This window comes from Chrysemys picta, chromosome 18, assembly GCF_011386835.1.
Source record: "Chrysemys picta bellii isolate R12L10 chromosome 18, ASM1138683v2, whole genome shotgun sequence".
NCBI classification, from domain to species: domain Eukaryota; kingdom Metazoa; phylum Chordata; order Testudines; family Emydidae; genus Chrysemys; species Chrysemys picta.
The window spans coordinates 13,268,548-13,512,551 of NC_088808.1; the positions used below are offsets into that span (position 1 = coordinate 13,268,548).

The 244,004-nt window shown below is 47.2% G+C and overlaps 8 protein-coding genes and 1 non-coding gene across 47 annotated transcripts; 4 read left to right on the forward strand and 5 right to left on the reverse strand.

Moving 5' to 3' along the window:
• Positions 1–16,070: 16,070 nt before the first annotated feature.
• SLC27A4 (solute carrier family 27 member 4) lies at positions 16,071–34,085 on the reverse strand. 2 transcript variants are annotated; one of them, XM_065571909.1, is made up of 13 exons: positions 33,805–34,085; positions 26,386–26,632; positions 25,209–25,603; positions 23,073–23,231; positions 22,427–22,496; positions 22,211–22,302; positions 21,413–21,522; positions 20,563–20,772; positions 19,928–20,054; positions 19,132–19,269; positions 18,321–18,485; positions 17,329–17,475; positions 16,071–16,349 (listed from the first exon to the last, which is right to left on the reverse strand). In XM_065571909.1, exons 2-13 carry the CDS (start codon positions 26,544–26,546, stop codon positions 16,192–16,194), a joined length of 1,932 nt encoding a protein of 643 aa, XP_065427981.1. In that variant the 5' UTR covers positions 26,547–26,632; positions 33,805–34,085; the 3' UTR covers positions 16,071–16,191. The 2 variants fall into 2 exon arrangements, with proteins under 2 accessions (XP_065427981.1, XP_065427982.1); XM_065571910.1 differs by having other exon boundaries at positions 26,386–26,552; positions 33,805–33,942.
• Positions 34,086–34,600: 515 nt separating this feature from the next.
• TRNAR-UCU (transfer RNA arginine (anticodon UCU)) lies at positions 34,601–34,693 on the forward strand. The gene is made up of 2 exons: positions 34,601–34,637; positions 34,658–34,693. It is a non-coding gene; the product is annotated as a tRNA-Arg (tRNA).
• Positions 34,694–39,225: 4,532 nt separating this feature from the next.
• COQ4 (coenzyme Q4) lies at positions 39,226–50,647 on the reverse strand. 4 transcript variants are annotated; one of them, XM_065571913.1, is made up of 7 exons: positions 50,527–50,647; positions 48,909–49,079; positions 48,042–48,138; positions 46,191–46,293; positions 45,596–45,725; positions 41,851–41,944; positions 39,226–40,846 (listed from the first exon to the last, which is right to left on the reverse strand). In XM_065571913.1, exons 2-7 carry the CDS (start codon positions 48,934–48,936, stop codon positions 40,684–40,686), a joined length of 615 nt encoding a protein of 204 aa, XP_065427985.1. In that variant the 5' UTR covers positions 48,937–49,079; positions 50,527–50,647; the 3' UTR covers positions 39,226–40,683. The 4 variants fall into 4 exon arrangements, with proteins under 4 accessions (XP_065427985.1, XP_065427984.1, XP_008167476.2 ...); XM_065571912.1 differs by lacking the exon at positions 50,527–50,647 and adding an exon at positions 50,091–50,298 and having other exon boundaries at positions 41,851–41,989; positions 48,909–49,075; XM_008169254.4 differs by lacking the exon at positions 50,527–50,647 and adding an exon at positions 50,095–50,268.
• Positions 50,615–61,089, forward strand: TRUB2 (TruB pseudouridine synthase family member 2). 2 transcript variants are annotated; one of them, XM_024106128.3, is made up of 8 exons: positions 50,615–50,852; positions 52,822–52,953; positions 53,548–53,622; positions 54,300–54,433; positions 55,833–55,914; positions 56,637–56,709; positions 57,833–57,969; positions 59,539–61,089. In XM_024106128.3, exons 1-8 carry the CDS (start codon positions 50,738–50,740, stop codon positions 59,883–59,885), a joined length of 1,095 nt encoding a protein of 364 aa, XP_023961896.2. In that variant the 5' UTR covers positions 50,615–50,737; the 3' UTR covers positions 59,886–61,089. The 2 variants fall into 2 exon arrangements, with proteins under 2 accessions (XP_023961896.2, XP_005293495.2); XM_005293438.5 differs by having other exon boundaries at positions 50,632–50,852; positions 54,300–54,361.
• A 2,738-nt stretch (positions 61,090–63,827) lies between these two features.
• On the reverse strand, positions 63,828–68,358 carry SWI5 (SWI5 homologous recombination repair protein). Its single transcript, XM_008169253.4, has 5 exons — positions 68,144–68,358; positions 67,504–67,552; positions 65,901–66,022; positions 65,156–65,250; positions 63,828–64,568 (listed from the first exon to the last, which is right to left on the reverse strand). The coding sequence occupies exons 1-5, from the start codon at positions 68,299–68,301 to the stop codon at positions 64,504–64,506; spliced, it is 489 nt and encodes a 162-aa protein (XP_008167475.2). The 5' UTR covers positions 68,302–68,358; the 3' UTR covers positions 63,828–64,503.
• Positions 68,359–71,845: 3,487 nt separating this feature from the next.
• GOLGA2 (golgin A2) lies at positions 71,846–95,694 on the forward strand. Of its 11 annotated transcripts, none has more exons than XM_008169248.4 (28): positions 71,847–72,091; positions 73,331–73,453; positions 73,826–73,906; positions 78,309–78,443; positions 79,089–79,132; positions 79,293–79,356; positions 79,879–79,938; positions 80,377–80,457; positions 82,305–82,343; positions 83,416–83,478; positions 83,748–83,841; positions 84,508–84,614; positions 85,159–85,217; positions 85,430–85,571; positions 86,271–86,360; positions 86,520–86,627; positions 86,734–86,821; positions 87,399–87,742; positions 88,720–88,833; positions 89,287–89,511; positions 89,754–89,853; positions 89,944–90,032; positions 90,881–91,034; positions 91,175–91,242; positions 91,857–91,959; positions 92,297–92,403; positions 92,990–93,161; positions 93,275–95,694. In XM_008169248.4, exons 1-28 carry the CDS (start codon positions 72,044–72,046, stop codon positions 93,517–93,519), a joined length of 3,147 nt encoding a protein of 1,048 aa, XP_008167470.2. In that variant the 5' UTR covers positions 71,847–72,043; the 3' UTR covers positions 93,520–95,694. The 11 variants fall into 11 exon arrangements, with proteins under 11 accessions (XP_042710134.2, XP_065427987.1, XP_008167470.2 ...); XM_008169247.4 differs by having other exon boundaries at positions 71,848–72,091; positions 87,396–87,742; XM_042854200.2 differs by lacking the exon at positions 88,720–88,833 and having other exon boundaries at positions 71,846–72,091; positions 87,396–87,742.
• DNM1 (dynamin 1) lies at positions 95,053–205,029 on the reverse strand. Of its 19 annotated transcripts, none has more exons than XR_010593553.1 (23): positions 204,606–205,029; positions 171,404–171,477; positions 168,916–169,065; positions 166,448–166,651; positions 165,455–165,553; positions 163,492–163,652; positions 159,041–159,183; positions 158,826–158,961; positions 156,517–156,584; positions 155,255–155,393; positions 142,979–143,065; positions 142,655–142,725; positions 141,139–141,190; positions 139,161–139,172; positions 137,552–137,665; positions 118,729–118,838; positions 117,858–117,969; positions 116,097–116,108; positions 112,906–113,076; positions 112,418–112,633; positions 111,806–112,024; positions 107,625–107,661; positions 95,053–102,715 (listed from the first exon to the last, which is right to left on the reverse strand). XR_010593553.1 is itself a non-coding variant. In XM_024106125.3 (23 exons), the coding sequence occupies exons 1-22, from the start codon at positions 204,764–204,766 to the stop codon at positions 107,640–107,642; spliced, it is 2,559 nt and encodes an 852-aa protein (XP_023961893.1). In that variant the 5' UTR covers positions 204,767–205,029; the 3' UTR covers positions 95,053–102,715; positions 107,625–107,639. The 19 variants fall into 19 exon arrangements, 13 of the variants coding, with proteins under 13 accessions (XP_023961893.1, XP_005293492.1, XP_023961888.1 ...); XM_024106125.3 differs by having other exon boundaries at positions 112,392–112,633; XM_005293435.4 differs by having other exon boundaries at positions 95,053–102,718; positions 112,392–112,633.
• A 7,662-nt stretch (positions 205,030–212,691) lies between these two features.
• Positions 212,692–236,767, forward strand: CIZ1 (CDKN1A interacting zinc finger protein 1). 3 transcript variants are annotated; one of them, XM_065572227.1, is made up of 16 exons: positions 212,692–213,152; positions 213,430–213,542; positions 216,183–216,298; positions 219,001–219,167; positions 220,364–220,499; positions 221,753–221,813; positions 224,455–224,534; positions 225,246–225,325; positions 227,246–227,428; positions 227,777–227,907; positions 228,794–228,878; positions 229,552–229,665; positions 230,043–230,219; positions 231,015–231,084; positions 232,230–232,351; positions 236,047–236,767. In XM_065572227.1, exons 2-16 carry the CDS (start codon positions 213,457–213,459, stop codon positions 236,626–236,628), a joined length of 2,190 nt encoding a protein of 729 aa, XP_065428299.1. In that variant the 5' UTR covers positions 212,692–213,152; positions 213,430–213,456; the 3' UTR covers positions 236,629–236,767. The 3 variants fall into 3 exon arrangements, with proteins under 3 accessions (XP_065428299.1, XP_005293488.4, XP_065428300.1); XM_005293431.5 differs by having other exon boundaries at positions 212,724–213,095; XM_065572228.1 differs by lacking the exon at positions 232,230–232,351 and having other exon boundaries at positions 212,724–213,095.
• BBLN (bublin coiled coil protein) lies at positions 236,664–243,559 on the reverse strand. Of its 4 annotated transcripts, XM_042854210.2 has the most exons (4): positions 243,318–243,486; positions 241,155–241,227; positions 239,328–239,381; positions 238,557–238,811 (listed from the first exon to the last, which is right to left on the reverse strand). In XM_042854210.2, exons 1-4 carry the CDS (start codon positions 243,336–243,338, stop codon positions 238,693–238,695), a joined length of 267 nt encoding a protein of 88 aa, XP_042710144.2. In that variant the 5' UTR covers positions 243,339–243,486; the 3' UTR covers positions 238,557–238,692. The 4 variants fall into 4 exon arrangements, 3 of the variants coding, with proteins under 3 accessions (XP_023961895.2, XP_005293487.2, XP_042710144.2); XM_024106127.3 differs by lacking the exons at positions 238,557–238,811; positions 241,155–241,227 and adding an exon at positions 236,664–238,460 and having other exon boundaries at positions 243,318–243,559; XR_006175381.2 differs by lacking the exons at positions 238,557–238,811; positions 239,328–239,381 and adding an exon at positions 238,321–238,460 and having other exon boundaries at positions 243,318–243,456.
• Between the last annotated feature and the right edge of the window lie 445 nt (positions 243,560–244,004).

Sequence of the window (244,004 nt, forward strand, 5' to 3'; positions counted from 1 at the left end):
ATAATAATAACCTGGCTCTGACCTGTTCTGACAGTCTCTCTGGAGGTTTTTTTCCTCCTGTTTAAAATATTTTATTGCAAAAATGGCATTGTCCCCATTCACTAGCTCAATGTCCCACCTGCCTTCCAAACTGAAGAAGCCTCTCACTGAGCACTTTTTATGTCCTCATTGCTTTAAAAGTTGTATAAACCAAAACATTCACCTGATGTCAAGCAGGCAAATACAAGGAATGTGATCACCATTATTCAATCTGTGAAAATGCAACATCTATATGGTCTGAGGGGTCCACCCAAGAAGCGGCCCCCCATATTGTGAATTAGACCATGAAAGGCCACTCCTGGAGTCTTGTGCTGCGGGAGTCAAGTTATGACTAAGTATCCTAAAGATTTGTCGTGTTGAGGGCTGAACTGAAAATCTAGGGTTAAACTACGTGCAGTTGGCTCAAATACACCCTGGTTGTTATAACTACGTAGATGCAGGAACCAGATTAAAGCTTTGTCATGTGAGGGGAGATTCCAAAAGGAAAAGAGGTGTAGATTGGCGCTAGGACTTGGCTTGAGATGGAAAAGGCTCAGGGCACGGCGCTGGGATTGTGAAGAGTAGGGCATGGTTCCTGACCGGTGGGGTAATCAGGAAGGAGACAGCAGTGGGGAACCTATTTACACTTCCATTAACATTCACCTACCTAGTGTAGATGCAGCCATGAAAGGAGAAACACCATAGCAATATTTTGGCTGGCACAAGCACTGCTCCTTGGATGGAAGTGACAGAGAACGTGTTGGCATGGAGAACAGTAAACAAAGAGCATCCAGGATCAGAGAATAAGCACAGTTCACAACCAAACCCCAAGATACTTAAGTGGGAAAAGGCATTTGATTAGCAGATGAAAGTTTAAAGCTTCCAAGATGCCATGATCCAAAATGCCTCTGCTAAAATCCTCCCTCCTGCTGCTGCAACCAGGTCATCCCGCCCCTTTCCCCAGATCTTTTCACTGGCTTCCTGTCTCCTTCTACAGTAAGTGGGCCTTGTTCGCCTTTCAGGGCTTATGCTCTTGGCTATATCCTCTGCTCTCATTTCATTTTAGAAGTCAGCCAACAAATGCCACTACTGTCAGCCTTGAGCACACATAATCCTTCTTCAGCAAAGCTCCTAGCTAAACCAATGTTCAGTACAAAACCTGGATAGTTTGCAGAGTGCTTAGGAATTTTTCTGAATGGAGATGGGCCAGGACAAAACCTGAGATCCAAACAACCCCTTGTAATATCTCTTCAAAAACTCTCTGCTTCTTAGTAACACAATGGAAAAGAACCGTGTCAGATATTTTCCAGTGGTGAACTCAGATTGACCATCACCTACCATCCATCTATCTAGTTATATGCTAATTTTTAACAGGAAAATAGGAAAGACCAGAGTGGATCAGACTAGTCCAGTCTCCTGTCACCAACAGTGGCCAGACGCTCCAAAAGAAGGTATGATTTTTGCCTAGGTCTTCGCGAATCAGCCTTCTATTCTGTATAGGTTTTTAATAGCTCACTCATCACCATAATATCTGAGCGCCTTCTAGTGATGCCTTAAGGAACTTGACTAACATCTGTTGTGTTTGTTCTCTCTCACCCACACACAGCTCTGTGTTTATGTTACAGAAGGCAAGGTCAAAGAAATGTGCCTTGCACTTGGAGCAGAAGGTGGTGAGGTTTATGATGATGGTCCTTAGTTCCTGGGAGAGTCCATTCCACAGTCTGGACCAGCCCCCTGCCCCAAAAGTTCTGTCTCCTGCACAGACAAGCTTCACCCTATGGTAAAGAGTTCCATTGTGCCAGAGGAGTGTAATTGTCGACCAGGGTATTTATCCCAGAGTGTTAGTTGAACTTTTAGATACCCTGGGCCCAGGCTTTGAGTGCCTTGAAGATAAGGATCGAGATGTTAAACTTGAGTCAATATGCTATGCAAAGCCAGCGAAGGGAGCAGAAGACAGGTCAGGTGTGTTTGCAGTAGCCAGTGTTGCTGAGCAGATGTGCTGTACCGCACTGTACTATAGAAAGTATCAGGGATATGTGCAGGGTCTGGAGTTTCTATGACAAGTATTTGTTTATTTGTAGTTGTGTTTATCTTTCATTGGCTATTCTTTTTTGTTTCCAGAAGTCATATACGAGGCCAAACTAATAGGAGATCTGGTTTTCTAATGGCATTTCAGTTCCTGGATTGTAGGAATCTCACAAGAAGGACAGAATCATGTGTTAATATCCCTTCACAGCCAAAAATAAATAAAGCAGTAAAAACATAACTACAGCATTATTTAGACTTGTTCAAGTATCCAGCTGCACAGTCCTAGAAACTGCCCTGGTACAACAGTCACTGAATACTTCAGACACTATAGATTCATTTTCATGGTCATTGTGTGTTTTGGGACATAGCAAATCCTCATCTTAGACCACACTGCTGAAACCAAACTGTCTGTGTCTCAAAATTCTCTTAGGAGAAAATTACCTCTCTTAATAAAATTGATATTGATCTGATTATTTATAGAGTGCTGTAGACATACATGATCCTCATGAACACGTGAATAGGATGAGGTTCCCTGGCTTGAGAAATTGACATACAAACTCAGAAGAACACAATCCACTGGGTTATGATTCAAGCTGAGGAATGCGTATTTGCCATACCATGAATTGTTTAATCAAAGCTCACGTTTGCTCAAAAATCTACCGGCAAAATCTTCTGTTCTATTACAAAGGTGCATCTTCCATTGATTTAACTGGGATTGCACAGGGGTAACCGACAGCCGCATCTGGCCCACAAGAGTCCCATTAGCATTCATAGCCATGTAAGTGGTATTGTAGGAGTGGATACCCCAAACTGATGTGCTTCTGCTTGTAACAGGAAACAGTCCAGACTTGCCTTGCTACAATCTCACTGATGCTCATCTCAGTTCCCCACAGATTCAACAGCACCAAACAAAAGATAAGGTCACAAATTTGTTCTCCGTTGGAAAATTTAACCACATAATAAAAAGGGTTTCGATTCTTTCCTCTGACCTCTTTTCTTGTTTGTTTCTCTCTCTCCTCTGGAGCATGGAAGGGAAAGGCCCCCTCCCCCTGAAGACAGTGTATTCAAGAAGAAATGGTTTGGGTTTGTTGTGGCATTTTACAGGGAAATGAAGTTTATAAATAAGGGATTTACAATGAGGCCCAGTGCTACGAGGAAGCATTTTAACAGGGAGCCTTGTAGTGAGGATTCAATTATTTTTCCACAAAGCATCAGGGGAATCCAGAAACAGCTGTTTGCATCCCTCCACACAGCAAGTCAAACTTCAAGGCGAACAATAGATGGGAAAACTGGAGCCATCTCTGCAGCAGTGACAATGGGTTTCCTTACTCTGGCCTTTGTTTGATTTCCCAGTCTCAGTTTTGAACTCCCTCTGCATCAGAGAAAGGAGAGGGGGCTTGGGGCGGGGGGGGGGAACAGTGAGAGGGGAGGGAGGGTCAGTGGGAGTTAAAGCCTTTTGCAGCCTTTCTCTCCCATTCATGTGGTAATTGGGTGTCAAGCAGAGATCAGTAAGATGGAGCCCGGCCTCTGTCCCCGGGTTAAACTGCAGCAAAAAGAAAGCGGGAGCTGAACCGATGGAGCACTGAATGTCATTACAGCTCACAGGAAGCTGCCTGCCTCCCCCAGGAGGCACTTCTGTTCCGGCTGGGGTGTTGTGCTGTGGGGAGTGCAAGGCTTTTTAATTCACGGGATCGCTGAAAGCAGCTAAACAAAGCCGGAGGGCATTAAACAATACCGCACCCCCGTCTCTACCTTCAATAGGGGGCTCTAAACAGGCATTTAACCTTCAGAATAGCTGAAAGTGATACTCAAAGCTGAAAACACAGCTAACCCTCTGCTGCTTAGCCCCTTATTATTGGTGAGCCGGAGGCCACTTGGATGGCTAGGGGCTCCTGCGCAGGGGAAGGCCGCTCCTCGAGCCTTGACTTCCTGGTCCCTTTTGGTTATTCCTAACAATCATTTCTCTAGCAGGATGACAAGCGTGCACGGCCCTTTACTATAACCTGCATGTGCCATGCAAAGGACAGGATCTCTAGCCTGCACACACTAAAGGCATGTGAGGGGCAAGGGTGTACTTCCCTGGGCTTGGTCTTCTCAGGGCTTCAGCACATCCCGGAACCCAGGCCAGGGAAAGAGTGAATCATGCTGCAAGGAGAAGGCCATGGCAGTAGCACAGGTTCCGCTTCACAGGCCTTCAGAACCAGGGATGAGCTGGAAGGGGGTCCAGGGAGATGCTGAAATCCCATCTGCAGGCCACAGCGAGGGTTGGGGTAATCTCTCTGCTCTGACAGTCACCCCCCTCTCTGGATGCTGCCAAACCAGGCCTGACCGAGTTGAATTATCCCTGTACTCTTTGCGGGCTTGATCCCACACCGTTAGTCAATAGGATCAGGATCAAGCCCCAAATTATTCTGGAAAGACAAATCATCTGCCTCTGGAATGGGCCAGATTGTGCCAAGTGTACAGTATTTAAAAAAATAGATCTCCCCCTAGGCTTCCTGAGTAGAGCCATTCATGTGTGTGCTCACCAGTGGGGCTGGCTCTCTCTTTGGTTATGAGCAATCATTTTGATTTAAATCAGAACACACCCCTCCGTCCCTGCACCTCTCTGCAGCACTACAGAGTAAGGAGTGTTTGGCATTTTTGTGGGACTCCTCTCCACCTTCTTAAAATAACACAGCACTGATCAGAAACACGCGGCGGAGAATCTCTCTGCCCTAAGTTTTACTCTTAATTATACTGGAACTACTCAGTGGAATCATGTATTTACATTTCTAAGGAATTAATCAAAATACAGTTCATCCTTGTAGCCCTGCACACTTCCTTCTGTACTTTCAAAAACCTAGAGGCAATGATAGTCTGCACAGTGCATTATAAAAGTACATGCATTTCATTGTGTGTAAAGAGTTAACATGGAAAGAGACGTCAGGAATAGGACCAATTATAAGGGTTTTAAAAAAGTTTTACAGCCTTTCAAAGTAGTAAAAATGTTTCATAATTTTCCTTTAACATTTCAATACTTGATCCTGCAATTGCTGAGCATCTTGCAGGACTGGGTCCTTCATCTATATTGTAATATTCCCCTGCACTCTTTGCAAACCAAACATGGCTGCACCAGACTAGTGCATGACAGCCAGACAGCAAAATTAACAAGAAACAGAAGTTAAAAGTATTATTACTACTACTTTAATAGTATTTTCACTGTCCAAGTTCAGAGGGCGCAAAAAGCGATCAGCATAAATGGTGAAATGTAAATTAGCTTGGTAAAACTCTTCCACTTTTCACAAACTAAGGGGTTAATATGCAGTGTTATTGTAGCCATGTTAAGAACATAAGAACGGCCATACTGGGTCAGACCAAAGGTCCATCTAGCCCAGTCTCCTGTCTTCTGACAATGGCCAATGGCAGGTGCTCCAGGGGGAATGAACAGAATAGGTAATCAAGTGATCCATTCCCTCTCGCCCATTCCCAGCCTCTGGCAAACAGACCTTCACTTGGTCCCAGAAGATTAGAAAGACAAGGTGGGTGAGGTAATATCTTTTATTGGACCAACTTCGGTGGATGAGAAAAGCTTGAAAGCTTGTCTCTCACCCACAGAAGTTGGTCCAATAAAAGATATTACCTCACCCACCTTGTCTCTCTAACGGGTTAATAGTAATCAAGAAAGGGATTAATTTTTAAAGTTAAGATTTTTAACCTTATGCAATCACCTTTACTTATGTTTCATTCAAAAACAGAATCATATTTCACACTCATAGAGCACATTAACTAATTGATCAGAAAAGAGAAGCAAGTCCCACGCAGTGTCCTTCAGAATAGAGATGGGATGAAATTAGTTTATTTCCTTTTTTAAAAAAAAGCACATGCATCAGGTTTCATTACGACTAGCCACTGGTTGCTTCTTGCCAACCATTGCCTTCATTGGAACTGTTTCATCTATGCACTTAAGCCCTGATTCCGCAAAGCACGTAGGCACCTACTCAAGGACCAATGACTTCAATGTGCTTAAGTGCTTTGCAGAATCAGGACCTTACAAAAGATACCATGGGCCTGATCCAAAACCCATTGAAGTCAATGGATTTTGCATCAAGCCCCAATACATCATCTGTAGCAATGTATCAACCTTTATTAAGTGCAAAACGAGTCCAAGTTGCATGTGATCTGGCTTGTGCCACCAGATTTACCATAGGGGGGAAAAGTGCTACAATCGTCTATAGTAATGGCTCCAAACAGCTCAGTAACACTAGCGTAAACTATAGCGGTGTGACCATTACAGGAGCGTACTACAGTGACAGCTGTCGACATAGACAGGTGAGGCCAGATTTTCAAATGCTCAGCATCACCAGTGGGAGCCCAGGATTGAAAAGAGCTCAGTTCCCAGGTTGGCACCTAAATAACGTCAACCCAACACTCTAAGCTCTTTTGAAAATCTCACCCCTAGATGGGAGCTGAGGTGCTTTGAGACTCAGACCCTGGTTAATGGGGGGGCGGGGCGGGGGGGGGGCGGTGGAGCTCCTTGGAAAATTCCAGCCATACCGATGGCATACATAGCTAGATTAGACTGACATCTTTCTGAACCAAGGTCTGCTGATAGCTTTTCTCTTGGCATGCAATTGGCCCTGGTGCTTCCCATTTCTTAAACACGCTTAGTCTCCCCACTACAAGAGCTCGCTGCTTGAGGTCCCAAAGTTCCCATCCAAACAGCCACACACTCCCAGCTGCTACAATCATTCTCAACGTCAGAGCTTCCATCAGACATATGTAGCCACAGGTAAAGCCCAGCCAAGCTCTCCACAGGAGCCGAGCTCCTCATGCTCTGGATGGATCTCATGTCTCCAGCCACGCACTGGCACCAACAGCACAAGCTTGTTTTCATTTTGATTAGATTAATAAAAAAAAAAACCCTGATCACTAGCAGTATCTATGAGGCAACAGTCCCCAAGGCATCTGGGCTCTGTTACATACAAGAAAAGCACATCACTTCCCCCAAGGAAAAGGTAAAATGCTCTCATCCCCTCCTGCACAGATTAAAAATGTGCATCTCCAGGTGCTATATTCCATAGTGCCCACAGCAGGGATAATTTTGCCCCTCAGCTCTTAGTTTTTGCCATTGACTTCAAGCAAGCCATGATTTCACCTGTTATTTTTAGAGCTGGCCTCGGGAGACCCTCTTTGGAATGAATCCAGTTCGATCTGGGGTTCTGAATCAAACCAGGACTATGGCTGAATGGCGCTGAAATCTTGCAGGCCAATAGCACCAGATTTCAGCCCCCTGTGGTGGAAATGTTATGAGACAGATCACAGGGGATTTCTGCCATTTCGAATCTGGCAAGAGCATCAGAACTTGCAAGATGTCTACCCTCTTGGGTGGCATCTGAGGTTGTCCTTTGGCTGCCCAGGTTGTACCTGTTCTGTAGTTCAACAGAAGGCATCGGGCTTTAGGGCTGTTAACCTGGCACCTTTCACCAGCTCTAAAAATATCTTAAAACGGTGTGTCCCCATCAATCAATCTCCCTTCACATCTGGCTCTAGAGGAGCCGGAGTCTCTCAGAGATTGTTAATTGTACCGTACAGCGCCCAGCTATTTCTGTGACGGGTGCTCTAGAGAAGCTGCCCCACCACCTCGGGCCCTGAAGTAACAGAGGCGAGGATGGAGCCCCACCGCACCTCCCGCAGGCTGACGCATCAGGAGAGCTGTGTGTGAAGCAGGAGCACGGGCAGCGTACGTACGTTCACTCAGCGTGGCACACGCTTGCCTCACTCCCGTGCTTTTAGGAATGCCACTTGCTGGCCCAAAAGTCCTTCTCACCATCTAACTGCAGGGCAGCCTTTTACAGACAGCCCAGAGGTTGGCATTCCAATACCACCGCGGCCACAGGCCTCTGTTCACCTGCATCAGGACGCCAGCTGCTGTGGCAACGTCCTTACAAGAGGCGCGGGCCTCCTCCTTGTGCTGGGGGCCCTATCTGTCTTGGGAACGGGGAGTCGGTGGGAAGAGCTGCTGTCGACAACCTGATCTGCGAGGGCCATGCATGGTAAAGGAGGAAGGGGGGCATGGGACAGGGCCGTTGTCTTGGAGATCTCGTTTCTCCTGACGCTATCAGAGTCTGACCCCTGGGCAGTTTATTGCAGCCGCTTTACACGCCGGTTAGATCTCCCTCGCCTCCGTTTATGCACCTTCCTTTGGTACACGTCAGCTTGAAGCTCTGAGCCATGCCCCACGCCCGCGCCCCTCTGTTCTGCTCCCACGGGCTGAGTGTGAAATCCCAGCAGAGCACACACAAACCAGTACCGCAGGCCCTTGTAGGGGCTGGTGCGGTGTTAGCCGTGCCCAGCACCCCCTCCACTGGCAGCTGCAGGAGCTGCACTTTGCTCATGCTTCTCAATGGCAACAGCCCAAGGAGACGCAGAGGTTGAAAGGACCCCCCAGGTGGCCTAGTCTCCGCACGCATCCTGCGGGCCAATGGCCTCCCTGGTACGCACAGCAGCAGCTACAAGGGAAGTGGAAGCTTAAGGGGAAACAACAGGCCCCCAGTTTGCTCCCTCCCCTTTGGTGTGTAAAAACCAGGTAATTCTTCCAGCCTCACCTCCTGCTGCCACCATAGAATGGAGGAGCCGGGCTGGGCCTTGGGGAGTTCATTGACAAACATGGGATGGGGCAGAATTACCAGCCTGGCCGGTTTTTCACCAGCTTGGCCGGTACTGCCTTTCATTTGCCAAAAGAAATTGTGCCACGCACTGGGGGGGTTCACTTGGGAGCAACATGCCCTGTGTAAGCAGCACACGACATTCGTGTAACTACCACACACATACACAACACATGGCTGGGAGGTGGGAAAGTGGCCAGCGCCCGCCCTGGGTCCTACTCAATGTACTGGGACTTCAATCAGCCTGTCAAAACCGGGCAGTGCCAGGGACCAGCCATTGGGACAAACCCACAGCGTGCAAGCAGGGAGGGGTAAGGAGCAAGGTGGGAGAGGAAGGGCCTCCTGGGAGGAGACGGTAGGGGAGCTTCCATCTCTCGAGGGCTGTTTCCCCTCAATTTTTTTAGGGGGGGGGGGAGGCCCACTGTCTAGTTGTTTTTTTGCATTGTGGAGGTGGCAACTCTAGAATGAGGCTGTTCTCCACTGAGCCCCTCTTGGTGGTCTCTGGGCTAAAGCAGCTGTCACAGCACCTGCACTACTCTCGCCCCAGAGAGGAAGAGTTGGTGGAGCTGGGCAGTGGCAGATCCAGCTCCTTCATTCCTTCCCCTCCCTAAAACCCCATCCATTCACCCCACGCAGGCTTCCCAAATCCAGTCCCACATGCTGTTCCACAGGGCTCTGATCACCTGTGGGGCAGGATTTGCCCCTGTAAATGGGATTTGGAACAGGAAGGAGTCAACAGTAACACACAACCCTACAGTAACAAAGCAAGTGCTGGAAGGAAAACGTCTCGACAGGAGACCAGATTTCAGTTTTGTGTGGCCTGATGAAAACCCTAAATAGTAAAACAGCACATGGGAGATTGGAAAGTGATGGGGAAAAAACAAATGGGGCTTGAGGGGGGGGGTTGATTCTTGACAGAAACCAGATTTTCTCTAGGGCCATCATCATAGGTGGGGTTCGTAGAACTGCCCCGTGCTGAGTAACTGCCCAACACTTCCCTTGGCAAATCCGTTTTCAGTTGTTTAACCAGTGGGTCTGAAATTTTCCATTCCAGACATTTACTTCAGGCTCAATTATTAATTATGATTATTATTTTGGAAAATTTCAGCCATAACAGTTCAGACATTTCCAAGAACAAGGCTAGGGGGAAAAGATGTGGTTTTGTCCATGTTAAAAGATGCTGGTGACTTTTTCTTTGAGAAGCTGTAGTGCCACCACGCTTGGCAGGGACTAGAAATTCAGGGGCGGGGAGAGGTATCAGGGAGCTGCCATTTGCTGACCCTGTGAAAAGTCTACCCAAATATGGCCAAGTCCTACGCCTTTGAAATTTAGTAGTTTGCACATGCTTAGTAGAGATGTCTTCGATTTTAGCAGCTAAATTCCCCAAAGATTCATACTTCCATGAAGCATGGTACTGCTAAGCTCAGGGCTGGCTCCAGGCACCAGCTGAGCAAGCTGGTGCTTGGGGCGGCAGATTGTTGGAGGCGGCATTCAGCCCAATCCTAGGGCGGCACGGCCGCTTTTTTGTTGTTGTTGTTCTGCTCCAGCCGCCCTGTAGGGGGCGGCGGTGGCGCAGAGAACTAGAGCGCCCTGCAGGGCAGTCCTCTTCCTTCCCTCCCCGCCGACTGGAGCAGAGCCCTCCTGGCAGGAGGCAGCGCAGTGGGAGGGGCCGCGTGGCAGCACCCCTACTGTAGCCCTGGCCACCCCCTTCTCTCTCTCTCCCGGCCGCTCCCTCCTCCTCCCCCCCAGCTGGTCCCCCTGCACCCGCGCTCTGGCCGCGCTGGAGGTTTTTTTTTTTTTTTTTTTTTTGCTTGGGGCGGCCAAAAAGCCAGAGCCAGCCCTGGCTAAGCTCATTTTCCAGATGGAGAAACTGAGGCAGAGCAAAGGGCAGTGACTTGCCCAAGGTCTCTCACTGAATTATCAGCAGAGCTACGAAGAGAAGCTAGGACCCTTGACTACCAGGACCCTAGTCTAACCGTCAGACCCTTCCTTCTGTTGTCTGCAACAGCTCTAATATAATCAGAGGATAGTTGGGAGTTTCTTCCTCCTTTTCAGGTGGATAGAGTAAATCTTAGCAATTGTGAACATAGACTTGAGCTTCAATTTCAAGTTTCCAGGACTGCAGTCACAGCGTGAAACACGCCAGCCTAAAATCCAAGTGCAAGAGAATTTGAAATCCACTAGGGGCCATAATGATCCCACGATTTTTATTTCACATCAGGACTTACAAGCCCGGCTTAGGCTTGACATGTGGAAACAGATGAGGTCATGTGACAATGGTTTGAGGAGAACATGAAAGCGGTCCCATCCCACTCCTCCTCCTCCAGGCTGATGGTAGAGATAACCCTGTGGGCTGCCACCTCCCAGCCCCTTCCTGAGTGTCATTATTTCAACATCTAGTCAGTGCCGGGAAACAGACGTTTGGCTGCTGGACGGACTCGTTGGGACCTGCGAGAGGGAGGGACCGGACGCACTTACAGAGAAACATTCCAGTGCAGTGAGATGGGGAAGGGGTGGATTGCAGAGCGGAGGAGAAAGGGAGCCCAGTGCTGAGGACAGAAACACACCTGGGAGCGCATGCGAGGAACTGCTCCCCTGAAAGCAATGATGAGGGGCTCAGCAAGGCTTCTGCTCTGAAGGGCGGCCTACCACCAGGGCCGGCTCCAGGCACTAGCTTGCCAAGCTGGTGCATGGGGCGGCCACTCCAGAGAGGGGCGGTAGGTCGAGCTATTCAGCAGATGGTCCCTCACTCCTGCTCGGAGCGAAGGACCTTACACCGAATTGCCGCCGCAGATCACGCTTGTAATCGGGGCTTTTTTTTTTTTTTTTTTGGCTGCTTGGGGCGACCAAAACCCTGGAGCCGGCCCTGCCTACCACGCGTTCCATTCCTGGCAGGGCGTGTTCAACCCCACGGCTTACCCCTCTATAACAACGGGTCACATGTGGAACTGGTTTATTAGGCAACACTCTGCTCTGAAGGCTGGTCGTCTCCTCGCTGCAGCCCTGCCCTGAGCTATGCTGAAGTCAGAGTCCCATTGACGTGCATGGGCATCGCCTGCGGAGGGAGCATGGGCAGGCAGCTGCCAAGCCCCTTGCCACCAGCTGTTTCATTCATCTTCACAGTCAGCTCCTCCCCAGCCAGACGGGGCCTGGTGCCAGGGGATATGGCCCATTTTTAAAGCTCTGCCAAGCAACAGCTTCTATCCCTCCATTTACACGGCTCTCCTCAGCGTAACATCCAAGGGAGCCCAGCCCCTCATGATATTTTGAGCCAGCGGGGCTCCCTTTGGTTACACTGCGGTGTTAGGGATGGGGCTTGGGGAGAAAAATATCTACTGGCCTTTGCTCTTCTCCACCAGGTCAGAGGGATAAACACGGGGATAGCCCAGGCAATAAGGAGGGGGTGCAGATTGTGTGCCTGTCTCCCGCCCCTCCTTTTCCCTACTGATCTCAGGCACCATTTAGTCTCATGGTGATGGGCTGAATTACGAATAATTTTAAAGGAACAAGCTCTCTCACTAGGAGAGGACACGGAGAAGGGGCTTTGGATTGGAGTCAAACAGAATGAAGTTACCAGACTGCGATCGCTCACCCACCCACACTCTGCCACTGAGCCCGTTTGTAGATCAGAGTCATTTGTTCTGGAGAGCCCTCACGCTGCATTGGCTGGGACTACTGTTACACCAGCCTGGAGAGCGCTATGCAGGGACAGACCTGGTGAGTGAACCACTGTTTTCCTTAAAATAATGCACTGCAAATGCTGAGGGCTGACTCAGAGGCCCTGGCTGCACGAGGAAGAAAGGTTACCCTCCCCCATACATTAGCTAGCCTTAGGTGCCCCCAGGTGTTTTCCTGGACTTACTAATGGGAAAGTTATAAACTACTGTGACCATTAATTTAGGCTCTAGCACAAGCCCCCTTACCACACGCACAAAGATCTCTAACCTGTTTTTGCAGGTGCTTTAAGCCCAGGCTAGCTGACTGGGTGGGGGAAGAGCGGGGAGGTGAGAACCAAGGCTCTGCTTTAACTCAAGCTAGAACCCACCTACTTTGCAGTAAGGACAGGGCCGGCTCCAGGCACCAGCCCACCAAGCTTGTGCTTGGGGTGGCACCTGGAGGGGGGCGGTGCGGTGCTCCGGCTCCGGCTGCCGGGGAGAGCGGAGCCGCAGTGGGCTCGCCGCCGGGGACAGCAGGGCCGCGGCCGGGCTCGCCGCCCTCCCCCCGGCACTCTGGCCGCTGGGGAGAGCGGAGCCCTGGCCGGGATCGGCGCCCTCCCCTGCCGCACTGGGGGGGAGGGGGGGGAGGGAGGCTTTTTTGCCTGGGGCGGCAAAAAAGCCAGAGCCGGCCCTGAGTAAGGAGAGACACAAAAATCACTCCAGTGCTGGTAGCGTTCCACTACCTTCCCACAGTGCCCCCTGCAGGCCAGACATTCTCCCACAATTGACTGAGGGGAAAAAAAACAAAAACCAACCCTAGAGCATCTCAGCACAAAAACCATGGGCTAGGCCCCCAGACACACACAGGGGAACACAGAAACATACACACTAATGGGGCCGGGGCTTTGTTGTGGGGATGTCACACCTAAGCTATGCTAACCTGAGTGCCCAGACCTAGGTGCCAATCACCCAGGTTAGCTGTACAATGAAGACAGACCCTATGATTTTACCACAGAATGTTGCCAAACACCTGTCTTCTTCTGCAGCGTGGTCACCTCCCCCTCCACTAGGTCTCCTTGTGGTACCTGCACTGTCTGCAAACCCATCTCTCCTCACGCTACAGCGGGGTATTGCCACCGCCCCCCCCCTCATCTGCTGGCTGGAGGCCATAACTTTACACCCTAATAATTCAACTACCACTGATGGAGAAGCTCCTTTAGCTCACATCAGAGACCTGTGGTTTTGGAGCAGTGGATCCCAAATTCTAGCTTGGCCAGGGGACGCACTGGATGACTGAGGAGCCAGCCACAGGAGTATGTGAGCGAGACTCAGGTTCCTTCATTCAAGCCTGGGTGTCATGAGTGCAAACATGCCCATTTGGCAGCTGGTCTCTTCACATCCAGCCCCAGGTAAGAATCATCTCCCCCTTCCCAAGGACATTTCTGACAAGGGGAGGGATGTGAAAATTCTCCTCTGGTCACATGAAATAGCTTCCTTGTGCCAGTTTCCAACCCAGACCCCCCACTACAGAACGGACAACCAAACAAGAGGGAGCAGCACCTGGGAAAATCCAAATCACTCATGCTCAGATTTAGCTGTGAGGGCAGAACAGGTTCGGGGGTAGGGGAGCAGGGTGTTGGACCTCCACAAGCATATAAGGTGGACAGAGAGCTGGCTAGATTGTTGGGCTCAATGGGTAGTGATCAGTGGCTCCATGTCTAGTTGGCAGCCGGTATCAAGCTAGACAGAAGTTCTGCAGAGAAGGACCTAGGGGTTACGGTGGACGAGAAGCTGGATATGAGTCAACAGTGTGCCCTTGTTGTCAAGAAGGCTAACGGCATTTGGGGCTGTATAAGTAGGGGCATTGCCAGCAGATCGAGGGACGTGATCTTTCTCCTCTAGTCGACATTGGTGAGGCTTCATCTGGAGTACTGTGTCCTGTTTTGGGCCCCACACTAGAAGAAGGATGTGGAAAAATTGGAAAGAGTCCAGCAGAGGGCAACAAAAATGATTAGGGGGCTGGAGCACATGACTTATGAGGAGAGGCTGAGGGAATTGGGATTGTTTAGTCTGCAGAAGAGAAGAATGAGGGGGGATTTGATAGCTGCTTTCAACCACCTGAAAGGAGGTTCCAAAGAGGATGGACCTAGACTGTTCTCAGTGGCAGCAGATGACAGAACAAGGAGCAATGGTCTCAAGTTGCAGTGGGGGAGGTTTAGGTTGGATATTAGGAAAAACTTTTTCATTAGGAGGGTGGTGAAGCACTGGAATGGGTTACCTAGGGAGGTGGTGGAATCTCCTTCCTTAGAGGTTTTTAAGGTCAGGCTTGACAAAGCACTGGCTGGGATGATTTAGTTGGGGATTGGTCCTGCTTTGAGCAGGGGGTTGGACTAGATGACCTCCTGAGGTCCCTTCCAACCCTGATATTCTATGATTCTAAGCATACCAAAGAAAGCAGATGCCTACCGTGCTGATAGACAGATGGACATACAGAGACACTGTTCTCAGGACTCATCTTGCTACAGTGTAAACACATGTGGTTTCCCTTAAATAGATCTTTCCTGCTCTCTCATCCAGCCCCCCTATGGGATCACACAGAATCAAATGCAGCTAAGGATGATGCACTTCGAACGTGAACAGATGGAATTTCTGAGATGCCGAGCACTGGCCCACCAACAAGGTTTGCAGGTACTCAAAATCTGAGCAAGAAAATAAAAGCCATGTGATTAACGGCCTGGTCTTTACAACGGTGAGGCGCATGACACACAGCCAGATCGGCAGGTGCCATGACACCAGATCAGCAGCATTGCACCCCTCACCTGGGGCATAAACTCCAGCTGAGAGCAGCCCCAAGGAGGCTCAATTCCACAAAGTCACAGCTCCAGTCCCCTCCTGCTCCTGGACAGGTAGGCCTGGGAACTGCCTGCCTGTGGCCTTTGTGCCCTAACCTCTGGAAGAGAAGAATCAGGCCCAGATGAAGGGGGATGTCCTCGTGTGAGAAACAAAGAAAAAGAGAAGGATAGTTTAGCACCAGGATGCCCCCGTCACTCTGCCCTAGGTTTGTGCGCTGGTTAAAAAAAAAATACAATAAATTAAGGCCAAAAAAAAAAGTATGATAATTAAAATAGAAAAATTATCCCCTGAAAAGAATGAGGCATGGCAGAGACGCTTGCCTTCCCTCCTCTGAGCCCCATAATATCCCCCCCCCGCACCTGGTATGCTCTCCCACACCTCCCCAAAGTTGCAATGCTTCAACGGTGAACCGCAAAGAAGGCAATGTTTTTGGCCTTGCATGATGGCCCCCAGCCAGCTGGTTGGTTCAGTGTGGAGTGCAAAGCTCACCTCAGCTTAGCTGCTTTGAGGAAGGGCCAGGCCCCCATTGTCCTTCGGGGCCTGAGAGAGGCACCACTGCTACCAGCCCTTTTTGGACTCTGCAGTGTGAGTAGGACAGCAAAGGAGAGAAATAAACAATGGCAGGGAAATGGAGGCTCGTGGAAGGTGGCGCCCCGCATCTCTGCCATTTTGGCCTGGCGAAGGTCCCATGCCCCTGATCTTTGCCATCTTGGCCTGGCAAAAGTCCCACATCCCTGGCCATAGATGAATAGAAGACCCCACGCTCACAGCCCAGGGGGCCACTCTGGTATGAAGTAGAAAATAACGCCGTAATGATTCTATACTTTGGTACGTAACCTCCTGCCCCACCCCATCAAACACACCCATCTGCGTGTGTAAAACTTGTTAAATAAAGCCCGTGCCTGCCCTTCGTGTCATCCTTTAACCCTTTCCTTTCCCGTTCTGACACATCAGAGGGATCCGAGAGGCGACTTGCAGAGCCTCGCCCATTACAGCTTCTGTTGTCCTGACTGGATCCTCCTGAAGGCCTCCATGTCCAGCGGGAGGTAGCAGCCTTGCCTGGAGTCCAGGAAGTACAGCTTGTCCTTCACCACGGCGGGGTCAAATCCGTCCCTGCGCAGCTCCATCTTCTGGAACTTGTAGGTGCCTGGGGTGGAAGCAGCAAGGAGTTAGGGGCAGCGGTGGGGAAGGAAGGTGGCCTGTGGATATCATGGTAGATCCCTATTCCTCCATTCCACCTTCTCAATATGTGCCTCCCTCTTTGGAAATCAAGCCTGCCACCCTCCACTGCCTCTAGGACCACCCACAAAGAGAGAATCAGCCCATCCACCCCTTGTCAGATCCTGCCCACAGCATGGCTGAGATGGGACTAGCAGACATAACCCTTGCTAACCGGATTCTAGGGCTATGCCGCACCTTTGGTGAGCCGTTTGCATCAGGGACTGAATTTAGGGCCTCTCCATCTCAAAGTGAGAGTCTCTATTGACTGAGAACCCTCTGCTATGAGGCCCAGCCACCCCTAGAGGAGGACAGAGCACCACATTGAGCGAGCGTGCGTTCCACCAGCACTGTTCTCTCACCGTGCGCTGCAGACCATGGCCCCATGGAAAGCTCACAGTGCAGGCCTCAGCATCACCTCCCCACCCCCCATCTTCCCTGCTCATGCTAGAGTGTCACTACCGACCGCTGGGTTTAAAGACACAATCAGTCAACCAGAGGGGCCAAGACATCCAAGAGCCAGGGCCTGGCGCCCCACAGCTTTACAAGGCGTGTGGTCACCAGCGTACACGGGTGTCAAACGCCCAGACGCCATCCCAGTGGAGGGAGCGAAAAAGAAAAACGGACTTGCTAACAAGTGAGACTTTCCAGTCCCTTTGCACGCCGAGAATTAAGCCGCCCCAACCCACATGCCATAGGTCAGGACACCCCCATTTTAGAGGGGGAAGCTGCGGCATGGACGGGGAAGTGACCCACCTAAGGTCACACACTGAATCAGTGACAGTCAGGAATAGACCCCTGACTTCAAGTCTCCCCTATTCCAGACAGGTCCTTTCCGGAAGCCAGGAGAACACTCCCGGCTTTTTGTCAATTCAAAAGGAAAGTGCCCCCAGCTGGGGCGGACTCACTTGTCTTGTGGACTTCTGCCAGCACTCGCAAGAAGACGGGCCGTGCGTACAAGGGCAGGGCCTTCTTCAGCTCATTGGCAAAGCTCTCCAGGTTGCAGGAATTCTTGGGGTCAGCAATGGCTGCCATCCCTGCCTTCCCCTCGGTGCCTGGAACACAGGACAGAAGGTGATGCACACAGTAGGAGGGGGCTGGTGCAATCACTCACATACACACACACCCTAGCCCGGGAGCAGCTTCAGCAAGCTCGGTGCGCCAGCTGGCCCTGGACACAGCTTGCCAGGCCTGCAGCAATATGCCTAAAACAAGACACAACATAGCCGCAGAAACCCACAACAAGACAGATAATCCAGAGGGCTCTGGATTGCCAGGCCGTTAGCAATGTGTTTAAGAGGCAGAGGCACTACGCACACAGCCCCAAGGCTCACCTTAAATAATGCATCAGCGACACACACTCTCCATCCTTCAGCACCACATACATACACCTCAGCCCCCAACAGCGACCCCCTTGCCAGCGTCTCCGGCATCAGCCCCTGGTTGAACACACATCCAGGAAAGCCCCAATCTCTCAGCACTTCTGCGCTGGCTTTGGCTGGACACCGTTGCCCTACAAGCCAAGATACCAGCAATACCCAGTGGCCACCTCATCCCATTAGAGCTGCCTTTGGCTGAGTTAACGCCAGAGGTTAGCGAGAATGGGGTTGGCTCTGCCCTGCACCTTGTGTTGTCATTCACACCCAGGCAAACCAGATCGACTGGAAACTCTCACCTAAAGTGTTTCATTCACCCACAGGCCTAAAGATGGGAGGTTCTGCATCCCAATCCTGACCTTTCCTCCTCCCTCTCCCATGCAGCAGGATAAACAATGAGACTCTCAGGATGGAGACCAGGGCCCAGGCACCAAGTGCCAAAGGGACGAAGGGCCATCACCCCTGAACTTAGGACAAAGGAAGGCTGGCAAGAGCAGAGGGCCGCTCCCCTCAGCCCTGGTTACCTGGCACCTCCACCCCGTAGACGACGACGTCTGTCATGTGGAGGATGCGGCTCAGAGTCCCCTCCACCTCTGTCGTGGAGACATTCTCGCCCTTCCAACGGAAGGTGTCCCCAGTGCGGTCCCGGAAGTACATGTAGCCGTATTCATCCATCATCAGCACGTCTCCTGCGGGAGCCGGAGGAAGTCAGAGGAGCCTACAGGCTCCCAGGGTCGGAGTCGCCGTAACACTCTGCTCTTCTAGAGTGCCCTCCAGCCAGGCCTCACTATCCCCCAGCCTGAGGCAGGTCAGATTGTTAGCGCCATTCAACAGCTGGGGACTGGGGCCACAGAGAGGGGAAGCGACCTGCCCCCCAGGAGTCGTGGGCAGAGCTGGGATTAGAACCCAGGAGTCCTGGCTCTTGGGCCGCGCAGAGCAGCGGAAGGAAGCATGGTCAAGTAGTTAAAGCAACAACCTGGGCGTAACAATATACCAAGACCCTGCCACTGGATTCGTTGGGTGACCTTGGACAAAATCACTTCCCCTCAGGGTCTCAAAAGGATAAAGTATCCCGCCCCAGTTCTTGGGTCAGGGAGTGCGGCTGGGATTCTTAATTCCTGTTTGCAAAGTGGTTAGAGAGGGCAGATGGGAGGCTCTGGAAGGGTAAGTGTGATTGAGCGAGACCGCCAGGTATGGATAGGGACAGCAAGCAGAGGATTGACCAAAGGCCTTGCTGGGACTCGCAAGGCGACCCTGGAGACCAAGTGAACCTGTCAGCGTCAACCTCCTCCTCTCAGGGTGCACCCTCTGCAGCTAGGGGACAAGGGCCCTCACCGGTAAGATACGTCAAGTCCCCCTTGGCGAACACGTCATGGGCGATCTTCTTGCTGGTGGCCGACTGGTTCAAGTACCCGTCGAAGTGCAGCAGAGGGTCACTCTGGATGATGCGTCCGACCAGCTGTCCCGGCTCCCCTGCGGGTAGAGAGAGTGAGGGATATGCTCAGTCCCTGCCATTCTGCTGTATCAGAGACGAGTACATAGCGATTGCCAGCCCCGCATGGTGTGCACACATCCTGACTCCGCGGGAAGAGGAGATGCTTTAGGGAGGACACGGGGGCTCTATTGTACAAACATCTCTTAGCGCACCAGTGTCCAGTTTACCTCAGCAAGCTTCCCTCACGCTGCCCTCCCAACGGAGCTCAACCCTGACCCAAAGAGACCTCCGACTGAGCTCCTCTCTCTGCCCTGTCTCCATGGCCCATTCAGTCCCTGGCTCTCCGCTGAAACTGCCCCCAGGATGGCCAGGGAGTGCCAGCTGTGATAGTGATAGCAGCAACATGGGATCTGGGCTGAGAACCATCACACTCACTTCACACCTGACACCCAACCTCCGAGGGTTGGTAACTATGTCCAGTCGCTACTGAACTGGAGCCCTGGAGGTGCAGAGAGCCACCAAAAGGGGGAACCGTTTCCAATGACAGCAGAGGATGCTTCTGGATGCTTGTCAGAACGGAGACTCTTGCACAGCTAATCACAAATCAGGTCTCAAGTTCAGGGCTCATGCAACACGGGACAGAGGGAAGTACCAATAGATAGAGGCTGCTCCCCGCATCGCCCCATCCCCCTTCACCTGGTTTACAGGGGATGCAGAGTCCATCTGGCCCACGGATCAGCTCCATGGTGTCTTCGTCCACCCTCACCAAGGTGACAGGGTAAATCCCAGGCAGGATCCTGCTGTTGAAGCCACAGGAACCAACCTGGAATCGAGAGAATGCAGAGACATAGCCCAATGGCAGCTGGAAGTCCTCTGCCCTCACCCTCGCTTCCCTCCTATCGCCCCAGCTGCCAGCCCAAGGGATTGCCCAGGGCATGCGGGAGCTACCCCACCCCCACCCCAGAGACCAGACACAATCTGCTGCCTTCCCAAGGTCACTCAGGGCTCCCTGCCAACGTCAGCGGAGGGGCCTCACACCTGCCCCGCGGAGGGATGCTTACCCAGCTCAGTCCTCTCCCGGGATCAGAAGGGGTGTCTCCCGACATCCCCTCCCAAGTCTGCTCCATCCCTAGCCCCTCACCATGGCCTGCTCTGCCAGCTCTCCGAGCACAGAGCGCATGAACCATCCCACCAGGAGCACTGAGGCCATGTGTCTGCATGAGACATCACGGTTGCCCTCGGCAGCCAGGGGGAGGGAGGACCAGGCTGCAGGGGGTGGGGAGACGCCGCAGCGGCTGGCGGAAGGACACAGCCAGCAGACGGGGCCATACGTTATTGTCGAAGTTGCCCAGGCTGCAGTTGCACTCGGTGGCACCGTAGAACTCGGCGATTTGGGGGATCCCGAAGCGGGAGATGAATTCCTTCCAGATAGACATCCGCAGCCCGTTCCCAAGCGCCATGCGCACGTGGTGCCGCCGCTCCACCTCCTGGGACGGCTGGTTCAGGAGGTAGCGGCAGATCTCCCCGATGTACTGGACGATCTGCGGAGGGGAAGGGAGACATGGCACACTGCGCCCTTCCACAGCACCCTCCACCCAGGGACCGCAGAGTACTTGAGCAGCGTCAACCCTGACGAGCCCCCAGGAGCCAGGCGGGTGTTAACAGCCCCGTTATACAGATGGGGAGGGACAGTTGGGGAGCAGAGCCAAGAATGGAACCCAGGAATCCTGCTTGCTAATTCTGTGCCTCCCACCTAGCGGGCTGCCGCCTCGTAAATTTGAATAACCGGTCTGGCATTCCCTGTTTTGCTTGCAGGAGGCAACACCCTGGCTGCCCTCCGGAGCATGACACAACAAAGAACAGGAGCAAGGAAAGGACATGGAACTACTTGGTTTGTAAGCTCATTACAACAGGGACCAGCTTTTGTTCTGTGTTTGTACAGCGCCTAGCACAGCAGGTGTCTGGAGCGAAAGCTATTGTCCCCCATCAGACCCAGCGGCAGTGACAGTGATCTCCACAGGAAACAGCCAGCCAAAGCCTCGGTTTCAAGACATCCAAGGGCCCCGCTGCCAACTCCCAGGATTCTCAGCAAGTTGCTGATTCTCGGGGTTCCTCGGCCAGCTCTTCCCCCTGCACCCCCCCCCGTCCCGCCACGAGGCCCCTGCACCCCCACTGCCTCACCGTACAGTTGTACTTCACACAGTCATCCCAGAAGTGAGAGGCTGAGAACTTCTTGCGGATCACCACAGTCATCCCCTGGAGGAGGCACTGGCCAATCCCAACAATGTTACCTGGGCGAGAGGGGAGCGAAGGGGAAACCATTAACCTCCCGCCTCTCGGGAGAGGGTGGCTGATCCCAAAAACGGGACAGGCTGCCTTGGGGACATGGAGCCTTTCACCTTGAGGCATCTGGTTTGAATCCAGCCCAGGATCCAGTAGGCACCAGAAGGTGTCTCCATCCCAGGGCTGTTCGATGGAGCTGGAGGGACTCAGGTAGGTTCTTAGTGGGAGGTGCCCATTTCCCAAAGTCACCATCAGTAGTGGTGCTAATGGGCCCCCTCAATACCCTCACTTAGGTCTCTAAGCACCTTACAGAGGAAGGTGTGCATCGTCACCCCATTTTATATATGGGGAAACTGAGGCAAAGTGACTTGCCCAAGGTCACCCAGGGAGCCGGTGACGAGCCAGAATCAGATCCCAGGGGTCTGTACTACCAGTTTCCTGATCTAACCACTAGCTGCCTTGTCCTGGGCTGCCAGTACTGCAAAGTGGCTACCATGGACCTTGTGAAGACCCCAGTCCTTCACACTGATCCAGTGGGGACAGACGGGCGAGCCCCTCCTCAGCACAGAGCAGCTGGCGGTTATGGAACGACAGTCACTGCAGCAGTCCCTGGACTGAGAGTCTGCCGACATCACGGGCAAGGAGACGGGCTACAGAGGCTTGGGCAGGGAGACGCGTGAGCAGGAGCTCGGATACCTGCCGCATGGTAGAGAGGGAGGCAGTCGTACATCACGTCATCTGGCCTCATGCGGAATCCGTAATACACCAGGGATGCCATGCGGTAGTACCTGGGGCAGGAGAAGTGGGTGCATCAGTAGCCCAGCAAAGCCCTCCACTGCTAGCAGGGTCCAGATCCCACCCCCATTCCCCTTGCACCCAGCAATGGCCTGCCCCTGCTCAGCCCCCCCTTACCTGCAATTGACCACGATGGCTGCCTTGGGCATCCCCGTCGTGCCGGAGGTGTAGATGTAGAAGAGTTTATCTGGACGGCAAGTGGGGGAGGCAGAGAGAGGATTCAGCATCACAGCAGCATCTCACAACCCGCTCTTTCCCGGGGAGCCAGAAGGGCCAGCGTGCTGGATCAAGCCAGGCAACTGAACACGCGCTCGCTCCCTGCCCGTTGGCTACGGCCACCCCACCTCGGGCTGCCACCGAGTCCGCTCGCCCAAGCCGGCCTCGTTATTTGTACAGCACCAAGAGCGTGCCAGGCTCTTCACTAAGCTAAGTGGGTTCAGGCTGGGCAATACTCCGACGGGAGACCTCCAAAGAGGTCAGTGCATGGGTGCTTAGCTCAGCCCGGCTTGCACAACAGCAGGCCAGGGTTGAGCAACAGCTTCCCAGAGCTTGGTGCCGAAGAGTCACACGTCAGCAGACTGGGGAGTTACACGCGCTCCAGCTCTCTGCCGCTTACATGGGCGTGGCTGGATGTGTTTCACCCCACTGTTTCCACCCCCAGAATTATCCATGGCCATTGCTGGATGACACATGGGAACAGCGCAAAGACTCAGAGGCACAATAACCCACCCTCCCTCTGCACACCTCGTAACATGGGACATACCTAGGAAACCCTTCTTTGGGGGGCTTGGCAGGTGCCGAGGAGCCATCTCCAGGAAGGGGTCCAGGTGTTCTGTGCTTGGGGGTGCAGATTCTGGATTCCTCTCTCCGGAGCAGAAGAGACGAACAGATTTCCCCAGGGAGGGCTGTACCTCCTGCATGGCTGGGAGGGAAGGAGACAACGAAACAGGAGCTCTGAGAAAGGACATCTACGAGACATTGAGATCCAGGAGCACCAAGAGAGGGGTGGGAAGGTTTACAAAGCTAACTCCCCCACACGCTTGTCCAAGCCGACGTTACGCCCATAGCCTGCCCCAGCCCAGGGCGGCCTTCGCCCCAGCCTAAGAGGGCAACTGGCTCAGGAACTTGCTTCACCCAGGTTGCTTCAGGCTACGGTCTAGAGCAGTGACACTTGGACTCTTCAGAGCACTTGCAGGCAGTCCGTGAAACTGCTGCCAGCACAATAGGAAGGCACCTGTCCGTCTCCAAGCCTGGACAGTCCTTGTTGGCCACAGCCCAGGACCATTGTAGGTTCTATTAAAAAAAGAAAATCAGAAACTCCCATTCCCTTCTCTGCCCCCAGCCAGGTGCCTCTCAGATGTGAATTCAGCACCGATGAGGTTTGCGGGCGTTAGTGGACAAAGGCCAGGAGTGCTGGACCTAGTGACGCTGGGGGTGTGGCAACACCCCCTGGCTTGGAGCAATAATAGAGGAACTTCCCTCATACAGTTCTGGGCAATGGCTTTCAGCACCCCCACCTTCAAATTGTTCCAGCGCCCTGACAAAGGCACAAGAAGATGGGGCCAAACTGCAGTGTGACCTGGAGAGATCTGGGCATGGGGGCTGCAGGCGACCAGGGGAGAATCACGCCTAACAAATGTAAAGTTCTGCCCCTGGGAGAAGAGACAGACCGCACCGACATGCGATGGGGGAGATCACCCAACAGCCACAACTAACCCCATAACGGGAGCTTGCTTTCATCTGGTGCCCTGATTTGACTCACTCGTGTGACCAAACGCCAGAGCTGTGATGGTGAAGCCATCACGTGACAGGGAAATGTTCACAAGTGGAAGTAGCGGACCTCTGTTTATCCACAGTATAGACAGGGCCTCATCCCTACGCCAGAGGGACCAACCGTCAGGACAAGAGAAGTCAGTCTCTATTGCCTATTTGGTACTGGGTCCCTCTGCTAAGGGGAAACCGATAAGGATCAGTGGGGTGATGGTTTAGGTGACACTTGTCCATTGGGGACATGGCTGAGACCCAGCAAACTCATTTCACAAGGCGGCCAAACAGCTCTCAGGGCCTGCTTTACACTGGCATAACTTCATTACAGAGGTGAATGAGGCCCTCAGTCACTATGAGCCAGGGCTGGATTTGAGCCAGCAGCCTGAAGTGACAGTGACTCATCTGAACCAACTACTATATTTTCTGAGATTTGTTTTACGTATCCCCAGGGCTGGAGCTTCCTTCTGGAGACTGCTCCACAACCTAACAGGGGTCCCCCAGCTACTGATATTCAGCCTAAGTTTTCCCAACTGCCTTAGTTATTATATTCTAGCCCCTTGGTTCATTCTAGACAAGGACTCTCCTTCCTGGGCATTTACGCGGCTCAGATCTCGGCAGGTGTTTCCCCGATCCCATGGAGTCATCACAAAGGCGTTAGCGTCCGGTGCAAAGCCCCAGCAGGTCGGGGGGCTGCCAGAACGGTGCCTGTTTTCATGGCGGCAAACCGCCCCCAATTGATACCCTGGCATTAGAGACCCTGGCTCAGCAGATTTCACAGCAGTGTCACATTACGATTCTTGACTCCCTACCTACCCCACTGGGTGGCCCCTGGTGACACCCACACTCCCCTAAGCCAAAATGCACCCCCACCTCAAAGCCAGCTCTGTCTCACCCTCCAGCAACAGAGCCAGGGGGTTTCATGCCAGCAGCCCTCCTGGAATCACCCCACACACATCCCTACAGCAGCTCAGACACCCACCCTAGGAGAGACAGCCGCGGCTACTCTTACCACCGAGCCAGACTAGCCAGCAAAGATGGGGGGAGAAGGGGAAGGAGCACAGCGTTGGGAGGCCCAACTACTTTGCCACCTCCAAGCACATGTCTGGGGACACGACCGACTGACTCCTCTCACCTTCCATCATCTCGGCCCCGAACACGACGGCCTTGGAGTTGGAGATGTTGATGCAGTGCAGCAGGGCCTCCATGCGCAGGTGGGAGTTCACGAGTGCCGCCTCCACCCCAATCTTGGCCATCCCCAGCCAGAGACCCACGTACTGGTTGCGGGACTCCATGAACAAGGCCACAACATCGCCAGAGCGGAAGCCCTGCTCGTACAGGTAGTTGGCCACCTGGTTGGAGTACTCATCCAGCTGGCGGAAGGTCCAGCTCTCACCCGTTCCCTGGAAGATCAGTGCCGTCTTCTCTGGGTGCTTGCGGACCGTCTCCTGGAAGATCTTGGGGATGGTGTTCTTCCCCCTCAAGTGCCGCCACACCTGCCACTTCACCCTCAGCAGGACTAGCCCCGTGCTGCCAACCAAACCGGACAGAAGATTCTCTGCACTGATCCACATGGAGGCCATGCAACCAGACCCAGCCTAGACTGTGGGTCTCCCTCCCATCGCTCAGGGGGAGCAGGGGATCTGCGTGTGGAGCTTTCCAGAGAGACCCTTTATAACCAGAAACGGATTACACCCAAGCAGCAGGGAAGGGGGTAGAACCCAGCCCCTTCCCCTCACAGTGGATTACAAATGCTCCTCCCCAACCCCCAGATGAGCTAAAGGAACAGCCCTGCCACCTCGGGGCAGCAGATATTGTGCAACAGGCCACAGGGCACCTGTTCCCTCCGAGCCACGCCCCCAGGACTCCTGGCTAGAAGCCAGCTCATCCTTGATCCCGGTACATTCTCCTTGGCCCTGGCTCAGAGAGCCAGGCCCAGAGTGCAGACACCCGACTGCCAAGTCAGTGTTTTTAGGGACCGAGGGAAGTCCAAGGTCAGAGACAGTCGCCAGCCTCGGGATCTCAGCTGCAATCATATCTCGGAGAGACTCGGCCAGAGATTTCAGAGAGATCTCAGGTCCCAAAAGCAACTCCCTCCCTCACCTGGCAGGGGCTGTATTCCTCACTGAGCTGCCTGAGTAACCTCAGCAGGGGGCTGAGGTGTAGGCAAGATGCTGGTATTCAGAGCTCTCCCCTCTCATCCCTGCATTGCCCCGGCCACAGCAGGATGCTTCCCCTACCCGGTTCCATACCGGGGGTCACCTTAATGCAAACGGGACAGAGAGAGGGCAGTTTCCAGAGAGGACACTTACGTGACGTCCCTCCTTATTGTCTTGAAGACGATGCGCAGGAATTTCCATCCCCCGGAACCCAAGTAGAATATGAAGAGGGCAGGGATCACCTGGACCCAGGAGAGCTTCAGGACCAGCCTGAAGAGCACAAAGAGCGCGGTGAGGGCAGCCAGCCGCAACATCTTGGCCTGTGGGGGAGAGACGGTGGAGATCAGTCGCTGGTTCTCACTCTGATGCTTCCCAGGGGATCCCCAAGGCAGACGCCAACCTGAAGTAGGAGTGACAAAGAAACTGCAATTTCCCTGCTTTGGGAGGTGTCAAGGTGGGAATGGGGAGGGCAACATGGGCTAAATTCTGCTCCCTTACGCAGGCCATGCATGGCAGTAAGGCAAGCAGGACTGAACCCCTGCATGGCACCCTGTTGGGCTTCCTTGTAAACTGACTGGTAGCAGCAGATGCTACCAATAGGCACCGTCTGAAATGACAACTGTCAGTGTGTCTCGTGGCCTCTGGCTGGGCCTGGACTTAGCCACGTACCCCTGAGCACAGCTCACTAGGGTGGTGTAGACGTGGCTCCATCTGCTGGTTTGAGAAGAGCCAATAGTGTCTAGCCCTGCACAAAGCAGGTGTCTCCCGGGACTGAGACCATAACCTCAGCAAACTACCACACGCATGAACTAAAATAGTCATGAAATTCCAGGGGACGCATGGGACACAGGGTGGAACTGGGAGAAGGTAAAATGGCAGGATAAGAACCAGGGAACAAGCCAGGCAGATTTCTGTTCCACAGCACCGTATGTGAAACCCAGTGGGCCAAACCCCCATTGGTGTAACTCGATTAGCGCCGTTCACGTCACAGAGACACCCTGCAGTCAAGCCAGTGGAGCTCTGCTGATTTACCCCTGCCAGAGATATGGCCCTTCACATTTGGGGAATTGCACCTGGGGACATAATCTGACAGATGCTGAGATAGCGGGGAGGCGTGTGCCAGTAGCTGGTGCACAAGACTGGGAAACAGAGGCCTAATCCCAGTTCTGACACAGACTCTCTCTGTGGCCTTGGACAAGTAATGCCACCTCCTTGCCTCAGTTTCCCCATGTGTAAATTGGGGATAATACACATGGGACCCTTGTGCAGTTGTCAGACAGTGTCTGGAAAGCAATGCATCAGTGACAAGTATGTTTCAACCCTACAAACCCAGGAAAACTCAGCATCAGCCTCCAATTTATACCGAGGCTCCTCCTTTCACTTTACTCCAATTCTGCCATGACCAAAGCGGATTCGACTCTCCGGCCGTGCCCTGGCAAGTTGGTGACTCAATGGGGCTAGCTCCTCCTGCACCCCACGCTCTGGCTCTAAGTGCTAGACCACATGGCCTACTAAGCATTTCAGCTTTGCATGCTCCTTTGACAGGACTTAAAAAAACCTCAACCCACACATGCACATAACAGGAACTAGGACAGAAAACAGGATTTAAGTCCTTTGTGCTCTGTAAGGGTTTGCAGGTTCTCATACGCTCATGCCACTTCCTAGCTGAGGTGCAGCCAGATCCCAGGTAAGGTGATCACCGATGGGCTCCTGGAACAGATCAGATGTGTGTCCCAGATGCGCACCACCAGGGGGCAGCAGAGCAATGACCAGGCTAGGGGGCTGCGTAGGCAAAGCCTTCATGCCTTCCTCCCAAGGGGCACAGGGCAATGCCAGTGATTAGCCTCAAGCACACGCTGCTAGACACTCTCTCCTACAGACTCACAGGTCAGCTGTGACTCTCCTCCTGCATTTCCACTTTCCCGCCCCCATGGGGGGGCCAGACCAGATGGGGAGGCCACCCCTGTGAACTGACACTTTTGCTGGCAGTGGTGCAGAAGGGCAGCAACCTATAGAGGGATCCTTCCACGTAGCAGCTGCGCATCAAGCGGGGAAGGCAACCACAGGCTAATCTCCCAGGCCGGGAGCTCAAGGCCCCACAGATAAGGCTGATCCTTCCTGACACAGGGTGTAAGGGAAGGAAATTGACACATCATTTCCTATTCATTCTTGCGGATTTAACGCCCCACAGCGATCAGGGCAGCAGGGGATCCCCTCACAATTACAAGCTCTGGCCAGGATTCTTTCAGTTCTCTGGTCCCCGGGTGAAGTCTGGGGGAGATGGGGGGTGCTCTGTGCAGTCATCCCCTGGGATTCACTCTCCCCAGACAAATGTGGGAGCGCAGCTGCTGTTGAGCTCACTGAAGGACCCATCTCTTTGGCATCACACACTTCTCCCTCTCCTCCGAGGTTAGCTACAGCAGTGCTGAGAGAATATCCTGCTTATTGCAGACAGGCTGTTAATGCAGGAATCTAACCCAGGGATGTGAGCCCTGATGCACATCTGAGAAGCCAATAAAATGAGGATGCACAGGGGGGCCCTGGTTGCTGACTGGATCCCCTAGGAACTCCTATAACACCCATACATGATCATGGGCTCAGATTTCCTGGGAATGTTGTGTGCAATCCCTCCCCCAGTTCAAGGATCTCAGACTCTCCCAAACTTCCAGCCCTGCCTGCTCCATATTAACATCCATAAGCTCTCCCCTTAACCCCCTCCTCCTGAAAGCTCCCAAGAACACACCCATTCCCTGAGACACCTGCCTTTCACCTGGGCAGGGACCTGCTCTTTGTTTGGCACACTGTGTTGTGATACACTGGTTCTGTCGGGGGAAGGGCTGGGGAAGCAGAGCGGGGCTCTGTTCCTGGTTCTTCCACTGAACCTCCGTGCTTTGGTTCCCTGATCTGTAAAATGGGTATAATGGGGAGCATCACAGATAGCTACGATAATAAGGTACGTGGGTATTTGTATTACAGAAGTTCTGAGAGGCTCCAGTCAGGGTCAGGGCCCTATCGCGCTTGGTGCTGTACAAACATATTTGTGCTTACATGGGGGGAAAAGCATTACTCATTGCAGCCCATCTAAGCCCCACTCCTGCAGGCTGCTCCATCTGTGGGCAAAGCCCTGTACTCACAAGGGGCCCTACTGACTACAGAGGAACTCCATGCAGGGGTCTGACCATGTAGATTTCACTGCAGGACTGGGGGAAACTTTCCCTGAGCCACAGTTAGCCTCTTTCCATGGGTATCAGACTCACAAAGCTCCTACAAACACCAGCATTTAATGCAGATCACAATGCTGATATGGGCACCCTGCTCAAAGCACCACATCTGTCTGTCCCTCTCCAGCCAGTTCCACATGTTTTCTGAGGCATTTGGCACTCCATCGCCAAGCTGGCTGTGTGCCAAGCACTCCCAATTTCCAAGGGGAGACAGAGCTGGACACACTTAACCAAGTCACTCCAGATGCCTGCAGAAGGGAGTCAGATCATTAGATACAGAAGTGCTGGGATTGCAGGCAGCACTCAGCCAGGAGCAAAAAAACCTGAGTCCCACCCCGTGGAACCTCCTCAGGGCATCCCAGCAATCTCACAGAGCATCAAGGTGCAGGAGCTGCTCCCAAGACAGGCCGTGATGTTGGGCCTGTGCCCATTTCTGCTCCTTCCTGGTATAAAGCGGGGGCCTGGGAGGCTTTGCTCAAACCAGGTCTTTACCTGCTTGATTTTTACATTAGGAATTCAGGGCTTGTCTGGCTGCACCGGCACAAGGAAAATTAGGGCCCGTAACTCACTCACTGCAGGAGGCAGTTCTGTGATGGCGATTTACTGCTCCTAGTTTTCCTAGTGCAGATGAGACCTGGAGACTGGCGAGCCAGTGAGATATCAGCCCAGGAGCCAAGTGAGGCAAGCACCCAGGAGAGGAGGGTAGTTAGCCAGGCAGATTCCAACTCTTTCCTGCTAGCTTGCTTTTGTGAATACTTACTTAGCTGCAGCTCCCCATGAGAGACCTACTCCCCGATCATTAGGGGGTGAGAGCTCCAAGTAATATCCCCAGAGCTCCCCCAGCAAAAGCAGGAGAGGCCGGGCTTGGTGGTCGTGATATTTCTACAGGGAAAAACAATGGGATTGTGAACAGGTGAGGGCCACCCAAAGATGGAGATGGTTACCACTATGCAAGGTGCCTGCAACCGCCTCCTTTTGGAAGGACAACCAGGCAGCCACCAATGCCCCAAAAGTGAGCAGTGCTGGCTAGGGAGGGGACATACATAGGGCGGCTGTGGGGGTACGTGGATTTAACATATGACCTCCCTGGAGGACCTGCCCTTCAGGGTAAGGAGGTGATGCAAACAGCTCCTCCCTTCCCCAGTGATGCACGTGTGGGTCAATGAAGCCTCACTATTCTGGAGTTACTCCAGCTTCCACACTTTTCATGGGCTGTCTTGCCTAGCACAGGAACAATGCTCCAACATCAAAGGAGATCTGAGCAGGATCTTGTATCCTGCAGGACTTCATTTCTGCACCCAGCCAGAAAGGGCACAATCCAATTGTGTGCGAGAGTGTGGCCAGGTTCCTAGAGAGCCCACAACCCAGCCTACCTCTTAGTTCTCATCCACGGTTGTGCCAATCTTTCCTTCCAACTTTTCTGTCACAGTAGTCCCCTGAAAGTATTTCCCAGCCTCAGTATCAGACCACCAGCTCCACTTCAGGTGTTCTGAACCACCAGCAGGCTTGATTATAGCCCATCAGCAAGCCACCTCCTGGAGTGTTATTTACATGCTATTTACGATAAGTAGCCAGCTTCCCCCTGCCTGCCTCTGAGGAAGAGTAGTGTTAGGACCAGCCCACCCACCTGCCTTCAGGTTCCCTACTCTCTTCCCTGGCACATCCTTCCTGTCTGTTTCTATAGTCCCAGCTGCTGGGATTACTTCCACCAGTGGTTTGAGCATTGGCCTGCTAAACCCAGGGTTGTGAGTTCAATCCTTGAGGGGGCCACTTAGGGAACTGGGGTAAAAATCTGTCTGGGGATTGGTCCTGCTTTGAGCAGGGGGTTGGACTAGATGACCTCCTGAGGTCCCTTCCAACCCTGATATTCTATGATTCAATTAGCCCCTCAGACAGTTAATTGGCCTGCCAACTGCCTGTCTTTCAATCCAGGTCCCAAGTAATGTATACCGGTGAGGATTTGAGTGACAGGGTGCTGAGTCAACGCCTGACTCCACACTTCCTGTTACACCTTCCTTCTCTGCCCTGGTCCCATCAGCATCGGCCCTGCCAGCACTCTTCCCATCACTCTAGCTTGCATCAGTGCTGGCTGGCTCTGGTTCCTCTTTTTCCTCCTCCCCTGGCACCTAAATCCTCACCAAATCCTGCAGCCTCTTTCTTTGCAATAGCTCCAAAAATCCATCCCTTCCTCTGTACCCAGAGGACAGCCCATCCTCTGGGAACTTCAGTTGCAAGCACTTCCTATGCCATGCCTTTCCCCCGCCACACCAGCTAAAGTACAGCTGCTAAGACTACTGCTCTAGCCATGTCTTCCCCATTCTTTAACCTCTCCACTGACTTCCATTCTTTTACTACTTCTCTTCTTTTCCATAGCTCTCCGTGGTTCCACCCAATGCCCATCTCTCTCATGCCATCTCCTCCAGCGTTCCCTCCTGCTTTCTCTCCTACACCAGGAATCATGGGTCCTATTAAACCCTCCCGACAGGGGCAGCAGTCCCACAATACATAATATACAGGTGCAGATACATAATATAACTTTCACTAGGAGGGTGGTGAAGCACTGGAATGAGTTACCTAGGGAGGTGGTGGAATTTCCTTCCTTAGAGGTTTTTAAGGTCACACTTGACAAAGCCCTGGCTGGGATGATTTAGTTGGGAATTGGTCCTGCTTTGAGCAGGGGGTTGGACTAGATGACCTCCTGAGGTCCCTTCCAACCCTGATATTCTATGATTCTTTCAACTGAGGATCTCAAAGTTCTTTCCAGGTCCAATAAACCCCCACAGTCCCACTATTCCCTCTGAAACAGACATTATCCTTCAAAGCAGGCTGAGCAAGGCCCAGGAAGACACAAACCCTCCGCCTGCAAACTACAGAGAACTGGAAAAAGTTTTGGCAAGACTCAGCGCTGATATCAACAGGGGCAACTCCAGAAACAGCAATGATTGCTGGTGTGGCCAGTGTATTTGGACGTCTCTCTACTGAACCTAACTTAAAGGGGCCAGTTTGCAGATATGTTACACCAGCTCTCAATTGAGCCTCCTGTTCTTACCTACATTCTTTCTGCTCCTTTGAGATAATGGTATCAATCAAATCTCTTACATTACCCAACCAAGTGCAAAGGTCACTAGCAGAGTCATAAAAAGAGATATTGAGCTTAACCGGGCCTGCCTGGCAGATGCACTATGTTAAAGAAAGATGCAGAGGGTCAGTGTTTCACTCTTCTCTGATATGAAGAATTTAAGGGGGAGGGAGTGGAAAACAGTGGCAGTGTACAAGGAAGACCTTCACGGTCTACCAGACAGGACAGGATGTGACCCATGAGCAGAGAGATACAACAACTAACAATGCACAAGAGATTTTTTTTTTTTTTTTTTTTTGGGCAACTAACAGTAGGTGCTTCCAGGCAAGGAGCTTGCCTTTCCAATTGGATCACAGAGAGCCCAGCACACTTTTGGGTGCGCTGTTGACAACAGCAATATACACCAGGCCCTGTTTCATGCTACCAAGAAAGCATCTCTTATAATTTAGACAACATAGAGGTTGAACTAAGAATACAATGCATGACCCAGGCTTTTGTCCCCCGTTTGGTCACTGCACTGTTTGGACACTCCGAACAGGGTTGGCCATCAAACCGTGCACCTCCCTCTGGTTTCTTTCAGAAAGGGGCTGTACTACATTCCTACCCAGCTGGGATACACACAGAGAGCTCCACAGTTTGCTAGGCAGTCACATTAGGAACCCTCACACCGCCACCTGACTCGGGTCCATTGCAGCAGGCGGATCTTCTATCCAAGGGCAAGTTTGCAGATCGAAAGGGAAAGAAAGCTGCAGTCTCTCTTTTCAACTATTGACACCGAGGACTAAAAGCAAGAGGGGGACCACAGTCATGTAGTCAAAGAGAGGTGACGGCGATTTCCCATTCCCTTCCAGCATCCCCACCCAGCACCACCCATAAACCAATCTTGTTCAGTCACGGCAGGGAGCCTAACCCCCCATTTCTGGGGGTGATGCCCCCCAGCAAACAATGGCTCACCCCACTCCCTTCCCCCTTTCACAGCAGCCTCTCCCCACAGAAAGACACACACAGAGAAGGGCAGCAGTGGGTTTCCCGACCTACATCAGCCCCCCTGAAGCCGGGCAGGGGAGCTCTGTACCAGGCTGCTCTGTGGGGAGACCCACCCAACAAGGGGAGGGAAAGTCACCGTAGCCTCCTTCCATCTCTCCCCACACCGGCAGCGAGGGCTTCCCCGCCCTGCCCCGCCCCATGCCCCAGGCCGGGGATGAGCAGCCCAGGGGGACAGACTGGGACGCTGCATGGGGGCGCCTGACCCCCCAGCTCCCCCCCACTTACCCCTTGGCCCGACAGGCCTCTCCGCTCCCCGCCTAGGGCAGGACCGTCCCCCAGCGGACCCCGCGCTGCGGCGGCTCCCGTCTCCCCCGCCAGCGGCTGTCAGCCCCGCATCCCCCCGCGCCCGGCTGTCAGAGGCGCGCGGCGGGCTGCGCCTCCCGCATGGCTGCTGAAGGGGCCGAGCTGGGCGGCCGGCTGCTTCCTGCCGCCGCGTCCACCTGCACCGCCCTCCGCCGAGCTGACCCTGCCCAGAGGAACCTGCCGCCGCTGCAGCAATGCGGGAGGGGAGCAGCTGGAGGGGGGAGGGCTGGGAGCCGCGCGGCATGCTGGGAGTTGTAGTTCTTTTGTCCACATCCTACACGTGGTCTCCTGCTGAAAGCAGAGGGCGCTTCACTCCCCTCTTTCTACTTTCCGGGCATTGTTCCCCCCCCCGCCCCGCAGCCGGTTCCCAGCCCCCCATCACATCCCCCCCCCCCGGTAGACCTGAGTTAATTGGACCCCCCCCATCTCGGTCTGGTGTCTCAGCGCTACCGCCCGGCCGTGCAGTGAATCAGGGGCCAGCTGGGGCGCGCGCGGGGCTGCCAAAGTGTCTGGAAGGAGTCAGGAGGCGGCGTGCGAGGGGGGAAGTTTTGCAAACTCTGCGCCATGGGGCGCCTGGGGCTGGGGAGCGGGTGCGGGTCGGCGCCGGAGCTGCAAATGAATCCCAGCGGCTGGAGGTGGAGAAGATGAGTCGCTTGAGTCGGGCTGTGCCTTGCAAAGGTCAAGAAGGGGATGTGGAGGATCCTTAGTTTATCCGACAGGCTCTGTGGCGCAATGGATAGCGCATTGGACTTCTAGCTCGATGACAGGTGGAGTCATTCAAAGGTTGTGGGTTCGAGTCCCACCAGAGTCGTATTTTGCGGCCTCCCAGGTAATCATTGGCAAGCCTGGCTGCTGGAGAGTAATAGTGCGGAAAAAGTTGGTTGGTGAATCGGTTCGTTTTTGAAGGATGTCAGTTTCAAACTCGTGCGCTTCGCTGTGGCATTTTTAAAACTCAGTTCGGTACTTGGAAGTTTGGTGTTATGAAACCGATGTATTTTTGAAGGATGTTACGGGGTCATTTATGAAGCGTTACCTCTAAATGTGTTTTAATTTTGGCCAATGTTATTTTCAAACTCCCCGGCTTTGTGGTGAAGTGTTTTTAGCTGGTTAGTTATGCAGTTCTTTTAAAATTGGTTCTTTTTTAGCTATTTAAAACACACACAACGTGATTAAATAGGGGAACATAAAAATTACTCTATTTTTCCTCCAAAGGCTGTTTGTTTTTGTTTGTTTGTTTGATGTTATTTCAAGGGCAAGATTTGTTAGAGGAAGAAAGGGTTAGGAGTCAAAAATATCGGTTTTTAACCCTTCTGAAACTATCCTTTGTTTAAATCAGTTTATTTGCAGGATGGTTTTTAAGGCCCAGGTCCTGCAAACACTTAAGCATGTGGGTAACTTTAGTCAAAAGAGTAGCCCCGCCCACACACCTAAATGACAAAGTTATTCACCTGCTAAAGGTCCAGCCCTACATCTATATCGACTGCTGAGCCGGCATAGAGCCTACTAACAATGAATTGCAGAACTGAGTGCAGGATCAGGGACTAAAATGTTATTTTAGTGGCAGATGTGGGGGTTGCATAGTCAGACTTTCATCTGTCCCTGACATTTCTCCATACTCAGAGAAGACTAAGGGTTTGATTTCAAACCCATTGAAGAAAATATGAGTCTTTCCACTGAGTTTACTGGACTTTGGATCCAGTCCCTAGATCCCTTTGAGTCTAATTTGAAGCTATTCCATGGCTGAACATTCATTTTAATCAAGGATATGTTTTTTGTTTTTGTTTTACCCTACAAGGGTTTCTGAAGCCAGAAACACTTTCTGCTCATCCACAACACCGCTAAATAAAATAAAACCCAATACCTCGGACTGAGATGTAGCAACTTTGAGACAAGACACAATATTTCTAACATATCGATGGCCAAGTTATGAATCCCTGAAAACACCAACTTACGGAGCAATAATAATGTAACAAACCTAGGACAGCTCTACCAAAAGTTCACCCAGTTCATCAGGGAGCCGCGCAAATACACAAGAGCAGCAGACTCATTAATGTCAGTATTGAGCTAACTCCCTGACTAGGAATCTGCCCTTATTGTCAGTTGTGAACCTTTTGAATGATGGGAGGAATACTTCAGGACATCTCTATTTTCCCTGACTTTATTGGCACACATTGGTCTTAAAGGGTCTGTGTCCATTTTCCTTCCAGCCAAGGAGTGATTTTTCTATCCTTCATTATAATGGGCAAGTCACTTCACGGACCTCTGCCTCAGTTTCCCCATCTGTAAAATGAGAATAATGATACTGACCTCCTTTGTAAAGTGTTTTGTGATCTACTGATGAAAAGTGCTATATAAAAGTTAGGTATTAATTATTATTATTATTATTATTATTATAGAGGCACTAACACACTTCCTGTTAAAGTTGTATTGAAAAATGCATGTAAAGTGTGGACTATGGGTCTGATCCAATTTCTATTAAACTCAAATGAAAGACTCTTATCAATCACAACAGAAGCTGGATCAGGCCTTTATTTTCATGGATATATATGAAAAACATTCAATATTTCCTTCCCAAACTCATCCCACTTACTGATGGGCCCCAGATTAAGTTCTTGTGAAAGTTGTGGTGCAGCTGTAAATGTGAAATTTAATATTATGATTTAACTTTTATATTGCAGTAGCACCTAAAGACCAAACAGCTCAGGGTCTTATGGTGCTCGGTGCTGTACAAACACGGTAAATATCAGCCCCTGTCCCAAAGAGTTTACAATCTATCAGACGCCTTCCTGAAAGTCAGCACAAGTTTTATAGCAATTCTTTGTGTTCTTCTAGATTAATACTGTAAACATTCAGACACCTCAAAAGGTAACCCATTGATAGAGACAGCCCTTGGGCCAAATTCTCTTTTCACTTACACCAGTTTTACACTGTAGCTTATCTGGGGTGTCTCCTGATTTACACCAATAGGAAAGGAGAAACCTGATTCTACATGTACTTTGATTACAAGTGAGTTTATTGAACTGTCATTTATGAAAGATGCAGTAGTTATGTCATAACATTTAAGAAAGAACCTTAAGCTCAGGATTTACTATAGTATCTTTTTTGTTTATCAATGAATGGAGTTCAGAAACATACCCCTAACTCCATGTTAACCCAGTTTTGTTTGTTTGTTTAGATGAGATAATAGATATACACACCCTGCATGTAGGGTCGTGAGATCCATGCAGAGTTATGTGATAAATGGACTTCCCACATGTCTCTTAACAGGTGCCAAGCGGATAAGAGGACTCTCACCTTAGAGCTTATGGTCTAGGGCAGTTTGTATTGGTGACCCCTTTCACACAGCAAACCAACGAGTCCGACCCCCACTTATAAATTAAAAACACTATTTTTTTGTAATTTAACACTATTATAAATGCTGGTGGCAAAGCTGGGTTTGGGGGGTGCAGGTTGACAGCGTGTGACCCCCCATGTAATAACCTTGTGACCCCCAGTTTGAGAACCCCTGGTCTGGGGCCACAAGCTTATATATCAGCTGAGACCCAGATCGGGGCCTGGCCATTAGAACTGGAGCATTGTGTGAGGGGACTTCACAGAAGCAGGGATGGGACTTGGCCTTTCCACTGATTTGGGAAGTGGCTCCAGTGTGACATTTGACACAGTTTTAGAAGTGGGTGAAACTGCAAAGGGAGGGGTCAGGGGAAGGAGGGTGAAGAGTGGAGGAAGAGGAGAGGCAGGGCTGGAGTTATGGAGACCTCTGTAGATGGAGATGACACTTCCCCCACAGGCCCTGTGGGAAGGTAAGCAGGCAGGATATCTCATCCATCAGCACCTGGCCAGACTCCCCTCCAGTCTAGCTCCCCCGGCCCCAATGACTGTTTAAAGTGCATTCCCTCCCCCTCACACAGCTCCCCAAGCAGGATGGGAGAGTCGCACTCCCTGCTTAGCCTGTCCTTGCACAGCTATTCTCGGCTCTGGGCCATCTTCTCATCCCCGTGTTCTAACTTCCTCTGTAGCATAGAATCACCAGCCCCCCTGCTGGGTCCTGGCATGAGGACAGAAGTGGGGAGGGTGAGAGGCTGGGCACAGTTGGAAGTTCCTAACCAGGTGGAGGCAGGGCTAGGCCAAGCTCTCTGCAGGTAAGTATTGTCTTCCTGTGCCCCTTCCGACCCCTCCAGCCTTGGTGAGAAACACCTGAGCACGAGTCTGCTCCTGGGGACAGCCCAGTTTCCAAACGGAAAACAGAGACACAGTCAGTGCCATGATTGAAGTAGCAGGCAGGCTCGGGCAGCGCTGTGGGAAAGGGGGATGCATTTTGCAGGGGCAGAGATGAGAGGAGGTTGCAATACACAAGAGGGAGCATGAAGAGACCAGATTGTGGCCTCAGAAGGGACAAGTGCCTGCTGCTGGTGTTTACTAGCCTCCCCAGGCTGCTGGAGAGAGTTCCACGTCTGCCTGGCTCTCACCACTGCAGCAAAGACCGTGAGACTGTGAGCAAGACCTCACAGCCGCCTGCAGTGGCTTCCAGACACCATTCACAGAACAGGAAGCCTTAGACCACAGCGCACTGGTCCTCGGTGCAGAAGATGCACCTACCCCAGTACTCTGAGAACATGGGGGGAGGCAGACGCTGTGCTGGGCCCATCGCTGGACGGACACGTCCAATGTTTTTGGAAGCTCTTTGCATCCCATTGTGGAAAGCCAAAATGCTGCCTGCAGGGTGTGGGCTCTGTGAGGAGGGAGTGTGGTCTAATGGGTAGGGCATGGGGCTAGAAAACTGGACTCCCAGGTTCAAGACCCAGCTCTGCCTCTAATTCACTGGGGGACCTTAGCAAAGTCACTTGTCCTCTTTGTCACCCAGTTACCCCACCCGTAAAGCCGGGGATGATAATATCTGTCTCTCAGGGGGTTGTGAAGATTAAACTGATGTTTGCAAAGGCACCCTGCACTCCATAGGCACTGTGTCCCGCCCCGCCTGTGGCTATGTACTACAAACACAGGGAGAACCAGCAACTGCCTGTGAACACTGGCTGCAAAGAGCTGATCCTGGACCAAACTCCAGGTTATCAGCAGCCTGCAGGGTGTATGTTGGCAACAAGGTCTGGCTCCCAATTGCACCAATGCAGCCCTATCAGAGAGCAGGTAATTCTGCCACCACAACCATTGTGGAAGATGCAAGTACACAGCCTGCTTTGTGTCTGCATTCCACTTGGGAGGCATGCTGCACATACACACTGGTGATCTGTTTCCGGCTGCAGCAAATGTACAAAGAACAGACTCCCCCGAAGGATGAGGTTACACGTCGGATTGTCTGATCTGTGTGTTGGGGGTAGACAAAGCTGCAAATGTCACCAGGGATTTTATTCATGAAAAAGGAACGTCAGCCTCAAAACGCCACATTAAAATACATCCTGCTTTGGTGCGTCCCAGCCCAGCACTGAGAACTATTCAACCTGGGCTTTGTTATTTGCCTTATAAGTGTGGAACCCAACTTAGTTACACGGCACAGAAATCAGTTTATAAACACTGACCCAGCACAAACAGCGTGTGCAATCTCAGCATTCCACTCCCTGTGGGATTCATCACCTCATTCTCCCTCCCTCCGTTCTGCAGCTATACAGCCTCGCGCGCTGGAGCCCACTGAGTGCTATTTTGCTATTGAAAACAAAGCCAAGATCATGTGGAATTAGTGGGGACTGAAATCTTCTCTCCTCGGAGCAGGTAGAGCCTGGACAGAGTCAGTTAAGAGCTTCCCCCTGGCAAGCCGGTCACTGCCTCTATTGTAAACAGGAAGGGACCCAGTTGGGGACGAGAGGGGAGCTCAGGCCCCGTGGCCCATTCAATCCTTGGCCTGGCTGCTGAGACAGTCAGCGAGGGGGATGCCGGTGGTGGATTTTGTTTATTTTAAATGATATGCAGCAATTGACACACGGACACACGTGCCCTCCCAACTCAGTGGGGTTTGGTTTTGCTGTGACTGACCGACAGCCTAACTGCTTCCCAGCTGCCAAAGCGGGTATGCGATCGATCGATCGAGCTGTACCAGAGACACAAAATACATTCCTACAGCCTCCATCAGTGCAAGTCAGTACAGCTGGGGGCAGAGCACTCGTGCTGATCAGCTGTCATTTTGTCATAGGCAATGAGTCTGTCCCGGTGCTGTTTTGTAAAACAACTGGCTTTAACTGGGGTAGAATGGTCCCCTAGAAAATTAATTGTCTCAGCTCCCAAGGGGGGTAGGTATTCACCTAGGGAATATTATAGCAACCAGAAGCCAAAAGTTACTAGATAGTTTCAGTGCTACTTTAACCCAGCTCACCTTCCCATCTTCCCCACTCCAGTATACAGGGATAACTGAATGCAGACCACGGGGCCCTACCATGGGGTCTTGTGAAGACACACAGCGCATGGAGACTCCATGTCCCAGCCTCTGCTAGGATCTAGCTGGTACACTGCATGGTGGGACTTATTTCCATGGGCCATATCTCTACGCTGAGGACTAAGACAGCCACCAGGTTCAAATTCACCTTAGGGGTGTGAAAGTGCAACTTCACTGACATCAACAGAGCTGCAGCCGCTTACAACAGCAATGAATCTGGCCCTGGGTGCAGCCCTTACGTTCCTGGCAAGTTGGCAACCCAGCATCTCATTTGGGCAGACTGGTGCCCTCAACCGCTGTAGGAGAATTCCCAGGAGACTCAAACCTGCAAAGGGTTTATTCATTGCTTCTCATGTACGGTGCCCAGTGAGGATCCATCCTGCGGGTGTGAAGCCCACTCTGCCCGCCCGCCCCCCAGACTTTTACACACAAATAGCAGGGGGATGTAAGATTCCAATCTCCTCCCTCAGGGACTCCACTGTCTGCTCCCAGCGGTTCTCGTAGTAGAAATTCAGGATGCAGCTGGCATTGCGGCCGCTCTGAACAGCCCAAGGAATAAGCTCTGTGGTCAGGATCTGCAACTTCCTGCAATGAAGGTGTGGAAATGGTTTTACTTTCTTCCCTGGGAACACAATCCACTAGCCAAACACAATACCACTGTACACAGCAGCACACAATACTACAACACACTCTACAGCCCCTTTCATCTGAGGGCCTTAAAGCACTTTAGCAGCACTAATTGATTTAGTCTCATAACCCCCCCATGAGCAGGTCAATCTCATTCTCCCTGTTTAATTTATGAAGCAGCAGAGAGGGGAAGTGCCTTACCCACGGTCACACAGTGAGCCAGGACAAGACCCTCATCTCCCGACTGTCTCACGCTTGAACCACAAAACGATGCTGCTTCCCAGAAGCCAATCTGTGGGGTGCCTAGAAACAGCCCTGGGAAGAATCTGAGGTCTCTGGGCTCAGCGGTACCGTCGCTGTGATCCATTCGCTGAGTATGTAATGACGCATTACACTTCCATAGCACAGAGACCGGCAAATCTTATTATCCCATTTCACAGCGGGGGAGATGGACAGCCAGAGAAGTGAAGTGCTGAAGGACACACTGCGAAGTCAGAGGTGGACACGGGAATGGATCCCACGAGGCCTCACTCTTAGTCCTTTGCTTTAACTACTAGATAAGATGGTGCTTTCTGTTGCCTGAAGACATTTCACTGGGTAGTGTTGGTAGGAACAGTGGTTCCAGACTGGAAGCCATATTAGGATTCATGGCATAAATCAGACCTAGACAAGCAGGGTAATTCCCTTTAGGGATGTTGACAGGTGCCATGAGAGCTTTAATATTCTTGGGTGGGATAATCTCCTTCCACACCAGGTCATCTTTGCCTATGAACACCTATGGAACGCGAGTCCCCCTTTCCACTGGGAAGACCCCCTCACTTGCAGACAGGTCCCCTCGGTCATGCCCATCTGCTGCCATTTTATTTGGGATCTTGAAGACACATAATGGGAGAGAAAACCTCTCAATCGGACTTTCAAACCAGGCACAGGCTCTACAAAAGCCTGCAAGCTGATCAACCTACCGGGCATTGAGACGAACCGGGCCAAACACCGCTCCCAGAATGCACATGGGCAGGCCAGTCTGAATAGCTTCGAACCACTTCACCACAACCTCCCCTGGAAGAAAGCCAGAGAAGACCCAGGAGAATGAGAGCTCCCTATCTAGACGCATGTCAAAACAGAGAAATGGAGTCATTTTATTTTTCACCCTCCTCGTCCTAGTGAATTATTGCCTCAAGTGCCTGTCTGGGCCGTCATTCAGAGTGTACTAAGATTGTACATGTTTCCTCTGGGCTCTAGAAATAATCAGCTCCTAGCTTCCCAGGTAGGGTGACCAGATGTCCTGATATTATTGGCTTTGTCTTATATAGGCAATTATAAACACTCCCCCCCCCCCCAGTGACCCGATTTTTCACACTTGCTATCTGGTCACCCTATTTCTAGCTAAGGAGGGGGCTCCTCCTGCTGGCATTTGGTGATAGCATGGAGAGCCACCATCAATAGCTCAGAGCGCCGCTCTGGAGATGATGCAGGAATGACTGGGTTTGGCTCTGTGATGCCTGTGGAGATGCTCTGTAATAATTTATGAATATCGTGTGTTGACCTGGTTATGGGGTTGTTTATCGTACAAATAGATTGGTTTAGTTAATGGGATGGAACGCTGGGAAGGAAAAAGAATGGCGCCAAAGTAAGCACTGGAGGGTTGTTAAGGGACAGTGGGTGAGGCTGTCTAGGGGCTACCAACCGGGGGGGAAGAGGGGGTAAGCCATTAGGTAAGACAGAGGTGTGTGCAGACTGTTGGTTTACAATCCTTTTTCTTTAAATGCTTTGTTCCTATTGTTAAAGAATAGATTTAGAAGGCCCTCTGATCACTCTATTCACCATTGGTCACAGACTCCCACAGGTGTCTGATCCCTGTCAGACCTGCTCGACAAGAATGGGTGATCCACAAGGTGCTGTAGCCCAGAGCCTGATTGGGAGAATTGCAGATTTCCACCCTGGGACAGGTAAAGGCATGAGGCTGACATCTGAGGGGTGCCCTTAGAGCAGTGGTTCTCAACCTATTTATAATTGTGGGCCAATACGCCCAGAGACCCCTCCACAGAGTGGGGCCAGGAGCAGACCCCGGCGACCCTGGATCCCCGATCCTGTGGGGCTGGGCGAGCAGCCCCAACCCCAGATCCTGCTGGGCCGGCTGGGCAGCAGCCCCGACCCTGGATCCCTCCGTGCGGGCTGGGCAATCTTTAGCACACAGCTGGGTGCTAACTGGGCCGCATGCAGCCTGCAGGTTGAGAACCACTGCCTTAGAGAGACCAGAAAGGGGACAGAGGTGCAGCTGGCCCTGTAACCGTAACATGCACAATGGACCAGATTCTCAACTGGAGTCAACGGATTTGTAACCCCATTGGTTTCACTGGAGCAAGCCTGATTTATATCAGCTGAGAATCTGGCCGTACTTCTCTCTGTTTTCACTCTCTGACAGTTTGTGTCTAGTCAGTGTCTTTTCCCTGTATAATGCCGTAGAAGCCCATTAGAATCAATAGAAAGGCTGCTACTGACTTCAGTGGATACTGGATCAAGTCCTTAGGTTAAACTGACTTGTTTGTGAGGATCTTGCACCCAGCATATGGGAAAAGGGAAGGGAAAACTTGACTTGTAAAAGGAAGAGTGTCCCTAGCCTCTGTTTGTCAGAGGGTGGAGATGGATGGCAGGAGAGAGATCACTTGATCATTACCCGTTAGCTTCACTCCCTCTGGGACACCTGGCATTGGCCACTGTTGGCAGACAGGATACTGGGCTGGATGGACCTTTGGTCTGACCCAGTACGGCCGTTCTTATGCCAAAAACTGGTCAGGGAACTTGGGGGCTTGAAGTTACTATTCCAAGAGGCCCCCTCATATTCACTGTAAGCCCAGCGTAGTACGTATCTGGCCTGCTCGATGTTTTTCTGCTCAATGTTTTTCCCTTTTTTTTTTAAAGCATGTTTCTACATGAAGAAAGCCTTCAAAATATGACCAGAGTGCAACCACTGCTCTGCTATAATACCCCAGTCCATGGGCCATAATTAAACTACGCGATCTGGCCCTCTCCACAGAATGAGCATGACACTGCTGATGCAAATATTCTTGCTCTTTTCAGACAATGCTGCAAATGGGAGTTTTGCTCTTGACTTCAATGGGAGCAGAATCAGGACCTTAAGCTCTCTAGCCAACTTAACTTATTCTGAAGGCCCCTTTCTGAGGCACTGCAGAAGGCTGAGAGCACTCCAGGCCATGCGTTGGTGTGAGACATAAGCACCCTTTGAAGGTAATCAAATAAATAAGCATCCATACTGTAGACCTAACATTTGGGTTCTATACAACATTTAAAAAGTTCAACCTAAAAATTAAGGCTGTGATTTTCAAAGGTGTCTAAGGGACTTAGCTGCTCAAATCACACTATCATAGGTATTACTGTATTGTTGTCAGGCTGTTTGGGAACACTGAGTTACTTGCACAGGTTTGTTATTGTAGGGTTGCTCGGGAGCCCTGAGCTGCTGGCATTCAAGCATATTAGAATATTAATAATACCTAGCTCTTTTATAGCACTTTTCATCGGTAGATCTCAAAGCACTTTACAAAGATGGTTACGATCCCCATTTAACAGATGGGGAAACTGAGACACAGAGCGGTGGTGACTTGCCCAAGGTCACTCAGAAAGTTGATGGCGGAGCCAGGAACAGACCCCAGGTCTCCTGAATCCCAGTCCAGTGCTCTATTTAACAGCAAGATTTGCAGCTTGGTAAACTCCACAATGTGATGCCAAAAGATGGGGGTGGAAGGGTGGAGTAGGCCAAATGTCAGGCCTCCCAGCCTGTACCAGGCCTTCTTAAAATAAACCTCCAAACACTGAGAAGCCCAGGCTCCTGCAGGGTCCTAAAGCCTTGTTCAGCTAACGGCAGATCAGCAATTTCAGCCTGCCACTTGCTATTAAAAGCAGCAAAGAGTCCTATGGCACCTTATAGACTAACAGATGTATAGGAGCATGAGCTTTCGTGGGTGAATACCCACTTCATCACATGCATCCGAAGAAGTGGGTATGCACCCACGAAAGCTCATGCTCCTATACGTCTGTTAGTCTATAAGGTGCCACAGGACTCTTTGCTGCTTTTACAGATCCAGACTAACACGGCTACCCCTTTTGATACTTGCTATTAAGTTTATTCAGAAGAACAGACAGAGCTGATTTGCGGATAAGAGCTCAAGTAAAAGAACGTTTCTCCTCCCATCCCCTTCTCGTGATTCCAGCCCACGCTTGCTCAAAGCTCGTATTGGCTTACGAAACAATCCACTCATGCAGTCGTTCTCCTTGCACTGCAGGTTTCTTCATCGGCCCTTTAGGGCAGTGCCCACCCAACCTCTTCCTATTCAGCAACGCCAGTGACTCAGTGAGCATCTCTCATGTAGGTGAAGGGTGACTGTTCCTGGAGGCTGAGGTTCTCTTTTTATCCACACCGCAGATGGAATGCTGACAGCAGCAAAGCAAACAGGCCCCACGCCCTGCCCCATCAGTAGCCTCCAGCCCCGACCTGGAGGAGTTTAACCACTATGGCTCGTTCAGTCCTTGGCCTCTCTGATAGGCAGCCAACAAGGTGGCCAAGCTGCGGGGATGGGTTTTGTGATGTGGACATCTGGCCACTGGCAGCCTGGCTGAGACCTCCCCCAATTCATTTCACACAGCAGCATGCTAGACGGTAACGACTCTCGGTCACACCCAGTCTGGACTCACCAAGCATGTTGGTGGGCATGCCGAGGAGAGTGTGCATCAGGTCATGGACCTCACGGTACCGCTGGATCACATAGGCCAGCTCCTCGTCATCAACAAACTTGACCGGCATCCTGGTGTCCGGAGAAACCCGCTGCAAAATCAGAACATCCCAGGTTCAGCCCCTGCTACCTGCCAGGAATTCATGTTTCATGATGATTCTTTAATAATAATAATCCCCAGCTCTTACATAGCACTGTTTATCAGGAGATCTTAAGGCATTCTGCAAAGGAGGTCAGAATCATTATCTCCACTGTATAGAAAAGGAAACTGAGGCACAAAGCAGTAACATGACTTGCCCCAGATCACCCAGCAGGCCACTGGCAGAGCCAGGAACAGAACCCAGGTGTCCTGAATCCAAGTTTAGTGCTCTATCCACTAAGCCGATTTAATTTCACTGGAGGCTCTCTTTAGGCTCCCGTCTGCTTTCTCCCTTGCTGGTCTCCCAGATGGCTCAGACCCCCCTTCCATGCTCTTCTCACCAGATAGATCAGCTACCGCCATCCACAGCCCCCAAACGCCCTGCTGCCTCCCAAGGACTGCCAGGTCCCATACTCACATTGCTGTCCAAAAACCGGACATATTCTCGGCCAAACGTTCCATCCGGCAGCCCCCGGAGCCCAGTCACGTCCAGGGTGGAGAGCCGGATCCGAGGCCGCTCTCTGCAAATGAAAAACAGAGTGGCTGAGCCAACCCACAAAACACAGCAACTCCCCAGGGAAGCTGAGAAAACCAGGGCCAGCTGTCCACACAGCTGTATTGCTGGAATTCACGTCCTTGGCACGAGGGTTTTGCTGATGCCTTTCCCCACTGGCTCTTAAAGTCCTGCACAAATACTTGCTTGCCTATTATTTCACACCGGTGGGAATCGGGGCACAGAGAACTTAAAGGAGCCAGAGCAGCAGTAAAGCTGTTATCTCGCATTTCTACAGCACCACTCATCGCTGAAGATGCCAAATTCTCTATGCACAGCACCTCTGAAGTGCAGCCACCTCTAAGGCAACAGAGATAGGTACGTAGCACCGTGCACAACAGTGGTGGCGGGGAGGGGTAAACTTTGGCCAGAGGCTTCACAGCAAAAGTGGCATGGCCTCACGAAGCAAGCAGCACGTCAGTGGAGAGAAAAGTCTGTCCCAAATGCGGACTGAATGCCCCCTCCTGCTGAGCTGTTGGTGCTTCAGCAGCTTCAGGACCTATCACAGAGCACAGCTGGGAACAAGACCCATAGACAGAAGGCACCTTTTTCCAGGATGTCTCTGATTTTCAGTGAAGAAATTTAACGGAGGGGCCAATTCAAAGCACTGAAAGGCCAATAACATACTAGTTTTGGTTCCGGGCTGAAACTCCCCATGTACACAGGCTAGACCTAGGCACTCTTAAGTCCTCCAGATAAGGATTAAGGGGGATTTAAGTTGTGTCTTGGACCAATTAACGAAAATTCCCAGAACTGAAATAAATAAATGTCCCCGTCTTACCCCGCCTGTGCATCTGATGGTTGTTTCACTGCTTGGTTGACGCTAAGCTGTACTTCCTGTCACATGCCCTATTATTATTATTTAGTATTTCAATACAGTAGCGCCCAGAGGCTCCAATCAGGGTCAGGGCTGCAATGTATCAGGCGCTCTACAAACACAGAGCAAAAGGCAGCCTCTGCCCCGAAGAATTTATAGTGTCATTAAGACAATACATGAGAAGTAGGTGTAACGAGCAAACAGAAGATACAGAAAAGGGAGGACAAAGGAAACAGTAATAAGAATGTGCACTTGCATCGACCCCGTACCAGCTGGCAGGTTCCTGTAGGCATCACAGCAGAAGTGGGTCTTAAGGAGGGATCAGAAGGGGTAGGATTAGTGTCTTTCCAAACCAGTGTGGGGAGGGGGTTTCAAGTGTAGAGAGTGGCATGGAAGAAAGTAAAGAGGTTGTTGTGGGAGAAGCAGACAAATTGGTGATGGAGGCTGCAGTCGTTGGCGGGCTGATGCAATAAAATCCAGCAGCAGGCATGCGGGGTGGGAGTTGCTATCACCCTCATGAACTGCTGTGGGGGGAAGCTCACATACATGCAGTTTCCCACATCTGGAACGAGCGCGTTCACCACTAGCAGCAGCAGCAAAGCTGAAACCGAAGAGGAAGTAGGCAGGCCTGCACACCAAGTATGTTTACTGCTGTTCTTGCACTTGCCAAAAAGACCATTCTAAACATCAGCAGGGGAGCAGAAAATCTCATGGGAATTAAACCATAATCATCCTGTCCCTGTAAGCACAATGATTCCAGAAGCCTCCTCTTGTAGACATGAGCCTGCACTACCTGCCCAGAAGCGTGCGGTATAGATACAATTGCTCCAGCCAGACAGCTGCCTCATAAGCTTGTCTCCTTCCCTGCCACAGGCCATGCAAGAGGGACAATAACGCACTGTAGGATCTGATAACCTTCAGGGTCAAGCCTCATTTTGTCCCGCAGGCGCCGTAGGGCTGAAGAGCCAGTTGTCTCACCAAGGACTGCCACCATATCTGAAAAAAGGGGGGGAAAGAGAGAGAATGGATGGGAAACTGATTGACAATAAAAGACGAACAGGCAAACAGCAGTTCTAGTTAACAATGAAAATCCTGAGGACACAAGACAGGGCTAATACATTTTAGGTACCTATGTGGCCCTCAGCACTGCAATATCTGAGCACCTCAAAGTCATTAATGCATTTACCCTCAAAGCACTCCTGCATGGTAGGATGTCCTATTATCCCCATTTCACACATGGAGAACTGAGGCCTAGAGAGACTATGTGACTTGCTGGAGGTCACTCAGGAAGTCTGTGGTGAAGCACCCTAACCACTAGACCATCCTCCAACCTCTGGGGTTTAAATTGCCACGCAACTAGTCACAAGTGCTGCACAGAGAGGGCTCTGAAGGTCAGGAGTGAGGTGCGGTGGCAGAGCTATGTATGGGGCCTGGGACTGGAACAGCAGAGAGTATTGCAGACTGGGAATGAGGTTAGCAAAATCGGGAGGTTTGAAATAATAAGGGATGAGGAATGAGATGCTTTAGCAGAGATATGCAGGGGGATCTTTCTCACTGTCTGCACTAACAGCTGTCTCTGCGTGCCAGTCTTGGTTTCTTAAACACAAATTCTTTCCTACAATGTAGAGATGGGGAAATAAAAGAATGAAAAATCCCCAGGGAAACTCTCAACAGAAACACAGATCTGGTTCCTGGGCTGTGAGGGAAATACAGTCTACGTGAATGTAGAGACCACAGCTGGATAAAAGCTGCAAGGTTCAGCTTACCATGCCGGTAGGGGTTGTAGAGAGCCATAAATGCCGAGCCAGCAGACAGCAGTACTTTCTGCAGAGGGCTGGTGGGGATGTGCCCTGGGTACAGCTGGTAATACCTCTCTTCGTCCACATGCTCCTCTGCAGTCACTGTCAGGTCAGTGTGGGGCAGCTGATCTCCCCTACCTGCAAAACATAGCCACACCAGGGCAGTGAGTTAACCGGAAAACACAGCTCTGTTCAAAGACTAAGACAGTGCATATCTGCCAATTTGGCTTCCTTTGTCCTTTTCCTGACACAGTCTGTATGCAAGGCCCCTTGGTGATCAGAGATAACGACAGATCACTGGTGTCTATAGTATCACCATGGCCCATGATTTGCAACAATACTCCATTATAAGCACATACGCTTGGGAGTTCTAGCTAGGTGGGAGCTGTGGCTAGGATCTCACTGGCTTGAACAATAAAGCTACTGCATGATCACTGTTACTGTTTGGGTAACCTGGAATATACTTAATACACCTCTACCCCGATATAACACGACCCGATATAACATGACTTCGGATATAATGCAGTAAAGCAGCGCTCCGGGGGGGGGGGCTGCGCACTCCAGCGGATCAAAGCAAGTTTGACATAACGCGGTTTCACCTATAACGCAGTAAGATTTTTTGGCTCCCGAGGACAGCGTTATATTGGCGTAGAGGTGTATAAGAGCAAAAAACAAGACACAGCAATAAAAACAGAAAGCCAGACTACCAGGGGTGCTTGAGGTGCAGTGGCAGAGTTTGGGGCAGGTGGGACAAAGTAGCACAGCAAAGGCTGTTACCAGGATTGCTGTGCATTTGTAAAACTGGGAGAAATAGGAAGTAGACATTGCGAATCAGGTCACAGGTGCACTGGCAGAGCTGTGGGGGAGTAGCCCTGGAACAGGGGATGCTGGAATTCAGGACTCGGGGACGTGGCAGAGTAGGTGGGGTGCAGACAGGCCTGTCATGGTAAGGGGTGCTGCAAAACCAGGTTTGAGGTGCACTGGCAGAGCCGGGAGGGGGCCCAGGACAGGGATAGCAGGGGGCTCATCAGCTCTCATTTCCCTAAAACGGAGCCTGATATGCTCCTCAGTCCCGCCCACACGGAGTCTCGCCTGTAGCCCCCCGCCTGCCGTCTCGGACCCACCAGGCCCCCGGCTCGGCGCAGCCACTTGCCTACGGAGGCGGCCGGCGAACCCAGGGCCAGGGGCCGCAGGCCGCGCAGCGAGCCCGGAGCCCGCCGCAGCCAGCCCGCCCTGCGCGCCCTCCCCAGCCAGCAGATCGGCAGCATCCGGTGAGCGGCGACTAGGCCGGAGCTCGGGGCCCACCCTCCGCGCTCCCCGGCCGCCAGGAAACCACGTGGGCCCCGACTCCGCCGCAGCCCCGGTGCATCATGGGCCGGGGGGGGGGGTGATCCAGCCCCGCGGGGTCCCTCTCCTGGCCCGGGCGGAGCTCGCGGGGAGCAAGTCACGCGGCGATCCCCGCCTGTGCTATCCCGCAGGAGGAGGGGGCTGGGGGAATACGGGGCTCCCCAAGGAGCAGGGCCCGTCGTCATTTGTGTAGCTGATGCCCCAAGCGGGGTCCTGTCCTGAGAACTCTTTCTCTCACCTGCTGATGCTTGGCACGGCTTGGCCACTATACCTAGCTAGGGATCTGAGCAGCCGAGATCTTCCCGGAACGGGTGCGTCTCCTAGCGCTTGCTCCCGGGGGGGAGCGCTTTCATCGACGCACCCAGTTGCCGGAAGCGCATGGCGGCGCCCACTGGGGGAGCGGTATAGTTGATGAACCCGTACGGTGGCGGTTTCCTTCCGCCATAGCCATGGCTGCCGGGAGAGCGGCTAGGACCAGGCTAAATGGGCTCTTCGCTGTGTACAAACCCCCCGGGGTGGCTTCGATCAGGGTGCGGGACACTCTGGAGACCCTGCTCCTGAAAGGTAAGGCTCGGTCCTTTTGTCCACGCCCTGGAGTCCTTACTCCCCACCCCCCCGGGGGTGGGGGGCGATGGGGAGGGATTTCCCCCCATGTGGAATGGGGGGGGGGAGGCAGGAGACTTCCAATCTGCCCCTCAGAAGATTTAGGGCAGGGGTTCTCTCCCAGGGGTACGCAGAGGTCTTCCGGAGGGCGTCAACTCATCTAGAGATTTGCCTGGTTTTACCACAAGCACTAGCGAAGTCAGCACAAACGACGTTTCATACAGACAGTGACGTGTTGATATAGTTCAGTATACTATACACTGAACTATAAGTGCAATATTTATATTCCAATTGATTTATAATCATATGATAAAAATGAAAAAGCAAAAAGCAACAGAGAGTCCTGTGGCACCTTTAAGACTAAGAGATGTATTGGAGCATAAGCTTTCATGGGTGAATGCCCACTTGGTCGCATGCATGTAGCATTCACCCACGAAAGCTTACGCTCCAATACATCTGTTAGTCTCAAAGGTGCCACAGGACTCTCTGTTGCTTTTTACAGATCCAGACTAACACAGCTACCCCTCTGATAATGAAAACGCAAGCCATTTTTCAATAACAGTGTGGCTGTGACACTTTCGTATTTTTATGTCTGATTTTGAAACTTGGGGTTATGTAAGACAAATCAGACTCCTGAAAGGGGTACAGTAGTCTGGAAAGGTTAAGAACCACTGATTTAGGGGATTCTGAGAAGGGCAAGTGCCCCCACTGTTTTCCTTCATCTCCAAACTCCCTTCCCACCAACGTGCTGAAACCGCAAGTCAGAGCCGTTGGCACTTGGAGAAGCATGTTGGGTCAACAAAGGAGCCAAATGGGAGAGTGCAGAGTTCCTACCGTTATCTGGTGCAGCGTCCCTAGTAGTATTACTAGTTACAGGATGGATGTGCACATGGAGAGGGACTACCTCTGTCAATTGACAATGCCCTCCTCGCTACACCTTTAGGCAACTTGACCTGGTGTTAATGGTTCAGGCCATGGTTAGCTTGTGCTAGTGCATATAATCCTGGCCTTTCTAAAAGCCTGAGAGAACCCTTCAGACCCACTTATGTTGGTTTGCTGCCATGAACACTTGTAATGACCAATGTTCAGAAGCCCTGGCCCAAGCCTTGCGTGAGTCCTCATCATAGAGAGGATAAAGCAAAGGGCACGTCTCACAATTTGGTAAAATGACTAAGACTAGTCACAGTATGACACTGAGACAAGCGTTGTTGGAGAAAAAAAAAATCAGGCTTGAGATAGCCATTGTACAGGCCATTCTCCATCTCAGACCTAGCAGCTGTTAGGGTGGCAATGACTTAAGACTTTTTTTTTAAAATGAGGAATCCCTCTTCCTTGCTGAAGATGATATACCCATGTCTACTCATCAAGGAGGTATCGGCATTGCCGTCACCAGGAGGACGTAGATTCCTTTCAAACACAAAAGAGATGGTCTCTTGTCCCACTCGCCTCCCTTCAGGGACTGTGAAGATGCTGTTCCCTAAAATGGAACTCATACATGGCTTTGAAGGACTCTAACCATGAGCCAAAGACATTTGAGCCTTGTCTGCACACACAAGTGGTGCCACTTTAATTATATGGTAATACTCGTTCCTCCTATGGGAAGGGCAATAAATTGTACTGGTATAAAGCACCTTTACACTGGTATAATTGCATCCACACAAGATGTTGTAATGGTAACTATTTCTGTAAAAAAAAAAAAAAAAAAAAACACCCCTAACCAAAATAGTTATACTGTTACTGAATCTGTGTGTGTAGACCAGGCTTTGAAGAGAAACTATGTATGTTTATCACTCCCTTCACTGTATTTTCTTTTCAGACTGTGTCCCATTGTTTTCCAGGAAGATCATCGGGGCGGGTCTTAACTGGGCTTATTTGCAAGATAATACACTTTAAAAATATCAGCAGAGGTTTTCTGTACCATTTCCTGTAGAATTGAACTCTCTGGAACAGCCAACTGTGCCGCAGCAAGTACGCTTCCTGCCAACCACTGTCGAAGGAAATGCTGGGAAAGAGCTGACCCTCACTGTTACCCAGTTGCCTGTCCTGGCTGCCCATCCACTAGGTAAGAGGCTGGAGAAGAATCTTGATTTCTGTGGAAAAGCTGGTGTATACCATTACTATCATTTCTAGATTTGACTTGCCCAGTGGGAAAACACAGCCAGAATAAAAGAGGAATAAGAAGTGTTAATTCCCTTAGATTTCAACTGCTAACGATTATCAGGTAGCTGGTAATCACTGCATTCAAAGGGGTAAACACAGTGCAACCTGCTTGTAGTGGAGAGAAGAGTGAGAATCCAGTGGAGAGATTGAGGACTTTCATTCCATTTTAGGCAGTGATTTATTAGAAATGGCTTCACTATGTGCACGGTAAATCATAAGATTTTTAACACCTTGGAATCAGCAAGATTAAATTGCATTGGGACCACGTATATTGCCTGTTACCATCATACTGTTGTTAAGAACATAAGAATGGCCATACTGGGTCATACCAAAGGTCCATCAAGCCCAGTATCCTGTCCTCTGACAGTGGCTAATGGCAGGTGCCCCAAAGGGAATGAAAAGAATGATCAGAAAAGCTTGGTATATTTCTTTCTTTATAGTGAAATTAAATTTTGTGTATGCCACAAACCATACACTATATTTCTTTCCCTTGTAGTTAAAGGACCAGAGTTCACTCACTTGAAAATCGGAGCAGGTCACCGTCTGGATACAAAGTCATCTGGAGTGTTTGGTATGTTTTGTTTTGAAAGAGAAGAATATAGCTTCATCGTGAAATTACCAGGTATAGGATAGAGGGGGTTTTAATAGACAATAGGCTCACAAAACACTGTGCTGGCTACTAGCAGCATCTGAGAATTTTGTAGGTCACAGGCAAAGGTAGAAATGGTAAATTACAGTAGAAACACACAAATCAGATATGATTGTTCTGAGAGGGTCCTGAATCATAAGCCAGAGAGACAAGAATAACTAATTATTCTCAGAGAGGCAATGTGGTCCAGTGGAAGGAACTGAATTGGGAGACTTATATTCTCTTCTTGGCTCTGCCGTGTGTGAACCTGACTGCTCAAGTGTCTCTGTTTCCCTATCTGTAAAATGGGGATAATGATACTGCCCTTCTTTTGTAGGGTGCTTTGGGATCTACAGATGAAAAGCACAAGCTAACACTAGCACGTAGCTCTTATTAGTTGTGGCTTTAGTGGCAGTCAGAGGTTTGGGTGGGTGGTGGCAACTCTCAGCAACAAAGAGAGAGGCAGAAACAGTTAGACTATAAATTCTGGGTACACAGATATTGCTTTTTGTGTGTCTGAACGGTGCCAGGGGAGAGTGTGGTGCTATATAAAAATGCTTATGCCCAAATAACTTTTTATGTGACTGATTAATGGCCTCCTGTTGTTTTTTGTATTTCAGTGCTTGGAGTGGGCCATGGGAACAAGCTGCTCACTGATATGTACAATGCCCATCTTACTAGGGTATGCTCTGGCACTGAACCTGTTTGGGGACTTCTGTGTGTAACACCCATTCTCACTAGAAATCAAGGCCAGGTTAGAAATTGCATCAAGAAAGAAGAGGCAAATGTGACCTACTCTTACTAAATCATATGAGAAGTAATAACACACACAACTGTGAATAGGCACAAATCACTGAGATTAAGCAATATTAAGTATTCTTTTGGGAATGGAGGGAAACAATATAAATGACCAGGGAATTGGTAATGGGATGTGGAGCTTTTTACCTGTAGGTCATCAGTCTGAATCTTGCCTGGTCAGGACCAGGTAAAAGTCATTGCTATCTGGAGGCTTCTGTAAAACAAACTGGGTCTCAGTCTATTTCTAGTGGGGAGGGAGTTATCCACACTACACAAATCACATTTGCCCTGTTTGTTGGCAGTCCTGGCAGAGAAGCCAAAGGTAAAATGGGCTCTGGAAAATAACCCTCCCCCCACTTCCTGCTAGAGGTAATTCCTCCAGCTCAGAACTGAGACACATTGACTCTTGGGATTTCCTCCCTACATTTTCCACAAAGAGGCACCAACTGGCTGCCACTGTATCCTAACCTTATTCAGGGCAGGTCCAGATGACATGAAAAGGCACTGGCATTTTTAACCATCTACACTACTGCTCCCACCATTGCTACTACTGCTGAAGCTGAACTGCTGATAGCAATGATGGCATGCTGGACAATAACCCTAGGGAGACAGATACAGTAATATGTTTAGATGTATGTGTACATACTGTGGTGAGTGAGAGATGCACGTGTGTACAAGTTGAAGCATGTTCTTTATATCCTGGTGTGTGTGGGGTGCACTCTTCCTCATTTCCAGGTGTGTGTTTATCCAGCTGTTGCACCATGTTATAGGCCTAGATTGAGAGATGTCTAGGGCAGGGAGTGATGTACTCATTTGTACGGTGTTTAGCACAATGGGGCTCTGATCCCTGATTGGAGCCTCTAGGCACCACAGCCGTATAAGTAATATTAATGATGATCTTTATCGACATTGCAATAAAATCATTATTCTAGTGGCTTGAGCCTGCAGATCATGAACAAATGGGAATTATAAAAGCGTGTTCATATGAGACCATGTGAGCTTTAAGAAAGCTGTAACCATTCCAAATCAGAAACTGGTTCAAGAGCCTCTGAAGGGTCTGGGGAGGTTGTGCTGCTGTCACAAGGCATAATGCCTGCTTCCATATTATTGAGGGAGCTGCCAGCAGGAGTGGCTGTCATGCTACATTTGAGTGTCAAACAAATCACCAGTGCTTCCCAAAGCCATTATCAGTTCATATAAGATAAGAGGCACCACTCACTGTGCAGAGACTGCAGCTTTCCTTTAGAGAAACCTTTCCTGTCCTGTGATGCCCTGTAGTTGCTGCATAGCAGGATATTGCTTCTCTGCTGTTTGCAAACTGTTTCCTCCATAAATTGCACTTTTCCCTTTTGAAGGCTTATACTGTTCGTGGACTGTTTGGCAAAGCCACAGATGACTTCTCAGACACAGGCAGGCTAATAGAGAAGACCACATTTGGTAAGTAATGGTCGATGTGTAAACGAAGATTTCTAATTAGAAAGTAAAGTGTTACGCCTGTCCAGATTGAGCAACATTTAGCGCACCTTTAAGAGCTCTCTAATCTTGGTTTATGAGGATTCTCCCATGCAGTCTCACCACAGTAAACATCAACAAAGAGTCCTGTGGCACCTTACAGATTAACAGATGTATTGGAGCATGAGCTTTCGTGGGTGAATGCCCACTTCGTCAGACACGTTACCCTGCCTGTAGTATGCTAAATACAGCCACAGTATATAGCTCGCTGATATAAAGTCCTGATCATACCTATTCCCAAAGTTAGGTGTACCCCATCTCCTTGTACCTCAGGAGACATATTATCCTCACCCACAAGAGAGTGATCAGAGACTTTCATAAAGGTCCTGATGTTAAACAAAGTCTTGAAATATCTCATGAGATGAATTGTGGCCTCCGTCATGAAACCAATGCAAGCTCTATTCCCTTTGCCCCAGGGACTGCTTCGCTCTATGTACTGGCATGGTATACATGTAGACTGGGTCAGTTTCCTGTGCTGCTGTATTCTGTTACACTAAAGCCATCTTTCATGGGCTTCCCACAAGCCCATTTAGATATGACAGCTTGGCCAGGAGATGGCAACATCTTGATTTCAGACTAAGACTCCGCAGGTGCTGGGTGTATCAAGGAAGATTTATGTTCCTCTTTTGCCTTCTCAACATTTACAGATCATATCACAGGGGACAAGCTGGAGCGGATTCTTGCTGTCATTCAGGGAACCAATCATAAAGCTCTGCTGATGTATGTATCCAATCAGAAATCCTGAATGACCTGACCTGACTTCCATGCTGCTATTTGCTGATCATTGGAACTAATGAGATTAGTCTGTTGCTTGCTGTAATGAATTATAAAGGTTTGAGCCTCAGAGAGGAAAATCAGCCACTTTGTCTGTGAGAGTCAAGCTCTAATGGGGCTACCTTTGGCTTCTGAACTCCCATGTTACTTTAGGGCCTATACATGACCCCTTGGTAAAATGAAAGTTCTTCTGCTGAGTATGATAGGGTGCCTTCCCTCCCAGTTGTTGTACCTTATTGACAGTACCCATGTTTATAGCATTTATAGGACATCAGACACAGTTATAGGATTAAAAACTGTGTCAGGGGAGGTTAACTTAGAAACTACAGAGACTGAACAAATCTTTAGTTTGAAATGTGAATGTTGCATCTGTTTTATAACAAAACAGAGGGTCTTTGAACATGTGCTCCCAGTGCGACATGGTGGCCAATGGGGCTAATGTGATCCCTGGATGCATAAACAGGGGACTCTAAAGTAGGAGTAGAGAGGTTATTTTACCGCTGTATTTGGCACTGGTGTGACTGCTACTGGAATACTGCGTCCAATTCTGGTGTTCACATTTCAAGAAGGATGTTGAAAAATTGGAGTGGGTTCAGAGAAGAGCCATGAGAATGATTAAAGGATTAGAAAAGTTGCATTATATTGATAAACTCAAGGAGCTCAATCTATTTAGCTTAACAAAGAGAATGTTAAGGGGTAATTTGATGACAGTGTATAAGTACATACGTGGGGAACAAATATTTTAATAAGGGGCTCTTCAATCTAGCAGAGAAAAGTATAACACTGGCTGGAAGTTGAAGCTAGACAAATTGAGACTGTAAATAAGGTACCTTTTTAATAGTGTAATTAACTATTGGAACAATTTACCAAGTGTCATGGTGGGTTCTCCATCACTGACTATTGTTAAATCAAGATTAGATCTTTTTCTAAAAGATATGCTTTAGGAGTTATTTTGGGGAAATTTTATGCAGGAGGTCAGACTAGATTGTCATGACAGTCCCTTCTGCCTCAGAATCTATGAATTCATTGGGATGGAAGTGCAAATTCACTGCTCTGTTCCTTTCTCCAGGTACTCTAACATTGACCTGAAAACTCAAGAGGCCTACGAGCTGGCTGTTGAAGGTTTAATTCGCCCAATGGAAAAAACCCCTCCATTAATCACAGCAATTCGATGCCTCCAGTTTGCACCTCCAGAATTCCAGCTAGGTATGGTCTAACTAGAGCTAGAGTTTGGGAGTACGTATGAAGATAGTGGCAAAAAGTTGCTGCTATCTAGCTGTTCTTCTGTGATCTGTGTGAAATGAGTTTGTGAGCTCAAACCAGTTCCTAGTGGACAGGTGTCTGTTACAAAACCACCGCAGCTGGTACAAACTGGTAACTGTGACAGTCTCAGCAAACACCCCAATGATTAAATTTGCCATAGAGATTGAAGGACCATCCCAGTGCTGGATGGACCCTCTAAATTAGGACTGAGCAGCGTGGGGAAGTTTGTGCAATTTCTGCCTGGTAGGAACATAACTGCTATACTGGATCAGACTGATAGTCCACCTAGTCTAGTATTCTGTCTCTGATAGTGCTTCAAAGGACAGTTAAATTCCCTAGCAGATAGCTATGGAATAATTTGCCCAAAGGGCACAATTCTTTCTGTGCAATGTCTCCCAAATTTTTGAAAGCTAAGAAAACAAACCAATCTCACCCCCTTTATTCTTGTCATGTGTTGTTCAAGGCCTACTCTTAATCCCATTTTAGGGGATACGGAAGATGTATACATTGACTAGTCATTTGATGCAGCCACCCTCCCCACTTAAGGAAGCAATAAATTAGTCGTCAGTTTATGCCCTGAAACTTGAGATTTTATATCCCCATTAAACTTTTTTTTGTCCTAGATAATGTAACTGAACATAAAATCCTTTTTCAAATCCTACTGAACTTCTGACCTCAGTGATCTCTTGCATGCAAGAGTTCCACAGGTGATCTGTGAATAAAGGAGTCCAGTTTCCATGGCTGTTAATTTGTCACCTCTGTGATTTAAATTCAGGATTGAAAGACAACTCCTCCTGCATTCTAATCCTGGCACTAATATGGACTTCTGTGGTATGGTGAAAGTTATATACCCTTGCTGCCTCATTTCCCCACAGCTAATGTGAGGATGATAATTTTCTTACCTGTCTCACAGGAATATTGCAAGGATTATTTCCGTACACCTTGATTCTGCAATTGACTTTATGCAGGCAGATCCTTGTGCCCACGTAGAGCCCCACTAAAGTTAATAGAGTTCAACACAAGCCCAGGGGTCCACGCACGTAGCCATTTACAGGATTGGGGCTTTAGTCTGAAGACAAAGCATCTATTAAACATTGTTAAAAGTATTTAATCTGTACAGATATTAAGAATTTGGGATCCTAAACAGTCTGTTTATAAAAGCTTTGTGGTTCACCTTTAATAGCCTTCCTGGTCCTCATGAATTATTCAGACAAACTCAAATATAGCTATACTGACCTTTGCCTAGCCCAAATATTTAACTCTTATTATATGACCTTGTATTTGAAATTTGTTTTTATAAAACTGACTTTTTTGAAGGCTTGGGACATTGTGCAAGACCTCTGTATAATCATGATTATACTGTCAAGTACTTAAAAAAACAGCATCTTTCCTGTTGAACTAACTCTTCTTTTTGTACTTTAATCCCAGTAACTGGTGTTTGAATTTACAGGCACGGTTTCTTGTTGCATATATGCGCTGGCCCTTCTAATGCAGTCTTTCTGCCTCCTCCAGAAATCCAGTGTGTGCATGAGACCCAGCAGTACCTCCGAAAGATAGTTCACGAGATTGGCTTGGAGCTGAAATCAACTGCTGTGTGCACCCAGGTGCGGCGGATACGGGATGGCTTTTTCACACTAGACAATGCTCTCCCGCGAACGCATTGGAACCTGCAGAATATCCGGAATTCAATTAAAGACTCTAAGATCAAAGTGAAAGTGGGGCTTCAGAGAAGCTTGAGCCACCAAGCTAGGAGTGGTAAAAGACATACCGATATGGATCAGGTTGCAGAGAGCGAACTGCACAGTACAGAGGGAACATCTGCAAGCGATCTGACTCAAAATGAGATAACCACATGCTGACTGAAAGGTGGAGGGTAATAGGAAGGGAAAATGGTGGTTGCAATCCACAACTAGCCGTTCCTTGGGGTGGTCCTTGATTTTGTAAGGGTTGCTTGTGTTTTCATTCATGCAAGGCATTTCTCCATTGACAGGCAGAATAATTTTTGTAAGTATTGCACAACGCTGCAGCAAAACTGTTGATATCTGAGATGAGTGTACATTTCCTTGCAAAGCCAAAACTGCTACTGACTTCAGTGGGAACATCAGGTTGGGGAGGGATGTAAGAGGGCCCTTAAATTAGTTTAGAGATGGGAATACGACCAATGGGTTGCAGGCTTTACTTCTTCTATTCTCTTTATGCGCCTTGTGACAGAGTATGACCTAAGTGGTTCTTTTCCCAATTTCATAATTTTTTTTTTATTATGACACTTTCTATAGATCAACCCCATTTTCAAATACATTAAAGGGGTAAAGATTAATTGTTCAAACCAAGAAAGGGTTCTGCCTAGGGAAAACTACAATGTAAGCAACTAAGACTAAAGTGGCGAAGTAATACTATTTCTCATGCAGGGTAACTAATATCTGGAGTAGATTAGTCAGAGAGCCAGTTGAAGCAGGAGGAGGGAGAGGCAGGCTTATTATAGAGGACTGGAGTAGGATGTAAAAACAAGAAGTTGGAATGGGGTGAATTAAAAGCCAAGGTGGGGGAGGGATAGCTCAGTGGTTTGAGCATTGGCCTGCTAAACCCAGGGTTGTGAGTTCAATCCTGGAGGGGGCCACTTAGGGACCTGGGGCAAAATCAGTACTTGGTCCTGCTAGTGAAGGCAGGGGGCTGGACTTGATGACCTTTCAAGGTCCCTTCCAGTTCTAGGAGATGGGATATCTCCATTAATTAAGGTAATATATTTTATGGGGAAAGATGCTGTTATTCGATACTCAATTTAAGTCAACAGGGCCAAAAGCCCCTGCATTTTGTTTGCATGCATCTATAGTCCTCCATCATGTATTTTTTCCTGCCCTTCAGCAAAATTGTATGTTACCTTTAAAGAGAAACAGCAAGGGAGTACAGCTTTAGAATTCACTGAGATTCCATTAGTGCTCATTTAAAGCTACAAATGATTTTTTTACATAAACCATGAGGTACATTAGCAATCAGCTAATGTATTTCTAAAATATGTAGGGCTCAAAGTGTGATGCTAAGATGTACTGAAGGATTGCAATCTAAGATTTTGATGGAGTGCCAATCATTAATATCTAGGTTATGCTTTGCAGTGAGAACTCTCATCACACGTGGGGGCTCAAAATTAGGGGTAACATCCCTCGTTTTAGAATCTAAAAATATTTTAAATATAAAACTGATGGTGCATTGGTTATTACTATAGTGATAGTTAGAAATATCTTGCAGACACGTGTATTTTATTGGCTGATCTTGCTAGGCCTTACACTCAACTGGCGGGCGTTTTTGTTTGGATTTACTGTGATACCTTTAGAACACTACATCTGACCAATTGCAAAATTTCCGGGAACGTTCTAGGCATCAGTTGGCAGAACCCTATTGATTTGGGGGAAAAATTAGAAAATCGGAAGGAAAAATGAGAGACAGACTGAGACACCTGCCATCCATCATGACACCCTGAATGGCTTATCTCCCAGATAGAAGAGATATAACGGAGCGGGAAAAGGAGTCACAATGGGGAACCCCGGCATCGGGGGGGGGGGAGGGCATGAAAGGGGTTGCAGAGAATCCCTGAAATAGTAGGGGATGGGAGGGCAGCACACACAGTGCTTGTGGGAGAGAATGGAGAGATGGAAGGAGCCTCTAATTCGTGTAATGAGCTCAGCCTGTAGATGCAACAGAGTATGCAAACCCCCCACCACTACAGAATTTCTACTATCAAGAGAGATTCTACCTCTTCCAGATTTGTACAAAGAGGCACATGGAGGCACAGTTTCTCCTTTGAAAATGTACCTGGACAGCTGTTAAAAGGTGAGCAGTAACTCTGCGATATCAGCAATTGCAATCATGGCAGAGGAGGAAGGATTTAAGGACTTGTTTACACAGGGCACTCAGGCCTGCTCTACACTAGAAAATTTAAGTAGGTTTAACTACAGCAGTCAGCATGTGAAAAATCCACACCCCTGAGTGGCATTGTTAAATTGACCTAAGTCCCCACATAGAAGAATTCTGTTGGCCTAGCTACCGCTTCTCAGGGAGGTGGATTACCTACACCGAGGGGAGAATCCTTCCTGTCAGTGTAGGTAATGTCTACAGTGAAGCACTACAGTGGTGCAGTTGTGCTGCTGTAGCATTTTAAGTGTAGACAAGCCCTCAGAACATTAATCCAAATTTACTAAAAGTGTGGATTTAATTCTGAATATTTTCCACACAATTTAATGCAGTTTAACTAATCCACTTTACATTCACACCTTTTAGTTAGTTTGAATTAATTTTCCTGGCTTTCCCTGTGTATACAATAGTGACTGTCTCATCTCTTATCCTTGAGGGTTTACAAAACCCCCACAAAAAAACCCTCTATCACTTGAACTTAATTCATGGATTTTTTTCAGCTGCCTCCAAGTTCCTCTGCACAATGGGCAGTGGTTCCCAAACTTGTTCCACCGCTTGTGCAGGGAAAGCCCCTGGCGGACTGGGCCAGTTTGTTTACCTGCCACGTCCGCAGGTTTGGCCGATCGCGGCTCCCAGTGGCTGCGGTTCGCTGCTCCAGGCCAATGGGAGCTGCTGGAAGCGGCGGCCAGAATGTCCCTCAGCCCGCCAGGGGCTTTCCCTGCACAAGCAGCGGAACAAGTTTGGGAACCACTGAAAGGTAAAGCAGTAATGGAGCACTCCTGCCACCTTGTGGCTAAAGATTGTACTCCCACCTACAGTGCATTGGAGTGTGTTAACTCTTTAAAGACAGATCTTGCGTCTTATGTGCACTAGTTTTCTTTTGGTATAGAACACTCATAGAAGTAGCTGTATTCAACTATACAAGCCTCTGTACCACCTCTTGTGCAGCAGTGGCACACCCCACACAGACAGTTGTCTACCCAGGGAGAAATTTATAGAAAGTACTACAGTTTCACTAATGTGGAGTTAAGGTTGTGGGTGCACAACAGTGCCCTATTATAATGAATACAAGTTTCAATCCCTAAAATGCTACTGGGGAAAGCCAGGAACTGCATGGGAACCATTACCTTAATTCTACAGCCAGAACCCTCCTCCCTTTAGGATGTCAGCACTTTATCTATAATTTGGGGAGTGAGGTATGTTTTGTCTTCTGTGACCTATGTTGAATACAGGAAAATTGTTTGAGGAAGCCCTTCATTATATTACTGATCTCTTTAATTGAGACTGCATCTGGAAACGAGGGAGAGGTAACGATGTGTCCAGTCTGATATGCAGCCATCAGCAATGGTGCCTCACTGACCCTACTGAGGGTCTTTGAGAAGTGCCTGAAGAGGTGTTCTGATCTGGAGTTACAGTGGCACACAGAAAATAGTAGTCTAAGGAGAGTACAGTTCTGTTTTTCTTAGCATCTCTATAGGCCGGGGTGGCCAAGCTGTGGCTCAGCCGCATGCGGCTCTTTTGCAGTTAAAGTGAGGCTTGCAGGGTACCCTCCCCCCCATTCTCCACCTACCACACTGGGGAGGGGAGAGCTCAGGGCTTCTGCCCTGTGGCAGGGTGGTGGGGCTGGTGGATTCTGCCCTGCACGGGGGGTTGGGGGGGGGTGGGGGTGTCTCAGGGCTCCAGCCCTGCAGGAGGTGTCCACTGGGGCTCAGAGCTTCAGCAGGTGCGGGGCTGAGGCCCCAAGCCCCAGCAGGTGTATTCCCCGGGCAGAAGCCCTGAGCCCTGGCAGGTATGCCTGGCTCTCGAACTTCTGAAGATTATCATATGCGGCTCGCAGGGTCATTAAGTTTGGCCACCCCCTGCTATGGGCTATCAGAGTGAATTGCTAGGGAACATAAGAGTTAATCATTTATTCAGACTGGACAATTCAGCAGCACAAGTTAATGCTTTTCCATTTATTTACTATTATACATATGCAACAACCAGCTTCCAGAACTCAATTCAGTGGGGCCCTAACATATTGAGCACCCACAGCTTTTTCAGCACAAGGCATATAAACACCTTGCTCTTAGCAGATTTCCTTTCCCACTTCTGAGGTTTTTAACAAACAAACAACACAGCTCTGCATATTCTCTCTCCACTGCTGCTTCCTCCATCCATTTACTGATACCTAACAATTGCTTCCCCATGTAAGACTTCCTTAAAGAAGCCCATAGACCATCAACATGTCAAAGAACTCCAATCACATGTGCAACAGTGAAGGGGTTAACTATTAATTCTGAATTATAACCTTTTTTTTTTAAATAATGAACAGTAAGAGGAGCCTAACACTTCAACTGAAACTCCTCTCATTGCCAAAGAGCAAAATGCCACTTTTCCTGAAACCGGGAACATGGGATGGATTCAATAGCTTTTCCATTCTATGTCTTTGAAATGAAGCGGTCAAGTAACACTTCCTTGAAAGTCTCTGCATCTTTACTGTCCTTCTGAGTTCTCAAGGTGTACGGTACCAACACGCAGTACCCCAGTAATGGTGATCTCTGCAGGAGATTGTAGTCTTCAGTTTCAATGCTAGTCAGTAAGTTCCAGATCAAATTTGGGGTACAGCTCCTTTGTGGTGACCCCTCTAATCGTTGCTAGAAAGGAATCAATACCACAGCTTCCATTACAGATAGAGAAGCAGATTAGTGAGCAAGAGTTTTGGCTAGCTGCATGGTTTCTATGACTTGAGTTTAGGCAGTAGAAAAGACTTGACTCTCCCCAGGCCTAGTTGTCCTAAAGCTTTCCATTAGCTAAAGCATGAGTCCAAAAGTCTCTTACCTTATACACCCTCCCCACTCCACTCCTAACTGCAGGATTGTTTTCTAAGTCTTGTGCAGTGCAGAATACATAACGCTCTCAGGATTATCTATCAATTACAGGCGGCTCATCTTTGATAATCCACAGAAAAACACTAGCAGTCATCAAGTGACAATTTCACATCCCATTCAGAGGATCAGGAAGAGACACCGAATAGCCCTCTGTGGTTCTGCCATGCTGTTGAGAAAATCCCAATGGGCTCATGACAGATGTATCTGTGCTTGAATACGGGATTTTAACTACAGAATCCTAAAACGGAAGAATTATTAAGATAAGCCCTAGGACCGTAGCTTTCCCGCTTCTGTAATGAAACACATGGAAACATTTACTGAGAAAAGTTGCATGTTAGCCCTGCCTTTCTTACCCAGCTTGCCCAGCAGCATCTGTCCAGTGTCTTTAATATCATTGTACTCATGGAGCAAAGAGATGTGTTTCTCCAGTTCCTCCAGGCTGTAACCTCTGTAACAGCAAACCCAGAAAGGCCACAATGACACAGAGAAAGTACTGCTACTTTACCACATTTGTTTAGCAGAGACAAGATACTTGTGAGAGATAGCAGAACCTGCCAAAACCACACAACTTGCCAACAGGACTCTGAAGGTAAGAGCTCAGTCTTTAAAAAACATCGGCAGGAAGGATGAATGGGGGAGCACAGTCTCCATTCCGAGGGGTGTTCCAGATCAATCCTTCTCCCCACAACAAAATAAAGCTAAAAGTAGTTCTCAGAGTTAGGTATTAACAAGAAGAAGTAATCTTGTGCCCTTTAGCAGTAGGTGGTACAGCACCGTCTACTGAATCACAATTACTACTCCCTGCAACCTCCAGGTTTTCCTTAAATCCAAGTAATGATTAAATCCAGCCTTGCTTTGCAAAAAAACAAAGAGACAAGGTACTTGGTTCAGTTTTGTAGCTGAAGTGCCCTGTAATTCAAACAATGCTGAAATTAACACTATTCCTAGCTAAACAGATTTTGGTCATAGTGCAATATCAGCACCACCAACAGGAGGTGGCAGTTTCCAACTCTGATACTTGGGGTTTGTTTCGTTTTAAAAAACAAACAGAAAAAACCCCAAGCCTCATGCTGAACATCAAGCTATCCAAGAACATACTCAGCCAACAACTGTGCAATTTCCTGATCCAGAGCAAGATCCTCCTGTTTCAGTTCTTCAACTTCACACTGTAGGGCTTCCTTATTGACTCCATCTGATTGACAGGACCTTGGAGACTGGATCTGTAGAGCAGAGAGTGCTTTTAACATTCCACTAACTCAGCCCTGTGTGTGATGCCACTGACCCAGAGGGAACAGATCAGAAGAGATAGTAAGTATTTGTTAGTTTATTCCTGAAGTATCACTTAGGTGAAAAGGGAAAATGAGACTTCACAGTGAAAATCCAAGTGAGTAAACTAGCATCATGCTATTTAATGCCAATCAGTGCCATGTAGTTTGTGAGTTCTTCAAAGCAGAAGATGTATCTTACGCTGTAAAGCTTTTAAAAATAAACTCTCAGGAAGCCAGTATCTAGCCCCAGAAGTGTATGTATATGTCAGAGCACTAAGATAACTAGCCATATTTTTCCCCAGGGAAAATATCTATTGCTGAACCACCAAAAATATCAGGATCAACTGCTGTTTCAGCCAAAAGAGAAAAGATTAAATAAGCCACGAAGACTAAGCTATCCTCATCACTTGAAGCCATCTCTCCAGGATAGATGTGAACTCATTTACTCTGGGATACATCTCCAGAAATCCTAGCACTAAATGTGCTGCTGCAGTGCCAATGTGGACTTGGCTACATGGGTGTGGGTCAGGTGCAGCTCTGCAGCCTGGATACTTGCAGGTGGACCTGGTATGCACAGGTTCGCAAGCATGGGAGCCTGGATAGGGGTATGCTCTACGTCAGTGGTTCTTAACATTTCAGGAGTCAGATTTATCTTGCGTATCCCCAAGTTTCACCTCACTTAAAAACTACTTGCTTACAAAATCAGACAAAAAATACAAGTGTCACAACACACTATTACTGAAAAACTGCTTACTTTCTCATTTTGTCTGTATGAAATTTTAGTTTGTACTGACTTTGCTAGTGCTTTTTATGTAGCCTGTTGTAAAACTAGGCCAATATCGAGATGAGATGATGTAGCTCCTGGAAGACCTCTGAGTACCCCCAGGGGTACGAGTACCCCCAGCTGAGATCCACTGCTCTACAGTATAGACATGCCCCTAACCATAATTGTTAGCAGGGATCTTGTTCTGCTGCTACCTTTGCTGTGCCTGCTCTGTGAATACACAACTTCAATACTGATGGCTGAACATGACAGAGTGACACTCACACTGAAGTCGTACGGCAGTAACAAATGATGTGAAGTTTAGTTTCTCTCTGTGTACCAGGAGGGATAGAAGCATTGAAGACGAAGGATATCACTGCCCTGTATCTACACATTAACTGGCAGAACATCTAAATTCTACTCTGTTCATCACCATGGTATCTAGCATGAAAGAAAGCTGATCCATGTAACCAACTGCCTTAGCTGCTGTTATTCTCTAGAAGAGCGAGACAGTGAAAGAGCAGGCAAGGGCACCCAACTGCGACATTGCCATGGATAAGAAGGGTAGCAATCCACAACATCCCCTTGCTGTAGTCTAGGGCAGCACTGACTTTGGAGGTAAAACCATTCTCTTCCTAAAGGGGGAGGAGAGATGTATGGAGACACTTACTGGAGATTTGAAACCTGCATTGCAATTTCTCAGGATTCCAGTTGGTGTCCTGGATTAAGACAAAAAGAAATTACCATTTTAAAAGGCACGAGCATAGCCTGACAGGATGAGACAGCCCTAGCCTGCATGCACCTTTCAGTGGGGAGGAGGAGTGGCAACACCAGAATATCCACAGCAGGGTAGCAGCGAAGATCCAATATCTCGGATGTCTTCACTTCAAGCTGTGATGTGCCCGGGGCTTGGCGATTGGGGGCATCCCATCCTCATCAAGAGGCTCCCTGAGGCTTAGGAAAGTCAGTCCCACAAAGTCCCTTGGGAAACGAGGAGAGTAGCATGTCATCCCTCTAAGGATCCTTGGCAGCTGCATTTCAGGACAGGAAGCGCTCAACCCCAGATGGCTGGGGAAAGTGTGGCTCCCCTCCCTCTGCAGGCTGGTGAGAGCACCTTCAGGGGCTGGAAAAGGAAAGTCCCATCCCTGTAAAGGGCTCCATATGAGATGGTCAGGAGGGAAGTCACAGACCCTTAAGAGCTGGTGGGAGGGAGGGTCCCATGCCATCTGAAGAACAGCACCCTAAGAGCTAAGAAGGGGGATACATCCCTTGAAGACAGGCCTAGGGAGTTATATTGAACTTGCTCCTACCTCCTCAGGAAAGGCCTAGGTGACGGCCCGCTCTTCCCTCGGAGCCCTGGGCTCTGCTCCCACTCCCCGCAGAGTGGGGGTCCCTGCTCGTGGTTATCCAGCGCTGCCTGCGGGCCAGAGGGCCTGGAATCAACATAGGCCTCGTTACCACTTTGCATGCTGGGAATTGTAGTCTCAATGCAGGGAGTTTCCTTCCCTCCTACACTGCATGTTGGGATTTGTAGTCTCTGAGGACTTCACAAGTGCTCTATCTGCTGGGATTTGTAGTCTATGGAGGTTTAAACACTACATTGCATGCTGGGATTTGTAGTTTCTGAAGGCCTTAGCCGGCCCTTGAAGACAGGCTATCCAAATATTTTCTTCTATTATTTGTAAAAAATTTGTCACTGCACCACAACTTCATTTATTCTTTTTTATCTTTGATTGTATTTGCTTGTTAAATAGTTGTTAGAGCTGAAGACTGGGACTAGTGGGGATGGGGAAGGTGGGTTCTATTCCCAGCTCTATCACTCACTTGCTGTATGACCTTGGACAAGTCACTTTCCCTGACTGAGCCTTAGTTTCTTAGACCTAACGTTAATTATGTGACTGTAGCAACTTGAGTAATAATTGTTTATTATTGTGGTCAGTGGCACACAATATAAAGAATAAGAGTTAAGGTTTCAACAGTGCAACGTTCAAGAACAATCTGCTACAACACTCAGAATCCTACCTGCTGCCATTACAAATCACTTTTGAAGTCTAAACATGAGGAAGAATATACTCAAGGTTATGTAGGAGGGACTTGTTATAGCGCTCAGTACACACTGCTCACTTCACAGTACATTTAGAGAGCACTTCTTCATCCTTTGACTTACTACTGGGAGAGAGAGCCCGGCAGCAACAATTTCCATTAATCCTCCAAATATGATCCATAAGGAGTAAACACTGTCAGCGTCCATTAAATTGCTGTCTTCCTTTTTGTGTTGATAGTGCTGGCATAGCCATGAAAATAGACAATGGGGAATCACATGGTCGTAGTACAGCTGCGTGTTTATCAAGCATTTTTCACAACACTTGAAGCCTTTGTGTCAAGCTTTTATCCTTGCTCTTAGGGTCTTTGAATATTTTATGTTACTAATACTTAACACTTACGTAGCACTCACCACCTTCTTCAAAATGCTTTATAAACAAACTAATCAGTCTTCACAACACACAAGTGAAACAGGATAAATAGAGGCCAATGCACCATTTGCCAGGTTTCTCAACTAATTTGGAAAAAAAATCTAGAAATCCATCTGTGCTGTCATTCCTATTCCATGATTAATTTTCTCAAGGCTTAGAAAATCTCCTCAGTGTCTGAGTTCTTAAGAAAATTAATTTTCTAATAACTCATTTTAACAATATATTCCTATATAATGACTTTTCCAGAAGGATATCAAAGTACTTTACAAATAATTGATATATGAACTACACACACTGAACATTTTACCCACCACTGAAATGCAGCCATTTATGGGGTGAAATGCAACAGCTGTTTAATAGCACAAAACAACACTCCCCAACAGTTAAGAATACAAAGAATATATCTTTCAATTTAAAATGGCAAGTGGAGTTTTAGGTGGGGGAAGACTATAATGAGAATTAACCAAATAATTATAAGAATATGGCCTGGACACCTATGTTAACACCCCAACTCTTACAAAAAGTGCCATAGGAGTTCTAAAGTTCACAAGTAGCCAGAACCTCGATTTTGAATTTAAGCCAAAAGACAGTATCTCTTTAAGCACAACATCCCTTAAGTCTTTTGCGGAACTGTCTCAGTACTGGCTCAGAGGAAAAAGAGTGCGATCATTACCACTTCCTACACCAGCCCTTCTCAACCAGGGGTCTGGGGCCACCTAGGGGGCCGTGAGCAGGTTTCAGAGGGTCCACCAAGCAGGGCCAGCATTAGATTCGCTGGGGCCCAGGGTGGAAAGCTGAAATCCCACTGCATGGGGCTGAAGCCGAAGCCTGAGCAATGTAGCTGCATGGGGGCCCCAGGCAATTGCCTTGCTTGCTACCCCCTAATACCAGCCCTGGCTTTTACATGCAGAAAACCAGTTATTGTGGCCCAGGTGGGCCATGGAGTTTTTATAGCCTGTTGTGGGAGGGCCTCAGAAAGAAAAAGATTGAGAACCCCTGTCCTACACCACACGCACCATGCCTGACTTGGTTCAAAGAACTGACTTAGAAGAAAAGGCAACACCTGCAAAAATAACAGCACCACTTCTTGAGTTAAAAATGGGTCACACTTCACAGCACTTGAAAACCTGAACCACATCCAACTGGTCAGCTGTTTCACCTACATTCCTCTCCTTACTGGTGCTTTACAGTCATGTGTCCCTATGGGAGGCTTAATGAAGCATGCCGAGGGTAAGGTAAAAAGACTCTTTGTATTTCCTCTTTTGGGAAAGAAGGCATGCAGGGTAGAAAGAGATTTCTGTCTATATCGCCCCTATCTGAACAGCTCCATTGAGTATATGGTGGTTGTGTTCATATCCTGTATCAGCTATAGGCAAACATTGGAGGCAATATACTACACTCAATGGTCTGACTCAGTGTACCAAATGCTGCCATATGCTCCCTTTAAAGAAAATGAGCCAAAGTGGGCTGGTGCATGAATTTTAATTTCATGTTGAGGACCAGAAAAAAGCAACACCCTTCATGTGTCATGAGCTCCAGAGGTAGGAGAGTGATGAGCACAGTATTAAAACCTAGACAGATTTGATAGGACTGGATAAACACGAGAGAACTGCAGAATAGTGCTGGGAGGATATTTGCACCGTTTGTATATTACACTAGCAGTCTCTGCCCATACTGGCATTATTAACACAGTGCCAATTGACACAGTAATTAGCTCTGCTGGATGCAAATTTAAGCCACACAGTGGCATGATCGCCTGCACCCCTTTGGGAATGCATTTATGTGTTGAGCGAGATGTTTTACAGGCTTTCTAGAGGGACCAGCGATAACCACTGCAAACTTCTCTAGTGTAAACGAGGTCCTGAAGAGAAAAAAATGAAATCTTGGGGGCTTACCGAAAACAGCCTGGGATGCTTGGCTAGGTTTCTAATCAAAGGTTCAAGGAAAGAGTGGGTGGCTGGTATCTGGAGAGCAGTCTGTGCATGGAGGAGATAACGCACCACCATCTTCTCGCCCATTTGTAATCCCAGAAAACTAGTTAGCAGGAGTTAAGGCTGAGAGACCACACTGGGAACGTGTGAGAAGAAACCCCTGCCCTTCGGCCCACACGGGCCCCAAAGCTCCAGTCACACGTGCATATCAGCGACCATGCTGGCAATTCCAGAGGGAATAATAGGGGTGACATGGGGGTGAGGGTGGGTGCCAGTGGTGCAGGGTAGCATCATGGGGGGGATAGTGGGGCGGGGGGAAGCACCTGGGAAGGGGGATGTAGCAATGCCGGAGGGGCAGTGAGGGGATAGTGGTGGAGCAGGAGTGTGTGTGGGGAGGCTGGGTGCTAGGGCAGGGGACAGCACCCATGGGAGAGGAAGGGGGGCTGTGTCAATGCTGGAGAGGTGGTGGGGCAGGTACTGGAGAGGATGCTGAGGCAGTGTAGCTGGGGGATGCGGGGGGGGGTGTCTAGGTCGGAGGAAACACTGGGGGGAGGTCGAGGCAGGGGCGGGGCAGCTCTTGGCTGGAAGGCCGAGGCGGGAGCGCGCCTCCTCGCCTCACAGTGCTCGGAGGCGGGAGCACGCGCCCGCCGTGGGCCGCGCCGCTGGGAGCGCGCCCGCCCTACCGGGGCACGCGCAGCAGGGCGCAGCCTCCCTCTCCCTCTTTCTCCTCCCCTCCGCCGAGTGTGGGGCCGGGCGGGCGGAGTCTCCCCCCAGCCCCGCCGGGCTGACGTGGCCCGGCTCGGACATGGCGGACGGCAGCAGGCAGATCAAACTGGCCGCGGCTAAGAAGAAGGTAACGAGCCCGGGGAGCCGGAGCCGGGCCGGGGCCTCCCCTGAACCCGGGGCCGAGTGGGGAAGGCGGCCCAGATCCCTTCCCCCGCCGGCCTGGTGGAGAGGCCTGGTCTCCCCCGCCCCCAGCGACCCTGCGCCCCCCGCTCGGTCGGGGGAGAGGCCTAGCCGCTGCCGGCCCCCCGAGGCCTGTAAGGGACAGCAGGCCCCAGCCCCGTCGGGATCCTCCTCGCGTTTCCCCCGCCGCTTCCGTAGGGAAGCGAGGCCCCAGAGGCCTGTACGGGAGGGGCCCCCCAGGGCTCCCCGGAGGAGGCGGCGGCCCCCCTTTAGCTTTGTAAGGGAGCTACATTCCCCACCCCGCCCTATAGGGACAGCCCAGGTCTGTGTCCCCCCCTCCCCGTGCAGGTGAGCCAGCGCGAGCTCCCAGCCCGTGCCCCCGGGCAGAGTCACTGCAGCAGCATTTGGAGTTTCCAGGTGCTCCCAAGTCTGTAGGTGGGTGGGCCAGACTAACCTGCCTGTAGAGATCTGGTTTCTGTGATGGTGTGAGAAGGGTGGGACCTTGTGTGATCTTGGCCATGGGGATTGTTCCCCCAGACCCTTCATTCGCAGCCTGCCCAGAGCAGTGGGGAGCTGACCCCTCCAGAGGATTCAGTGATTGCTATAGATGCTTTGGGGCCATATTTAAAATGTGAAGTGAGAAGTGCCAAGGACTTTCCCTTATGATAAGACTGCAAGATCAGCTGCTTTGGGATTATGTCAGGAATCTTGGGTGAGGTTGTTTAAGAGCCTCGTGTGTGCATAAAATTTCAGAGGTTTTCTTCTAACAGCAGTGAATCTTCACTGTAAGCCCTGTAGGGTGAATCTGGTTTTAGAGCATACACCTCTACCTCGATATAACGCTGTCCTCAGGAGTCAAAAAATCTTACCACGTTATAGCTGAAACCGCATTATATCGAACTTGCTTTGATCCGCCGGAGTGCGCAGCCCCTCCCCTCCCCCGGAGCGCTGCTGTACCGCGTTATATCCAAATTCGTGTTATATCGGGTCGCGTTATATCGGGGTAGCGGTGTATGTTCAGAAACACAGACACAAGAGGGCTTGTTAAGATATAATATGGCCCGAGTTCACCGTTGGTTTGTTCTCTTCTATTGATGCAGTAAGTGCAAACATAACTTATCACTGATCTGTCACAGTGAGAAGCATCTGTGTGTTAGGGCTTCAGATTCTTGCTCCTTTTTCTCAGCTGAAGGAATATCAGCAGAAGAACAGCCCTGGAGCAACAGCAGCGGCCAAGAAGAAACGAAAAAGTAAAGATGGAAGTAGACCTGAGACTCCAACAAATGATGACAGAAAGTCTCCGGAGAACGTTAGTAGCTTGTTCTTTCTTATTCCAAATTAACTGCCTTTTCCTGGCTGCCAACCAGTTTTGCTCCATCTGAAGAAGAATTTTGACAGTGTTGTATGTGAAGGAGAGGGTACATTTCGTATACTGATAGTACCAGAACAGAAAGTAGCTAAAATTACCGAATGTTGCATGATGGGGTCAGGTAATATGGTGTAGCAATATGCGGCCCTATGAGCATATACTGGAAATGGCCAGTGTTGATGTTTTGAGACTTGTTTTGGTAAAGAGATAGTTAACATGAATTCCTTTGGCTACAGCAATCCTTTGATCAGTATTCTCACTCTGTCCTTTTCTGAGCTATTTCTCTTTCCCCTTTTCTTTCACCTCCTTTAGATTCAGAACATTCTGAAGGTGCTGGTGTCAGACCTTAATCGATCCAATGGGGTAGCCATACCCTCATTGGACAAGAGGAAGGTGAGGCAGCGTTCAGAATCCACCTGACTAGCTTTCTGTCCATACTGCATGCTTCAGTCTATTTAAACTGGCTTTGATTTTTGATGGAACCTCATTCTGACATATTTGTTGTCAGTTGCTTGAGTTTTGTTGCTGTTATCGTTAACATTGAGCTATTTTTAATGTGCTTTTTTGTTCTATTATGTTTCCCTTGGATTTGTGTCATATTTAAAATGGGAAGTGAGACATGCCAAGGACTTTCCCTTATGATAAGACTGCAAGATCAGCTGCTTTGGGATTATGTCAGGAATCTTGGGTGAGGTTGTGTGCAATAGACTGGCTGTAGAGACATCCCACTGTTCCTTTTCCCACTCAGTGTGTTTCCAGGGAGATATAGCATGGGGGCATAAAACCATTGTTTAAACTGGAATACAAGCTGGGTTTGTTAGTTTCTTAGCCCATAATCTTCTTGTTTGCATGTCATTGTTTTATTTATAAGTACCACATCTCTGAAGGGCATGTTCTTGCTTATCTTTAATCCACCAGTTGCCCTGGGTAAGCTGTGTAGTTATTCCAACCAACTCATTTTGTGACAGGTGATGAAACTTGCACATGTGATGTAGTCTGGCAAGTAACATGGCTTTAAATATATCTAGGCAAGGAAGTCAGACATATTTTATATCAAGTGTTTACATGCTGTAGCACAGGGGAAGACCATGGGCTGTCAGACGCTTTTGAACGGACTGCAAAATCTTTTTATTTACTACTACTTATCATTCTTGTGGTGTGAAAAATGTTTCTCTGGAGTCTGGACCTTGACTATACCTTTAGCAAGAAATGTGGACGTTGACAAAAAATAATTTACTACCCCTGCTGTAGCGTCTTTGTATTCCCTCTGCTCCTGAGAGTGAAGGGAAAAGGAAGATTTCAACTTGCAATAAGAGACAGGTGTACAAGAACAAACTTATAACAGCCTTTCATTTTCAGTGTATTTTATTACCAAAAATTCCATTTAATTTAAGTTAAAGTTGTAATAAAACTCAACATAGAACCTCATTTGCCTTTTAACTTTATGCCATTGTGTCTGCAAAGGGCTCCACTCTAACTTTTGAATTCAGTTTCTCACCAAATTAACCATTATGATAGGTGTATCTTGTTTGTTTGTTTGTTTTGTTTTTTGTTCCAGCCATAGAAATAGTCATGTTAATTACTGGGGGACTTAAAATGGCTTCTGTGCAATAAAAGCTGTATGTTTTTCACTAGTTTTCTGTGCATGATAATGAAGCAACTGACCTCAAAGATATACAATGTACATAGAAAGCTCTTGTACCTCTGTTGTTTGTATGTTTATGGGAAAGTATGAGAATGACAGGAAAATTTATGCAAGGTCCATCTCTGTGGGATTGGATGTGCCATGATAGCATCAGATTGTGCACACTATGATTGGAGTTTTCCTTTTGTATGGGGTCTATTTTCCATGTACTAAACATGGGTATAATTTAAATTAAGGTTAATAGGTGGGCATATCCGAGAAAGCAACTAGTTGTCTGTTACATTGATGGTGTTCTGTCTTCAAATGAAGGCCAGACCTATGCTTGGGCTTTTAGTGCTGTTGTGAAAGCGGAGAAGTTACTCTTTCATTTGTGACAGGTTTCAGAGGGGTAGCCATGTTAGTCTGAATCAATAAAAACAATGAGGAGTCCTTGTGGCACCTTAGAGACTAATAAATTTATTTGGGCATAAGCTTTCATGGGCTATAACCCACTTCATCAGATGCATGGAGTGAAAAATACATTAAGCAGGTATAAATATACAGCACATGAAAAGATGGGAGTTGCCTTATCTAGTGGGGGGTCAGTGCTAATGAGGCCAGTTCAGTTAGGGTGGATGTGGCCCATTCCCAACAGTTGACAAGAAGGGGTGAATATCAACAGAGGGAAAATGCCCAAATAAATTTGTTAGTCTCTAAGATGCCACAAGGACTCCTCGTTTTTTCTTTCATTTGTCTTGATGTCCTGAGTGCTTCTCTTACCTTCCTTTGCATGGAGAGAGATGTTTTGGTCTGCATAGCTATTTAGATTTTCAGCTTGGAGGCTGTGGATTGTTATGCCCAGGGTCTTCAAGAGCAACTTGAAAATTAGCCTTTAACTGTAGCCTCTAATGAAAGAGAGAATTTCTGTTCCCAGTTGTCTTGCTGAGAGAACTCCTGAGTCAGGAAAATGCTGCTCTGAACACTCACTTGATGCTAATAGGCAGAAAAGCTGAATGCTGGCAGCTGAGCTAATGCTGTCATTGGTGTCTTAACACAGCCAGGCAAATCCCTCCCACCTCACCCACTGTAGCTTTCTGGTTGTGTGGCAGGGAGAGAAGCTGACAGAACAGGAGCCCTGGAGAAAAAGCAAATGGATCCTAGTGTGTATGAGGCTGGGTGGAGTTACTAGCTTTTTATTGAGAGTTATTAGAATTTCACAAGTTTAGTTTTTTGAATGAGCATGTTGGTATTTTTAACATGCCCCGCAGCAAATTAGCTCTTTATGCTGCTTTCTTCTCAAAGCTCCTTTTCTGAGAATGACTTTTGTCACTATTACTGTTACCTTATATGGATTACATCTTTGAGCATGGTGCCCTAGATATGTAAAAAGACAAGGTCCTACCCTGAAAAACTAAAAACTACAATTAAAATCAAATACTGCATTGGGGTGGAAAGGGATTCCTTCTGTCCACTTTGTAGTCTGTGTTGGTCATTTCCTAAACCAATATCAGGGCAAAATAACCTGAGATTGGAAGCACTGGGGAGGTGGGAGGGATACGTTAAGTGTTGTTAGGAATATTAAGTATATTGAACTCCAACAGCATGAATCAATCCTGCTGAAAAGACTTTAAAAAATTGGCATTGGCTTTCCCCATCCATCTAGCTCAGTGATCTTGTTAGTTTCATCAAGTCCGTGTCCTATACCTTGGTGTTTGTAGTATTTGGGAGAAGTTCTGATCAAGGAGGAAACAGGAGGCAGCAAAATCCCTCTCTGCACCTCCAAGCAGTCATGTCTGAGCAGTCAGGAAGGAGGTGCTGGAATAAGAGAGGAAACTATCCAATGGAGTTGCAGAGAGCCACAGAACGCTTGTGAGGCTTGTCTTGACGTTGGACTGACATTTGCTTTGTAGCCTCTGTACATGATGATTGATTGCAGTTTGGCAATGTAATGAGACACATTGCAACAGAATGCCGGAACGTTGCACTGAGACTTTGTGGCTCTCCAGGACTACTTGTTCTGCAGGGTTGAAGATAGATATATGAGGGATTCTTCAGTTGCTCTGTGGTTTAGTAGGGGTAGTTGGTGTTAGATTATGCTTCTCCCACAAATACCAAACTTATTTCTGTACAGAGATAAAAAGATGCATTTCTTGACCCTCTTCCCCACTTAAAGCAAACTCCGCTCTAGCATATGAAGGCGTCACTTCTCTGGATTCCCACAGGAGTTGCATTTGCTTACACCAGGGCTGAGTTTGGTCTTTTGATTTATAATGCCCTCTGTCTTAGGCCTGGTCTACACCTAAAACTTAGATCAACCTAACTGCATCGCTCAGGGGTGCGAAAAATCCTCACCCCTCAGAGATGTAGTTAAACTGACCTAAGCCCTGGTGTAGACACCACTAAGTCAATGGACACTTTCTTCCATCAACCTAGCTACCGCCTCTTGAGTGGGTGGATTTACTATAGCAATGGAAAACCCGCTTCTGTCACTGTAGTAAGTGTCTACACTGGTGTGCTATGGCAGCATAGCTGCAGCTGTGCCGTTATAGTCACCTTGTAGTGTCACTATACCCTTAGTGTCAAACTCTTCAGTTGATAGCATTCCACAAATTTCAGGAAAGGATGTGGGGGAGTAACACTGGAGTCAAACTAACCCAGTTCTTGAGTGGTCACTAACCCATGCTGTTCCATCTCCATTTGTACTCATTGACCAGTGTTCTCTCCAGAGACAGTCTGAATGTGGTGCTTTGCAAAGCAGAGACAATAGATCTGGCATTGCCCTTGTTCAATCTACTATAGTTTCCTTGCAGTAAACATAGCAGCTCTGACATTTCCACATGCAGGTTTACAGTCTGGCAAAATGACTGCCCCTTATTAAAGAAGTGAGCTGGATTGCCAGACACTAATTCTGGATAAGGTCCCCACATCCAAGCTGGAGACTGGGACTATAGGTGACAGTGTTTATTATTCAGTGAAGAAAAACAGGTTGATGGATTGACCTGGTTTGCTCTGGGGAGAACACTTTTTTTTGCCAAAACACGTCTGTAGTTGACCACAGTGTTCACTTGGCATGTTTTGTGCATGGAGATCCCATGGGTATTGTATTCACATGTTTGTGTGTCCCTTCCTCCTGCATGTAGATTGTAATCCTTGTGCTATATTTTGTGACAGGCATACTTTGACAGTGATGTTGCCGCTCATAATGCTGAACAGCTTGCTGCTGATGTCCCCGTGTTATCTAACAGCAACAGTCTACCTAGCTGTGGCTCTGTTATGCCTGGTCCTGGTAGCATACCGCTGTCACAGGTTTGTGAGCATTTGCATCCTGAATACCACCAGTGCACTAATGATGCCCGTCTTATGCTAAGCTGAAATGTTTGACTAGCACGTTTTCCAAACAAGTGTAAAATTCTCTCCTCTCCCCTCAGTCTTGGTCGAGCTGTGAGCAAAATGAGTTTCACACCATGTAAAGAGCTTTAGGATTTACATGTCCATCCATCCTATGTTGCTTATTTCCCTTCCTCTCCCCCAGGGACCATCCTCAGGAAAAGAAGGGTCTCCTCCAACAGGAGCAACCTTCCTTTCTTTACAAAATGTTTAAGAATTAAATTGAAACTTTCCAACAAGGCAAATAGTTTGTGATATTGAGGAACTGTTCAAGGCTTTGACTGAGCTACTGTAATATTCATCTGGTAAATACTACATAAGTCCTTTCAACTTGTGACATGAGGAGTCCCAAAATTAGCAAAAATTATCCACAATGTAGGCCTGACTTGGGTTGTGCTTTCAGTGTTAAGTTCCCCTTTGGACGGACTGTGGTAATGACAAATGCTATGTAATCAGAGTCCTAGGGTGTGTTTGAGTGTGCCTGAGTCGTGTGTGTCTGTGTGTGTGTGTCTCTCTCTCTTTTCCTCTGGTATAGTCATGTGATTCTTGTGTTTTACCTCACAGGTACAAGATGCCGATGATCCTAAAAATGCCTTGGATGAAAATAGGTGAGTGTCTTTGTTTAATAAAAAGTGCTTGTAACAGGGTCCTAAAGAGGCCAATAAGTTGACTTTGCTTGTAGAAATTACCCTCCGTGCTGTCCAGGCCTGGGCAGTTCCATGAATGGACCCACTCTTAAAGGGATGCATTGTCTTTCTCCATTCTCAGGTCTCTCTCATCGACAGAGAGTCTCCGCCAGTTGTCTGAGCAGCTCAATGGCTTGGTGTCACAGGTACCAGTTTCATTCCATTTGTCCTGTTCCTTTTTTTAAAAACTCAAGCTGGGGGAGGGGAAGGAGTTAAGTAGCCAGCACAGTAATATTCTCTTTAATCCCAGAGTTCTTTGCAGCCAGCCCACTAAACAATAAGACATTTGAACACTGAAAAGCAGAAACCATTGTTTTAGGAATGTGAAACTCGGTCAGCGGGAAGAAAACCAGAGTGGGAATTGGAGGACAGCATGTATTCATGGAAACATGCTCTCTCAATTCAGTGGCAGTAAATCTGTGATACATGGTCTGTATAGTTCACCTAAGACCAGTTCTGTAGATGCTGTGGACAGAGGGGACCAGACCAGTATGTATGGTCATATTACGTACCTACCTTTGTATAGTGCCTTGATAAACTTAAAGTGAAAAGCACTAGATAAGTATTGTGCTGTTGGGAGTATGTTTGTACACCCCCCTCCTATTTTATATTGAGCTTGTGCCCTTGGGATATTAAATTCAGTTACTCTTTCTGACTTTTTCTTGTAGTCCACATCCTATGTGAATGGTGAAAGTGCAGTCTCTTCCACAAATATGAAGGAGATGGAGGTAAGAACTCAGTTTCTGATTCCAACTTTCACTTGGATAATATCACTGCTGATCCTCCAATGGGACCGTGAGTGATTGTTGTATTGAATCTGCTCAGTAAAGCAGTGTGGTTTATAACCCTGACAGCGAAGCTATGCCCAACATTTGGAGCCAAGCATCGGTGGCAGCTCCACCTTTGGATGCTGGAGCTATTAAGGACTCGTCCTGAGTGCAGCCACTACTCCCAGTTAATGTCTTTAAATGGGAGTGAGGGCTTTATTGGAATGGATACAACATCTTGCCATCAAGCATGTACTTGTTAAAAGTGAAATGTTTTTTGGGGACTCAAACTAGATCAAAATTGTGATACTGATTTATTTTCTGTCCTAATTATTGCCTTTTTTCCCCTTCTCCTCTGCCCCCTTCCTTCTCCTCCTTCTGTCTGCATGCGCCCATCAGACACGTTACCAGGAGCTGGCAGTAGCCCTAGATTCCAGCAATCTAACTAACAAACAGCTCAGTACAAAACTAGAGGAATTGGTAAGAAACAATCCAGCCAACCAGTTTGACATTGTCCTTGCTGCTTCTCCATGCTCTCTGGGTGTCTGCGAGATTATGAGTTCTTTTACAGTGCCACAAGGGAAGCTGTTCTCACAGCATTGTACGGAGAACAAAGTGGATTTTATGGAAATTCCCATTCAGAGGGTAAAAAGTCAAATTAAAAGATGATTCCTGAATTTATTGGCTTGTCTGAGGCATATGAAATATAGTCATGGGGTTTTAGGTAACCGTACTTTGCCATGGGTGATTAGCATCATGATAAAGCAACTAATACTGGGACAGATCGGCATCCACTGAATCAGTGGGAGCAGGAGCAGGTTCAGTGGGAGCAACATTAAAATCTGTGTTTTCTGTAGTTGATCTTTCTGTTCCAACTTTGTCTGCAGACTGGGAGTAATGGGGCTAGGAGTGAGCATAGGGATTGATGTCTGCTCATCTCTGCATCTGTGGCACTATGAATGAACCACTTTGTCCTATAGCCTGCATGGATGTTGCTGCTGCTTTTCAGCCTGTTGCTTTAACACAGCAAGAAACACAACTGCAAAGGATTAGTTTCAGTCTGAAAAGAACCTTGCTTGGTTTGAAATGCTTTTCTCCTTGTTTCATTCCCCCCACTTTCCTCCCTGCAGTTTAGGACTCTCCCCAGTGCATCCCACGGCCCCTTTTGTTTTGCTGCATTGTTTTCCCCTTTTTCTCTTGTAGTATTGAGGCTGGGCGGCAGTTTCAGCTGCTGTCAGAGCAGTGCCCACCAGCGACTCTCGCTGTTTGCCTGCATCCACACAGGCATATGAAGTGGTCTCTTGCCTGGAATTACACAAGGCCTATGCTGTACTCCCGGATTTGCACTTGTCCACTGGTTCTGTTAGGATCAAAGTCTCCAATATATTATCCTTCCACACACAATCACCTTCCTAAAATGCGTCTTGAGTAGGATTAGATAAACAGCTTAGCCAAAGTTGATGTCTGTAACTCCTGTGCAAAAGACAGTAGCTAGCTATTGATAGCAAATAGGAACATTGCTCAACATATCACAGTGGCTGCTAGTATAGCGTGGTATAGAATCTCTGCTCACTTTGTCTCCATCCCATGCACACACACAACCCCCCTCCCCCCAGAACCTAGCACTGTTTTTCTCATAAACCTCCAACCACCTCTCCAGTGAGATTAGAACATGTTGGGACAGTATTGTGTATATGCTAGCGCTTTCTCCACGTTTTGTCCTTAGTCCTCCCATCTGATCCACGTGGATAGGTGATTCCTGCGCACTGACAGAGCCATGCTGACTTAAATGGGGCTCCACATGGTATAAAAGTCTCTTTCTGCAGGCTCAGGGCTTTAACATATCCTCAGTGTAGTGTCTAAAAACATATCTGAGGGAAGGGAGGAGAGAATGTGGTTCTCTTTATAGGATTCTGATGTATCATTAATGTGATATAACATCAAGTACTACAATAATAAACACCTTAAAATGTAGGATGTTAATTTAACAGGGATGGTGTTGAGATCAAATATAAGCATTTTGGGTTTTATTACCTCAGCAGTTCTATTGTGGAACGGGGATGTTCTGTTGAAGACTAAAGAACATACACAGAGCTGGTTAATACACTTCTCAAGAGCCACATGCCATGACCCTAGAATCTATTATTTTAATAGTTGAAACATCCTGTCTTTGTAGAAAATGCCGAAAAGATTTAACAGAACTCCTGTTTGCAATAGCTAGCTATGTGTGTCCCATGTCTGTGGTTAAGATTGAAGACAGATTTACTGATCTTGTCAGAAAGAAAGTGATTGTTAGTACTGATGCATCAATTTTGCTCCTTCTGCAGAAACAGCAAAACCAAGAGGCTATGAACCAGCTGGAGAAGGTAAAATGCCTCCCATAAGCCCTCCTCTTAGGATAGGTACATCAGTAGATGTTCTTCTCCCCAAGAGGAGCAGATATTTGTGGTGTACTGTGGCACAGACATATGTGACCCAGCCTTAGTTGGGTAAAATGTGTGAAGATAGCATTATATAATGTGTAGAGGGCGCTGGGAAATCCATCCTAGTTTGGTTTAAAAAACATCAAGTACTACATCATCAAATACTACAAAAAAACAAACTCCTAGTTAGAATGCTTCCATATAGCTTTCCTTAGACAAACATAATTAGCGGGCATAGCTGACATACTGGCAAAACCAAAGGAAATGTGTCTGTTCCAATCCACTGTCACAAGTGCTGAGTGTTGGATTAAAAAATCCTGAAATGAAAACATTTAATATATTGTAAAGTTTCTCCTTACTGTTATCATCATCATAAAATCATAGGGTTAGAAGGGACCACAAGGGTCTTCTAATCTAACCCCCTGCTAACATATTTTAAAGGAGATACAACCCTTACCTTGAATAAGTGTCTTTTTATATTAAAAGTTACCAACCTCCACTGGTAACTGATGCTCTGTCTGTAACTTGCACCTTATTTTTCCTTTTCCAAGATAACATTAATAAAAGATCACATTTCGTTCATAACTAATTAATGTTACTTAGAAACATTGTCAGGTAGTTTAGGCCCAAAATGGAGATTTTTGTACTTTGACCTTTCTTTTTTTTTTTTTTAAACAAAACCTTAAGTTAAAATGAATTTTTATTGAATTTCAAAGCAATTAAGTGGAAGTGGTTATGTTTAGATCTAAACATTCCCCTGTAATTTGCAGTCCAAACACTGCAGCATTGTGCTATTGTGTGAGAACCTCAAAGTAAAAGAGCCTAATCTATTTTTATTGCCCATGCTGAGCAAAGTGCAAAACATAAATACAAAGTTTAAATGGTGAACTGCAAATTAGGTCTTTAAAATTCTTTGTGTCAACTGGATATTATTATTACCACAAGAAATCTAGGTTACAATTGTATTTAAAAAAAAAAAAGTTTTGTGTTTAATGTGCATGGTTTCTTTACACAGGAAAAGAAGGGGTTTGAACAGAAGTTTGCCAAGGAGCAAGGATCATTGAGGGAACAGCTACAGGTAAGAGAGAACTTTTCCATTTCAGTCATATCATCTGGTCTTCACTTTGCTTTTTCTGGACTTCCCAACACTGGGATGTTCTTCCTTCTGAAATCCGTCTATTCATCCAGCTATTCAGGAAAGGCATTTGGTCAGCCAGACTGTAGACTCGTACTATGGATTTATGTTAATCTTTCTGCCTTTAGTGAATTATCTTTTTGTCACTGCTGTGGAGATGTAGTTCCAAGCACCAGTGTCCCACATTGAGCTGTTGTTTTCTTTTCCCAAAGGTTCATATCCAGACTATTGGAATCCTAGTCTCTGAGAAATCTGAATTGCAGACAGCACTAGCACATACACAACAAGCTGCCCGGCAGAAATCAGGTATATCGACTTTGAGCATTCAACTGAGGTTGCTGGAACAAACCAAGGATCTTGAGTTATGGGCACTGTATTCACTGGCAGGCTGCCCATAACACTCAGTGACTTCTTAATGATAAATACTTGGCACAAGTATTGTTTCTGTCATCCAAGCTATCCCCAAAATCAGACACCATTGATTCCAGAAGAATCAAGGTTCTTTTGCATGTTGCTAAAGCCCTGTTATGACTGTTAGATACTGGTGATTATCCAGGCTGTTACTTTCTTACCGTCCTGTTGGCTGCTTTTCAGCTGAACACCACAGCTGTCACGGTAAGATAAATTTTCATTCTCTGCTGAACTCCAGCAATTTTCTGTATTATAAAAGTGATAAATAAGCACCTGGTGCTTTTTCATCTGCAGACAAAGGGGGTATCCTCTCCATTTCACAGATGAGGAAGCTGAGGCACAGAGCCGTTAACTTGCCCAAGGTCACACGGGAGTCAGTGGCAGAGCCAGAATAGAACCCAGCTCTGTTGACTTCCAGACCTCTCTCCACTGCACCATGCTACCTTCCTTAAAGTGGGGGAGAGTTTAAGAATTTGTGGGCTGAGTAGAAAGTGTAGTTCAGCCAGTTCTGTAAAATTGTTTGCAGCCTAGCCCCACCTGAATCTGTTTTGACTTGTTCAGGAGAAGCTGAAGACCTTGCTGCACGGTTGCAGTCATCTCGCCAGAGGGTATCTGAGCTGGAACGCACTCTGTCCTCCATCTCTACGCAGCAGAAACAGTTGGAGAAAGTAGGAGTTACCCCCATTTACACTTTAACAGTTGTGCTTTTTCCTGTGTATCTTTCACTAAACTGCTGCATGCTTAATGGTCCCATCTTTGAGAAGAGGGAGACACAAGCCCTGTAAACAAAGTTCTGTACCCTTCACTTTTGCAGCCATTAATCTTTGGTCAAAGCTTCTGTCTTCAGATCTGGCATCTCGCTTCATCTGTCTTGCCAAATCCAAACAATGAAAGCCCAGCCATGGCCTCTGTCCAGGAGTTTCTCCATCAAAGATAGACATTTGCAACACAACCTCATGGCTAGTTACCAGTGTCAATTTGAAAAGACTGAGCAGATAGGCTTGGCTCCAATGCTGGCTGGCTGTAGCCTGATACAAGGTTCCAGGCAAATCCATTCTGAGGTTCCAGCCATAACAGTGCTGTGAATTCAAGTTCTTGACCTTCTTAGTTCCACATTAGCTGAGCTGTAGAAGGCTGAGAATAGTTAATTTTAAGCTTTCCTTGTTGGTCAGAGTCTGGGGTTGATTTATGTATGTTTTCCTCTTTCTCTAGCATAATAGAGAGGTAGTGAAGGAGCGAGACAGCCTGAAACTGGATCTGTACAAACAAAGGTCAGTTCTACTCTGTATGTTACTGCAGGTCCAGTAATGTTGAACCCTGTGAGAGCTGCCCTCTCATGCCTCGAATACAAGGGGCCTTTTCCAGTGCACAGTCTGTCCTTCTTCCAGCCACCGGAAAGGACCAGATTGTAAATTTACCTCATGAGTAACAAAGAACCAGTGGCAAAAGTAAGGATTATTGCTAATTTATTTCTGTCTCTCAGCAAAGGCAGCGAGGAACTCAAGCAGCAGAACTCGGAACTGTCGGAGAGACTTCACTCCCTGGTCTCTGAGAACTCAGCCATGAAACTGGATTTGGAGGATTTGCATAAGAAACTGGAAATGGCTGAGCTGATGATTCAACAGGTGATTGCATGTTATTGGGAGGTGGATATAAGGATAAGGCCTTGTTCTGAATGTGGGAAAGGGGATTGTAGGTCAAGAGAGAATTGACCACTGGGTGGCTTTTACTCACTGCCATTTACCAAACAGCATACAATGCTTCACAGAGACAACTTCTGAATGAAGAGTTCTTCATCAAGGTTTATGGAGAATGGGAGCCTGTTCTCTGAGGAGTTTGGAGTGGTGGACCATAGACACCATGACATCCCAAGGATTGGACTAGTGTCTCTGTTTTTTGTTTTGTTTTGTTTTTTAAGGCCAGCAGGGGCCATTCAATCATATAGTCTGACATCCAGTGTAACATAGGCCAGAGAACGTCATCCGGTTATTCTTGGATTGGATTGTTTGACTGATGTATATCTTTCAGAGATGTGGGACAGAGGAGCTGTCCCAGCAAGATACTAGCTGCTGCTATCTCCTTCATACACTAGATAGATCTGTTGCATAGGGCAGAACCCCCATGTCAGCCTGTTTCTAAACAGCCACTCAGCTCAACCCATACTTTTTTAATATAAACTTGTGTTGAACTAGAACAAAGAGGAATTTACAGAACCATAGAAATTACCACATGGATCATGTCACAGGTTGCAATCAAAGGGAAGAGGTATAGAAGAAAACACGGCATGCAGGCATTTGCCATAACTTCTTTGATTTTCCTGGCAGTTTTCAAGTCAGTCAGGGATTCTGGATGCAAACCAGCAGTTGCAGATGGCATTGGAAGAGCGGGCAAACCTGGAAACACAGATTACTCAGGTAAGAGAGCATATGGAATATGTTGAGGATCCATATTGCAACCTTTGTAGGGAAACTTGTCTGGCTGGGCAAAAGAGTGCGAGACTGCACTAATACTGGTCTCCTCCAGCTGTACTCTTTGAACAATAATGCTCCAGTTTCCTCTGTCGTCCTGAGCAGCTGTCAGAGTCGCTTCGCCAGCTCCAGGTTGAAAGAGATCAGTATGTAGAGAAGCTGAAGGAGGAGGGCAGTATCTGGCAGCAGCGGGTACAGCAGCTCTCTGAGCAGGTAAAAACGGCGGCATCTTCTCTGGTGTATGTGGAAGCGTTATTGTTACTGAGGCCGGGGAGGCTGACTCCACTGGTTTGACTTCTCCCTTTCTGGGACCATACAGGTCCATACGCTGATGGAGGAAAAGGAGAAGAATGTGACCCAGATTCAGGAGCTGGAAGCCAGTGTTACTGAGATGCTAAGCAGATCAGGTAGGCTCAATCAGAGCTTAGCATTGTGGAGCGCCAGCAGGCTAAAGCAAGGTTTCGCATGCCCATTATGTAGAACTTCAGTACAGAGAAGGGGCAGTAGGTGTGATATCCCCAAACCATAAGGACAGCTAGGAAGGATTAGTGAGAACTTACCGGCCTAGTGCCTGTCAAACAAGACCTTTCAAACCATCATCCAGCCATGTCTGCCTGTTCTTATCCACCTGACCAAACCTCCAGCTCCTATGGTCCAGTGAAGAAGAAAGAGAACTTTGGTTCATCTGTGCTGTCCTAACACCCAGCTGGGGGGAGAAAAGCTTCTTAGTGGGGAACTGAGGAGCTAATAGCACATAGCAGCAAGCTGTGGTCTTTCTCCTCTCGTTTTTCTCTTCCTAGGAACCATCTGGTCCCAGAGGGAGGGTTGGATAGTGCTGTCAGTGACACAACCTTAGATAGAGGGGTTGATTGTTGTGTTGGCTGAGGAAAGGCCTGTTCACATTAAAAGGGTTCTGTACCTCTAACCTATTGTGAATGGTGCAGCCCTCCAACCCAGCTGATTGTAACTCCATTTCCTCAGCAGCTAAGCCTAATGACAGTGAGCCTGCCCTGCCAGAAGGGCCCACGGAAGCTGAGCTGAGCCTGCAGGAAGAGGTCCAGCGGCTGCAACAAGAGAAGGAGGAACTTCATGGACAGTACCAGGCCCAGGTGCGGGATAATGAGCAGCTGAGCCACCTCAACCAGGAGCAGGAGGAGCGGCTGCAGGAGCTCGAGAAGACTGTGCAGCGCTATAGCGAGGAGTCTGTGGACAGACAGCAGATCCTGGAAAACATGCAGAGCGACAAAGCCACCATCAGCCGAGCTCTCAGCCAAAACCGGGAGCTGAAGGAGCAGCTGGCTGAGCTGCAGAACGGCTTTGTCAAACTGGTATGTCTCTCCCAGACATGCAGCCCTTTGAACTACAGGGTACAATTATAGTGCAGCACGAACAGCGACGCTAACCTCTGGGCAGAAGCATTGTCCTTACCTTGCCCGCTGGTGCTTTGGTTGTTACAGCTCTAGCTTTAGACCTTGGTGTGATGGAACTATGCAATCTCTCCAACTCCCTAGTGAACTTCTGTGGGATCACCCAACATCTCTGCTTGTCTCAACGGGGTTTTCTTCTTTCCTTCCCTTGTGCCCTCCACCCTCAACTTGACTGTTTTTCTCTACCTTGGGCATTTCTCCTGGCTCTTTGTCCTTGAAGGCTCTGTTGTCTGTCCCCATATTTGCATGCCTGTCACCCATGAGGAGGTTCTTCCCAACTTCTTTAGCCTCTTCCACTGCTGTCAGTATTACCCCTTCTGCCCCTGAATCCTGTTGCCAACTTCGTGCCTTTCATTGCAGCATAACGCTCCCGAGCGTCCTCTTCAGGGCTCTGTGCAGTCTTGCTCCCTATGTCTTTGCCCTCCTGTCCTTGCATTCTCCCTCTAGCTACCTGCTCTCTTCAGTCCTCTCTGAACTCCTCCTTTTGTCTCCTCACTCTCTTCACCCTGCCTCTTTTTTTTATGCCACCCCTGTGCTTGGCGAGTGAGAGGCTGTGCTGTGTGCCAAAACCCTTTTCTCTTATGGCACCTTCCCTGTTTTGATCCCCATGCTATTGTCCCCTCGCTGTCTTGCTCAAGCTCTTATCCCTGTTTCGTGTTCCTCTGTCTGAATTAGAATGACTGTTCAGGGCAGGGACTTTGGGCCAAATACAGCTACTTACACGCCAGGATTGCAATACCCATCCATTTCAAGAGGAATTGCACCATGTTATGCTAGCACTGAGTACGGCCTGTTGACTTGGTTTGTAAAGTGCTATGTACATTTATGGTACTTGATTTAGGGTAGTTTTCTGATCTGGTGGCTCTGCATCATTTCAGACAAATGAGAACATGGAGGTGACAAGCGCCCTGCAGTCGGAGCTGCATGTGAAGAAGGAATTGGCCAAGAAGATTGGGCAGCTACAGGAGAAGCTGGCTGAGCTCACAGAGACGGTAATGCACTGCGGTACAGCAGCAGGGTGATAACGTACCAGGTTCTGAAATAGGATAGGCTTTGATGTAAAGATGGAAATTGTTCATTTTCACACCAGTCTGGGAGCCAGTCTTCACCATGTACCTTGTCTGCACCCTGCTGTGGATGTCTGGCATTTTGTGCCAGTCAGAATTTAGGAGTGTGAAGCGCCTGCTTCTGGCTCATTCAAGGGGTGATGCTGACAATTGTCTCCTAGCTGGAGTAAGAAAAGATCTGGTGCCAACTGCCACAGTCTACAGGAGAATCAGAAGCTGCCTTGTTTCCCATGCTGAAAAGGAGGGTGGTGCTGTGTGATTTATGCCCTGTGAAGATGAGGATATGCAGGGGAACGTGTACCACCTTAGGGATAGTCTTCAACTGTGTGTGTAGAGCTGGAGCTTTCAGTGATGAGTTGATCTTACTCTGTTTGTCAGGTGGAACTGAAAACGCAGGAGGCTCAGGGCCTGCAGGAGCAGCGGGATCAATACTATGGCCACTTGCAACAGTATACTGTGGCATACCAGCATCTGGCCAACGAGAAGGAGGAGCTGCATAAACAGTACTTGCTTCAGACACAGCTCATGGACCGTCTGCAGCATGAGGAAGTGCAAGGCAAAGTGACAGCAGAGTTGCACCTGAAGGAGCTGCAGCAGACCAAGGTAATGGGGATAAGCAGGTGCTGAAGGATGGTAGGCAGGACTCTATCTATATGTTGTACTTTCTGCATTACCCTGTGTGGGTGCCGGGGCTTCCTGCATTACAGACAGGATAATGGCTTGTGGTTAAAACATACCGTTTTTCTGTTGCTGGTGAAAATATTGGGAATCTAGTTTTGCTGGTGCAGGTCTCAAGTGTGTGTGGGCCATCCAGCCCCTCCAGTGATTTCCTGCTTCTCTTACAGGAAAGCCTGGCAGCTGTAGCCAAAGAAAACAGAGAGCTGCAGGCCCAGATCAGTCAGTTAGCAGCAGAGGTGGACGATCGAGTGTTGCACCGAGTGGAAGGTAACAGCAGCCTTATCTTTAGGTGGAAGCTTGGGCTGGGCTAGACCATCTAGTGTTACAGCTCCCTTGTATATTTCCTTCATCTCATAGGAGATGGCGTGGAGACTGAAAAGATGATAGAAGAAACTGTAACATCTTCACTCGTGATCCCAGAGGATTTTGAAAGCCGTGAAGAAATGGTGAGTCCATAGTATGCAGCAAAGCTTCCTTCTTCCAATTATGCATAAGTACCTGTAAAGTGGGCAGGTCACACTCCCCTAGCAGGGAGACTGTGCATACGATTGTCGTCTGCCATGCAATGAGCACGCACGCAGGCCCATAGAGTAAGAGGCAGAGTCAAAGCCCCATGTGCACTGCAGCAGGCACCCAGGATTCTGCAGCACTGTGGTGTGGCAGACTGGAATCTATTGGCAGCTTCCATTAAATGAAAAATGGAGGGTAAAAAGTAATATATGAAAATAACCCAATCAGCTCAGTAGCTCCTGTCTTATTTTGATCCTATATTCCTTAGCTTGGGAGGCAGGTTGGGATTGGCATTGGTGCATCTGCTGGCTATTTTTGCTAGAATGATCATTAGTGAAAATAGGTACTTATTTATAAAGTGTACACATGTCCTCTTGGGGGTCAGATTTCCCCCACTGAGGGGAATTGGACAGTTCATACTTCTAGGGCTATTTGCTGCTTCAATTTACTCTCCTTACATTTTTCAGATTTTATCTTCACTGCTCTTTAAAATGAAAGCGGAGGTTTTGGAGCCCTGTTCTGCAGTAAGCAGTTGATTCCACAGTAAGCTCTGCAGCTGCAGAATTGTGGACTACACAGGGCCCTGGGCCAGGTCTAATGCAGAGGACTAGGAATAAGTTCCCTCAAATTCTGATCCCAGCTAGAATGCTGACTCACTGTAGGCAGGTTTTCCCCATCTGTAAAATAGGGATAATCCTTACGTACCTCACAGGGATACTGGGAGTTGATTGGGTAGTGGAGCTCCATAGATGAAAAGCACTTTTCATCTGAAATTGCCTTTTAGGTCACTTTCTTGACATCTGCCATGTCCCAAGTGGAGAAGGAGCGAGAGGAGATGAGACAGCAGCTGGCGGAGCAGAAACGACAATGTAGAGGTCTCCTGCAGCAAATTGCAGCTCTGAGGCAGGAGCAGCAACATAATGTCACATCAGGTGGAGGTAAAGCTCTGCGCTGTTTGTGTGGGAGGGGGAGTGCACCAGAAAGAGCCACATGGAGTGGCTCTCCCAGTATCAATCAGACTTTCAGTTTTATTGCTCTTCCGCAAACCGTACACACTGAATCTACGTGTCCTTTCCAGGTTACACTACTGACACTGTCCCAGTGGAGGTTCATGAGGCTTTAAAAACTGCCATGGAGAAACTACAGGTGAGTAACTGAACCCCCAGCTGGGCTCTGGAGCCCGGCATCAGGCCCCACTGTATAGCAGACCAAGACTATGTTGCGAGGGAATAAATTGCAAGTCTGGTTTCTATGACACAACTGCCTCCTTTCCTGGGTTTCCTGTGAACGGCTTATCACTTCTGCATCTAACCTTTGGGATGCTCAGCATGGCCTGCAATCGTTTAAACTCAAAGGGAATAGTGTAGGGGGCTGGCATTAGTCCTTGATCTTTTTCTGAAGCCATATTGAGCGTGCCCCACCACTATCAGTCTCCCCAGTGCAGGTGAGTGAGAAACTGCTGCTAGAGGCGTAGCAATCTTGAAGCCTTCACTGCCTGGGAAGCTGTGCTGTTATGGTGGGGAGAAGTTTAAAGGATTCCTTATCCCTGTGGTGTCACTCTCTCTAGCTGTGTTTCCTCCTCCTTTATCCAGCAAATCAGCCAGGCTCTCCCACAGGAGACAAGTTGGGAGGAAAGAACAGTATTGTTTCCTAAGCTCACGCTGACCTGAAAGGTGCTCAGTTGGGGGATTGTTGACTCTCTTATGTGTTCTCTGTACAAGTGTAGTTGTTCAGAAGGCTGATGCTGGTTATGTGTTCAGTCCCGCTTCACAGACCTGATGCACGAGAAGGCTGACCTGAAGGACCGAGTGGAGGAGCTGGAGCATCGCTGCATACAGCTGTCTGGTGAAACAGACACAATTGGTAAGATTAACCAGCATGAGAGCAAGCTAGACAACCTCTTCAGAGTGCCCAGGGTGTTATTTCTCAGTGAGCTGAAACTGCGGGTGCCTCTCTAACTGCTAATGGAGCCTGACCATTCAGCCACCAACCGGATTTCTACTGCCAGGCCTCCAGGTGCCCTAAAATTACCCTGCTGGGTAAGAGACTTCCAGTCTGGTGTCCAGATTGGCTGTCAACTGGATTCTGAAGCCCCATAGTTCATTTACCCACTGATGTAAAGTTCAAGCAGAGAGACCTTTATAATATTGTAACCCCTCGGTGCATTGTCTCTGCCTTATGCTTTTCTGCTGTGTTCCAGGGGAGTATATTGCATTGTACCAGAGTCAGAGGGCTATCCTAAAACAGCGGCATCGGGAGAAAGAGGAGTATATTAGCCGGCTGGCTCAGGATAAGGAAGAGATGAAGGTAAGGAATCCGTCCTATCGCAATAGTACTCGCAACCTGGATAAGAGGCCAGGAAGCACAAGGGGAATGTGCATGTGCGAAAGCTGATCTCAGCAGATGAGTGGCAGGCATCAAAAGGACATATACAATACAAACTTTTCCATAGAACTCTGCCAGTTTTCTGAATTCAGACCCGTAGCACTAGCTGCTGTTCAGCTGTTGGTCTCTCCCGAGAAGATTGTCTCCTTGTGCCAGATTCACTGCTGGTTTTGTGATGTACAGTACAGCAAACTCATTCCCAAAATGCCTGAAACCAGGACTCTGGGTGTCTGTCAGGAAGAGTGACCTGTCCACTCAGGTGCAAACCTACCAATTGTAAGAAGCAACTTGGAATTCTGATGGGGAAACTGTCCTCTGCAGACTTGGCACCTGCCACTCAGGGTGTGGTCTAGTGTGCCTGCGACTGCGTGCGGTTGACCTGGAAATACTGGCTGACTGTCTGGGCGAGGGGGGCCAGTGTGGTAGAGCAAGGCGTGCGTACTATCTGTGGCCACAGGGAGGACATGTATGTTTCATGGGTTTTGTTTTATTTGCTAACTTGCTACAGATGAAGTTATTGGAGCTCCAGGAGTTGGTGATGCGTCTGGTTGGGGAGAGGAATGAATGGTACAGCAAGTATTTGGCAGCTGCTCAGAACCCAGACCTGCTAGCAAGTCAAGAAAGTGGAAGTGCCATTGCAGTTGAGAGGCGCATTGAACTGAATGCTACCGATGGAGAAGGTGAGCAATACCCTGTGCAGCAAAGTGCTAGCAGCAACTCCTGCTGGCTAACAGAACCAGACTGCTCGGGGTGGGATGGGAATAGTAACCTGCCCTGTCTTTGTTCTTCACAGGACTGCGAGAGGTGAGTTTAGCAGATGAGCCAGAACAGGAGGCTGCAGTTCTTGAATCCCACGTATCTAGTCATAGCAAAGGCCCCCAGCCCAGTCCAGAGGATCCCACTGCTAAGCAAATCATGCAACTTCTGAGAGAAATCCAGAACCCTCAGGAGAGGGTGGGGTCCCTGTTGGAAAACCCCTGCATTCCTTTCTTCTATCGTGCCGATGAGAACGATGAGGTCAAGATCATGGTGATTTAAATGGCATGAGAAACCTGGTTTGCGGCAATTTTCTGTGAGCCTGTTAAGTACCCAAACTGCTTAAACTCACCCTGTATCTCTGTCCAGACAGTCTGGACAGATTTCCTCTTCGTGGGGAAAGAGGGATTGCATCAGACAGAACTCAAGCACCAGACCTCCTCATCTCTCCCTTTTCTCTCTCCTCCTGTTACTTGGTGCACTCTGAGAACAGACTCTGACTTGAAATAATCATGTGAGGCAGTCGGTAGTGCTGCCTCTGCTAGCCCACATGAAAGTGGTGGGACTTCTTCATGCCCTCTGACAGAGTAACTTGAACACTTCTTTCCTAGCTCTCTGGCAGGACTCTGCTGCTGGCAGCCAGCTTCTCAGCAGTGATTGGCTTGTGACTGTTGCACCAGCCAGGATTGCTATCTGCCCATCTCCTTCCAAAAGGCTCCTAAAGTAACTTATTCTGGCAACAAACTCTTTGGATTCTGAGTGATTATTTGTGTGTTTCCCACCATGTATCTTAAACCTCCCATTTTTCTCTACAGCCTGTCTCCTGCACTGTATCTGAAACCAGTCTTGTTAGTCCCAAACAGCCAAAAGACACAGGCTTCTTGCCTGACTAGGCAGCACTACAAAAACTTTTATTCACATTAGATAGGAGGGAAGTGGCCAGCGGTTGCCTTCTGAGTCCTCTTGGGACAGATGCTTGGTTACTTGGCATAAGCTTTATGTGGTTGGTTGAGGGTTGGGTGGAAATGTAACTGCACTTTGAAGGATGATGTTTCACCTTGTTTGTCTGAAAGTTTTATTTATTTAAAAAAAGGGAGAAATAAGTAAAAGCAAATCACTTAATAAACGTGCTTTGTTTTGAATTTCTGGACTCTGGGATTCCAGTTCCCCATCTCTTGGATTCTTTTTTCTCCCTACATCTCCACACGGACAAGGCTTCCACTAGCTGAGTGCATTAGGGACCTCCTGGGCTGACCTTAGTCTGCTCCTGGTAATTCCAGACACACATGCAAGAGATGGAGCTCTTCACCTGGAAACACTTCAAAGTTGCAGAACTGATTGAGGCGAAAACAAGGTGATAAACATTTGAGTTGAAAGTTTGTGCTGAAAGAATCAGTTCCCTGATCTAGAAGCAAAGAAAAGGGATTGTGATGAATGGAGCAACTCACTGAAAGACACTCTAAAGATGGTGTGTCCAGGGCTCAACCACCATGGGTTACCATCTTCATCTGCTAAGAATAACACCAGTGTCTAATAAGTACATATGGGTTTAAAATCTAGAACTTGTTGCCTGCTGTCTGTGGGCTCAGCAATGCCAGTGGCAGGTCTCGAAGGAGAACGCTCTGGAGAGTGTGTATGTGTATTTTAAGGAGACCTAATTTACATAAAGTTGTGCAATGCAAGACAAATTCCAGGTTGATGACTTAAAAGCACATGCACATGCTTGACTCCCATTAGTACCGTTCTGTTTGTGCTAGAGAGGCTCTGGCAAACAGAGGCTATGCTGGTTTATGACTTTTAGTTAAAATTCTGCAGGTCCTTTCTATTTTGTTCTTTTATTTTGATCAAGCCTTTTTTTTTTTTAGGGAACAGTTGTTCCACAGCGAAAAGCACATGATGTTTGGGATTTTTTAAAATGAATTTAAACGTTTATTTTAGTGGGGAAAGAGGTTCTGTGGAATAAAATCAATGCACTCCTCTGAAATTTGAACAGCTGAATGTTAGCCTATCGGGGGAGGATAGAAACTGTTTTTAAGGCCTTTCATTTGAACAGCCCTGATACTGACTGTCAGTGTTGCGGGCAGAGTGCACTGCTGGAGGCATCAGGCAGGGCACTAGCAAGGTGGGCCTGTGAGCTCCTGTTTGCACGAGTTTGTACATAGTGTATCTGTGTAACATTTTGTATATTCCTTGAAGAAAAAATACAGCCCCTTGCAGTATTTTTGCCTGCTGGGGTTGCTCATAACCTGTATTATAAAAAATGATCTAACTGCAGTGGGGAAGGGTTATGATTTAATACAGAGTGTTATTATTATAAAAGGGGTAAATATTTATTGGGTGTTCTATTCCAGGAATGTGAAGGAAAACACTGTTGGAGAAATTTTTGCATTCTGCTGCAGAGGTGATTTAATCCTGTTATAAATTCTTTCTTTCTGAATAAACTTATTCAGGCAAGCACTGACTGTGTGCACGTTTTCTGTTCAGATCACCTTGAAATTTGGCTAGGAAAACTGATAGCGGATTCTTCCTTTCAGAGAGAGATCTGGTATGATCATAGGAAGCCCCAGCTCTTACACTGACGCCCTTCTTATTTAACCTCTGTGCCTCCACCCCTTCAGCTATAGAAAATGGTGAAAATACGCCTCTCCATCACACGGGATTAATTAATGTTCTATAATGCATTACATTTTCATTGTGCTTACTGTTATTACTGCAATAGCTTGTGCCACCTGCAGCCTTCTAAAGTCTGAATTGCAGTTCACAGAGAAATTTCATGGCTGCCAATGGGCTCTGGCATATCCTGATCTCTGGACTCAAGGAGATGCAGTCTAGTTACTAGAATCCATTGTGGGCTCAGTCCTGGGAACTGTTAAGAACCTCTTGAGAAGTGTGGGGTGCTCTGAGCTTCAGTTGATGTCAATGGGGGCTGTGGGTATGCTAACCTTGCAAGATTGAGCCCTTTGGCTCTCAGCAGTCAAAAGAACTCTGTTTTTTAAAGTGCCTCCTATTTGGAACTGGTGAGTCTACTGTTGACATGTATGTAGGGTTGTAATTGTTGCAAGTCCTGTAAGCTCATAGTATAGGACCCTGTTCCACTATGGTTTGTATCAACCTTTACTTCAGATAGGAACAGAGACTTTGAAGTCTATTAGCTAGAAGGAAGGGGATGGGGTGGGATTTTGGTCAAAACCTGCTTTTCAGCGAGAAACCATTAGACTTCCAAAAACAACATCAGTCAAAAACAACGAGGAGCTCTTGTGGCACCTTAGAGACCAATACATTTATTTGGGCATAAGCTTTCGTGGGCTAGAACCCACTTCATCAGATGCAGGAAGTGAAAAATACAGGAGCAGGTATAAATACATGAAAGGATGGGGGTTGCTTTACCAAATGTGAGGTCAGTCTAACGAGATAAATCAATTAACAGCAGGATACCAAGGGAGGAAAAATAACATCTGAAGTGGTAAGAGAGTGGCCCATTACAGGCAGTTGACAAGAAGGTGTGAGTAACAGTAGGGAGCAATTAGTATTGGGGAAATTAAGTTTAGGTTTTGTAATGACCCAACCACTCCCAGTCTTTATTCAGGCCTAATCTGATGGTATCCAGTTTGCAAATTAATTCCAGTTCTGCAGCTTCACATTCGAGTCTGTTTTTGAAGGTATTTTTGTTGAAGAATTGCCACTTTTAGGTCTGTTATTGAGTGACCAGAGAGATTGAAGTGTTCTCCTACTGGTTTGTGAATGTTATGCTTCCTGATGTCAGATTTGTTTCTATTTATTCTTTTGCGTAGAGACTGTCCGGTTTGGCCAATGTATATGGCAGACGTGCATTGCTGGCACACTATGGCATATATCACATTGGTAGATGTGCAGGTGAACGAGCCACAGATGCTGTGGCTGACGTGGTTAGGCCCTATGATGGTGTCCCTTGAATAGATATGTGGACAGAGTTGGCACCGGGGTTTGTAGCAGGGTTTGGTTCCTGGGTTGGTGTTTTTGTTGTGTGGTGTGTAGTTGCTGTTGAGTATTTGCTTCAGGTTGGGAAGCATATCAGCAATCTCAAAGTCAGGGTGTCAACCTGAGAATTCAGGATCAAGTGGAGAATCCTACCCCAAGCTGAAGACAAAGATCCTGTAATCTGGAAAGTGGTGCTAAGATCAGATGTAGGTTGTTTGAACCAAACTGCCAAGACCTATGGGTGTTGCAACATTTTGACTGTCTCTCAACTGACCTGCAAACGGATCTGAATCAATGGATTCTGAGGGAACACAGAGGAATTCCTGATTTCAGCCTAAGAAAAAGGGAATTTGTTAGACATTGGGTGGTGTTTGACTCTGAAGTGACCTTGCTAGCACAGCTGGCAAAGGTGGGTGTTCTCCTTGGTGATTAAAGAGGCTTCGTCTGGTCATACATCATTTACACAATACATAATGCCAGACCAAGACCTAAGTAAGACATCTGTGCTTTTGGCAGATGAGTCTCTGATCTACTCAGAGGAGAAAGTCTTGAAGACTGGATAAATAACTTTCAACTCCAGAACCCTAATGTGGATCTTTCAGAGCACAATCCTTAAAAAGGCTGGATAACAAGGTGAATGTTCCAATCCATCATCTGGAATTATTACTGAAGATGGTCTGGAAGGTGAGAAGGGGGGTTATTTTCACCTTCTGTGTCTTGAATGATCTTGGATGTAAGTGGTTCAGGAGCAAGTAGCATCAATAAAGTGTGGATCCTTTGTGATCAGTCTTATGGAGACCACAGACATGGCCTAAGTAAAGGTATCATCCAGTTACCCTGTTAAGGAACCTGCCTGTGGACCAACGTCTGACTACAGGTACGTATGTTCTGATGTCTGATATAGATGAAGTCAGGATAGCAGGATTTTTTTTTATTTTTATTTTTTAACTGCTTTAAACAGCATCTCATGGATATTTGTGACTAGTTGGATTAATAGAAGCTTCTCCTATGAAAAACAGTGATGCCAATGTCACGTTTACAGGTAGTAATTTGCATGTGCTGTGACTGGGGAATAGCACTACACACTGGCAATTTAGAGGACTTGGTGTGCTTAATCTCAATTGGGAATCCCAGATTTAGAGATTTTCCCTTTGATCATTGTCACTATCTGAGTAACTATTCAGCTAAGTTTAAAACAAGGAGAACGCTTCTGAGGCATTGGGCATTGCAGGCGATCTGCTTCAGGGACAAAACTAATGATGTAAATTCAAGGTCCTGCTGGTACCACAATTGAATAGGTTCCAGAACAAACACGTCATGGGAGTGGCACCAGAGGGCCCTATCTGTTCAAAACTGAGATCTTCAGAGCTAAGGCAGTGTGATTCCAAGAGTGGCTAAATGCATTTACTGATTTATTTTTTTATTGTTCCCTGATAAACTCAGGGGATGTTGATGTGCAATTGATTTTACACAGAAAGAACAAGCCTGCACCTGGGTAATCCAGTATTGGCAGATGATAGTGGAGCAGACCCTAGGAAAGCTCTTTATAACATGACTTCAGAAGCGTAGCTCTAATGCCAGTGTTTGTACCCTACATGTCTTAAGACAATCGTAGCCTTTGGTGTTTTTTAAATTGGAGCATGAGCCTTGAATTAAAATGGCTCCGGGCGTGGTATACACAGCACTAGAGTTGAACTTAGTTGAAGTGGTTCCTTATCCAGCTCCTGTTGCAGTAAGCTCACTGGACCCATCTGAGCCAACATGGTTTGGTGACAAGAGCCAACATCATTAACTTGGATAAACCACTTAACAAAGTGGTTTGGCGCCAAATATTAACACTATGTGAATCCTCACATTTGCTCGGGACAACTGGGTCCAATGGTTCACAGTCTCTGAAGTACCATTTGTTTAAAGGAGCATTATACTCTCCATTGTTGTCACGAACGTTCTCTGATTTGTCACAGATTCAGGTGAATCACATATTGTGATGCTTTAACCTAATTTATGCTAGACATAATCTGTAAGGATTACATTGGTGCCAGGCTAGTGGTGCCGGGAGGTCAGTGCTGAATCAGATTAACCTACAGCAGTGGTTTTCAACCTATTTAGCATTGTGGGCCACATACACAGCTCTCTGTGTTATGTGGGCTGCATCCACACAATATATATACTACCTGTATGGCCCGGCGGATGTCACATGGGCCACAGCTGTGTGGTGATTGGGCTGCAAGTTGAGCACTGACCTACAGGGACTTGGGAACCTTGGCATCCACTTGATGGTATCAGAATGTCCGCACAAAATTCAGCCAACCTGGGGGCCTCAGCTGGGCATTGATGGGGCCAGGACTGAAGTGCTGAACAGGCTGACTCTGGGGACCCAGAAACCTTAGTGGGGAAGAGGTTGACATGGAGGGATTTGGGGATTTTGACATATCAAGCAGGCTCGGGCCTCGATGCTGAATCGGTTGACCCTGAAGGATCTGGGGACGTCGGTGCTACATCTGTGGTGCTGGGACTTCAGCACCAAATAGGTCAGCCTGGAGAGATCCTGGGACCGTGGCACTACATCATCAGTTCTGGGACCTCAGTGCTGACCTAAAGAGACCCAGGGACCTCAGCACCACATTGACAGTGCCAGAATCTTGGCACCAAATTAGATTGAAACAGAGGAGTGTGGGAACCTCAGCACTGCCTGGCATCAGGTGCCTGCTGGCACCAGAACCTCGGTGCTGGGCTTACCCAGACAAAGTCGGGGAGATAGAGGTCACTTAAGTGGGACACATTGCCACTTAAGGGCTAGTTGATGTCTGCAGTCCATGCTGGCCTTATGCAGTGCCAGACGTAGCTGACGGGGCCTAAGAAGCCTCCTGCATCAGTAGAAGTGTGTTAGGCTCCGGCAAGTCATCCAGGATATCTGTGCCTGATGGTACCATTTCTTCTTTGTTCTTCAAACTGAAGAAACAGTCCGATCTGCTAATCTAACCTTTTAAAAAAGCGCCCCAAAGGGCAGCATCACAAGGAAAAAAATGAGGAAAGCATCAAGGCCACTGCATCTTCAGTGACTAAAAAGGAACTGAAAGGCAGTTAGGTCTTTTACGCCCTCAGAATCGGACAACTCGCCCAACAGACAATGCTCGCTAGAAAAATTCTGCAGCTCAATGTCAGGCCACTCTATCTTACAAGTGGGAATAGGCAAATGTCACTTTAAGAACAGGCAGCTTAGGGTGTGGTGTTCTTAAAAATGTACACTCTCCATGTCTGGGCATTAAACAAATGCCTGCTGCTTTATTTTCTTGTGAAGAGGATTTGCTTCAGTGTTCTTGACCAACATTTCCTTTGTCTAACTCTTTGTGCAGCTTGGTGCCACTCCTTTTTCCCCTCCCCCCTCAGGTGGTAGAATCTGAGTGATGCTGTGTGTGTAGCTTGTAAAGCTCTTTGGGATGAAAGGTTAAATTATAATTAAACAAAAGCCTGTTCACGCCCAGAGAGAGAGTGAGTTTTATTCTACTTGTGGAGTCCATCATTATACAGAAATGATAGTTTATTTCAACCAATAAACAAGAGTGACAGGTAGATCACAAACTGCATCACAGCTACTACCAGCACTGAGATGGTTCACCCACGAGTCGGGGGCAATACAATAACGCAACTGTACACAGCAGAGAATTTAACAATCAGCTCAAAAACTCCATGTCAGGATTCAGTTAATTTGTTGGGTTTGTGTGTGTGGAATATATATATTCCTACATAAGTATTTGCTAAAGTCCACATAGAAGCACAAATGGCTTAAAACACCTGACATGTATATAATTTGATCTTATATATATATTTATAGATATTTATATAATAGGATATGTTTCTCATTACTACAATATACTTGTTTTAATTCCTTTAAGCAACTGGAAGGAAAAAAACAGTTTCACTAGAGTCACATCTGATATGTGTATGTCACAAACTACACCAGAACAAGCCATGTGTGAGATGAGTCAGACCATTCCAGGACAGAACAGCTAAGAGGCAGGCAAAGATTCTCAGAGGGAGCAAGGCTACATTTCAAATGGTGGTTTTGGACTCTCTGGGCGGGAGGGACTGGCCTTGCCTGGCCTGCTGGAATTTAAAGAAAGACACAAAAGAAAAAGAAGGAAAAGAAAGGGAAAGAGGGAGGGAAAAAAAAGCATTAAAACAATAATTAAAACACAAAGGAACTGGCATCAGAACCTCAGGCAAAGTGGATCCACAACAGAAATCAAAAATACAGTACTGGAATAAAAGAACTTAAATCTGAATCAGGGCTGGTTTAAAGCCTGGAGGGTGAATGCTCCTTTTTGCTTCAGCAGAGCCACAACATCTGAGGTGCACAGGATCAATCAACTTTTTAATACTCTCTTTTTTCTTTCCTTTTTACACATACAACATTAAAACAAAATACCCAAATTGTTAAGATGAGCCGTAGTCTGCAGTGGTTACAAGTATCCTGAAACACGTACCATCCGCATGCAAGAAGAAAAGGTTACCATAATCACCACGCTATCCAAAAATACACTGAACAAGAAATGTGCTTATTTGAAGCAGAGCTATTTGCAATAAAAATTACTTAGCGAACTCCCTGAAAACTTCTGCTTGTCCATTTGCAAAGGGGAGCATCATACCTATTCCCCTCAGTTTCTGGAAAGTCAGTTGCAGGCAGTGATGTGACATAGCTGCTGGCAGAGGCCAGCGGCTCTCCATCAGCAGTATTTCCTCAGCTACTAGGGAGAGCTGAGGGCAGGTAGATCCATCTGCTCCGTGCACTCTGAGGTGTGTATATGTGCTATCTCAGACTTCGTTCTAGAAGGATTACACCGTTCAATAAAGCTCCCCCCATCCTGATCTCCCTGCCTCGCTTTGAAGTGAGGTTGATTGCACTGTTCCCAACAACATATGAATGTTTGCACCTTAATTCAAACCCATACACTGGACATTTCACTTTGTTACCAATAATGTCACACATTTTGACAGTATCGCTTATTATTCTTCTGAGTTGCGCTTTGTCTTCTTAACTACAACATAAGAAAATAGCTACAGATTAGTTCGAGGTGCTGAGACACTACAGCTAGCCAATGCAGGCCGGACCCATTGTTCAGGCTAGATCAACCAGGTGGAGCATTTGGTTGGGCAGCTGCCATTTGGGCTTAAAGATGCCCCCGCAACTGATCACTCCAAGGAGCCTGTGTCTTTCAAGGTCCCACGCCATTGAATGGGGACTACTCTATGTTCACAAAGCAATACAGAACGCACAAGAGAAGACGAAGAAGAGCTCAATCACTAGCTTGCGTTTTACAACACACCAGGAGGGGGCAGTGGAAGGTGAAGGGGTGGGATGGATGAGGAGTGAATGTGCCTGTGGAAGGTGGTGTGGGGCAGGGAAGCCGCGGGTACGGCACTCGTCGCCAGCTGTCTACAGGCCTTGGGTTATAAATCTAAGAGGGACGGTTCAGCTGGTCGGATTATGGTGGGTCGAGTAGGTGAGGCAGGGCCCTTCCTGCTGTGAAAAAGCAGAAGAAAACAAAAACGAGAAGAGAACACACACCGTGGTTAGCATGGCAGTCACAGTCACAATCACACATGCTTCTCCACCTCATTGGAGCCAGTGGGAGGGCACCAAAGACAGGGGACCTCAGTTTGGGGAAATGGGTTACCCACAGCATCAGCAGGAGTCCATGGAGAAGTCTTGCAATTTTAAAATCAGCTAAACATTGGCTCCTCTGGTCCACTGTGGATCCCTGATAATAATGAGGAAGAATTAACTGCACAGCTATTATCGCCTTCCAGCTGGGAATCTCAAAGCATAAAGGCTAATTGCCAGCGACTGCACTGGCACCAGAATGAGAGTCGAGAAGCATGGACACGATAACAGTGAAGCTACTATACCAAGCAAGGGAACGTCAATTACACAGTGTGGACAGGGCCCTCTGGGAGGCGCTGTCACAGAGGCTGCTGGCTGGTTTGGAGAAGCACCCTTCCCCTGCACCAAGGCAGGTGACAGTCTGTAGAATTCAATTCTCAACAGCTAGGAGCATCTTTGATATTAGCTACCAAACTAAATTTGATCCTTTTGTTCGTATAGTCATGGGACCCAACAAACATGACTCCAATTGACTTTAATGAAGGGAATTTGGCCCTTACTATTTGTGACCTGATTTTCTTAATATTGTTCCAGCATTTCTATGCTGCAAGTGTTTCAATAAGTTGAACTGGCAGCAATTTGCTCTAAGTAGAAGGGCACCAACTTCAGCATTACGAGATTGGCTTCCTGTAGGGGCCACAGTCCCTTTCTCTCATCTGGCTAAATGAAGAGGACGTCAGCTTGAAAATATAGGCTTCAAGGAAAGAAGGAAGATTGTGCATAATCTAAACATGGTAAGAAATAGATAGACTTTTCTCTGTGAATGAAAACGGTTTGTATATTTTCATTTAAACACTGCCCCCTGCAATGTCTGCAACCCAAACGCAACAGCATCCTTTTAGTACATGAGCTCTGGAAAATTAAACTAATCAGCATATGGCAAGACTAGTTTCATTCTCCAAGATGCAGGGCCGTCCAGAGGATACAGGGGGCCTGGGGCAAAGCAATTTCGGGGGCTCCTTCCATTAAAAAAAAGTTTCAATACTATAGAATACTATATTCTCGTGGGGGCCACTGCGGGGCCCGGGGCAAATTGCCCCACTTGCCCCCCGCTCTGGGCAGCCCTGCCAAGATGAATGAAATGCAAAGAGCAAACGAATAGGATGTGGTTGAAAGTAAATGAGATTGATATCATTCTGTACGTTTTAACAGTCAGTGTTTGTATTGGTAATACACACAAGGAAATCTCGTTGAATTTGCACCCTGACAGTGTTACATTGATGTGAATCTGGATTCCTGGTGATCTATTTAAGAAACAGAACCTGGCTACTGAAACTAAGGCCCTCTCTGTACAGCGGTTTTTTGCATGCTCTAAATCGTTGCAAGCCCTGTTTTGCACAGGCGCAGACCGCAGTAAGTGTATATTCAGAGTTCAACTATTGCAGCTACGTTGATGTAGTTACATGGGTGTGAATTTCTACGGTTTAAACAAGCAGTAAGTAGAACCAGAAACTTCCCTTCCTAATGAACAGACATAAGGCCAAATTCAGCCCCGGTGTAAACAGACACGTCTCCGGTGAAGCCAAGGGCATTACAACCACCTACAGCAGGGCTAAATTTGACCCTTTGTTTCCTGCCTGGGGCAATGTTAAGCCATGACTATACTACAGCGGCTGCAGCAGCATTGCTATGGCACTGCAGCTGTGCTGCTATAAGGTAGATGCTTCCTACATCAATGGAAGGGGTTTTTCCATCAGTGTAAATAATCCACCTCACTGAGAGGTGGCAGCTAAGAAGAATTCTTCCGTCGACCTAGCTTTGTCTACAGTGGGGGTTAGGTTGACCTAATTACGTCTCTCAGGCATGACATTTTTCACAGCCCTGAGCAACGTAGGTTGATCTAATATTTAGGTGTAGACCAGGCTTACTGTACCACCTGAAGCTTTCTTAAATTGCTGAACGCTGTGGTTTTTCTTTGACTCCACAAATCCATCTATAATGCGAGAGAAGCCACCACTTCCCAGGCTGTCATGCACAAGTTGTTTTTCAAGTAGCGCAATATAAATGATGGGACTGAGTTAACCTGAGAATAATTCAATACCACTGCAAGGTAGTTAAATGGATACCTTTATACAGAGGAGGAAACTGAGTCAGAGAAGGGCTATCCCTTGGGGAGGTGATGGCATGGGGTACTGGCCTTCTTGATGCACTGAAGGCCTGTGTGTTATTTGCTATAGTTGCTCACCTAAGGCCTTACTCAAAGCCCACTAGAGTCAATGGAAAGACTCCCATTGACTTTAATGGGATCCAGAGCAAATCCTTAACTAGGTGCTATTACACTGTGCCACCGGACGCTAAAGGGCATCTTTTCTAAAGCTCAGAGGTCAATTTGCATCTCATATGCTTAGATTCTTTTGCTGTTCTTACCAGATATAGACAGGAAAGAGGGATTGAAATCATTGGAGAGCAAATGATACAAGACACTCTGGCACAGATGGGCCATACAACCCTACTAGAGTACACAGAATTGAAAGGGTAGCGGCAAAGCACATATAAAAAATATGCTTGTGTTCTTTGCTGATGGTGTACGATGTACAAAGATGGCCTCATGGAGGGTTTGGTTGTTGCTGTCTGCTTGTTTTGTTTTACTTTTTTGCAGATCTTGACTTCGCTCCTCTTTTCTAGAGGACTTTGGTAAGATGTTTAAAGGATCTGGATGCTGATATCATCAGAGGCTGAAAACTGCCTCCCAACAAGGGCCTCTGCCCATTGCCAATGTCTTCAGGAACAAGAGAGCAGTCAGGTGCTGGAGGCTGGGGGTTGGGAACAGCAGAGACCTTCATGAGCCTGTCATTATACACCACTAAATTCTGCTCCCTTGGCATCCACTGACAGAATTTCCACTGACTACAATGGGAGTGGAATTTAGCCCTAAAATGAGCAAGAGGAGGCATAAACCAAACAATTATTTTGTTTGCTTTGCACATTGCCTTTTAAACCCTATTCAAGCCTAGCCCCTTATCATTTTGAGGACATCACAAAAATCAGGCTGAGAGGGGAAACACTTGGATTTATTCTCCTGAGCTGCAAAAAGTTGCTGCTATCTATAGTCAGGATCAAGAGGGTTACCCCCATAACACCACCATCCTACATTAGCTCTGATTTCCTTGGTGCTCTTTATAAACCAGACCAAGGGCAGAGAAAGCCTCGTAACAGCGAGTCCCAGAACAAAACACAGATAACACTCAACCCTCCTATCTGAGACCCTCTCCAAGATGACCATTTTCTACTAGGGCTTCCAAAGATGGCTGCAGCAGGCAGTGACTGGGGGAAGCTGTTAGTTGCTCTGGCACATCCGTACTGAGTCATCAGTGAGGAGGGCTGAGGATAAGAGATGAAGCTCTTCAAGCAAAACATTTACCACTGAACAGTCCCTGTGTTGGTTCTCTGTGTTGCAGCACGTTTCAGCCCTCTGCCCAGCAACACAGTCACCATTCACTAGGAGACAGGAGCTGATTGTGAACTCCGAGGGCTTGACCCAGAGAGGCACTGAGCACCTGCAATTCCCTTTGACCTCAGTGGTAGCTGAAGGTGCTCTGTGCTTTGCATGATCAGGCCCAATGAATTCAATAGGAGCTGCAGTTACTCAACACCTCTCAGAAACAGGCCCATCATGTAGAAGGATAACGCACATAAGGACAAGAGTGGGCCTCACAAAACATATCTGTCCCACCCCATAGTGTCCCAAAGCTGCTCCACTCTACCCTCTCTCCCTTTCTCTCATCAGCAAGGGCCAGTGGAGCTCAGGAAGGACAGGCAGATTCCATTCAGGTTGACATCCTTCTTCAAGTTACATCCTCCCCTGTTAGTATTTACTCAGATGGAAAGTTCAGCTGCTGAGTGTAAGGCCAGCACAGTGCACTATATACCTGGTGCTGGGCCACCTTGCTAATCTGGTGTTCAGCAAATATGCTGCTGCAAAGTGCAGGGAGAGAGCAAAAGAGAGAAGGAAAGACAGACAGAGGCCCTGGAGCACAGTGGTGAAGGTGGGACATGGATTGTTGCATACACCCCCTTTTGCATGGGAAGAGAGTGGGGACATTTGGATGGCAAAACAGGAGAACGTCTAGGCTAGGGGATCAAGAGGAAAAAGGATGTTTATCTCTAACTGGGATCAGATGAAACGGGTGAATGGGGGAGCATTTAAGGGCAGGGTTACTCCATATTTGGGAGGACAGACGTCACTGATGGTAATGCCCCAGAACCTTGCCCTCCCTTCCATGGACACTAGATGGAGATGCAGGGACTACTCTGGGCAGACATGCTGAAATGTAAAACAAGAGTCTTAATCCACAGTTCCCCATCACGGTCTCAGGAGAGGCCATTAGAGCAGACAGAGAGATGGAAAAGACCTACAGTTCATTCAGTCCATCTCCCTGTCAGTGCAGAATTAAACAGGTTGAGAGAGACACGGCTCCCACCCTATCTCCCATGCTCCCTCCTCTCTCTCTCTCTCTCTCTCTTTCTCTCCCCTCACTCTGAACCCATACACTCAAGGGTGCGGTTTTCTTCTCTGATAATCTTCCTTTTTTTTAAACAGTTCCTGAGGCTTCTCCCAGCCTTCCCGTCTCCTGCAGCTCCAAGCAGCTGCTCCCTGTCTGATTGTCCAGTGTTCTGTTAAGACTCCTCCCTTCGTGGGTTGTTTGGACAAGGGGATCTGGTACAAGTAAAGAATCAGGTAGGAGAGGTGAGCAGCAGAGTGATGGGAATGGAGGAGGGGAGACACACTGACTCATGCATCGCAGGGAGAGAGTGCAGAACATACCGTGGCTGCCAGTCCTCAGGGGTCACTGATAGTGATTCTGAAAGACAACACGAAATCAACATGGCAGTTCAGACAGTTCAAAGCAGAGGCCACACAGACAGTCAGGAAGGTGAAACACACATACAGAGAATAAACAGACACTCTGTTTACAGGAGCACACCCTACACATTCACAGCCACCCCTACACAGGAAAGTGCACATCCCACACTTACAGACCCACCTGTCCATACAGATGCATACATGCCAACAGAATTAAACATACACACCTAAACAAGAGTACATGCATAGATATACACACATTTCTACACATGTACATAAAGATGTGCACACATCTATATAGGAGCATATGACCCTCACATGTGCACACAAAGAGGCATACAAACCCATAAGTACATTGTGATGTACGTGCACACACACACAGCTGCATTCACACACTCACTAGCATATTCACATGGGCACACAAATAGGCTCTTATACACATACAAAGCAGGATCCACACTCAGACTCAAGACACATTGGAACATGCTCACATACTGACACAAGTGTCTATGTGCATTAAAGTACACTCACATGTGCTTATACAAACATGCTAGCAGGCACAGGTCTCAGGATTGGGCTGGCTGGATGTCATGCCATATTTCACTGGCGATCCAGGCTTTCTAGTGATATTGCAACACTAACTTAATTTAACACATTTAATCAAAAGAAACAAAAGCCAATGAGAAGTGGAAATCAGGAAGGGCTAAAGTGCAGTTCTGGGTCTCGAGTACCAGTCAGGAGAGGAGGAAACAAGGACGTAGCTTAATAGATTTTAAGGCCAGAAGAGACCATTAGATCATCTAGTCTGACCTCCTATATAACTCAAGCCATAGAATTTAATCCAGTTACCTCTGTATTGATCCCAATAACTTCTGTTCAACTAATGCACATCTTCTAGAAAGGCAGCTCTATTTGACGATGATTCTCCTTGACAACAACTTTTTGAAATCTGTCCATTAGCCAGTTCTTAATCAATCTAGCATGTGCTTTATTGATATCATACAGTGCTAGTTTTATAATCAAAATCTCATGCTGCATAAGCCAAATGTCTTATAAATATCTTAGTATATTACATCTATGCAAGTTATCTTTATCAACCAAACTTATCTCAACAAAAAATGAAATCATGTTTGTTTGACAAGACCCATTTTCCACAAATGAGAATTTTTTGCACAGATCATAGATGCTCAGAGCACATGGCCTTCATTGGATGGGCAGAGGCTAATGAGTTGTTTCTAATGTACAGTATTTAGATAAAAAGCAACAGAGAGTCCTGTGGCACCTTTAAGACTAACAGATGTATTGGAGCATAAGCTTTCGTGGGTGAATGCCCACTTCATCGGATGCATGCATGCATCCGACGAAGTGGGCATTCACCCACGAAAGCTTATGCTCCAACACATCTGTTAGTCTTAAAGGTGCCACAGGACTCTCTGTTGCTTTTTACAGATCCAGACTAACACGGCTACCCCTCTGATACTTGAGTATTTAGATAAATAGTTCCCAAAGGTACATGTAGCTGGTGAGTATGGACCTATACAGGAGACTGAAGAACCAACTGCTGAAGCTCCCCGACCAGGGACATAATCAAAGGGAAAGGATCCTGCTTCTTTGAAGACTTCCTGTTCAAGAAAATGAACTGTGAAGTATTTGTGTGTGACAGCACATGCATGAGTGAGTGTCTGTATATGTCTGTGGGTATATGGGGCAGAGAACGCTCCAACATCACCAACCTTGAATCCAGATGTTCATACAAACCAGATGGAGATGAACAAGAACATACATACAGCAGGCATATGCACACACATCCATGCAAACATATATACATATGCACAAATACACCCAAGCATACATGTCAGATCCCATTTTCTCCCTGTACCAACTCCCACAACAAGGCCCACTCACGCTGTAAAGATAACAAGTTCCACTTCATACTCATATGGCATCCAGTGTAATCCATCCAGTGAGGGAAAGATGGGTATTAAAAGAAAAGCAACAATGGAGATGGTACCCGTTCACCCATGGCAGAAAGACCCAAGCCCAGGTGCCAGCGGGGAACTTTCTTATTCTATATACAGAAGAGGGAGAAAGGTTGCCACCTGACTTCCCTGGTGAATGGAGAAACCAGAATGGCAAACAGGGTATAAGGCCATGGGAGGAGTCTATGAACAGCTGGAAGGATGGAGGAGTGGGGGAGAGAGATTGAGAGCGAGAGCATGAGTGAGCGTTGCTTCACTACACTCTCTGGAACCATCCCATTCCCATCCAAACCATGGCAATGAGTCAGCACGGAACCATTTCCCCCACTAGGGCCAGGGAGAGTGACCTGTTTAGTTAGACATTTCAAGTTTCCTTCCTCTAGTCCAATGCTGTTTTGTTCAGAACCTCTCTGATCCACATAGAGGGAATCAGCCATAAAAGCCTGTTACAAATGGGGCAGGGGTAGCAATGTAGGCTGGTGCAGAGGGGCAAAGAATCTCCCTAGAGGCAGGAGCTCAGCTCATTTCAGGCTGTTTGGGGGATCCTACCAGGATGACCAGGGTATATAGAATATTTTTCATGAGTGAGGAAATGAAGCACAAGGTGTGAAAGGGAGATGGAGAAGAAGAGAGAAATGTGGGAAACACACCAAAAAATGAACAGAAAAGGAGTGTCATGTGGGGAGGCAGCAGCACAAGAAGCAAGAGCCAAAACTACACAACTGAAGCATGCAGATATCCACAGGCACTACCAATGGTACTGCAAACCCCCGGAAGGGGGCAGCAAGGCGCATGTGGCCGGGTCCCTGTGGGAGCAGCATTAAGGGGCAGAGGAAGGGCCAGGGCAGAGACATTGAGAAGGTAACATCATTTTCACACCAAAGAATCAATAAAAACCGAGCTGCAGCCTCTTCGGACTCATCCATTCCTGTTCCTGTCCTGGGCTGGATACAGAACCTGTCAAAGAACTCCCTCTCTCTGAACAAGCAGCACCCACAGAGTCAAGGCATTATAACAGGAGAAGGACCAGGCAGCCTCTAACATATACCATCACCACCCATCAGAGACAAGGTGTTATCACAGGAGAGGGGGCTGGGAAGCTTTGACATACACTATGAACACCTATCAGAAACAAGGTGTTGCAACAGAAAAGGGCCAGGCAGCCTTTGATATACACAATCAGCACCCATCGGAAATGGGGCGTTATCACAGGAGAGGGACTTCCTTACACCCACAGATGGGAAGTTCCTGGTTATCATTCATTTTACCATTCCGTTTCTTTCCATTCCTCTGGCTGAGATCAAGAATCCAACACTGAAATGACCTTGGTTCCAGCCCAGCTTCTTCCTAAAGTTTCCTTACCAATGCACTCGTGGCTCATTCCAGTGTCAGAAGGATGCACAGGGTGACTATACCTGGGGGAGGACTCAGTCCTATAGAGCTTCCTTTTGGGAATGTGAAGTTGTAACATGTGGGCTCTATAGCTTGGAAAGTGCCCTGGGCACTTGGAGTTAATTGTGGAGGTGATAAGCGTGCTCATAAGGGAAACCCACCTCCCAACTACTTGTTCTCATACTATAGTCCTACACAGCTGGCCACTGGTACCGGAAGCAGCAGCCAAGCTGGGTAGGAAAAGCATCCACATATCTTGGTTTAAGTCCCTCTCTTCCTCTCCTTGAAACCTCCTGTATCAGGAGAGGAGAAAGAGCTCATACACTGGGGCTCCCCTAACATGGTCCTCATTGCCATGAAACACATTCCCATGCCCACCCCCTATTCTGTCTCACTCCCAGCACTTCCGTTTCCCACTTGTGAGTACAGGCACCAGCATTGCTGCTTTGATTGGGATTATCATGTACAATGCTCTCTGACCCAAGGTCCCTCCCAAGGCCTAAATGCACTTTTTTGCGGGGAAGAGGATGTCCCTCTGTTTCAGACATCTGCCTCTGCACTGTCTCCCCGATAAAATGAAATGTCAGCACTAGTACGACAAATAAAGGAACAAATCTTCCCAGTTGCAGAATTGATTCAAACACACAGAGAAAGGCTTCACCCATCCCAAATGGTCCATGACTGCTCTGTAAGCTGAGAGGAAGGAGGCATTACCAAAGCGGCCACCTGAAACCCAGATCTCTCCCTCTGCACGAGTGTCTCCGGACTTACCTGGGGACACCAGGAGGAGCACGGTTTGGCCGAGATGGAACTTGAGGTGGGGGCCCAAAAGGATCAGGGGAGGCACCTGGCCTGGAGGGCACAGGGGGAGCACCACCCAGGGTGGGTCCACCAGCAGGAGGAGGTCCAGGAGCTGGACCTCGAGATACAGGCCTGGCTGGTGGAACAGCGGGAGCTCTCCTTTGTGGTGTAGGGCTGGACGTGGGAGACCTACCAAACAACCAAAGAGAAGTTCAACTGCAGCAACAGGCACGTACAGTAGCCCTCCAAACCCCACAGTGCGTTCAGCACCCTTCCAGCCCCCAAGTCACCTTCCATATCCCTTCAATCCTTCTGTTTGCCTTCAAGACTCCTCCAACCTCCATATAACCTTCAAGGGTCTGGCAGCCTAATTCACCTACACAAGGCCCTAGAAGCTCCTATTTTATTTTCAAGGCCTCAGCAACCCTCATGTTAACTTCCAATACCCCAGAATCTTCAGCACCCATTAGCCTTCATATTCTAGCAGGAGGCCCCATCTAGCCCCTAAAGAGGCATCAGGCAGGTCCGTGGGGCACTACCCCTGAGCCTCTGGTACCTGCGTCCAGATGGTATGTTCTGCACCTGCAGCCAGGAGTCGTCCACCGGTGGGGGCGTAGGGGTGCTGATGGTGGTGGTGTTAATATCCCCGATGATGTTGAGTGCCTCTTTCAGGGCATGGTACATGCGCAGCATCTCATCACGCCGCTGGGCCTGCTCCGCTGACTCTTCCATGAGGCTGTTTTGGTCTCCACAGGAGTAGAGGTTTGCCAGCAACTCCGAATGGATAAAATCCTTCGTCTGTAACCAGAGCAGAAGAAACAGAAAATCACAGCCATCAAAGCCTCCGTCTGAATCATCTTTCCTGCAAAGCCCCTCTCTTTCTTTCCCCATCTCATTTATTCTGTCTCACATTCTCTCCTCCCCTTCTCTCTCTTTCACCTCTATCCTGCCAGTCCACCCATATTTCTCTCTCTTTCCTCTTTTTTCCTTCTCTCCATGTCTTTCTCTTTCTTCTCTTATCTTTCTAGTTCTCCCACAGTTCCCAATGGGCTTAGCAGGGCAATATGTACGTTGTTTATCATGAGATGCATGATGGTCTTAGGCATGAGGTCTCGGATGGTTTTGTTGACAATTCCCATGTAGGAGTCCACCAGGTTCCTGATTGTTTCCACTTGTCTCTCCAGTTGCGGGTCCATGGAGTGCATGAAACTGTCAGATCCATTTTCCTCTGTCTCATTTGCCTACAGAGGGAGGGCAAAAGGGAGAAGCAGCAGTTGGAAAGAGACAGATCAATTCTTTAATATCCCATAGGGACCAAAAAAGCAAATGTGAGACGCTGAGGGAGACATGGGGGAACTTCATGCAGCAACATGGGATACAACTTGACTTTTCTTTGAGCCGTAATTCCCAATACAGTACTCAGCTTGTATAACCAGGTAACCCTTCCCCAGCTCAGTTTAGAGGAAGGGTCATGAATGTGAGTTCCATGTTAGTACCATTTTGTCCTACTTCAGTGCACTACAGTTGGTTATTGGAGGAATGCAGAGCCAATTTACTCACAAGTTGGTCTTTAGTAGCACGCTGCCCTCCTTAAATTGTTGTCACCAGCTACCATGCATGTGAACAAAAGTGTACCCAGTATGTGTGCACAAAGTGATCTCCAGTGCACTAATGTGTGTAGAAGGGAATAACATAAATGCATCAGTGTGTATGTAAGAGTAGGTGAATATAAAATGCACTGCAAACACAGTATAATTGCATACGTGTGTGTGTGCGCGCGCACATCTGTATGTATTCATGCTTACATCTTATGACTCAGAATGCCTAAGTGGACTGATTCACGGGGACTAGGATGGCAACCTTCGAGAGAGGCGTTAGTTAGATTCTAGTTCTATCAGCCAGCTCAGACTGACTCGCAAATTGCCCTCATATGCAGGATTGGGGTGTGAGGATGCAATTTATACAGCTCTTTAGCACCGCTTAGTGTCTATCTATCCATATAGGTACCTAATGTGCTCATCACTGGAGTTTCTGGGTGCTAATGGTGGTTATAGGAACAGTGATAGTTTCAAGAAAAGTGTACTCAGTCTTGCAGCTGCTGAGTGACGGCACCATTTGCAGCTGATATGAAGAAGGAGAAAAGGAAGAGGGTAGCTGGCTTGCGGGCAGGAAGAAATGACCCCTAATGAAAATGTGAGTGAACACCCTGCTCAGACTGGCTGCTATGCCAAGTCTCTGCCTTGAGGCGTTAGACCCTATTGGCCCAGTCCCTGAATTACAATAGGTGGAGTACTCAAATGCGGCAGCACAAGAAACAGTCAGGCCTCCCTTGACTGGGACAGGATCTCCAGGGTGGGAAACGTTTTAAAAATTGATGTATTTGGAATGGGATTTATTAATCAAGAGGGTAATGCAAGTTCTTCGTTCTGCTTGCCAAGTCATTTTCCTCAGGATTCCCTACAGTGAATAGTTCATGTATTATAAATATTGGTATTAATATTTTTAACATTAATACCTTACACATTTATAGTGGCTTTAATCTTAGAGGCTCCCAAAATGCTTTAGGAACTTTGAACCTGATCTTGCAACTCTTGGTCACGTCAGCAGTCCCTCATCACGTAAGTAGTTCCATTGACTTCAGTGAGAGTACTCACATGTGACAAAGGGGGTTCAGTTTTTGTTGCTCTGCACCTGGTGTAGATACTGTGAATGTCCTGTGAGACCACTCAGATTTGGTAGCATTTTGCACCCACTTCACATTCACTTTGCAATCATGTAAATGACTATAAAATGTGCAGGGCAATGGAGAATCAAGACCTGGGTCCACAAGATTGAACCCTATATTATTCAACAGTTAAAGTTCTGTTGGGATTATTCACTATAAGAGGGATTGGCAACCTTTGTCATGTGGCCCATCAGGGAAATCCGCTGGCAGACTGGGACGGTTTGTTTACCTGCAGCGTCCACAGGTTCGGCCGATCACCGGTCCCACTGGCCGCAGTTCGCTGTTCCAGGCCAATGGAGGCTGCGGGAAGCGGCGGCCAGCACATCCCTCAGCCCGCGCTGCTTCCCGCAGCCCCCATTGGCCTGGAATGGTGTACCACAGCCAGTGGCAGCTGCGATCGGCCAAACCTGCGGACGCTTCAGGTAAACAAACCGCCCCAGCCCGCCAGCGGATTTCCCTGACAGAGCACAAGCCAATGATTGCCGATCCCTGCACTATAACCTCCTGTTTTCACATGTTTATAATTTTCTGAAAAATTCTCCATTTGGGCTAAAATTCTCCATGCCTGAGCTCAATTCAGCTCTAAGGATCAACAAACATTAATTAATCCTCACAACCTCTCTGTGAAGTAAGAGAGCCTCATTCCCATTATACAAGTAGGGAAACTGAGGCCCATAGAGATGAAGTTCTTTGCTCAAGGTCATATAATGAGTCAGTGGAACAGCTCAGAAAAAAAAGCATGTCTTCTAACTCCAAGTCCTGTGCCTTAAACACAGGAACCTCTTTCTCCAAATTAAAGCACTTCGGAAAGAAAGAAAGAAATCCTTGCACCCATAACTGAAATACAGCATACAGCTATCTCTAGAATTAAATTTGTTAACCAATAGTGCACAACAACACAATAGCACACCTGCCAAGACTCATCCATTCGGAATTAATTCCAAAGCATGAAAGATTTTGCTGTGTGTGTTTCAATGTGCCATTTAAAATGTTACTCATCTTATTTTTAAATTTCCCTCACTCATACTGTCCCATTTTGATAGACTTTCAGCAGTTTAGGACATGAAGTGAAGCACAATATTGTCTCCAATTTGGGTGAAAACAATTAACCAAGAAAAGGGAAATTTTCTTTTGTTTTTTGTTTGAGCTTCAGCTGGACGGATCATATGTATCCCCAAAGGGATGGAAGGCTTCATGGTCTGAGAAACATGGGGTTAGGGAGCTGGAAATCAGATATGATAACTCAAAAAAAGAGGATAAAATGCCAAAAATAAAGTTCTGATGAGACTCAGAAATCAAATACCAAAGAGGGGGAATAAAAAGAGAAAAAGGAAAACCCAAGCCAAGAACAGAAACAAACAGCAGATGATCTGACAGGAGGTGCAAAGACAGAGGGAGAACAAGTGATTGCCTCCCAGGAGATGATGACAAAGTGGGGAAAAAAGGAGAAAGAAACTGAAAAAGAAAATCAAGCAAATCAGAACTAGTTGATAAGAGCCCCCAAGGGGCAGTACAGGCAGAAGGGGTGTCACTTACTTTGTCCTTGTCCTGGCAGGTCAGTTTGAGCACACAAAAACAAAAACAAAAACAAAAAAGTGACAAAAATAAAAAAACAGATTTTAGTTGGTCTCAGAGGCAGGAGAAGCATCTACTATAGCATTGAATGGAAATAAGACCAAACCCAATCAAAAACACTTGTCAAAGGTACTAAGTGACCCTGGGCCACAGAGGCTGAGCGGGTCATTAACTAAATTGAAATGATCAAAATGGAACCTCTGCAAAGGAAAATGGCTATTTAAGGTGGATGTCATGGGAAAGTTACTTATCTGCAATGGCTGCTCCTGTTACTCTTTCCTCACATGGGGTCTTGTGCCTAAGTGTTGGACAGGGGATCACAACAGCCCCATAGCAGCACAAAATATTCCAAATCTTCCCATTGCCTCAACAATGGGTGAAGTCATTGGAAGTCCTTCCATTAACTTCAATGGCTTTGGATATGGCCCAACGTCCCCTTAGCCCTCAGTTCCTTTCCCACCAAATGGTTATAGGATAAAAAGTAATCAAGACAAAACAATCATCTTCAAGTCTAGCAGAGAAGGTGGATGAACCTCTACCAGAAACACAACTGTCTGAAAAAAATGACAGGTAAGTAATTTTCACTGCTCTAATAGGTAAGTATTTACAATGACTTTTCCCACTGTCAGAGTCTGAAAAGTTTCAGGGATGTCTCTTTAACTCTATAGGAGTGTACAGTATGGTATGTAATAATACTGCTGCTTTAAGGGTAATTTCTTGAGAGAACACAACACCGGTCATTAAAGGGCTGCAGGAAAATGTCATGGAAACACAGTAGGTCATATCCGACATACACCTCTACCTTGATATAACACTGTCCTCTGGAGCCAAAAAATCTTACCGCATTATAGGTGAAACCGAGTTATATTGAACTTGCTTTGATCCACCGGAGTGTGCAGCCCCACCCCCCTAGAGCACTGCTTTACTGCGTTATATCTGAATTCGTGTTATATCGGGTTGTGTTATATCGAGGTAGTGGTGTATTTAAGAGAAGGGACCATTCTACTGTAAGGGAATAAGATATCAAACAAGCAAAATATAAGAAAACCCCTTCCTGATAGGAAAAAAAACACAGCTCTGGCAAAGCTGGTGGAACTCCGAACTTGGCCATAGGGTAAAGGTACTGATGAGTAATAACACTGGCCAACATTATGCCTCTGTTTGGGAGTCTCTTGCCATCTAGGAATGAGGTCATTAAACAGTTTCAAATGATTGTGTTATTCGCCATTCCCTTCTTCCTTGTGCTGAAGCACAAGTTCCAAGGGCTATGGAAATGCCTTCAGCAAGGTGTGATTGTTACATTCGCCTTGCTCCTCCTATCTGCTCATCCCTCCTGAGCAGAGTTTATCACTGGAGACCTGAGCTACTTCCCCGGTCTGTCTGAGAAATCTCATGTATCTAGATTTACAGCCCATAGGGAGGGTAGAAGCCAGAAGGGATTATCTTTGAGATCAACCCCTTATCCCCCATTTGAAAGTTGCTAATGGTTATACCCTGTGCATCCTCACCAAGGGAAGAAGTACCACGTATCAGAGGAGGCTGAGGGCAAGAAGTTCAGCCTGCCTTCCAACTGTACCCCACAGCAGGAGGTGATGGAGATAAGGTCCCTCACAATAGCGTCCTGTTTAACTCAAGGGGTGATAGTTCAGTGGTTGCTCCTAAGACACTCGTATGTCATCCTTTCTCATCCCGTTATTGCTGATAGCCAAGCCCCCAACCTACCCCAACACGCTCTGGGTACACTCCTGCACGCAGGAAGGAAGCCTTCCAGCTGTCCACCTCCTCCTGGGTCTCACACGCCAACTCCAGCTGCCGATAGTCTTTGTAAACGTTCCTAAAAAGTGAGACATAAGACATGTTACTTCAACCTTCCCCAGATGACAAACCAACCACTTCTCCATCTCTGCCAATGTTCTAAAATCCTTAATGTGTCTGCACATCAGTAACAAAGCAGACTATCCTCTCACTGCCTGCTAATATCCTCATGCCTCCCCTACACCCTATGAAAAGGTGAGAGGGGGAATTAACTCTCCATTATTAACCCTAGCTTTCCTCACTCTAATCCCCCAGCAGACCCCAACCCTGTCCTGAAGAGACCACTCTTGGGAGGTGTGAGAGAAGACTGCCTTTCCAAACACATTCAATGCATTTCTTCACCTGATACTCTGGGCTCATAAATTCTTGGGACTAACTTCATTATCCAACTGAAAGAAACAAGAGGGGTTAAATAGTTGCTGTCTGGCCCTGGCAAATATCCCTGGGGATAGGCAGCCTGTCTAGTTGAAAGCTGGGATCACATTGCACAATGCACTGCAGCAAAGAAAGTAAGTGGCATGATTATAAGAGTTTAGGGAAGGATCCCAGAGTGTTACCTTTTAAAAGGAGTTTCTTTCTAATGACTGTCCAGTCTAAGGAGATGTCCATCCTATCAGGACAACATTCCTGAGAGGCCCCATCTCTCCACTCCCTCGCCTCTGTAACCTGCTATCCCATTCCAGGATGTCCCCAAAATACTGTACAGGGCTGAAGTTAGAGATGTGATTTAAGTCACGTCTAGGAAAGAGCTCAGCATGCTCTGGGGAAAAGACAGCACCTTTGTTCAGTATTGAAGAGAGCAAAGATGTGCTTGCTGGACATGAACCCTTTCTCAATATCCCGCAGCTTCAGGTTATCCACTGGCAGCATGTACTTCTTCTCCTTCTCCTGAAAGAAGAAGATCAGCAACTGGTCACTCACTGCCACTGACCAAATCCTCATCTGGTGAAGGAGTCAGTCAGCTGTGGGCTCCTCAGAGCCTCACTCCCCTATTCCCTCAAAAAGTCAATCAGCAATGGTGCCCTTACTGCTCAATTCCCCTAACCCTTCCAGGAGTCCGCCAGTAAGAGGGCCCTCACAATCCAGTCCCCACAACTTGACTGCCCTATCCCTTCTAGCAGTTATTCAGCAATGGGGCCCTCACAGGGCCGGCGCAACCCATTAGGTGACCTAGGCAGTTGCCTAGGGCGCTACAATTTGGGAGGCGGCGACCACGACGGTATTTCAGCGGCGGGACCTTCCGCTGCCTCTGTGGGGGGCGGCATTTCGGGGCTGGACCTTCCGCTGCCTAGGGCGGCAGAAAAGCTGGCGGCACTCCTGGGCCCTCATAGCCCAATTCCCCCATCCTTTTCAGAAGTCAGTCAGCAAGGAGTCCCTAACAGTCCAGCTCTATCATCATCTCAAGGAGTCGGTCATCAACAGGGTACTCAAAGCCCAATTCCCACAACCCCTCAAAGTGTCAGTCAGCAACTGGGCACTCACAGCACAACTTTTCCATGCTCCCAAGAAGTCAGTCGGCAAGGGACCCCTCACACCTGATTCCTCTATCCCATAAACCAGTCAGTCAGCAACTGAGTTCTCACAGACAAAATCTCCCACGCCCTCAATGAGCCAGTCAGTAATGGGGCCCTCATAGCCCAATTCCCCCATCCTCTCAAGAAGCCAGTCAGCAGTGGGACTCTCACATCCCACTTCCTCCATTCCTTGAACAAGTCAGTCTGCAATGAGGCCCCCACACCCTGATTCCCCCATTTCCCTAAGATGTCAGTCAGTAACAGGATCCTCACAGCCTGATTTCCCCATCCTACAAAACAGTCACCCAGCAAATGGGCCCTCACTCACAGCCCAGTTCCCCATCCCCTCAAGAAGTCAGTCAGCAAGGGATTCCTCACAGTCTAGCCCCCAAAACTCAGCTCCTGCATCTCCGACAGCAATCAATCAGCAAGAGGGTCTTCACAGCCTGACTCCCTCATTCCTTCAAGGAGTCAGTCAGCAAAGGGGCCCTCACAGTCTGGCTCCACCATTCCCTCAAGGAGTCAGTCAGCAACAGCACCACCATAGCCTAGCTACCACAACACCTCAATAAGTCAGACAGCAACTGGGAATTCATATCCCAATTCCCTATTTCCCTTAACGAGTCAGTCAGCACAGCTGTCACAGCCCTGCTCCCCGCAAGGACTCTCAGTCAAATTCCTCATCCATTCAAGAAGTCAGTCAGCAAGGGCTCTCTTACACCCTAGCCCCACAACTTGATTCTCCCATCCCATAAAACAGTCATCAAAAGGAAAGGCCTTCACAGCCTGACTCCCCATCCCCTCAAGGAGTCAGTCAGCAAGAGGGCCCTCACAGTCCAGATTCATCATTGCCTCAAAAAGTCAATCAGCAACAGCAACACTACAGCCTACCTACCACTTCACCTCATTAAGTCAGATAACAACTGGGCACTGTCAGCCCAATTTCCCTATTTCCTTAAGGAGTCAGTCAGTAACAGGGCCTTCACAATTCAGCTCTCCCATCTACTCAAGGAGTCAGTCAATAAGGGGCCCCCACAGCCCAATTCCTCCATCTCCTCAAGAAGGTACTCAGCAACAGGGCCTTCATAGCCCAGTTCTCCCATCGCCTCAAGGACTCAGTCAGCAACAGTACCCACATCACTTCAAGGATTCAGTCAGCAATGGGGCATTCACAAGCCAATTCCCCATCCTCTCAAGGAGTCAGTCAACAACTGAGGACTCACAGCCCAATTCTCCCATGCCCTCACAAGGACTTGGTCAGCAATGGTGCCCTTATAGACTGACTCCCTGATCTCCTTAAGGAGTCAGCCAGCTATAGGGGCCTAACAGCTTATTCAGCCACCATGTTAGGAGTCAGACAGCAATGGGGCCTTCACATCCCAGTTCCCCCATCCCCTCAAGGGAGTCAGTCAGCAACAGGGCTAGAGTGACTACTCATCCCTTATTTTAAGGGACCTTCTCTTATTTCCTTGAACTGCCCCTTAGGGTGACCATCCATCTCTTATTTTAAGACGTATTGAAATGTATTAAAACTGATAATAATGTGATGTGTCATTCCGTATCCTTTATGAAAATATGCTTATGATATGAATATGACATAACTGAGATATACTTTATGCAAGATGGCTCGTGAGATATCATTGGAAAGGTTATGATGTACTGAATGTGATTATCCAATGTGTATGCCTGTGTCATTTCTGTATCTGAAGTTAGGAATATTGACTATGTATCTGTATTTCAACTATGTTACTTTAGGTGATGCCCACTGCTAACACTTCAGGTACAACAATGGAAAAGCTAGAGAGGGCAGATGGCCAATCAGCAAGGACAATGGACTGTGGAAGCTTGGCCTTCCTATGGATGCTCCATATTGCCACTGACTCATGGACACTGTGATACTACAGTGTTAGGTGGTCTTGTCACCTGATACTAAAACATTACCTGGGACTTCTTGTGACTTTCCACTACAAGGGAAGGGGGGGGGGGGGGGTCAAGTTTGGGAAACAAAGGATTCCCAGCTTATGTAAATCCTATTTAAGGGTGGAGAGGAAGGCAAACAGGACTCCTCCTCTCCATGGCCTGTCGGCCCAAGAAGAAAGGGAAAGCAAGGGGGGAGTCCAGACTGAGATGGGGTCCAGTCTGAAAAGGAATATAACTGGAACTCTGAACCACAAAAACTTTGCAAACTGCCTGCAACAACATCTAGGGTGAGAAATACTATTGGTAACCAATTTCTTTAGTGAAACCAGTTTAGTTTGCATGTTTGATTTCATTTGCTTAGTAATCTGCTTTGTTCTGTTTGTTACCCCTTTTACCACTTAAAATCTGCCTTTTATAGTTAATAAAATTAGTTTTGTTTATTATTAAATCCAGTTTCTGTAATTTCTACCTGGGGGACTAAGAAGTGTGCACACCTCTCTCCACATTGAGGGAGGGGAAGAATTTCATAATATATCTGTGGGTCTGCACTCCAAGGGAAGTGGACATCTAAGTGCTGGAGCAAGCCCCTTAAGCTGAGTCTTCCCAGAGCTGATCTGCAGCTGGGTGTGGCCCTGCCTGTGTGTGTGTTAGAAGAAGTTTTAAGAGCCTGGCTCAGCAAGACAGGTTACAGAGGGCCCACACTGGCAGAACAGGTAGACTCAGTGGTATCTCAGTGCATCAAGTGGCTTCACAAGGGGTCCAACTCATCAAAAATAAGTACTATTTTAAACATTAAATTTATACTTATGATAATTACATTGTATACCTGAGGGCAGTAGAAATGTGCATTTGAGAAAAAAAAATACATGATATGTGAAGGGAAATGGTGTTTCCTTACAATGCCCCTTAAGATAAAGCATTGTCCCTTATTTTTCATGTGGTTTTCCCTTATTTCCATCCAACAAAAGTGGTCACCCACACAGCCTGATTCCTGCAGCCCCTCAAGTCAGTCAGGAACTGGGCACTAGTCACAGCCCAATTCCCCCATACCTTCAAGAAGTCAGTCAACAATGGGACCCTCACAGCCCACCTCCTCTACTCCTTCAGTCAGTCAGCAAGGGAGCCCACGCAGCCCTATTCCCCCTGTCCCTCAAGGAGTGAATCAGCACTGGGGCTAGGGTTGCCAACTGTCTAATCACACAAACCCAAACACCCTTGCCCTGCCCCTTGCCCCGCCCTTCTCCGAGGCGCCCCCTCTCTCACTCCATCCCCACACCCTCACTCACTTTCACTAGGCTGGGGCTGAGGTGCAGGAGGGGGTGAAGGGTGCAGGCTTCAGCCCAGTAGCGCTTACCTCAGGCGGCTCCCAGAAGCGACCAGCATGTCTGGCTCATAGGCTTGGCCCACTGCCCCTGCCACAGGTACCGCCCCTGCAGCTTCCACTGGCTGCAGTTCCTGGCCAATGGGAGCTGCAGAGTTGGCGCTCAAAGCAGGGGCAGCGCAAAGAGACCCCCCCTGGCCGTCCCTGCGCCTAGGAGACAGGGACATGCTGGTCGCTTCCGGAGGCTACATGGAGTCAGTGCAGGTAGGGAGCCTGCCTTAGCCATGGTGCGCTGCCAACCAGACAGTTAGAGGCCTATTAAAATCTCCCAGATTGGTTTCAATAGCTACTGGGAGATGGATTCTGATTCCGGGAGACTCCCGGCCAATCTAGGATGGTTGGCAACCCTAACTGGGGCCCCTACCCCTCAATACCTCCATCCCATAAACAAGTCAGTCTGCTCTGGAGTCCTCACAGCCCAGTTTCCCCATCACCTCAGGTTGTCATTCAGGAATGGGACCCACAAAGCCCCATATTCCATCCCCTCAAGGAGTCAGACAGCAACAGGGCTCTCACAGACCAGTTCCCCCATCTCTTCAAGGAGTCAGTCAGCAATGGCACCCACACTGCCTAGCCCCCACATCACCTCAAGAAGTCAGTCAGCAAGGGAGCCCTCACAGTCTGATTCCCCTACCCCATAAGACAATCAATGAGCAATGGCGCCTTGACAGCTGATTCCCCTATCCCCTCCAGGGGCCAGTCAGCACCCAGGCCCTCTCAGTCTGACTCCATCGTCTCTTCAAATAGTGATTGAGCAGGATGCCCACAGCTATAAACTGTCTACCTATCTAATCTGTCTAGGCATTTATATCGCACTCAGTGCGGTATCTGTTCTGTGCACCTTCCCTCAAGTTTGTGTATTCATCACTGAGAGCCTTTCCCAGTGACCACCCATGGTGGCTCCATCCCATTCTGCTCTCTACCATTCATGGCATGTGGCTGTTCTCACCACAGATACCTCGACTCCTGATCTCATTATAGCATACTGCTATCTGCTTGTAAATGCCACCAGCCATCTGAATTGGGGGTTTTATTCTTTGTTAAACCTGAGTTTAAACAAATCAAGTGAGATAAAGTGATGTGGTCATGACTGCAGGTTAAAAAGTCTTATTTTCATTATTAACCTTATTTTCAAGTTTCTGTGGAAAAGCCAATCATTTGACACAAAAGTTGATAGTTTTTCATAAGAATTAATGGAATTTAAACCACCTTCTGTCTTAGAAGATATGACACACCTGATCCATCCTGCTACTTCATCCTACACTATGAAGGGCTCTTGTTAATTTTTAAATAATAGTAGTTACACAAAACACAGAGTGGGGTTCCAGTGGCTCTTCTCTGGTACCAGGAGCCATTGTTGTTGGAGTGGTGTGGGATATTTGAGGGCCAGTTAAAGACCTTTTATACGGAAAATGACTAACAGCCATCATTGAAAATTCAAGCCAGTGTCCTTCTGACTACTCAAAACTCCAGGTGAAATGGGCGGCCGAACAGGTGCGGAAAACCTTAAAAACCGAGGCCTAAATTTTCAAAAGTGATGAATGATTTTGGATGCCTCAATTTTGGGATGTCCAATTTGAGACACCTTTTGGGGAGCTGATTTTCAGAGTGGGAGGGCTAAGAGCTTTCTGATTATCCTTTAAAGTGTCTCCAGTTAAGCAGCTAAAAAACAAGGCACCCAAAATTTAGGCCCCGATTTTTTCAGATTTAAGCTTAATTTTGAAATCTGTATTCAGAGATGGATGAGGTTAGAAATCAGGGGATTTTTTGGCTTTAACCCTAAAAACTGAAGATCAGACTCTCCTCTCTCTTACTCAGGGGAAGATATGGAGTTTTTACTGGAGTTTATCTGGATTTACATCAATGTAACTGAGAGCTGAATTTGGTCAAGGGCCCTACTTGTAAGTGTACAGCTCTAGTCAGGTATTGCTATACCAAAAGTGATCAAGAGAGGGAGCCATTATACCAAACTCCTCACCTCGAAGCAGAGTGCAGATGTCTAAGGGTATGTCTACACTACGGGATTAATCCGAATTTATATAATTCGGATTTGAAAAACAGGTTGTATAAAGTCGAAATGTATGCGGCCACACTAAGCACATTAATTCGGTGGTGTGCGTCCAAGTACCGGGGCTAGCGTCGATTTCTGCACCGTTGCACTGTGGGTAGCTATCCCATAGCTATCCCATAGTTCCCGCAGTCTCCCGCGCCCATTGGGATTGTGGGTTAAGGTCCCAGTGCCTGATGGGACAAAAAACATCGTCCCTACTCCAATAGAAATGTATTATGTATGTAACCGTTCCCCTCGTGTATGGGTTCTGGTGTGTACGTCATGCTCGCCTCGGCTGGAAACATGGAGAAATGTGATCCCTCACAGGGGAAAAGGGAATAGAAAAGGCAGGCAGGCTGCTAGCAGAGATCCCAAAATCTAACTGGAAAACACAAGGGCAGAGAAGCAACTGTAGATAGTGATGCTGCTGACACATTTCATAGGCAGATGGAATCAAAGCCCAAAGAAGATGATCTGACCATTATAATGGCCCTATAGGTCTTAGTCAGCTATCTCACGAAGTCCCAGGGCTCCGGGGATGATTTAAAGGGTCTGGGGCTCCGGTAGCCACTAGCGCCGGAGCCTGCCGGAGCCCTGGGGCAGCGGGGCTCCGGCGGCGATTTAAAGGGTCCAGGGCTGCAGCAGCCGCTACCGCCCCGGCCCTTAAAATAGCCACCGAAGCACCGCCACCGCTACCCCAGGGCTCCGGCAGCAGGGCTCCAGGGATGATTTAAAGGGCCTGGGGTGGTAGCGGCAGCTGGAGCCCCGGGCCCTTTAAATCACCCTCGGGGCTCCCAGGCACTTCTGCAGCTGGTAGCTCTGGGGGTGATTTAAAGGGCCTCTGCAGCTGGTAGCTCTGGGGGTGATTTAAAGGGCCCAGGGCTCCCAGCTACTGCTACCACAGCCCCAGCCCCGAGCCCTTTAAATCCTGATTTAAAGCGCCCCAGGGATTTAAAGGCCCTGCCTCTTCTGATAGAGGCCACGCCTCTTCCGATTGAGGCCCCGCCCCTTCATAAGGACTCCAGAGTACCAGTAAGTCCTTTAAGTTACTTTCACCCCTGTAGATGATGGTGTATGTGTGTCTTCACCCTGTACCCATTTTGTTTCCATCAAGGCCTTAGAGTTCTTCCCCTTCATCACATAGGTATTGCTTCTGTAATCTTCTAGCCTCTTCATGCTGTCACTTCCCACACCATTGCACTAGTGCCAGGATTTGCACTCAACAGTTTGATCTCCATTACACCAAGGTAAATCTAGAGTGTATTCAATGGTGTTAGGACCAAAACCTTGACCCACTACAGCTAATGGGAATTTGTCGTTGACATTAATGTGATCAGGATTTAGCACTTTCTCCAGATTTACACCAGTGAAACTGAGGTCAGATTTTGGACCCTTGACTCTAATGTGCACTAGGAGTCATACACACATGTAAGGATTTATACTCCCAGCAGGGCCGGCTCTAGGCACCAGCAAACAAGCTGGTGCTTGGGGCGGCACATTTTTAGGGACGGCATGGCCGGCGCCAGAATGCCACCCCTGCCGCTCCTAAAAATGTGCCCCGGCTGCCCTAGCTCACCTCCACTGCTGCCGCTCGCGCACCGCTGCTCGCCCTCCCTCCCAGGCTCTCAAACCTGGGAGGGAGGGCAAGATCCCAAGCGGCCGCAGCGCTCAAAACAGCTGATTCGCGCGCTGCTGCTCCCCCTCCCTCCCAGGCTCTCAAACCTGGGAGGGAGGGGGAGATCCCGAGCGGCCGCGGCGCGCGAAACAGCTGATTCGCGTGCCGCTGCTCACCCTCCCTCTCAGGTTTGAGAGCCTGGGAGGGAGGGGGAGACTCCGAGTGGCTGCGGTGCGTGCGCCGCTTCTCCCCTTCCCTCCCTCCTAGGCTTGAGAGCCTGGGGGGAGGAGGCAGGGCTGGGGATTTGGGGAAGGGGCGGAGTTGAGGCGGGGCCGGGGTAAGAAAAAAACGGGGGGCAGGGGGGCGGCCAAAATTGTTTTTGGTTGGGGCGGCAAAAATCCTAGAGCCGGCCCTGACTCCCAGTCTCTAAGTGCAGTAGGAGCCAATACATTAGCACCAGGCTTCACTCTCTTAAACTCAGAAGACAGTGAATTCCATCATATAAAATGCTAGTGCCAGGTTCCCAGGTTCTGGGGGCACTGCATCTATGCTCTGGAGCAATATTCAAACCAACATCCTCGAGGAGCAATTAGACCCAAATTGCTGCTCACTAGTGTAGGATTTTTCAGCTTTGAGGGTAATGAGAACCATACAAGAGCTAGAGCACTAGTGCCAGGAGGTAAATCCCCAGGCTCTGGATTGCAGCATGATGCACACACACACATTCAGCCAGTGCTGCTCTGACCCGCCATCTCACCACACCGACACCCCATTCTCTCCAAAGTCCTAGCTCCACTCTTTCCATCTTCTCGGTTTTCACCCCAGCCTGTTTTATATCAATACTCTGACTTCATTTCCTGATTGTAGAGACAGGAAAGAGTGTAACGAGCTGCCGAGGGCTGAGCCGTTTAAAGCTTTGGCTGAGCCCTCTGCCCATATGTTAGCAATCAGGGAGTGTGTGGTGGCTGAGACATCCCAAGAGCAATGCAGCCAAAAGTGGGGGGGCGGAGGGAAGGGCTCTCCTTCCAGTCTGACAGACGCAGGCAAAAATCAGAGAGGGAGGACTAGGTGCCAGTACACCCTGGGATGGGGGAGGTGGCTTTGTTGAGCATGGTTCAAAGATCTTGGCTTGATCCCAAAAGGCCTGTGTTGCTCATCAAACATCTCATTTTGCGGCAAGGCAGACAGAGGATCATAGCGGAGGAGAGGCTGCCGTCTCAGCAGCAGAATATCTATCCCATGAAACATATACATAGCCAAGGAATTATGCTGCAGCAGGCAAGGGGGAGGAGGTAACATGGTGGGTTGCAGGAAGCAGGACACTAAAGTGCAAATATAGGGAGAGAAGGGGTATTGGGGTGACCGGGTCTAATCAGGCCTGGTTAGTCTCACACCTTTTAAAGGACCATCATTCCTAACTATAATCACAGTGCTTGCCTGGAGGACCCTGAATGCAGCAGAACCAGTGTGGTCCACTTGCACAGGGGGAGGATAAGGAGAGTCTATGCAGGAGGCCTACACCCCAGGTACACAGTAAAGCACAGCTCCATAAGGGTTGGGGGGAGGCACTGCCACAGAAAAGAGACTTGTGGGTGTAGTAAGATGAGGCCCTGAAACATAAGCTCTTGTGTCAGAGGCCCAGTCTGAGGCCTGAAGCCTGAACCAAAGTACTTCCAGGCATTGCTAAGCAAAAGGCAGAGGCAGGTCTCACTCACAGAAGTTGGCGAGAAGAGGGTTGTTAGAAGCAGGTGCATTCACATGTAAGTGCTAACAAGAGGAACTTGTGCCAAGATGGCACCTGGACATCCCGATACACGGACACTCCACAGACATAACAAGGAACAGGCAGGTGCATCTTAAAGACAGGACAGCATGATGGATAGATCTGTTTGTCTGAAACAACATGATCAAAGGAGGAGACAGCACCCTAATGAGCCATGGGGGTGTACTTCAATATGTCAGTAGGGATGAGTAATCTGTCCTGTAACTGTATAAAAGTAGGTCCCGGAATGCGCATCTTTGTCTGGCCTAGGGGACAGTAGAAAGTCCCGCCACTGACTGAGCCGGTCCATTGCCAGGGGGCACAAATTCGTAGTATGTCTTGTAGAGTCTACGGGAAACTATTATTGTGCTTCGTTTGACAATAAACCTGGCTCAGGTTCCTTCGTACCTTACTAGAGTCTGTGGTCATTGGGGGTTCTCTCGGGGTCTGCTGTGTCAGCTATCTGCGCAGAACTGGGCAGCACACAGAGGGAACACGCACGCAGCCGACTGTTATCATCGAACAAGAGCAGAGCATCACACCGGTAGCTACTGACAACAGGGGGCAGCGTGGACACATGGATCCCCTAGCCATTAACCCCTAGTCATGGAGGGCAAAGCATAGTGTTTGGGGGAAGGACTGAGACTAGTGTAGCTCTGTGGCCTGAGAAGAGGCACCCTAAATAGCCTGTTACTCTGGCTCTGTATTGGGGCCAGTGTATTTTAGACGGTCGTGGTTTGCATTGTTAACTGAATGTGCATTGTTCTTCTCTGGGCCTTCATCCCCAAATACATTTTAAACAGCCAGGTAAAAATATAGCATAGCTGGATTGGAATGAGGGCTCCTGGTTTGTTCGCAGGCTATTTCCTCTGCCCAGCCGGTCTCTCTGTGCAGAAAGGGTTGGTGTTTTATATACTGGATACACATGAAGCTGAAGCTGATGGGGAAGCCCACACATACATCCACAGGAGGAATTTGGCTCTTGGAGTGCTAGGTGATAATTGACAGAACTATCAGACCTCACCATAATTAACTAGGACAACCCAAGATAAGCTGAAGCTATTATGACAAGTAAAACTTTGTGCACAGAGAGTCCAAGTGTATGTGCTCTGATTTATGGCTCTTGTGAAATTAAAAAAATACCAACTGAACCAAATGCTACTATTAATGCTAATGTACTTTGCTTTTCTCTGGTGCCAGTGGTGTGTTGGAGGAGTCTTGAGACCATTGTTAAAATCCCACCACCAAACTGACAGGAGGGTTGTGGTGCTCTCCTTGTCTCAGGCAGTCAGCCCCAACCTAGATGGGGTCAAATCATCCCTGACAAAAACAAATGATTTTTTGGGCCTCATCAAATTATTTTGGAACGGTAAAGTCTTCACTTCTGTAATAGACCAAATTGTACCAGGAATTCAGTAATTTCAAAAATATTTACAGTGGAGGATTCCCCCAGACTTCCTATAAATTATTTGCCCCATCTACCTCCCCATTATCCCAGTTAAACCCTGTTCCCAGTCAATTTGTTCAGTAACAGTGTATAACAATGCCCAGCATAGGGCCTTTTCTTTGCTCAGTGTTGTCACCTCCTTCCTGTATTATGAGATTTAAATGGGGAAATAAACTAATAGATTTCCCCCCAACCCTTAAATGCTCCTCATCACGTGTTTAACCTATTAGGGACAAAGCAGGAGTACTGGGTGTTCATGTTTTTAGCCATAGATTTAAACTCTCTCCTCTGGCTCCCCCTCCCTGGTGTGTGCTGGTGGGTTGCATATTGCACCTAAAGCACTCTTTATCCCTGCAGCACAAGAGAGGAAGTGAACCACATGGCTCGGGGAACATCTGGAATCGCTACACAGGAGCTGAGCATCAGAGAGAAAGCGGCATTCCTCAAGTTTCCATCCAAGGTATGGAACCTTCCTTTCCTCCGCGCAACCTTATCCGTCAGATGGCTCACTTCCTGTCAACCTCTGACCTCCCCAGCAGCCAACAAGCTCCTCCCTCGAGTCTAGTTAGCATTGCACTGCCACGTCAATTGAGGCAGAAAGACAGAAGGGAAGCAAGAGAAGGGAGGGAGCAAAGACCAGAAAGAGGGAGGGAGGGAGGCACAGTGAGTGCCAGACGCGATGGGGGGAGGAAAGGAGGGAACTCGGATCGCTCCCATGGTAGCCGGAGGCTAGCTGCAAAGGCAACTGGCCAACGCGGGTCAAAGGACCCTTGTTATGGGCTTGGAAGCAAAAGCTGGTCTTCTTTGCTCTTTGCTCCGGACCCTGGGTAGAGCGACGTTCTACGGGACTGAGAGCTGGGCGGAAGGAGATCAGGATGCATCGGGCCTGAGCGTCCTCCCACCCGCTGCCACCAACTGCTGCGCCAGATGTGGGGGGTTGAATAAAGCAACGAAGTCTGCACATCTGGGCAACGGCCAAGACTTAGAAACATTTTCTCCTGGGTTCGAACAGCAGTAATTTATTTTTATTTTTTAAAGGTACGACTTGCCCGGGGGAATGGGGCATCAGCCTTTTGATGCCAACGTCGGAAGAGAAAGGGGTTTGAAGGTTCGCTCAGTGCGTGGTGCAGGCAGGGAGCAATCCCCCCTTCTTCCCAGCTGCCAATGGAGGAAACTTCTTCAAGCAGGACTTGGACTTTCCCTCACCCTCTCTCTGTCCCCAAAACACCAGCCCAGAGGCAGAAAGGGGGAAGGACTAACGTGCTGCTGCTAGCTGGAGAGCTGGACACAGAGGCTCCACTCCGTCTGCCCAGTGTTCAGACTACCTGTTCAGGACTACGAGATTGTACAGTAGTCTGCACATTGGTTAGGCTGTGCTGGGATACACCACACACGCTGCCGGTGCCGCACAGGGATGGAAACGCCTGCATGGCAGCGGGAAATGCTGGAGTGTGAGCAACGCATGCTAAATTCACCTACCTCCCCCAGTCTGCTGCAAAACAGCCGCTTGGATCCTCACCTGATGCTCACCTTTATCTGTCACTATTCGCCATCCCATTCCCACTCCCTGTCTGTCTGTCATTTCCTCCCTGACTCTCCTCACCCTCTCTTTGCAGCTGTTTCTGTTGGCTTCACATGCTTGTTCCAGTGAGAGCCACTCAGGATGCCTTGTGTTTCTTGTGCAGACCTTTGCTGGAAGTGTCCAAATCACAGGGAAAGGGGCTAGCCCCTGGGAGAGTTACGGCTGCACAGTGCCTTGCTAGCAGTCCCTTTATGAGGAGGAGGCGAAATTAAACAGCGGGACGTGGCCAGTTGGGGAATTGTATGGTGTAACAAACTTTGATTATTTTATTTAAAAAAAAAGATTTCAGGTTTGGAGATTCTGGGAATCACTTTTCCTTTAAAGTTGGTTGTGGTCCTTTCTTTAGATGTGGATTGGGAGGGACAGGTAATGTGTATGTGTGTGCAAAAAAGAGAAGGAGTGAGTGAGAAAGAACAAAGAGAGAGTGAGAAAGAAGGAGGAGGGAGAGTGTGAGAAAAAGGAAAAGAGACTATGAATGGGAGAGAGAGAGCATGAAAGTGAATGAATGAAAGAGCAAAAGAGTAGGGGCAGAGAGGGAGGGAAGGAGTACGGGTGGTAGAGAGAGATCCTGAGGCTGTTATGATAACTGGGAAGGACTGAATCTCAGAGCATACCTAGCTCTGCAGTCTCAAAGCAGAAAAATGGGTGACAAAATCCAGCTTGCAGATGGACTGCTCAAAGCCACCCCCACATTACAGCTCCATCCTGATGGCTGGCAGGGCTTGAGCCACTGCAAAGACAACAGAGAGGGCTTCATGATGTGGCTGATCTGGGGCTTAATACACAAGAGCGTCAGCTTGCTGTAGGAAAAGTGATCTGCTCCGTGTTTCTGAAAATGGGGGTTTCAGAGGGAGATGTAATGTAATCCTAGCATTGAAGTCTCTAGCTAGAATTGGGAAGGAGCCAAGGTCTGATGTGTAAATGGACACCTACAAGTGTGTGAATAAGGTCACGGCTTCTCCCAGCCAGGAGAATCTGCCTGCATTCTCCAGTGATGGAAGAGAAGGGGACGTACGAAGCCAGCACAACTCTGACCCAGCAGACTCAAAATGGTGTATGAAGAATGTAAAAGATTCCCCATCATATGCCTGGATCTATAGACATGCAAACATCTACACACCATTTCTCTTGCTCACACACACCATTCATGTGCACAGATACTTAACACATGCACATACCCAAATACTAGACACACACACACCAAACATACCCATTCCAACAAGCACATCACCTCCTATTATTCACACATCAAATTCTCACTCAAACACAACATTCATACATGATCACATAACTGCCATGTCATCCACACCTGGTCCCGGGCATACACACCCACACAGGTCCAGGCCATTCATATGGACACATAACCCACACCAGTCACACGTACACACAAATTCAGACACACATATGCACACCTGCACACACAATTAACATACTCAGATATTCATACATGTACATACCATTCACAAACATACACACCCATGTATCAGTCTCACACACATATCTGTGTGCATTCACACTCACACACAATACAAACACCCACATGTATACATTCAACAACACACAGAGACACACCCACACCTCGCAATATGGAGTGGAACCTTCTTGGGGCAGGTCCACACTTTAAAAGCTGCAGCGGTGCAGCTGCACTGCTGTAGCGGTTTGGTGAAGATGCTTTAGTGAAGATACTACTAGCCTCTCCTGTCGGTATAGTTAATCCACCTCTGCGAGAGGCGGTAGCTGTGTTGATGGGAGAAGCTCTCCCACTGACATAGCACTGTCTACACTGGGGGTTAGGTCAGTGTAACTACATCGCTCGGAGTGTGGATTTTTCACACCCCTGAGTGATGTACTTATGCCGACGTAAGATTGTAGCGTGGACCTGGCCTTAGTGTCTATACAGAACAGCAGTACTGGAATTACAAGTTGCACTTTTGCTGCAGTGAAACAATTTGCTATTCCTCTCATTCTACTTCCGCATAAAGGAATTTCACTCTATACAAGGATCCTGCGAGCAGGTTCCACCATGCATTTCAAGCAGGACGGACACACACATTTAGCTATGGAAATACACTGATGCCCTCACACAGGTATGAGCCAAGTCCTGCCCTCCTTAGCCCTTATTCAGCCTAACCTTAGTGAGACTTTTGCATAAATAAGGACAGAAGGTCTTGGCTATACAGTATATTCACACCCAAATTCCCACATGTACTAGAAGTAGACTGTATTCACCGGTGTGTGCAACCACTCATGTACGTAGTCATATGCATCCCAGTTTAAATTCATTCTTACATGTACCAAATGCAGGGCCCATGGGCCCATTTCAGTGGGATGGAGGCCTTGCTAATAAGAACCATGTAACATATTGTTCGTTATGGCTTAGGCTCAGGGCTTAATGCCCCCTGCCACCTAGAGAACTAGAGGAAAAGCCTGGATCCTACCTGTGTAGCTGGATTGTGTGCTGTAGATCTCTGGAGAACCTTTTTCTGCTCAGGTTCTCATACCATGCTCATCACCATGGTAACTGAGTATCTAATACCAACCAACTACAGTGCGATGGCTGCCACTCCAGTCTCGGGGGTGCAGTGCTCTCCCTGGCTAGCGAGATCACTCTCTGTCTTAGAGAATGGTCACTGGATCCATATAGTTGCCAATCCACCATCTTGCTCTCCCACAAATGTCCTATAGGCAGAAGCCAGCAGCATCCAGGAGGTGCTGACTCCCTGTGTGGGATTCCCAAATCCAGAATGACTCCCCTTTCTGCAGCAGATCTATACTGCAGCGCTCCTTGGGTCAGGGATTTGACTCACACAAAGGAGACTGGAGAGAGAACCCAAAGAAAGGGCTCTTGGCAGCAGGGCAGAACAAGGAGCAGCTTTCCGCCACCTTCCCTTCCCCCAGCATGCTCCAACAGCCTCTCCGGAGCAGCGGGAGCCCTGTCCTCACTCACACTTGATGCTGGAACCTTTAAGACACTTTTAAGTTCCAATTCTTTTTTTGAGGGGGGAGAGAAAACAAACTAGCATTGTGGAAAGGCTGGTATTTCACTAATGGGACCCAGATGTCTCTACTCAGATTTGATGCCCAGTCCTGCCGTAACAGGGCAGGGGAGGGAAGCGCTGAGCTCCAGTCCACCCGCCTCAATTTTTGAGAGGTGCCAGCCTAGCCCAATGTCGTCCTGCCACCCCCAGTCCACCCCTAGTTCTCCCACCAGATGCCCCAAATTCTGCAACCGGCTCTTCCACCAACACGAGGGTTTTCTTCCCTGGATTGAACACTCTCATTTCCTTTGGCTGTTTGCTACAGCGCCGTGGAGCCAACAGGCGCATGAGAAGTCAGGGTTGTCGTCTGTCCAAACCTAAGTGAATCGGGACTCTCAGGCTGCACTCAGGGTGACTTAAAATGGGGCCTTAAAAGACACCATTCCTCCCTTCAGATCAGGGGGACAGGGAGGCAGATAGCCCTTTCTGGGGAAGAGAGGGGATCTGGGACTGAGACATATGGAGACAGCCATGTGTGGAGATACCAGCCTGGTTTGGGAGTCATGCGTCTGAGAAGCTCCTCTCAATGAGGGACAGAGGGGCCGTGGGTGATGGAGACAGCCCTGTCCCCACGTGGGGTAGCAGAGCCCTGGAGGACAGAGTCAGCCCTGTAGGGTAGGGTAGAGGGTTAGGATGGGAACTCCAAAGCCAAGGGCTCTCCAAGCTGCCCCTGTAATGTACTGACTCTGTAAGCTGAGCCTGGCCATGGAATCCAAGTGGAAGTTACTTCCCTTTCCTTCCCCAGAGGCCAGAGATCAAGGAGCTGAACTGGTGAGAGGGGGCAGGAGTGGGGAAAAATCAGAAATAAAAACAAGCTCCCCCTTTCCCTCCACCCCTTCTCCAGTTAGAACAAAGGCTCCTTTCTCCTGTGCTGCTCCTGCCTCGTCAGCACTGGGTCACCCTGCGTTTATTTAAGGGACGCTGGCTGGCAGGGAGCTGTTTTAATTAGGCTGCTCTGCCTCTCACCGTGCAGAAGGGAAGCGGTGCAGACCTCCAGCTGTTATTCACCCCCAGGGTTACCCTCCTCATAGGATAAAAGGGGCGCCCCGTCCCCCTCCCATGCAGCTGGAGTCTATTAACATAGATTATGTGCTACAACCACAGCCCGCCCGCTCCCTGCTGGGGCAGAGGGGGGGGGGCTACGCGGTCATCGCTGAAATCCAGATGCAGAAGCTGTTTTTAATTTAAAACAACGCTCAAGCCTTAAGTTATAACTGCCTGACCTGCACACATAACCATGAGGCAGCGTTGCCACGCCAGGCAGCTCTGTCTGAGAGTTCATGGGGCTTGAAAAAGGACTGTCTGATTTCCTTTGCACAATCAATTCCAGTTCCTTGCTGATTATGGGACTGATGCATGCCCCAGCTGAACTTAGACCTGATCTACACCTAAAAAATAGACTGATCTAGCTATTTTTTGCTCAGGGCTGTGAAAAATTTCACACCCTGTGCAACATAGTTAGGTCGACCTAGCCCCCACTGTAGACACAGTTAGGTTGACAGAGGATTCTTCTGAGGTCTTAGCTACCACCTCTCACAGAAGTGGATTAACTACATCAACAGAAAAACCCCTTCTGTTGATGCAGAAATCATTTACATTTCAGCACTCCAGCTGCACAGCTGCAGTGCCATAGCTGTGCCACTGTAGTGTAGACATACCCCAGACTAATCAGCTCCTGGTCAGGGAATGACATTTCAGGCCTGATTCTCTACTATGTGGCACCTTGTGTCATCATTTCCAACTGTGCAAGGTGAGTGTTAAATGTGCCCACAGATGTAAATGAGTGGAGAATTCTGGTCTGGTAGCAGTTTACAGGTATGTTGCACAGGTATAAACCACGACACAAGGTGCAAGGCCCCTTCTCTTCCTGACCAGTAGTTTGGAACCATTGCTTGGAAAAGCTGACTGAATCTGAATCCATTTGTAGCCATCCCCCAAAGTATTTCTATCCCTGGCACGTTGAGTGGTATTTGAGTTTAAATTCATGTCATTCTGATTACCTGCTTGCTGTTCATTCCCACTATTCAGAGATTTAGGCCCAGGGGCCAGAGATTTTGTCTTCCTTTATGACTGGCACACTGTTGATAGTAGACAAATAAATAAATAAATAACAATAACTTCAATTTGGACATGATTCTGGCAGCTGGTATCTTGCTCCCTGCTTGAGTGGAAGAGGAAGCACTGGGAAGCCATGATTCCCAACTTTCAGGAATATTTATTTTTAAGGCGGGTCTACAGAGCAGATCCATGCTACTTTCTCATTTATTTTCTGCATGTACTATTATGGTTTGTTAATAACAGTACTCAGCACTTTCACATTCAAAGCACTTTATGAACATGAATTAATTGATCTGCCCAATACCCAGATGAAGTAGATGAGTACTAATATTCCCATTCTGCACATGAGGAAACAGACAGAGAAGTAAAGTGACTTACCCAAGGTTACAGAGGGAGTCAGTGTTTGAGCTGGGATTTTAATTCCATAGCTCCTGGCTCTGAGTCCTGTGCTCAGACAACTAGGTCACACCTATCTTGAATGACCACACAAGACTAGAGTCAAGCTTAGCCACAATTTAAATAGTCACTATAGCTACTGCTGAGAGTACCACAAAGCCCTGGGTATCAGAGTGCTAACCCATCCGCTCCCTCCTGTGAGTCGGCCTGCCAGAATAAGACAGAAAAGTGCCCTGCCCACTTTTTACTGACTCCGGAGCTCCAAGCACAGTCATTTCCAACTGGATTTTCTTGTCAGTGCCAGGATTGCTGCATCCAAATTAATTCCATGACCTTCACAGTTAAAAGGAAATATCCTCATTCCAGTTGAAGCAATATCAAGGCCCCGCTAAGAGTTAAATACAAGAAACAAGGCAATAGATTCATGGGTTGATGGAGGGGCTGGCAGCAGCTGTTTGAACGCTAACATATACAGGGTGTGACTAATGTGCAGGGCTCCATTTGGGCATGCCCCTAGGGGAACACACAGTTCTATACCCCACAAACAGAGTATATGGCATCCTGATTATAGCTCCCGATCTCCTGGCATCCCTTCCTGGGAGAGGTTGAATACTGGTTTGTGGGATCACTCCAGGTCCCAGGGGTATGGGCTGTTTTATAGAAGCAGATAATTAATACACAGAAAGTGTATTTATAATACCCAGCCACTGTAGGGAACTAAGGGCCTTATACAAAATACTCAGCCACTGAAAGTCAATGGGAGTGGAGGGTTCTCAGCACCACAGAGAACTAGGTACCAAAGCCATACTCCAACCAGCCCTGAGGCTGGGCCACTCACCTCATCATCCTTATACCACGAGAGGTTCTCAGCTGTCAGGACAAACCAGTATTCCTTGGCGCCGCCCTTCATGATCCCAATGTTATTGATGGTGAGCCAGCCTTTTCGGATCACCTGTGGGGATGGAAATTGTCAGCGTTAAACATGGCACTGAAAACCTAGTCCTCCTAATGGTTGGGGAGAGAGCAGAGTGTGTCCCTACACACGCAGACCAGCACAACAATGACCAGGACCACCGTGCTCTCTGTTCCTGCCAAAAAGCCCCTCACTAATTTGGAGCGCCGAGGTGATCAAGCCGGCACCTGTCTCCAAACAGGAGAAGGGTTAGGCAGGGAATGGAAGGGAGGCAGGAGAGAACCTGGCTCTGTTGGGGGTTACACCATCTGCCAAGCACTCAAGGGGAAGAGAGAACTGCAGAGAGAATCTCAGACCCTGGCCCAACCCACAGAAACCAAATCACAGCAACAATCACACCCAGAAAAGACCATGCCTAGAAAGAGCAAAGGAGGAAGCACACCCTGGCAGAGTCAGGGAGCTCTCCCAGCACTTGGGGTTGGAGGGGACTGCTTCACAGAGCTCGAGGGGAGGCAATTCAAGAAGAAAAGTAGAGAGAGGTAAATGAAAAACAAATTATTTAATTTCGTAACGCAAGGCGATACTGAACATCTGGGAATAATGATGCATCTGGAATTCACACCCTGAACTTAACTGTGTGAGATAAATGGCATGTGTGACTGTTACTATACATATGTACATTAGCTTTAATAGATAGATAGATAGATAGATAGATAGATAGATAGATAGATAGATAGATAGATAGATAGATAGAGAGAAAGTCCCATATTTACATTCTGTAAATGAGCTAGGAGATTATTGATTAGTGGACTTTGTAACTTTAAATCAATGTTTGTCTATTCCTATACATATGAGTTAGTAGAAAGAGTATATGTATGTAATAGCTTAAATATAAGCATGTTAACATATATGTGTGTGTGTGTGTGTGAATGTGCATTACTGCAGGTGTTCATTATTGTACATGTGTGCATGAGCCTGCGTTACTGTGCGTGTGAATTAGCCTATATGTGTATGTATCGCTGCATGTGTGTGCATGTTAAAAATGAGTGTGTGTTGTAAACAATATGTATGTGAATGGCTAGGTGTTTGTGCATTAATGAATACTGGTTTGTGTGACTTAATAAACATCTGCATAGTGTCTGCATCAGTGCATTCATTGTCCATATCTGCAGGCAGGGGTAAGTGGATTTTCACTCCTCTCTTTCATGCTGCTGATTGTTAAAATTCACAATGGACCAATTCTCTCTGCTGACAGAAGGGGGCACTAAAGCTGAACCCCAGATCCTGATCTCTAGGTTGAATGGTCTCCCCAGCTCCTCCCGCTTACACACTTTAGAGGCAGCTAAAGAAATTCTCATAAATTTCTCATGCTGCTTTGCTCCCCACTTCCACTTCATCTGTATCTAACATCAGCTGCCACTTCCCCCCATTGCAGTAGCAGGTGGAATGGTCCATGTGCTGTTCCTGATCCTGCTCTCCCCAGATGCATCATTAATGCTCATTAGCACAGCCTGCTGAGCGGCCTTCTACTCACCAGGATCTCATCCTGCAAAGGGGAACCATAGCAACAGCAGCAGAGAAGAGAGGAGAGGAGCAGAGAGAGGAGAGATTGTTACTAGGAAAGGAGGAGTGGAAGGAGGAAAGAGCCTCAAAAATTAATCATCAGAATCTTTTACCAAATTAGCATGTCAGCTGCGAAAACATCAAAGACCTCGGGCCCCAAAATAAAATCTGCTAAAAGAAATGAAAGCTCAAGCTAGTTACAGGCAAATCCACGAATGAAACAGAAAAGGATTGACTCCCAGAGCTGTTCCACACCCAGGGCAAAGGCAAGGTATTCACTGGTGCCCTTCAGAGGATGGTCTCCCTGCAGCTGGGAGATACCCAGTAAAGCCCTTCAGAAATAGCATTCGAAGAAAGCAGTGATCCAGCTGAACCTGCCAACCAGCCTTCCAGCATCTCTGAAGCTCTAACTGTGTTTCAGGGAAAGGTGGCCAAATATATTTTGAAGATGATTCACTCCAGATGAGCGTTTGGGATTGTAAAGGAAGAAGTTGTTCACCTACATTATTCGCTGAGCTGCTTCTGTACCCTCCTTTTGTAGAAGGTGCCCAAATCTCTGTGCAGACCTTCCAGGCTAGATAACCCTGTGGTTCTCCCCGTAGCTCTAGGACAGGAAGGTCTTCTTTGCCCCTCTGGCTTTCAATAGCACATACACTCCATGCACTACATGGAGGCAGCAGGGACTTCACATTCCATTCACTATTCTCTCCCAGGAGAAGGCTCCACCATGAGGATGCCCAACCCAAGCAGTGCTGATGGATGCCAACGACATCTCCCTGAGCAGGTGGCTTTAAAGCCTCCTGTTCAGGTGGGACTTGCCTCTTCCAGAAAACGTGAGCCCAGAAGTTCTGCAAATTGCCCTTTGGCTCCCAGACAGTGGAGACCATTCATGTGGTCAAGAGAGACGACTGGGAAAGAAAACTCTGCGGCATGGCAGTTTAGAGCCGGAGCTGGGGGAACTGGAGGGTATAGTTTGCCCCAGTTTTTGATGGACTGTAAACTTGCATCAGGACCCACCAAATCAGAGAGCATCCTCCAGCTCTCACCTGCATAGAAAGGTCAAGCGCAGCTGGGAGAAGTGAATGACGCATCCAGGGATGTGAGCAGAATTAACACTGACATCTGCCACTATCCAGAAAGCAGTGGCTTATATGGCTAGACCCCTGATCACCCCCCACCCTGCACTTTCAGCTCTTTATTGGACCATTTGATAATTTAACTGTCTAGCGTGTGGCTGGCCCAGTTGTAAAGCATGGTGAACCCATCAGGAAATGCAAGGTCACCCAAAGAAATGGATGAAACTCGAGATGCTGTGGACTCTGCCCAGTACCCAATGCCAGGACGATAGTGGAAGGGGACTGGGCCATGATATGCGAAGTGACACGGTTTCGAAATCAGTTCTCTACTGCAAGGATCCCAGCGTCCCCTCTTTTAGAGAGTCTTGCACCCTGCATACCCCCCTGCACTGAGTAAAGTCTGCAGCACCCTTCCTTTGAGCTCTGATCCTCAGCTAGGGCAGATGTTGCAAGCCTCTGTAATCACCTTGTCAGTCTCCCTCATGTGATTCTGCTGGGCCAGCTCCTCCACTCACTTACTGTTAAAGCCAGCGGGGTTGCGCCAGAGACAGCGAAGAATATGATTTGGCCCTTGTATTTAAGCAGCTAATAGACATCCATAGTCCTAGTCTTACTGAGGGCAATGCCAGCTCCATACATAACAATTGTTCTTTTGCAGGAGGGACAGTCCATATTCTTCAGAAATGTTTCCCCTTTGTCCTTCCCACAGGCTTCCCTAATCCCATACATTTCAGTGGGGCTAAGGTGTCTCTCTAAGATTCTTCCCATCTGCCTCTCTTTATACCTTTGAAGTGTTGCTGTGTCTGGCTCAACAGACAGCCTGCCAAGCAAGGTATGTATCCCTCTCGCAGCCTCAAGCGGGAGGGAACTTACCTGGTTGCCAGCTGCCTTCTTCTTGCTCATCTGGCTGCTCCTCTGTTGAGCGCTACAAACAAGATGAGAGACATTCAAAGCCCATCCAGCACTCCCTTCCTTCCTGACTCCTGCTCCCTCTAGGCTTCTGCAACAGCACATTCAAGCTTCTCGCCCTCAAGTTCCAAGCCCTCTACAGCTCCACCTCAACTACATCTTTGGTCTCAGCCTGACCTACTCAACCCCTTGCTTCCTATGCATCTTCTAAACCAACTGCTGACCACCCCCTCTCTATTCTTCCTTCACTCCTGCCTTCATTCTTTCTCCCATGCCACCCCCTAGGTTTGTAACTCCCTCCCTCTTCTCATGCAACCACTTTCTCCTCTGTCAACCCCTGCTTGTAAACAGGTCTTCCATGAAGCCTTTCAATATTAATACACAGAAGAAAGGAGCAAGACAGAGAGCTCTGCAATGTTTTGAGACCACAGCACCTGCTGGTCTCTGCAGCATTTTGGGACATATCTTGACCTCAAACTGCAAAACAACCTTTGACGGTGATGGGACCTCAGTTTATCCCTGTATGTCTGAACTGTACTGTCTGTCTAAGTTACAGCATCATCTCCTGGGGACAAAGACCAGGTTTTGCTCTACATTTGGTAAAACACTCAGCACACTAATGACTCTCCATGAACAATTTAATAATTCCACCTGATTTTTATTCTTTGTCCTGCCTGGTTGGATATAATCATTCCCTGCCCTTCCCTAGCCCCTTTCACCCAAGATCTCACTTGTGCTTTACAAACATGCATACTTAGCCTCACAAACTCCTCTAGGGTAAGTCAGTGTCATTATCTCTGTTCTATAGATGGGGAAACTTAAATACATAGGGATTAAGTGACTTGCTCAAGGTCAAACAACAAACTAGTAGCAGAGCCAGGGATAGACTCCAGGTCTCTTGGGCCTGTCCTCTATCCACCAGTCCATCCCTCCTCTCAGTGGGGAATGACATGGTTGACATGCCAGCCATAGCACTGTTGACTTGCTCTAGCTTTGGGTTTCTTTAATTTCTATCCTGACAGCTCAGTGCTCACTCTGCTATGCCACATTGGAGGCCTAGCTTTATTCCTTACTTCCCAAGGGTCTGGGGGCGAGGGGGAAGGGCATGAGGAGGCAACACACTTACCCCCAGATGATGAGGTGCCTCACAATAACCCTCCAACCAATTAAGAAGTGAGTTGGCCTTGTGTGTGTGAGGTGGGCTGAAGTGAGACACAATGAAGTTGGGGGGTGTCAGGACTCCATGGAGAACTGCCCTCACCCCCCAGGGGAAGAGGGAAACCTATTTCTCTTTACCATCCTGCACATTATACCTCACTTCACCCTCCCATCAAAGCCAGGGTGGCAAATTGCTCCAAACTCTCCACCCATGGGGCTCTGCAGCCACGGCCTACAGCCCACCTACCAAAGCGCACACAGAGCAAGGCTGCAGGGGAGCAGGGGCAGGGGGAAGGAGGCAGTTCAGGGCACTGGTGCTTACTTGGCGAAGCCAATGAAATCCTCGTGGTTTGTGTTCATGTACGCCAGCTCAATGTCTATCAGGAGCATGACCTGGGGGGCAAAGACACAAAGAAAGTGGGTGAGAGACAAGGGATAGGTGCTACTAACACAAAGGCAGGTAGCAGGAGCAAGCATTGAGTTGCCTTATGGCTCTTCTCAGCCAACACCTCCCTGAGCTTTCAGGGCATTTCTCACCAGATCCCAACTTTACAGCAAAGGCCCATCTCTATCCCTATAGCTCATACTGTTTCCCTAAAGGCTCCCGCTCTGCCCCCCGCCCTCAGGCATGCCCTGCAGGCCCTACCTGATCCTTGGTCCTGCCCTCTCGCTCACGAATGTGCGTAGTAACAATCCGATCCATCTCCTCCCGCAGGTGAGGGTACTGGCTGAGCTGCAGGAAAGAGAAATACGTGCACGTGGGAAAGTGGGGCAGGATCTGGGGAATAACGCTCCCCTCACAACCATAACAGGGGTCCTAGAGGGGTAAAGGCACAGGAAAGCCAGAATTGCAGACAGATTTTCCCAAGTTCCTGTGGGGCCAAAGATCTCACTTCCTGTGCTTTGAGCTTCTTCAGAGAACAGCCCTTCTCCTCAGCAGCAACCCCCCTAACCCGCAGAAGACCAGACTACTGCCAGCTCAATTTGTTCTACATAGCGAGGGGCCCATTCCCATCTCTGGATCTGAACACACCCAGTCTTGGGCATGTCTGAAATCCCAGTTTTATGGCTAAAGCCCGTGGCTGGTTGTATCCCAATAAGTTCTCTGAAGAAGGTCAGCATCTCATTGGCAATGTAGGAAAGCGATGCCATGGCAATATCTCCCTGGCTTTTGTCTACACTCTTTTTAAAACCCACAGCAGCAAGTCTCAGATCCCAGGTCTACAGTAGGGTGACCAGACAGCAAGTGTGAAAAATCGGGATGGGGGTGGGGGGGGGGGGGGTAATAGGAGCCTATATAAGAAAAAGACCCAAAAATCGGGATTGTCCCTATAAAATCGGGACATCTGGTCACCCTAGTCTACAGACTTGAGCTCATGCTATGGTGCTAAAAACAGCAGTGCAGATGTTGCGGCTTGGGCTGGAGCTTGGGCTCTTAAACTCCCTCCCTGGGCTTCAGAATCCAAGGGCCAGTCCAAGCCCAAACATCTACACAGATGTTTTTAGCGCCTTAGCGCTAGCCCACACTGCTGTGGGCTCTAAAACGCAGTGTACTGTGTAGATATATCCCGACATGAAGGGGAGAATCCTGGGTGAACGAAGATGATCAAAGCTGGTCTCACATCCCATTAGCTGGGTCACTAGTGGACAGTGGCTTGCCCCAACGAGCAATGGCACAGGTGAAGACGGAGGGCATGGCCAACCTCTCAGGGAACCAGCCTTCTCCCAAGGAGAAAGCAGCAAACCTGGACTTTACAGGTGCTCCGGGTGTGTGGCTGTAGCATTTTACTCCCCTTCTGCACTCCCTTTGCACTGGTGCAAGGGAGTGGAGAATCAGGGCCAGCATTTGTGTCACAGGTAAGTCCACTTTGCCACTGATCGCCTGTTTCACACCGTGAGAAGCGAATTCAGTTTGCAGCATACAAACAAAAGGGAGTGGAGGGACACTGTCACCTGCAGTTGTTCAAGGGGGAGAATCCATAGAGATTGTGAATGGGAAACATGACCGTGCAAGCCAGGAAGCTGAATGGGGGCCCATGGCAGCCCTCTGGCATTCAGGCAGCACTTCCTTTATAACAGAAAAGTGCCACAGTATTCTACAATAAGGGGACAGTGGTCCCAGTGAAATCAATGACAGTTTTACCATTGACTTCAGTGGGATTATGCTTTTGTTCCTAAATGTCACCTCCCACATTGGTGCTACTACAGCATTTGAGCCAATCCCTGGAGAAGGCAATCATTTTGCTTTCTTCCTTAAAAAAAAAGTAAGCTCTTTGGGGCAGGGACTGTCTTTTTCATTTGATGTGTGTACAGCACCTAACACAATGGGGCTCTGATCCCTGATTAGGGCCTCTAGAAGCTATTGTAATAATCATAATAATAATTAGACCCCTTTATTATCCAGTTAATCATTCTCTACTTAGCACTTAACCAACATGAACCAGTCAATTCCTGCACCATTCCTGAGAGGAACAAGTGCCACTATCCCTCACTTTACTGAGGAATAGTGAGATGAAGATCACACTGTAGGGCCCCAATCCTGCACTAACCTCAATAGGGCAGCACCCATGTAGTCCTCAGTGCAGGATCAAGGCCTAAATTAGCTGAAGTCTCAACTCCAGGCCAGTTCTTAGATCACTCCTTTCTCTCCCTCCTTCCCCAGAAAGTTGTTTTTTCCCTCTTTTGTTCTATTATTTTGAAATATTTCAATCTGACCATTTAACACAACTGGAATTTTCTGGCACCATCATTATTACCTCCTCCTACTATTTTGGGCTTCATTTTTGGCCATGTCTCTCATTTGCCTTAGTACTGCACTGCATCAGTTCTGCTGATCTGATGGGGGGTTTTAAATCTAATTTGGCTTTTGGATTCTTATAAATAAAGGACAATGACAATATGCTACAGGAATCAGCCCAGACCCTGCACAATCACCATTGGAAGCTAGAAGGTATAGGGCAATTGCTGTCAAGTACTGAGGTATTTGGGTCTGCTTCACCACTACATCACTCCAGGTTTATTGCATCACGGTCACACCCTTGAAATCAATGCAGTTGCCCTGGCATATGGCTGGAGTAAGGGAGCAGTGGATCAGGCCCCTCTCTTTATAAAGGTCTCTTCTGTTCTGAATGTCTCTGGCTCCAGATTGATAGGAACAGGCTTTCTGCCCACACTGAAGGTGGCCCCATGTGGAAATGGGCTCCTCTCATACCTTGAGAAGGGGCATATTAGGATTTCTCTTGGATCTTTATAGTTTAGGCTGCTTGTTGCTTTAGAGGGAGAGGCAGCACTTCCTGTTTTCTTCTGAGGCTGAGGGGGTGCTTCATGTCAAAGAATCAAAAACAGGAAGTTGGAAAATCTCTAAGCAAATCTCAGCTTCTTTGATTCAAGAACAAAAAACAATAAATAACACGAATAAAGGCAAGGAGAGGTGCAAAACATTCTCAGTTTATTCAAATCAGGATCAACCAGCAAAGGTTACAAGCAAAAGAAACCAACAGCACCACATTCACAAGACGTCATGCAGGAGGCCTCACACCTCGGCATGCGTGGGAGAAGCAGGGGTGGGCAAGAAGGGGGACATGAACACTGGCCATGGGCTGTCATGTCCACTGGGGAACATGCAGTGGAATGCAAGAGGTGGGGGTAATGCCAGCAGTGCAAGCAGCACCCAGAAATGCCATGACTCTGAAAGACGGGAGAGCAGGTGACCCTGCCAGGGGCTCTCAGCCGGTCTGGGATGGATTTCCACACTCAAGTGGGTTTTCACTCCTGCCCTAATTGCATTTTCCTCTCCAGTCATAATGCAAGCTCAGGATCTTCTCTTAAAACAGCCTAGCCCCAGGGAAATCCTCATGACACAGCTCTAGGTCCCTGTCCTTTCTAACACTAAGAGTCCATCTCTTAGACAGAAATCTTAAGATCTCTAACTGAAAGAATCCTGATTTGTAAGGCACCCTTTTGCATTCATAAGGCTCTGCTGTGCAGTTTGGACACAGAAAGTTCCTGCTTTTTGAAATCCACCAGGGGGGATGCTATATTCCTGGATGCACTGGCTCTGATTCTCTGCCTCCCTACCAGTTGAATTTCATGCAGTCTCAGTTGCATAGAGTGTTCTTGACTATCTGTTCAAAACTACTGCATGATGTTGCCGTGTGCTGTGAAAAACTATCTTGAAGGGAGCTATACCCGATTTCACTGGTGTAAATAAAATCAGAATCAGGCCAATCAGGCCATGTAAGGCTATCTCTTCGATTGCAGTCAATGGCTAGTCTCTCTTCACATGGCTAGGCCATATTCACAAAGGCGCCAAAGAACAGATGGCTTTGTCTCATTACCCCCCAGAGTAGGCTGATTTCAGTGGTGGATGAAGAGATCCCTGTATGAGCAGTTTTAAAGCACTTTGAGATCATTCAGGATGTAATAAGAGATTATTATTAACAGCTATAATAACTAAAGATCCGTAGAAGAGACATGGCTTAGCCATGTGAAGAGAGTCTAGCCACTGACTGCAATCGAAGAGATAGCCTTACATGGCCTGATTGGCCTGATTCTGATTTTATTTACACCAGTGAAATCGGGTATAGCTCCCTTCAAGATAGTTTTTCACAGCACACAGCAACATCATGCAGTAGTTTTGAGCAGATAGTCAAGAACACTCTATGCAACTGAGGCTGCATGAAATTCAGCTAGTAGGGAGACAGAATGTCGCTCCCCCAATGCCCAGAAAACTTGGATTAACATTCCTCTTATGAAAAGCTTTGTGGGTCTTTAATAAACACAGAGTCTCAATGTTATGTCTCATCCCAGAGGTAGCATAGGCTCCTAACACTATGGTAGGAGGTTGGGTATTCTACCATGACAATTCCTGCAGCACCTAGACTTTCCTTGGAGGTCTCTCATCCAAATATTAACTAGCCCTAACCCTGCCTAGCTGGAGATCAAGCAAATGTGCAGCCCAAGATGTATGAATTAATGGACAAGTACTACACATCAATAAGTCCTTTACACAGTTCACCTCCACAGCTTTACATCATTAGAAAGTGTCACATGTACAGCCTACCCTACTGGTAAATCTGTCCCTCAGGCCCTCAGAATTTCCCATCTTGATTCTGCAACATCTGTCTCCATTGCCCCCTCCAATCCATACAAAATGCTGCGGCTAAAGTCATCTTCCCTGCCAAACATCTTGACCATCTCTCTCTCTGTCTCTCTCTCTCTCTCATACACACACTTGGAATTCTGTTCTCCCCTCTGCTCCCCCATCCAATTCAAGCTTCTTGCCACTGTTTTCAAAGCCCTACATAGCTCTGCTCCCCATCCTTGTCAAGTCTCATTTTGTTCCACAACCTCTGCTCTGCTAATGGCGACAGCCTTGATGCTCTATTTATCAGCTTATTGCACCATCATCTCTGTTGCTTCTTCCACATTGCCTCCTATGCATGGAAAACCCTTCCTGAACTCATCCACAAAGCTCCTACCTTCCCAGCATTTAGGTCCCCCTTAAAGACTCACTTCTGCTATGCTGTCTATGAAAAATCTAGTTGACATGTATATTAACTTAACTGCATTTTACCAAGATGAGGGTTAGTCCCACCTAGATCACTCTATTTATATGTTGTACCCCTCCCCCTAAACTCTATTTGAATGTCTGTCTGTCCTCAGATTGTGTGCTCCTTCGGGAAGGGACTTTCTTGTCTGCTTGAAAAGCACCTCACACACTGAGGGCACTGTCACAAGCAATATTAAAAAATCACTTTAATAATAGAGATGCCCAATTCAAACCTGCCCCAAATCTGGATTTATAGGACAAAGACATTGGGCAAACATCAACTCCTCACCTTTGGTGGGATGAAGGGCTCGGATTTGAACTTGCCACTCCCGAGAGTCCAGGCATTTCCATCCTGATTCTGTAGATGTCTAAGCCAATTACACAGATGGAGGGAGCAACCTTGCACTGGCCAGGCAACAGAGCAAAGTTTTTTCCATCTCTAATTTTTAGAGACCAAATTCTGCAGTCCTTGCTCCAGCAAAGCTTCCATTGACTACAATGGGACCATCTCTAGATAAGGACTGTGAAAGGACTGCCAGATTCAGTCCAGCCCTAGCTTACAGGGGATTTTCTCTTCTTCCTCCCTCATCATCCCCTGGTGACAAGCTCTCTTCTGTCCCATCAGCTACATTTCCCTCTTGCCTCCATTCCTATTTTCTGTCGCTCGGAGGCCTGGACATGGAAATGCACATCCTGACTGTACAACTCCATTATTTCATTTCCACCCTAGAAAATCTCTACCTTCCCTTTCTTCCTCCAGTGCCGAATCTGTCCATCCTACCATGCCAAAACGAATTTCAAAATCTACAGAAGGTGGATGGGTAAGATCCCAGCCATCTGAGCAGGGTCCCCCACTGTAAGAAGTTAGTGTCCACTAACACTGAGGTTTTTCTTTTTCCCCTCTGCACTGATTTCTCTCCCCTGAAGACACAACTCCAATCAGAGACAGAAAAACATCAATGGAAACAAACCAAAATCACTACAAGCAAACATGGGGGTGGAGGGGGAAGGATGGAGGAGTGTCTCCCACACTGAGCTGGAAAACAGGAGGACTTAGAGAGAGAAATCCTTTGGGATGGAGCAGCAGTGCTTGAGGGATGGCAATGACCAAAGTGCAGTAGCTGCCGAGATCAGCCCTGCTGAATACAACGAGGTCCCTTCATCTGCCAACCTCCAGCTCTTGCCATTCTGAGCTCTTAGATTTATACTGGATTCTCCCTTCTTTCCCACCCGTCTCTTTCTAATCCCTCCCCCCAAATCTGGGATTATATATGTTGGCCAGCCCAGACCCTCCAATGCAGAAAAGGGATTGTGGGTAATTTTTATAGAGGCTCCTAACTGGAACAAGAGACGCTGCTCCCTTTAACTCACCTGGCAGAGAAACTTGCCCGGCTGGACCGGGGGGTGCAGGATTTTAGTCCTTTCTTGGCAAATTAATGTAGTCTACCTTTCTATTTAAAGAGGTGTGTGGCGCCCTCTACTGCACTGTACAGGCCTAGGAAACCAACCCACTTTCCACCAGACATATACTAGCGCATGTGTGATGGCCTCTACTTATTCAAATGGGTGGTCCCTTTCTCCACTTTGCTGCTCTTTAAGCTACCCTGGAATTTGCCTCCTTTCCTTTGCTTCGGGGCAGGGAAAAGCAGCACAAGATTCATCCTTCTCTCTTTACTAGCATAATCTTTAGAGTTAAAGATCAGCAGGAGGATGAGATGGAGAAGATATAGAGCTCTGTCGTCTGGATGGAGGCTGGGGTTATGCCCAATAATCCTGCAGAGGGGCCTGGATTCTTTTTATCTTTTAAGGCCTCTCTCTAACTTGTTTCCTTGTTCTAAGATGTTTGGATTTCCAGAGAGGCAGTGACAAAGGGACACAGAAAGGTTTTCAATGTGCAATCAGGAAGAGTAGGACAAGGAGCTTGCAAGGGGGGTTATTCTACACCGAGCTGCATGCCAAGGGGCTGGAGTGAGGAATAGGGGCTGGCTAGCAAACAATCAGCTGTATCCAGCTGACTTCTGAATTCATAGCAAAGAGATCCATCAGCTGGGGCCTGATCCCTCTTCCCTATTTTTCACACTGCTTGGATGCCTGTGGGCTGCTTCTTTCCATCAGATGCTTATTTATATAGTAGAACCTGACTTCCATGGCTGTTCTCCTTGTTCTCACCAGATTTGTTGTTGGTCCCCTGGTGTGAGCCCAGGCCCTGAAGGGTGTGAGGAAAGGATATGTGTGTGTGTGAGAGAGAGGAGTGGTGCTTTGCCCTTTCTTTATGTTGTTGGTTTCTTTACCTTTTCGCTACTCTTTCTGATGGTGGATGTGAGCTCACTCACTACCATATCCACACACTTCAGACTCGGCTCCTTCAACTTCTGCACCTGCTTTTTCACTATGGCTTCAAAAGCGAGGTCAGGCGTGAAGAGACCCGTTCTGCATGGCGAGGGTCAGGGAGGGAAGAAGCAACAAGGAAGAAAGAAGAGCAAAGCAGACAGAGGCAGAGAGAGATTGAGAGAGCAAGCGAGAGAGAGAGCAGGAAAGGAAAAGAGAGAGAGAGAGAGAGAGAGAGGAAAAGAGAGAGGAAAAGAGAGAAGAGAAAAACACAAGGCAAAATGAGAAGTGAGATTTTGGTTCACTCCACAGATAAATCGAAGCAGGTGAGCATTGCTGCAGGGCCCATGTGCTGCCAAGTATCAGGGAATTCTACAGATGCATGGAAATGGCACAGTGGGAAGGAACAGACAGAGTAGGTGAAACCAGGAGCTACAGAGCCCAGCAAAATGGATGGATGAATCCAGGAATCCCTCTCTCAGAACAAGCCTTCTCCACAGGCAATGAAGGCTGAATACACTGAGCCTCTCACTCTTTTCTTCGCCTGGGTCAGTCTCATTTCCCTCTGCTGTTCCATGGATCTCTTCTCCTGCCTTTTTACCCACCAGCTTTATCCCTTTCTCGTTCTGCTTCCCGTAAGTTCCCCTTATTCCATTCCATCTAAAGCTGGACTGCATGGGGGTGGGGGCTGGGGGCAGTGGCACAAGTAGAATTTATTTCTTACCGGTACGCTGCACATAGGCAACTCATGGGAGGGACACAGAGTGGGGGGACCGTGACCCTCCGCATGACTCCTCCCCACTTCGCCCCCAGCCCAGGGCCCCGACACTCTCCCTGCCCCTCCCCATTCCACGTTACTTGTGGGGGGAGTGGGGGAGACTCTGTCCTCCTGCTGTGCCAGATACAGACTTCTGAACCGCAGGGCTCTCTGGAACCGCAGCAGCAAAAGGAGCAGAATGGGGGGCAGCAGGGCGGCCCCACGCCAGCAGCTCCTCCAGCACAGCTCTACCGCCCCCAACCCCACCTCCAGCCCTGTCCACTGGCACGGCTGTACCACCCCCCAGACCCACTCTGCCCCCAGCCCTTCCACGCAGCTGCGTCTCCTGTCTGGGGTCTGTACAGCTCACCAGAGGACAGGGCTGGGGGCAGTACAGTTGCGCTGGAGGAGTTGCTGGAGTGGGGCCACCAGGCAGCCCCATGTTCTGCTCCTGTGTCTTTCCGTTATGGCGTACCAGCAACAAATATCTTAATGGTGCAGCCTACTGGACCGTATGGCCCTACTTGAACCTGGGGGTGGGGCTAAGTTAAGTTTTGTCACTCGGGTTTCGGTTTTGCATGACCATGGGTGATATGGATTCAACTTCCTCACTCCAGGTTTCAGGGGTTCAGATAAACAGTTCCAGTTATGGCCTGTCTCTTTTCCCATTCCTCCTCTTTCCTGCTGTAGGGAAGGAAGTTGAGCCTTAACCATGAACCACATCGGTGAGGCCAGTGAAATGTATCTAAGTAATTAGGAAGGTGGGATCTTCCTAGAGAGCTATCGCAATTACCCCAAACAGCCTTCCTATTCCAGCCTATCTGAAGAAGATGTTGTCAGGTTGATTGAGGGACAACTTTCAGGGCTGTAAAAATACCAAACATAAGATCAGTAGAAATGTTTCCATAATTATGCTAAAAATCCCAATGAATACAGTTTTCCTGTTCCAGTGTTTGCAATTCTGACATCACAACACTGAGCTAGTGCATGGGAACCAGAAAGTGAAAGTGACTAGAAATTAAAATGAAACTTGGCCAGTCTATTTCAACGTCCCAGATGAGAGAAACACAGGGTGTAAACAATCAGCAGGAAGAGTGCAGCACAAATTAGATTTGTAAAGTGTGACCAAGGTTAATCAAATTCAGGGGCTATTAATAACACACACAAGGAAATTTGTTTGTAAATAACTCATCATCTTTAACCTGACAGTGCCCCCTTTAAAGCTTCATCGGCTGGACAAGTGATCTTTGTGCTGCACTGTCCCACAATGGCAGGGGCTAGTAATGCCGGCTATGGATTTCCTGTGTTTCAAGGGATATTGTCACAGGACATTTTTCCTATCCAAACATACTGTGACTAAACCAGGGGTGCCTGGAGCTTCTGGCCAATCCTTAGTTAGATTCACAGTGAATGTAAATCAACATAGCCCTATTGAAATCCACAGAGATTTGCAGATTTACAGCAGCTGAGAATCTGGCCCCTGGTCGTTAATATGGAAGGGCTGTCCAGAGATACTTCAACCCCAAACATACATCACTGCTCCATCTTGATCACAGCACCCTCTCCCATGCATTATGTCACTTACAGCTAATGTGAAAGGCTGCTCTATTCATGCTGGGATGTGTAATTTCCATAGTACCCATCTCCACCCAGGTGCACGTCTCAGAGTCTGGCAGGTTGCCAATGAAGCCCTTGTTTGGGTAAAGAGCGAGTGCCCTTAAAGTTAAAATGGCCCGTGCATGTCTCAGAAGGAGGGGGAGGGATAGCTCAGTGGTTTGAGCACTGGCCTGCTAAACCCAGGGTTGTGAGTTCAATCCTTGAGGGGGGCCACTTGGGGATCTGGGGAAAAATCAGTACTTGGTCCTGCTAGTGAAGGCAGGGGGCTGGACTCAATGACCTTTCAAGGTCCCTTCCAGTTCTAGGAGATGGGATATCTCTATTATTATTATAAAACATGTTCCAGGTCTCACTGCCTATTCAGAGATTCAACCTGCCTGCTAAGTTCAATATAGCCCCTTTAGATGTCTCATACAGTATCTGAGTCAGGCTCAGTGAATGGAGCCTAGGAAAGGGACCCTCACACAAAATGTCCCTTTAGCTACCTGAACATTTTAATAACATCACCACTTTGTTTCTTTAAAGCAAACAATTGTTACCACTCACACTTGTGCGTGCACACACACAACATGAACTGCAGCCAAACTCAATCTCAACTCCAAACTCAAGCCAAACTCTACGCCCAAGCCCGCTACACTAACAAGAAAACACCTTAAACATTCTGATTCCCCCCACACTCCCTTCTTAACTGAGACAATGGTCTGACCCAATATTTCTTGCTATAACTGACTCTCTCCCTCCCCCAGCTAGATTTGTTCCTCTTTGTCCACCTCTTTCCAGCATTCCCTCTTTCTTTCCTATGTGTGTGTCACTCTGTGTACCACACCTGCCCTGTCTCCCTCACTCCATTAGAGGTGGCTGTGGAATACTGAGTTCCCATCTTCTCTGTCCTATGGTCTCTTTCTGTCCTCCCTGATTTTTACATTTCCCTCTCTCTTGGGTACTATGTATCCTCGTGGAAGGAGGAATCTATCCTTCATGTCTATAATAGAGATAATTTCACTACTGGTGTAAAGTCATTCCTCGAGGAAAAGGAAAAAGAAAAACAAGACTGTGAAGGTGGAGATAGAGAGAAATGGGAAGGGAAGAAAGAAAGACAGGGGAAATGATTCATAGGGAGGAAGAGGGCAGGAGTGATAAAGACTTAAATGATGATTGATGGATGGTAAAACTAACCAAGGGAGGATTAAGGGGATATGAAAAGTGGGCCCTTCAGATCCAGTTACTGGATGACTCTGGGTACTTGGCAGCCCAAAGGTCTTTGCTTACCTGTCAACAGCACTAAGGGCAATTTTCTGGGTGCTCCCCACAGCTACATACCTCAACAGAAGACAGCAGGATAGGAAAAGGAAGCTCCTCCCAGCATTCTAAAAACCTGAGGAATCTGTCACTGTCTGTCCACTTTGCTCTCCCAGTCTGGACTGGGACAAAGCACATGTATGTGAGTCTAAGCACCTCTGCAGAGACCTCCAGCCCCAAGCAATGCAGTCTCTTGCAGAGCAAACCTGAGTCTCATCACTCGCCCACCACCCTTTTTTTTTTTCTCTAAATTCAAGGTTTCAATCTCCCTTGGGAGCCTCCAGTAATGCCCTCACCCGGTTACCTGCTCCCGAATGGCCAGCAGTGATCCGACATACCAAGAGTCTCCAGTGCCCACGCTATCACACTCTGGCTGAGATGCCCTTTCACCAGGACCTGGACCTGTCTGAAGCAGCAGGCCATGGCTGAGAGGAATGGCAGGCAGTTTCCCCGTCTTTCTCACACTGCTTCTCAATATTAAATCTAAGCCCAAACTCAGACATGAGAATCCCAATATTTGAAGGATGGACAGAATTATGACTGGCTCTCTCCCACATCCCCACTGAAGCCCACAACAGTCAATCAGAACCCAGAGAATGAAATCTCCAGGACACCCCCATCACAGCAGGAGGAAGGGAAAGGCAGGAACTCAGGTGAGAGTGGACACCTCCACTTTCCTTCTTCTCAGCCATTTACTGCTTCTTCAAAACAAGATACAAACCAAGCCAATCAGAAACCATGCCAAATTCCACAAGCTTAGGAACATCTCCCTGCAGGGAAGCCCACAGCTTGATCATTCCACATTAGCAAAGCCTACTTCACCTTTGAATCTTGATCCTCCACATTTGAAAGTTTATGTACCCTTTTGCTCTGTGATGGTCAATCAGGGGCCAGATTGGATGATACCAAGACCCTAGAAGTTCCCAGGGGAAATCTATATCCCAGACTCTGACTTGGAAATTAAAATCAGAAATTCAAATCAGATATGAACCATCAGCCTCTAGAAGAAGAAATAACCTTGGCTGTTATAAAGAGTTAACGCTCGTGTTAGAGAGCCAGTGGAGGGGGTCGTGTTTCTGGAGTGGGCATGTGGGGGGAGACCCCAATGTTCCAAAGACACCTCGAATGGAATGGTGGAGACTGGCAGTAACCCACTCCTATCAGCTGTCCCATCTCTTTCTGATTGGCTGGTTGGCTGGAATGCCCCAGGCTAGTATCACTCAGGTCTAGTCATGCTGCTGAGGAGGTGGTTAGAAACATCAAGTTTCACTGCAGGCAGCTCCTTGCCCAGATCACAGTACTGTGCTTCAGCCAGCGAGCAGATGGGCGGGCAGGTGTTAGCGTGTGAACTCCATGTTCCCTCCGGTTACCTTCTTGGTGCACTGTCTAACGGTATTGATTAACTCCGAAATGACCATGTCCACGCATTTCAGGCAAGGCTCTTTAATCTTCTTCACCTGCTTTTTCACAATGGTCTCAAAGGCCATGTCGGGCGTGAAAAGACCGGTTCTAAACACCCAGGGCGGGGGCAAGACAAGGCAGGAGGGAAGGTAGAGGGGGGCAAGGAGAATGTCACAGCATTACACACACATTTCAGAGCAGGCATTTGTATCACTGACACCCAGCTCGTTGGGCCGGAGGAATCATAAAACCTATGAACAAAACCTCACTGAAATCAATGGGAATGGAGGGTGCTCAACACTTCACAAAAATGGTCTCTTAGGTGAAAATGACCAACACAGGGACCAACACTAAGCTTATGTACCACTTCAGCCTTTAAGGCGGGGGCATTTAGGGTTTAATGCAGAGGGGTGAATATCACCCTTAGAGAGTTGCAAGAAACCCTTTCTTAATTAGAATAAGGGAGCAATAAATACTAATAGTAATATGAGCCTGGCTAGATCAGATGGAATGAGCTGAAGGAGAAGAAAATAAACTTGTCACTATCTGATCACCTGCTTGCATTCTCCAGTGTTTAATAGGGATTCTGAGGGGCGCTGGGCTCCCACAGTCCCCACTGACCACAGGGGGAATTGCAGTATCTCAGCATCTCTCAGGTAAGGCTGCCTGTGAGGCATCATAAGCCACGCATCATTAATCTTCTCTAACACAAATGCAAAGATGTTAACTTACCATGCCTTTGGGACTCGGTCCTGCAAAAGTACTGAGCACCCTCAGCTCCCATTGAAGTCACTGATGGTTGAGTGTGCTCAGCACCAGCTTGCAGGATCGAGCCCTAGTAGATCTGGGAAAATAAATTAAAACAATATTATAAGAAATTAAAAAGGTGTATGGGGGTGTTTAGCATCCCTTCCTATGTCACTTCCTCTTACTACAATGTGATGTCACTTCCTCTTTCTCACACTCAGCACAGGAGATGGAAGAAAAAGGCTGATCACCAAGGCAATTTTACCTTTCAAGCTCCTGCAGCTCTCACATGGAAACAGAAAGCAAACTGATTTTGATGAACATTAGTACCTCCCAATACAAGGCTGTTCAGCTGTCAATGGCCCAGACTCCCTCCCGTCTGCTGACCTACCGTACCTCTGAAGTCTTCTCAACTTGGTTTGGAAGGTCTAGAGATATTTACAAGGCTGTGCAGTCGTGGGCCTGCCTAATGCATGATACATGCCTGATACCATGGATGTTCTTGATGGCGTAGCTGATCTCTCGCCGGAGCTCCTTCTCGTCAAACTCCATCTGCACCAGAAGAAAAGATTGTCAGAAGGGGCCTGGCAACCCATACAGCAGAGCACCATGCAGATACAGAGGAGAGGGCCCCTGCCAGGTCATGACTCAGCCTTGCAAGATGGAGGTGTGAAGAAGGAGTGTGGCCTGTTGGCTGGAACACAGGAATGGAGATCAGGCTTCTGTTGCCAGCACTCACATGCTGTGTGAACTTCGGAAACCCAGCTTAGGGCTTGACTGTCAGTGTATGTCTACAGCAGGGGTCGGCAATGTTCGGCATGCGGCTCGCTAGGGTAAGCACTCTGGTGGGCCGGGCCAGTTTATTTACCTGCTGACGCGGCAGGTACGGCCGATCGCAGCCCCCACTGGCCGCGGTTCGCCATCCCGGGCCAAGGGGGGCGGCGGGAAGCGGCGTGGGCAAGGGATGTGCTGGCTGCGGCTTCCCACCACCCCCATTGGCACGGGATGGTAAACCGCGGCCAGTGGGGCCGTGATTGGCCGAACGTGCCGCGTAGCAGGTAAATAAACTGGCCCAGCCTGCCAGGGTGCTTACCCTGGCGAGCCGCGTGCCAAACGTTGCCGACCCCTGGTCTACACCCAAGCTGGAGTTGTAACTTCAGCTTGGGTAGATGTACACGTTAGCTCCAATTGAGCTAGTGTGATAAAAATAGCAGTGTGGCCGTGGTGGCATGGGCAGTGGGTCAGACTAGCTGCCCAAGGATGTCCCTAGGGTCTCAGATGGGATTGTACTCAGACAGCTAGCCTGTCCCACCATCTGTGCTGCTGCAGCTACACTGCTATTTTTAGCGTGTTAGCTCAATTGAAGTTCGCACGTGTCCATCTACCTGAACAGGAAAATATACCCCCAGCTCCAGTGGACATACCCTCAGAAGTGCTGCCCAGTTCTCATTGACTATACAAATGTCCTTAGAAACAAAGGACAAAGGGAATGAGAAACTAAAAATATAAAATTGTGTCCCAAATAAAATGTTTTCCCTTGCAAGGTTTGCATGCGATCTCAGCAGCTGTTTTTTCCAATATACACATAAAAACTGGATTTCTCTCTCACATAGAAAAGTTATAACATCATCAAACACAATGCAGGCTCGTGTCTTTCATTGACAAGGCCTCAGCATCTCATTCAAATGGAAAGGATCATAATTTAAATACTACTACTAAGTGAAAATACAGACAAGCTAACCCATAAGGGGAACAGATTGGCTCCTGCTTGATCTTCTGTTCTGAAAACCATCAAGAAAAGGTATTTCATCACCTTTTCCTCTGGAGTTTTTATACATTATATGCCAGATTCTCCCATAAAGTGGACCCTTGGTGTGTCTCCCTGCTAGTGCAATTTGGCCCCGGGCACCAATGCGTGCAGTCCCAGGAGGACACCACAAGAAGATCCTCTGGTGGTGCTAAATCAACAAAGGGGCTTTTACACCACCCACTTCTTTGCTGCTCATGTAGAAGTGAAGATGTAATGTGGTTGTAGCAAAGGAGGTATAGTTAGGATGTCCCTGCACCCCATTGATCCTTGGCTGTGTTTTCTACCCCTTGGGAGTGTTTAAGAGTCAGTGTAAGTTGGAGCAGCCCTTAGTCTGGTATTAGCTTGGCACATTAGCCTGCCCACAGCATCAATAGGATCAATGGAATGCAGTTTTCAGCTATCTCTGCATCTGCCCCCAAACTACACTGTGTGACTCTACCTTTCTACATGGACATTCAGCTGATCAGAGACTCTCCTTGGCTTGAGGTGAACAAACTAAAGCTTCAGCATTTGGGATTCATGTAAGCAGAACAGTTAAGTAAAACCTTTTTACATAACCAGGAAGAGAAAGGGAGGGAGCTCCTATGCTCTGCTACCAGAGCAGGAACTGAGGGAGGGGCCAAGTTCAGATACTGGAAAGGGGGCTGAAGGAGAGGTCAGGCTCTGGCACGGGGTGAGGGCTGAGGGAGAAGAGAAGCCAGGACTGGAGGTGAGAGAGAAAGGAAGCGAAGAACAGAGAGGACTGGTGAAGGAAAAAGACAACAGTAGGTGAGAAAGACAGGTGAAGAAGAGAAATAAAGTGATGAAGGTAAAGACAAGGTCAAGGAAAGAAGAAACAAATTAAAGAGGAGACAGCAGATGCAAAGGAGAAGAGATGAGAAATGAGCCAAAAAGATGGCAGCTGAGAAGGACAGGTGAAGAAATGACAGCAGGTAGAGAGAAAATAGGTAGGTAGGTGAGAAGGATAGGAGGGGGAGTGGTACCTTCACCAGTTCAAAGGGGAACCGCTCATGGAAGATGCGGTTGATCCTAGCTCCTCCAGACAGCTCGTAGGTATCAATCTGGTCACCGGAACCTTCAATACGTTTCTCAAAGTCCACAGCAAACTGCTGGACCATCCTAGGCAGAAAGAGAAACGAATGGGGGAGATTGCCAGGTACACTTCTCCTCGGAGGGACGCGCAGCAGGAGTAACTTACTGAAGCAGAGCTTTGGTCTTCCGGGCAGGATCATCAGGACGGAAGTTCTTGTACTCGTCCACCTCTTTCTCAATGGAGAGAAGCTGGCTCTGGAGTTTGTTTCGCAGGCCTGGCAGGGTGTCTCGGATGTGATTGGTCAGTTGCTGCAAAAGTAGAAGTTTGAGAAATGGGTTAAAAAGCCTGTGAGTTGTGATTGAACAGGGTTTGCTGACTCACCAGAAGGGTAGCAACAAAGTGGGCTTCTTCTCTGAGACAGGGGGGATCATTAGCCCTATGTGCCAGAATAGGCTACTCCTTTGAGCCACAGGGCATCAGTCTTGTGTGGCAGAGTGGGCCAGTCCCACTGACTGAACTAGGTTTTGAGTGGAGAGAATGAATGAGATTATATCAAGGGGAAGCCATCACTGGACAGGTCATCTCTCCAGTATAAAGGAAAGAGCCAGGTTATGGATCTGTCTTTGGAAACTCCTAGGGCTTCCCGGCAATGCAGAGGTAGCAGAGAGACCAGGAAGAGCAGGGACAAAATCAATACCTGAAAATTTTTAGACAAATTGGCCCTGCCAAGGTTCAAATATGCACAAAAGGTTGATGAATAGCGCAGTAAGGTCTATTATGTGGCCATAATGGGGTTGTCATGTTTCAAGAAGAAAAGGAGGTTGGTTTCTTTTGACAGTCCATTGTCCATCTATTTAGGTACTTATCTGGCCCTCATCACCATACTATCTGGGAGCCTTGCAATGCCCCTGTGAGGTAGGGATATCTGGCTTTTACAGACAGGGAACTGAGGCATAAGGTAGTTTTAGGATTAAGCCCTAAAGTCTTAGGTTGAGCAGAGACTTGAACTCAGGTCTCCTGAGTTGAACGACAGTTTACCCAGTCTCATGTAGGTAGGCAGTGCCCTTTTCAGAAGGCCATCAGACACAGAACTATACTAGCTAGGAGAAGTACATGGTAATAATATTCTATACTTCCCTAGCACCTTTCAACAAAGGATCCTAAAGCACCCACAAACATTGACTAACTGAGCCTCACAACTCCCCTTTGAAAGGGAAATAATTTGTGCCCGTTTTACAGATTTATTACTGCTCTGGGGTAAAGGACAAGAAAAATTAAAATTACGTTTATTTCCATAAACCAGTCAAACAAAGGGGACTTTATTTCCATTTTGGGGGTGGATTTGGGAATGTATTTTACTGCAACTTCTTTAAGCTTATCCATAAACATCTCAGACCTGCCAAATCGGACTCATCTGAGCACACCTGGTAAAGAGTCCCATTTAAGAGGATGAAGGACTTTGCTGTGCGAGTTTCAGCATCTTTAAAGCACTAAAACTTTAAACTTTTAAACTGTGGGCCCTGCTGGAGTCTGGACAGGATCTGAGTTGGCTCTGAACTTCTTGTTTTAGGCTTTGATCCTGTCAACATGACAGAGTTAGTCAAAAAAATTGATCAATTTTGAAATATTTTTTTAATCGGAAACAAAAATGTTCATAGAAAATTTCCAGGTCTTTTTAATTTTCCAGTTTTTCAACAACAAAATCAGGTTTGACTGTCAGGTTTTCATTCAAAAATGGAAAATTTCTACAATTTTTTTTTAAAAATAGTTTTTGCTAAATATTTTGTGGAGAATGCTTACCATTTCCCGACCACACGTTTAACTTTGAAGCCAATGGGACTACAAACATGCTTATAGCTAAACACGTAGCTAAGTGGCTGCAGGATCAGGGCCTTGCTGTTTCCTTTACAATCTTGCCAATAAACAGATGCAAATGGCTGCCAGACACAAGCACTGAACAGGAAATAGCCAGCACTGGCTCTCCCTGGCCACAGGGGCCGCTGTTGCACCAGCCTGTGGGCAGGGAGACCGTTTCTCCTCCTTTCAATGCTCCCCCTGCCAGTGCCCAAGGTGGATCCTGTGGTGCTGGGGAGTGGGAGGAGGCAGCGGCTTCAGGGCCTTGTTGCCTGGGCTGGGAGGGGACAGAATGGGGGATGGGAGCCCAGGACCCCCTTTGAGGCCTGGCTCCTCATTCTGTCACCCCCAGGCCTGGCTCTGCTTGACCGTGGCTCCCTCAATCTGTATCCCCAGCCCAGACCCCTTGAGCCCCACCCTGGCTCTCCTTGAGCCTCTGCCCCCCAGCCTCTGTGCCCCCAGCCTCGTTCTTGAGCCTCTGTGCCCCCAGCCTACTTCTCCTTGAGCCTCTGCTGCCCCTCCTCCATTCCGTCCTTCCAACCTAACCCGCTTGAGCCCATGCTCCTCATTCTATGTCCCTGGACTTTTCCCCCTTGGAGCCTCTGTTCCCCTGACTTGCAGCTCACCCTCCCATGTCTGAGTTGGTCTCTCCACTCCTGGATAAACTCTGTGCACAGGAACCTCCTCCACCACGTCCGCACTGGAACATGCCAAGGTAAAGGCCTTTATCACTGTATCCCAGTATTCCTATGATGTTCGTCTCTAGCACAAGGGAAGGGGGGACCTGAGCCTATTTGCTTTGATAGAAATGGGGTGTGTGGTGAATGGTTTGAAAGCCACTGCTACAACGTCATATGGTCAACTGGAATTTAAAAAAAACCTGACTAATCACAAGAAATTCCAGTTTTTGACAATCCTGATTAAAAAATGTCCAGAGTAAATATCCAGAATTTGATTTAATGCCTTTAAAACAAATTGCATAGGTTTTTGTCTCCTCCTCTCCTCATGTACCTGAGGGGTCTTTCCAGCAAGGGAGAAGAAGCGGATCTGAGAGCAACATTATCGGATTGCTAATGCATGAGATGGGAAGTACAATTGATCCTCAGCAAAACAGGGAAACTGATGACTAGAGCTGCACATTTGTCACTGCAGTTTTATTAAAAAATCAGGGAGCAGTCACTGTAAATGTAGTAAAAGTCACAGGTTACTAAATTTACTGTGACTGCTCCCTGAGCTTTGATTAAAAATGCCCTCCTCCCCCTGCCTAGTGGGCACTGACCATCTACAACAGCATGTTCCACCCAGGCACTGCAATCCTAATCCTGCTTGGTGAGTTGGGGCAGGTGGGACAGGACAAAACATGAATGGTGCTGCGACCTGGTGCTCCAGCTTCCAACGCTCTGAGCAGGGAGCTGGGTTCAGGGCCACAGGATAGGAGCCATTGGGCTTGCTCTCCAAAGCCCCCCACCCCCCTCGGGGCCCGGTGACCCACTGTTTGGGAAAATCATGGACAGGAAAAAAAAGACACGGACAAACAGAAAAATTATGGTATGCATGACGTTTTTCCACCCATGACAAACCTACAGTTCTACTGATAATACGCAATGTGTTTTTATCTATTTGTGTATCTTAGCGTTTTATACTGCCACCCATCATTATACTATGAGTACCCAAATTAGTAGCAATAGCAAAGTCCCTAGAAGACTCCATGGAGTCTCTGGCACTTTTCCTTTTTTGGGGTCAAAAACTGTTTGAGGGAGAGTTTTTAGTTTTGATTTTTTTTTAATCTTTAAGATTTTTATTAATTTCTCTCTCTCTTTATTTTTTGAGTTGGTAGGGGCTTAGAGGCAGAAGAGGGAGTCAATGCTGTCTCATTCTTATGGTGAAAAGGCTTTTTTTAAAAAGATTTTTTCACCATTTCAAATATACCAATCAGAAAAAATAGAGAAAAGTACATACGCTTTTGCTAACTTCTTTCAGTTCTACTGATCTTGGGTGTAATTGAACTATAGCAATTAAAAAATTGTCAGACAAATGCGATTTGTCAGTTGATGGTGTCCCCTTAAATCTTAACATATGAGGTTTTGGTTTTTATAGTTTCCTCCATTGGATGTGTCCCAGGAGAAGGCAGCCCTCCAGACATATTAGAATCTTATCCTAATTCATTTATAAAACAATTTTCTGATAGGCATCGTTTTTAATTGAACATCCAAATCATTTTAATTAATATTACAGGACTACAGGAAATGCAATGATCTCTTGAAGCTAAAAACCCCCACAAACATGATAGGCCAAGTTCTGCTCTTATTACAGTGGTGTAAATCAGGAGGAATTCTACTGGTGTAAATCCAGATTAATGCCATTGACTTCAGCGTACTCACTCTGGATTTATACCGATGTTACTGAGAACAGAATTTGGCCTTTTGTGTTTAGTGCATGAACTTGATTTTCAGCCCAGAGAAAAGTGTTTCATTATATCAGGATATTTGAGTCAGGCACAGTTTAGTGGTCCTGTACTGACATTCTCTCCTTTTGTGAGCTTGGGCAAATCAGTTAGCTGTTCTATGCCTCAGTTTCAGAGCATTAAAACAGGGACAGTAATCATGTATCGATCCATTGTGAGTATTCATTAATTCACGTTTGCCAAGTGCTCTAGGAGTCTTTAGTATTGTCATGATCTCCGAGTAACCCTGGGTGACAGCCTGATTTTGGTCTGTTCTCTGTCCTGGTGGTAGCCAGCTGCAGAGCCCAGCTGCCATTACCTGGTTCAACACTTTCTGCAGGTAGGGGGTGCCCATGCGTTCAGCCATATGTCTGTAAGATGGGTGGGAGAGAAAGAACTTCCTCTCTGCAGCCAGTGCAGCCTGAATGTCCTTCTTGCCATCAATGTCCTTCTGACTTCTGTTGACCACACCGATGTAACCTACCAGTGAAAAGACCAAAAGTCAGATGGCAGCACGGCAGAAGTGCGGAAACATTGGACACAGCCAGGAGACAATCCAGGGTATGGAAAGCCTGCGATATGACACTAGGAGAGGAGGGCAAAGGGGAGTCTAAGTTCGAAATGGTAATGGAAGGAGGGGGAGACCCCACTGATAACTGGAACCATTAGAAACCAGTTGAAAAATTTAAACTGGAAATTCCACTGGGCTCTGATACCTGGGAAGGAAAAGAGAAGGCACGTGAAGAGCTGCAGTCACTACTGCTAACCAGCTAAGATTTGTGAATCTCCCATTATATTTATTTATTATTGCGTCCCCTCCCCAATGCAATTATTTTTCTCATCCACCTGTTAGGCCTTGTCTTGTCTAATCTCTTTGGGGCAGGAGCTGTCATTTATTTTATCTTTGTATTATCCCTACCCAATCTGATTGTGTCCTTTAGGGCAGTCGTTCTCAACCTTTCCAAACTACTGTACCCCTTTGAGGAGTCTGATTTGTCTTGTGTACCCTCAAGTTTCACCTCACTTAAAAACTACTTGCTTACAAAATCCAACAAAAATACAAACGTGTCACAGACACACTATTACTGAAAAATTGCTTACTTTCTCATTTTTACCATATAATAAAATACATTGATTGGAATATAAATATTGTACTTACATTTCAGTGTATGGTATATAGAGCAGTATAAACAAGTCATTGTATGAAATTTTAGTTTGTACTGACTTCGCTAGTGCTTTTTATGTAGTCTGTTGTAAAACTAGGCAAATATCTAGATGAGTTGATGTACCCCCTGGAAGACCTCTGCGTACCCCCAGGGGTAAACATACCCCTGGTTGAGAACAACTGCTTTAGGGCTACCACTGTATAAATAAGGCTTCTATTTTTATTGTTTATTAATTTAGTTTTTCAAGGTTTATTTTTAGCAACTTTTAAGTTTTATGCAGGTGTCCAAAATAGAGGTGTTCTCTTTGTGTATATGGAAATGAGTAATGTCTATTATATACATTAGTATATCTACTACATACGGTAATATATACTGTAATGAGTAATCTCTTTATAATGTGCCCTAGTGTGCTTTAACATATTACTCATTCAAACAGCACTATGTTAAAGTGCACTAGGGAACCTTTAGTGCACACCAGCAGGGTCTACACAGACTAATTAATGCACAGCATGTTAGTGTGCTTCAGAAGTCACCCATTACTGCTTCCTGTAGACCAGCCCTTCAATACAAGTAACCATTTCCAGTGTTTCTCCAGTGGTGTTGGATAAACACCAGTTTAATTCTTTTTATCAGGGGTGTTTTTTATCTGTGTTGACCAGTTATAATGAAAAATCAAAAGCCCTAAATATAAATGTTAAAGAAAAAGAGAGCCCAGATTCTGATATCTGGGAAGGAGGGGTGAGACCCAGGTTGCCATGTTTACAACTTTTCTTCCATAGAAAAAGATATATCACAGAGAACAGGATTCTGCTTTTGGGTTCTGGCTGCATACTAAGGTACAAAGACTCTTGGGAAGGGATTCCCTGCAGAGGAGCATGGCACATTTACCCTTACAAAAAGGTAGGGAGGTTGGTTGTTCTCTCTTGGAACTGAGGGACCTCTTTTTCCAGTTTGGAACTGAGGGGCCCAATGATTTAACATCAGGTTTGGGGCAGATATTCTATCAGAGAGGAGAACACTGTTGTGGCACAGGTTCTGGGGAATGTTGGAGGAAGGGGATGGGACCAGGGGAAAGAAGGGAGGAGAATGAGGAGGAAATGAAAAGGGGATCCATACCTCTTCGAAGGGGAAGTAACTTGTTTTCTAGCACATCTCGTGCATCGGTTCCTTCATCCATGAGGTCCAGTTTAGTGATGACTCCAATGGTGCGTTGGCCTATGGGGGCACAAGCAGACATGGTTAACTTGAACCAACAACAGTTCCTGTAAACTATTTGGGCAGAGGAAGCACTGCAAATTACCTGACTGGGTTCCACAAGGGCTCTTGAACTCAGCGCATGGGACTTCCAGCGCAGGGTTTGGGAGAGAGGGGACTGGAGCATACCAGTGTGGTGGGAGGGGGGAGGCTGATTCTGAGATACCCCCATTCTGGGCTACAGCAGAGAGGGGGCTTAGTGCAGATGGCTCTACCTAACAGGCCTATCCCCTTTAGGGAGAAGTTGGGTGACTGAAGGGTGGGAAGCCTTTTTCCTCACTGGAGGGAGAACCAGGAACTTCTAGAACAGGGGTCAGCCTCAGCAACCTTCGGCACGCAGCCCATCAGGATAATCCGCTGGTAGGCCGCGAGACATTTTGTTTACGTTGACCGACTGCAGGCACGCCCCCCGCACCTCCCAGTGGCTGTGGTTCACTGTTCCCAGCCAATGGGAGCTGCAGAGGGCCGTGCCTGCAGACAGACAATGTAAACAAAATGTCTTGTGGCCCGCCAGCGGATTACCTTGATGGGCCACATGCCGAAGGTTGCCGACCCCTGTTCTAGGGCAACAGCCCATGTGGAAGCAACCTCAACAGGATTTGACAGGGTACTGCCATAGGAGTCTGTGTGTTGTGCATGTCACTGCCTTGATGATTGGAGGGTGCATGGGTTGAGAACACCTCTGTCCCAGGGGGTTGTTTTGAACTGGGCAAGAGCTATGTGTGTTGGGAAGACTGTTTCTTGAGCAGGGGAACACGTCTTTGGCATACACCATTACTCATGTCCAGGGACAAGGGAGAACCAGATCTAATGCCAGAAGTGCCATGCTAAAACAAAAACAGAGGCTGGATTTACCTTGGGGGTCAACCTCCTTTGCGATCTTGAGGGCATCAGAGTTGGCGAGATCAGAGTTGGCTGGGGATACGGCCAGGATGAGGCAGTTCTCTTTGGTGACGAATTGCATGAGCATTTCCCGGATCTGGAACTCAATGTCAAGTGGCTGGTCCCCCACTGGGACTTTTGTCATCCCCGGTAGGTCCACAAGTGTCAGACTCAGGACTAGACAAGGGAAAGGAGAAGAGTAAGGGTCCCAATAAGGGTAGCTTGTTCTGTTTATGAGAGGCATCTGTAAATTTAAAATGGTTACCTACTACACGGATAGGTATGATAGATACATACATATAACTCAGCCAGCAGCACCCAGAGTCTCATGCAGCCCAGAAAAAAGTAAAAAAAAAAATTTCCTTTTTGTTAGTGGTGAGAGCAGTGGACTGGGACTCAGGATTCTATAGGTTCTATTCCCAACTCTGCCACTGACCTTGGGCAAGTCATTTCATCTCTTTCTACCTCCGTTTTCCCATTTATAAAATAGGGATGATGACACTGATCTCCTTTGTAAAGTGCTGTGTGCTATTGATGATGAAAAGTGAATTATAAGGGCTAGGTATTATTATTAATAATAATCATATTACTAGAGAAGTAGTAGCTATCAGGTCTAGTAGTCAGAGCAGGGGACTGGGAGCCAGAAGACTGGGCAATATTCCTATCTTGTGTCTAGTGGTTAGGGCGGGGGAGTGGGACACAGGATTCCCGAGTTCTAGTCCTGTTTCTGCCACTGACTGTGTGACCCTGGGCAACTTATTTCTCATCTCAGAGCCTCAGTTCCCTATCTGTAAAATAGGGCTAATAACATTGACCAGTCTCTCTTAGTTGTTTTGCTGTTTAAGGAGCTTTGAGATCCCTGGATGGAAGATGCCAGAAAGGGACAAGAGATTATCAATACAAATATTTTACTGTGTATTAATATCTGTTATGCAGCAACTTCTGAAAGGCTTTTATTTGCCACATCCTAGTCTCTTCAATCTCCTCCTGCCAAGGCATCTCAGTGTAAAGTGGGAGACCTCCTTTCGGTATGGCTGATGTCTACACACCATGAGTCATTCCTGCTCAAGGGCCAAACAGTGCATATACTACTAGAAACTTCAGGAGCATCTCCCATCTCCGGTGCAGTAAAGAGGTGTTGGGGGAAGAAAGACAGAGATACAGTAAGAGAGGGTTGACTTTCAGTGAGCCATTCACTCCATCTCCATTTTGTATGGCAGTAAACAATGCTCATAGGCTCATTATATACAGGAATAGGGCCCATATTATATTATGCCATTGATTTTGGTGGGGGATTCTGCTTAAAAAAGACAATGGTGTGACATGATTCCAGATTTCCTATCAGCTTTTAAATCTGAACACCGCTTGAGCATCATTTGGAAGTGGCAATTCATTGCTGCAGTAGCAGTTAGTCAGGTAAGTGATGTTGAGAAAAAGCCAAGCACAGGATGATTAACCACCTATAGGGCCATGTCCTGCAATCCTTACTCAGGCTAATGTCCAAATATCTATGACAGGAGTTTTGCCTGAATAAGGGCTATGGGATTGGGCCCATTAAGATTAGGGGCAGAATGCAACAGGTAAAGAACTGGAGCACAGGCAACAAGAGACTCTGTCTTTAAATCAGTGATTCTCCAACCTTTTCCTTCTGTGGAGCGCATGGAGAGACCTTCACCATCTCTATTCTGAACACCATACATCCCCTGATCATAGTCTAAGAACAGCTGATTTAAATGTTAAAAGAAAACCCAACAGAGGTAATCATGGAGTACCACTGGCAGATTATGAAGGGAGAGTTCCCAGCAGCCATTTAGGCTTATAGAATTATTTAGTATCTTGATCAAGTAGAAAATATCATCAACTATAAAGTCTTTAGAAAATCCTTAGTGGTCATTCAATCTTTATTTTTTCTGGACAGGGAGCTAATCTAAACCCATTTCAAATCCCACACCTCCATTCCCCTATACCATAGCATCTCTCCTTTCCACCAATGGAGTGCTGGATGTGGTGCCCCTTTGAAGTCTATCAGTGCAGCCCTTGTGTGAACTGGGGGAACCACTCGAGAGCCATGCAAGGTGCTCCTTTCCCCCTAGGAGCTGAGCATGCTGTCTCCACAGCAATCCCAGTCCCTACCGACCTGGCACAGCAGGAGCCCATTTGAGTCTGGCTCTTGGGTCCAGCATGGGGCAACCCAGTGTACTCTTGCCAGATAGCTGAGTGAGTTGTCACAATGTGGTCAAAGGGCTGGAGATTGGTTCAGCATGGTCCAGCCTGTTGTGGGGATTTGTGAGCAAAGCGTCTGCAAGCTCTCACAGCAGCCATTTCTGTTCTTAGTACCTTCGCTCCAAGACAGAGCAGCATCGGAGTGCAGCGTCAACCCCACCATTCTGCTTCCCCGTCCCCCCCAAATACTCCAGCCTTGGATGTTGTACAGTACTCACCGTGGGGAGAGTAGACCCGGAGGTTGATGGGGACAGAGGAAATCCCCTTGTTGGAGCCGGTAACCCGGTCTGTCTCAGCCTCGATCTCCAGACGTATTTCTTCGAAGTCGGTGAACTTCTTCCCTTTGCAGTGTAGAAATTCTCCAAATTCTAGTCAAACAACACCAGAAAGTTACAGATTGTCCCTGCTGGGCTGAGGAAACCGTCAAAAGGAATAAGCTGTGGCAAAGGTCTCAACCTCTAGTGCCAGGAGACTAGCAAAGAGGAGGTAACTAAGGTACTACGATCACTACCAACAGCTGAGGGAATCCCTTTCAGCTCAAGCCAGAGAGCTGCTGATTCTCAGTTCATGTCCCAGCAGGGATAGAGTCCTCCCCTTGATATCCAATTAATGATTCAGGTCTTCCTCTGTTGAAACCAAGGCAGCTAAATCTACACCTGTCTGCAGGGATAAACACCATGCACACAGTGCAGTGGAACACAGTGTTTATTGTTGTGTGATCAGTGTCTAGCACTTTGTTAGAGTGTTGGGGTAAATACGGTGTCATCCTCTAGTGGCGAGAGGACCACATTTCTGCTTACCAGTTACTTGAGGAGTAGAACTGCTGGTTTACAGATCTGAGAAACACAGGCTGGGATAAGTATCCCACACTCTCAAGTACTAAGAACTCAATTCTGCCATTGACCCACACCCAGCAGTCCCACTGATTTCAATGAGAATTCTGCACAGGGAACATTGGCAGGGGCTGGCCCTAAGTTACTGGCAGAAAAGATTCTCCTTGTATCTTCATGGTGAAACTTCAGTTCCCACTATGCCTGTCTTAGTTACAGCAGAAGAGTCAATTTTAGCTAATGTGCTCCTGATGTAAATAACTAAGCCCAAATGTCTTCTCTTTTTCTGTAACTGACACGCTGATGCTTAGTTCTCAACGCATTTAAATTACATTACAGTAGAACCTCAGAGTTACGAACACCAGAGTTACAAACTGACCAGTCAGCCACACACCTCATTTGGAATGAGACGTATGCAATCAGGCAGCAGCAGAGACAAAAAAAAAGCGTGTACAGTACTGTGTTAAATGTAAACTACTAACAAAAAGGCAAGTTTTTAAAAAAAATATTTGACAAGGTAAGGAAACTGTTTCTGTGCTTGTTTCATTTAAATTAAGATTGTTAAAAACAGAATTTTTCTTCTGCATAGTAAAGTTTCAAAGCTGTATTAAGTCAATGTTCAATTGTAAACTTTTGAAAGAACAACCATAATGTTTTGTTCAGAGTTACAAACATTTCAGAGTTATGAACAACCTCCATTCCTGAGGTGTTCATAAATCTGAAGTTGTACTATAGCAAGGGTCGGCAATCTTTCAGAAGTGGTGCGCTGAGTCTTCATTTATTCACTCTGATTTAAGGTTTTGTGTGCCAGTAATACATTTTAACGTTTTTAGAAGGTCTCTTTCTATAAGTCTATAATATATAACTAAACTATTGTTGTATGTAAAGTAAATAAGGTTTTTAAAATGTTTAAGAAGTTTCATTTAAAATTAAATTAAAATGCAGAGTCCACCGGACTGGTGGCCAGGACCCGGGCAGTGTGAGTGCCACTGAAAATCAGCTTGCGTGCCGCCTTCGGCACATGTGCCATAGGTTGCCTACCCCTGTACTAAAGTTACTAATCCTATGGAAAGCTGACTGCTAGGGTTCTCCAGTCTTATCTAGGTCTCATCCATTCAATAAATCATAGCTCTGCAGTCAAGGGAAAGTCATGAGGAGCTTGGTGAAGCCTCCTAATAAATTCAGCACAAGCTGATGAGAAGCACTTTGCTCCTGAACATTTAATGCAGCCTAGATTTTAAATAGCTGAAATGAAAGTACTATTTTTATGGGGACATATTCCAAGTTGCTTTCTCACATTGAATAGTACCACTGATTTCAGTGGGACTGCTCTCAGAATAAAGCAGAACTCATGCTGAGTACAAGTATCAAAACCTGGCTCCTAGTGAGTTTAGTGCTGGCAAAAAGTGCCAAATTGACAGCCGTGTAGACTGCTGTCTTCTTTCCCACAGAACAGGGATAGCACGGCAAGGGTCTGCCAATGAACTTCTATCCCAAACTGGAGGGGCCTCTTCTAGGAGTGAGGGGGGAGTTCATCTCCATGTCCCATTCAGTCCTTGGGCTCTTCTCAGATTGTCAACAAGTTTGCCCATTTTTTGTCAACTGTGGTGGTGGGTTTTGTGATGGGGAAACAGAGTGAGAACCCCCAACTTGTTTCACGTTGGCCACCCAAAGTGGGTAAGATTTTCAGTATACTCGGATTATATTCCTATAGATTAGCCATAACACGTATTAGAGGTTGGCAATGAATATTTTTTCTGTCTGGGATATAGCAATACAGAAAATGTTGGTGTCTGCCGAGAGGGAAGATTATACCTCACTCCATTCCTTTGTGCTATGTGCTGGGTTAGGATGGGGGTGGAGATGGCTCACATACCTGTTGTAGAGTTTACTAGCTGCAGGACCAGTGGGCGTCTGGTGACAATGCCTGATCCACGGGGCAGGAAGTCCCTAAAATGAAATAGGAAGTTTTTGATGAGTGATGGCTTCCTTCGTTCAACCTTTTCATGGCTTTGCTGCCTTTAGAAATTCAGAGATTCTAAAGCAGAGAGTCTTAGCCAGAGAAAGAGAGCAACAAAATTCGAGGCACTGGAAAACAAAACTTCCCTCCCCCAAGGAAAATAAAGGGTTATGGGGGAGATTTCCAACAATACCGACAGGGTGTAGGAGCACAAGTCCCCTTTGAGTCAATGGGACATGTGCTCCTAAATCCCTTAGGCATTTCTGACAAACTTAATAAACTGATTTCCACAGAGCTCTACCTCAGCATTAACATCCTCTGCAATACTGGAGAGACCTTTGTCTCCCACTTGAGAATGCTAGGGAACATGGTACTGCCATAGCTCGGAATGCTGGAGAGGCCTGCACCACCAACAGCCCTGCTCCAGAATGCTGGGAAGGCCTGTACCCTCCTCCTCCCCGCCCCCCCTTGTCCTCCTGCAGTGAACGTGCAGTATTTCTGTGTCAATCTAATGAAGCTCCCTATAATCAAGGAGCAGATATCTGGGTTTGGGGAATGAATCCAGGTTTAACCAAAAAAAATTGAAGGGAGAAATCCAAGCAACACCGGGTGCCTCCTCAGATTCTGTGAGTGCAGTGTTACCCTAAAGAGGGTTGGGCTAGTTAGTGACTCACGCAAGCCCTGCATTTTGGATTTAGAGGACAGACTGCATTGCTCAAATACGGATACGGTATATGATCCTTCTGGAACAAAATCCATAGCAGCCAAGGGCTTGCCTCCACCCAGGCCTCCTCCTGACTGACTGCTCAGAGCCAGGAACTGCTGCCAGGTCATCAGCAACAGCAGCTCCTTCCAAAACCAATTCACCAAATGGTGAAATTATTAGAATACAGGACATTTCAGGGAAGGAAGGAAGCCCGTCTACATCCATTTCCTAATGCTGACTTAGCAGCCACAGCCCATGAGCTTTTTTTTTTTTTTTTTTTTTTCTTTTTCATCCAAATGCTTCTCTCTCTTTTTAAAGCTAGGCATACTCATAGCATCCACTGATGACCTTGCTAGTTTAGGGACAGATTTTCAAAAGTGCTCAGCCATTTCCATTGCTCTCAATTGCAGCTGCTGATGCTGAGCACTTCTGAAAATCTGACCATTTTATTTCAATGCCTAAATGGGGATGGCATCCTTTTGAAAATCGGGCTCCTATTCCATATATAAGCTACATTCTTTGTGAAGAAATCCTGCCTAAGTTCCATCAGTTCTAGGCCCCAATTCCCCCCCCCCCCCCCCCCAACACTAGTTTGACAGTAGTGTAACATCACTGACTTCAGCAGAGCTACTCCCGATGTACAGTGGCATGGGCAGACAGACCCCAACATTTTAAGTCCTTGTTCTTGTCCTGCTATTGGAGAGAAGGTTAAGAGAGATGAGATGGCCTTGTGTTTCAGTCAATAGAGTGAGACTCAGAAAATCTGTTTTTAATTCCTGGCTTGCCCACAGACTTCCTGTCTGGCTTTATGCAAGTCATTTCACTTCTCTGTGCCTCCATTTCCCCATCTGTACAATGGGGGTAAGAATATTTTCCTATCTCAAGGGCCGCAGTGAGGATGAATTCAGGAAAGCTTGAGAAGTGCACAGCTACTGCCATGATGGGAGGACATAAAAATAATTAGATAATCCCTAAATCCAATGGCTCTATATCATAGCAGGTGAAAATCTGTTGTCAATTGTAATGTAATTGTAGTGTAAATCTGGAGTAACACCATGGAAGTCAATGTAGTTGCACTAGATTTACACCACTGCAACTGAAAGGAGAAAGTAACCCATTCTCAATAGTCCAGTCCTTTCAGAAATCTATGTTCACTGAAGTCTTCTTTTCATTTCCCCTTTCCCAAAGAATACAGCCCTAGTTTCTCTATTCCACTGGGATTACAGATAAGACCTTTGAGTCTCTGTATCATTCTAGGTAGGTAGCTACGGCCTCGTCTCCATTTATATAAAACATTGTGGGCAATATTCCAAATAAAGTCCCACTCTAGTGTTACAATAATTTCCAGTGACATAATTGACGTCAGTATTTATATGTCCCAGAACTCTACTGAGTTGTTCTTTTTAACTGTGATTATATCATGAGTGAATGATATCATATTACTACATAGTCCCTTCTCCAAAACACTGGTAGAATATATAAGGGCCCGATTCTGCATGTTACCAAGCACCTTCAGCAAAATGTCAAGTGCCCTAAATTCCCATGTAGTAGAGGGCGATGCGGGCCCTCAGCACCTTGCAAGATCAAGCCCTAACTGAACAAAATTGCTCTTCATGCTGATCTTTGTGTCTCTCTCTGCCCTGAAGCTTGCTTACTATTAATACTTTATATGGATATGGTGTGTTTAACCTTATACTCTGCCCTTTGATAGTTTTTCATCCTAAAATCTCATATTGCTTCAAAGTTGTGAATTCAAAAAGCCTAACATTACTCCTGCGGCTCATGTGGCTTGTTTGGTAGAAGAATTTTGCAGAAGTGCATTCGGGGTGCCGGCCCTTGTGTCCTGTAACTGTGGTACCCCCCTCCACTTTGGCTGGGTTGCCCTAGAGTAATAGAGGTACCGTTGGACTTCCTACTACCTTGGAGGCTAGCTTGACGCCTTCTCGGCTTGGTAAGACCTGCCAGAGCATACGCTCCACAGTTCTTCACTGCTGAACCCCGTTCACCCCCACACCAATCCTGAGGTAGGGAGGTAGGATTTTGTGGGGTATTACTCCTGTGAAGTAGATAAATGTTTCCCCAGTTTTACAGAGAAGGAAACTGAAGAACCTAGAGTTTATGGTAAAAGGTTTCCAGCTTGGGAGTCTAAAGGTGTCTACACAGGGAAATCTTGTTCCAATGAGATTGTCCTACCAATAAATTTCCCCATGTAGACAAGATTTAAGGTTAGTCACCTAAATCAGCAGTCTGGCTTTAATCTATTTGCCTGGGTGAAAATTAGCACAATTTGGTCCCTAATACAGAGAGAGGAATTTGGGCCCCCACCTCTATATTAGCAGAGAATGTGTGGAGCGTAACCTGCACGGCTCCTATTGACTTTAACAGGAGTCAGGTGGCTCTAATGCTGCACAGCCCTTTGAAAAAATAGCAAACAGTGTAATGTCAATGAAAACAACTTCATGAAATTTACACCGAGAAAATGAAGGAGATCCTTTGGCTGGTTGTTTCAGTGATGAATATTATTTCTTCCTTGACTACCCATCTGCTTATTTCCCTCTCTGCTGACTTCTGGACAGATTCCCTCTTCCCACAATATGCCTGTTCCTTCCCCCTGGTGCTTGTCTTTCCGGCAATACATCAGTGCCCCTCCTGCTTAGGGGGAGCCCATTCCACTGGTGGAACCCTACAGTTAAGGACTGGTAAATGCTATAGCTAGCTGGCTGCAGGCCAGGCCAGGCAGAAGGCAGGGTGAAGAATGGTTGTCTGCCTCTTGCAGCAGGTTTAATAAACTGCTCCTGTAAATGAAGTACACTGACAGAGGCAGTACAGCACTGATTACCTGGTTAGTTAGTAGCTTCCTTGAAAGAGGTGTTAGGCCCAGTTAACAGGAAGGGGAAGAACTGTATTAGCACCAATTTTGTTCTCTGCTTTGGAAGAAGGAATGTGAAGTGATGAAATTAAATCAGAGACAGGGAATCAATACAGGAGACAAGGACAATTACATTCCAGATGACTTGGGCAGACAAGAGCAAAAGGGTTAGATAAACTGGCTTATTCTATTCCATGAAGGAAATGTAAGGTAATGAGGCTAGGGGGGGGAAATAGAAGCTAGAAAACTATGCCTTCAGTGATAAGATGCTACAGAGCTCTGAGCAACGAAATGATGAGGGCATTTCAAGTTCTAAAACAAAGGAGACCCTGGTGTGCTATAAAAGCAGTGTAATCTCTACATCTCATTACATGAAACACTGTACAAAATGTGGTGTCTGAAATATGATATTAAATTAAACAGGAAGCTGCTGTCTTGAACACATGACACAAAGTGGAGTGGAGAGAATCTTATATTACCTAAAAAAATAATTATTTTTTTTTTATGTAACGGCCCTGAAAATAACTTTGACACTTTCTGACTTCCAAAGCTTTTGAATGGGAGCTGAATTTTCTCCATCCTACACTGCATCATCAGCTTAGGGTTCCTGCTGGGAAGTATCACTGCCCCCTCCCCGACCCCCATTGAAGGAGACAGCAATCCTATTCACATAATGGAGGTACTGATTTTCCATATATATTTGACTTGATTATTGGCTCCTACAGTTCCAAGAACGAAGTTTAAGGTACCAGTTTTAGGTAGCCATCTATATCCATACGTTCTATCCAGTTCCATTCAGAGAAATATAGGACTATGAACAAAGATATGAGACAATGAAGGAGGAAGCCCTCCTTGCTCATATGGTGCAAAGTAACAACGAGGGCCGTGACCTGAGATAACACTCATTATAATACTTCGCACCTTTCATTATTCTCACAGCAACCCTATGATATGGGGCAGATATTGTTTGTCACATTTTACAGAAGGGGAAACTGAGGCAGGAATGCTAACTGTTTTGCTCACAGAGGAAATGGATGTGAGTGCTGGGACTATAGCTCAAGAGTTCCTGGTTCCCAGGTCTGCATTTAGATTGTTACATCACCCTTCCTACTCTCATACAGTAGAGCACTGGCTTGTGATGGGCAAATTGGATTAAGTGGCCTAATAGGTCTTGTTCACCTCTAATTTCTATTCCAAGACAAAAAAGTATGTTAAAATAGAATTAGGGTTAAGAGTATGAGTATCAGTAATTTAAAAATAAAAAACATTAGAGGGACATATTAAATAGCCCCACATGAATAATTGCAAACCCATGAAATTCAGAGTTAAGGCAACACTTTAAAGAAACGTGTTAAGGTATGGAAATGCAATTAAGGCAACCTTAACTCTGCCTTATAGTGATGCCATGCAATAAATACCATTATGATCAAGGCATTTTAGTGTTTGTAGGCTCAGATTAAATTAGACTGGTTTCTACAGATATTCGGGTTTTTTAACATATTTTGTTCCTTCTGTAACTTCTATGAAATATATATTTGACTATCTAGGGTATTATAACTTGTTACTGACGTTACCCTAAATCCAGTGTTTAAGACAAGGTGACGATCCTTAATAAAGAGAAGTATTTGAATATAAGTGTTAAATACTTTGGGATCCTACAGGATGAAAGGGGCTATTGTATTGTTATGTAGGAAGGTCTAAGTATATTGTTAATGGTTGCCAGCAAGCAGGTTCTTTGATCTATACACAATTACAGACCTGATTAAAGCTGATGAGTGTGCTAACCATCCCTAATTCGGGCTAAATGGAAGGAGCAGTTAAATGCCCCTTTATGTAGTGGTAGCTGGAAACCATGACCCAAGGCAATGGGCAGCCCGGCAAGGGGATTGGAAGCTAAGTCATGTGGGTTGAGGGGATCCCTGAGTCTGACTGCAAAATGCAAGAGCTAGAGAATTGATTGGTTGTAATTGTGCATATCTGTATGTGTGGTGTTGGGCAGAAAGTGAAGGAAGCAGTGGGGAATGTGACCCTGGAAGGAAGATGAGACACAGAGATGCTTATGGGCACAGCACTCTTTGGAGAGGCAGTCTTGGATTTCTGTCTGCTGTTGTTAAGAGTTCAGGAAACAGGACTTTGTGTATGTTCTTTGTAAATAAACAGGATTGCACCAAAGAAAGACCCAACTTGTATCATCAGTTTCTCTTCCTAACAGAAACAACTCTGCAAGTCTCTGAATGCTGGCTAACTGCTCAGGCAAAAAGTTTTTTTATTAAGTAGGAGGTGATTATTAAAGCTTTGCATGAGGGAATAAGTACCCTGATTCCTCAATGGTCTGATTCATCGCAGAAGGGGGCACATTGGGTATATTGTGCTCGGTTCTGAAGCTTTGTTATAAATAGGATATTTTAGAGCAGATACAAAAGAGAGGAAGAGGAATGATAAGGGACTTGGGGAGAAAAACCACATACTTAAGACTGCTACTTCCATTCTTGCTAAAAGTGAATTCATTTGCTGCTCTAGTTGTGTGAATTGAACTGTGCTCAGTCAGCAGAGGTTTGGTGACTGTCCATAACATCGGGATTAAATGTCACTGTAACAGATACAATATCTGAAACCGACAAGCCTGTGCCCTTGTGACCCTGCCATTCTGGGTGTGACGTTGCACTCCATAATGTTTTGTGGAAGTACGCTTATGAGTGTAAATATGATGTAACTGGAATATGCTTTATGCAAAAGGTCTCTTGTAAGGTATGATTACAAAGCGAAAGGTATCATTACCCACGAAAGCTTATGCCCAAATAAATTTGTTAGTCTCTAAGGTGCCACAAGTATTCCTTGTTGTTTTTGCTGATACAGACTAACATGGCTTCCACTCTGAAACCCATTACAGAGGTTATAACCTACCGAATATATTCATCCTATTTGTATGAATGTATCATCCTTGTATCTGAAGCTAGAAATATGAAGTATAACTCTGAGGTCCTATTGTAATTATGCAAAGTGTGGGCCATTAATGGCGGTTTAGAATCTTGATGGCTCCCACTGACTAGGACAATTGGTTGTAAATAGTTTATTTACCTGCAAGCTTTCCTGTACACGTGTGTGCCAGCCCCTGAGTAATGAAGAATGGAGTCTTACAGTGACATGTGACCAAGTAACATGATACTGGAATCCATCTTAAACCTTGTGCTTTTCCATTTAGAAGGAGGGGTGGGGACCCAGAGAGACAAAGGATTCCCGCCTTGTGCCAAAGCTATAAAAGGGGGTGGAGCAGAACAAAGGGAGTCCCAGTCATGAGAGAGCCCTGCTTTTCACCTAAGATGCCTGCTGGAACTAACAAGGACTGTGTCAGGGGAAAGGATTGGGCCCAGACTAGGAAGGAGTCTAGTCTGTGAAAGAAGCTTAATAGAACATCTCTGAGGGTGAGATTTACCTGTAATCAGTTTCTTAATATATTAGGTTTAGACTTGCATGTTTTGTTTTATTTTGCTTGGTAACTTACTTTGTTCTGTCTATTTTTACCTGGAACCACTTAAATCCTACTTTTTATACTTAATAAAATCACTTTTGTTTATTGATAAACCCAGAGTAAGGGTATGTCTACACTACATGCCGAATCAGCAGGCAGCGATCGACCCCCGAGCGCTCTCCTGTCGACTCCTGTACTCCACCGCCGCGAGAGGCGCAGGCAGAGTCGACAGGGGAGCATCAGCAGTTGATTCACCGCAGTGTCTTCACTGCAGTGAGTAGGTCTAAGTACGTCGACTTCAGCTACGTTATTCACGTAGCTGAAGTTGTGTAACTTAGATTGATCCCTCCCGCCCGCCCCCGCCAGTGTAGACCAGGCCTAAGTGATTAATACCTGGGGGAGCAAACAGCTGTGCATATCTCTGTATCAGTGTTATAGAGGGCGGACAGTTTAGGTGTTTACCCTATATAAGCTTTATACAGAGTAAAACGGATTTATTTGGGGTTTGGATCCCATTGGAAACTGGGTGTCTGGGTGCTGGAGATAGGTGACCTGCTGAGCAGTTTTTGGTTAAAATCTGCAGTTTTGGGGGCGTGGACCAGACCTGGGTCTGTGTTGCAGCAGGCTAGTGTGTCTGGCTCAACAAGGCAGGGTTCTGGAGTCCCAAGCTGGCAAGGAAAATGGGCTCAGAGATGATCTCAGCACATCTGGTGACAGTCCCAAGGGGGTCTCTGTGACCGAACCCGTCACACTGTGCACTCAGATACTCAGTTCAAGGCTGTTGGATTAGAAAGAGAAGACACTCGATGGCTGAACCAATACAGAGGGATACTACAGCTCCCTCCTTACAATGGAAGAGGATCTGTTGCATTTGACTGTCCCATTTCAACATCTTCTGTCTGTAAGTTGAAACTTACATCTCTCTGTCAGTTTCCCTTCTTCTCAAAGTATGTAGGAGCCAAGTCTACTTTTAGCTGCCAATTACTTAAATAAGGATGTACAGACCCTTTGAGGCTTATGAAGGCAGCCTTCCTAGGCCAGTAATACCCAATTTCAGATTTGCCTACAAAAATACCTGTGGAACAGGACAGAGACACTATCACTGATGAGGTGGGGAGGAAGTGGTCTCAGGGAACTTGACTAGATCACACTGCACATCAATGGCAATCAAGAATAGAATCCAAATCTCGCAGAACTCCAGCCAAAGTTGTGAGCCGTCTGGTTTACATCTTCAGAAGGTCATGTGGTAGGTGTAGCACATGATACACGCAAGCACAGTGCACAGCCGTCTAATATGCTATTTCTTTTTTTTTAATAACATGAGAAATCACAAAGCCATACAAATAATAAATCCTATAGGCATTTCCCTGCCTCAGTTTCCCCACCCCTCCAGAGTGGCATTTCTCTGCCTCGGTTTCCCCACCCCTCCAGAGTATTCTTTGGGCTGAGGTCAGAGTCAGCGGGGGCCACCCAGCATCCTTTTGCTGCTGCAGTGCATGGCTTGTATTCTCTCATCAGCTCGCTGTTGTTCTCTGTGACCTGGCTGATTTGTCCTGTTCTCCTTTCCTGCGCAAAACTTCCTGTATGGCTATTTGAGCCTTCCCTCTCTGAGTCCTTTTTAAACTTCTCCTTCGTCACCTCTGTCTCTTGGTCTTGTTGCCGGTAATTTTCTACTCTCTCCACTTTTACCCTCCCTGCAAACAACTTGAGGGAAGTATCTTTTGGCTTCAGCTAAGCTGTTGTCGTTCAGGTGTTTCCAGCTGGATAGGCGGCCATTAAATTCAAATGACCCACCATTGTCCCTGGAATGGCAGAGACTGACATAGTTCTGCCTGTCCATGGTGGATTTGACATTTAAATTTAGGTATTAATTGAAACAGCAGTTGTCATAGTGACAGCTTCATAACATCAACCAGAATTCATAAACTGTACAGACAGATTTTCCAAATTGCCACATGAGTAAAACAATCATTCTGATCTGATGGCATATATTATAGGTTCGTGGATGAATTATTAACCATTGGAGCAATTTACCTTGGAATGTGATGGATTCTCCATCACTAGACCAGTTTAAATCAAGACTGTAGTCTAGCTCAATCAGAAGTTATGGGTTTGATGCAGCAATCGCTAGGTGAACTTCTCTGGCTTGTGTTATGCAGGAGGTCAGAGTAGATGATCATAATGGTCCCTCCTGGCCTTAAAATATGTTAATCTAATCAGCTGAAGTAATATCAGGTTGCAAAACAAACTCATTTTCCACCCCAGAGCAGCTTGGCCTCATTACATAGATTCGTACTGAGTATCTGATGTGTTTTAACCCTTTGGTTCTGACACAGGGGAGCCTCCCTAAATTTAAAAAGGGTTTGATGTTGCAGAGCTCCAGTAGCACCTTTTGAGCACAGAAAGCTAAGCAAGACAGGAAGCCACAGCCTCCTCTCCAGCAGGCTGTCAGCTTCTCCCTGCTTCTTTCTTCCCATTCCTACCAGGATGTTGCTACTTCTGGCCAGCAGTCCTCTGAATCTATCATCGCTATCACCCTCAACTGACTAATGCCACTGGAACTTCTCCATGGCCAGCCAACACAACTCCATATCACACAACTCTTCTCAGTTGACTATCACCCATCACTCCTCTTCAGCACCCTGACTCTTCCTCCAGCCACCCGCCTGCCTCTCCTGTTGACCCTGTTCTAGGTCCTGCCTTCCCACTTTTCCTCATCTGCAACTGCTTTCTCCCACAATCCTGTCTTCTGGCTAGCCAGTGCTCTTGTCCTTCTCCAATCCCTTAGACTAGTGGCTCTCAACCTATTTACCATTGTGGGCCACATATGCAGCTCTCTGTGTGTTATGTGGGCTGCATCCACACAATATATATACTACCTGTATGGGCCAGAGGATGTCACATGGATCGGAGCCAGGGCCGGCTCTGGCATTTTTGCCGCCCCAAGCAAAAAAAAAAAAAAACCCGTTCAGGGCGGCCGGAACGGCAAAGCAAAAGGAGGGTGGCCGGAGCCAGGGTGCAAACTTTCGGTGCCACTTACTTGGCGGCTCACAGCTGCCTCCCCCGGCTGCGCTGGCTAGCGGGACTCCCTGCGCTGCAGATGTGCCCCAGGCAGCAGAGTGCGCGCCCCAGCTAGCAGGGGGGAGAGAGAGAAGGGGGGCGGCCAGGGCTTCCTTCAGCGGGGCGCTCACCACTCAGCCCCTCCCGCCGCGCCGCCTGCCGGAAGGGCTCCACGCTGCTCCTGCCTGCAGGTGAATTGAAGGTCGGCGGGGAGGGAAGGACGCGGGCTGCCGGGCTTGGTGCAGACCTGGCACCGTCTGGGGCAGACGGAGCATGCAGCCCGCTCCCAGCAGGGCGCTCCCCTCCTCCGTGCCGCCGCCCCTTACAGGGCGGCCGGAGCAGCAAACCAAGAAAAAAAAGGGTGGCCGTGTCACCCTAGGATTGGACGGAATGCCGCCCCAAGCACAAGCTTGCTCGGCTGGTGCCTGGAGCCGGCCCTGGTCGGAGCTGTGTGCTGATTGGGCTGCAAGCTGCCCACAGGTTGAGAACCTCTGCCTTAGATAGTGTGTCCAGTGGATCCCTCTGGCTGATAGGGTTAAATCCATCACAGCCTATTATAACACATTTCTTATCTGCATAATATGGTACCACTGCTACTTGTGTGTGTAATATGGTACCGGCAACACAATTGGATACAATGGGTCTTTATTTCTGTGTACACGTATCACTTATTCTGTGACACTGGTCATATTACTGCATACAATGATTCATTATTTCAGAATACTTGAGTGCAAATGGTACTCCAAATCAAGTCAGAGACAATAATTCATGAATGTCAGAATACACACATGACAATGGAAACAAAATTAGACACAATGGGCCTCTACTTCCACTGCCTTGCATCTTGAGTCACCATTTACACCAATGTAAATTGGGTGTAAAACACTCATTCTGATCTGATGGCATATATTATAGGTTCGTGGATTAATTCTCTCAGCCCGAGATAACCAGAGGTCGGTGGTGCTCCTACCCTGAAGAACGCCCTCTATACCAGTAGCTGAGGGGGCTGGCGTAGAGGTGCTGCTGCAACTCTGATGCAACCCAGGTATTCTCCTTACTGGGAACCTAGAGATTCTCCTTGTGTAAATCCAGCTTTCTGCAGCACTGGAATGGGGCTAGAATCTGGCCCAGTTAGACTCACTTAGACCAACTTACATCCAATGCATAAGGGAATCTAAAGCTTGGTCTACATTTAAAAGTTGGGACACACACACACACCCTTGACTGACATAGCTATACTGCCCTAACATAGTTATACTGCTCCAGTGTAGATGCTTCCGCTGACATTACTAATCGTTTGGGGAAGTGATGTTCCTATACCGACAGAAAAAACCCTTCTGTCAGGATAGGCTGCATCTATGATACGGCGGGGATAGCTATATCGACACAGCTATGCCTGTATAGTCTCCATAGTGCAGACATACCCTTAGTCAGTGTAACTTACACAAAAGGAGTCAGAAGGAGGTGTACATTAATTTAGGGAGAGGACTACTTTAATTTAAACCTTCTTACACCCTCCATCTAACTACTCTTGTTACTACATTCCTCTCCCCTGGCAAGCTCTGACACCCTGCAAGCTTGCTCAGGTTGTGTCTTCACTGCAAAAAAGGTGTGTGTATACAGTGAGGGCTGGTCTACACTGGGAATTTACATCGGCATAGCTACATCTCTCAGGGGGTTGAAAAAGCCACACTCCTGAGATATGTAGCTATACTGACCTAATCCATGGTATAGGCAGTGCTACGGTCGATGGAAGAATTCTTCTGTCGACCTATTGACCAGGGCCGGCTCTACCTTTTTTGCCGCCCCAAGCAGCGAAGCAAAGAAAAAAGAAAAAAAAGCAGCCGCACCAGTGCCGCCGAAGAAGAAAAAATGAAAAAGCTGCCGCCAAACTGCCACAGAAGAAGAAAAAAAGATAGAGCTGCCGCAGAAGTGCCGCCGACAAAGGAAAAATGAAAAAGCTGCCGCTGAACTGCCGCCGAAGAAGGCGGGGGGGGGGGAAGTTGGAGTGCCGTCCCAAGAACGGACGGAGTGCCGCCCCTTCAGATTTGCTGCCCCAGGCACCTGCTTCCTTAGCTGGTGCGTAGAGCCGGCCCTGCTAGTGACCTTCTCTTGGGAAAGTAGATTATCTCTGCCGATGGGAGAAGCTCTTCCACTGTGTCGCTGTAGCATTTCAAATGTAGACACTTAGACCTAAGAGAGCTGACTTGAGATAGCTGTCTCAATGTAAAATCCTAGTGGAGACAAGGCATTGCAGTTTTTAACCACAACTAGTTACATCAAGGTAAAAGTTATCTCTGCCTTGTCGCCAGTAGGATTTTACAGTGAGATTGGTAACTCAGGGTAAAAACTTGATTTTGCAGTGAAGACAGCCTCAGATGCACGTCCAAAACTGACCTTATGATTCTATCATTATAAACTTTTTCTATGTTTCCTTTCCTTTCCTACTGTGGCAAATGTGCAGGATATTTGTATCTACAGGAGCTCTATCACCCTTGCGGTCTACCCATCTCTCTCTCAAATCACGTATATTTCACTTGGAAGAGCTGTGTACATCAAACAAAGTAAATACACACACAGACTGAATAAGAAGTAGCCATATCTTATTACAAACACACAAATGCAGTACCGCAAAGAAGAAGAAATAACTACATCTGAATTGCACATTTCTTTTGTGATGGGCTATAAAATCATTCTCTAGGTTGCCAGTTAAAAGCAAGTGCAGGTCAGCAATGAGCTAAAGCTCATAGGCTGCCAGATGGCCATGTGAAATGTGTTTGGTGGTCTCAGTCTGATTCCCAATGAACAAGTGTGCATGGCACAAGAACTACCGTTATAATTGGCACTAAATGACATTTCTGCTGGCAGCCTCCACACAGAGGCCAAGGACTGAACTGACTATGAAGAATGAACTCCCCTCCAAACCATAGGAGTTCTCTCTCTGTGTTGGGGCTGAAGCACAATTGTAGGAAAACTTGCTCTGTGCTGTACTTTTCTGGGAATGCACAGAGGATGACAGTAACCAGGTTGCCAATCTGTCACCACCTACCTGTACTATTTTCACACAAGAGACTGGACCTTTTCCCTAACACAGGCTGAGTGGGCTGTACCTATCTTGATTTGACTCAGATACATTATGATGTTTACCTGCTACTGTATATTGTACTGGGTGGCACCTGTACATGTCAATTTCTTCCTTCCTATTTCTGATGTCAGAAACCTCCAATGTTATAGGGATGTATTTAAAAAAAACGACGACGTTGCTTTCTTTCCCCGGGGTGTGGGGTGTCAGATTTGGGGTTTACCATCTTGACACTGTCCCTTTAAACAAAGCCACCCATTCTGTCCTACCCCAATCAGAGACCTCTAAAGTCAACTACAATGACTTGTTTAAGGCAATTGCAGGCTATGAGGGGTTAGATAATCAGAGAGAGAGAGAGAGAGAGATGTGACCAGAGCAGTAAATCTTCACATATATACTAAATCAACTGACTGTAATGGCATGCTCTTGAAACTCGGTGTGTTAGCTGCAGTTGCTGGATTCAGAATGTAGTCTGTGTGGCTGCTCTTAAGCAAAACCATCAAACACAGAAAAAAGGAAAACCATGTGGCAATTTTTGCATAAGCAGCTTCTACACAAATATATTTATCTCCCCTCCCCCACCCGGCACTCCCACCTCTTCACTTCCCAAGAGTCCTAAATCCTGCTTCTCTGAACTAACAGCTTATCTCTGGCTGCACAGACCAGCTCCCAGGAGCCTTTGCAGTCATTTCCTCTCTTTATCACCCACTCTCTGTCCACCTCTCCTTTCTTTGTGTCTCTCTCAACTCTTTCCTGCCTGTGCCTCTCTACTGGTCATCAGGATAAGGGGCCAGGTTTTCCAGTCACTTGTATTGGTGTGAATCCCTGAGCTTGATTTTCCTCCCACACCAGTTTTGCACTGGTCTAACTCCATTGACTTCAGTGGAATCACTCCTGTTCTACACCAGGGAAGAGAAGAATCAGACTCACTGGGTTAGATTCAAAGTTCTGCTATGACCCCTTTGCACCAGCCTAACTGGTGCAGGACAGGTCTAAACTCAGTTTAGGGGACCTCTGCCAAGTGCAGAGCTGGCATCACCAGCTCTGTGCCACTTCAACAGGAGCCCTCTCGTGAAGGAGGCATTCAGGGGCAGTCTAGAGAAGGGCCAGGACATTCGTATGTCCCAGCCATTATGCACCCTTGTACTGGCCCAGGGGAGCCATTGCAGCAGGGGCATAAACTAGCCTGCACCAGGGTCTGAACTGACACCGGGATGAATTTGCCCTATTGACTTCAACAGAATTATTCACACTGCTGTAAATCCAGAGTACTTCCACTGAAGTCAATGATGTTACGCTGGATTTACATTGATCCTAACAGCAGAATCAGGCCTCACAGTTCTCAATGACTGGGATGAAGGTAGACATAGTGCATCCCTTACCCATATGCCACTGACACATTCCTGCATAGAGCAAAACCTAAATACACAAATAATTATATTATAACAACTACTAGGGGGCTGCATTACACAACATAATGTGGGGACTTCCGACATGAAGCTTCCATTCTGTCCTTAGCTGATCCTGCCTAACGTATGAGCTAAAGTCCCTATGCACAGAGAGGTGAGGTAAGGACAAACTAAATGCCTTTACTTGGAATTTCCTTGTTTTGGAGGATTTAAGTTAGATCCTACAAATATATTGGGTGGGGGCTGACATTTATTCTTCATTTTGCTTGACAGTAATTATATGAAAATTGTTAATAACTGAAAATAATAGAAAATCAGTGTATGAATACAAGAAGTCACGCTGCTGTGGCTGTCCATTGACATCTTTATGGCTTCAGGGAAGGCAAGAGGCTTTTGTGGGGAAAACAAGAACGACGATTATGGGTAAAAAATTGTTAATGACCTTTTGGCAGGTGTGTGAATCTGTCAGTCCATTGAGAAGTGAATCGTTCTGATTACAGTGGGTTCCCTGCAGTTATGCTAGGGCCAGGTGGCTGGGGCCCAATCAGTAATGTAGGTAATACCATAAGTCTGTTTTTCACTCCCCTCTTTCCTCCCATCTAGAAATGTAACTTCCAGTTTCAGAATTGTCTCTATCTTAAGGAGACCAGCTCCTTAAGGAGATGTGACAAAGAAGAAATTATTGCCATCAAAGGGAGGTGATCTGTACCTATACAGGCCCCAGGGCCATTCAGCACTAGAACCTTGTACAGGACCATCCATAGGTCTAGTCTGCAAGAGGCCCTCAGTATTGCAACTTGCATGTGTTAAAAAAATTGCTAATCAGGCCCTCAAAAATCATGACACTGGCTTAAAAATCTTGTGTTTTACATAATAATAAATGATGGTTCTTTTTGTTTTGGGGGCTTTATGGGGCACTCTGCTTCATGTTTTGAAGCTTTGCTCCGCACCAGGAGGGCTAGAAACTAGAGTCACAGTCATAGAGTCTAAAGCCAGAAGGGGCCACCAGACCATCCTGTCTGACCTCCTGTATATCACAGGACATCAACACCACCAGCACCTGCACACTGACCCCAACAGCCAAAATTAGACCAAAGGAAAACTGAGATTCCCACCTAACCACTGGACTCCAAGAACTGGGACTTTATGAAAAACACCAAATATCACAAGATTTGTGATAACATCATGAGAGGTGGCCACACTGGGACCATGTATGAAGGACCTCAGCTCCAATCCTGCTCAGGAGCCTGTACCAAGCCCCACTCTTCCTTGCATGGGAACCTGTAGAAAAGTGCCAAGGCAGCTCATGACCTTAGTCATCCTCTTAACTGAGGGCTTGAAGGTCTGAGCAGGACACACATACTCCCAGCTGCCAGCACACTAAGGGCTTGTCTGCATAAACATTTAGTACATAGCAAGCTAGGGTGTGACTCTACCCTGCACTAGCCTGCTGCAGACAAAACATCCAAGTGGACCCATTTTAAAAAGGACCAGGTCAAAGCACAATAACAAACTGTTCATGTGCGTCTGCAGGGTCCATACGGACAGTTACTCTGTTGCAGGCTAGAGTTGTAAATTCACGTCCCAATTTGCCACAAACTAAGTATTTATGTGGACAAGCTCTAATTCAGTTCTTCTCCCCAGATAGTGGTGACTGGGGATAATTCTGCTCTTCTCACTAATGCCATACAGAGCTGTGACTTTGGAAATCATGTCTCATGACTTCAGCGCTGTGTGACATTGCCACTAGGGGGTCCCTGTGATGCAAACAAACTGGATCTGCATACCTGTGGCTCTAGTGATCATCGATTAATAATGATTTAGGATATCGCTCTATCAGAGCAGCAGCTTGAAGAGGGATTATCTGCGTTCCTTCAGTTACAGGGCAGCAGACAAACCAATCCAGGAGAGAGAACAAGTCCCGGAGGGATAATTTCGTTCCCATTTCCTGACAACACAGTGGAAATCAACAGTTTCCATGGAAACAAGTCAGTTTTATGCCTATGCATTGCCTGCATCTTGTGTTGCTCCATATCAGGCCCATGCTGAAAGATTCTTGAGCCACAGCCATGAATGTTTGTTCAGAGTTTGTTTTAGGGAATATAGGACATGATGCATGCATACAGTCCCACTGTCTTTACTGATTGTGTTACATATTTCAGCAGAGCTCTCTGCTATGACAGATAGAATTAACCATGAGTATCTTCCCCCTCCTCCATTCTGATGGATGGACTTATCCATAGGATCCCTCCCAACTATCATCCTGCAGATGGATTAGCCCTGAATACAGGACAACGGTGAGAAAGAACACAGGCTGCACTAACATAAGGACAGCCCCACCTCCAGCTGCCTGAGTGTGCACTGATTTCCTTCCTCTGCACTTTGGAGACAAGATCTGTAGAGGGATTTCCCTGCTTGAAGATTGTTCCTGTTTTATGGACGAGGACAATGTATCAAATGGTACAGCTACAATGCCAGTGTCTAATCCCCAAAAGTAACATCCCATTATAGCAAATGCCACGTTGACTCTAAGCTGCAGCAGCTGGGGCCTTAGGGGAATACAGAATGCAATGCTGGCGCTGTGCAGTTTCCTCTGGGATCTTGGGGTGCACTGCAATATTCAGGGTAAAAGAGGATCCATGCTGGTTCTGTGCAGCAGTATCATGAACTTCAGGAGAATACAAAACCTGATGCACTGTAGATTGCAGCACTGGGAATTCCATGGTAATAGACAACTTAGGTCTGGGTCTGGAAAAGGAAGGCTGGGAAACCCAGAGAAATACAGGAAGCAGGGCTGGTTCCAGGCTGAAGACCTGGAATTGTCAGGGTAATAAAGAATGTAGCACTGGTTTTGGGCGATGACATCAGGGATCCCAGGGTAACAGTGATTGCAGTTTTGGTTCTGAGCAGTTCTGGGCCTCTAGAATGCCAGGGTTACGGAGTGCTAGCAGAAGCATATGCTCCACTCCAGGAGCAGGTAAAATGGATCCTTCCCGTCTGCAGTGCTATTGATTTCTCACCTTAGCAGAAACAGAAAGGGCACATTTGTTTGGGTTTCTTGCTGTATTTTCTTGATCACTGAAGTGAATTTCTGTGCTGACAAAATCCACCTTTCCTGCTTAGAAAAGCCAGAGTGTGTGTGTGGCTCGCTGTGCTGTGTACCTTAGCTGTTTGCATGACTCCATCCCAGAACACCCCTGGAGCGCACAGGAGGCCTCCTTCCACTGTGATTATGCCATCAAGCACCAAAGACATCCTAGGGCACCAAATTAGTGCAAACCGAATGACAGGAGTGAAAGGATCCAACTTTGATGGACATGCAGGGATAGGGACTCAGCCTCTTAGTCTCCTCCTCAGGGTTGCCGTGAACTCTAATGACTCTCTGCAGTAACACTTGCTCCACTCACACCCAGTGCACTAAAACAGCAGGACTACTGACGTGCTGGCAATATTGGTTTTGCCATGGCAGAGGGAGCTCTAACTCTCCAAAACACCACCTGTATAAATAGTGCCCAGCATCTTAGCAGGCAGAAAAATAACAGGACAACCCACACAGTAATACTGGAGGGAGGAAATGCCTAGTTGATGTGAAAACTCCAGCCACCATCAGGCACTGGTGTTAAAGTGAGTTAAGACTGAAGATAGCATCAGCCTAATGCTTGTGCTATGATTTTCAATGGCCTAATCTGACTCAGTGATGTAAAGGCAGGCTCGGGTCAGGATACACCTGAGAACAGACAAAGGAATGTTGTGGAGTAAAGACAGGCTCTTCAGTGTCAAGATGCCATTACTTGGCTGTAAAGGGATGGGTGGTGTGCTGTGGCATTTGTCAAAAGTCAACACTTGATTCCTGAATGGCCAAGGACTCTGGCCTGTCAACACACACAGACATGTTTCATGTGTCCTGTAGGCCTCTCTGGAGAAAGAGGATGAACTATCCTTCTTTGCACCCTCTCTCTCCCTGGAGATAGGAAGCTACCATATAATAAAAGGCTTCCAGCTACTAAGGCAGGGGTGGGCAAACTTTTTGGCCCGAGGACCACATCGGGGTTGCAAAACTGTATGGAGGGCCAGGTAGGGGAGTCTGTGCCTCCCCAAACAGCCTGGCCCCCCACCCCCTATCTCCTCCCTCCTACTTCCCGCCCCCTGACTGCCCCCTTCAGAAATCCCCGACCCATCCAATCCCCCTGCTCCTTGTCCCCTGACTGCCCCCGCCCGGGACCCCATGCCTCTAACCGCCCCCCAGGGATCCCACCCGCTAGCCAATCCCCCCTGCTCCCTGACCCCTATCCACACCCCCGCCCCCTGACAGGCCCCCTGGGACTCCCATGCCTATCCAACCCCCTCCCCCTTACCATGCCGGAGCCAGCCACACCACCGCGCTGCCCAGCAGGAGCAGCGGGCCAGAGCGCTGGCGGTGTGGCACGCTGAGGCTGCGGGGCAGGGGGGACAGCAGGGGAGGGGCCAGGGGCTAGCCTCCCAGGCCAGGAGCTCAGGGGCCGGGCAGGATGGTCCCATGGGCCGGATGTGACCCGCAGGCCGTAGTTTGCCCACCTCTGTACTAAGGCCATGTATATAGGGCATGCATTAGTTATATCTGGTCAAGACTCTAGGGGTATATCTGCAGAGCAACTGGGAGTTGTGATTCCCAGTATGGGTAGACAGACATGCCCTAGCTCTGCTTAAACTAGCACAGTAAACAACAGTGTGGACATTGTAGCATGGGCAGTGGCTCAGGCTAGTCATCTGAGTTTGGACCCAAAGGGTCATGTGGGCTTGGATTTGGGTGGCTAGTTCAAGCTTGCATGGGTCTATCTACCTATGCTGGGAATCACACCTCCCAGCTGCAGTGTAGATATACCCAAAGGGTCCTGGACGCTAGCATTTGCAGAGAGAGGAATAACAGAGAAAAAAATGTAGTTCAGGAGATGTTTGATCACTGCAGCCTCTTGCATGGCACTTCCTACAATCGCAGACTGCAGGGTAGAGGGGGTGCTGTGGAGTACGGCAATCTCCCCTGGACCTGGATGCATTATCCTATGCTGTACAAAGGTGGGAAGGGCACTGGCAGGGGAGTAAGGCGGACTGTCTAGGGTCCATATTCACTATTACAAACCTGTAGAGGAGGAAAGTGTTGTGGAGCAGAACGTAGACTCCCAGGGTCTGTATGAGTTATCACAGGCTGTGCATTAGAGGCACAGGCACTGCAGGATAGGGCAGTCTCTCCAGGGTGCATGCAAGTTATCACAGACTGTTTGAAGAGGTGCGGCTGTCCTAGAGAGAACATTAAAATGGTGCTGTATACCTCCAATCCCTGTCTGCCTGGACGAGGTACCAGGCTCCTTGCTGTACATTGCACCTCTGCACTTTCAGATGTAATTAGGATCACACTGGCTGAAAACATGCTGTGTCAGAGACGCTGCGCCCCTAGCCCATGAGAAACAACAGCTTGATCACTAACACCTCCAGTACAGCAAACCCCAGGCATTATACTGAGTTTAAAAACCAGACAGTCTGATTTCCAAACCTCGCAGCACTAAAGGAGGGAACAACAGCCCCAGGAGTGATTGGTCATGGAGGCTGAATCTCCATTCTCACCCCAGAAGAAGATAATGTTTCTAAGTCAGGATTGGGACCCATTTTAAATTAACAGAGCTTCAACTCCTCTGTCACACCAAGTGATTCCTCTAGGTCAAGACAGGTATCCATTGGAATAGCAATATGAGAAAAGAACTGATTTGAACAAGCAGGCAGCAGATAAAACCCTGGACTTTCATTCTCATCACTCCTGTTCCTTATCATTCACTGTCTCAAGGAAGAAAACATTTCACCCAAAGCCCCTCTCCCTGTACACACACCAAAACAACAAAAAAGCTCTGCAACCAAATTTTTAAAAGTGGCTTCTCATTTTGGGTGCTTCAGTCTTTGGTGCCCAGTTTGAGACACCTTAAAGTTGTCTGAATTGATGCTGCTCAAAACAGAGGCACTCGGAATTAGGAGCCACTTTTAAACATGTTGCCCTTAAAAAATAAAAGCCAATCAAATTCATGATCAGGGGATCCTTCCTCCTCTGCTGGGAATCCAGAGTGTCAAGTACTCTCCAGCCAGGCTTCAAATGGAGAAAGTCAACATCACACACACAATGAATGACCCGTGGAAAAAGCAGGAACCCCACACAGCCAAGCAAGAGACATCCTGCTATGATCTCTTCCAACATCCGCGCTGAAGTGAAGGAGGTGACCTGGTTTTGGGGCTGAAGCAGAATGACTGGCTCTGCAGTGTGACATGTCATGTACCACCCCATCAGAGATCTCTAGAGTTCGCTCTGCCTTTTGGCCCTCATTCCCATCTGGCAACAGTTTTCCACTTGAGGCTGCCACCATGCTCAGGCAATTCCCAGCTATACATAGAGGCATTTCTATTAGAAGTAAAAGCACAATCAGCTTAAGAAACAGCCAGAGATTACCAAAGAGATCACAGCAGCCAGCGAGAGCGAGAGAGAGCGGTAACCTTTATATGTGTATTTATTAGAATCAAAGGACTTTACCCTGATCTCCCACCATTATAAATCAGGAGTAATTCCAGGGAAGTTAATGTGGCTACGTCTGTATAAAATGTGTTAGTGAGTTGAGAATCAAGCCCATAAAAGATAGAGACTTATTATGTCATCCATTGCATTGTCCTGCCAGTGCGGAATTGTTCCCTCGGGGTAAGTCTGTACAGCAAGCTGGGAGCTATAATGCCCAGTGCGAGTTGACACGTGTGCTGGAGCCTAAAAATAGCGGTGTGGCCACGGCAGCACATGCAGCAGCCCAGGCTAGCTGCCTGAGTACATACCCACGGGGTTAGGTATGTTTGTACTTGGATGGTTAGCCCAAGCATCTGCTTGTGCCGCTGTGGCCACAACTGCTATTTTTAGTGCACTAGTTTGAGCAGAGCTAGCGTGTGTATGTCTACCCATGCTCAGAAGTACACCTCCCAGCTGCTGTGCAGACACAGCTTCAGGGAGACATCAGGATGTATGGTAAGGAGGCAATTGTGTTTTTCATTATAAACCCCTGTTCTTACAAGTTTATAACTGTATGGGTGGGCAAAGGCTTTCTGAACTGAAAAGTGGCCTAATTGTCATCCTCAAAACATAGGGCCAGATCCTAAAGGACTAGTCTTTACTCAGGCTAGACCTGCTATGAAGGTAATGAACATGGGCTTCACAATTTTGCCTTCAGGCCTTTTTTCCTCCCAATGTACAGGAAATCAGCATAGGCTTTTTTTCCCTATCTGAGGAAGGCAGAATAACAGACTTTTCAGTGCTCTCATGGGCAGATTAGCTCTGCTCTAAAAAAAAAATGTTTGCAGATGTTGAGAAGTGAATACTCAGTGTCTCTGTGGACTTCTGCCTGTTGATGTTCTGAGAAAAATCCTTTCGTACAGCTGAGAAAAAACTCTGCTCTGAAACATGGCTACGGTTTATGCTCAATCTTAACATTTTTACAATGCTTCAGCCACACTCCTTGGCCCGTTAGCTAAGATCCATGGCAGTATCAGTTTAATCTGATGTGTCCTCTTTCAGGGAGACCATATCCTGCCTTGGCACCTCTGCCATCTTATATCCAGGGTGCAGTGTCATTGCTACAAATTGATTGCACTGGCATGATAAACAGGATCTTGACAATTCCTGATACTCATTACAGCAGCATTACACACCAGTGAATTCAACCTTCACTCTTCATCTGTGTAGCTTTAACAGTGTGACCTAGACTCATATGAAACAGGAAATGAGAAGTAAGGAGGGGTGGCTTTGGTGTTGGTGATGGTATTGGTGTAGTGGGTTATTAAAACAGCATTTTTACTTCCAGAGACCTGAGTTCAATTCTTAAGTCACAAGTGAAAAGAAGTTGGGCTCATCCCAAATCCCATTTTGCATATCTCATAGCTTGTCATGACTGACAATTTTAGGAGAGGCCCAGGTTTGTGCTGCCAGCCCCAAGCATTCAAAAACCATGAGTAATGTACCAAAAAACATGAGATTGGTTTAAAAATCTTGAGTTTTTAAATATAATACATTTGGAGTTCTTTTTATGTGTCTCTGGGGGCTGGAGCAGTTAGTGGATCACATTTTCAAGCTCTTTTCTGCAACATGAGGGCTAGAAACTTACTTTTTTTTAATACAACAGCTGAGATTCTTAGCTGGTAAAGCCCCAGGTGCAGGAATCAAGTTAACAACAAATCACGAGACTCTCAATAGAATCGCAAGAGATGGCAACATTAGGCAACACTAGGCAGGGCAGCAGGAATAATTGCATTGGGGAAATGTGCACAGCATCTGCTCCCAGTATATCGTCATAAACACCTAATTCACACAAAATGTTAAGACGAGATTGAGCATTAAAACTGAAATTCCATCCTTCATCCCCTCTATTATGACTGGGTCTAGCAAGAGCTTCAGAATCGAGAACCATGGGAGGCTTTACATACCGTATTTGCAGATGGATTTAGGGTCAGATTTCAGACTCAGGGCTCCATTCTTCTCTTACTTACAGGGGTGTAAATCAGCAGCAATTCCAATTAAGTCAGTGGAACTACATCAGCACAAAACTGATATAAGCAAGAACAGAATCCGATTTAGCAGCTGACTAGGAGCCATGAGCTCCTGACTTCTAATCACAAGTCTGACACTCAGTCACTGTGGGGCCTTCAGCAAGTTACTTAACCTCTCTGGCTCCGTTTCCTTGTCTTTATAATGGGGATTAGGACAATTACTTAGCTACTTCACCTCATCGACCATTATTTATTAGTGAATGATTGCAAAGCGCTTTGAAGCTGAAAAGCTCTGCATAGGGGCAGCGTATTATTAATTGTTCTGAATATTTTGACTTTTGAGCTTAAATCAAGCCGTTAATATCATTTTAAAACCATGAAAACACTGGTATTGCTTTAATAAATACTGAGAGGATGAATAAGAGAGGAACATTCACGAGCATCGTCTTCAGCCACTCTTCACTACCACCCTAATATTTATATTTAGTAATAAGCAATGAGAAAAAATACCTTCTGTGACTAACTAAAACCCACCAGATTAGTCCAAATAAACAATATGTAAATTAATGCCTAGATGCCATGATGGATACATTACAAATGCCATAGATGAAATTAGATAAAGAGGCTGGGGAAGAAAAAGAAGAGAGAGTTTTGGAGCTGTCAAAATCAGTACCCCTTACACCGTCTGGCATCTGGACCCCTCCAGGTCTGAGCAGACTGGTTGAGACAGTGACTCTAGACATCTTGAAGTCCTGAGCTGTATTCTGTCCTAGGGTCGGTGGAGTAGCTGATCACTTCCCTGTGCACAGATCCATGTGACTTACAATCATTGAGGTGCTTTCTGTTCTGATTCATGATTGAAGCATGTACTTTTCTCACCAGATAAACCTAACCATAATAGAAGCCATAATAGGAACAGCCCCTATTCCAACACAATCTTAATTTATACTTCTCTTTTTTCTATTATCAATTCTGTGTTATTAATCATTATTATTTGTCAGATCAGGGCCCCATTGTGCGAGGTACCGTATAAACATATAGTAAAAGACATTCCCTGTCCCAAAGAGCTTACAACGTACACAGCTCTCCAAGTTTCTCTGCATGTCTATGTATGTGAGAACGTAGGAAGTGCTACAATTAAACACACTACTGATCCATCTAGTCTGGTATCCTGCTTCCTGCTGCATCATAACACAGATCCATCATATCTTGTAGTCTCTCTCTGATAGTGGCCAATGCTGGCTGCTTTAGAGAAAGGCACAAACTCTCCATGTAATACACTTAATTATGCAGTACTGTCCCAAGGAGGAAATTTCTTCCTCCTATCAGCTGGTGAATGTGAATTGCATGGATGTCTACAGCTCTCTGGCAAATCATCTCAGTAAATAAGAATACGGTCCTTCATTTTAAAGAATTGCAAGATGAATGTTGTTGTCCTTATTACCGAAGAGTTTGGATTTAGCTATTAATAAAAGGGAGACCCTTTCTTTCCCATATAACTATTGACACTTCTCTTGCACCATCTATGTTAAGATCAGAGCACTTCCATTCATGAATTAAGATTATGTATGATGTGACATAGATTATCATATCACATCTATGATTTAAGTAGTAGTGTTCTCCTGGTTCTACAGATGTGGAAGTAAGATACAGAAAGGTTAAGTCACACAGCAAGTGAGTGGCAGATCAAGGAATAGAATTTAGGTCCCCTGAGACCTAGGCTTGTTCTTTAGCCACAAGTTCCACCTACCCACTTACTTATGTGTCCCCCTCCATTGGTGCTCCAGTTTTCTGAATCAGGATGTGCAAAAACAATTCTGAGATCAGAGGGGACGCTGTTTAACTGTGATGAGAGTGTTGTCCTGTTGCAAAGACTACATTTCCTATCATGCATCATAACACTGAGGTGTTTTTAAAATACAGATCTAGTTGCAGCTCTCCTCCCTATCAGTTGTGCCATGACTTGCTTCGTTATACATTGCAAAGAAGAAAGAAGGAAAGGATTACTCCCAAAGATATTTTCAAAAATTCCATTTACCCTGTGTCTCATGAAGGCAGTGGATTGACTATGGGTACTGGTAGCAGGTTACGTTTCATTCGGAGCGGCCTCCCAAAAAGAAGTTCATTTTATCATGGGCATCTGGCCAGAAAACCATTACATTTTGGGTGGCTGCCTATAACCCCCTTAGCCACTCCTCTGGTTTTGCTACATAAGTGCACTGAATGAAAAATCCTAGCATTGGTTCATATGGGTGGAGCACACGTAAGTTTGGCTCCGGTTTACAAATAAAATCTCTGCTCAGTACACCATGGCAAATTTTGCTCCTGCAGCTAAAACACCAAGAGACAGATTTTCTTTGATTCATTAACTTTTATGTTAACTTGGTTGCTCTCTCAGGGGCTTATCCTGCAAGATGCTGAGCATCCTTTATTTGGAAAATCCCACAGACGTCTATGGGGCAAGTTAGAGCCCCAAGTTAGTGCGAGCTGGGATGCTCAACATCTTGAAGCATCAAGCTCTAAGCCAGGCAGGCAAGTGAGGGGTTAAAGTTTGTATCTTATTTTACTGTATTAGAACAACATTTACAGATCTGGCCTCTGATTTGGAGCACCTCAATTTCTGTAACCAAACTTGAGGCACCCACTCAACTGGAGCGGTGGCTGCTCTGCATCTCTGAAAATCAGGCCCGAAATGTCTCAAGTTGGGTCTCAAAACACTTGCCTTTAATTCTCTAACTTCACATCATTATATTTATACATAGTTATGTACAACATGGTGAATGTTGAAAGTCTAGTGGTTGATGTTAGATTGATGTTAGAAAGTCTAGTGATTAGGGCAGGGAACTGGTATTCAGGACTCCTGAATTCTGTTCCTGATGAAGGGCTTGTCTTCACGTACAGTGCAGCTGTGCTGCTGTAGTGCTTTAGTGAAGATGCTATTACGCCAACAGGAGAGCTTCTCCCATCAGCGTAGGCAATCCATCTCCCCAAGAGGCGGTAGCTATGTCAGTGGGAGGAGCTCTCCCATTGGCATAGCACTGTCTACACTGGGGGTTAACTCGATATAACTACATTGCTTGGGGTGTGGATTTTTCACATCCCTGAGTGACGTAGATATACCGATGTAAGTTTAAAGTGTGGGCCTGGCCTCAGTGTGCATTCAGATCACTTAGCAGCTCTGTGCCTCAGTTTAACACCTGTAACACTGGCATACTAACATTTGCCTACCTCAGCAGAGTATTGTGAAGATTAATTAATGCCTGGAATGCTAGGAGAGCCTCAGATGAAAGGCACTATAGAAGTGCAAGGAGGAGGAGGGGTATGTGTGTTCACACTAGGAAAAAAGGTGTGTTCTTACCATGTCAGCTAACCTGGCAATTAACACATGATATAATCCTAGTGAAGACAAGGCAGTTTGTAGTTTTCACATGTTAGCAGGTTGAGGTAAGTCCTAGGGGAGCCTAGGGTTTACTTTAATGTGCTAGCACATGTTAAAACTACAACTAACTTGTCTTCACTAGGATTTCATCCCTTGTTAATTACCACATATTAGCAAACATATGGTAAGAACACACTTTTTTCCCTACTGAAGACAAGGTCCACACTTCGTTACAGTGTAGGAAAATGTCAAAAGAGCTAAGGTGAAAAGTGTAGTGGTTCTAAGGGTGTGAGACCTCTGTGCACTGCTTCAGGAAATAGTGATGATATATAATATACAAAGAAACTTGTGTTTATTTAGGGCTTGACTCTTCATCCTCACTCATGTGAGTAGCCACAGGACAAATCACGTGAACAAGAGTTGCAGCAGGGATATCTAGGTTTGCAATTATATATTTATATTCTCTGTTTACAATATTCTGATCATCTATGTTATGTTTTGGCTCAAATGTGTGTCTCCTGCTGCTTTTCCTTCCGCAGGCAATTGCTGAGAGCTATGTACATTTCTCTTGAGTTAATTTCTTTTTCTTGTGGTTTATCATGGCATTCTATACACATTTACTCTTGTGCTACATTGTACTTTGTTGCTTTTTATTAATCTTAGGAAAATGGATGTATGTTCTCTATTAAATACCGGAGGCTTACCACTGTTTGTATGTATACATACAGCTAAATCAAACAAAAACGTTATAATTCAGGTGTTGGAATATAAATGGATTCCATTAAAAGGCATGAGCTCAGGGCTAGGAGTTCTCTCATGCTGTCAACCTCGATTGCCCTGGATAAGTCACTTCACCCTGCGTGTCTCACTCTTCCAGTCTTTAAAATAGGGATACTATTACTCACTTTCCTCACAGATGTGTGTGTATTGTATAATGCATTTAAGGTTTACCACATTAAGGTCCCTTTACAGCACTCTGGATGTGAAAAGGGGTCCCAAAGAGGGCATGAACCACTTTAAGGCCCCTTTATGCTGCCAGAGTTGTCTAAAGGGCTCTTGGTATAAATGAAAATGTGACCATTAAAGTAATATATAAATGCTGAGCGTTATGCTGTATGGTGAGTGGACATAAGAATACCTACAGGCTGAGATTTTCAAAACTGCCTGGGGGCTCTGGACCCCCAGTTCCCATGGGCAGCATTGACTATTTTAGCCATAGTGTTTGCTCGAGAAGAGAAGAGAGAAGTTTCAGCTCCATACATTTTGAGGATGAGAGAGTGAGCAGTGATGTGCCCCTGCTGTACCTGGACAGGCCAATGCGTGCTCCTGAGATATCCTTTGCATTTTGATAATATGTGTCCATGAAGATTGCCTTTTCTGAGGGAATTTCTAGGCAGCGCTGTATCTAAAATAATGACAGTGCACCTTTCCATTACAAAGCAATTTACAAATATCACCTAATTAAGCTTCATATCATCATCATCTCTGGGAAGTAGGCAAGTATCACTATCCCTATTTTACAGGTGGGGAGAATGAGTCACAGAGACATTAAATTACTCACCCAAAGTCACCAAAGTGTCAGAGGCCAAATAAAATCCAGAACAAAGTTCTTGGCTCCTAGCCTTGTATTCAATCTACTGCAAAACACTTTTTCAAGGCTCTAGCTTAGTATTGGCAGGGCTTAGGTTTAAATTTGTTCTTTTCTATTCTTTCACCTATATGATGAGCATCCCCTTGAGGCAAACACATTAAGACCAAGTTTTTGTACACATATAACTATGTTGGTTAGGGGTGTGGGGTTTTTTTTTATTGAAATAGTTATACCAGTACAATCCCTAGTGTGGCCACAGTTATACTGGCATGAAGGTACTTACACTGGTAGAGTTCCCCTTCCCATATGGGAATATCCTATTCCAGTATGAGCACATTTATGCCAGTAAAACTAGATCCTCCATGGTGGGTTGTACCGCTTTAATTATACCGTATAGTTAAAACAGTACAAGTGTGTGTGGACAAGGCTTAAGACTCCTTACTCAGCATGGAAAGTATTCCACCTTTGGAAGGGGCTTGATTTGGATATAAAAGTTTTTATGACGGAAGGAAGGTCTTATGCTTAGGTCTGGGACTAATAAAATGTTGGGTTGGTTCTCATTGCTGTGTGACTCTGGACAAGTCACTTAGCGGCACTGCATCTTAGTTCTTTCATCTAACAGTGATAATAGTTTCCTACTTCCTGGCATGTTGGAAGGCTTAGTTATCTCATGTCTTTAAAATACGTTGAGATCACTGGACAGGAGGGCATCTTTTTATTTAATGTATTTATTTATTTTGCCACGTGCCATAAAAGGAGAGTGAACATTTCTGGACTTTGGAAACAACTGTGTGAACTTTACCTTAGATGTCCCCATTTTCTTGCTTACAGACTCTCTATTTGGGAAACCCAATCTCAAATTAGATCAGCATCAAGTATCCCCATGCTTTACTCACTCCATCCAAGCAGTTCATCAAACACTGGCAGTCTGTAGGGCCAATTCATGCAGGCACTCTGAAGTAGCAAATAGGCATCGGGAACAAAAAGGGGAGGGTGACTCCATAAGATGTTGTCCTAGTGGTAGCACATCCACAGTAGCCAACGCTTAGGGATGACCAAAACTAAGCTTCTTGCCAGCTCTGAGGCCCCAGCATAAACCAGTCTGGGAAGATAAATGTCAGCTGCCCTTCTTCTATCAGTCTCATCCCACACCATTAGAGGATTTTACCATCATCATCTGGTGTTAGTCACCATGCTGAGTCCTCAGCAGCAGAAGCACATATAGCAGCCACATAGACATCTGCTATTATAAATACAAGCTTTGCATTGTTGGGTAATCCGTTAACAGCAGAGTAAGTGATACTGGGAGAGTAATTAGCAGTGACTAGCGAACCATTGCACTCAGAAGAAGAAGTACTTGTTTGATAAGATATCAAACAAAATAACATTTATTGCATTCAGTGTAGTTCCTCTGTATTTTGAACAATTCAGCATACATTGAATGTTGGGGTTAGCAGAAGATGCTGGATTGGAAGCCCTAGAGACTGAAATCCTGTTTATCCATGGATCAGGTGTGATGTTAGTGAAACCATCTCCATTCTACCATGCTGATGTGATCTGGAGGAACTACCTCTAGAATTAAGAGGGGAGTTTAATCTTCATGACACATTCAGCCTTCAGCCTCTCTGCTGAAACACCCCCATCAAAAGGACCAGCTACTGTCAATTGTGTTGGTGTCGTTTGTTTTTGAATGTGGATAACTGTCCATGTGGAACTGGGCTGAGACCCACCAAACTCATTTCATATTGTGCACCAAACAGCTGTCAGGTGGTGATGACTCAATCTCACCCACAGCTTGATCCCAAAAAAACTGGTGACATAGGCTTCTCTATAGCAATGACCATGTTTTAATGTGTGTGGTCCCGCCATGTTATAACACAGATTCTTCCTTCCTGTCTGAACAGAAAAAAACCATGTCAAAATCATGTTAAGGGACCATGTTTTAGCCTAGATACCAGTGAAGATTAAAACATGGCTCCCTAACTTGACTTTCTCTGTCCACACAAACAAGGAAAAAAATACCTTAGAACCTGGCTGGGTCACAGCCATATTTAAACACAATTGGTTTTGTAGTGTAGACTGGTACTTTCAGTGGCAAGAGGTTTCATATCTATTACCAATCCCCTGAGCCACCCAGCCACCTAATGGCATCATATGGAAGAAGTCAATAGTTCCCTTTGACGTGTTTTCCATTTTCTCTCCAATTATTTCCCTGAACGATTGTGTTTTCATCCTGTCCTGTCAGCTCCTATGTGGCTACCCTTCGTTACTTCATTATCCTAAAAGCTCTGGCACCATAATGTGCTACCATGGAGACAACTGATAGGATGCAGTGAAGTCACAAGCCCTACTGAGACAGAGGTCATCGGAAAATTATGGATAATAAAAATCAGTTCATTCACCCTCCATTAGGCAGCTACACTCTGCAGCTGTGCATTGGAGTCAGTGGAGTTACAATTTGTCCCCTTCTGCTTGCTAGAGCTAAAAGAAAGGAACTATTTGCTCTGATATTGTTCTTGCTCAATGGCCATACTTGGTACATCATTACAGCAGTCACCGTACAGAACTTCCGTAAAAGACAGATTTGACTCTCAGCATTCAGGGGTCATGGAAGCAACGAACCCAACAGGCTAACCAGGGTTTTGCTCAGTAACAGTTCTGGGAACCCCTTTTCTCTTCTCAACAGGTTTGATCACAGTAGGTTGTAAGCTCTTTGGGGCAGAAACCATCTTTTTGTTCTGTGTTTGTACAGCACCTAGCACAATGGGGTCCTGGTCCATGATGGGAGCTCCTAGGTGCTGAGGTAATACAAATAAATAATACTTATAGCTGAGGCTTCTGGAAGTCCTTCCCTCACCAAGATTCCCAGGAACACTTAATCAGAATGGGATCTCTGATAGGTTCTAAAATAGACCATTGAAAATCAGCAAGCGAGAATCTCAGGCTCTTTTGAATATGCAACGATGGGAGGTTTTGTTTAAACAACTACTCTGATTCTTGCTCTGTTTTCTTTTCCCCGGAAGCAAAAGTGGCATCTCCCTAATGCACACTGTCTCTCATGGCTCAGGGACACCGGGGCCCCTGTACAGCATATTGGACCATTCTGTTCATATACCACCAAAGATGGAGCTATTCAGGCTCATTACAGGCTCTTTCAATGATAAAAGAGTTATAAAAATAATTTTGTTAGTAGATGTCACAGTGCAAGGACTAGAGGGGGCAAAAGAGAAAGAGAGAGAGCGCCCACGCAACAAAGCAGGGAAAGAAGAGGGAGAATACAGTTTGTGGAAGAAAATAATCTAACACTCTGTCACAGCAGTAGTTCCTCCTAGGGAAATCAGCAGCAACCTGCATCCTGGTCATAGAGGATAGCAGAGCCTAATAAGGAAGGATTATAGCAAGGGCCACAATAGCTTAACCAAGCTACAAACAAGCTCAGGATGCACTCCAGGTGTTGTGTATATGTGTGTGCAGACACCTTCCCTGGTCACCTGCTATTTGTTGAAGCTGCTGGTGATTATTGTGAAGGTCACATGAAGGGAAAGCACCAGAATATTACTGTCACAAAATGGTAGCACCCAGGGAGTTGAGCACATAGGGGAATAACCACTGCTTTTTCGGCTTCTCCTCCCAGATCCTGACATGGCATCCACCATGGAGGACAGAGAAGGGGGGAGGGATGAAATTGAACTTAAACTCCACAGCTGCTCAGCCTCACAACAAGCACATCCATCTTTAGGTGCCTATGTAGCGTTCAAGGCATGTCCTGTATCTACCCAGACACAATCAGGAGCAGAGGACATGCTATGTGACCCTAGTCTTCCTAGCATTTCACCTTGGGGGATTCTACAGGGTGAAATTTATAACAAATAAGAAATCTAGTCTTGATGGATCTGTTCAGATCACAATGGCTGGTATTTAACAGGGTTTGTATACAGTTATTTATCTGCACACACAATATTAACTGATCAGTATTTTTTAGAATCACCATAGAGAATACATTGCCAAAAATGATGCAGAAGCGGTATCATTTTTGGCTCTGGCTTGCAGGTCTCTAATGTGTGATAAAAATAAAGGACACCCCAGAATGTGGCTATTTTTCTCTGACATTTCTATCCCTGACATTACATAACATATGGACCCTTTGTCTGTGCTTTACTGGGTTTCCCTGAATTTTCTGTACATTCTGTACAACCATCTATGTTATTCATTCTCTCCTTGAAGCAGTGTCTTCCTCCCCTATTCCTCATCCTCCCCCCACCCTGCCAGTGCCCAGCAGCAATTGTCCTCCAGCAGCGGGGGGTGAGGGGAGACATCCTACCATCCTGGCTCCTTGCTCATCCCCAGGATTCTGTCTTCTTGTATTTAGCTCCCATAAATAAATAAATAAATAAATAAATGATTTAGGATTAAAACCATTAAATCTCCTGTGATGTGGACAACACATCAGTTCAGTTCCTTCCTACTCCCTCTCCACCCCCAAACAAATGGCTTCTTTTGTGCATTAGTCACTCCAAAAGCAGGATTTGTCTGGTGCTGCATCCTCCTCTCAACCTCTTTCACACACACTCCCCCCGCCCCACCAAGCAATATGTTGCCCAGCATTGATCTGCTTTGATCAGTTCCCAATCAGATATTACCATTTCAAAGCGGACATTTATACACACACATGCACTTCTAATCTTATGCTGAGGGGAGGGCTCTCCTGCTAGTGAAGGTGACAATCAAGGGAATGTCACCGGTCACAGAGACTCCTGATTTCTGCATTGTAGGGTGCAGTGCAATTCCGGCACTAGAATGTGTGTATGTAGCAGGGGCTGGGATGATCCTTTTCCAGTATGAATCCCAAGTTCAGAGGAGCAAGATCAGCGCTCCCCCCCGCCCCCCCCCCCGCCTGTCCTGGATTGCACTGCATTAAGCGTTGCATTGCATGTCCATTGAGCAATGCATTGCACAACAGAGATGCATCAGGGACATCAGCCCCCATAACATCCCCTATATTTGAAAAGTCTTACCTTCCCACAAAATTTTCCAGCACTGAGCTCTTGCCGGCGCTCTGTCCCCCCACCACAGCTATCTGGGGTAGGTCCAAGTCGGCATTCTGACCGATGGAAGCGAAGGCATCCTGGAGCTTGTTGACCAGGGGGATGAGGTCTTCCATCCCTCGGTTCCCCATGTCTGCAGCTCCGCCTGGGCTCTCGCCTCCTGGGCTTGCAGTGCAACCGCCTTTCTCCCTGCTTGGTTTACAAAGGATTTACTGCTGGGGTTTGGCCCCCCAAGCCCTCATCAGGGGTTGTCCCCACCCCACAGCTAGGTGGTGGGTTGGTTTGCCCTCCACTTCCACCTAACCTAGGACCCTGGAGCTCTGCAGCAGCGCTGCTACCCCGACTGCCAGCTCAAGCTCCGCTAGCCACAGGGCTCCTCAAGGGATTAAAGCGCTCGTACCAGCCGCGGCCGCTAGAGGGCTTTGAGTGCCCTCCTGTGGGCCGAGAGCTTCATGGGAGTTGTAGTTCATGTAGGTAAATGTAAAGGGATTGCTAAAGGGAGCTATGCCGCGAGCCAGGTGTCTTTAGGGTACCTGCCTCCGTAGCCTGGGATCTGCTCCCAAGCAGGGACACTATGAATAAGGGAGGCTTCCAGTGTCTCACGGAAACACAACACAATCTTCCATCACAAGAGAGGGGTTCAAAATTGGCATTAAAATCAACGCTCCAAAATGTGAAATCTGGAGGGTCTGAATAATCCCTGATGTATTTGTAATGAAGAAGCCAAGAATATTTCACTCCTCCCAAACCGCAGTACCACACAAAAAATCAGTGTTGACTTGAAATATTCAAGAGACACTGCAAATTAATAGCTAAATATATATTTTAAATAATATCTCTCTAAATAATCTCTGTTCTTGTAAGTGCCCTTACCTAGTTTACTCATCACTAAAGTATACGTTTATTTATTTATTTTATTTTACTTTTAATTTACTTTTCACTGTTGCTCCTGTTTGATCTTTGCTTTTTGCATTTCCCAGAGCATGGACAAGGAAGAAATCCATTTCACTTTTGTTCCCAGTCAATTTCCATTTCTGGTTGTAATGCACTAGCACATTGCTTCTATGTTTGATTTACCAAAAATGCAGGGAAATGTTTTATGTGTTTCCACTGATTTTTTTTAAAGCCTCAGATAATAAAGAGGAAATGTTTGGCTTAGTTTGCAAAATAATGTTTTTACAAAAGTAATATTTAGGGGCATAATTAACCTGAAAGTGTCCTTGGTGAAAACAAAAATATTTCTTACAGGTCAGGGTCAAAATAATTTCACTCTGTCCATGTTGATGTTTGCAGTCCTCTCCCCTTCCCCCCTCCCCCTCCAATCTTGATAGGAAAGCTGCCATTTACCAGAGCTTTGCTGTAATCAACAATTCTAACATTTACATAACATTGATTGTATTTGATTGCAGCTATCAACACTTTTTGCTAGCAATAGCACCATCAAACTATCCGAATATTGGACCCCTATCTGTCTGTTTAACATACTAAACAGGCATTTCACTCTGAGTGAGCCTATGTTCCAGAAATCATCACTTAGGATCGTTCTGTTCCCCGTGAGATCTGAAATTAAATTAAAACATTTGTGTTTCTCTTCGAAAAGGCTTGCAAAAGAACATTGAAAGTGCATTGTGTCAGCAATTGACATTCATGCCTTAAAAAAACAATCTGACTAATATAACCAGAGGAAGGGAGAGAAGACTGGGATGCAACCACAGGATTGCTTATGAGTTCTCACTCAGGTATTCTTACTTTCAGATTTATTTTTCATGAAATTAGAATTTAAATTACTGATAATCTTCGGCTCTCAAGCCACACACACACAACTTTTGTGGAGTCTGCAGGTCTGATGTGAGCTCTTTATACCCTGCCTCATTTCAGGACGAGTGATGAACATTCTGATCACAAAAGCTATTGTACCTGATACAGTTGAGGCAGTAGGGGGCAAGAGGAGTGCTGGGGAAACTATCAAGAGTAGCAGGTGCCTTCTCCATGCAGACAAGAAACTAGGGCAGGGGAGAAGGAAAGAGTGAAAAATCTGCAGAAAATGTCAGAAAATTGTGTTGATGCTTTCATTCGAAATCTGTAAATTATCACTAACATTACACTGAAAGCTGCACAGAACATGGTGCCTTTTACCCAGTTTTCAGATGCACTTGTAAATGAGGAGGCAATATTGGTATGCAACATTACAGATGTAAGGATTCATTAATATTGCCACATAGTGAGTCTATCTAACCACTTCTGCAAGAATTCTTGTCATGTAAATCATAGACAGCAAAGCGGGAGCCCCAAGTACAAATATGAAAGAACCTGTGGTCTGATTTTAAGAGGTAATGATCACCCGCACCTCCCATTGGTGTCAATTAGAGTTGCGGGTAATCAGCACCTCTCAAATTCAGATCCCTCATTTTCTGCTTCTGTAAGAGACTGTTCATTGCAAGGGTATCTGCTGAGTGTCAAGGTGTGATGGTGCAGGCCTTATATCAGAGGGGTAGCCTGTTAGTCTGAATCTGTAAAAAGCAACAGAGGGTCCTGTGGCACCTTTAAGACTAACAGAAGTATTGGGAGCATAAGCTTTCGTGGGTAAGAACCTCACTTCTTGCATCTGAGACCCTCTGTTGCTTGGTGCAGGCCTTGTGACTCCAAAGCATCTCCTTGCTTGATGACTTATACAGCAGTTTGTAGCAGTAGTTTAAAAAAAAGAGCTATGTGAACATCCTGTATAGCAAATACTGGAGGAAAAGAGAGACTTGGAAATAAGTAGGAGATTTCCAAGCAGGAATAGACAGAGAAAACTCCAATTTCTTTCTAGGCTAGAAAGCCCTGTTTGGGACATGCAAATAAAGAGAAAAGGAAAGAGAAAGAAATTATTTCTTTAACGTGTTTTAAATTATCTAGGGCCACATTTTCAAATTAATTTCTATAAATGCACCTGTGGATAAATGTGCTCATATTTGCAGGTCCATCTATTTCCATGCAAGCATGTAGCGAGGTGCACTGGTTTTGTGGGAGTAAATCCCCATTAGCTCATGCAACCAGACCTGCCCACAGATATTGTTAGTGCAGTTTGAAAGCCCTTGTTTGAAACTATACCCCTTAAAAAGTGATCCATCTGACCAAGTAGCTAGCAGAGTGCACCTCCACAAGACAGGGAGCTGCCTCTCGCTCCTCAGACCTGTGGAGACAATGCACTCACTCCCCTGGGGAAGAAAGTGCCCAGACCCAGGGCTAGAATGCACAGGCAAACTAGGCACATGCCCAGGGCCCAAATTCATTTAGGGAGGGGATGAAAATTGCAGTGCCACTCACTCAAATTAGGCCAGTGCCAAACTGAGGAGGAACAGGATTGTCACCAATACCATGTTTATCAATATAGGAGTGAGTGGTGCTGTGAAATGATGCTTGGGCTCCCCATATCTACCATAATTACTGGACCACCAGAAGGTTTGCCATGCCCCTATCTCGCCCTCCCCCACATCTGATGGGCACACACCCTCAGAAGATAACTTCTGTTCTAGCGGGTAAGAGGGGGGTGGCACGCTGAAGTTTTACTTAGGATAGCAGATTGTCTTGAGTGGTCTATGTTTATGTTGGAGCAAGTGCAACATAAGTGCAACATCAGCTGTTCGTTGTTATTCAGATTAGAAGGCAGGGGCCCATGTACATTTATGTTTGCCTAGTGCCCAGTGAGGGGTTAATCCAGCCCTGCCCAGACCAAACCAAACAAAAAGAGTGGACACTATTCCAATTTGGCCTATGTGTCTCCTGCTCACTAACAGTTAATTTTTACATGTGTTGAGCACCCACAGCTCCCATTGACTTCAGCTGGAGCTGTGACCGTTCAGCACTTCAGACCATCAGGTGATAGAGTAATAGGGTTGCTAGGTGTCCAGTTTTCGACCGGAACACCTGGTGGAAAAGGGATCCTGGCAGCGGTGCCGACTGGGCCATTAAAAGGCTGGTCAGCAGCACAGCGGGGGCCCGGGGCTAAGGCAGGCTCCCTGCATGCCCTAGCTCCGTGTGGCTCCCGGAAGCAGCCGCCAGGTCCCTGCAGCCCCTAGACACATGGGCCGGCAGGGAGGCTCCACGCGCTGCCCCCATCCCCAGGGCCAACTCCACAGCTCCCATTGACCAGGAACCACAACCAATGGAGTTGCGGGGGCGGTACCTGCGGGCGCGAGGGCAGCGTGTGGTGTCTCCCTGGCCACCCATGCGTCTAGGGGCTGCAGGGACTGGCGTCCACTGCCTGGGAGCCACGGTAAGCACTGCCGGGACCCCGTACCACAACCCCCTGTCCCAACCTGGAGTCCCCTCTCACATCCACACTCCCTCTTGGAGCCCACCCCCCAAAACACCCCAACCTCCTGCCCTATCCCCCTCCTGCACTCCAAACCCCTTATCCCCAGATGGACTCCAGAACCCACACCCCCAGCCGGAGCCCTCACCCCCCTGCACTTCAACCACCTGCCCCAGCCCAGAGCCCCCTCCTACACCCCAAACCCCTCATCCCTGGCCCCACCCCAGAGCCCTCACCCCCCTGCACCCCAACCACCTGCCCCAGCCCAGAGCCCCCTCCTGCACCCCAATCCCTCATCTCCAGCTCCACCCCTGAGTCCTCACCCCCCTACACCCCAACCACCTGCCCCAGCCCAGACCCCCCTCCTGCACCCCAAACCCCTCATCCCTGGCCCCACCCCAGAGCCCACACCCATAGCTGGAGCCCTCACCACCTCCCGCACCCCAATTCCCTGCCCCAGCCTTATGCAAGTGAGTAAGAGTGGGGGAGAGTGAGTGATGGAGGGAAGGGTGATGGAGCAAGCAGGGGCTAGGCCTCAGTGAAGGGGCGTGGCAGGGTGTTTGGTTTTGTGTGATTAGAAAGTTGGCAACCCTATAGAGTAACCGTACACCAGGTGGTTCATGTTCTTGAGCCTGTGTGCATCCAGGAGACTTCTATAAATAAACATAAGAATATAAACACTGATGAAGGGTTGGGGGAACAGGATTGAGCAAGCAGGGGCGGGGCCTCGGTGAAGGGGCGGGGCGGGGTGTTTGGTTTTGTGTGATTAGAAAGTTGGCAACCCTATAGAGTAACCGTACACCAGGTGGTTCATGTTCTTGAGCCTGTGTGCATCCAGGAGACTTCTATAAATAAACATAAGAATATAAACACTGATGAAGGGTTGGGGGAACAGGATTGCCACTAGGTTTATCAATATAAGAGAATATATATACACACAAACACACATGCACTTTTAAAGTGCCTATTCTGTGCTACCGCACTTTGAGCAGATGCTCTGAGTTATTCAAAAGGAGAGGAATTTCTGTCTTTCAAGGTGGTTGCAATAAGAACAGTTATCTGGAATGGATGCATCCCATAATTTTTTATGTTTTCAAATATGTAGTTTGCCATTTAGGAAAATCACATGAAATACATGCTCTGTTACACTTCACTTCTGAAACAGGAAATTTGTTGAACCAACTTTATACACCTTCACCTGCTCACAAAAAAAGTTTTAAAAGGGTAAATACTTTACAAGACACTGAGTCAAATTTATCCCTTGTGCAACTCCACTGAAGTCGGGATCTAAGCAAGAAAACAATAAGTTGAATGATATGGTCCAAAACAAAAGGGATTTGGACAAGAATAGATGTTTAGGTAAGTGATTAATATTTTCAGGGTTCCGAGGAAAAAGCAGTATGTAATCATGTAGTTAAAGAGTATCACAATCAGGGCTGGCTCCAGGCACCAGCTGAGCAAGCTGGTGCTTGGGGCGGCAGATTGTTCGAGGAGGCATTCTGCCCAATCCTAGGGCGGCACGGCCGCTTTTGTTGTTGTTGTTCTTGTTCTGCTCCGGCCGCCCTGTAGGGGGCGGCGGCGTGGAGAACCAGAGCGCCCTGCAGGGCAGTCCTCTTCCTTCCCTCCCCGCCGACCGGAGCGGAGCCCTCGCGGCAGGCGGCAGGAGGCGGCGCAGCGGGGGGGGGGGGCATTTGGCAGCGCCGCTGCTGTAGCCCTGGCCACCCCCTTCTCTCTCTCTCCCGCCCGCTTCCTCCCCCTCCCCCACCACCAGCCGGTCCCCCTGCACCCACGCTCCGGCCGCGCTGCAGGTTTTTTGTTTTTTGTTTGCTTGGCGTGGCCAAAAAGCCAGAGCCGGCCCTGATCACAATACATATGCACCATGGGGACAATTAGAACCCTAAATAGGGGCCACTGCCAGCTCTCCCAGTCATTTATCATCATAACACCCATAACATCTGTGACATAAAGAAGTGCTTTTATCCTCATTGTGGGAAATGGGGAACTGAAGCACATGCAGATTTATAAAGGTATTCAGGTGCCTAAAAATGCAGATAGATGCCTACTGGGGAATTCAGAAGTGTTTAGGTGCTTCTGAAAATCCCACTAGGCACCTAAATACCCTTACAATCTGGTCCTAAGTGACTTGCCCAAAGTCACACATGAAGTCTGCAGCAGAGTATGGAATAGAGCCTGGTTCTTCTGAGTCCCAGGCTTGTGCCCAAACTACTGGGTCAGCCATTCTCTCTAACCAAAGTCTCTAGGACACTGATACTCAGACTGCAGCTTGTGAGCCACAAGTGGCTCTTGAATGTGACTCTTTGCAGCACGTGATATTAAAACACTATGTGATTTAATTATTAACCAATGAGGATCCTTTTTGTATGTTATTAATCAATTAAGTAAGTTATTAACCAAGCAGGATGATTTTACTATGATCATGTGTTTCCTTACTCATGAAGAGGAGTTGAATATATAGTACAGTAGTAACTTAAATAATGAATTCACACTACTGTAGCTCCTTGGGGGTAATGTTGATAATTAATTTGGCTCCTGAAGCACTGAGGTCTGAGTATCACTGCTCTAGGATCTTCTTACAAGGGCTTTTTCCTGCTCTTCCATCACTGCAAATTATTCGGCCCTGGCAGTTTTTGCAGTAGGGTAATTATGGTGGAGGAAAAGGATCAGTTATGTGGAGCAATGTGAAAAAGCCTCCATATAAATTTTCGCACGACTGTTTCCTGGGACAAAACTTAAACCACAAAGATTAACAGGAGTGTGTTTTTGAGCCATTAATGATTGGCTTAAGGAGTCTAGGCATTAACACAGCTACCCATTAAGGGCCAGGATCTCCAAATAGACTATTATAAAATCATATAAAAAAGTCAAAAGAAAACAAAAACCAGCTAGGGACCAATCCTGCAACCATGGGTCTTGCAAAAGTCTTTACTTGTGTGAGTAGTCTCACTGAAGTCAATGAGACCATTCACACGACTAAGGGCTTTTCACATGAGTAATTATTGCAGGATTGCTCCCTAGTACAGTAAACAGCGAACAATCAGGACTTCAGTCTTATTGTCCCACTAGATTGAGTCTAAAGAGAAAATGAGAGTTCACAGCACTTCTTTCAGCCAAAGGTCTCAGATACTGGACACATATTTCAAATGAGTTTATTAGAAGAGTTGCCACACCACAGGAGAGGTTTGCTTCACACTGTCACTAGAAAGCACCTAAACTTGCTAGAAAATCTTGTAGATCAAAATAAATTCTCACAAGAATAGTATCAGAGGGGTAGCCATGTTAGTCTGAATCTGTAAAAAGCAACAGAGGGTCCTGTGGCACCTTTAAGACTAACAGAAGTATTGGGAGCATAAGCTTTCGTGGGTAAGAACCTCACTTCTTCAGATGCAAGAAGCGAGGGTCTTACCCACGAAAGCTTATGCTCCCAATACTTCTGTTAGTCTTAAAGGTGCCACAGGACCCTCTGTTGCTTCTCACAAGAATGATGCAAAAGTCTCATTTTCTCCAAAAAGACTATTTTCTCAAGGCAAAGTTTGTGGAGATCGACCACAACAAATTGCCAGTGAGTGCTAGGGATTTTCCATCTCCTCAGTGAGACAGTTACCATCTGCAGCAGATACCAAGAATTCCCCTGGACTGTAATAATAATAATAATAAAAAAAAGCGGTTGGCTACCATCTGCTTCCCCTTTTAGCCGTTTACTCAATTCGCCTAGCCACAGCCCCTGAACAGACGGTGCCCAGCCTTGCTTGTGTGCAAGGGACCCTACTTCTAATTGTGGGCTGTGTGGCGCACAAGGAGGAGGCCGAATGTCCCAACCTGGGGCAATTTCAGTGAGACTTCAGGAAGATGGGGAGGGAGATATTAAATGTCCCACTGAAACACGCAGCAAAATCCCTTGTTCCTAAGGGGAGAAGAAAAATGAATCCCTCCGCTGAATGAGATCGGGGAGGAAGGCGAAGCGGTCCAGCAGCGGCAGTGGGTCCTCCAGGCCTACAGAAGGAGCTGACTCTGCAGCTCGCGTTGCTTTCCGGCTTCCTTTCTCCGCTTCAGTTTGGGAGCGGGCTGGTTCGGGGCAGCGAGGCTGCGCTGAGAAGTCGGAGCAGCCAGGAAGATCAGGGCAGGGGCAGGAGCAGCGCCAGCAGGTGGTTATTGTTCTTTGCAATAAGATGGAGGCCGTTTGTCAAGCAATGTAAACTCAGGTTGGTTGCAGCGGGAGTCCCGGTGCTCCGGGAAGGGGCTGTAATGCAAACCCGAGCGGGGGGCTCGCAGGCGCCACTGTAGGGGGGATTTGTAAGGGGTGGGGGTCTAGAAGCCCCCCCCCCCAGGCGGCTGCTTGTGGTGACCCCGGGGGCGGCCCTCGGGTGAGTGAGTGGATGAATGAATGGGCAGCGGGTCCCTGCTCGATGGCTGCTCGGAGGTGAATACGCAGAAGCCCGGCGGCGGGTGCCTCCCTCATTCTCCTGCGTTTTGTCCCAGGCTCGCTCTGCGTGGGGCGCCCCAGACATGTTCAACCAGCAGCAATTCCAGCTGCTGCAGCTCCAGCACCTGCTCCAGCAACAGCAGCAACACCCCTCGCAACAGGGAGGCCGGTAAGCGCGGCGAATCGAGGCCGGGGACCGCGGGCCTGTCCCTGGGGACCCTCCCCAGGAAAGCCGGAGCGTGGCTGGTTTAATGCCTACCCCCCCCTCCACCTGTTCGGGGCGGGGGCGGCAGAGCGGGTAGAACAGGGGGCTGTATGTGGGCTGGGGGATCTGTACAAGGGCCTTGGAGAGGGATCTGTGCCAGGGCTAAAGGGGCCCAGGTGGGAGGAAGGGAAGGGATCACTGCAGGGGTGTGAGGGCCCTGGGGAGGTGGAGATCTGTGTAGAGGTTTAGGAGCCCGGGTGGAGTGAAGGGGGATCTGAGCATCGAGTATAAGGGCCCTGGACCAGGGGTGGGCCACGAATTGTCTCCATTTCCCCTAGTGAGTCTGGCAGCTGAAGAAGAAGGCATCTGTCCGCACGCGCTGTCTAGAAGCTGCAGTGGCACTGGCAGCAACAGGAATAAAGGGTCTGCCCAGCCCTTGGGTGGGGATCAGGGCGCTGCCCAGAACACTCCTCCTTAGCTCTGTACTGAGGAGGCAGTAGGTGAAGGAAGCTCCTGCTTGGTGCAGCTCCCCCAAATCCGGCATTGCACTAGACAGATATAAAATACCACCATTTAAATGTCTAAAGGCTACCTCCCTCGCAACAGATGGGGCACTGCACTATTAAAAATCTCTGCCTATAGTATTTGTAAGGTGCTTGTCACCTTGGTATCTCTCTGATCCCCTCATCCTAGTACCTGAGAGCAAGTAAAACATAATAGTGTAGATCATATCAAACAAAATGCTATAGAGTCAAAGTGTCCACATTTAAATCAATAAAAGGTGGGTGGACAACAATCGGACTAGAAGAGCTGATTGTTGTTCAAAAGTGGGGAATCTAGAGGAAAATGTTACCTGTTACAACTTACATAAATGTCCTACTGAACCTTTTAAATAGGGGCATGGATTTTATTATATTACCAGGCTCCAACTCCCTTTTGGTTAAATAATTTTGTTTTATGATGTGTATATTATTATTTAGTTAGTGTAAGGGTGGGATTATTGAATTCAGTTTGAACATGTGGTAAGGTGTCATTCAAGTGATGTTTATATATAAGCACAGATATTTGTGCAATTGCACCCCATGCTGTTGGGGCTGTGACTTTGTATTTGATTTGGATTAAAAGACAAATCTAGACACGTGTGCCAGACACAAGCAGTAAAGAGGACAATAAAGAGTGAAACTGCTCACCTAACATGTAAGAGAGAAGACAATAGTTCTAATCAAGGAAATTTGCCCACTATGACCAGAGATAGAAGATATATTACAGAAACAGTTAAATAATGCATTTAGGTGCTAATGTTCTCTTCTAGAACTTTATGCAGCAGGCATTCAAGACTAAAGGGGGGAAATGTAAGGAGGAAAAGAAGTTTCTTGGCTACTAAATCACAACCACCATTACATCAGTATGATGAGTATGTTATTGAGGTATGCTTGGAAACCTCTCTATTACAAAGGAAATATAAGAGGAAAAAGGGTGGGAAAATATTTAAATCTCTCTTAAAATAAATGTAAATGACCCACAATACTGGGAATATCTGTTGTTATTAAAAGGTGACCCACTATACTGAGAATATCTGTCTATTTATTCAAATGGTCTCCTAATAAAAAATGTTTTAAGTGGGGTGGCTTGGGCTGAGGAAGATGTTGTGCAGAAATGAATTTCACACCTGAAGGGCTTTCACAGCTACCTCTTTGACTTGCCAACCTAAAATTTGATGGTGTGTGATGTCAGCACTTGTGCCCACCAGGATAAGACTTGAGGAAGAGTTGTCTGATATAATCAAGCCTTTCTCCTTTAAGAGCTTTAAAAGCCAACACTGAATAGGCTTCCCCACCCCTACAGAAAGTGCTTTCAGCTTCATAATATTTATAGCATCTTTAGAAGTGGGGTAAGTACATTAATATTGGCTCATAAATTATGGTAGTGGGGTTGAGAGCAGTGCTGTAAGACTTGTTTTTAGAGCATATAAGAATCATCTAGGGTAATGTATGCCAGTTTCTTCAATCCCCTGAACCAGACTGACACTTTGCTGCTCAACCCCATTCCCAGGTATTCCCACTCCTCTCATCTCTTCCTTCTGGCCCATACTTTAAATATGAAAGTCATCGTTTACTGCCATTCTTCCCAACACTCACATTTAGGTTCAGCTGCACCCATATGGACAGCCTCTGGGTAGGAGCAGTGGATTTTGAGTAGTGTCCTAGGACGATGAAAATGTTTTAAGAATCAAGAGGAGTTGTTGAATTCAGCTAGTGATCAGCTGCCTGCATGGGTCTGTAGACCTGCAGTCCCCTACTGAACTTCCTTAAGCTATGTCCTTACCCTTCATGTGTGTTTGGTGTTGAGAGGTTCTGTCTCTTAAACCTGGCAAAGTTGCAGACGTAACATTTTGTAATGGACAATCCCTCACCATTGGGTACTCCAGGAGGATGGAAGAAAGGGGGATACAATGTTAATGTATCCAATGGTGTTTTAATGCAAGCGCATCAGTGTTGCTTTTGTCCTTTGCTCCTTGTGTTGTGCTTGTTAGAGACAAGAGTGAATTTGAAGGTTACATTTTTCTACAGGAAGCTTTTAAGTGTTTGATCCCTTCTTTTCCAGGGGTTTGCCACCACCACAACAGCAACAGATGCTGAACTTACGGGCAACGAATCAAGCATCACTCCTCAATGCCAATCCAATGCTTCAGCGAGCTCTGCTCATGCAACAGATGCAAGGTACTGTCATTGTTGGAGAGGCTCATTGCACTTATTTAGTCACCCCTTCACCCTCACTTAACCTGGGAGAGAAGTCATAGACTGGATATTGCATGTCTAAGCATCGGAGTCCTCTATGCTTTGGGACTCCATTCCTCTGCACTGTTTTTTCAAATTTGCCCCAATCCAAATCTCAGAGATTCTTCAGTTGTTGAAAATCCAGTTTTTCAACTGCTCAGGAGCAACATTTGATATGGAAGTTGTGACTTCACAATGGGGATCTTCCAGGTGGTTTCGACTGGTAAAACTCTTTCTCTTTTACAAGCTTAAGGCAAATATAAATGTTTCTGTGAATATATTAAACAGCAATCATAATTTTTGTTTGGATTTACATAGTCACTTGCATTGTCTGTGAACCCAAACAAATGTGTCGCAGAAAGTAAAACTGATTAGTTGGTCTATCTTCTAAGCTCAGTGAAGAGAAGGGGAAAAAGAAAGGGCCTAGAAGTGAAAAGTAAATTTTTAAGAAACAGCTTTGTGGAATTCTACTTGCTTGGGGTAAGTCACTATTTCTTCCATCATCTGGTTCCAGGTAGATAGATTTTTGTCCATGGTCTGATAAGTTTTCAAGACAACTTTACGAGGCTGCTCCAATAATAGTTGTAGTTAATGTAAGGTATTAGAAATGCAGGAATGCAGGTGAGGAACTTTTTTTTTTGTATTTTCTTTTATTTTTAACCTGCCAGTGCCGCTTTGACAAAGAAAAAGGTACCTGGGTTAATTTGAATGATCATTTGACTTAAAACTAGACCAGGGATGATTCTTGTATATGAAGGTTTATTCTGCATGTTGTTATCGTGCCCTTTGTTCTCCCTTGCCTAATTAATAAGCATGCTCTCTCATGACCCCAGTGGCCATCTAAAGATCTCTGTTTGGCTGAGGAAAGCTGAGGCAGTAAGGGACAAACTTTAATCTGAAGTTAGTGCTGATTTTAAAGTTTCTTATGTATGTTTATATGATGAAAAGAGCTTGGGCCCAGCAAAAATATGAAAGGAGGATGACTGATAAATTTGATGTTCAGTAATAGCATGGCTTTTTTTCTAAAGGTGAAGGTTTTATTGAAAAATTGTATTTAAAATAGAAATATGTCCAATGATCTGAAACAAACTGGATATGCCAGTTGAACAAGGTGTTTTAATGACCAGTCTAATGAACTGAGGTGGAGTATTATCCCTACCTTATTAGCAAACTGGAACTAGTATCTGTGATTTCCGTTTTTGACATTCTGCGTTGTCTCGTGTTTAAATGTGTAATAAAGACCATACTGAACAATACGACTGTACTTGCGAGCTGAATTTTTGTGGTCACTTACAGGCTTGGATTACATGTGAGAATATCTGATGCCTAGGTATTTCAGTGCCTGAGAAACATCAGAATAAATAATTCAGTGGAAGCCTGTGGTTTCAGCAATGGAAGTGGGGAAAGAAGAAATGCCCTTCTGAGTCTAAATGGATGTGCAATTCTAATAAAAGTGTTAAACCATGAACAGAAGGCCATTTCTTACCAAATAGATTTCTGTTCAAAATTAAGATAAATCTCCTTACAAGAAGATATCTTCTTTCACAGCATAATTGACAAGTAGTTCAAATCGGTGGGATTTCCTTGTGTTGTGTCGCAGCCTTTATACATTATACCAGGGTCATCAGGTGCTTATAGCATGATGTTGAGTGTCAGAACTCCTAGGTTCAACTCTTGACTCTGCCACTGACTTATTGTGTGGCGTTTGGCTAGTCATTTATGTACAAATTTTCAAAAGTGAGCTCTGATTTTGGATGTCCATCTTTAGACAGCTACAGCCAGATTTTCACAGGTGCCGAGCACCCAGAGCTCAAACTGACTTCAGTGGGAGCTATGGATTTTTGGTACCTGTGAAAATCAAGCAGTCGGTATCTAAAGATTGGCAGTCAAAATAATAGGCTACTTCTAAAACTTTGGCTCTAAAGTCGGTCTCTGCTTCCTTATCTGTAAAATGGGAATGGCAAGGCTTGCCTTCATCGGAAAGTGTTGATACTTACCTAATGGCTATAAAGCACTTTCAGGTGGATGCTCTGCTGAAAAGAACTGTTCAAAAGACAAAACATTATGATAGAAAATGGTAGCATCTTAAATGGCTGGGTTTAGTTTATCATGTTGAGCTTGCATGATAAATGTAGTGGCAGAGAGGCCTATGAAATCTCTTGTTTAAAAAGTAAAATGATGTTTTAAATGAAATGCTCCAATTGTTGCTGTTCTGTCCAAAAAAAAAAAAAAAAAAAGCATCCAGATCAGTTTGAACTGCCAGCTGCACAAGCTAGGGGATAAATTTCCCTCTTCTACAAAGAATTTTTGCACAATCAAGATCTTGTCTTTCTTTAAACATGGGTGACAGTGTGTTCAAATCAAATAATCATTCCAATGAGCTTAGCCTGCAGTAACAATTCTAAACAGTTGAGTAGTCTAACACATCCCCACATGGCAGCAATGATGGAGTGAGATCTTTGGGGTGGTTGAGAGAAGTGGAAGCCGGCCACCAAAACAAAACTACTGATACCCATTCCCTATGGAAAGGGAGGTAGAGAGTTCTCTAAGCTCTACCCCTTGCTGCAGTCATCATGGCTTGAGGGTTTGCTGTCTCATGAGCACACCCTACGTGGGAGTGATATATTATATGTTTGCATTTGTAGGAAACTTACGAGGATTTAACATGACAGCCCCAGCTCTGCAACAGTTTTTCCCTCAGGCTACAAGACATTCCCTTTTGGGGCCACCACCTGTCGGGGTCTCATTAAAGCCCGCACAGCTGGGCTTCCCAGGCCTTCCATTCCAGCGGCAGAATCGGATGTTTCGTAAGGTGAGCTTGTGATTTCCAGATCTTAAGAGACTAGCTCTCATTTGTTGCTGGCTGGTGATTGGCCATATCGTACATGGGGCACTAAAGAGAAATGCAGGAGAATTAGAATGAAAAAAGAATAATTTAGTACCAGATTGCTGACAGAGAAGTTCTTTGGTCAAACCAACCCATTTCCAGAGATCCCAGTTGTACTGGTTGGGAGTTCCCCATCCTCTTCCAGGAGACCCCTCCTGTCCTAGGATACCAGGATTCATTTGATTAGTTCTAGGTAAATAGTAAAATATTAAGAACCTTTAGAAATATCTACCTCAAAATAACTACAACACAGTGTGTGAAATCCTGGCTCAGTTGAAACCTGAGAGCTTTACCATTAACGTCAATTGGGCCAGGATTTCACTCCATGTCCTTTCTCTAGCGAAAACCTCATGGCTGCACTCCTCCTGGAGACTGGCCTGAACCATGAAAAATAGAGCGGAAGATTGGGAGTCCTTGGTTTCTATTCCCAGCTGTGTGCTGACTCGCTGTGACCATCAGCAAGTCACCTAATCTCTTGCTGCCTCCATTTTTCCACCTGTAAAATCAGGATAATACCTGCTTATAGAGATGTTGTGAAGTTTAACTGGTGAAAGTTTATAAAGCCTTTTAGGATTCTCGGTGAAAGGTATTACACGATTGCAAAGTACTACTAATCCCCAGCTCCTCCTCCTTTTTAATCCATTCCCCAGGTCTGAATTCAGATTTGTCTGAGAATCTACTGAAAATGGTCTCAGTCTCTCTCTTTTTTTAAACTGGCCAGGGTTTCGCCTCTGTTTCAGCCTCAGGTTTTGTGTTACCTAGTCCAGTGTTCAGAGCCATTTTAACTGGAGCTTCTGGCTTAGTCCAGCGTTCTGGCTGGGTCTGGCCCGGAGAGAAAAGGAAGAGTAGTTGTTTGGGGCTCTTCTTCCTTCCAGCCCATGCAGGTTTTGCATGAGCCTTTCTGAAGTGCCCTGGAGCTGCCACAGCTTCCATTAAAATCCTGGAGATGTGTCAGTGGGTGCCTGCAGTTTGGAATCCATGTATAGAGCTCTGTTCATCCACTTTCAGTTGCTTACAGGTGGAGAGTCTTAGACAAACCATCAGGCTGTGTAGTATTGGAATTTCTGCTTAGTTTTGAGAAGGAGAAGAGAGCTGGGTCTAAGTCTCTTTGCTAATTGCAGGATTACCAGAGGGGCCCTGACAAGAAGCGTGAACTGGACCAGGCATCCTCATCTCAGGCACAAGGAGTTGATGAGAAAATTGAAATCCCAGAAGGTACCCAGGCTGGGTCAGAACAGAACAATTCCTCACCCACAGGTAAGAGGGTCCTGTAATGAAACGAAATCTCTCTAGGATATTGATGCAGCAAAAACAGGAGATGGCTTTAGTCTCCTGTTAGCTGCTTACCGCAAGAGAGGATTTCTGGAAGATGAACCTATCTGGCCTAGCCTCCAGTCAGAGCCCCCTGCACTGGGCTTCATTTATGCCATTAGCTAGGTGTTTTGATTTTGCAAACCAGCTCCATCTCTCTTATTTAATCAGGTGGAAGCTGCATGCATTACTGAGATGATGTACATGATGTATCTCTTGTGGTGCAGGAGGAATGTTCCTTGTTGCATTACATCACTCTCATGATATAATCCCCTTCATCTTTGATTTAGTTGGGGATTGGTCCTGCTTTGAGCAGGGGGTTGGACTAGATGACCTGAGGTCCCTTCCAACCCTGATATTCTATGATTCTATGATCTTTTTCCCCACTGGTGCCTGTTTCAGATAAGATTACTTGTTCCTTTGCCTGTCTAGTAAGTCACTTTGGTATAGAAGAACCTCTGAGTGGGATGAGAAAAGGAAATAATTTTGGAACAATAGCTGTCATGCTGCCTTACCAGCATTGAATTCAGCATGGCAGCCATAGACTAAAACTTGTATGAGGTGGGACCCACTTGCAACCAATTTGTTAAAGAAACAGACTTGTTTAATAGGATGCTTGTTTCCATGTTGATACCTGGAATCTTACTGGGACTGGGGCGCCATTGTGTTAGGCACTGTACAAACACATGAAGATATGGGCCCTGCCTCAAAGAGCTTACAATCTAAGAACACACAAATATAGTGAGGTTGTATCCACATGAATGCCCCATAAAGGAATGATTTTTCCGGTTCAAATGCAGTGGAAAACTGATTTTGATTACAGGGACACTGAGCAGGTTGACAGGTCTAACAATTAACCTTAATGTGCAGTATTGGAATTTTGTGATGTGGGCTCTTGTCCCCTTGGTATTGGACTAAGACCCAAACAACCATTGGCTAGTAATAAGTTCATATCTCTACTTCTGGGTCAGGCTTACAGCAGTAACCTTTACAAATAAAACTCCATCTCCCAGGTCATTACTAATCTCTTGAGTTAGCGATCCATTTCCACCCTTCTGAAAGCCAGAACTGGCCAAGTGCTTTATAGTCTTATCATCCACTCTAAAGTACTGTATCTGACATAGGCCATTTGGTAGGAGATCAAATCAGATGGGCCATGGTTTGTTCTGCTAAGGTAACATGTGTCTTTATCCCTGTAGAACCAAAAATGCCAGCAGAATCCATACTGGACACTGAGCCTGCAGCAAAGAGACTGAAGAGGTAATTTCCCCTGAAAAGGCCATAGAAATGCTTTGTTATTCCATTGCTATATTCTCAGTAAAATGGAGCACTACCATGGCAGCCTGACTTCTGGCATTTGGGGGGGAATATCTCTGGTGCTCAGGGTGACTCAAAAAACCTCAGGGCACTTGCTGAGTCCAAGGATGCTGCAAGTGTCATAGCCACGAAGATGATGAATAGAGAGATGAATCGATGGACCGCGTCTAGACAGGCTACAAAGATGACACTTCCTGAGCCCTTCTGTTGCCTGGATCCATATATTGATTGGGCATAAATAAACACAGGCAATTGATGATGATATTTGAATGAAGGTAGAGGGGAATGACACACGATATAAAGGCCATCTTGCAAATTCTCTGCTCCCTGCTCTGCCACTGACTGCTAAACCAGGAACCGTGCAATATCGCCATCTGGAGGGAAGAATATGGAACACAGTTCAGCAAGTAGTCTGTGCTGTTCCAAACTGTATCCTGTTCAGACCTGTTATCATCCTACATGTACGGGGCAGTGGGAGTGAATAAGAATTATTAGACATTGATTTGATAACTTTTTTCCAAAGTGAATTTATTTGCAAAATCCTTTTTCTGTTCAAGTGCATTAGACGCTCCCTAATATGCACTAGCGATGAAGAGTGAGGACTCCTGCAACCTAATCTGTTCTCTGCTACCAATTCACTGTGTAGCAAATCTCTTCACTTCTCTGTTCCTGGTGCCTCGTCAGTAGATTAGAGATTAACAAAGAGCTCTGTGGAGGATGTTGTAGGATTGATTTGATGTTTGTACAGCACTTCGATCATGTAAAGCATTATAGAAATGCAAAATATTATTCCGCATTTGGGGATGCGTTGTGAATTAGCAAGACAATGAGTAAATGCAATTAAAACAAAGGCTGACTCATTACACCATATACTTTGTTCATCCGTTTGCCAAATGTAGTTTGGTTTTAATTATGCTAATAATTTGCAGTGTATTAATCAATGTTTTGTAGCATAAATTGAATAAATAGTTAAGTCTCAGTGATAGGAGACCTTGTTGCAGTGACTCTATTAAATCTTTACTGAGCAGTGGCTAGAGACTACCAGATTTAGTGTGTGTTTTATGTATGGAGTGCAGATTAGCAAGGTTCTGCTGTTACTGAGTCCATAGTTTAACTTTAGAGAGTGTTTTTATTTATCTGAGAATGACCTGATGATGAATCTCTGGAGCAAATGAAGTTTACTGTTCTAAACCTCCCTTTCAAAACTCTCAACAACACCACCCTGCATATATTTCTGCTCTTGTTTCTTATCACTTCCCACCTCTCCCCTTCTCTGCCAGTGATGCCACCCGCCATGCTCCCTCATTTCCTTCTCCCACTCTTGCCTTCTGTACTGTCCATATGCCTGGAACAACTTCCTTATCCCAATGCAACAGGCTACCACCCTTTTCATTCGACTCCTTGAAATCCCATGTCCTCCCACGAGAGCCATAAATGGTAACAAGTATCAATATAATGCTGCCTCCTCCTCAGTTTCAAAAAAGTGACACCCTCTCCTCTAGGTCTCTGATCTTAGAGACCCTGTGGAGCTGTCCCTCCATCCGTGTGTCTAGGGTGTTTGAACACACTGTCAACACTTAACAAATAACGATAATACAAGCCACTCTTGTTTTGCCCTTGTCTGCATTGTCAAAATCTTGCTGTGTATTTATAGCTGTGTAACCCAGTTACTTTATCACTTATCAGTCTGCTAAATTATGGAGTGTGTGTTTAAATCCTAATGCAGACTGCATGCTGTTACTGAGTTCTGAGTGCGCTGAAGTGTGTCACAGGTGGGAATATAGGTCTGGCCTGGAAAGAAGGACATATTTAAAACCTAGCCGAAAATTCGGAGTGCTGACATATAATCAGAAAGAAATCTGCCTCATCAGATCCTTCTGCAGATCAGTCACTCATTCTTAGCAATCCCTTCAAGAGCCTGTTTCCACTCCTTGAATCAGGCCAACGGCAATAATGAAACACAAAGCTAGCTCCTAGTAGCAGGGTTTGGTATTTAGAGCTATTGATTATCCACTACAATCACATGCAAAATATGTCAGGAAAATAGGCAACGAAACTGAAATCTCAGTGAGACAAAACTCCTGAAAATCCCTGCTTGACTGCCAACAGGGTCTCCTCCTGACCTCAGTTTTAACCTTCCCCTGTCCCTAGAACAGGTGAATGTTGCAGTTGTCCTGGAGATCACCAGCCAAGGCAGGAAATGAATCCCAGAACCCCTTCGTGTGAATAACCTCCAGGCAGCCCTCTCCCCACCTTTCTATCAGGTTAGGACAGTTATTCCTGAACAATTGATTCAAGCTCTTTTGGCCGGCTTTTAAAGGTATGATTGATATTTGTGTGTATGCTATGGAGCCCCTCCCTGTTCTGCTGGAGCGTCACCAGAAATACCATTTGCAACAGAAAAATATTATCAATTTATTTTTGAGATTTCAGGTTTTTGCTGGATTATTAAGAACGCTGTAGATTGAACTCCTTGGCCTGTGGTTTAAACACCACGTTGTGTATTGGCTTAAGCCTCTCCATCTTCCTGGCTTTGGACGTGGGAGATAATCTTGTTCTCCTTTTCTTTTCTTTTTAATTAAAGTATGGAAGAAGTGCCCATCCTAGAGGATGCTGCAGGCAGCCAGGAAGCAGAGGAGTCAAGCATGGAAACCCAGGCAGATGGTAAGGGGTTATCACGACAGACGTGAGGGATGGAGCCCCCAGCCTGCTGGTGGAGTTGTGTGGATTTGTAGGTTCCCTCCTGCTAGAGATACGGTGTAACACATGAGGTACATCTACACTTCATCTGGAAGATGTAATTCCCAGCCCGGGTAGACATACACGTGCTGGTACACTAAAAATAACAGTGTGGGCTACCTACCTGAATATAACCCCGTCTGAGATAGTAGGCATCTACTTGGGTGACTAGCCTGAGCCCCGCCCCCCACACCTCTAGAGCCCCACTCCTATTTTAGCATGCTGTCTGGAACTGATCTGGTGTGTGTGTGTGTGTCTGTCTGCCAGAGCTGGGAATTACAACTACCAGCGTCAGTGTAGGATACCCTGAATATTTTCAAAAACACATTCCAAGGATGAAAAGTGAAGGAAGAATAATACTGGGACCAACAACCTAAAAATATGCTCCAGTAGCTATCCCTCTTCCAGTTAAATTAGGGGCTTCCAGATTGTTTTGAACAGCCAGATGCAAACAGTGGGATGAATTTCCATGTTGTACAAGGACTTTTCTCTATGAAAACCAGGTTGAGGCCCTGTGAAACTAGGGTAATATCCGTGTACTGGGGTGATGTAAGCTTCCAGACTTCATGCATCTGTTTCTTGGTTTTCTATTGTTTGTTTAGTTTTAATCCAGCTAAAGGGTCTTTCTGTTTTTAGGACCAGACAGTGTGAGGGAGAATACAACTGAAGATGCCTCCAGGGAGAGAAGCTTCTCTGAGGAACTGAAAGCTCCAGAGGTAAGTAGGCAGGTCCTTCGCATAAAGAGACAATGTGCTCAGAATGTCTCCCTGCCCCAAAGAGTCAATTTTACCCAGATCTCCATTGTGATTGGAAACCAAGTGGCACCTGGCTCCGGGGCTGATGTCAGTGGCCCGGGTGTGGCATTGTGCTGTTGTAGGAAGCTGCTGTGCAGGGTCTGCCTCTGATTAAATTACAGCAGATTGTGGCAATGTTTTAATTGTTGTAAATCTGCACCCCTGTTAAAAGCTTCACACGCTGCATGCTGCTCATTGGAGTTATGACTAATGTAAAGATTTTCATACTGATCTGGAAGGATGGCAGGCTCTTGTGTGTGGGTTTTTTCTTTTTTTTTCTTCTATTCTGTTTAAAATTTACATTAAAGGATTAATTAATGGCTCTTAAATGTCTGAGTTTTCCAAGAGGAGCTTCTCGCAGCCCAGTCTGGGAAGGGGAACAGCCATCCCCATCAGGCAGGTCTGTTTTGGAGGCTGTAGAATCACTGAGGATAAACCTGAAAGTTTAGAAGTCGGTAGAGAGATTGTGAGGGATGCGGTTAAAGCAGATGGAGAGCATGCCTTTCTTTCCCTGCCATTCCTGGGAAGTGAGCTGAACGCTGGCAGCTACCTTATGGTTTGAAATTACAGCAGGAGGGAGAGGCTAGCTGGGTCTTGGCACTCCAGAAAGTAGACTGGCGAGAAGCAGGCCAAGGTATAACACTACTGGAGCCAGCAGGGAAATGCACCAGTGGACTGGGAGCCTGTGCTAATAGTTGTTGTATGATTAAAGTAACACCTAAAGGCCTGTCTATATTCCAGGCCAGATCCAATGTGTCTTACTCTACCAGTGCATAGCTGTCTGCCATGGTTAGTGACATCTCTGTTCCAATGTGGGGGTGTCTCTTTATATGTGGATAGGACAATACGCTTACAGAACTGTGTTAAGGAATTACGTTACAGCCTAAATCATTATGTGGAGTGCTGAACAGCCTGTAGTTCTGTGGAGGGGAAGCACAAGCTGCGGGAGTCCCCCAGCTGGCACTGGGGAGCACTGCAGTCACCAAATAACTGGATCAGCCTGTAATGTCTCCAGGGTCCACTAAGAACTGTGAGATAGAAATATACATTAGCCTGGGAGTGACTCTCTGTGTTGGAAGATCCAGCAACTAATTTCATTAATAATGAAAGTGATTGTGGACCAAGCACAGTGATGATAACTGTGTGTGTGTGTGTGTGTGTGTGTGTGTGTGTGTGTGTACATAAGTAGGGCCCTACCAAATTCATGGCCATGAAAAATGCGTCATGGACCAAGAAATCTGGCCTTTTGTGTGCTTTTACCCTATACTATACAGATTTCATGGGGGAGACCAGTGTTTTTCAAACTGGGGGTCCTGACTCAAAAGGGAATTACGGGGGGGGGGGGTCACAAGGTTATTTTAGGGGGGGGTTGCGATATTATCACCCTTACTTCTGCGCTGCCTTCAGAGCTGGGCGGCTGGAGAGCAGCGGCTGTTGGCCGAGCACCCAGCCCAGAAGGCAGCATCATTGCCAGCAGCAGCACAGAAGTAAGGGTGGCAATACCGTACCATGTCCCCCTTACTTCTGCACTGCTGCTGGCGGCAGCTCTGCCTTTAGAGCTGGGCTCCCAGTCAGCAACCGCCGCTCTCCAGCTGCCCAACTCTGAAGACAGTACTGCCACCAGCAGCAGCACAGAAGTAAGAGTAGCAGTACAACCGCCCCCCATCCCCTCATAACCTTGTGACCTCCCCCAACTCCTTTTTGGGTCAGGACCCCTACAGTTACAATACAGTGAAATTTCAGATTTAAATAACTGTGAGTTACAATACAGTGAAATTTCAGATTTAAAAAAGCCCCTAAAGATCCCGTCTAGATTGGACTCTTGACGTTTCATTCTGGCAGGTGCTGAGTTCGGGAGGCTCGTTGAAAGTGACTATCCAGCAGAGCAGTGAGAGCAGAGCTATCAGCACTACAGCCCTGAAGCCAGGACAGTGGACCTGTGAGCTGGGCACAGCTGATACCAGTCCTGAGTCTGTCCTTAAATTCTTCTGTTACATCTGCAAGACCAACTGCTGCAACCAGCAGGTATAAACACTAGAGTCTGGCAGGGACTGGGGGCCAAGAGAAGGAATTGCATGGCCAGGGGCTTGTGGTAAAAATGTTGCACCATGAGACATGTTTTCAAGGCATCAGGCACTATGGTGACAAGAGGCTGAGAAAAGCCTATAAATAAACCACTCCTCCAAAGAGCTTGCAAGCTAACATCCTAAAGCTCCAGCGCTGGGTAATCCACAGATAGCCATGCTCTTAAGCTTTTAAACTTTCCAAATATTATAGATCAGTAGAGGGAATGGAATTGAACTGACCAGCTGTGTTGGGTTTTTGTTTTTTTTTAATTTTGAGTCCATCTAAATGGATTGTCTCCTTTGTTAGAATTTCCAATCCCACATGGCTGGAATTCAGCACCAGCAGCGACTTGGGGAGATTCAACACATGAGTAATGTCTGCTTTGTCTCACTGCTGCCCATGGTGAAGGAGCAGACGCTGATGGCTAAGAAAGATGGGTATGTGTCAGTATGTTGAAGGTGGAGGGTAAAGAGGGCTGATCCCAGCTAGGCCAGTACTTAGATATTGCAGTGCTTGGAACTTTAGATCTAAATACCTTTGATGTGTCCCAACTGGCCTTAAGATATCACCCCAGAAACCGACATTGCAAAGCACAAGTCTGTAAAAACAGATTAAAATTCTGGATACAAGTAAAACTGTCCCATCTTCCCCACTTGTTCTCAGAATGTTCAGAAAGGGGGAAGAAAAACCCCAAAGCAGTAAAAACAGCATTCACTTTCTATGTTTAGTCAGTGTTTTGTGAAAAGAGACCTGATCAGACATGGACAGGGTAGATGTGTCTGTCTGTCTGGCCTTTAATAGAGTACATGTCACTGCATATATCAGATCTCAGATACTGTCTAATAGAAATGCTCAAGACACTTCAGCTGGGACCTTTTTGCCAGCAGTCCCTAGTTCTGAACATGGGGAGGCAGGGCTTTGAGTTGAAGGCCCTTGACTTTAGAACTTGCCTCTGCATTGGTCCCACCCAGGATGGGTGTGTCAATGTTCAGGGTGCAGTTCAAGGCCCATCTGTTCTCTTACGCTTTAACCCCAGCAGGTAGCCCCCTTCAGGGAAAATTATTCATCCGCTTCCTATAGTGTAGCTATACTGTCTTTGTCACACTGTAGTTTTTAATGCAGTTCATCAGCCTACGGACTGTTGTGATGGGTGCTTTTTTATAGACTGAGTGAAGCCAAACCAGCTAAAGGTGGGAGAGATAGGAACTGAAACAGTCTATGGAGGGAAAAGCACAGTAGGTGCTGAGACCGCGCAGAACTGCAAAAGCAGTGTTCCCTGGGAACACAAGGGAGTCTCTTACTGAGCCATTCTTCTCACCACAGAGAGACCCAGCAGCGATGGTGTAACACCTGCCAGATACACTTTACAGGGGATCTAATCAAACATCGAAGGACTCAGGAACATAAGGTAACAAATTACTTCCCTGATTTACAAAGGGGGTCGAGTGATAAGACATTCACTTATCCTTAGAGGCAGGGGAGTGAGCTGGAGGGAATACCCTGGGGCATTGCACTGTGGTGATGAGGATATTTCTAGCCAGATCTCTTTATGCATCTTGTTCTCTTGGGCTTCTGCACACTGGTGCTGGTGGAACTCCTGTGTGTCTTGCTGAGTGAATTGGCACCGACTAGCAGCACGTGTTTTGTTTTCCAATTATTACTACTACAGGCCTTGCTTATTATTAAACTCTGTCTATCCAGAGGTATGGTAGCAGCATGGCTCTTTCCTTGATCATTTTCAACTGCATGGGGAAATTTAGGTAGGCAGTCTGTAATTACCCAAGCTGGAATCTGGTCAGGACACTAGTGTTAACTACCCCATCTCGTATGACAAGTGCCATGAGATCTTTCAAGACCATGAGCAACCAGAGCCTTTCTGCATTGCTCTCCCCACACATTTGCCACCTCTTGGGCATGTGGACGCATGTATGCCAAGACACCCCCTCTCCTGCTGTAAGAAGGTGGCCTGAGTGTTCTAGATTCACAGTCATGATTTTGAGAAAGAAGTTTAAATTCAGCTTAATTGAAACAAAGTAGTTCCTGTCTTAACCAATCAGATCTTCTCATCCCTCTTTGCTCAGCTGGCCAAACGCTCTCTCCGTCCTTTTTGCACTGTCTGCAGCCGCCACTTCAAGACCCCTCGCAAGTTTGTAGAGCACATGAAGTCCCCTGAGCATAAGCAGAAGGCCAAGGAGGTAATGTGAACTGGATTGGGGGGAAGCACTGCTGTGTTACAGAAGTGGCTATGCTTGGTATGTGTGGGAGGAATATGCATATGTCCTACTTGTCTCAAACCAGTGAAGAGATGCATCATTTTTCCTATCGAGTGGTTCCTCTCCTCCCTGACTGCATTACAATACTACTCGAAGGAGCAGACTGATAATTGAGCACTGTATGTGTGACTGAGAGCATGATAGCCTTCTTGCTTTCTAGCAGTGCCATCTGCTCATCCCAGAATGCGGCAGTCCCAGACTCCACCGGGAGTCCTATCCAGTCAACAAGAGGGACATTATGTGAATGCCTGAAGTTAGCAATCTAGTCTGGTCTGATCTTTCCCCTCTGTGTCTGGCAGGTGAGGCTGGGCGAGAAGGAGCTAGGTGGGCCAGAAGACTCAGAGGAGCTAATCACAGTTGATGCCGTTGGCTGTTTTGAAGACGACGAGGAGGAGGAGGAGGAGGAGGAAGGAATTGGTGAAGAGGAAGGTTCTGAGGTGGGGCAGACAGAGAACGAAGATCCTGTCACCAAGCAGGTACACAGTGATAACAGAAATGGAAGGCTGTATTATGTGAACATCTGTGTTGGATCCTAATGGCTGTCCGTCAGGACCAGTTGAGCTCAGGGCATTCTGCAGGCTTATCTACTCCATTCCCAGACCACGGGGCAACTATCTAAGATACTTTGAGATTTGATTTTGCTTTTTGGCAAAGAGTGGGAGGATCTTTGATTTCCGTAAGTGATACAAGGGAGCCCTTGTGTGTGCAAGAAGCTATCCTGGCTACCCTGACAAGGGAGGCAAAACAGTTTAGACTTCACTGTCAACCATTCTGCTGTAGCTGACCCATTAGCAGCTTTGCTCCTGTTCCTAACTGGACCCCACAAATGGATACATCTTGGCAAGTGTTCTCCAGATGAAATAGCTCTCTGCTTCGAGAACAACTAACAGTGGGAAGGACACAGTTGAGGTAGCTCAGGCCTTAAATAATAGGTGGTGGTTTTTAACCCTGCTAATGAAATTTTCTCCTGATAGTTTGGTCTTTGTATCTGGATTTAATCTGTCCCATACACTATGCTGTTAATGTAACCTGTGCAGCATGGATTGAATACCGAATGGTAACACAATTAAGGGGTGTATTTTACAGGAGGAAGGGGATAATAGGAAACAAAAGCCCCTTCCTGCCATGTTGGACCTCAGCTTTGCCCCCAGGCTCGTTGGAAAGGGTTAAAGGCCCATGAGGGGAGCTGAGCAATGGATGCTGCCCCAGTAGACAGTCCTTCCAGGCTGGGGCCTTCATGCACTGACATGGTCTCTTGATATCTCGTTCAGGTTGGGCTGAAGGAAAAGTCTCCGGAGGACTGTGAAGGAAATGAGACATACTGTCCAGATACCCCCTATGGTAAGCAAACCCAGACAAGCAGTGTGCCCAAGAGTGCCTTCTGGAGCCAGGGGCTGCCATTGTATGGGGGGTGTGCCTCAGCACAAGAGCGTGGTGCCAGCAGTAAGCAGAACTCTCTCCAGCGTCCATGTCAAACCAGTGAAGGTTAGCGGATTCTGGAGAAGGGATGAAGTTTGATCTGTTGAGTTGTAAGCGTAAGGCATGTGCTGTTCGTCAAAGCTGTAAATGGGTTTGGCAGGTGCCTCTTGCCCTTCAAGAGGTGGGGCTGAGAACCCTTGATCTCATCCAGGAGGACCGAACAGCTGTGGAATGGGGAAGGAGCCAGTGCAAAAGGGTGACGCGCTGAACAAGCCATGTAGAAAGCAGAGTTACTAGATCAGGGATGCCCCAAAGAGGAGCTCAAGTGCCCCGTTCAGAACACTCCCTGGAACTGAAGCCTCAGTAGAGATGCTTCTGTCCTGCATTGAAGAGCCAGGTCAGCACACCGTGACGTCACAGAGGAGATTGAACAGCATGCCTTTCTTCTGTATTCTTTGGAACTAACGCTTTAGACTAGTATCTGATCAGAACCGACAAGCCGCTGAACTCGGGTGCAGCGCTGCCTCCAGAACATTCTTTTGTGCTCTTTCTAGCCACCACTCTAATCTCTGTAAGCCGCTCAGATTTTGGTTTCTAAAACCTTTCCCAGACAGTAACGCATTGTGGGGAGGGCTTGGTGTATGAACCAGCAGAAGTTGCTCTGTGCACAGGGAGAGCTCTGTTTACTCCAATTTTCCACATTGCTGTAACCTTCCACGATCATGTGGCAGACGGAATAATGATTAATGCTGTGAATGTTCTCTCCATGTTTCTCTCATGTGCCTGCTGTCTTCTGCTTGGATTGAGCCCATTACTGCTGGTCATATGGTCTCTGTAGTTTTCCATTGTATTTTTTTATGCTGTGTAGTTTCTTTTCTTTGGCAACCCGATCTCTCTGAATATCAGCCCACAGCTGTACTGTGCTAAAATGAGATATTCAGCAAGTGATCTTGAAAACCCACAATTAACAGAAGCAAAACTCTTTTTAATTTCCCCTTTAACGTTCTTATTGTTTTGGAGTTCCGTTCAATGTGATCTGTGATTTCCATTCCCCTCCCATTTTGCAGGCCTGGATTTTCTGGTCCCCGTCGCAGGTTACCTCTGCAGGCTGTGTCACAAATTCTACCATAGTGACTCCGCTGCCCGGGTCACACACTGCAAGTCCCTGATGCATTTTGAGAACTTTCAGGTTAGACCCCTTTGGCAATTGCATGGCCTGGCATTTGTCACTCTGTGTGTGTCTTCTCTATTCCCTCTGCACCTCCTCTCTTTGAGCTGTCTGTCTTCAGCACCTTCCCATTGTCCTCAGTGTCCATCACGATGTCCGTCATGCCACAGCTTTCATCTGGTATGCTCTCTGCTTGTCTTCAGCTCCCCTTGTAGATCAGACACCGTTCTGCTCCTGCTTCCTAACTACTGCTAATGTCTGCCATTGCCCACTCTCAGCTGGAAATCCTCCATCTCCCCAGCAAATGTTGGATCTGGTCACTGAACCCCTGAAATGGAATCCCTGATTCAGCCTGGGACTTTCCTGGTCGCTTAGTGAGTACAAATGGGTGAAGCTAGTGGGAGACTAGACAAGAGGCTGCTCCTTTTAAAGAGAGCAGGAAATGATACGCATCTGTCTAGGTGAAGCTTTAGTTTCCGTAATGCTGGAAATAGGCCCTGACACTCAAATTACATATAGGTAACATCTATACAGGGGACAGGTAGTTGGAAACTCATCTTTAAAATGGTAGAAATGAAATTCCAGGCCAGTTTTAGAAGATGGAGAACTCCAATCTGTAAGCTGCTGAGAGTTTGGTCGAGCAGCAGGGACTAGGCAGCAGCAGGGAGTTTTTGGTAGCTTGTCTGGAGGCTCTTCCCTGGCACAGAGTTCAGCCAGTTAATGCTGTTCCTCTGCTGTATCTAGTCCACACAAAGAAGATGCAAGAATGGCCCTTGCTTTCAGCTGTAAACTCATCCACTGCCTGGACCTGAGTTTGCCACCTCCTCTCTGGGCTTGAATATCAGGAAGGGCAGTAATCCGATTTTGTGACCTGTGCCCATCAAGCTGCTCTTGAGGCACTGTAGTGCTTTTCCTTCCCCCTTCAGTAACCATTGCCTGAGTCTTATGTATGGAAGTGGCATTCCCTGACTCCTGGGATAAGGGGTAATTCCAATGTGCATTTCCTCTGCTGGTTCGGGCCAAGGCCTGCTTCAGCAAAAATATCCCATTTCTCCTCCTGTGTATTCATAGTTTCTTCATGGTGTGTCCCATGAAGCTTTTCTGCTAGTTTTCAGACAGGTTAACCTTTCACTAGCCTGGCAAAGGAGTTAACAGTCCCCTTTCTATTCGTTGCCTTTACCAAGCGCTGGGGGAAACAAGTGTCCCACGTGTGCTGGCAGTTCTTAAAATCTTTGCAGCAGGTGAAGCTGCAGCTGTTCCTCTGGGTCACCCATTCCCTGTACAGATCACTTCCGGAATGAAAGAACCAGTCCCGCTTGTCCAGGTTTTGCTTCAGTAAGTTATTCAGATCGATGTAGTTACATTCCCTCTTCCCGCTTGTTAAAAATGAGTTAGCATAGCAGCAGTGAGCGTTAGAACCCGGGGAGATGCTCCTGTTTCCACCCATTGGGGTACCAGGAAGGAAGTGTTGCCTAGTAGTTAGGGGACTAAGAGTCAGATTTCCTCTATTCTGGCAGTGAGTTGCTGTGTTACTTTAGGGAGGTCACTTAGCTTCTCCATTCCTATCTATAAAATAGTGAGAATGGCCTCAAGGGCTACCATGAGGGTTAATTCATTGATATTTTATGAAGTGGTTGGAAGTAGCTGACTCCAGGTGTATGTGGGTGTGACTTGGAGTTGGCCTTCTACAAATATTTAAGGCTAGTCTCCATTTATAACTAGCCACTGCCCTTTTGAGTCTTGTGATCTCAGCTGGAAGCAGTTACTCCCTGGACTGTACATATTGCTGGTTAGAGGTCTAAGGACTGTCCTGGTCTTTGCATTAAATGCCTTCTAGTTTCTTTCAAGTGGGGTGAACAGCACTTCTGGACAGAATTCCACACTGGAAGCTTCTTAGCAGCAAACTGCTTGCATCTGAGGCACCAATCTGGAAACCGCTACCTTGCACTTGGTCAACAAGAGTTGTCCCAGTTTAAGATGGGACTTTTAAACTGATTTAGTTACAGCAGTATGTAATGCTTTGTGGACACTTAGCTGGTTTAAACTGCTGTATTCGGGTTTAGCTTAAATCAATTTGGAATAGACAAAGTAGTGCAAACCTCTCTGTGGACCCTTTAACTTAATCAATTAAAAATTAAACTCAGGTTGCTTTGTGGGGTAGACAAAAGCACCATCAGGCTGGCAGCAGCGGGGTGCTGATCATGTATTCAGTTCGCTTTGAGTGCATGAGATATTTCTGGCTGTTCAGTGCAACTAAACATTTTTCACTTAAGTGTCTGTCTACCCAGTGGAGACAACTTGGCCTTTTACCTGTTTCTCCCCATACAGAATGGGCTCTCTTCCTCAGGCACCAGGAGCGTGAGCAGGCACAAACTCTTGGACCAGCTAACTTAAAAGATTAGGACTTTCTGAGCTACCAAAAGCAGGGAGCTGCATAGAGCTCTATTTGAAGAGTGATAAGAGTTGTACTTACTCTCTAGGAGCCAGGAAAAATCACAGGGAGGACTTACCTTTTGTCCTCAGTACCAAATGGCTAATAATCCAGCCCCTTCAGTGGCCAAGTACCATAGTGCAGCTCAGATAGCGTGCGGATACAGTAAAAGAACCTGAATAGAATAGTCCAGTTAAACAGTTGGGTTCAGTACAAGCCCCTTGTTCCAGGGCTTAAATTTAGCCTCACCAATCACTTTCATATTTCTGTGGAAGAGGAGCCCCATGTTGTTTACTTGGTGCCACAGTCTTTCTAGAAGTCTGGATCACCACCTCTAAGTAAAGGCCTCCAGACTGATTAACACGCTGGAGAAAATCCCTTTGTGGCTTAGGATCCCATGGTTATACTTCTGTAGGTTGGCCCTACATGGCTCTTGTGTACTATTTTTCTGAAGTTGCAGTGTCAGTTTTAACCTCCTTGCTGATCTCTCCCTGGAGGTCTCCGTTTAGGAACCCATCAAATAAGTCATCTTGCTGACATAGGGCCTATATTTACTATCTAGTGAATGTCAGAGCACTCTTGCAAGTGGGGACACTTACTGGTTAAAATCCTCTCCTAGAAACATCCCCTTAAATGTGATTTTACTGAAGACTTCACCCCCCCCCACACACACACACACACCTTGGAGCTCTTGCAAAAGAAGCAGAAAGTGAATGAGCAGACAGTCTGATTGCATTGCTTAGATGAGCAAAGTGCAAAAGGAAACATTGTCATTTCATTGTTTAGCTGCAGCAAAATTTGTGTTAATCTGGTTAAGGAGTGCAAACAACCAATAGTCTTGTGTATCTGGAGGGTGAGACTACCTGCCTCCTGCCCGCCCCCAAAACTAATTCAGTCAGTAGTTGAGATGAGTTTTGATTTCACTTACTCAACTGGGCTATTGATCTATCATCTCCGATCAAGATTAACAGCTATCCAAGTCTGGTTCTAGCTCTGTATTCCCAGCCTCATTCTACCTAATCCCTCCGCATTAGCAAATGCAAGAGGGAATAAAACCTTAATACCATCACTTTTTGCCAGGAGCAGACCTGTACCTGCTTGAACTCCTTCCCTCAGCAGCCCACCCAAGAGAGCCGTAGACTTGTGCTTTGTTTGGAGATTAAGCCAGCCATTGCAGTCTGTCACTCGCTACTGTCTTTGTGCAGGTTTCTCCTGGACCAGCTGAAACTGTCCTGTCATGTCTCAGGCCAGCAGTTATTGCTCTCACATTTTTTCCTTTGCACAGAGATACAAGGCAGCAAGGCACCGAGCTACAGCAGCACACTCGGAGGCCTCTTTGTGCTCCCGTGGCTCTGGCTTCCAGTCATCAGATGAGCAGCTGCAGCCACCTGCTAAGACAGAGGATGAAGCTGAGACAATGAATACCCATCATGGCATGGGAGAGGAAGATCCAGAATTATTGGCATTAAAAGAACAAACCTCTAGATCTCTAGAGAATAAGAGTGAGCTGGGCCCTTCTGCGAGAAGGGGTGAAAGCCCAACCAGTGAGACTGATATATGTGGAGCCCTGGTCATAGAGGAGGAAGGAAGTCAGGATGAGGGTAGCAAGTCCCCCACCACTAGTGAAGACTGCCTGCTCCTAGATGAAGACAGTGCCACAGGGGAGTTGCTGGGACACAGTATGTGTAAGGAAGAGGAAAGTGATGGCACAGACAAACCCCAGTACCCAATGAGCGAAGGGGATTCTGAACAGGAGGCAGCAAGCATCAGAGAGAAAGAGGCAGACACCTGCTCTCCAGCCAAAGGAGAAGCAGCAAATCTAACCCCAGCAGGGCGTAGACGCTCTGCCAGACGCAAACCCAGATAGAACAGCTTTAAAGGGAGAGCCCTTTGCATACAATATTTGCTGGAAATGTTTATTTTCGGAGTCTTTTAATAGAGCAAAAAACCTTCCACTTTACTGCTGTTTTTATTTTAAAAATAAAAAAGCCTGGCTTTAGCGTGTCTAAGGGGATGGCAGTGGGTGTTATTTATACGGCTGGGATGTGATAGAGATCCATGGGCTAGCCAAAGCACCGTACTGTTAAACCTGAAAGGGTTGCTGAAGTTGACCTTCCTAAAGCTTAGGCTCACTGCTTGAACTGGCAAAGCCTGCTGCAAGACTCTACTCACTAAGACTTCTCGCTGTACTAGCCCTCTACTTCCTGCTGTGCTAAGGTGGTTCCCCTTTCACAGGTCATAAGCCTGATGAGAGCAGAATTTTACTGCTGGCAGATGAGTCAGCCCCATGCAAACACCATTTATGCCCTTTCACAGAATGTTTTCCCATGGAATCAAGCCAGTGCACTAGGCAACAGGGTCACTCAGGACCCAGTTTTAGACTAGAACATGAAAGAAGCTCCGTCATTTGATCTCTCAGCACTTAAAGCAAGGCTGCCTCTGAAATGCTTCTAGGAGGACATTCAGTTTAAGCTGGTTTATTAAAAGTTTCTTTATAAATACTCTAACTGTACAAAATGACAGTCACGTCACAATGCTGGGCCTTGCCCGTAGAAGCCACAGACACGCTCAAAGCAGTTTCACAGAGTTACAGTGCTCATGCAGTCTTACAGACGTGTTTGTATCTCCCGGACATTCAGGAAGGACTCTGTTATGACAGCATTGCTGGGCAATCCTCCTACCCCCCCTCACCATGGGGCTGTGACACCACAAGGGGAGCGGAGTAGGCTGCTATATGGTAATACCTCTCAGAAGCCACTGCTGAGGCTCTACCAGTAGTTTAAGGAGTTATTCAGCTGCTCTTTACTCTCCATTAAGTAGAGCATGATGGTAGTTTACATTACATTTGCTTCGAAGGGGGAATGTGTGGACTGGAGTCCTGTCATTGAGCCAACATTTCTCATCACAGAACTTTTGTAAACCTAACTGAAGTGTAGACTGCAGGGAGGCTGCAGCCACAGGGCTGAAGAAACCAGATTTAAGCCCCAAAAGAAGCTTATTACCCTCCCCACAGTTAACACTGAGAGCAAGTCTGGGGATAGAATGGAGCCACCATGTGCTATGGATCTCCAGAACTGTAAGGCTTAGAAGCCCAGTTTACTGGGGGAAACGAGTCTGTGAGGTAGAGTTCTAGACAGTCCTCAGGACAACAGTCACCACTTTCCTTGGTAGTTGAATTGTGGCAAAAGGGGCCTATACATGAATGCCCACACTTGCAGCATAGGCTTCCCATACCCAGTTCTAATGGTGTCACTGTCAGCTCAGAACTGGAGCTAGAAATATCAACACCCCATCTCTTCCCCTCACCCACCTATTTGCTGATGCAGCATCAGTCACAAAGAGAAAACAAGACAGACACAGAGAAGGGCAGAACATTTAACCACTGGAGGGACTGCACAACAGCAAGTACCTTTTCTAGTCAAGTTTTACATTAAACCAGACAGTGGAGGTCCCATTGGAAGTAAAAACTATTTGACAGTTTGTGTCCAGCAAACAGCAGGAACTAGATGTCCGTGTGTGGTCCCTGCACATCAGCTTGCATGTTCTGCTCTTCACTCAGCTGCTGCTGGAACTCCAGGCGTGTCTGACGGTTGGATTCCAGCAGCTCCTTCAAGCGGGCATGCAGATGGTCATTCTTCTCCTCCAGGTGATCCAAACAGGAGTTGATTTGGTCCAGCATGGAGTTTATTGCTGCATATTCTAAAGGAAGGAGAAAAAAAAAATCCTGAATTTAAATTCTTGTACAACCACCACTCATTCTAAGAAGGTATCAGGCAGCAAGGCCTCTTGCAAATATACCTCAGAACATACAAGGCAGGTCCTCTATCCCAAATGCATCCTCTCTGTATCATTTTACATCACATCTACTGGTGAAACTAGGTCTGTGGAAAACTGGGTAGTTTAGGGGATTGGTAACATGATCTAGGATGTTTTAACTCTGTGTCACAGACCAGGAAGGAATTGCCATCTGGCAGCTGTTTGGTAATCTCTCAAGTAAGTGGTTAGGCTCTGGCCAGCTTCCACTAGACAGGGCTCCACACTGCAAGAGGGCTGAATAGATAAAAGCTGAATTAATCTTCACCCTCCCTAGAGGTGGCCTTGCCTAATCAGGGTACAGGCACCTTGAGAGGGTGCTGTTGAGAAGCTTAGCACAGAGAGTGTAACCTCCAGAGCTGCCACTCTAGGACCTGGCACATGAGAATCTGGAAAAAGAATTCCAGAACATCACAGCAGCTGATGTGGGAGCAGGGGTAGAGGAAGAAAGGTGCAGTGCAGTGGAGACCCTGAGTGAGCTGAATAGGAACATCTCATAAGATCCTAAGGGAAAAAGTAACCAGAGGGATGAATGTGGACCAATTCTGATTTCCATGAACAGCACTTATCCCCTTAATTTCTTAAGTTTTTCACCCAGGTCTCAATAGTGCAGAGACCACATAGGTCTTGCTTTACCATTTAAAACACTGCACTAGGAAGCAAGGATTCATTATAAACCACCCTGCAGGATATATGTATGTATCATGCCATACAATCAGCACAAACCAGGTCCAACAGGCCATTCAAACCTACTTGTGATGCTGCTTCTTCCCAGGGGGAGGGGGGGAAAAGCACTCACACCAAGCCCTGAGTAAAAGGAAAAATGTGGTTCTCATGTACATCTACAAAGAACACGATCTAATTCAAGCCTCAGGAGGAGCCACAGATTTCACTTCACACACAAGGTCAACCAGAGTTTACACGGAAAGAGAATTATTTTTAAATAGCTAGACCTGTTCTGCTGAACACAGCAAGGGGCATCAACAACCAGTCCTCAAACAGCATTGTTTAGAATAACAGACCACAGTCTGAATGGGACTTCTCTGCAGCTTGCACTCAGACATAAGGAGCATGTATAGTGAAGCCGTTTTCAGCTAACAATACCCTGAAGACAAGTACTGGTTTTCCCAAAATCTTTTAGAAGACAGTGTGGGAAGTCCTTGAATAGCACATACCACAGCTGAAAGCGATTAATGCTATACCTTAATTCTGATACTACATTATTCTAAATTAAGTTGTGAAGTGACCTCCCGAGACTGGAATGCACGGGGTTAGAAAACAGTGCAGTACCTGCTTCCAAACTGGGAGAGCTTTGTGGGACAGGCTAAGAGAAGTGATAGATTATTTAGAAAACTCATCATATCTCAGGACTTCCCACTCAAAGCTAACTCTAGAGATACCTGGTAACAAAAGAATCACCAGCTTCTAAGGATCTGAGTGATTTCAGGAGGAAACACCCTTGACATCTTCAGAATCTAGTTCTAAATTGGATGGACAGCTCAAATGGACCCAGCAGAAAGGATCTCTTGAGGCAGGTGATAGTCCATAAAGCTCAAATTCTCAAAGGAATTGTCATAGAAGACTAGCTAAGCATCCCTTTTTCATCAGAAGACAGAGGAAGGTCTGAAATATGATATTCCCTTCCTGGCTAGTAACTAGTTGTACTGGCGCTTCCCGGAACAGTATGATGAAAGGCCTTTTTAGTCCTAGAAATCCTCCAGGATATTTTCAGGAAAGGCGCTCTTAGATTTTGTTAAAAGGCACCAAACTAGGGTGTTGGATGGTTTAGTCTTATAGAACCATAGAAATGTCGGGCTGGAAGGGACCTTGAGAAGTCATCAGGTCCAGCCTCCTGCACTGTGGCAGCACCAAGTAAATCTAAACTGTCCCTGACAGGTGTTTGTCCAACAACGGTGATTCCACAACCTCCCTGGGAAGCGTATTCCAAATCTTAACACACTTATAGTTCAGAAGTTTTTCCTAATAGTTAACCTAATTTTCCCTTGCTGCAAATTAAGTCCCATTATTTCTTGTCCTCCTTTAGTGGACAGGAGAAGAGTTGATCACCATTCTCTTTATATCAATCCTTAACATATTCGAAGACTTGTGTCTCCCCTCAGCCTTCTTTTCTTAAGACTAAACGTGCTCAGTTTGAAGAAAAAAAAAAAAGATTTCCTCATAGGTCAGGTTTTTTAAGGCTTTTATCATTTTTGTTGCTCTCCTCTGGAATCTCTCCAATTTGTTCACATTGTTGCAGAAGTGTGGGGCCTCGAATTGGACACAGCACTCCAGCTGAGGCCTGACCAGTGCAGAATAGAGCAGGACAATTATTTCCGGTGTTATATAGGATTCCTGTTAATATACCCCAGAATGATATCTGCCTTTTTTGCAGCTGCATCACATTGTTGATCATACTCTGTTTGTGATCCACTATAACCCCCAGATTCTTTTCAGCAGTACCACCACCTAGTCAGTTATTCCCCATTTTGTAGTTGTGCATTTGATTTTTTTTTCTTAAGTGAAGTACTTTCCGTTTATTGTTATTGAATTTCTTCTGGTTGAATTCAGACCAATTCTCACATTTGTCAAGGTCATTCTGAATTCCAATCCTGTCCTCCAAAGTGCTAGCAGCCCCTTCCAGTTTGTGGTTCATCTGGAAATTTTATAAACATACTCTCCATTATCCAAGTCATTAATGAAAATATTTAATACCACCAGACCCGAGACTGACCCCTGCAGGACCCGACCAGATCCTCCCTTCCAAAGAAAAGTAGGTTGGTTTGGCAGGATTTGTCCCTAACAAGCCCATGCTGGCTATTCTTTATACCCCACTATCTTTCCAAGTATCAAAGTGGGACTGACTGGGCTAGAATTCCCCAGGTCCCTTTTGTTCCCCCTTTTAAAGACAAGTGCTATGTTTGCCCTTCTCCAGTCTTCTGGGACCTCACCTGTGCTCTATGAAGGGTTTGAATATTGCTTTAGCTAGTTCCTTAAGTACCCTAGTATGAATTTCATCAGGCCCTGCTGACTTGAATACATCTCAATAGTCTTTAATCTGTTATTTCCCTGTTCCGGCTCGCAATCCTTCCCCCTTGTTAATATTAGTTGTGTTGAGTATCATCATCATTAACCGGTTGGTGGGTGTGGGTGTGTGCACTGGGAGCAAGCCTGCTCGGGGGTCTATGGTTCATCTAGAGAGAAGGGGTATGCTTGGAGCAAGGGATTGGGGAAGGGGGGGGGACTCACCCCAGGCAATTGGGTGCTAGAAGCAGGGAGAGTTTGGTGTGGGGCATGTCTCTCCCCAGATGGGGGGTGCTAGGAGCAGAGAGGGGTCCGTGGCTCATCCCAGGTAGGGGGCTGCTGAGAGCAGGAGTGGGGCAGTGGGATCCGGACTCACCCCGGGTAGGGGGAGCTGAGAGCAGGAGGGCTGTAGGGGCCGGGCCTCACCCCGAGCGGGGGATGTTGAGAGCAGGAGAGGGGCCGGGCTGTGGGGTCCGGGACACCCCAGAGCGGGGGATGCTGAGAGCAGGAGGGGGGCCGGGCTGGGGGGTTCGGGACACCCCAGAGCGGGGGATGCTGAGAGCAGGAGGGGGGCCGGGCTGGGGGGTTCGGGACACCCCAGAGCGGGGGATGCTGAGAGCAGGAGGGGGGCCGGGCTGGGGGGTTCGGGACACCCCGGAGCGGGGGATGCTGAGAGCAGGAGGGGTCCGGGCTGTGGGGTCCGGGACACCCCAGGAAGGGGGAGCTGAGAGCAGGAGGGGGCCGGGCTGTGGGGTCCGGGACACCCCAGAGCGGGGGATGCTGAGAGCAGGAGGGGGCCGGGCTGTGGGGTTCGGGACTCACCCCAGGAAGGGGGATGCTGAGAGCAGGAGGGGGCCGGGCTGTGGGGTTCGGGACTCACCCCAGGAAGGGGGATGCTGAGAGCAGGAGGGGGCCGGGCTGTGGGGTTCGGGACACCCCAGGAAGGGGAAGCTGAGAGCAGGAGGGGGCCGGGCTGTGGGGTTCGGGACACCCCAGAGCGGGGGATGCTGAGAGCAGGAGGGGGCCGGGCTGGGGGGTCCGGGACACCCCAGAGTAGGGGATGCTGAGAGCAGGAGGGGGCCGGGCTGTGGGGGCCGGGACTCACCCCAGGAAGGGGGAGCTAAGAGCAGGAGGGGGCCGGGCTGGGGGGTCCGGGACACCCCAGAGTAGGGGATGCTGAGAGCAGGAGGGGGCCGGGCTGTGGGGTCCGGGACTCACCCCAGGAAGGGGGATGCTGAGAGCAGGAGGGGGCCGGGCTGTGGGGTCCGGGACTCACCCCAGGAAGGGGGATGCTGAGAGCAGGAGGGGGGCCGGGCTGTGGGGTCCGGGACTCACCCCAGGAAGGGGGATGCTGAGAGCAGGAGGGGGCCGGGCTGTGGGGTCCGGGACTCACCCCAGGAAGGGGGAGCTGAGAGCAGGAGGGGGCCGGGCTGTGGGGTCCGGGACACCCCAGGAAGGGGGATGCTGACAGCAGGAGGGGGCCGGGCTGGGGGGTCCGGGACTCACCCCAGGAAGGGGGAGCTGAGAGCAGGAGGGGGCCGGGCTGTGGGGTCCGGGACTCACCCCAGGAAGGGGGAGCTGAGAGCAGGAGGGGGCCGGGCTGGGGGGTCCGGGACACCCCAGGAAGGGGGATGCTGAGAGCAGGAGGGGGCCGGGCTGGGGGGGGCCGGGACACCCCCGAGCGGGGGATGCTGCGCGGGTTCTTGTTCACTCTTTTCTTACCTGTCTCCCCGAAGCCGTCATCGTCCCCCTCCTCGCCCCGCCCGACGTTTCCCGCAGGCCCGTGCGGCTCCCCGTTCGGCCCCGACATGCCGCCGCCGCGCCCCTCCCGAGTCCCGCTGCTAGACAGGACCCCGGTCGCGGCCGGACTCCGAGACGCCGGAAAGCTCCGCCCCTTCCCCGGATGGAAGCAGCGGAAGGTCCCGCCCCCTGACCCGGAAAGGGGCGGGGCTTGGGTTGACCTAGCCATTCGCAAACTTCAGCCGGGATCCTAGGAAGAGAGGGGGGGGTGGATCATCTCCTTCCTAGCCCCGCCCTGCTCCAGGGTAAAGTCTATAGTTATGGGAAGAGAGGGGCTGCCCAAACAGTGCGGGCGGGAGGCAGGCAAGCAAATAGACTTTATAGGGGGGGGGGGGTGTCTGCCTACAGGGATGCGGGATCGCACCCCCAACCTACCTGGGCTCTTATGTTCCTCCCTCTTTGTGTTCACTCTCTGCAGTCATCGCAGAGGGGTTTGCTGGCAGGATTTTACATGGGTGCAAAACATATTCAGCCAACTGAGGAGAGTATCTGCAGAAACCAAGTGTGACCTTGGGAGTATGAAGGTTCATACTCTCTGTGTTAAAGTATATTCCACACTATGAAAATGTTTGAGAGCCCCTGATCCAACCTAGCAGGATTTTATAGCAC

Excerpts from the sequence above, each read along its gene's own strand:
- SLC27A4 (XM_065571909.1), bottom strand. The coding sequence starts at position 26,546 with ATGTTGCGGCTGGCTGCCCTCACCGCGCTCTTTGTGCTCTTCAGGCTG. Across the intron at positions 18,486-19,131 it reads GGACTTGACGTATCTTACCG|GAGACGTGCTGATGATGGAT; the intron begins GTGAGGGCCCTT and ends CGGCTCCCGCAG. Across the intron at positions 17,476-18,320 it reads CTACGGGGTGGAGGTGCCAG|GCACCGAGGGGAAGGCAGGG; the intron begins GTAACCAGGGCT and ends CCTGTGTTCCAG.
- COQ4 (XM_065571912.1), bottom strand. The coding sequence starts at position 50,209 with ATGCTGCCGATCTGCTGGCTGGGGAGGGCGCGCAGGGCGGGCTGGCTG. Across the intron at positions 49,076-50,090 it reads CCGGCCGCCTCCGTAGGCAA|GGGAGATCAGCTGCCCCACA; the intron begins GTGGCTGCGCCG and ends TTTTGCAGGTAG. Across the intron at positions 41,990-45,595 it reads CATGCCCACCAACATGCTTG|ATAGGGAGCTCTCATTCTCC; the intron begins GTGAGTCCAGAC and ends ACATGCGTCTAG.
- TRUB2 (XM_024106128.3), top strand. The coding sequence starts at position 50,738 with ATGGCTGCCGGGAGAGCGGCTAGGACCAGGCTAAATGGGCTCTTCGCT. Across the intron at positions 53,623-54,299 it reads AAAGTCATCTGGAGTGTTTG|TGCTTGGAGTGGGCCATGGG; the intron begins GTATGTTTTGTT and ends TTTGTATTTCAG. Across the intron at positions 57,970-59,538 it reads ACCTCCAGAATTCCAGCTAG|AAATCCAGTGTGTGCATGAG; the intron begins GTATGGTCTAAC and ends TGCCTCCTCCAG.
- SWI5 (XM_008169253.4), bottom strand. The coding sequence starts at position 68,301 with ATGCAAAGTGGTAACGAGGCCTATGTTGATTCCAGGCCCTCTGGCCCG. Across the intron at positions 67,553-68,143 it reads CCTAGGCCTTTCCTGAGGAG|GACACCAACTGGAATCCTGA; the intron begins GTAGGAGCAAGT and ends GTCTTAATCCAG. Across the intron at positions 64,569-65,155 it reads GATGCTGCTGGGCAAGCTGG|CAACGATTAGAGGGGTCACC; the intron begins GTAAGAAAGGCA and ends ATTCCTTTCTAG.
- GOLGA2 (XM_008169247.4), top strand. The coding sequence starts at position 72,044 with ATGGCGGACGGCAGCAGGCAGATCAAACTGGCCGCGGCTAAGAAGAAG. Across the intron at positions 78,444-79,088 it reads GTAGCATACCGCTGTCACAG|GTACAAGATGCCGATGATCC; the intron begins GTTTGTGAGCAT and ends TTTACCTCACAG. Across the intron at positions 91,243-91,856 it reads CTGCCATGGAGAAACTACAG|TCCCGCTTCACAGACCTGAT; the intron begins GTGAGTAACTGA and ends TTATGTGTTCAG.
- DNM1 (XM_024106120.3), bottom strand. The coding sequence starts at position 204,766 with ATGGGGAACCGAGGGATGGAAGACCTCATCCCCCTGGTCAACAAGCTC. Across the intron at positions 143,066-150,174 it reads TCAGAAAGAGTAGCGAAAAG|CTCAGCCAGTACCCTCACCT; the intron begins GTAAAGAAACCA and ends TCTTTCCTGCAG. Across the intron at positions 112,025-112,391 it reads AACATACCATCTGGACGCAG|GTCTCCCACGTCCAGCCCTA; the intron begins GTACCAGAGGCT and ends GTTGTTTGGTAG.
- CIZ1 (XM_005293431.5), top strand. The coding sequence starts at position 212,889 with ATGAGATCGGGGAGGAAGGCGAAGCGGTCCAGCAGCGGCAGTGGGTCC. Across the intron at positions 231,085-232,229 it reads CTGTCCAGATACCCCCTATG|GCCTGGATTTTCTGGTCCCC; the intron begins GTAAGCAAACCC and ends CCCATTTTGCAG. Across the intron at positions 232,352-236,046 it reads TGCATTTTGAGAACTTTCAG|AGATACAAGGCAGCAAGGCA; the intron begins GTTAGACCCCTT and ends TCCTTTGCACAG.
- BBLN (XM_024106127.3), bottom strand. The coding sequence starts at position 243,405 with ATGTCGGGGCCGAACGGGGAGCCGCACGGGCCTGCGGGAAACGTCGGG. Across the intron at positions 239,382-243,317 it reads TGACGGCTTCGGGGAGACAG|GGCTTGGTGTGAGTGCTTTT; the intron begins GTAAGAAAAGAG and ends CCTTTTACTCAG. Across the intron at positions 238,461-239,327 it reads GGGAAGAAGCAGCATCACAA|AATATGCAGCAATAAACTCC; the intron begins GTAGGTTTGAAT and ends TCCTTCCTTTAG.